The 288,358-nt window shown below is 32.5% G+C and overlaps 18 protein-coding genes, 4 long non-coding RNA genes and 1 pseudogene across 34 annotated transcripts; 8 read left to right on the top strand and 15 right to left on the bottom strand.

The window, feature by feature from the left end:
- Window positions 1-661: 661 nt before the first annotated feature.
- On the bottom strand, window positions 662-7,107 carry LOC132803834 (nitrate regulatory gene2 protein-like). 4 transcript variants are annotated; one of them, XM_060817487.1, is made up of 5 exons: window positions 6,734-7,107; window positions 4,748-6,411; window positions 3,890-4,104; window positions 2,689-2,912; window positions 662-2,011 (listed from the first exon to the last, which is right to left on the bottom strand). In XM_060817487.1, the coding sequence occupies exons 2-5, from the start codon at window positions 6,234-6,236 to the stop codon at window positions 1,216-1,218; spliced, it is 2,724 nt and encodes a 907-aa protein (XP_060673470.1). In that variant the 5' UTR covers window positions 6,237-6,411; window positions 6,734-7,107; the 3' UTR covers window positions 662-1,215. The 4 variants fall into 4 exon arrangements, with proteins under 4 accessions (XP_060673470.1, XP_060673469.1, XP_060673468.1 ...); XM_060817486.1 differs by having other exon boundaries at window positions 4,748-6,460; XM_060817485.1 differs by having other exon boundaries at window positions 6,681-7,107.
- A 14,131-nt stretch (window positions 7,108-21,238) lies between these two features.
- On the bottom strand, window positions 21,239-26,101 carry LOC132803817 (probable L-ascorbate peroxidase 6, chloroplastic/mitochondrial). Of its 2 annotated transcripts, none has more exons than XM_060817393.1 (12): window positions 25,685-26,101; window positions 25,442-25,585; window positions 24,660-24,780; window positions 24,488-24,588; window positions 24,317-24,404; window positions 23,710-23,777; window positions 23,539-23,625; window positions 22,772-22,846; window positions 22,583-22,660; window positions 22,371-22,475; window positions 21,762-21,836; window positions 21,239-21,454 (listed from the first exon to the last, which is right to left on the bottom strand). In XM_060817393.1, the coding sequence occupies exons 1-12, from the start codon at window positions 26,084-26,086 to the stop codon at window positions 21,302-21,304; spliced, it is 1,497 nt and encodes a 498-aa protein (XP_060673376.1). In that variant the 5' UTR covers window positions 26,087-26,101; the 3' UTR covers window positions 21,239-21,301. The 2 variants fall into 2 exon arrangements, with proteins under 2 accessions (XP_060673376.1, XP_060673377.1); XM_060817394.1 differs by having other exon boundaries at window positions 21,239-21,610.
- Window positions 26,102-74,651: 48,550 nt separating this feature from the next.
- On the top strand, window positions 74,652-87,444 carry LOC132803832 (aldehyde dehydrogenase family 3 member H1). 2 transcript variants are annotated; one of them, XM_060817462.1, is made up of 11 exons: window positions 75,044-75,184; window positions 81,130-81,371; window positions 83,872-83,940; window positions 84,045-84,141; window positions 84,258-84,464; window positions 85,028-85,143; window positions 85,258-85,362; window positions 85,446-85,618; window positions 85,711-85,801; window positions 86,246-86,395; window positions 87,005-87,444. In XM_060817462.1, the coding sequence occupies exons 2-11, from the start codon at window positions 81,171-81,173 to the stop codon at window positions 87,239-87,241; spliced, it is 1,446 nt and encodes a 481-aa protein (XP_060673445.1). In that variant the 5' UTR covers window positions 75,044-75,184; window positions 81,130-81,170; the 3' UTR covers window positions 87,242-87,444. The 2 variants fall into 2 exon arrangements, with proteins under 2 accessions (XP_060673444.1, XP_060673445.1); XM_060817461.1 differs by lacking the exon at window positions 81,130-81,371 and having other exon boundaries at window positions 74,652-75,184.
- Window positions 87,302-90,397, bottom strand: LOC132803833 (uncharacterized). The gene is made up of 3 exons (XM_060817464.1): window positions 90,009-90,397; window positions 88,848-89,473; window positions 87,302-88,530 (listed from the first exon to the last, which is right to left on the bottom strand). Exons 1-3 carry the CDS (start codon window positions 90,156-90,158, stop codon window positions 88,086-88,088), a joined length of 1,221 nt encoding a protein of 406 aa, XP_060673447.1. The 5' UTR covers window positions 90,159-90,397; the 3' UTR covers window positions 87,302-88,085.
- A 14,253-nt stretch (window positions 90,398-104,650) lies between these two features.
- LOC132803743 (aspartic proteinase Asp1-like) lies at window positions 104,651-108,103 on the top strand. The gene is made up of 9 exons (XM_060817221.1): window positions 104,651-105,128; window positions 105,883-106,000; window positions 106,137-106,363; window positions 106,612-106,842; window positions 106,952-107,090; window positions 107,179-107,370; window positions 107,453-107,525; window positions 107,605-107,692; window positions 107,814-108,103. Exons 1-9 carry the CDS (start codon window positions 104,956-104,958, stop codon window positions 107,935-107,937), a joined length of 1,365 nt encoding a protein of 454 aa, XP_060673204.1. The 5' UTR covers window positions 104,651-104,955; the 3' UTR covers window positions 107,938-108,103.
- On the bottom strand, window positions 107,927-124,641 carry LOC132803742 (kinesin-like protein KIN-7C, mitochondrial). Of its 3 annotated transcripts, none has more exons than XM_060817219.1 (26): window positions 124,215-124,641; window positions 123,965-124,062; window positions 123,482-123,571; window positions 122,589-122,641; window positions 122,122-122,187; window positions 121,946-121,999; window positions 121,367-121,426; window positions 120,696-120,774; window positions 120,234-120,301; window positions 119,398-119,460; window positions 119,147-119,251; window positions 118,218-118,322; window positions 117,975-118,082; window positions 117,737-117,883; window positions 117,250-117,432; window positions 116,918-117,091; window positions 113,626-113,865; window positions 113,290-113,430; window positions 113,075-113,200; window positions 112,617-112,667; window positions 112,454-112,501; window positions 112,064-112,375; window positions 111,200-111,940; window positions 110,337-110,426; window positions 109,247-109,324; window positions 107,927-108,296 (listed from the first exon to the last, which is right to left on the bottom strand). In XM_060817219.1, exons 1-25 carry the CDS (start codon window positions 124,481-124,483, stop codon window positions 109,304-109,306), a joined length of 3,492 nt encoding a protein of 1,163 aa, XP_060673202.1. In that variant the 5' UTR covers window positions 124,484-124,641; the 3' UTR covers window positions 107,927-108,296; window positions 109,247-109,303. The 3 variants fall into 3 exon arrangements, with proteins under 3 accessions (XP_060673202.1, XP_060673203.1, XP_060673201.1); XM_060817220.1 differs by having other exon boundaries at window positions 112,133-112,375; window positions 113,072-113,200; XM_060817218.1 differs by having other exon boundaries at window positions 113,072-113,200.
- A 2,804-nt stretch (window positions 124,642-127,445) lies between these two features.
- LOC132803846 (replication factor C subunit 5) lies at window positions 127,446-133,969 on the top strand. Of its 4 annotated transcripts, none has more exons than XR_009639084.1 (10): window positions 127,446-127,847; window positions 128,037-128,253; window positions 129,401-129,480; window positions 129,597-129,756; window positions 130,284-130,365; window positions 130,958-131,087; window positions 131,199-131,262; window positions 131,344-131,412; window positions 132,713-132,869; window positions 133,735-133,969. XR_009639084.1 is itself a non-coding variant. In XM_060817607.1 (9 exons), exons 1-9 carry the CDS (start codon window positions 127,667-127,669, stop codon window positions 132,810-132,812), a joined length of 1,083 nt encoding a protein of 360 aa, XP_060673590.1. In that variant the 5' UTR covers window positions 127,447-127,666; the 3' UTR covers window positions 132,813-133,256. The 4 variants fall into 4 exon arrangements, 1 of the variants encoding a protein (XP_060673590.1); XR_009639083.1 differs by lacking the exon at window positions 133,735-133,969 and adding an exon at window positions 132,952-133,256; XM_060817607.1 differs by lacking the exon at window positions 133,735-133,969 and having other exon boundaries at window positions 127,447-127,847; window positions 132,713-133,256.
- On the bottom strand, window positions 133,943-146,126 carry LOC132803845 (protein CELLULOSE SYNTHASE INTERACTIVE 3). Of its 2 annotated transcripts, none has more exons than XM_060817605.1 (8): window positions 145,920-146,126; window positions 145,350-145,568; window positions 144,803-144,901; window positions 141,179-144,248; window positions 136,914-139,458; window positions 135,620-136,074; window positions 135,247-135,363; window positions 133,943-134,634 (listed from the first exon to the last, which is right to left on the bottom strand). In XM_060817605.1, exons 3-8 carry the CDS (start codon window positions 144,868-144,870, stop codon window positions 134,473-134,475), a joined length of 6,417 nt encoding a protein of 2,138 aa, XP_060673588.1. In that variant the 5' UTR covers window positions 144,871-144,901; window positions 145,350-145,568; window positions 145,920-146,126; the 3' UTR covers window positions 133,943-134,472. The 2 variants fall into 2 exon arrangements, with proteins under 2 accessions (XP_060673588.1, XP_060673589.1); XM_060817606.1 differs by lacking the exon at window positions 145,920-146,126 and adding an exon at window positions 145,676-145,841.
- Window positions 146,127-156,030: 9,904 nt separating this feature from the next.
- On the bottom strand, window positions 156,031-158,369 carry LOC132803818 (NAC domain-containing protein 2-like). The gene is made up of 3 exons (XM_060817396.1): window positions 158,115-158,369; window positions 157,736-158,010; window positions 156,031-157,027 (listed from the first exon to the last, which is right to left on the bottom strand). The coding sequence occupies exons 1-3, from the start codon at window positions 158,275-158,277 to the stop codon at window positions 156,569-156,571; spliced, it is 897 nt and encodes a 298-aa protein (XP_060673379.1). The 5' UTR covers window positions 158,278-158,369; the 3' UTR covers window positions 156,031-156,568.
- Window positions 158,370-164,737: 6,368 nt separating this feature from the next.
- Window positions 164,738-165,685, bottom strand: LOC132803850 (E3 ubiquitin ligase BIG BROTHER-related). The gene has a single exon (XM_060817612.1). It carries the CDS (start codon window positions 165,536-165,538, stop codon window positions 164,897-164,899), a length of 642 nt encoding a protein of 213 aa, XP_060673595.1. The 5' UTR covers window positions 165,539-165,685; the 3' UTR covers window positions 164,738-164,896.
- Window positions 165,686-167,573: 1,888 nt separating this feature from the next.
- On the bottom strand, window positions 167,574-169,828 carry LOC132803911 (uncharacterized). Its single transcript, XM_060817732.1, has 4 exons — window positions 169,183-169,828; window positions 168,714-168,864; window positions 168,423-168,523; window positions 167,574-168,208 (listed from the first exon to the last, which is right to left on the bottom strand). Exons 2-4 carry the CDS (start codon window positions 168,809-168,811, stop codon window positions 167,688-167,690), a joined length of 720 nt encoding a protein of 239 aa, XP_060673715.1. The 5' UTR covers window positions 168,812-168,864; window positions 169,183-169,828; the 3' UTR covers window positions 167,574-167,687.
- Window positions 169,829-169,969: 141 nt separating this feature from the next.
- On the bottom strand, window positions 169,970-173,157 carry LOC132803912 (proteasome subunit beta type-3-A). The gene is made up of 7 exons (XM_060817733.1): window positions 173,005-173,157; window positions 172,709-172,890; window positions 172,449-172,556; window positions 172,267-172,356; window positions 171,902-171,986; window positions 170,411-170,505; window positions 169,970-170,208 (listed from the first exon to the last, which is right to left on the bottom strand). The coding sequence occupies exons 1-7, from the start codon at window positions 173,008-173,010 to the stop codon at window positions 170,160-170,162; spliced, it is 615 nt and encodes a 204-aa protein (XP_060673716.1). The 5' UTR covers window positions 173,011-173,157; the 3' UTR covers window positions 169,970-170,159.
- A 5,390-nt stretch (window positions 173,158-178,547) lies between these two features.
- Window positions 178,548-186,977, top strand: LOC132803910 (beta-galactosidase 16-like). The gene is given in 20 exon segments (XM_060817731.1): window positions 178,548-178,777; window positions 180,342-180,437; window positions 180,543-180,655; window positions 180,758-180,824; window positions 181,070-181,162; window positions 181,242-181,385; window positions 181,973-182,067; window positions 182,201-182,306; window positions 182,471-182,555; window positions 182,653-182,771; window positions 182,929-183,090; window positions 183,319-183,500; window positions 183,617-183,708; window positions 184,054-184,163; window positions 184,630-184,722; window positions 184,841-184,948; window positions 185,365-185,510; window positions 185,830-186,172; window positions 186,479-186,554; window positions 186,557-186,977. Coding segments are annotated over 20 exon segments (2,433 nt in total). The 5' UTR covers window positions 178,548-178,603; the 3' UTR covers window positions 186,586-186,977.
- Window positions 186,978-187,799: 822 nt separating this feature from the next.
- Window positions 187,800-195,167, top strand: LOC132803759 (beta-galactosidase 16-like; annotated as a pseudogene).
- A 1,755-nt stretch (window positions 195,168-196,922) lies between these two features.
- On the top strand, window positions 196,923-203,719 carry LOC132803665 (beta-galactosidase 16-like). Its single transcript, XM_060817008.1, has 19 exons — window positions 196,923-197,220; window positions 198,454-198,549; window positions 198,854-198,966; window positions 199,090-199,156; window positions 199,285-199,377; window positions 199,475-199,618; window positions 199,724-199,818; window positions 199,932-200,040; window positions 200,220-200,304; window positions 200,385-200,503; window positions 200,658-200,819; window positions 200,924-201,105; window positions 201,234-201,325; window positions 201,528-201,637; window positions 202,011-202,103; window positions 202,235-202,342; window positions 202,450-202,595; window positions 202,699-203,053; window positions 203,393-203,719. The coding sequence occupies exons 1-19, from the start codon at window positions 197,038-197,040 to the stop codon at window positions 203,498-203,500; spliced, it is 2,460 nt and encodes an 819-aa protein (XP_060672991.1). The 5' UTR covers window positions 196,923-197,037; the 3' UTR covers window positions 203,501-203,719.
- A 2,812-nt stretch (window positions 203,720-206,531) lies between these two features.
- Window positions 206,532-209,288, bottom strand: LOC132803760 (N-glycosylase/DNA lyase OGG1; the record flags this gene model as incomplete). The annotated part of the gene is made up of 3 exons (XM_060817273.1): window positions 206,532-206,971; window positions 207,794-208,004; window positions 208,348-209,288. Coding segments are annotated over 3 exons (1,404 nt in total), but the record flags the coding sequence as incomplete, so codon positions are not given.
- A 3,245-nt stretch (window positions 209,289-212,533) lies between these two features.
- LOC125420381 (SWI/SNF complex subunit SWI3C) lies at window positions 212,534-220,027 on the top strand. Of its 2 annotated transcripts, none has more exons than XM_060817385.1 (9): window positions 212,534-212,764; window positions 212,969-213,538; window positions 214,068-214,603; window positions 216,432-216,795; window positions 216,873-216,946; window positions 217,768-217,907; window positions 218,348-218,421; window positions 218,512-218,693; window positions 219,407-220,027. In XM_060817385.1, the coding sequence occupies exons 1-9, from the start codon at window positions 212,737-212,739 to the stop codon at window positions 219,875-219,877; spliced, it is 2,439 nt and encodes an 812-aa protein (XP_060673368.1). In that variant the 5' UTR covers window positions 212,534-212,736; the 3' UTR covers window positions 219,878-220,027. The 2 variants fall into 2 exon arrangements, with proteins under 2 accessions (XP_060673368.1, XP_060673367.1); XM_060817384.1 differs by having other exon boundaries at window positions 218,348-218,420; window positions 218,508-218,693.
- A 5,794-nt stretch (window positions 220,028-225,821) lies between these two features.
- LOC125420382 (uncharacterized) lies at window positions 225,822-228,908 on the bottom strand. The gene has a single exon (XM_060817274.1). It carries the CDS (start codon window positions 228,906-228,908, stop codon window positions 225,822-225,824), a length of 3,087 nt encoding a protein of 1,028 aa, XP_060673257.1.
- A 4,388-nt stretch (window positions 228,909-233,296) lies between these two features.
- On the top strand, window positions 233,297-234,130 carry LOC132803907 (uncharacterized). The gene is made up of 3 exons (XR_009639153.1): window positions 233,297-233,327; window positions 233,775-233,848; window positions 233,937-234,130. It is a non-coding gene; the product is annotated as an uncharacterized LOC132803907 (long non-coding RNA).
- A 1,883-nt stretch (window positions 234,131-236,013) lies between these two features.
- LOC107406075 (metal transporter Nramp6.1-like) lies at window positions 236,014-241,479 on the bottom strand. Its single transcript, XM_060817610.1, has 13 exons — window positions 241,124-241,479; window positions 240,700-240,778; window positions 240,552-240,592; window positions 240,037-240,115; window positions 239,635-239,739; window positions 239,395-239,504; window positions 238,866-239,047; window positions 238,357-238,426; window positions 237,664-237,837; window positions 237,241-237,345; window positions 237,002-237,133; window positions 236,781-236,876; window positions 236,014-236,626 (listed from the first exon to the last, which is right to left on the bottom strand). Exons 1-13 carry the CDS (start codon window positions 241,292-241,294, stop codon window positions 236,294-236,296), a joined length of 1,677 nt encoding a protein of 558 aa, XP_060673593.1. The 5' UTR covers window positions 241,295-241,479; the 3' UTR covers window positions 236,014-236,293.
- Window positions 241,480-255,894: 14,415 nt separating this feature from the next.
- LOC132803906 (uncharacterized) lies at window positions 255,895-258,100 on the bottom strand. Its single transcript, XR_009639152.1, has 3 exons — window positions 257,444-258,100; window positions 257,271-257,331; window positions 255,895-256,089 (listed from the first exon to the last, which is right to left on the bottom strand). It is a non-coding gene; the product is annotated as an uncharacterized LOC132803906 (long non-coding RNA).
- Window positions 258,101-259,385: 1,285 nt separating this feature from the next.
- Window positions 259,386-261,590, bottom strand: LOC132803904 (uncharacterized). Its single transcript, XR_009639150.1, has 3 exons — window positions 260,934-261,590; window positions 260,761-260,821; window positions 259,386-259,580 (listed from the first exon to the last, which is right to left on the bottom strand). It is a non-coding gene; the product is annotated as an uncharacterized LOC132803904 (long non-coding RNA).
- Window positions 261,591-262,875: 1,285 nt separating this feature from the next.
- On the bottom strand, window positions 262,876-265,080 carry LOC132803905 (uncharacterized). Its single transcript, XR_009639151.1, has 3 exons — window positions 264,424-265,080; window positions 264,251-264,311; window positions 262,876-263,070 (listed from the first exon to the last, which is right to left on the bottom strand). It is a non-coding gene; the product is annotated as an uncharacterized LOC132803905 (long non-coding RNA).
- Window positions 265,081-288,358: the final 23,278 nt, after the last annotated feature.

Consider the following 288,358-nt stretch of genomic DNA (forward strand, 5'->3'; position numbering starts at 1 on the left):
TCCTAATCACCAATTATGCCATTGCCTTTGTCTATAGCAGCATCCACATTAATCTTGGAAAAACCCAAGTCTAGTTGATGTCCAAACCCCTACATCACCTATGAAAATCCGCCTACAGTTGAAGCAATAATTCATCATATCTAATACTTCCACCATGCACCACGAAACACTTTGCTTTTATTGTTTGGCACATTTGGCCTCTGCTTTTATTGTTTGGAACATTTGGCACCAGAATTTAAACTCACAGATTTAAATTCATCGCCGGGCCCTTTGAGACCATATGAGTCTTATTAAAATTACTAGATTTTGAATACCGACTGATGTGATAGTATATTCTCCCAAAAAAAACTTGTAAAGTAGCATGTTAATTCTTGATAAATTAATATAATACAAGTATATGAATTGGTAAAATTCAATAAAACAAGACCACATACTTTGACATCCAAAAATTAGAGAACTATAATACTATTGATTAAAGTTTAATTCCACATATATTTGGATTTAATTCCACATATATTTGGATTAAACTAAAATAATTTGTCAGAAGTTCTTTGTTAAACACCTTAGTGCGTACCGAGAACACTCCCTATTGATTATCACGCGAACTATTTATGCTTAAAAGAAAATCTCCATTTTGATATTGGAGAAGAAAACAAGCATGTTGAAGTAGAAAAAGTTAGATAATTGATAGCAAGAAAATAATATAAATATCTGTACATACTGAACCAGCTCAACCAAAATTTTATAGTTACTCTGATACAACTAAACGAATACCCTCCATACAAACCTACCAATAACAAAGGATATTGCCATCTATAGACCAATCAACCAATAAATGAATTTCTATACAAACCTTCTAGTATTCTCAGGGAGAGGGATTGTTGCTGCAGATGTAACCTTTAAAATATGAAACTGGAACTTTTTTAGGCACCCCCAAGTGTCAAAACAGATCCCTCATACAAAAATCTTTCCTCCATTTTGTTAGCAATTCTAAAACCCTCATTTTCCTTTTAGAACACAACCTTAAAACTGCTATCCTGCATCCTAAAATCCACCTTTTTTTTTTTTTTCCTTTTGTTCACATTCTTTTTCCTCTGCTAATCTAACCATTCTAAATTTTTGATCTATTGGGGAATAGCTGTTCATATACAGGCGGTGCTACTCCTCAAAAATCATCCAACCTGTCTACTTATACAGAAGAGTTAATACAATCTCTTATGCTCCTTCAGCGTTTTGAAATCTGACCTGTTCATGAGCTTTCAAAACGTCTGAAGTGAAATTACCTAGAGCCTTAAATATTGGGATCAGACCTGCTTGCAAACTATTGGAAGCCGCATCGTTGACCAGCTTGATGGCCTCCTTATGTCTTGCTCTCTCCTCGGCTATTTTCTTTCTCATTGAATCTAAATCCACTTTTAAATCATCAAGTGGTGAAACTCCGCTCTCAGAAGCAACCTTAGACAGAGCTGTTTTGTCCGATGATGCATCATGGTCTTGTCCAAGTTTCCCTCTCTCCATGCGTAAGCTTCTAAGTTGTTTCTCAAAATCTTTAGAGAGAAATTCTGCTTTTATCCTCTGTCGTTGCTCCTCATCATGCCTTTCCCATAGTTGGTGTAGTGTAGAAGCAAAATCATTCATCACCTCTGCTACTCCTTTTTCTGAAATTCTTTCCATTGCTTGACACCAGTCATTGCAAATTACGAAAATCGTTGGAGCTCCAATGCGACCTGGGGAGAATGGAGCAATCCCATCAGGGGTTTCTTCAGGTTCCTGGTTAAGGAACCTAGAAAGCCAACCATTTAAGGACTCAATGTAGGACTTTTGGCTGTTGATCCAATTGTTAAAGCAGTTGCACCATTTCAAAAGCTCTAATTCAAGTTCACGTGTGGCTTTCAGACCCGCATCTCTTTGAATGTCAGTGTTCGCTTTAAGAGAGCGAATTTTGCTCTCCATGATAGCTTGGAACTGTTTCTGATGACATCTAAGCATGGACTTCCACATTCTTATAAATCTGTAGATAAACAGATATTCATCAATTTAAGACAGGAGAATCCAGAGAAAATAAAATTAACTAAAAAGAATAAATTAATATATCAAAATTAACTATCGGGTCATAAGGACTACTAATATATACATATTATGCCATAGCCGTACTACAGTAATTCTTTTCACATCTGTCCCCCAAAGTTCAGCATATTCAGCATATGAAAGCAAAGAAAGGAAGCATGCCTAATCTAAATGCATTTTGATATACCATCACTAAATATCTGTAGTGAACAAGGTTATTCCCTAAATTTTCACCAAAAAAACTCAATATTTTATCCTTAGAAAAGGGTAATCTAATTATTCCCAGACTAGTGGAGGAAAAGAAATAAATTCAAACCAAGATTTCACCGGTTCCTTTGGGAAACATTGTATTAACATATAATGAGATATTTCAAGAACTTCAATAAAAAATTAATAACAATACAATCAATGCTATTGGATATCTGTAAAATGTTACCAATATATTAAGTAAAACAATAGTCCCTTATGAACAAAACTATGACATTAGTACCTTATCTGTTATAAAAGGAAGCTGGGAGGGATACTGCCTCTACAAATCATGGTTCGGAAATTATATTGATGCAGTAGTTACTAAGACTAATAGAACATCTACCAGACAAAAAAGTTAAAGCAATTTCATACCCATGAATTAATTCTGTGAGTTTGGGCAGCAACTCTTCATCTCTCAATTTATGTATCCTAGTTGCTATTGAATCCACAGCTCTGATGCAAACATTAATTTTAGTATGCAATTTTTGTATTGAAGCCTGGGTAGCTTCAATCTTACCGGACTCAGCTCCATGATCATCTAAAAATTTTAGTCTCTTGCACTTCTTTTCATAAATAATCCGAAGCCTTTCTTCATCCTAAAATCAGGTGCAAACACCAATACCTATTAAGTAAAAGTCAACTAGATGAAGCATCAAACACTTATAAAGTAAATGAAATTGATGATACATGCGTTCTTGCACATTCGTTATTATTATTATTATTATTATTTTTTTCCGTAAAAATATAGCGCCTTTAGGCCTGGGAAACCAATCTAATTCAAGCAATACAACACCGCCTGAATGCCACCATGTCATATAAACACCAACAACTCCAACGTAAATTGTTGACATCAAATATGTTACAGTTAAAATAGGCTGGTCTTTTAAAGCAAGAATGTCCATCGTTTTTTTATTTTTTTTATTTTTTATTTTTAAGAAAAATAAATGAACCCCATTCAGATATAAAGGAAACACATATGGAGTAGAAGGAAATTAACACAAAAAAAATATATAAAAAATATAAAAAAATAAAAAATTCTCATTTTAGATAAACATAGGAGAGTTAATATGAATTATGAAATACAATAGGAAACCATGAATGCTGTGATGCAGACCAACAAATTCCTTCCAGAAAAGCTTCAAGACTATTTCAAAGCTCTTCTGCCTAAATTTAAAAAGTTTAAACATTTTAAACTTACTGTGAATGAAAACTGAGACTCAACACAACAATTAAAAGACACTATAACATTGAATTGTAAATGCTAAGAAGTTGTTATGACATCAACCAGTGATTTCCACAAAAAGACAGAAGAGTTGGCAAAATAAACCAGGACAACAAGCTACCATACAAAATCTAGTGATGTCCCTTTGACTTCCACAGAGATATACACTTTCTCATGTCTACTGTAATTCAATACATGCACCATTCACTTTTATTTCCGAAGCTTTACTGATGGTATTAACTTTAACCAAACAATTCAATGATGTTATACACAAATATATAATGATTTTTAAATTCATTACTGGACTAAATATAAGAACCAAGAGTTTCATTACTTTTTGTTCACGTGTACCTTAACTTCCTTATATAGCTTCTTCTCCCAAACATATAGTTTCTCCAAAGTTGACGAAAGATTCCCATACTTCATGCTGAAATCTTTGCTAGATTCTCTGTAGTATGCTTTTGCCACTTTCACAGTTCTAGAAGATAATTGTATTGACGGACGGGACGAAGGGGGTGAAGATAACATGGAAGGTGCTATAAGGTACAGGATCCTGGTAAAAATTGCTGCATAGAGATGCAAAAGTTTCGACAAATTAGCAGACAAGAACGCCCCTTAAAGAAAAAGTATTGAACTTCATGTACACATGAGAATTCAATTATCAGATTCGATTATACCTCACTTAAAGTCGTAAGATTAATCCATCAAGGGAAAACAAAAATTTAGGTTGAAACACCCGAAGTTTCGACTTCATGTCATATGCAGTGTTATAAACCATTTATTTTCTAAGATCTCAAAAAAGAGATAGATCTTAAAGGCTTCGCAGCTACTCTCCTTCTCAGAATAGTTGTACATATAACACAAACTAAATGGTGTTGAAAAACAGGGAGAGAACCCATAAAAATTATATTGTGTTGAACATATTCATATGGATGCAATGTTACAAAACAAATTGTACATGCCTATTTTACCTAGCAATATTCTACCCTAAACCAAGAGACACTACTCCTATTTATGGAGCAATTTTGAATGACCAATTCTTCATTGACACATTTACATGGCTAGCTTCACCCACTACCACCATTCAATTATTAATATAGACATGTTAGTTTGGTTTGTATTTCTGAGTCAGCATTCCACATAAATGGATTTTCAAATGCAAACACATCACAGTGTGTGACAAAAAAAAAAAAAAAAAGTGACCCATACCTTTAAGTAGATTGTCCCTGGGCTGGTATGGCAGCATCCCCACCTCAAGCAATACTGCTACTTCTTTCCCATAACCAGAGGCAATCTCAAATTCATCCTTGATTTCCTTGACAACCTCCTGAAGGTCCCTCGTACCGTGTGCCGACAATGTGGTCAAGCTACTCTGTTTTGAAGATTCAACGTCCAAACTGGGTGCCTCTTCAACCTCAAAACTCACACTTTTCTTCCTAGCATACTCCTCCTCAGGGCTTTTGGACACGGTAGTAGAATCAATGGTCTCAATTGTGTCTGGAGTGCTTTTTATCTCAGGCTCTTGAACAGACTGTGAACTATCACTGCTTCTCAACGGCACTGACCTCGAACTCCCTTCGCTACTCTTTTTTGATGGCACAGCTCTTGAAGTACCCTCACCTGAATTCCTATTCCTATTCGTGCTGTCTTCCTCTACTTTCTTCTTCAACTTGTGGGATTCTTTCACAGCTTCTTGCTCTGTTTCATCTTCCAAATCAGGAATTCCTTCTCTCTGCCTCACCTCATTCGAATCTGGACTGCTCGTGGTCGATCCGTACCTGTATCTGCCAGGTGTATAGTAACCCGGATAACCACCATTATCGGTGGTATCAAAGATATTGAGAAAATCCCAAGTAGATACCCTTGGTGGCGAAGGCGGAGCTGGCGGAGGAGCCGGTGGACTCGGCTGTCGATATTGATAATAATCACTTGGCGGCGGCGGCGAAGAACCCATTGGGGACCCGAAAAACCCACCACCGCTATATTGCGGATAAGACCCATACCCGTAAGAGGAATCGGGCCATTGCCCATTTGGAGTCCGATAAGTCTCGGGCTCTTCGTACACAAAAGACTGTAACGGCGTCCCGGACTTCTTCATGAAATTATAATGCGTATACGACGGATATGGTCCAGGATTAGGCACAGAGTTCCACTCTTGAGGAGGTGGATATCCATAACCATAACCATTACCATAACCATATCCATAAGAATGAGGTCTCCGATCCGACTGTTCTTCTGGGCTGTCTTCAATGTGAATGTGACCCGGAGAAGAACCCAATTCGGAATCGGACTCGGACCCAGATGACAAATGCACATGCGACCCTTCAAGTTCTTCCTCTTCTACCGGAGAATTACCATGCGAGATCGAAGTCGACGATGACGAGTTCTTGAAATCCTCGCCGGACTTCGGTTTGTTGTAGTGGCTGTTCTTCTTCTTCTTCTTTCCTTCGTCGGAGGGCAATGTGAGGACCGGTGAGCCAGGGGACGAAGACGACCCACCTGCACTAGTACTGATCACGAGCTCTTCATCCACGAATTTGCGAAGCGCGTCGCCAATGTCTCTGAGCGACTGGAAGTACGACACGTGGGCTGCGGCGAGAGCGTAGCGGTGATTCGACGCCGCCTTGATCAGGTCCTTACGCTCTCTGCACAGTGTCACCAACGGCAAGTCGTCGACCTTGGATGCTCCGCAGCCCATAATATAGCCACGCACAAGAAACAAAACCCAAAACCAGCGGAGATTAATGCTAATGGTTCTTCTTCGCCACCACTGACGCCGTTACCGTTACCGTCACAGTCACCGTCACCGTCACCACCACCAGCGGCACCACCAAAACCGTCACAAAATCCAGTACTGCTCATGATCTCCATGCCTGTCCCCACAAACGAAGCATGGTGAACAACCCCAGATCCAAAGATGATCTAACGGACAAAAAATCAAAATATTCAGATAAAAAAGGGGAAAAAAAAAAACCCAAACAGAAAGCCAAAGCTTCTTTTTAAAAAATTTAATGGCAAAAAACAAAAAAGGAAAAACCCTAGAAGCAGAAAGTGTGTGACTGCAAGCAAACAAACGCATACGGTTTCTGCCCAACTATAATCTAAAGAGTGTGTAAACATAATTAATTGTGAGAAAACTGACAAGGAAGTGGGATTTGGTGCATGAAAATGAGTGACGGAGGATGCAAATCTGACCGTCGAGATCGATGAAATCGCGTTGTGACCGTCCATGCAGACAGATATACAGAGAGAGAGATAGAATCAGAGTCACAACTCAGTTTGAAATTCCATGTTTGTATTATATGAATCTGAGACACCCCAGAAAGAGAGAGAAAAAAAAAAAAAAAAGACAGATAGATTTTTTTACCCAAAAAAAATTATTTTGGGGATTTATTATCTTAAAGGACACAAGAAATTTATGAAATAAATTTTTTAAAAATTCAAAGCATGGAAATGCGTGATACAGAGAAATGGTGTTAAAAATGGCGCTCTCTCTCTCTCTCTCTCTCTCTCTATTTTCTCTCACTTTCCCTCTCTTTCTTTCTGGGCTGTGTTATTGGTTTTGTTTGGGGTAAAATTGGAGTTTTCATTTATTTTCTTTTTTTTTTATTTTTTTTTTATTTATTTAATTTATAGGTTGAGAAAACTCGTGGGACCCGCCACCGGCAACGGACCATGGTCATGATCACGGTTTCCCATCCTTTTTGAGTTCTTTTGGTCTTTTTTTTAATTTTTTTTTGGGGAGGGGTTTGATTTTCTGGAAACACTTTTCAAAAATATTCTTCTCCACGTGGTAGTCATCGGTAATTTTCTTTTCTTTTTGTCAACGGACGGAAATACCCCTCGTCCTTTTTTACGCGTATTTATAATCAATAATTGGAATTAGGTGCTTCCGAATGAGATTTTTCAATGCTCGTATGGTAAACGGTTAACCTAATCACGATTGGAATGGAATCATTAATTTATTTTTTTTCTTATTATTTCACGCATATGTGGTTCTTAATTTGAGAATAGCCTGTGAGTAACATACCCTATAAGTAATTTTTTTAAGTAAAATTTTATTCTATAATTTTTCTGAGTTTTTTTTTTTTTTTTAAATGAAAGATACCTAATACATTGTTGCCTATGAATTTAATTTTCTCTATAGGTTTTAAATTTTAAGCCAAACTAAGAAATTATGATCGGGATGTCAAACAATAAAATAATTATGGTTATGTCATTTGTATTTTAATTAATGCTGATATAATAGTAAATATGTATTTTTTTTATGTTAGTTTATTCGAGGATTAGCCTTGTTGAAAATGAAAAGATATGGTCAAGATAAAATGTAAAGTTCATCTTGATAACAAGGTCAAAACTTTGAATACGTAAAATCCATTTGGTTTCATATCCACCGCCTCCATGATTCTAATCTTTGTGGTTTCTATTTTTTTTTTTTTTTCTCTTTTTCCTTTTCAAAGTCCAAACGATTCTTTTTATACACGGTTGTCAAGTCACATAATAATGAAATAATTTAATTAAAAAAATGTCACGTATATATATGGAGATTATTCTTTGATAATTGGTCACTGAGCAACGTTCAAGTGTACGGGAATAACACCTTATTTGTTTCCTTTTTTTTAACCCAAAAAAAAAAAATTCTATTAAGATCTTCGTATAATTTTTAAAATAAGATTTTAATTATCGCATGACCATTGTTCATCAGCATGAGTTAATGAATAATAATATTTTAATGCATAACGATTAAATATGATTTTATTTATTTGGCTGAACAAATTTAATATGAAAGCGAAGTTGGATTTGGTTGAGTAAATATTTGGTTTTGTTGCTATGATGCACCCTAATGCAAGGGGAATTGATACACAAGCAAAACCAGCTCTTGAACACTGAGTTGGTTGATTGCAACTTTTCATGAAATAATATATATGGCAAAATTATTATTTTTAAATAAAATAATAATAATAATTGCTGTCTCACTTAACAAGAAAATTACATTTTTAGATCTAAAATCTTTATATTGGAATCTACAATAGAGACTATGGGAAAGTGGGGATCTTTTTTTTTGGCCTTAAATAAAAAAGGGTGGTGTTGTTGTTTTTGTTTGTTTGGTATTGCTGTTAATGTCAAGTAGATGTTCATCAAACATACAAAAGTTAATTTGATTTGTATTTTTACAAATAATTAATGATGAGTTGGGGTGATTCAGACCAACCACCTGGACTATCCACCAAATAAAAATAAAAAAGTTGGAAATAAAGTACTTGGGTTTTGGGCCCACCATCCACGCAACCAACCACGTACACCTTTTTGTAGAGTAGGCCCATTACAGGGTCTATCACTACCATTTTGGGAATCCAAATCTGATTCTCCTCCCACGCTCCCAGTGTTCCAATTTCCATGCTTTGTGTGTTTGTCTTTTTCAATTGCTATGTACATGTGGTTTTGGTGCAACAGCCCAGTGGCTTAACAAATTTGTTATGTACTTTTTCAAGAAAATGAATTCTAAAGGTCAAACGTCTGTAATTATTTAATCATAAAAATCATATAAATACAAATTTGTGAATATTATTCCTTACAATCTCTTTTTAAACCCCTTTAACATATTATTTATGTATGTATAAATATATTATATACTTATAGTTTGTGCAACAGTTGAATGGCTCACTCATTGTTATAATTATATTATGAATTTCTTGTTAGGATCTCAAATTACAACGGTGAATGTCAGTCTAAAAACTTTCTATGGGATTTTGTTTTCCTTTTTTAATATTGGTAATTAAAAAACTTTTATCCAAAAATATTGGAAGAGTTAGTACTTATTTTATCAATATTTTTAAATGCCAACTGCAGCTGCTATCATAGTATTTGAATGATTGATAGGTTAATACAATTTAAATACATATGTAAGTGAAAACTAAGCAAATTGATCAAACAATCAGATTATAATGCACAGTTTTAAGGACAATAATGCAATGGTTTGTGCAATGCGTAAAATTAACTTTAGCTGCATCCCTTGAATTAAAAATGTATGCCTAAGGCGCCGTATATTTTTAGTTTTTTGAATTAAGACAGTATATATATTTTTTTTATAATTTCAAATTCTAAATAAATTTATTTGTTTATTAGCATGCAAAATGAAACAAAAATAATAATTATTAAATAATAAAACGAAGAATTATATCCAATATTTTTATGAATATAAATTATAATCAATTAACAATAAAAATAAAAATAACAAGAAATATTACTTCTTCTTTTTTGTGGGTAAATTGTGAGTTGGGAGTAATAAAAAAGAAAGAAAATAGAGAGTGATGTAAGCAAAGAGGCGCGATGTGACCCCAAAAGGGTTAAAACTAAAGCAGGCGCAGGTGTTGTTCCCAGAAGTAGCACACAGACAGACACAGCTTATCTCGTAAATTATGTAAGTCCGTTCTCTTTCATGTGGGACCTACATTTTTGACTTTTTAAAATTCGGGTTTTGTGCTCCTGATGTGATCTTCTCTTTCTTCTCCGAGTCCCTTTTTTTCTTTGAAGTAAAATACATGGCAATGTGTTCACTCCCCCAACCTTTCAAATAAGGTGGCCCTACTCTCTTGCATGTTTGCCACGTGGACTCTATATGATGGGAAATTCAAATTTACACGGTCATGATGGATGGATGGAGTACCTTTCGCCTAACCCTCCAATAAATTTGCTACCTTATATCTCTGGCCACAAATAAAAACATAATATATATATATATATATATAAATAATTTTACTCTAGTATACTTGAACCATTATTTTTCTTATGAACTTAAACTAAGTTCGCAATACAAATTGGTGTATTTTGATAAGATGTTGATTTTTAATTTTCTAAAATAATTATAAACCTAAAAAGAAAAAGTAAATTAAAATTTAACCAAATTTGAATTTAGTATTTATACTTTTTTAATTTTGTAATTAATTAAAATATATAACAAAATTTAACTATTATTAAATTACGATGTTAAACCTCAAATGTAAATAAAATTACATACAATTCGGTAGATGAATAAACCACAAATAAAATAAAATAACTTATTATCAAACAATATTTTATGAAAATTCTTTTTTTTTTTCCTTCTACATGTCAGCGTTGAAAGATTAAATTCGAGATTATCAAACTAGCAAATAGTTTTACCACTTAATTGTTAAGACGAAGGAACATACACTTAAAATAATAATAGTCAAAAGAAAAATCATAACAATTAGAGAAAAATATATCTAACAAAACATGATTTTATAATATCAAAAATATAATTTAGTTCTTCTTTTGTTTATCTTTTTTCATTATTACTGCTTTAAAAGAAAGCATCTCCTTTTTATATTAAATATATAAATCATAAATTTTCCTAATAAATGCACCATAACGTACATATACCAGAAAGAAACACCATAAAATACCCTAAATTAAGTCATCAATACCAAATAAGATAAAATAAATACAGTATAATATAATCCTTCTCCAACTATCGGATAGAATTATTTTGGTATATAATTAAAATAAATTTTATAACTTTAATTTTATTGTTTTCTTGGTAATATGTGATCAAAAAGTTTAAATTAATGCTAAAAATAAATATTTATTTGTCAGTGTTGTTTATATTTTACGAATGAAACCAAAAAACAAAAAAAAGTGTTTTTTTGATGAATAAAAATGTTTATCTCTAAAATTAAGAATAAAATATATTATTCTACTTTTGAAAGCGTGCTAATTTATATATTTTAACGATTATTTTTAAAAATAATTGTATTTTTATATCTTTAATTTAAAAGATTTTACAGTTTATTAGCAGTGTTGTTTATATTTTAAGAATGAAATAAAAATAAAAAAGTGTTTTTTTTATGAATAAAAATTGTTTATCTTTAAGATTGAGAATAAAATATATTATTCTACTTTTGAAAGCAGTGCTAATTTATATATTTTAACAATTATTTTTTAAATTAATTACCTTTTTATGACCTTTAACTTAAAAGATTTTAAAATTTAAATGTTCAATTTTTAAAAAATAATAATTTAAATTTTTAATTTTTAATTTATTATATATTGATCCAATTTTCAATTTGTTCAATCAAATATTCAAAAATATGTAGTAGAGTTTTAAAAAAATATTTATAATATTGATCTATGGAAAAAAAAAAAAACAAAAACAAAGAAACAATTTTGTAAAAAAAAAATATTATTAATTTTATTTGAATAAATTGAGATTAAATCAATCTATAATAAATTAAGAAATTAAAAATATAAACCGATATTTTTAAAAATTAAGAGCATAGATCGCAAATATTGAAAATCAAAAGTAAGAAAATCCAATTAACTTTTAATTTTATAAAACAAGAAATCTAAAATCCATGTAATATGAAAAGGATCATGTTGTAGCTTTGATTTTGTGTTTAATTACACACGTAATGTACGCGCAATGAAATCTATGGGACCAGGACTCATGAATTCATGAAAGAATTCAAACGGTAGCCGTGTCAGACACCATTTCAACGCTGCGCATGGAATTTAGGTTCTGTCAACGTTGGAATTTGAACATATTATCTTCACAATCCCATTTATCTTCACATCTATATATATATATATATATTATAAGGTTACAATAATTTATATTAAAAAAAAAAGTCTGTCTCGAATCTATATCATATATACATATTATGTACATGTGATACCATATTTTCCTTCATTGCCCTTAATTGATCAAATCACATGCCATATAAATTTAATAATGCATAACATCAACTTACTAAAAAAATATATATAATATATAATGGCGCACAACATAAAACAAATCATTTGCTAAAAAAACAAAGATAAAATAAAGTTTGTTAACTTCGTACATATACCTGACATTTAAATTCAATAACCTATATTTTTTATTTATAATTATAGGTTATTAATTCAATAACCTCTAATGGCCATAACATCCCTCTACTCAAATATATATATAAAATATGGCACACAATATCACATAATATTAAAATAAAATATTTGTTTAAAAAAAAATACAATAAAGCATATTAATTCTATAAAGTATATAAGCTTTGTGAATGATATTTACACATCATATATATATATATATATATGTTCCCATACATTATGTGACACATTTCATGTGCTCAGATATTTGACAAAGATTTTTAATAAATATAATCTTATTCGTTGAATATAAAATCTACAGTGTATAAATCATGGGCATAAATAGCCATAACATCCAAATTTATTTTACCATTAAATCTACCTAATTGAAGGCCAAGATAATTTATCAAATGATCTTTGTCCAATATTTTTGTGTATCGAATACTTTCCTATACACACAACATATATATATATATATATATGCATTTTTTTTTTTTGGATTATATATATGTGCATGTTGGTTTAACTTTTTTTATTTTTACAAATTTTTGCATAATATAGTTGACGTGTTATAATTCTAGAATTGATTATATATTTATATATATTATTTTAATAAAATAATTTGATGTTTATATATATAAAAATACTATTCAAGTATTCTATATATACATTTTATTTTATGTTTGACTTTGTTTTTCCCCCTAATCATTAAAGTTAAATATAAATTTTCACATATGAAAGAGTGAAAATTGCATCAAGTTATTCCTGTAAGAACATATTTGATTGGTTTAAGGAAGTTAATTTGACCTTTGGAAGGGAACAAAATGTACCAAATGGAGGAGCTTATTACGGGTTCTGAGAGAATCTTTAATATTTTTCAGCAGGGAAAAAAAAAAAAAAAAAGAGGGCATTTTTACTAATACTTTTGGAACTCCCACAAATGTAAAGAGAAGGGGGGGGAAAAAAAACAAAAAAAGCAATTTGTCTGGCATAAAAGTAGAAGGTACTTTTCATGTGAAAAATGAACACTCTAGGTGCTTAAGTTAATGCTTCTTCAAACAATCCAGACAATCCACTATGATGAAAATAAAAAAGTACATACTGCATTAATTGAAATATTAAAATATTAAAAATAATTTTTAAAACTTTCTTTTATTATGTGAATGCAGTGTATTAATTAAAATATTAAAATACTATAAATAATGTTTAAAACTTTTTTGTTATGTGTTTTTTTAATGATATATATATATTTTTTGTGTATTATCTAGCATTTCACCGCTTTTTATATATTTTTTTTAATAAAATGTTATGGAAAATAAGAGCGCATTAAAAAATAAATAAATATCTAACATACACAATTTGTTTTCTTGTCTAATAAAACAAAATGAAAAGTCATTATTGTTACCAACGATGAACTTACAGATAAATTTACCCCCCCAAAAAAAAAAAAAATAAGAAAAGAAAAAGAAAAAGAACTTACTCACAATTGCAAAAGGTCCCACGATTATATCGTCAACATCATTGCAACTCAAACTACATAGTTATAATCTTCTAGAACTATTTTTCAGCTTATGAGAAGATATGCCCAATTAGATTTTTAACTTTTTAATTGTTATTGAAATGATACCCATAATATTTACCGTGTACTATCAAAATTTTTATTTTAATTTAATTTTCACAAGAACAAAATTCTCTCTCTCTCTCTCTCTCTCTTTATATATATATATATATAGATATATCAATAAATATAAATAGTTTACTCCTAGAGTCACATCAAATTTTAATAATACTAAGATCAGCTTCTTGAATTTTCTATAGCTTGATATTTTAATTTATATGCTGATTTTTGGTTGCAAAGAACTATTTATATGTACAAAACTAATCTCCTATTTTCTACTTTACCCGAGATAAAATGATGTAAATAACAAGAATAAAATCCATGTTAATTAATTTATTTTATTTTATATGTTTTAAAATAGAAAAGTAAACAAAAAATATTTATATTTTTCATAGATCATACGGGTTTTATTTTTAATTTTCATATCAATGTTTTTTAAAATAAATTAAAAAATAATTCTAAATAAATTGTTTTATTTATATATGTATATATAGAAAAAGATTCTATGTGCGATTTAGCAAGAAAAATGCATAAGAAATATTATTTTTGAAAAAAATTATCGTTTTAATGTGATAAATAATGATTTTTTTTTAAACCATTATCTTTGCATATTAAAACCATAAGTATATCCATATTATATAAAAGAATCTCTCTCTCTCTCTCTCTATATATATATATATATTTATTATATATTCATGTTGATTGCATGCCCTTTTCTCAACTGTGAATAGAAATAAAACTTATTTGACACTATTCCATACTCTAGGAGAATAGTGCCACAGAAATTGATTTTGCTAAACCCATGATGCTAGCCCTAAGCCAAACACATTGAAAATTATTTGTGAAAGAAGTATATTTTGATGTGGTTAATTCATCATACGTCCAATCAAGATGTTGGGACAGTTATTATGAAATCACTTTTTTAACTTCGTCTTCTTCGTCTTCTTCTTCTTCTTTTTTTTTTTTTTGGGTTGTTGAACTTACTAGAAGACATATATGTATATATATATATATATATATAGCTGGTTTAGTAGAAAAATATGCTCACGTTATAATCTAATTCTAACAGCTGTATTTATATTCCCACCTTTATTTTATTCTTCACTTTCTTTAGTTATCCGAATATATACACACACCCTAATTTTTTTTTTACAAGAAAAAAAAAAAACTGGTTACGAAGTATTATTAAACTAAAAATATTATTATGTAATTTTTGCTTAAAAAAGAAAAGAAAAAATAAGTTGAATAATAAAAAACACAAAAGTATTTTCGTAAATAGTAACAAAAAGAGAAGATTATCCGATAAAGCTAGCTAGGGAATCATTATATAATAAAATAAAGTAATATAAATATAATTAATTACCTCTTCTTTTCCTAATTTTTTAACATAATGATTTCAATTGTCCGAAAGGAAATTCCCTTTTGTTATTATTTTACTTAATTTTTTTTATATTTTAAAAACATTATCATTTATTTCTTTTTAATTTTTTTAATATATCAAAACAAACATATTTATCATTATTTATCAATTATTTTAATAATTAAAGATTAAAAAATTGCACTTTTACAATATTCAATTATAAAATATTAACTTTTAATTTTTAAAATTTTAACTATTAAAATAGACGGATGAAAACTGATAAATGAACCTATTCTAGTAAATAAAAAAATTAAAATAAAATTAATGATAATTTTTAAAATATAATATCTAAATAAAATTAAAAAAAAAACTGTAAATAAAATTTATGCTTCTTACAATGAATTAAATTTAGTAGTTTAAATTATCGATTTAAAGAAAAAAATATTACTTGAAGGGGCAAATCAGCCCAATTATGTTTATTTTCATGTACCAATACTCAAATTAAAGAATATTTACTATTGCCAAAAATCAATAGTAAAAAATTATAAAAATATTAATTATTGATACCCAAAACAATTAATCAACGTCATCATTAATTATTGGTAACTTTCCTTTCATTACAATAACCCACCAGATAAGAAGAGACAAATTCTCTTAAAATGGATGATCCACCGTATCCTATGCTAATTGAAAGGCATTAGAAATCCACCCTCTAAATGTCAAATCATGTGACTAAAGGGATTCACATGGGTCCAATCTTGGGGTCCTCCACCTCTACCTTTGGCACATTTTTGTGTACAAGACCTGCACATGGCATTTAAAAAAAAAAAAAAAAAAAAAAAAAAGTGAACCAAAGAAAAAAGAAAAAAGAAAAAGAAAAAAGAAGAACCAAATAATTAACCAGCCACTCCTCGATTCTGAAAAAAAGAATACAATCCCTTAGCAAGTATGTAACTCTATTTTATTATCAAGATTTTTTTTTTTGAAAATTTTTATTATTAAGTATTAAACTATTTAAAAAATTGAAATTTAAAAATGCATAAATAATTCATATGCATTCATATAAAACTAATTGTGTTTTACTCATATAATTTCATTAATATAATTTTAAATATAACCTTTAAAGATATTTAAAAACTAATTATAAAATTAATATTAATAATAAACTATTAAATCAATTTAATGTGGTTTCCCAACTTGGCGCCAAATAATTTCCCATGCATCCTTAGCTAAGACATACTGGAACTCCAGTGCCTACCACAACAAATTTTTTAGGATAAATTTCACCACCAATCAACCAGCTACTTACAACCAATTGGGGGATTACAAATGAAGTGAACAATCATAACTTAAGCTGGTCTGGTTTTGTGTTCACTGCATGCATTTATGACAAAATTGATAGTAGAAATCAAAAAAGCAGCAAAATATGGGGCATGATGAGTCCTAGCAAAAAAGGCAATAGAGGAAGAGGAACTTTCTAAAATGGCTTTATCTGAAAAGGCTGAAAAGAACGAGGGTAATGGACGTCACTCATAAAACAGTAAGGTCCTTTCCCGTGACAGTCGTTATTAGGGGTGAGACCCAACGTGCTTCCCAAATGGGGCTATGGAGGCAGAGCTGGCTATGATTAACTTTCTTTAGTTTTTTTACGGCCCTTTTTGTTAGGGGAAAAGAATAGCAGAAAGTTGAACACATTTTCTTCCTTCCATGCCTTCCTAGTCAACTCTTCGTAACCCGAGCTGGAGCAAACATGTCACAGACAGTTTAGTTTACAAATGCTAACGCTAATCGAAACTATGAAAGTTTAAATTTGAGCTTTTACGAGGATTAAAATATCTTTTTAAACATGGAAACTATTTTTTTTTTTTTTAAGAAAATCTTTTTAAATAAAACTGTTTGAGATTTACACATGAGAGATAGTGTCGATAATAAATTTTGTATTATACCGTTATACTCATTTCCTATAAAACTTGGGATAAATGGTAAATTAAGATTATAATTTGAATGAAATAATAAAATGGCTAAGAAAACAGAGGACTTTTCCATGTTATCTTCAGTGTTGACAGTTTAATTAAATTTAGGATTCTTTTTTATTTATTTATTTATTTTTTTAATATTGAAGGTGAGAGATTGGATCATTCATTATAAGATAGAATTGAACTGTTCTGCAAGGACAATTGAGAGTACTTTATGGCTACCAACTTGTTTACTAATTTTTTGGAAACTAACTTATCAAGGCTGTATGTTAGTGGTTGTCGAAATAATAAACACCTTAGACATATATAAATATATCAAAGATATTAAAAAATAGTAGCTAAAATATTTGGTACTTTACAAAGAAGCCTAAGTGTGAGGTGCACTTGGTCGCCTGTTTCCGGCCCAAATATGGGGAGATTAACTGGAAGATGATCCTAGTTCAATTTGTACACAGATATCATTAGACTTTAGTGCTGATATCATGAGAGGTTAAATAGACAGGTCACATTTTGTATCGAATATTCAATTACCTTCAGAGCATTTATAAATATAGATATGCTCAAGTTGGAATATTTAAATTAAGAATAAATTAAGTTTAATTATTTAGAATTTTGAATTATATATATATATATATATATATGAGTCATATGAGATATATATATATATTTTGCTTGAAAGGGGTGTTGTATTAACTAAAAAAAAGGCAACCATACAAGGCATACTGCCTAAATGATCATGTTGGAGTGAAAAAACGACAATTCTGATTCACAGTGTCAAACATTTTTGAACTGAACAAAAAGGAAAGAGAAAGAAAGTAGTGATTAGTGGATAAAGAGAAAGAAAGTAGTCATTAGTGGTACCTCATCACGAAACTAAATGAGCTATCTGATTACAATGTCTTGGAGTCCAAACAAAAGAAATAGATTGAAACAGAGGGCAAAGATCCAAAATCTCGTTTATGAAGCCAGTGGTAGCCCAATGAATAGAGCATTTGTTCGGCTTGTTAAGCTTTTGGATAATAGCTTTCGCTTCACTTTCGGAACAGATGATCGAAAGGCCATCTTCCAAGGCCAACAATATTACTATAAGAATTGCAGCAGTTTCAGCTGCTTCGGAGGAGTTAATATTCTCCCTAGTAACTTGAACCTATACAATTTTTCCAACATGATCCCTTGCCATCGCCCCTAGACTTGCAAAACCGTTCCCAAAAGAGGCATTCGAATTAACCTTGATCACTCCATTTGGGGAATGGGACCATGATCTGGGAGTGGCCGAGAGTGAGTTGGGGGGAGCATTCGACTGGGTTATAGCACTAAAGAAATCTTCAAACTTACCATATTAAAGACTTTACTTCTTCTTCAAGAAAACTCCTCTTCATAAAAGCCCGTTACGCAAATTCCATAAGGCTTCAAAAACCAGCACCCACCGAACTTCTTACCATCATCAGGGTGAATTAGAAGATTCCCCTAGGATTAGCTAGCCAATCAAGATAAAACTCCAAACTCGTCAATTGGTCGCTTTCCCATTTGATACTCCACGGGGAGGCCAGCCATAAAGCTCTTGCAATTGAACACTTAAAAAACAGGTGTACTCATCCTCCAAACACACACAACTGTGAGGGCAATTGGGACTGTTTATCTCCTAATTCCAATTCTGTAAAGTAGCTCTAAGCGGGAGGCTTCGGAAAGAAAGTTTTCACATGAAGAACTTGAATCTTTCATGGATACCAGTAGTCCACAGATAGCGCCACCAGCTCCGCTTCTGACTTGCCTCTGGTTGTAAAAACTTGTACACTGACTTAACTTGGAAATTGCCCGAAGAGCTTCCTAGCCAAATAAATTTGTCTTCCATTGAATCCTTCGCCCAGAAGATCTTGTTAATATTGATGATTGCGTCTTTGTCTAAAAGTAGGTTTAGACGAGTTTGATATGATATATAATCAAGTTTATATATGCCTAAATTAAAATATTGAAGATATCCTCACATTAAAAATTGAGAATATTTTTATATGATCGAACTATTTATATATACATATATATGTAAACTACTGATCTACCTATCAAATTATCTCAAGCTGTAAGATCATCAAAATCTTTCCTATAAGCCTTTAGATTAGGTTACTTTTAAACATTGACATTTAGAAATGTTTTGTTGGACTATAAGATTATCATTCACCATCAATAAGAAATTTGACTCCTCAAAAGCAGACTCAATACTATTTTATGCCGATAAACTAGTATGTGCCAATTAGATGGACAAAGGATGCTTTTTTTTCTAGTCAATATTCCACACTAAAGCAATAAACGAGGTATTGAGATTCAAGAGCGCAAAGCAAAAAAAATTTCTCCAAGAAGGATTAGCCAAAAAAGACCGAATAAAAGAATGAAAGGCATGCATTTCCTTTTTTTCCTGAGAAGAGAGCCATGCATTTCTCATGCATTAATACTAAAATAAAAATAAAGCTACAGGAAAACAACACAAATATTCGTTCTCATTGTAAATATATAACATTTTTTTTCTTTTGCGGTAAATGGGTGCTTCATAATTACGGAGTTCACATGAAAACCATAGCAGTCCATGATTTTAACAGTAGTTAGACACTTGGATCACCGTCACCATTGAGTCCAAGCTTCAGCAAAATATTAGTTCTACCACTATTTATTTAAATAAGATTCGAGAATTAGATTTTAAATACAAATTTACGCTATTAATCTTCTGGATTTATTTGTTCACATTTAAATTTGTCAACTAAATTATATCCTGCTAAATAAGTTGTTAACCAACTTTAGTAACTATAGGTCGAACCAATAGTTTAATAATAGACCTCATATTACATTCCACCCATATTACAGATCCAAGGTTATAAATCACATTTTCAGAAAGAAACTTTAATAATTAGGTAGGAGGATGATGCTATTTTTAATATAAAAAAAAAAAAAAAGGAGGCTTGAGCCTTCATCACCATATATATTCGACCCCTCCCTCCAAAAACATCTGTTATGATGCTAATGACAAATAACAAATCAATTCACAAAGAGTTTGATTCTTCTAGAAATATAAGGGCAACAAAAGAAGGAAATAAACAGTTTCTAATAAGTCTGTCCTGAAATTTTAAGCAACTCTTATCAGCAAGAATAAGCATCCAGAAATTTTACGATATTTCATTGTCAAGGAGGAAAATATCATTTGAGCATTTATAAGAATTAAACGGGGATAAAGCATCGCATTCCATAGAATCAAAATCTAGAATATAGTTGCTTCATCACAAGAAAAGCATCAGTCATTTCTTAGGTGATTCAACATTTTCTCAGGTGATCAATGACACGAATTTGTTTATATCATAAACCAACTGTACAAAATGCAGTCTATAATTGCAATCAAAGAGAATAATTATCTGATGATAAAAACTAATAAGAACCCTGTACCATTCATACGTGAAAAGGGTCTATTGAGTTGGTACCAGACCCATAAATTCATAATAAATTGCACACATGTGAGGAAAAATGTGCAAATTCCTGATGGTGAATAAATCAAAAGCCTTGCTTAATATATGAACTGAGTTTACCTAAAACAATATGTAAATTTCTCACAGATGGATATATTTCTGCTACAGGATAAACTTTCCGCTAGAAGGAAAAAGTTTGTTAAGAGAGAATCAAGTTTAAAACCTTACATGAAACAGCAAATTTGTTACCATACAGATTCAAAGCTATTGGATAAGGCCCTGATGCCTAAGGTATACTACAATTCCTTTTAGGCATCAAGACCCAGTGTGAGATATTTTAACCAATCACATATTCTAAAATTGTCAGATTCAGTATCATGTTATGATTTGTCAATATTTAAAAAGGTAAACGATTCACAATTGAGCAAAAAACTCCATTTAATTAAACTGCAAACTGATTTAGTAATAAGAAAATCTCAATATCTAATTTCCAAACAGTGATGTCAAAAATGCCAAGACAGCAATCACAATCATGATATTTAGAAAATAGTTTGACTGTAGAGGCTTATCTGGGCTTCCACCAACAGCTTCATACTCTGCTCGAATCTTCTGCTTCATATTCTCTGACAGCTCTCTCTGCAATTCACATAGGTAATACTATTGAATTTTATTCTTTCCTCTTCATTTAAGACTTCCTATTTTAAGTTGTGAGTTCACAGGATTTGAAAAAAGCTTCATCTTGTATTATTAAAACACACGGCACAAGCAAACATGACACTTGTTTTTTTAATCCTGCAACAAACCATGAAAATAGCACACATGATGAATAAGTTGCACACAAATTTTTTCCTCCACAAAAAAATTTATTGCTTAAAGATGAAACAAATCCCCGATAATAGTTGACTAGAAAAACATTAAGATGTAAAATTTTCATTATTACAACCTTCCCAGTGGAGTACTTTGCAGCCACGAACTTCTCCGGAGCAGTGTTTGAAGGACCATCATCAATCACAATACCCTGATCACCAAAGTAAAAGATTCAGAGTACTATCCTATTTTGATAACATTATTAAAAGACTAGTCAAGAAGGAAAACAGGAATCCATGAATTTGTAGATATGTTCTATTTGCCTATTGGCTTTTTATTCTATAAACTGGTGCGATAACAAGCAGTAAACAGACTTGGAGGAAACAGAATTCCACTATACAAGTCTGAACATTTAAGAGTTATTCTGTACTAAACTGTGCAGAGAACAATGACTAAGAACATTCAGTGCTAAGAAATGCAGGCAACAATGACCAAGAACAATTTATAAGATTTTGAAAACTACTTGCATGTCATCAAAAAAGCCTCTGATTAGTCATCTGTGACAAAATGGGGTTAAATTAAGCATGCTTCCGGTTTTTCTCTATTTAAGAACTTAAGAGCTAATGTCAAATTTTTCTGAGGAAAAACAACTAGGCATAAGATTCTGGTTCATACATTAACAATTTTCTGACCACCAATTAAACATCAAACTATTCAAAAAAGAAGGCATTCAAGGACAACAAACCTCTGGAGGATCGAATTTGGCACCAAGGTTGCTAAGTTTTGCATGGGCTTCAGCATAATCCTTGAAGAATGCTTCCTGATCTTCTGCATATTTCTCAGCATACACCTATAGATAATTTAATGATTATGAGAGAGAGAGCGAGAGAGAGAGAGAGAGAGAGAGAGAGAGAGAGAGAGAGAGAGAGAGAGAGTTTTATATGTCAATTGATTTACCTTGAATGATGGATCTTCAAAAAGAACAGCATCAGTTGGCAACACCAGTAGATCTTCATCCCTTCTTTCCTTGATATCCTGCATAGAGCATTCACGCTGAGCAAGAGGAATTCTGCAATCCACCACCTCCTTTTGACTTTTCTTCATCAATCACAAGCACAAAAGATAAAACAGTTCTAAATTTCAAACCTTGAAGTAGGAATTATCAAACTTCAACCATTTCACTGTCCAAGACTGTCCTCCTGGTGCTCCAGGTCCATCTTTCTGCCAAACAGCACATAGTAGTTATTTTTCTATCTTTGCTCGTTTGCTTTTTCTTTTTCTTTTCAACAGTACTATTATTTATGCAGCATAATAGTCAACTGATCATTGACTTGTACTAATTAGAAAATCCTAACATGTAAATGAAATATACAAAACATATATCATTAGACATAAATTATATGTATATAATGGTCTTCATACTAATTACTTAATAATAGAATTATTACACAAAACAGTCCTAAAACTGATTAGGAGAACTCAAAGTAAATTTCTAATATAAAAATTGCATGAGACAATCTATAAAATAAATCAATGAAGACAAATATTTCAAAGCAAAGAACATGCGATTCCTGGTACACCTATTGTATTTTGCTTGATATTGTAATTGGTAACATGATTCTGCAAGATAAAGATTTGAAGTTATGGTTTTGAAGCTGCCTGACAGAGTTTATCACACACCTTAAAAAACTCAGCAAGCTGATCTGGCAGAGTAAAAATTCATAAAAATCCTAGTGTTCTTGAATAATCCATAAAACCATACCAGCTTATCTGAATTTTAGGGTTTTGAAGCTTATGCATGTAAAAGATTGATGTTCACAATGAATTTGTGAGCTTGTTATTAAATATGTACAACTTAGGTCCCTTGGCAGATAAGCTTTTTGTTCACAAAAGAACATTAAGTGCTTTGATACCGTATACTTTGTCTCCTGCTTGCCCCAGCCACTGCGCTCTGGTCTGGACCTCCCCAGAGTGTGTGCACCAGATAAAGCAACAATTTCCTTCAGATAACACCATAGCAAGTAAATACACATGCCGATTGACAAGATAACCTAGAAACATAGTAAACATCACTATAAAACTACCTTGTCATCGAAACCCATTCTGTAGAAAACATCCCTCAGATGACTAGCAGGGGAAGGGGGCCCAGCAGCTAACGAACAATCAAATTTTTAAAATAAAATATTAGTGAAACTGTTGAAAATGCAAGACAATACACAAAACAAGTATTGTTAAAGAAGTTTGGTAACCCAAAAAGAAAGCTAATCTAATGCAGTAAAAATATCGCATAAGGCTTTGAGAAACAAGAAGCTTAGAAATGATGAAACACAAGAATATGCATTATGAATTCTTGCATAAGTAATATAAGTTCAGTACAATAGAGTTCATTCAATTGTAGAAGCCTAAAAGCAGCGAGATAAATGATAATAATTTTTATGGTAAATTTTTATTTATGCAATGCATACACTTTTATCCGAAAATAGCTTATTAAATCCAAAAGAAATTGTTTATCCAAAAAAAAAAAAAGTCCAAAAGAAATTTTGAGCACTAAAAGCAAGACGGAATCAACAATTTCTCTAACAAGTTGGACAGCAATAGCACATTTTTCCTGACTCAATGTATGTCTACCCAGGCATAAGGCAGAAGAAATTGTTGGCTGAAAACACAAAAATAATAAACACGTTTACTCACCAGGAAGCCTCCCTTCTTCTGGGCAGTCCTGAGGTCCTGACACATCCACTCTCCCATACTTCATAGGGATTTTTGGACCTCCGGCCTCCTGGAGTTCCAGAAGGACTTTGTAAGTGGAAATTTTTATCAATTTATCAATCCCAGTATTTTAGTTTAGAAGAAAAGGCTGACCTCAATAGCTGTAGCACTGGCTAACTGAAACAAGTCAGCATATGTCACACCGGAATACTTGTCTTTGATAGGCTGAAGAAGCTTCAAAGCATTCACAAGACCTGAAGTGTGAACTTAAGAGATGAAATTGCTATCAAGCAAGCCCAGTAACAACTGATAGTCAAGTCATTACCTGCATTGGCTGCATGTTTGAGTTCAATCTCAAATCTCAAACTTCCATTAGCTCCGCCCTTTTGTGGCCACTCCTCAATGTTCTTGTTATAAGTACCAGCATCATGCCATCCCAAACGAACCTATTAGATATAATAAAATAGGTTAAATAAGGAACAATAACAACTAAATTAATATTTATGATGCAGTCTCCATTTAATCCTAAAACCAAAAAAGGCAAAAAAATAAGTAAAAAAAATTCATACAAAAGTCTGATCAATCAGTATTCAGACAAAAGAACAAAATTTTTCATTGGCAATAAGAGGTTTTGGATGGTCAATTTGTCAATACCTCCAATGTTTGAAGTTGAGGCTGAATGCTTTACACCATCAATCTTCTAAATATGCCAAAGAGATAAGAGTACTTGTTTTCTAGTAGTGGTCCTACTCCTACATATAACATACAATTCTCCACTTTTTGTCTTCTTTATATAAACAAAGTTTTGTATCACCGACTTCGCAGATATACACATATATGCTAGTTTTCTGCTATGCCAAAAAAGAATCAGATGATTACACTCCAGTAGCCAAATTTCCAGACCGAATTATGAGTTTCTATCTTCCATTTTATTCTTTAGATATTAAACAAAGTTCAGAATCAAATTCAACGGAATCACCGATATTCAGAGCAATCAAATAACGGATACTCTAAAATCCAAACGATCAATTAGAAAAAACAAAAATTAAAAATTAAAATAATAAACTCAGTGCAGCCCCACGCAGAGACTGAGAGTATGAAGATTACCAAAAGAGGATGGCAGAACTTGGAGTTGAGGAGCTGCTTGATATCTTCTCTAGCACTCTTCAACTGCTCCGGATCGGAAGCAAAGCATTTCGGAGAAGACGCCGAGTTGAACCGTCTGTTGGAAACGCCGACAGACGATCTTCTCTGAAATTCGACAAACACATAAATACATTCACAAAAAACAGCAACTATGCATATATATATATATATATATATAGAGAGAGAGAGAGAGGGGGGGAAAACCTGGTTGAGAAAGAGATGAGAGACGAGAGGAGCGGAACGGAGGCATTTGTAAGAAGATGAAGAGGAGGTGGAGATTGCAGCAGTGGTGGCTCTGGCGGCGGAGGGAAGGAGGCGAGAAGAGGCGGCGGCGGCGGCGGCAGCAGCGGCGGTTCCAAAAGCAGGAGCGGAAGCCATGGGAATGGTAGGAGGAGACGAAGAATGAGAAGGTGGAAATGAAGAAAGTGGAAGGTGGTTTGTCAGTGACAGACAGTGTGCCATGTGGATCAGTTTGTGCTCGCCAGCCTCTTCTTTTGTTTTGGACGGATCAGCCCAATCACCCAATGCCACCCCCAATATGCTCCAAACCCAAATCCCAATCTTCTCTTCCTTTGTCACTCTTTTATCATTTATATAAGTATACATGCTTTTTTTTTTAATTAAATAATGAAAATTAGCAAAAGATAAAAGGTTTTAGTAAAATAGATACTGCCTTTAAATTTTTTTTTTTTAATTTCGATAAAAGAAAATGAGAGAATAGATGTTTTAAAATGTTTTAAAATATAAGTTATTTAAGAATAGATGTTAAAAACCTTTTTGTATTTAGTTGAATTAATTCTTTTTTATAGTTTTATTTTTTTTATTTTAATAAATCTATTTTTTTTTAAAAACCTTGTTTATTTTTTTTAAACTTTTTTAAGAAAAATAAAGGAATAAAAATATCATCAATTAAAACATTAAAAAACTAATTACCTAAAAAAAAAAAAAAAAAGAATTTGCTAACGCTTTTAGTTAATTGATTGTTCACATATTGTTATAAATTAGAGGTGTCCTAACAACAATAAGTTAATCGAGATTGAAGGCATGGTAACCAGGTTTAACGTTCTAACAATCTATCCCATTTAAGTGCCCATTATTCTTTTCTTAGGAAAGTAAAAAAATTAAAAAAAGCAAAAAAATAAAAAAATGAAAAAATCCATTATAGGTGCAATAAATTAGCCTCAACAATCTCAAACATGTCCTTTGGACAATCTAGTAGTTTCTTCCAAAGAAAATTTCTACGTTCAACTCCTTTATTCCGTACAAAAAACAAATAGATAAATAAAAATCCCAAACTTTATTGTCTTCACCTATTTTGAAAATTGGAAGGCAGAATTAATGTTAAATCACTTTATGTTAAAATTTAGCATTCGTGTTCCTCAAGTATTAATATCATTATTATTATTTTTGGTAAATTTATATTCCTTGAGTATGACTGACATTACTGTTACTAGTCAAAATGGGATGAATTAAGAGTCCTACATTTGTAAGAATACTGAAAGCTTTGCCCTTTTTCACTCAAATTCTTCCTAACAAAACAAAGCAAAAAGACACGTACTACAAACAACAACCAACAAAGTTTGAAAAGTTTTTTTTTTTTTTTTTAAATTATAATCCCTCACGTCACACCCCACACTTTATTGTAATCCTGGTCTAAGTTATATAATCAAAAATGAAAAAAAAGAAAAAAAAGAAAAAAAAAAAGTCTTCCAAAGTCCAGCTATAGGCACACTTGCTTGATCCCCAAGATAAAACAATGAATAGTGATCTGAAATCATTGAATATTCAAAGCCCAAGGTCCAGACTCATGAATCATGACCTTGGGCTCAAAGCATAAAGGAATGAGCCCTGCACGAATAATATATACTTTTTAGTCAAAAATAATTTTAAATCAATGAATAATTACAAATTTATAATGTTAGAATGTTACTTTGGCTCGTTTGGTAGCTGTATTGTATTGAATTAAATTATAATGTGGTGGAATGTGTATACTACGTTTGGTGTAACATTGTACTGTAATGTACTATTAATTTTTTTTTCCAATAATTTTTTATTATATAATTTTTATTTCATAGAAAAATAGTTATAATTTTTTTTTTTAAAAAAAGACAACTTTAAATATGTTTTGAATAGTTTTATTTCATCAAAATAATAATACAAATTTAAATATATTATTTATATAAAAATAATATTTACTTATTATCAACATAACTACTTTACTTTGTTATTACCATCAACCCCACCATCCAACCCTGCAATACTCAAATGATTGAGGCTTAACCCATCCTTCAGAAATTAGTTTATCTGCGCCATCATCTTCTTCAAGTTTGATGGGTGATAACTAATGAAGAAAGAGAAGGATTGAATTTTGCGGGTATTAATGAAGAATTTCAGATATTAGAAAGAGATCTTCTTTTGGATTTCTCAGGCAGCAGCAAGCAAAGTTGACGGTGGATACAACAAAAACGACGGGCAAAGAGTATAAATGTGAGCCTTTGACGTTAAGTAGCACGGCCATAGAATTTGCTTCGCATGGTTTTTGTAATCCGGCTTAAACCCGAACTTTTACTTGGTATTACATACAAAGCGCTTGTTTGTATTAGCTTACACACAGGTAAAATGTAGCCAAACATTGTAAAGTATCAAATAATATAATCCCGCCTTGTCATACGGAATTCCAAACGAGTCCTTAATTGGTTGCATTAAATAATCACTGCTTTTTCATTATCTTAAAATTGATTAAATATATATTTTAGAATTAAGGCTTTTGAGTATTCGCCCCAGAGTAACAACAATTTTTAGATAAATAGTTACTTTTTACTTATTTAAAGAAGTAGTTCATGATAGAGTTTTGAGGGAAACTATTTTTTATAGATTAGTTTTCTAGTAGAGAATAACTTGTGGTGATCAAATTTAGGACCCTATTGGTGATACAAAATAGGGCTTTCACAGGAATAATTTATAAATAATTTTTAATTGGTATTTGGATTTTTCTACAACGAAATCATTAAAAATTACTTCCATTTTTTTTTTTAAAACACTATAGAAAGTGCTCTTAACATATTGGCACTGCTTTAGAGCTCTAAGAGTCACTACTTTTACCTAATATTGAGAAAGCTTATTTCTCATGGGTCCACGCTTTACTCCAAAAAATTACCCTAACACTTTTCTTTTTGTTTGTTTTTTCCCGAGAAACTTACCCCTACACTTGGAAACTTCACTTTGTTACGAAATTTCATACTTCCACTACGTTGAACGCGATGCAAACAGCATACAATTATACTATATGATAATGTATTAATATATTATTACCCAAAAAAAAAGAGATAATATATTAATATGTATTTTTTTGAAGTAAAGATGATGATGATGATGATGATAATAATAATAATAATAATAATTATTATTATTATTATTATTAAATGGATAAATAATACAGAGTGAAAGGGACATTCTACCCATAGGGATTTATCATAATCTACATTTGGCTTGATCATTTTTTATTTTATCTTGTTTTTTTGGGTAATAATCTTTCGCTTGGTTTCAACAAGCCGGGATGAAAGATGAAATGAGAATTGAAAGTAGAAATTAAGAATATATATGTGTATAGAGGCGAAAAACAAACAAAGACATGACAGCGTTTCGATGGATCACTCTCAACCCTATTGTCATACATTTTTTTTGGATAGAAAATCTCACATATATCATAGATCACATATCTAAATATGTAAGCAACGCTTTTTAGTCTATCTTACCATAAATAATGAAAGAGAAATTTTTTTGCGTTTTGGCAGCTGTGAACCTCACGTTGTTAAAGCACCTATATATATTGTTAAAAACACACACACACACACACACACACACACACACACACATGCATTGTTTGTTAGATTTTATGGATCTAAATATACATAATAAATTACATAAATCATAAATCACTAACCTCCAAACGCAGCCATTGATAAATTAAATCTTTAATCCTGCAAAATAGAAACAACGTAAAGTAGTGCTTATGGACACATTACTCTCAAACTACTCTCAGATTTCTGAAAATCCTAATCTCAAAAATACTGTATGGCTTACTTTGTTTGCTTGCTCTAGACCTTTTATAGTCTCTGCAAGTCACATTTACTAATTAATTTTAACACACACAAAATACTAATAATTTAATAATATAATAATATTAGGAAAAATATGGATAAGTAATTGGGCTTTTAAAGAGAGTTGGTCCTCCAGTTTAATGGGCCAACTGGAGTCTTATAGAGAGTGTGTGACCAATGGCCCTACTACAAAATAATAAAATAAGCCAGTCCCATTAATGACATAAATAGGCTCTGTAAGTGAGTAATTGATTATGCTAAGTCCACAAATATTAATTTATTCAACATTCTCCCACTTGGACTGCATAATCATTACCATATAAAATCCAAACTCACTTACTATATAATCTCCCAAACCATAATGCCATTTCATCCAAATATATAGTATACCGACGGGGCACAACAATATACTAGACTAGGCAGTAGAGATTCTCTCAGTAAATCTCCTAAAACATTATACCATTTCAATTGAGTACTTTGTATGCCATAAACTCAGTTTAGGTAGTAGAGATATACCTAACCATGTGCAATCCCCCAACACACAAAACCATTTCATTCAAGCACATTGCTTATCGACAGGATACAACAACATACCCAAACTAGGTAATAGGGATTCACCATGGCACCTGTGGATCAACATACACATATACATATACTAATAGTCTCAACAGGCCTGTAAATACAAGAAGCAATAATATGTGTAATAAATCATCTCATAAATAAATAATGATCCACATACATCAATGTATTAAAATATTCAAAGAAATAAATAATACTCAACATGGATATTACTACAGAAAACATAACAAACTCCCACTGACCCACAGCAGTCTCAACTGCCTAACAATCCCATACAGGACACATGCTCCTCAAATATGCCTACCGGTAAAATCTTGGTCAGTGGATCTGCCAGCATGCTATAAGTCGGCATGAGAACAACAGTAATGAGGCCCTCTTCAACTTTTTCCTTTACCACAAAATATTTCACATGAATGTACTTCGCACCAAGAGTACCTTTTAAATTATTGGAGAAAGACACCGCTGCAGTATTATCACAATACATCATAATAGGCCTCTCTGTAACACCCCGTCCCAAATCGCACCGGAATCCGTGCACGTTGATCGAGGTTGACCGTTGACCGTTGACCGAAGAGGGTCAAAAGTTGACTTTTAGACTCGGTGGGAATTTCAAGATGACTAGGGCACCGTGGCGAAGTGCACGATGCCACGAGTTCGTAGACTGGTAGCACGTCGAAAACGGAGCTACGGTTTGAAAGTTATGGACGAAACAAGTTGCGGTCCAAACTGTCCAAGGGGTGCCGGAGTTGACTTTTTTTTTTATGGGGAATTGAGCTTTGACTCATGCATGGTTGTGAAGTGCTCGTCGATACGAGTTCACAGACTAGCGGCACGCTCAAAACGGACATCCGGTTAAAAAGTTATGGACGTTTGAAGTTTACCGGATACCGTATTATTTTAATATTTTTTTTGGGTCGGTGAACAGTGAAACGCCACGTGTCAGTTTCTGATTGGTCCACGTGGCATGAACAGTGTCACGCAGGGTTTTAATTTTGAAAAACTCTCGGGGAAGAGAGAGAAAGAGAGAGAAGAGAGAGAAAGAGAGAGAGGAGAGAGAAAGAGAGAGAGAGGACCCGCCGGCCGCCGGCCATTTTCACGTTTTTCCGGCCTAGTTACTGTACACGCGCCGGCCAGCCAGATTGCCCACCTCATTTCCGGCAAAACCTCCAAATTTCACGGCGAACGGCCGCCGGACGCGCCCGGATCGGACGTCCGAAGTTTGGCGGCGATTTTTCCCCTCCACCGCCGGCCACCGCGAATCGGCACTATTCCGGCCGATGTACAGTACACGCGCCATACACCCAGCATCCTCTCCTCAAGTCCGGCCTACCCACCAAAAATCACGGCCATCGGACCACCGACGCGCCGGGATCGGAGCGTTTTCCGGCGAGGGGTCGAAAATCTTCAAACGGTGATTTCTCCGCCGTCCGACCTCCGTTTTGCTCACCGTCGGTCCCGTTGGATTGCTCTCCTCACGATCTACAAATCTGCAAAATTTCACAGCAAACGGCCACCGTCGGAAATTACTGTTCCGGCGACGGTTGCCGGTGACGTGGCGGCCGCCGGAAATCACTGTTCCGGCGAGTACCCCGAAAATTCCGGCCAGCTCCAGTCCGCAGTGTTCGACCTCCTGAACCCAAATCCGACTTCCGTTTCCACCAATTCGCGACGGTTTGGGAGAATTGCGGAGCCGAAACCCGAAAAGCTTCCCGATAAAATTCCGACCCCGTCGGGTACGATCATCGGAAATTAAGACCGGATCTGTGATTAGCATCACTCGAGCTTCGATTCGGTATATAATTCGTAAATTTTAGTTATCGTTTGGTGTTCGCTCCCCGGGTACCCATTTAGGGATTACCCGAATAAAATATTAATATTTGTGGTTTTGGTACTGTGGATGTTTTAGGTGCACGTGCAAGTAGCGGAGTCAATCCTACGGAGGATCTTGATTGAGATACGTGCACAAGGTGAGTGACCCACCTTCAAATTAATTTTGGGAATTTAATTGGTGAATATATAATGTGTGATTTAAATATTTGGAATTTAATTTCTATGTGCCAAATATTTATTTGAATTATTGTGGAATTATTTGTGAATTTATCGGATTTAAGAAAATGTGTATTTCATCAATTTATGCCATGTGGAATTATTTTATGGTTTTGAGGATTTTGAAATTGGTGTGGTTTTAATGGTAAATTGGGCACGATTCGATTTTCAAATATTTCAAGGAAAATATTTGGTTATGTTGGTGATTTCAATTTTTATGAAATATGCCCATAAAATATTATGGGATTTGATTATGATATTTCGAGAAATTATTTATGCTTGGAAAAAATGTGGATATTTGAATTGATGGATTTGGGAGTTGGTGGATTTGAAAATCATGGAATTTATGGCATTGATTACAAAGAAATTGTGGGAAAATTCCCGGTTCAAGCGGATGGATTATGCCCGCTATGCTTATGAAAAATGTGAAATTTGTTTTATAATTTAAATTGTGGATTTTATGATTTTTAGATGCACCGTGCACGTACTGGTGTTCTGATTATGTGATATGGTATATGTGATATGGTTAGTGTGCACACGGTTGTGATTAGCGCGCAGGTGGGTGTGATTAGCGCGCAGGTGATGTGATTAGCGCGCAGGTGGGTGTGAGTAGCGCGCGGTTGATATTATGAGGGTGTCCTGTGGATGCCATCGGAGAGGGCGGCCACCCCCCTTTGGCCGGGACACCAGGTTAGCAGCGGCGCTGTGGGACGCCACGCGACCGTATGCCGGTTTCTCTCTATAACCTCCTGTCTGGCGGTACCTTGGGACGCTGGGTACTGTTGGCGCCACTGGTATATAGTGGGTGCATCAAATGATTTTCAGAACTGTGTTTTAAAAATAAAATGTTTGGAAACTGAATTGGAATTAAAAATATAATTGTTACCGCTTCTGGTATTTAATTGATGTCTTGGTTTTCGGGGCATATGGATAAAGGGTTTTTGTGAAATTGTTTTAAAAGGGGAACCTTTCCAACTGAGAGAATTGTAAGGGTTTTGAGAGAAAATATTATTATTTCCAAATAATTATTATTTATACTTATTACTGTGATAATATATGGTATAGTAGTAGGGTCGCTCACTGAGATGATTAGCATCTCACACTCTTAAATTCCGTTCCTCTAGGTACCAGGTTGTCGGTGTTCACTCGGAGCGGACTTGATCTTCCTCGCTGTTTTAGTTCGGCAGTACCCTGTTATTCTTTTATTGCAGTTGTAATATTTCTTTCACTCTTGTTGTATTTATTTTGCACTGGATTACTGTATTTATTTTTTTTAAGTACTGCAATTTGTGGAACCAATTTGTAGTTTGTGGGAGGAATAAGGGGATATTTTTGAAGTGTGTTTTCAGTGCAGGTAAATTTGTGGTAAGTAAATCCCTTAGGGGAGGTGCTGCCGGATTTTCCGTTGGAAGGTTCGGTGGTATTTCCCTGGGATCAGGGCTGTCTAGGGTTCCGGGGAAGGAATTCTGGACGGGTCCTGACAGTTGGTATCAGAGCATAGGTTCTTGTAATCCTAAGGGACTGTGCATTGTTGTGTGTCCCATCCATGTCTAGTCTCTCGTTTTACCCGCGTGGAAGCGTTCTTTCTGTTTGTCTCGAAGTAAATTCGTTGCCCGAGTTTGAATAACTCTAATCTTCGAGGGTGTCAATTAGGATCATCTAGCCTAACGGGGAATTCCTATGGCCTAGTCGATGGTCGAGGATGCCTTTTCTTTTTGAAGGTCAAGCTTATCATCGTGAATGGTATCCGTTTCGTTCATGGAGAAGAAGGATAATTGCCTAAGGATGTGTGTCGATCGATTTCAAGGCGTCAAAATATTTTCCCGATCGATTATCATAATTTAAATGCTTTTCAAAGTGGTATTTGAAATTAAAGGTGTTTTATTCAAGTATTTTTGGTTTGTGTTCATACATGTATCTGTATGCTATATTGTTTGATATTATACTGCACCATATGGAGGCGGCGAACCAATGTGGTCCATGTAGAGCTAGCCCCATGATCATGTTGCCTACGAGCCCGGGGAATTGGACGGCCAATATAGGCAACCACCCTGGTTTGTATTGGTAGCAGAGTGTCGGCGACAGTTGGAATCATGGATTACGTAACATGTAGAAGGTGTTGTACGTACCTCCATTACAAGCGTGCATATTTTATTTTATGCTATGGATTTTAAGATATGAATTTCAATGTGGAGTTTTAACAATTGCCTATGCAAGTTAGGTATATTTGAAAAATATATTTTATTATTTGTTTTATGTTATGGTTTTTCCAAGAGCGACTTAAGGGTTAAGTATCGCCAGTCGAGAATCCAAAGCAGGGTATCGTTGAGTTCAAAAAGGAGATCTTAAAGGAAGTACGCGATTCAAAGTATGCGATACACCCCAAGGGTACCAAGACGTATGGAATGCTCACTGGATGACATGGTGGTTTGGCACGATAAAGGAAGTTGCAAGATCCGAATAAAGGTACTTAGGTCACCGATAAGTAAAAGTAGGGAGATGTAAACATGGATTTCGTGCTTAAACTATCATTCACAAAGAGAAGGTACGACAGCGTTTAGAGAATCAAGCAAGATCCGGATAGCGATTAAAGTTCTACTTGGTGGTTGATGAGGTTAATGAGATGAGGATGATTCCTTAGGCATGGTTGGATGTTTAAGCATGGTTATTTTTCATTCTAGAAGCTAAGATCTTGATATCTTATTTCCTTGGAGATTTAAGGTTCGTATTGGTGGTGCTTTATCGATTCAAGGTGGTTGATATTGTTGGTGATAATTTACAATGATCAGGAGTATGATTTTTGGGACGTAGTTAGAATTTGAGAAGTGTGGAATACTTTATTGGGTTAAGGATCTAGTGATTTGTTCATAGTCTTGGTGGTGATGCTAGAATTAGGATTTAAATTTCTTATTGCTTGAGGTGTGGATTCATGGAATTTATTTGAAATAAGGGAAACTTAGGGTTTTCAAGAATGATATTTGGATGTTGAGAATTTTATTCATGACCTTGATGAATTTAGTTAAAAGAAAGATTGATGTTTGTCGAGGTTAAGACTATTGGTTAATCAATGAGGAGCAAGGGTTTTATAATTGTAAGTACTAGGAGGGTAATCGAAGATAAGTGAATTAATCTCAACCTTAACTTGGTGATACCAGTATTTGAGGAAATTAGACTTAAGTTCTAATCTAACCTTTTAAAGTGCTGATCGAGTCACGAGAGTTGGTTGTTGGTTTAAGGATGCATACTTTAGAAGCACCTTATGGTTAGCGTTCGACTATGACCAAGACTTGTAGATCGTGTTCTCGTGGACCAATTTGACTATCCTTAATTAGTGGGCATGAGAAGGAAAGTTGCACAAGAGGGAAGTTAAAGTCACTATTAGGCGAATGTAGTGGCAGATGCTTTGAGTAGGAAGGCTACTGGATCCCTTGCTCACATCCAAGTCATCCAACTACCTCTCATGGTGGAGTTGAAGAAGATGGGGGTGTTAATGCATATGCACCCTTCAGGAGTTCTTATGGCTAGCTTCCAGGTACGACCGGTGTTGGTGGATCGTATAGTAGAGACCCAAATGGAAGATCCTAAGTTGAGGACAATTAAGGGCAAGGTACAAGAAGGTCTTGATCCGGAATTTTCCATAAGGAGGGATGGAGCCCTCGTGTATAAAGGACGACTTTGCGTTCCGGATATCCCAGGACTCAAGAAGGAGATTTTAGAGGAGGCGCACAGCTCGATGTATGCGATGCATCCTGGGAGTACCAAGATGTACCGGACGCTTGTTAAGTATTATTGGTGGATTGGTATAAAGAGAGAAGTTTAGAAGACCTGCTAAGGTCTTGCATTATGCAGTTTCGTGGTAGCTGGGATGAACAACTGCCATTGATAGAGTTTTGTCCTCCTGCCTACCGTGAAGCAAGAAGGAGAGAGTTCGAGGAACTGCGACAGAGGAACATGACAGTGATCGAGTACGAGAGGAGATTCCGAGAACTATCAGAATTCTGCATGCACCTGATTCCCGACGATCACACGAAGAAGGTGAGGTTCATAGACGGATTGAAAGAGAGCATCGGCTACACCCTTTCCGGATCAGTACATCCCACCTATCAGTCCGCCAGGGATGCAGCGCTCGAGCTAGAGAGACAGGAGGAGATACACAGACCCTCAAGGCGCAGATCTTTCGAAGGTTCGTATAGCGGAGTACCTCGACAGGGGGCAGCTAAGAAAGGCCATAGCTCAGGCTCAGACAGTGATGGGTTAAGCCCACGAGGCAGATTCCAGAGGAGAGATAGTTATCGTATGCCCCAGCCAGCTCGCCATTCGATCAGTGTGGATACAAGCTCGTATCAGCAGTCACGCATTAGTTCTCCGCGGATTTGTCCACTTTGTAGGGGGAATCATTCTGGGCAGTGTCAGATGGATGGTTTATGCTTTCGGTGTGGGCAGCCAGGCCACATAAGGAGGGATTGCCCTTATGGTAGCAGCAGTGTGCTAGAAGCAGGTCGACGGACACAGCATACGGGGATATTTCCAGGACAGAGTTCCCAGGGGAGTCAGCCAGTAGAAGTTTCTTCGGGATCAGTCCAGCCGTCTGCAGGATCGAGTCGAGGTAGAGGAAGGAGACCCCAACAGACAAGTCAAGGTCGGGTGTTTGCTATGACGCAGCAGGGAGCCAGGACTACGCCCGACGATTTCACAGATCAAGTGATGGAAGCAGACCTGATCCTGTTGGATCTATCCGGACTTGAAGTAGTGTTGGGCATGGATTAGTTGGCAAGGAACTACTTAGTCGAGGAAGCGACATGGGAGCCCGAAGCGCAGGTGCGTGATCAGAACCCTTGTTTGTTCCAGTGACGCGTGGAAATTTCGAGGACGAAATTTTTGTAAGGGGGGAAGGCTGTAACACCCCGTCCCAAATCGCACCGGAATCCGTGCACGTTGATCGAGGTTGACCGTTGACCGTTGACCGAAGAGGGTCAAAAGTTGACTTTTAGACTCGGTGGGAATTTCAAGATGACTAGGGCACCGTGGCGAAGTGCACGATGCCACGAGTTCGTAGACTGGTAGCACGTCGAAAACGGAGCTACGGTTTGAAAGTTATGGACGAAACAAGTTGCGGTCCAAACTGTCCAAGGGGTGCCGGAGTTGACTTTTTTTTTTTATGGGGAATTGAGCTTTGACTCATGCATGGTTGTGAAGTGCTCGTCGATACGAGTTCACAGACTAGCGGCACGCTCAAAACGGACATCCGGTTAAAAAGTTATGGACGTTTGAAGTTTACCGGATACCGTATTATTTTAATATTTTTTTTGGGTCGGTGAACAGTGAAACGCCACGTGTCAGTTTCTGATTGGTCCACGTGGCATGAACAGTGTCACGCAGGGTTTTAATTTTGAAAAACTCTCGGGGAAGAGAGAGAAAGAGAGAGAAGAGAGAGAAAGAGAGAGAGGAGAGAGAAAGAGAGAGAGAGGACCCGCCGGCCGCCGGCCATTTTCACGTTTTTCCGGCCTAGTTACTGTACACGCGCCGGCCAGCCAGATTGCCCACCTCATTTCCGGCAAAACCTCCAAATTTCACGGCGAACGGCCGCCGGACGCGCCCGGATCGGACGTCCGAAGTTTGGCGGCGATTTTTCCCCTCCACCGCCGGCCACCGCGAATCGGCACTATTCCGGCCGATGTACAGTACACGCGCCATACACCCAGCATCCTCTCCTCAAGTCCGGCCTACCCACCAAAAATCACGGCCATCGGACCACCGACGCGCCGGGATCGGAGCGTTTTCCGGCGAGGGGTCGAAAATCTTCAAACGGTGATTTCTCCGCCGTCCGACCTCCGTTTTGCTCACCGTCGGTCCCGTTGGATTGCTCTCCTCACGATCTACAAATCTGCAAAATTTCACAGCAAACGGCCACCGTCGGAAATTACTGTTCCGGCGACGGTTGCCGGTGACGTGGCGGCCGCCGGAAATCACTGTTCCGGCGAGTACCCCGAAAATTCCGGCCAGCTCCAGTCCGCAGTGTTCGACCTCCTGAACCCAAATCCGACTTCCGTTTCCACCAATTCGCGACGGTTTGGGAGAATTGCGGAGCCGAAACCCGAAAAGCTTCCCGATAAAATTCCGACCCCGTCGGGTACGATCATCGGAAATTAAGACCGGATCTGTGATTAGCATCACTCGAGCTTCGATTCGGTATATAATTCGTAAATTTTAGTTATCGTTTGGTGTTCGCTCCCCGGGTACCCATTTAGGGATTACCCGAATAAAATATTAATATTTGTGGTTTTGGTACTGTGGATGTTTTAGGTGCACGTGCAAGTAGCGGAGTCAATCCTACGGAGGATCTTGATTGAGATACGTGCACAAGGTGAGTGACCCACCTTCAAATTAATTTTGGGAATTTAATTGGTGAATATATAATGTGTGATTTAAATATTTGGAATTTAATTTCTATGTGCCAAATATTTATTTGAATTATTGTGGAATTATTTGTGAATTTATCGGATTTAAGAAAATGTGTATTTCATCAATTTATGCCATGTGGAATTATTTTATGGTTTTGAGGATTTTGAAATTGGTGTGGTTTTAATGGTAAATTGGGCACGATTCGATTTTCAAATATTTCAAGGAAAATATTTGGTTATGTTGGTGATTTCAATTTTTATGAAATATGCCCATAAAATATTATGGGATTTGATTATGATATTTCGAGAAATTATTTATGCTTGGAAAAAATGTGGATATTTGAATTGATGGATTTGGGAGTTGGTGGATTTGAAAATCATGGAATTTATGGCATTGATTACAAAGAAATTGTGGGAAAATTCCCGGTTCAAGCGGATGGATTATGCCCGCTATGCTTATGAAAAATGTGAAATTTGTTTTATAATTTAAATTGTGGATTTTATGATTTTTAGATGCACCGTGCACGTACTGGTGTTCTGATTATGTGATATGGTATATGTGATATGGTTAGTGTGCACACGGTTGTGATTAGCGCGCAGGTGGGTGTGATTAGCGCGCAGGTGATGTGATTAGCGCGCAGGTGGGTGTGAGTAGCGCGCGGTTGATATTATGAGGGTGTCCTGTGGATGCCATCGGAGAGGGCGGCCACCCCCCTTTGGCCGGGACACCAGGTTAGCAGCGGCGCTGTGGGACGCCACGCGACCGTATGCCGGTTTCTCTCTATAACCTCCTGTCTGGCGGTACCTTGGGACGCTGGGTACTGTTGGCGCCACTGGTATATAGTGGGTGCATCAAATGATTTTCAGAACTGTGTTTTAAAAATAAAATGTTTGGAAACTGAATTGGAATTAAAAATATAATTGTTACCGCTTCTGGTATTTAATTGATGTCTTGGTTTTCGGGGCATATGGATAAAGGGTTTTTGTGAAATTGTTTTAAAAGGGGAACCTTTCCAACTGAGAGAATTGTAAGGGTTTTGAGAGAAAATATTATTATTTCCAAATAATTATTATTTATACTTATTACTGTGATAATATATGGTATAGTAGTAGGGTCGCTCACTGAGATGATTAGCATCTCACACTCTTAAATTCCGTTCCTCTAGGTACCAGGTTGTCGGTGTTCACTCGGAGCGGACTTGATCTTCCTCGCTGTTTTAGTTCGGCAGTACCCTGTTATTCTTTTATTGCAGTTGTAATATTTCTTTCACTCTTGTTGTATTTATTTTGCACTGGATTACTGTATTTATTTTTTTTAAGTACTGCAATTTGTGGAACCAATTTGTAGTTTGTGGGAGGAATAAGGGGATATTTTTGAAGTGTGTTTTCAGTGCAGGTAAATTTGTGGTAAGTAAATCCCTTAGGGGAGGTGCTGCCGGATTTTCCGTTGGAAGGTTCGGTGGTATTTCCCTGGGATCAGGGCTGTCTAGGGTTCCGGGGAAGGAATTCTGGACGGGTCCTGACATCTCAATGGAGTCAACTACTCCTAAATCACGGATAAAATTCCGTAGCCAAACTGCATGATAGGTAGCCTCATAACACGCCACATATTCTGCCTCCATAGTCGAGGATGCTGTCACTGACTGCTTGGCACTCTGCCAAGACACAGCACCTCCTGCCATGATAAATATATAACCAGTGGTAGATTTCTTATCATCTACACAACCTTTATAGTCTGCATCACTATAACCCACTACTTCAAGAGAGTTGGTGCGACGATATGTCAACATATGATCTTTAGTACCCTGAAGATACCTAAAGAACTTTTTAACTGCTTGGTAATGAATAGGACTGGGATTGCTCATAAATCTACCAAGCACACCCACAACAAAAGCTATATCAGACTGTGTACAAACTTGAGCATACATCAAACTACCCACTGCTGAAGAATAACGAACATTTCTCATCTCCATCCTCTCTTTATCATTCTTGGGACATTGATCCTTAGAAAATCTTTCACCTTTCGTAACCGGTACACTTCCAGGAGAACAATTATGCATATCAAATCTCTCAAGGATTCTATCAATATAAGCTCTCTGAGATAATTGCAACACATAATTAGTCCTATCTCGAACAATCTTGATGCCCAAAACAAAAGAAGCCTTACCAAGATCTTTCATATCAAAATGGTTGCACAACATCTGCTTTGTCTCAGCTAATAGGTCAGTGTCATTAGTAGCCAAAAGTATGTCATCAACATACAACACCAGAAATATAAAACTGCTCCCACCGACCTTCATATATATACATCTATCAACAACATTCTCCTTAAAGCCATTTTGGATGACAACCTCCTCAAACTTAAGATACCATTGCTTCGAAGCCTGCTTAAGACCGTAAATTGACTTCTTAAGCTTACAAACTAAATTACCATTCCCTGTTTGCTGGAAGCCAACTGGTTGAACCATATACACATCTTCAAATAAATCACCATTCAGAAAAGCAGTCTTGACATCCATCTGATGCAACTCCAGGTCATAATGCGCCATAATCGCCATAATGATTCTAAAAGAATCCTTTGTGGATACAGGAGAGAAAGTCTTTGTATAATCAATTTCTTCCTTCTGGCTAAATCCTTTAGCTACAAGTCTAGCTTTATACCTCTCCACTTGACCATTGGAGTCTTTTTTAGTCTTAAAAGACCCATTTGCACCCAATAGGCTTGCTACCCTCTGGTAACTCAACCAAATCCCAAACTCCATTTGATGCCATGGATTTCATTTCATCTTCCATTGCATCCAACCAAAAGTTTGAGTGCGAACTGCTTATGGCTTCCTCATAAGTGATTGGATCTGAATCATCACTTATGTCAAACTCATGCTTCTGCAAGTAAACCTTATAGTCATCAGGAATAGCTGATCTCCTAGTCCTTTGTGACCTCCTCAAAGGTACATCAGCATCTGCAATAGCTGGAATATTCCGCTCTTCAACAATGAGTTCATTCTGACCAACTACTGGTTCATCAACTACTGGATCAACAATATCTCTATCAGGAACAACTATATTGGGAATGAAAACACTTTCTTCTCTAAATTGAGGCACCCTTGTTCTATTATTATCATCAAATCCAAAATCATCTTCAAAATAAATGGCCCTGTCTGATTCCACGATCTTGGTGGTGTGAGAAGGACAAAAGAATCTTGAACCCCTAGATCCTATACAATAGCCAACAAAATATCCACTAATGGTTTTAGGATCCAACTTCTTAATTTGGGGATTATAAATCCTTACTTCAGCTTTGCAACCCCATATTAAAAAATGGTGCAAATTAGGCTTTCTTCTTGACCACAACTCAAAAGGTGTCTTAGGAACGGACTTACTTGGAACTTGATTCAAAATATAAGCCGCCGTCCTTAAAGCCTCTCCCTACAAATAATCTGGCAATCTAGCATTTGCCAACATAGACCACACCATATCCAACAAAGTCCTATTCCTTCTCTCAGCTATGCCATTTTGCTGAGGTGTACCAGGCATCGTATATTGTGCATCAATGCCACACTCACGCAAATAAATAGAAAAAGGCCCTGGGTCTTTCCAGTCTTATCATATCTACCATAAAACTCACCACTTCTATCAGACCTTATAACTTTTATTTTCTTATTCTTTTGAAGCTCCATCTTTACCTTAAACTCTTTAAAGGCAACTAGAGAATCTGACTTCTCATGAATAAGCTCAACATGTCCATAACGAGAGTAATCATCAATGAAGGTAATAAAATATCTATAACCATCCAAAGCAGTTGGTGTAAAAGGTCCATATATGTCAGTGTGGATTAACTCCAAAACATCTCCACACCTAGCTAACTTATCCTTTCTTACCTTGGCAGTTAACTTCCCTTTCACACATTCAACACAAGTCAACAGATTAGAGAAATCAAGATTAGGAAGTATCCCATCCTTCACTAACCTTTCCATTCTGTGCCTAAAAATATGTCCCAAACGTTTATGCCATAACATTGAGAAATTGTCATTAACTCTTGGGCGTTTGGAGGCAACAACAGAATTAATAGAAGAATTGAGATCATTATTAAATAACTCAAGTCTATATAAATTGCCACATAAAGTTCTCAAACCAACAACTTTATCATCTTGTGTCCAACTTTATTACAATAGCCACATCTTCCATTGAAGTACTCTTTCCTTTCTCCTATCTGATAAGCATCATCATACTTAGTATTATTCAAAAGGTCTAAATAATAATGCTTTTCATTCATATTAAACTTGATAAATTTCTTTCCTGTCTCCTCAAGAAGTTCCTTTGCTATATCAACCTTAGGAATATTAGTATATACAGCTTCATTCATGTAATTCTCCATCATCATCATGCAGCACTTATTAGAATGCTTCCAATCCTCAGAAAGTTTCATAATTACTGCACTACTATCATTAGTTGGTATCTTGGGTGAATCTATTTCCAAAGCCAAATCCAATTTCATAAATGTCAAATTCATAACCAAGGTCTTTTTTCATTTTTGATAATTTATCCCATCCAATTTTATCATAGCAGTCATAGGCAGAACATTCAGGATGCTACTAACTCCGAAAATAATAAGCACAATAAAGCATTTAATATATAAAACAATAACAATTTTTCAGCCCCTTAACATAAAACATAAATTATCAATATCGCTAGAGTTTTTGTAGCACTAAAGATATTCTTTCGCGGGCCAGGGACAGTCAACCAAATAACCATAATCAAATGCATTGAACTGAATCACCGACAGGGCAACTTAGAACCTGCAATACATGGCATTTAATTAACTTCCACTGCCATTCCAGGCGTCATACAAAGCAACTAAAACTACCGACAGGGTAGCCTAGTTACCTGTATAGACCCTGGTTAATAAATGGGAGATAATTAACAAATTAGCAATTTCATGATATAGGTAAATAAAAGATAACCCATCCACTATGCCAACACACATTACATGGGTACACATAATGCAGACAAAATAAGTCTCACGACAGGTGAGTACCTAACATCCCACACTACTATACCAACTAGGCACAAAGCCTCTTTGGATAAGCTCACACAATCCAATTTTCCAATCACAAATATTTAATTTAATTTAATAAAATTGGAATGTGATAATTAAACAAATAAATAACTGAACTAATCACCAATACACAAATAAATAAATAAATAACAAGAATTTTCCCTTTTTTTTTTTTAAATTATTAACAATAAACAATAGATAAATAAATAAATCATCAACAAATAAATAAACAAAACAAAACAAATAATTTTTTTTTTAATTTCGGGTTGCTGATGTCAGCAAGATGGCTGCTGATGTCAGCCTTCTTCCTCCTTCAGCCGGGTTAAGGACGACCCGGTTTCTTGGTTAATGGGTCACATGACCCGGTTGACAAACCTGCCTGTAAAATACAATTCCGGCCACTGTTTTATACAATACCGGTGCCATTCTTCTCCTTTCGGTATGGGAAACAATTTTAAAGTATCAATTTGACTAAAGGAAAGCTTAAAGCAAACACCCAAACTTAAGATTATAATCGGCCAAAACTCAAAAATAAACAACCGTGTAATCACAAGAAATTCCAGAAAATTTTGAGCAAAATAGATGCCTTTTGATTCCTCTCCTCTTGAGAAAGTTTTGCCCCATATCAATTTGGTTCAAAAACGCAAAAAAATAAACACCCAACACAAGAATTGTTTCGGCCAAAACTCAAACGAACACCCATGTAATTCCAAGAAAATTGCAGAAAAGTTTTTCGGCAAAATTGGTCTCGTAGTTGTCATCTATTTTGGCCAAAAATTAACCAAAAACAATTCACAAATCCAGATTGCATTCGGCCACGGTTTCTCCAATTTTTATTTTTATTTTATTTTATTTTTCCTTTTTAAGGCTTTTCAGGTCCAATTCGAGATTTTAAACAATACAAAACACATCGAAAAACAATTTTCCACCATGCCCAGGTCTTAATTCGAACTAAAATAAGGTTTATATACTTTGCACAAATTTGATTCAAAACCCGATTACCACTAGTTTCGCATCACAATTTTGTTTGTTTGTTTTTTTTTTTTTTGGTTGTTTTGCAAATAACAATCGGGCATGTATTATGTTTCTTCACACATCAAGATCATAGCTTCACAGATCCATGCACGCAGAAAGAAAAATAAAATAAAGAACATATATTTGAATCCCACATATCATTCAATGGCCACATACAGTTCAATTCAATCATCGTAGATACAACGAAGACTAATCACAAAGAAATTTATTATGCATATTAACCATGCTCTGATAGCAATTGTTAGATTTTATGGATCTAAATATACATAATAAATTCCATAAATCATAAATCACTAACCTCCAAACGCAGCCATTGATAAATTAAATCTTTAATCCTGCAAAATAGAAACAACGTAAAGTAGTGCCTATGGACACACTACTCTCAAAACACTCTCAGATATCTGAAAATCCTAATCTCAAAAATACTGTATGGCCTACTTTGTTTGCTTGCCCTAGACCTTTTATAGTCTCAGCAAGTCACACTTACCCATTAATTTTAACACACACAAAATACTAATAATTTAATAATATAATAATACTGGAAAAAATATGGGTAAGTAATTGGGCTTTTAAAGAGAGTTGGTCCTCCAGTCTAATGGGCCAATTGGAGTCTTATAAAGAGTGTGTGACCAAGGGTCCTACTACAAAATAATAAAATAAGCCAGTCCCATTAATGGCATAAATAGGCCCTGTAAGTGAGTAATTGATTATGCTAAGTCCACAAATATTAATTTATTCAACATTGTTTACACAATTATACACATAATATTAAAAAAAAAAAGGTGTTGTTCGCTTCGAAAACGTAACGATTTCTTGCCGTCGAAAAAGAAAAAAAAATATATTTTTTTCTGAAAAAGATAAAAATAAAAAGTATATATATATATGTGTGTGTGTGTGTGTGTGTGTGTGTGTGTGTGTATGTACGTATGTATATTTGTATGCATGTTTAGAAAATACCTAGGGATGATTCCAATTTACCTGGCATATAATTAGTACGTACTTGAGAACTTAATTCCATATTAACATTTTAGGAAACTTTCTCAACATAAAAAAAGAAATTCAAAAAAAAAAGAAAAAGAAAAAGAAAAAACGTTGTACTTAGTGCTCCAATAATCCAATTGTTTAGTTTTGGTTCGAAACAGTTGGGAAAAGACACTATCATTTTGATAATGAATTTCAATTTAAATCCCCTCACTCCCCATGAAAAAAAAAAAATTTGTTTAATTTTGTAATCCAAATTACAGGTTTTTTTTTTCTTTTTTTTTTTTAATGAAAATCCTCATTAGAGTTAATAATAATAACAAACAATAAATTAAAAATTACTGAAGTCGATGTCGTATAACATTGGGATCATGTAAACTCACCATAGTGTTATTCCATATTCAGATGTAAAAACCTATATATATATATATATATATATAACTTTATTACAGTGCACATCAACCCTACACCATAAGGCCAACAAGCCAACTATAGACTGGTGGTGCACCCCTTATGATGCAGGATTGGCATTTTTTTAGTAAAATTTTTATCTATATGTATATATAAATATATTCAAATTCAGATATCTGAGATGGTATTCAAATATATGAGATGGTATGGAGTTTTTTGATTTAGACTTCTCAGGAAGTGATAAATATTGGGATTGCTCCAGTATGCACAAATTTTGCACCATAAGGTTGACAATAGATTGGTGGTGTACCCCTTATGGCATAGGAATGATGCATCTATTGGCAAAATTTTATTTACATATATATATATATATATATATACATATATATTCACATTTAGGGATGGTATCAAGTTTTTTTGGTTTAGACGTTCTAAGATGTCATCCATCTCGAAATTGCTCCAATTGTTGCGGGCCCAACTTTAAAGTTTTTATAATGGGACCAACTGTTTTGAAAAGGCATCAGTTGTTCAAAAAATGACTATTTTCATATGTAAACCATCAGTAATCCACATATGGACAATATGAGATTGGATACCAAGTAACCTCCTAGTATTTTACACTTATCCACACGGGTTATTACAATCCATCCCAGCATATTCTTCACTAGTCTTGCCCCTTCTTATCTTGCACCCTTTAGAACTCACAAGTCTCACATTACATGCAATCGACGTAACCAAGCTTTGTTAAATTTTGATATCCGAATATGAAAAATAAAATCATTTATATACATAATTAGCATTCCTCAAACTTTTAAGATTATTGATAATTTAATATATTATACATAAAGTAGAAAAGCCTGGTGATCAAATAATGTTTCATCCTATTTGTGGGGATAACCAAATGGTAAAAGGTGTAATATCCCGATATGAGGAAATGTTTCAAATTTGAATTTTTGACCAAGTTTGACTAAGGTTAGCCAAGTGGATCCCATGGTTATTTTTTACTGTGACAGAAATTTCTCATTGATTGAGTTACCATGATGAAGTGCTTATCAATATGAGTCCGTTGTCTAGTGGTACGCTTAATTTGGACCTATAGTTGAAAAGTTATGGATTTGTAAAGTCATGTCTATCTTTTCCAAGATGAACTTTATTGGGTAAAGGAGTATTTAAAGGAATCTTTGACTTGTGTCACATGTCACCAATTGGAAGGTGCCATGTATAACATCCCGTCCCGAAGTACATCGGAATTTTCGCATGTTGATCGAGGTTGACCGTTGACAGAGTGGGTCAAAATTTTGATTTTTTTTTCTGGATAGAATTTCACGTTGGCTGAGGCACCATTGCGGAGTACAAATCGACCCGAGTTTTTAGACTAGTAGCACCTAAAAAACGAAGCTACCATTTGAAAGTTACGAACAAGACAAGTTGAGGTCCAAACAGTCCAAGTGGTGCCGAAGTTGACTTTTTGTTCGAGCAAAGTTGAGCTTTGACTCATGTATGGTTGTGAAGTACTTGTCGATACGAATTCATAGACTAGCGGCACGTCTGATTTGGACATGTGGTTTGAAAGTTATGAATCTGCAAAGTTTTTCAAATACCATAATATTTTAATATATTTTGACTTGAGTGAACAGTATGTACCAGGTGTCTTGTTTTCAACCAATCCCAGAGTGAACAGTGTTACCCACGGGTGGCTTTTATTTTGTCCAAAACATATGTGGGCCAGGGGGAAGAGAAAGAAAGAAGGGAGGAGAGAGAGAGAGAAAAAGGCAATGCCACCACCACCGGCCACCGCCGTTTCTTCCAATCTAGCCACCGTTTTCATACACGTGCCACCCCACCACCTCCGCCTCCTTATTTCTGGACAGCCCACCAAATTCCACGGCCAGCCAACCGCCGAGCGCCCGGATCGAGGCTTTTTCGGGCATCGGGCCCATTGTTTCAAACCCAGATTTTGCCATATCCCGGCATCCGTTTGCCTCACCGTTGGTCCCAACCGTTCACCTATCCTTCCTCCAAAAATCAAGACCAGTGCCCACTGGAAGAGCCGCCAGGAGTGATGGTTTCCGGTGACCACGATGGCTTGTCGGAAAACCCAATTCTGGCAAGTTCCCAGTCATACCGCCCACCCTTTTCCATTAATTACTATCCCCTGAATCCAAATTTGAGGTCGGTTGCCTCCAATTCACAGCGGTTTGTGAGATTTATGGATCCAAAACCTAAGAAATTTCTAGCAAGATTCCAGCCGTCTTGGGTCCGATCTCCAGGAGGTAAGAAGCAATCCGTGATCTCATTCCCGAAGCTTCGTTGTGGTATATTATTTGCAAATTTTGGTTACCGTTTGTGTTAAACCCCCGGGCATTGGATATTATTTATTCGAATAAAATATTAATTTATTTGATCTTGTGTAATATTGTTATTCTAGGAGTACGTGTGAGTCACAAAATTGATCCTATGGAGGATCTTGGTTGGATTGCGTGCTCGAGATGAGTGACCCACCTTCAAACTTAATTTTCGAGTGTTAAATTATATTTATTTTGTGATAATTAAATTCTTGGATTTAATAATTATGTGTTAAATATTTAGCAAAATTATGCTTGAAATTTTGATGGCACAATTTTAATAAATTGAAATGTATATGTGCATTAAAACATATTTTGATTTTGATAATTATGGAGATTTTATTTTTATGAAATTCAATTCTAAAGAAATTGTGAATTTAATTTTATTTGAATTGTTGTTGAATTTAATTGTGAATTTATTTATGTTTAATAAAAATGCATTTATCTATTGATGAATTGTGGAATTTAATTATATTTTGAATTTTGAGGAATTGAAGGAATATTTATTTTAGATTATTGTTAATTTCATTGATGGATTTATTATGTGTTTGAAAATGTATATTTATGAGAATTTTGATTATTGTGGATTTTATGAGGTTTAAATGACATATTTAATTCAAATTGGTTTTTGAAGATTTGAGTAAGAAATATTGATTTAAATTATTATGTTTCAAAAATATTTATGCCATTGGAAAATTTGTATATTTAAATTGGTGAAATTGAGAGTTGATAGATTTGAAACTTATGGAATTTATGTGATGGATTTATGATGATGGTTTTAAAAAGGAATGTCAAAAATTTATGGATTTAAATGGATAAAATAAATTCGGTGGTATTTCATATAAATATTGATTTTATGATTTACAAGTTTTTAGATACATCACACACATATTAGTGTTCTGTATATGTGGATATGATTAGTGCACACATGGATATGATTAGTGCGCAGGTGGGTGTGAGTAGCACACAAGTGATTTATGGGTTGTCCTGTGGTTGCCATCGGACCGAGGGTCGTTAAGTTGATATCGACCGTAGCCACCCCCCGCTATGGCCAAGATGCCTGTTTGCAATGGCACAGTGGGACGCCAGGCGATTGTATGCCGGTTTCTCTCTTTAACCTCCTACCTGGCGGTGCTGGGGTCGCTAGGTACCGTTGACGCCACTGATATATAGTGGGTGCATCAAATGGTTTTTACAATATGATTTTCAAATATGAAATATTTTAAAATCTTATGTTTAATAAAATGTATTTAACGGTATTTTATTACTTATTTATTTAAATTTAAAAGTTTACACAATTTTTATGAAAATGTTTTTATGAATTTATTATTCAAATTGTTTTGGTATTTTGAAATCAATTCTAATATATTATATTTTCTTTCATTTTATTTTATTCTTACCATTTATTTTAAATAGATGCTTTAATTTGATTTAATTATTCCTTTTTTTAATTTATTTAATTAATTGATTTATTCTAATTATTTGATTATTTCCTGAATTGTCTTAATATGAGTTTCTTTATTTGTTTATAATAGGTTATCAATCTTTTAGTAATTGTTATAAAATTTTATTTTATTTTCTATTATTATTTCCATTATAACTTTGGATTCTTAATTGTTATGTTTTATTTGTAAATTATTTGATTAATTATTTTTTGAATGTTGGGGCAAAAAATATCGGGTTTTGTAAAAACATTTTAAAAATGGAGCATTTTCAACTGAGTAACTGTGAAGGTTTTGAGAGAAAAATTATTTTCAATTATTATTACTAAACCATTTATGTATTTAATTGTTTAACATTTATTTATTTATTTACTTATTACTAAATTACTTAATTATTAGTAGTTAGTAGACTGGGTTGGTCACTGAGATATTTAGCATATCATATTTTTAAATTTTGTTCCCTTAGGCTCAGGTGGTAGACATTATTCGATCAGGGTGAGCTCGACAGTTTGACAGTTTCTGAAGGACCAAGATGTCTACTTTTCTTCATTCCTTATGATGTAATATTTCTTTTTATTCTGTTTGTAATAACTATCATACTTAGAATTTTATTAATGCTCTGTATACTACGTTGGATATATTTCTTAATTAATTATGTACTGATTCACTGTTATTTATTTGGAGTCCTGCAAACTTGTGGAAATAAATTGGAGTAAGGTGGGAGGAATAAGGTGGTATATGTAGAAGTGTATTTTCAGTGCAGGAAGTTTGTGATAAGTCCAACCCTTAGGGGAGGTTCTGCCATATTTTCTATTGGAGGATACGGTAGGGTTTTCCTGGGATCAGGAGTTGTTTAGGATTCCGGTAAGAAATTTTGGATGGATCTTGACACCATGTGTCACATTCATAGAGTTGCCAGGTGTCACGATCGAAGAGGGCTACGTGTCATTTGTTTTAAAAATATATATTTTTTCCTTTCCCTCTCCCTCCTCTTTCATATGCAAAAAATGCTTTTCTCTCTCTTTCTCTCTCTCTCTCTCTCTCTCTCTCTCTCTCTCTTGGTCTTGTTGGATTGTTGCCTTCTGACCATTTGTGTGCCACAAGCATTGGACGTGGGCAGAGGCCATGGGGTTTCTGGCAGGCAACTGGAAAATGATAGTGATTTATCACCGTACGCGCCCAGATTGAGCTTTCTATGTCGATGACTACAAAGCCAATTTTCCATTGATCCGGTCAACTTCCGGCCAAATTGATCTCTCTCCCACCATTTTTGGATCTCCTGAGCTTGACATGAGCTCCATTCAGCTCGATTCACTACTATTTTGGAGATATAAAAAGTTGAACTTTGGCCGAGTTTTTCCAACAATCAGTGGCAAGTTTAAGGTGTTTGAGTAAAGTATCTTTGATTTGTATCTGTCAGGACCCGTCCAGAATTCCTTCCCCGAAACCCTAGACAGCCCTGATCCTAGGGAAACCCTACCGAACTCTCCAACGGAAAATCCGGCAGAGCCTCCCCTAAGGGATTTACTTACCACAATTTACCTGCACTGAAAACACACTTCTAAAAACATCCCCTTATTCCTCCCACATTACTACAGATTGATTCCACAAATTACAGCACTCCAAAATAAATACAGTAATCCAGTGCATAATAAATACAACAAGAGTGAAAGAAATATTACAACTGCAATAAAAGAATAAACGGGTACTGCCGAACTAAAACAGCGAGGAAGATCAAGTCCGCTCCGAATGAACACCGACAACCTGGTACCTAGAGGAACGGAATTTAAGAGTGTGAGATGCTAATCATCTCAGTGAGTGACCCTATCTACTATACAATATAATACCACGGTAATAAATAGATAAATAATAATAAATTGGAAATAATAATTTCTCTCAAAACCCTTACAATTCTCTCAGTTGGAAAAGTTCCCCTTTTAAAATCTTTTCACAAAACCCTTTATTCATATTCCCCGAAAACCATGATATCAAATAAATACCAGAAACAGTAATAATTATATTTTTAATTCCAATACAGTTTCCAAACATTTTATTTTTAAAACACAGTTCTGAAAATCATTTGATGCACCCACTATATACCAGTGGCGCCAACAGTACCCAGTGTCCCAAGGTACCGCCAGACAGGAGGTTATAGAGAGAAACCGGCATACGGTCGCGTGGCGTCCCACTGCGCCGCTGCTAACCAGGTGTCCCGGCCAAAGGGGGTGGCCTACCCTCATCCGATGGCAACCACAGGACAACCTTATCATATCAACCGCGCGCTACTCACACCCACCTGCGCGCTAATCACATCACCTGCGCGCTAATCACACCCACCTGCGCGCTAATCACAACCGTGTGCACACTAACCATATCACATATAAACAGAACACCAGTACGTGCACGGTGCATCCAAAAATCATAAAATCCACATGTTTAAATTATATAACAAATTTCACATTTTTCATAAACATAGCGGGCATAGTCCATCCGCTTGAACCCGGAAATTCTCCGTAATTTCTTTATAATCAACACCATAAATTCCATGATTTTCAAATCCACCAATTCAAATATCCATATTTTCTCAATAGCATATATAATTCTCGAAATATAATAATCAAATCTCATAATATTCCATGGGCATATTTTATAAAAATTGAAATCACCAACATAACCAAATATTTTTCTTGAAATATTTGAAAGTCAAATCGTGCCCAATTTACCATTAAAACCACACCAATTTCAAAATCCTCAAAACCATAAAATAATTTCACATGGCATAAATTTGTAGAATGCACATTTTCTTAAATCCAATAAATTCATAAATAATTCCACAATAAATCCAATAAATATTTGGCACATAGAAATTAAATTCCAAATATTTAAATCGCACATAATATATTCACCAAATAAATTCCCAAAATTAATTTGAAGGTGGGTCACTCACCTGGAGCACGCAATTAACCCATGATCCACTACGGGATCAATTCTACGACTCACCGGTGCTCCTAGAACAAAATTCACAGGCAGTCAAATAAATTAATATTTTATTCGGGTAAATAATACCCGGTACCCGGGGGATCAAAACACAAACGATACCTAGAATTTACGAGTTATATATCGAATCGAAGCTCGAGTGATGCTGATCACAGATTCGGTCTCAATTTCCAAGGATCGTCCCGACGGGGTCGGAATTTCGCCGGGAAGCTTTTCGGGTTTCGGCTCCGCAATTCTCCCAAACCATCGCGAATTGGCGGAAACGGAAGCCGGATTCAGGTTCAGGAGGTCGAACACAGCGGACTGGAGCTGGCCGGAAAACTGGGTACTCGCCGGAACAGTATTTTCCAGCGAGCCGCCGCGGTTATACCTGGCAATTCGGGTTGGTGGGTCGTGTTCGTGTCAACCCGTTTAATAATCGGGTTAAAAATGCCTAACCCGAACACGACCCATTTATTAATCGTGTCAGGTACCTAAAACACTAACCCGACCTGTTTATAAACAGGTCAACACGACACGACCCGTTTAACACGATTATTTTAACGGGTCGTGTTGACCTATTAACCCGTTAACCCGAAATTGACCTATTAACCCGAAAACTAACCTATTAACCCGTTAACCCGAAAATTAACCTATTAACCCGAAATTTTTTTTATTTTTTTTTATTTTTATGTTTTTGTTTTATTAAAGATGTATTTTTTGTTTTTAAAAAAATTAGTAATAGAAAATTATTTTTATAAAATTTTTAATTTATAATATTTTTTAGTTATTAAATATTATATTAGTGATAAAATATTAATTTAAAATTAAATTTAAATGGGTTGTAATAGGTATATAATCGTGTTAAACAGGTCAACCCGAAAATGACACGATTAATAAATGGATCGTAACGGGTCAATTTCGAGTTAAACAGGTCAACCCGAAAATGACACGATTAATAATCGTGTTAAACGGATTGACCCGATTATGACCCGAACCCATTTATAATAAACCCAAACCCATTTATTCCGTGTCGTTTTCGAGTCGTGTCGCCGTGTCATGATCCAAATTGCCAGGTCTAGCCGCGGTCACCGGCAACCGTCGCCGGCGGCGGCGCGTGCGGTGGCCGTTGGTCGTGAAATTTTGCAGACTTGTAGATCTCGAGGAGAGCGACCCAACGGGACCGGCGGTGAGCAAAACAGAGGTCGGACGGCGGAGAAATCACCGTTTGAAGATTTCCGGCCCCTCGCCGGAAAACGCTCCGATCCCGGCGCGTTGGTGGTCCGATGGCCGTGATTTTTGGTGGGTAGGCCGGACTTGAGGAGAGGATCAAGGCTAGCTGGCGCGTGTACTGTAGATAGGCCGGAACAGGGTCGTTTCACGGTGGCCGGCGGTGGAGGGGTAAAAGTCGCCGCCAAACTTCGGAGGTCCGATCCGGGCGCGTCCGGCGGTCGTTCGCCGTGAAACTTGGAGGTTTTGCCGAAAATGAGGTGGGCAACCTGGATGGCCGGTGCGTGTACAGTAACTCGACCGGAAAGTTTGAAAATTACCGGCGGCCGGCGTCTCTCTCTCTCTCTCTCTCTCTTTCTCTCTCCTCTCTCTCTTTCTCTCTCTTCCCCGAGAGTTTTAACAAATAAAACCCCTGCGTGACACTGTTCATGACACGTGGACCAATCAGAAGCTGACACGTGGCGTTACTGTGCACTTAAGCCAGATATATTAAAATAATACGGTACTCGGTGAATTTCAAACGTCCGTAACTTTTTAACCAAATGTCCGATTTAAGCGTGCCGCTAGTCTATGAACTCATATCGACGAGTACTTTATAACCATACAAGAGTCAACTCAAAATTACATCACAAGAAAAAGTCAACTACCAGCACCTTTTGGATAGTTTACACTTCAACTTGTTTTGCCCATAACTTTCAAACCGTAGCTCCGTTTCTTACGTGCTACTAGTCTACGAACTCAGGGCGTCATGCAATTCGCCACAGTACCCTGGTCAACTCGAAATTCCCACCGAGTCAAAAAGTCAACTTTTGACCCCTTCGATCAACGGTCAACGGTCAACCTCGGTCAACGTGCACGGATTCCGGTGCGATTCGGGACGGGGTGTTACAGTATCCCTCAAGCTTTCATTTGATATATAGTTTATAAAATTTGATTGGGTATTTAAGACTTTGTCATTTTAAGTAAATTATTGTATTTAATGTGAAAAATTGAGTTAAATTGTATATCTACAAGTTTAGGTATACATGTGTGTATGTATATTTGTAAATACATATATTTTGTGTATATATATAGGTATATGTGTGTACACTTTTGACATGTGTATAGATTGATATATATATATATATATATATTGTGAATATATGAATATATATATATATATATATTTGTTAAAAGATTGTGTGTGTATCAACATATATGTGTGAATATATATATATGCATTTATATGAATGTGTGAATATATATATATATAGGTACTTACTAAAAGATTGTATATATATATATATATGTGTGTGTGTGTGTGTGAGTATATATATATATGTGTGTGTGTGTGTGTATGTATGTATGCACACATATATAGGCATATATTTATGACTGAAGGTGTAAATAGTTTCTTATGGATATTTATGGGTATATTGGTTATGTTTAATTGTAATTATTTGCTGAATTTAGATTTAACTAGTTATCTACATCCATATTGTTAGATTATTCCAGGGTGTTTAAAATGTTATATTTGATTTTAGCTAATTTTGTGTATTATTTCAAATAATAATTTATACTCGATATATAAATTTTGGTTGTGGATATTTTGTTTAAATAATTGTTTATGTATTTATTTATTATTTATCTATTTATGTTGATCTACGAAAATATAAAAGTTGTAAAAATATTCAGTATTAGAATGATATTCCTGCAGTATACTTTCTTAAAAATTATGTTATGAATTTCATGAATATTTACATAATTAATTAATTAATTAATTAATTTATTGTTTATTTATTTACTTGTATTTGTTAAAACATCTAATTATGTTTTAAATGTATAATTATGAGGAGTTTGACATTTTTGGTAAATATATATATGTATATATATTTTATATATTTATTTTATGTTATTAGTTAGTGTGTACATGCACCACACAGTATTGGTATTCTATATTGTATTTGTTGTTTAGTGCTCATGTATATATGGCCATCTATGAGAGTTACAGGCCTGAGAGTTGATGAGTATTTTATAGAATGAGCATCAACTATCCCCTTGGCCGCAGAATTGTTGGTTCTTATGGTATGGATTAGCACGCATGTTATATATATGATCGTCCTTTATGAGATGTGGTGAGAGAGGGTTTGGCAAGTATTTTGCACTTATAGCATTATCCACCCTCCCTTGCTAAATGATGATTAGTTTAACCATGACAACTTATTAACAATCGATGCCTTGGGATGCCAAGGTGACTGATTGTAGGTATCTCTTTTTAACCTTCTGATTAGAGTAATGTTTGGGACGCTGAATACTGTCTAATACCACTGGTATATCGTATGGTGTATCAGATGTCCTATTTATGTGTACGTATATACTAGAAAGAAAATATTGGCGAATTTATCGAAATATCATCGAAATTATTGATGTCATCGTCCATTGACTCTGATAGGAGGGGGAAAGGGGGGGGGGGGAGAAATTTCTGTCGATCGTATCATGGAAACATCACTTGTGTCGTGAAATTTCGTTGCTGTCGGAGTAAGTCGGTGGAAATGTCGGGAAACTTGTAGAAATTGGATGGATTTCAGTGGAAACTTATGGAAATCCAATGAAATTCGATGGCTACCTCTGTTTCTTATCTCATCCAATCTTTCCCAAGAATCCTAACCAGTGCATTCCTCTACAAAATGGGCCCACATCAATAGCCATAGCAGCAGCGCCGACGACCAGTAATTACTTTGGCTTGGAGATCCCCTTCCACATTCTGATATTCCCTTTCAAATTTAGGGAAAGAGATTGGCCGGAAAGAGATGGGAAGGGAAAACAAGGGAAAAAGGAAGATAGGAACGAGGACAGAGAGAAAAAGAAGGATCTGGAAGAATTTTTTTTTTTTTGTTATTGATTTTTTAATTTTTTAAAAATAGATTAATTGTTTTGTTTAATAATTAGATTGTTTATTATTTGATAATAAGTGTGAATAAAGTGCAGAAAGTCAATTATCTTAGTATTATTTATTAAAGTCAATTATCTGTATTATGATTTATTGTTAAATATTATTATTATTAATGTTATTATCGTCGTCAACTACATACTTATTGTTTTCGTTTGTATAGACAAGTATTATAGCCTTCGGATAGGTCTCGTAGCCTTCAAAGAAGTATTGTAGGCTTCAGATACGTATGATGACCTTCAGACAAGTATGGTAGCCTTGGGGTAAGTATCATAGCCTTTGGACATGTGTCGTAGTTTTCGAGTAGGTATGGTAGCCTTCGGCCAGGTTACCCAAATTTCTCGAGAGGTTATGCTATTGTTATTATTAATATCACTATTATTGTTGTTGTTTTATTATCTTTCTATCTATATTTATATGTTAGGTGTGTTCATAAAGTGATATAGAAATGTAGGACTATACTAAATGGGTGGTGTAGGCGGACATGAGTTATAAAGGTATGTATATCCTGTGTTAAGTAAAGACCTAGGAATAGTCGAGGTTGTTGAGGTCCAGGTGGTAAACCCCAGAAAGTGTCTCTGACACCAATAAATGTGTTTATTGTTTATTAAATTAATTTCAGTATTTATATCCACATGCTATAGTTAGTGAAGTTCTGCAAATTTGTGAAAACTTGTAGTAAGATAATAGAAATAAGGCAAATGCATATGATTGGAGTGTATTTTCCATACAGGGAATTTAGGAGCATGTCCAATCCTTAAGGGAGATGTTGCTGGATTTTCTATAGGAATGTTCGATAGAGTTTCCTCAGTCGGGGCTCATTTAGGGTTTCGATAAAATTTTTTGAGTGGATCCTAACAAAAGGGCACTAATTTCGAGGCAGTGATCTCCATTTATGTTAAATAATGTTAAATAGATGACTTTAGTTTTAAAAGTGTAAATAAGTCGAATTGAGCCTGCTATTAACATTTTCAAGCTTGACTTGCCTTATTTTAAGAGTGGTTAAGTTCGATTCAAGCTCATAAAATTTTAAAATAAATTGTTTAAACTTAACTCAACTCCTTTATAAAAAACTCAAATTTAGCCTAACTCGACTTGTTACAATATAAAAACTTAATGACTTGAATATTTATTTTCTTACAATAAAAATAATAAATCAATTCCATTTATTCTATTCATTTTATTAAAAAATTAATTTGTTTTTAAAAAGTTTATAAATTTAAAATATAAAAGCATTATTTAAGCATTTTAAATATTTAATGTGCTTAAATTCATAATATAATTTTTATATAAATAAGAAATTCAAGTTAGTTCAAAACCGGCTCATAAGTTTATTTTCTTGCATAAGATTGACTTGTTTTTTGACGAATTAAGTTTGATGATCTAATATCAAGCCGATTACTAGCTACTCAAGCTTATTTACAATCCTATTCAATTTACTAGAAATAACAAATTGTTTATCAAAATTATTTACCAAATAATGTGGTGAATAAAAAATGATGCTGACATTATTTTATTAGCTTGTATTGACATTCATTTATCAATCTAAATCTAAAGGTTCACTTTATCATTTTACAAAGTTCTGTAAGGCTATTGATGTTAAAACTATAATGAGCTCAATTTTTAACATTTTAAACTTTTGAAATTAATGTCAATTTTTTGAAATTGATGTTGAGATAATTCAACTTAGCAAACTAATAACATTTTTTGTCTTATTAGGATGGCCCAATTGGCAATGACCACTGATGATAACTTTTCAATTTTTGAATTTAAAACTTGTGCTCAAATCCTCCCTCTCCTGATATTATCATATAAAAGGCTACGTTTTCTTAAAAAAAAAAAGTTAATTAACCATTGAAAGTTGGATTTATTCTCATGTGTTGCCAATATATATATATATATATATATATACAATAATTGCAAATATTATCTACCAAAACTTTTTTTTTTCCTTTAAGAAAGTAGCTTTCATTAAAGATGAAACATTTATATACTTCATATGAAGTAACCACTCTGGACTTTCCTCAATCCACGACTCAAAAGCATATACACAAAGTATAATGAGCAAGTTCATGTGCTATTCCATTAACCTCTCTATAATAAAAATAACAAATAGATGAATAAACAGAACCCAACAATATCTTAATATCTTCTACCATGAATCCATCAAAACCAAGAAAAGCATTACCATTTTGGTGTCACAAATGTATATGTTAGTTAATGTGCATATTCGTATTAATTGAATTTCCTTATTCAACGGCTGAATATTTTTATAAACAAATTAAGTGTAACCGATGATGATTCCACAAAAAAAAAATAAAAAATAAAAAATAAAAAGGTGCAACCGATGACTTCATCAATGTTGATTTGAACTTCATACCAACTATCTTTGCGGGACAGCTTTGGGGCAAGTTCACACTATTTCTATATATGAATTTTGACTTAAAAATCCTAATGATAAATTAAAAAAAGAAAAAAGAAAAAATAATTCCCATACCAACTATATTATATTCATCTCCCTAGGATTGTAAACATATTGATTCAACTTCACACACACAAAAAAAGAAAAGAAAAAAAAAAAGCCTATATATATTAAATTTGACAATTTAGGAGCCCTGGTGTATACGTAATCACAACACGCACGTGTGCAAGCAAGGGACAGTTTGTCGTACCGGTTTGGGAATCGTGTGAGAAGTCCTAATAAAAAATAATAATAATAATAACACTTTATTATTTTGGAGTTTTGAAATTTTTAAATATTTTTTATGTAAGAATAATTGAAATTAAATCAGAATGAAAATGAAGTTTTTATTTTTTTTTTTTATTATTATTATTATTTTTTGGTGAATAGAATAAAAAGTTGAAAATGCGAAACATGGTATGGCAGCGAAGGCCAATGATCTCGACGGCACCAACAGTAGACAGACACAGGAGTAATGCCGACACGCACTTCACGTACCTCTGCATGGTTGGATCCTAATTTGATTGATGTAAACTTGTGTGGAATCTGTAACTTTCATTCTCTCTTTATTTGAAAACGGAACACCAACCACACGAGGATATCTAAGTTTTACATATTGCATTTAATTTTTATCTACTCCAATATTTGACGGACTCACATTTAACCACTTCCCATTTATTAATATGTTATATGGAATAAACTTTATATGCAAAACCGGTTGTTCATGATGCAAGCATTGGATGATTATTTTATAGAATTTATATGTTTTATTTTAATTTGTATAATAAGCTTAATTCATAAATTTGTTTTTATTTATCTATTTTTAAAATTAGAGATAAAGAGAGATTCAAATTTAAAACTTTTAATGAATTTATAATTAAACTATTTTTGAAGGGACGGTGAGCTTTATAAGTTATTCAATTTATATTGTGTATGATTATTGTGTCATAACAATTATTTCTAAGTTTATATTGTTTATACTAGACAATCTAATCATAAAGAGTCTATTTGTTTATTCATATAACAATATTTAATATATGGCATAAGTTTGGGATAATTTTTGTTTATGTTCTCTATTCAATTTCTTCTAAACAACGTTTCAAAACTTAAAAGCTTTTATAAATAAATTAAAAAATAATCCAAATATTTTTAGAAGTTGCTTTTGAATTTTAAAAAAGGTTTTTGGCACTAGTATCTCTTATAGTATCAGTGTTCAACAACTTTTGAAATTTGTAAACGGTGCATTGTCTGTCCAAAATCTTGACTTTTTAGCTGTTAAAGCATGTGCAATACTAATGAGAAGATTCAACTTCCCACAGCAAAGATATAATTAGAATAAATATTTGATTCTAGTTACTATAATTTAAATGCTAAAAAATCATTGTATGGAAATCTTAGACTGATGGTGCACTATTTATAAGATGTAAAAGGAGATTGTGCTAATTTACTACAAAGGTAAAATCACTACTAGAATCGCGTTGATAACTGACGCAATAAATGCGTCGCACAAAATAAATAACGACGTATCGCACGGTGTCGCCTAATGTCTTGTCGCTAAATCTATAAGACAACAAGCGACGCATTATAAGAGTCGCCTATCTTTGACTTTTTAGCGACTCATATTTACTTTTAGCGACGCATTAATAGAATCGCCTATTTAGCGACGCATTGACTATTTAGAGACGCATTATTAGTGTCGCCTATTTAGCGACGCATTTTACTATTTAGCGACGCATTAGTAGAGTCGTCTATTTAGCGACGCATTAATAAAGTGACTATTTAGCGACGCATTAATAGAGTCGCCTATTTAGTGACGCATTAATAGAGTTGACTATTTAGCGACGCATTAGTAGAATTGCCTATTTAGAGACGCATTAATAGAGTCGCCTATTTAACGACGGATCGACACTTTTAGCGACGCATTATTTCTTAATGCGTCGCCCCTTCTTTTTTTTTTTAATTTTTTTAAATTTTGTGAAAAGTGATTAAAATAGTAAAAATATAAAAATAATTAAAATACAAAAAAATGAAAACTAGCTTCATCCAAAATGAATAGAATACAAAAATTTTAAATAAATATTTTGTCATAACAAATTAATTATCAAATAAATTAAATATCATCTCATTGATATATTTTTACATAATTTGTAAGCTATTGTATTTTTCATAACAAATTTAATATTAATTAAACTTCCATGAATGCATATTCATTGAGATGGAAGTTGACCTCTTGTTGACGATATTACATCCTCATACTGCATATGGAAACATTAAAAAAGTTATTAGCATGCACTTATGCAAAATAAATAAAATATTAATCATTATTAAATTTGTAATTTAGTATAAATGAAAATTTAAAAAATATTACCATTGTTCTTAAGATTTGACGAATCACATTTCTCCCCTCATAGTCATTACAAACATAGTCACTCTCACATTCATCCTCATTATCATTTTCATCGACACTTGGCAACTATATGACAAATGGATTGTGAGCCATCTTTGTATCTCCAAGAACATCTTCTTCAACAACCGTACGATGTTGTGGTGAAGTTAAAACAATAGACCATCTTGATTCAAGTTAATCTTCAACACAAAATACTTGTTGAACTTAGCAAAATAATGTCAAGCAATATCACAAACATAATTTCTAAAAAAGCAAGATTAATAAAACCCAATGAACCTAAGCTGCAGTTAAAATGAAAAAAAAAAAAAAAAAAAACAACCCACCTCATGTTAAGAAAAAAGAAACTCACCTAAACGATGGAGATAAAGAAAGAAGAAAACCAAAAAATCACGAGGGCGACAAAGAGAAATCTAGCTTCTCGGCCGACGACAACGTAGGCAAATGAAAAATGAAACCTGGAATATCTCACTCTTCAAGTCTCTCTTAGATTGCTTCCAAATCTAATATCGATTAGGTGGTGTACTTGATGTAGTTTTAAAAAAGAAAAAATGGATTTAAAGGAGCGCGTAAAAATTTAAAAACGCGCCAAAAATTTTCAAAAAATGGCAAGAACGCGCCTTTTCTCCCAATTGCATTTTTTTTCTTTGATTAATATTTTTATTTTTCAACTACAAATAAAAACCGAAAATATTTCTTAAAAATGCGAAGCAAAATATCGAAGATTGCTGTTTATTTTTATGTTTTTCAAGTACACCTTTACTCATTATAAAATTTGCATGTCTTTCAAAATTTTTGTTTTTGTTAATTGAGAAAATAGGCAACGTATTCTCTTCAAGAAGGATTGCCTGTGGTGTGGTGATTTCTTGAGAGTGTAGGAGGTCTTGGGTTCAATTCTTGTTATGGTCCTATTTTGATTTTATTTTTTTTAAATGTTTAAAAAAAAAATTTTTTAAAAAAAAGGAACAGGCGAAGCATTTGTTGAGGAATGCGTCGCCTGTTCTTGTATTTGGCGACGCATTGATTCAATAATGCGTCGCCTAACACTATATTAGCCAATATTTGCTATATTAGTACATATAAGTGATTTGGCCTAGTGGTGTGGTGATTTCCTGAGAGTGTATGAGGTCCTGGGTTCAATTCTTGTAATGGTCCAATTTTGATTTTATTTTTTTTAAATGTTTAAACAAAAAAATTGAAAAAAAAAAAGGAACAGGCGACGCATTTGTTGAGGAATGCGTCGCCTGTTCTTGTATTTGGCGACGCATTGTTTGAATAATGCGTCGCCTAACACTATATTAGCCAATTTTTGCTGTATTAGTACATATAAGTGATTTGGCCTAGTGGTGTGATTATTTCTTGAGAGTGTATGAGGTCTTGGGTTCAATTCTTGTTATGGTCCTATTTTGATTTTATTTTTTTTAAATGTTTAAACAAAAAAATTGAAAAAAAAAAAAGAACAGGCGACGCATTTGTTGAGGAATACGTCGCCTGTTCTTGTATTTGGCGACGCATTGTTTCAATAACGCGTCGCCTAACACTCTATTAGCCAATTTTTGTTGTATTAGTACATATAAGTGATTTGGCCTAGTGGTGTGGTGATTTTCTGAGAGTGAATGAGGTTCAGGGTTCAATTCTTGTTATGGTCTTATTTTGATTTTATTTTTTTTAAATGTTTAAACAAAAAAATTGAAAAAAAAAAAAGAACAGGCGACGCATTTGTTGAGGAATGCGTCGCCTGTTCTTGTATTTGGCGACGCATTGTTTGAATAATGCGTCGCCTAACACTATATTAGCCAATTTTTGCTGTATTAGTATATAAAAGTGATTTGGCCTAGTGGTGTGGTGATTTCTTGAGAGTGTAAGAGGTCCTGGGTTCAATTCTTGTTATGGTCTTATTTTGATTTTTTTTTTTAAATGTTTAAACAAAAAAATTGAAAACAAAAAAGAACAGGCGACGCATTTGTTGAAGAATGCGTCGCCTGTTCTTGTATTTGGCGACGCATTGATTCAATAATGCGTCGCCTAACACTATCTTAGCCAATATTTGCTATATTAGTACATATAAGTGATTTGGCCTAGTGGTGTGGTGATTTCCTGAGAGTGTATAAGGTCCTTGGTTCAATTCTTGTTATGGTCCTATTTTGATTTTATTTTTTTTAAATGTTTAAACAAAAAAATTGAAAAAAAAAAAAGAACAGGCGACGCATTTGTTGAGGAATACGTCGCCTGTTCTTGTATTTGGCGACGTATTGTTTCAATAATGCGTCGCCTAACACTCTATTAGCCAATTTTTGTTGTATTAGTACATATAAGTGATTTGGCCTAGTGGTGTGGTGATTTCTTGAGAGTGTAAGAGGTCCTGGGTTCAATTCTTGTTATGGTCTTATTTTGATTTTTTTTTTTAAATGTTTAAACAAAAAAATTGAAAACAAAAAAGAACAGGCGACGCATTTGTTGAAGAATGCGTCGCCTGTTCTTGTATTTGGCGACGCATTGATTCAAAAATGCGTCGCCTAACACTATCTTAGCCAATATTTGCTATATTAGTACATATAAGTGATTTGGCCTAGTGGTGTGGTGATTTCCTGAGAGTGTATGAGGTCCTGGGTTCAATTCTTGTTATGGTCCTATTTTGATTTTATTTTTTTTAAATGTTTAAACAAAAAAATTGAAAACAAAAAAGAACAGGCGACGCATTTGTTGAAGAATGCGTCGCCTGTTCTTGTATTTGGCAAGGCGACGCATTGATTCAATAATGAGTCGCCTAACACTATCTTAGCCAATATTTGCTATATTAGTACATATAAGTGATTTGGCCTAGTGGTGTGGTGATTTCCTGAGAGTGTATGAGGTCCTGGGTTCAATTCTTGTTATGGTCCTATTTTGATTTTATTTTTTTTAAATGTTTAAACAAAAAAATTGAAAAAAAAAAAAGAACAGGCGACGCATTTGTTGAGGAATTGGTGACGCATTGTTTCAATAATGCGTCGCCTAACACTCTATTAGCCAATTTTTGTTGTATTAGTACATATAAGTGATTTGGCCTAGTGGTGTGGTGATTTCTTGAGAGTGTAAGAGGTCCTGGGTTCAATTCTTGTTATGGTCTTATTTTGATTTTTTTTTTAAATGTTTAAACAAAAAAATTGAAAACAAAAAAGAACAGGCGACGCATTTGTTGAAGAATGCGTCGCCTGTTCTTGTATTTGGCGACGCATTGATTCAATAATGCGTCGCCTAACACTATCGTAGCCAATATTTGCTATATTAGTACATATAAGTGATTTGGCCTAGTGGTGTGGTGATTTCCTGAGAGTGTATGAGGTCCTGGGTTCAATTCTTGTTATGGTCCTATTTTGATTTTATTTTTTTTAAATGTTTAAACAAAAAAATTGAAAACAAAAAAGAACAGGCGACGCATTTGTTGAAGAATGCGTCGCCTGTTCTTGTATTTGGCGACGCATTGATTCAATAATGCGTCGCCTAACACTATATTAGCTAATATTTGCTATATTAGTACATATAAGTGATTTGGCCTAGTGGTGTGGTGATTTCCTGAGAGTGTATGAGGTCCTGGGTTCAATTCTTGTAATGGTCTAATTTTGATTTTATTTTTTTTAAATGTTTAAACAAAAAAATTGAAAAAAAAAAAAGGAACAGGCGACGCATTTGTTGAGGAATGCGTCGCCTGTTCTTGTATTTGGCGACGCATTGTTTGAATAATGCGTCGCCTAACACTATATTAGCCAATTTTTGCTGTATTAGTACATAAAAGTGATTTGGCCTAGTGGTGTGGTGATTTCTTGAGAGTATAAGAGGTCCTGGGTTCAATTCTTGTTATGGTCTTATTTTGATTTTTTTTTAAAATGTTTAAACAAAAAAATTGAAAAAAAAAAAGAACAGGCGACGCATTTGTTGAGGAATGCGTCGCCTGTTCTTGTATTTGGCGACGCATTGATTCAATAATGCGTCGCCTAACACTATATTAGCAAATTTTTGCTGTATTAGTACATATAAGTGATTTGGCCTAGTGGTGTGGTTATTTTCTGAGAGTGTATGAGGTCTTGGGTTCAATTTTTATTATCGTCCTATTTTGATTTTATTTTTTTAAAATGTTTAAAAAAAAAATTGAAAAAAAAAAAAAGAACAGGCGACGCATTTGTTGAGGAATGCGTCGCCTGTTCTTGTATTTGGCGACGCATTGATTTAATAATGCGTCGCCTAACACTCTATTAGCCAATATTTGCTATATTAGTACATATAAGTGATTTGGCCTAGTGGTGTGGTGATTTCCTGAGAGTGTATGAGGTCCTGGGTTCAATTCTTGTTATGGTCCAATTTTGATTTTATTTTTTTTAAATGTTTAAACAAAAAAATTGAAAAAAAAAAGGAACAGGTGACGCATTTGTTGAGGAATGCGTCGCCTGTTCTTGTATTTGGCGACGCATTGTTTGAATAATGCGTCGCCTAACACTATATTAGCCAATTTTTGCTGTATTAATACATAAAAGTGATTTGGCCTAGTGGTGTGGTGATTTCTTGAGAGTGTAAGAGGTCCTGGGTTCAATTCTTGTTATGGTTTTATTTTGATTTTTTTTTTAAATGTTTAAAAAAAATTGAAAAAAAAAAAAAGAACAGGCGACGCATTTGTTGAGGAATGCGTCGCCTGTTCTTGTATTTGGCGACGCATTGATTCTATAATGCGTTGCCTAACACTATATTAGCAAATTTTTGCTGTATTAGTACATATAAGTGATTTGGCTTAGTGGTGTGGTTATTTTCTGAGAGTGTATGAGGTCTTGGGTTCAATTTTTATTATCGTCCTATTTTGATTTTATTTTTTTAAAATGTTTAAAAAAAAAAATTGAAAAAAAAAAAAGAACAGGCGACGCATTTGTTGAGGAATGCGTCGCCTGTTCTTGTATTTGGCGACGCATTGTTTGAATAATGCGTCGCCTAACACTATATTAGCCAATTTTTGCTGTATTAATACATAAAAGTGATTTGGCCTAGTGGTGTGGTGATTTCTTGAGAGTGTAAGAGGTCCTGGGTTCAATTCTTGTTATGGTTTTATTTTGATTTTTTTTTTAAATGTTTAAAAAAAATTGAAAAAAAAAAAAAGAACAGGCGACGCATTTGTTGAGGAATGCGTCGCCTGTTCTTGTATTTGGGGACGCATTGATTCTATAATGCGTCGCCTAACACTATATTAGCAAATTTTTGCTGTATTAGTACATATAAGTGATTTGGCTTAGTGGTGTGGTGATTTCTTGAGAGTGTAAGAGGTTCTGGGTTCAATTCTTGTTATGGTCCTATTTTGATTTTTTTTTAAATGTTTAAACAAAAAAATTGAAAAAAAAAAAGAACAGGCGACGCACGGTCGCCTGTGGGTCGCCTGTTAAACGTATAACAAAAAAGAAAAAAAAAATCAACCTCAGTTATGTTGCTCTAATATCTTTATGGGTTATTTGTTGTTAAATTAAGATTAATTAAAAGAACTAAAAAAAAAAAAAAGTGGAGGAGAGAACAGGCGACGCACAATCTATATAGTACGTCGTATATTTATTGAATTTTTACTGACGCATTAACCTCAGAGTCGCGGTTTTGTTTTTTCAGACGTGTTTGTTTCGTAGCGTCGCTAAATAAGTGTCGCTAGATATCAATTTTCGCGTAGTGAATATAAAAATGTTGAAATTATAAAGGGCATTGGCACTAAATTAAGACCACTCTAGTGAAAAACTGGAAGCAGTATAAGTCATGACAATACGTGACCTATGTCTAAAGATAATCAATTCAAAATTTTCATATCAGACGTAACAATTATGTTCTGATTATTTCATATTTTCTATCAAACAATTTGTGGTAAAAAGTCTTTGAAACTACAACCAAAATCCTATATGTCCTTATTACACATCTCCTGTTCTACCAGCTTTCACCTGCTGTCCTACTTTAGTCTTGGAGTTTTGATAACCAAAATCCTATCCAGCTCCACATGATAGGCATATATAGTGCAGTCATTATAATAACAACTATCAAAGCCAACAGAATCTCATAAACAAATACAAATATTTCTATTATTTTGGTAGGAATTAGTATCCTTCTAGACAAAACTTCAAGGCACGGTCGATCCAATCAGAAATATTCCACATTGAGGCAGTTGAAAAAAAATTTAAAAAAAAAAAAGAGATCGTTTTCAATTGATTAATTCAAATCATGCAAGAAAATAAAAACAAAGACTGAGAATTTAAGCAATTTGGTGAAGGTGGTGGAATAGCTACGTTTGCAACTTGCAAGTTATTGATTTAAATAATCGAAGAGAACGAAGAGAAGGTTGGATACCTCATATTATTATTATTATTATTATTATTATTATCAGGATTATATTGTATGTAGAAATGTACTTCTACTGTTTATATTAAGCGATACGTTACTAGTACTATATATATATATATATATATATATTTGATATACTTTTCACTTATCCCATCTACAATTAAATATGCACTTTTAGTATGCGAAAATAACAAAGATTGGTGAAAAAAAAAATGAAAAATGAAAAAACAAAAAAAAAGGGATGTCACATCAGCTGCTCAATATAAAATACAATGTTATCTGGGAGATCTTATCCCCCCCCCAAAAAAAAAAAAAAAAAAATGTTATCTGGGAGATCATCCATATTATTTTATGTAAATAGTCCAAATCAAATAGTTAGCGCAAGGGGCATAAATTAACATAACATTTCTTGAATCGTGAAAGAAAGCTTTAAAGTTTTGCTTTTTATAACTAAACAAGAATATCAACGGTACCGTTTAGGAGCTATTGATTATGAGTTTGATTAATTAATTTCCGGTGCAAATCATTTTCAAGGGTGACAAAATCAAATAGCATTCTCAAATTATATTCCTTGACACATTAATTATTTATTTAAATTTAATTATTTTAAAAGTTAATTGTATTTTGATAACGTTTAACTTATAAATTTTTACAATTTGAATCCTTATTCTCTTTCATAACTAGTAAATTGGCTTTTTAATTTGTTATAAATTAGTTGAATGTTAATTTGACCAAATAAATTGATAACTATTTTGTTCATGAGCTTGTCTCCATACTAAAATTTAAAGCAAAAGAGTATGTGAGAAAAAAGAATGAAACAACTAGGCAGATAAAACTATTTTCAATTTATTTGTGGAAGATTGAATCATCCGTAAAAAAAAAATTAAAAAATTAAATCACTCTTTTTAAAAATTAAAAATTTAAATTATAAAATCTGAAAATTAAAGTTATAAAAATACTATTAACTCTCATTTTAAAATTGAAGACAGTGATACCTTTGTAAGCATGTGACTATCAATATATAGCCCCTTTTGCCGGCGAATGTTGTCGTATAAATTAATGAATTTCTGCCGCCTTGATTATAACCATTTCTGATGCTAATTATTACCCCCCAAAAAAACAAAAAAAAAAAATGTCTGATTCTGATTTCTATACCTTTATTACCTTTATTGGCCCTTGTGGTTTTTTTTTTTTTTTTTTTTTGGGGGCACAGTGTGTGTGTGTGAGTATATGTCTATATATAGAGGAATATATATATATATATATATATAGAGGTATATATATATATATGGTGAGAATGATTGAGTTCGTTTATGGTGAAGATGGTCCGCATGCGGACCTCGAATATTTACGACTGTTTTTAAAAAAATCGTTGTCAATACTATCATACAAAGATAGTACGAAGATGATTTCTTCAAAAAGCGTTTTCAATACTGAAATCCGCTTGTGAACCATTCGTACCATAGAATTTTTCTATATGTATTATCATAACATTTGTACTTTAACCTCTAATAAATTAAAAATATATATATATAAAAAAGAAAAAGATAGGATTGACTTAAATAATCATTTTGAATTATAATGATGTCTATTGATTATTCCCAAAAAAAAAAAAAAAAGTTGTTCAATGCTGATTTATATACCTGTTTGTACTAACATTTTCGGCCTAAAGATAATAAGTATAAGAAAAAAAATTATCCATAGGAGAAAAAAAAATTAATTAGGTTTTAGAACTATAAATTTTTCAATCATCCCATATAGAAAAAGTAAGAGATTTGTGGATAGCTTCTTTTACTATTTTTTACAGCCTCATTTGCTTATTAAAAAATACATCTCAACTTCTATTAAATCTCTTTACACTAGAACACTTATTTCATTTTAATTTTCGTTTTCAATATAAAATAAGACTTCTAGCCGTTTCTTGTTTAATGTTGGCAATTTGGCCATCTATTATTTAGTTGTAGCCATTTAATTTTATATTGGTCCTTAGACCACCTATTTTATTGGCTTTGGTTATTATTATTATTATTATTATTTTTTAGTATTGTTCTTATTTATTTTTTCTTAGTTGATTAAAGTCTTTTAATTATTTGTTCTCTGCAATTAAATAAAATTTTTTAATTTTATTTTATTTTTACAATTGTTATTATTATTATTATTTTCTCTATTTCCTTCAATTTAAAAGGTGGTATGCTCACACAATCAGAGGCTCTTGATGTTGATTTTTGGCAATGCCTGATTGGACACATAAACTAAAAAGCTAAGATGACTTCAAATGATGATAAAGTCATTTGAAATATTTTATATTAGATGAGTAATGATGTAAAAGAGCACAACAAAAAGATGGCAGTGTTGTTCAAATTCATGCACCAATAGTTGCATGTTCTCCAAGCTACACTAAAAGGTATGTGGCCAATTTATGATCAAAATGAAAATCAACTGCAAGCATCCAAGACTGCATTTGCCTCGACGCTGGCCAATCAAGCTGCATTTATCCCAATGCTAGCCCCCCAGGCTACATCCATCTAGTTACAGGACCTCTAGGTCATATTGACACCTATAGAAGTGCAGGCCCGCAATGCCATCTTTACCCCAATATTGGCCACTCATGTTACATTTATCCAGTTGCAGGCCAGTGAAACCGCATTGACACTTACAGGAATGCTGGCCTCCAAGGCCGCCTTTGCCCCGGCTGGCCAATCAGGTCGTATCCATCTTGATGCTGGTTCCATGGGCTGCCTCTACCCCAATGCTGGCCAATCAAGCAGTATTCATCCAGATGCTGACTCCATAGGTTGTATCTACCCTGATGCTGACCCCCCAGGCTGCACCCATCAAGTTCCAGGAACCCTAAGCCACATGAATACCTACATGAATGCTTGCCTTCAGGGCCGTATCAACCCCAATATAGTCGCCCTAGGCTACATCCATCTAGTTGCAGGAACCTTAGGCCGCATCGACACCTACAGGAGTGCTGACCTCCAAAGTCGCCTCTGTCCCAATGCTAACTCCTTAGGTTAGATCCATTCTGATACAGGTCATTCAAGCTCTATCAACACCTATTGAAATGCCGGCCTTTAAAGCCGTATCCATCTCGGTAACACTTTTAGTATCATCTACCATGGTGCTAATCCCTCGAGCTATATCCAGAACGATATTGACTCTATGTACTACAACTACTAGAGTGCAAGCCTTTATGGTTGCACCTATAATGATGAAACACATTAAAGTAATGGGACAGAAGATCTGACCATATGTTCCACAGCCATAAATCGAATTCAAGTCGGGGGACCAATCGTTTATGCATAAGACTGTAACCAAAAGTATTATCGACATAGAATCCCTCAACCATATTAGGCCAATCCCAAACTATCTTAGGTGGGGGAATGGGCATTATAACCTTTAGGCCAACTGAGACTTTGGACAGCCAAAAATCAAAACCAATATGAATAAAGGCTTGAGTACAGATCTAGGAGTTGCTGAAAAAGTCATTTTAAAAATGACTAGTTGTGTCATTATAAAGCATGATCCAAAAGGATTTTGGTTTGGACAGAAGACCAAATGCCATAGACGAAGACCAACATGATCATGTTGATAGTTATCGTAGAGTACTAGTACGGAGAGCTGAACCGAAAAATTGAAATATTACATGTCTCGTCAAATTATTCTAATTTAATGAAACATGGGAGGGCAATGTTTATACCAATATGTTCGGCCTAAGATAATGAGAAAATATAAGGAAAAATATCTCACATGGATTAGGAGAAAGAAAATCAATTGGATTTTAGAACTTTAAGTTTTTCAATTATTCCACATCGAAAAAGTAAGAGATTTATGGGTGGCTTCTCTTACTATATATTGCAGCCTCATTTGCTTATTGAAGACGAGACCTCAACTTCTACCACATCTTTTTATACTAGAACTCTTCTCTCATTTTTAATTCTAATTTTCAACATAGAGCAAACATTTTGGCCACTTATTATTTTGTTTTTATTTAATGTTGGCTTTTAAGCCACCTATTATTCAGCTTTAGCAATTTAATTTTGTGCTGGTTTTTAAACCGTCTATTTTATTGGTTTTAATTATTATTATTATTTTTTTTGGCGTTGTTCTTATTTATTTTTTCTTAGTTGATTAAAGTCATTTAATTATTAAAGCATTAGAACCTTCTTAATTATTTGTTTTTTATAATCAAATTCAATCGTTTAATTTTATTGTACTTTTGCAATTGTTATTATTATTATTTTTTTCTATTTCTTTCAATTTAAAAAATGACACGCTTGCACAATCAAAGACATCCGGTATTAGATTTTTTTTTTCCCACAATACATTTATTACCCTTATTGGCACTTGCAGTTGCAATATTGTGGCATCGTGTATGTATATATATACACAGTTGTATATGTATTATTATAACATTTGTGTTTTAACCTCTAATAAATTAAAAAATATATATATAAAAACGAAAAAGTAGAGGATGGCCCTAAAAGATGATTTTGAATGGTTGGTATTAATACCCAACTAATTAGATAAAAATTTAAGGCAAAATACAAAAAATGCCTTTAAATTATTATTATTATTATTATTGTCATCATCAATTTGTTACAATATCTTTGAGCATGTGTGTTGGGGCTATACGAAGATAGAAGAAATTTCATTACGTGTCTTTGGTAACATATTAGATAGTACCTTCTGTAAAAATATCAAAAATAAATTTAAAAGTATGTTTTATTGTGTATAATGAAATATTTTACCATTTATTTTATGAAGTACTTATTAACAAAGATATTATGAAAAATAATTAAGTGCTATAGAAAATAAGTGCTTATAAAAATGCACTTCCAAACACACCTTTAGTTTTACAAATAAAATCTTGATGTATGGAAAAAAAAAAAAATCTGGAAAAATCTTTCAAATTTTTTGAAAATTATTTGATATAACAAAATTTGCAAGGAAATAATTTTGTAATTAGAATTAAAATTACACATATATATGGTGCTATTTTAATGTTCATTAATTTAGGATAATCCTACCAAATTTTCTCATTCATATTCCTTTTTTTTTTTTTTTTGGGACAAAATTCTTATTAGAAATTTGATATACAAATTCAGTGACAGACAGGAATTTTTATTTTTATTTTTTGCTTTGAACTATTTTAGACATTTTTCAATCATGGGCTTTAATTTCAAGAACCAAAACTTTGTTTATTGGCTGCCAACCCTTGACTAACCTCCATTAACAAATCAACGAACTGATGACCAATTATCCCTTGAACGGTTCCTTTACTCAACCAAGGGGAACGGATACATATAGTTCGGCCAACCAACCAATTAATCACACTATAAATAGCACTAAATTTAATTTATATATATATATATATATATATTTATATTTGTTTTTAAGCAAACTAGTATAAATAATGGTGATCGAATATTTATTTATTAAATTGGATCTCAGATGAAACAAAACTAAAGGGAAATCTTGATAGGACATTAAAAGAAGTATAAGATCTACAAGTATTTTCTATTTATTCGTAATAAAGAGTGGGCCAGCAGTCGGGAGACACTCCAATTATTTAAGAAATATTATAATCTTCCTGATCGTCGTATTTACGGTTTTGTGATTAATACTCTAGAGAGACCTATCAATACTCGGTTTTATTTATTTATTTATTTTTGGGTGAGACCCACATTGGTTTAGTTGTTAGGTACACTTGTTGCACCGTATATACTATGAGATTATAGCTTCGAAATACCACCGTAATTTTATATATTTTATAAAATTAGAAATGGTTATAAGGATAAAAAAGATACTATTAGATTGTTTAAAGGGCAATACTCAACCAGGCCGTAGATATTGCTAATTAAATTTTAGATAACTATTTATTATTTATTATTAAATTAAATTAGTGTACATTTCTTAAAAGATATAGATATATATATATATATATATATATTTTTTTTTTTGATAACTAATAAATTTGTATAACTTTTATGATCTAAAGATTATAAATAACTGTCTTTATAATCTTTTTTAGAAACTCTTATCATATATGTACATATATATATATATATATATATATAAGTCCGTTTACGCTTTGAATATCCATCTTAAATATTAACTACGATTTCTTCAAACACTATTGTTATATTGAAATCCATATCATATTTATAATATTGATTGTTCACACCATAAAATTTTCATATATATATATATATATATATATATATATATATATATATATATGTACACACGCGCATATGCAGTATAAATAGATTTTTTTTTTTTCTTTCTTCCTATCAATCCACAAGTAAAGTTTGCATCATTGCATGCCAAACGCCGTGAGAAGAGACAAGAAGACATCTCATCTTCCAAAGTATTTCCATTTCATACGTGTCTTACATGAGATTATAAAAATACCAAACTCCGTGAGAAGAGAGAAGAAGGCATCTCATCTTCCAAAGTATTCCCATTTCATACTGTCTCATATGAGATTATACATATATCCCCACACACACACACCCCTCAATTATTAGCTTTCTTTCCCAAATACCAGTGTACCACTTTTCTCTTTCTTTCTCTCTTTCTATTTTCTCTCTTTCCCAAACAGAGAGGATAATTCCATATCTTCTTCTCCAATCCCAACCTCTTAAATTCTTCTTTTTTTTTTTTTTTTTAATAATCTCTCTCTTAGAACTGCCTTAAATTAATTCTCAGTGTTTATATTATTTGTTATTATAATTATTCCATATGGGGAGAGAGGAAGGTGGGGTTGTAATATTCGGTGCAAAAGAAGCATCGAAGATCGTAGAAGAGCTTGGAGCTAGTTTCTCTGCCGGCAAAACTCGAACCTACGAGTGGAGAAGATCTCAGTTGAAGAGTCTTCTCAAAGTTGCCAAAGAACATGAACAAGAAATCATCGATGCTCTTAGCGGTGATCTCTCCAAGCCTGAATTTGAAGCCTACGTTCAAGAGGTTCATATTTAATTTTCTTCCTCCATTTTTTCACTATAGTGTTTGCTTTTAATTGGTATAGATTGTTTGTTTTTTTGTTCGTGTTTGTTTGATGGATGATAATCATGATATATAGAAGATGATGATGATAAAGCAGTTTTATCCTAGACGTTTGGTGTTATATTCACAAAATTCGCAACAAAAAATAGAAAGATGTTGACGTATTCTCTTAACCTTAGCAACCACTCATCCAACTCCCTAGGAAATTTTTTACATTATCTTTAACAAAAAAACAATTTTTTAAAGGAACCCCGCAAGCCCAACTAATAATTTTTTCTTTTTTTTTAACACAAAACCCGAACTAATAATTTGCTTCTTCAACAATTAATAAGTTTACTTTAACGAATTTCAATTAACCATAATGTAAAAAACAATCCATTTTTAGATAAAGATTCACCAAAAAAAAAAAAAAAAATCTATGTTCGGATATAGGAGTACCTTTGAAATCTTGTTTGACATAGCTTGTGAAAAATTATTTCTGACTTTTGAAGTGATGCTGTATTTGGAAATATTTTGGTAGTTTTCTAAAAATATTTTAGACTTTTTGTAAAGTTTCCGATTAAAACAGACAGTTTTTTAGGGGAAAAAAGCTTCCAATAAAAAATAATAAAAACCAACTTTTCAGAAAACTTTTATGACCCTATTGTCTCAAAAGAGAATAAAATAGTTTTGTATTGTGTTTGGTGAATAGATAAACAGATGTCCTTTCTAATGATTTTATTGTAGATAAATTACTTCTTTTTTTGGCTCAGGAGATAAATCACGTGTTTGATAAGTATTAAAAAAATTAAAAAAAACCAATTACATAGTTCCTCAAAAATAATTCCTAAGCATATTACCAGCCTTGCCATTTGTCATTTAACTGCTGCTGCAAAACCGCTGTAATTAATTAAATCGGGACCTGAAGGACAAAAGATGAGCCTATAGCACTGAGCAGTCTTTGCCTGTATTTGGGAAATCATAAAAAGTTAAAGGGGAAAGTAAACATGAATAATTTGGGTGGGATCCACACACCTCCAATTTCACGGTGAAAGAGTGATGATGGTTGTTTATCATCATTATGATCACCACCACCATTTTGTGGGACTTCTGTTTTTCTTGCATTTTCTTGCAGTTCCATACATGTGCTTGCCTTTCTATTTTTAATTTTTGTCTCTCTTATAAAACTGTGTTTCTTTCTTGTCTGCTCCAGAGAGCTTTAAATAAGACATTGGGTTAATTACGTTATAATATTTTTAATTTTCAGGATTTTATAGTCTAGATGCTTAACATTTCATACATACTAATTTAGGTATCGTTTGTTATGTATTTCGTTTTTATTTTTTGTTTTTGGCTTTTCTTATAAATTGAAATAGTTTATTTACTTTAATAATCTTTTTATATTAATTAATAGTGTTAAACATTTTTGTTAATTATAAATATAACAAGGAAAAAAATATAAATAAAAAATAAAATGCAATTTAAAATTGTATTCGTTTTTCACTTTTTTTTTTTCTCTTTATACATTTGTAGTCAATTGCTAATTGATATGTCTAACAAACTCGAACTATCACTGATTAACAGTAATAAACAATTAAAATAAATAAGCTACACATAATTGATAAAACAGAAGAAAAATATTAACATGTCAACAAACGACATCCTAGATTTTTAATTTTCAATTTGTTACAATTTGAACTTTATTTGACATTTGATTACAGTGTTTATCTATTATTTCATATAAGTGGTACTACACTATATAAATTTCAAAATTTTGCAATTTAGTACACTTTATTATTAAAGGAAAAAAAACAAAAAAAAAAAAACTGGTGCAGGTCATCTTAATTATATTGAATTTCAAATATAAGATATTGAAAATACAAAAAATTAGAATTAGTTTTAAATTTTTGCACTTTAATATATTTTAGTTAGAGGTGCAAGTGAGCTAAATCAAATCGAATATTAGTATTTTCAAGTTCGGTTCGTATGATTTTAAAAATGTTCAAATTTGGCTCTAGCTCTTAAAAGTTTGAAATCATTTGCTTGAACTTGATTTGGCTTGGTTTATGCACAAAATGCTTAAGTTATTACAATATAAATGATTGAACATTTACTTTCTTAAAATAAAGAATTTTAATATTAATAATTAATAAATTCCATTTGTTCAATAAATATTATTATAAAATTAATTTATTTTTAAAAACTTATAAATTAAAATTATAAAAAAAATTTATTTATGCATTATAAATATTTATTATGCTAAGTTCACAATATAATTTTTATGTAGATAAATATAAATAACAAATTTAAGATATTCATGAGTTACTTATGAGTTTAATTTATTTTATAAGATCAGCTCTTTTTCTTATTCAAGATTGATTTATTTTTTATAGGAATTAAGTTTGATTGAGTTGAAATCAAATCAAGTTAGAGCTAAATCATAAACCTATTCACTGTTGTACTTCTAATTCGAAATTTAATATAATTTTATATTGTTTATGATAGACTGTTAAACCATATTAGTCAAAAATTAAAAAAAATTAATTATAATTAATTGAAAATTAAAGATCTAAAAATATTAATTGAAAAATTAAAAATGTAAACTGCAAAACCTTAAAGATATAGGGTAACATCATCCTATCACCATTACACCAATTGCTAGCTAAAGCCTTCCTTTTGGCACGTGATTATGAAACCGAAATGACGTCTTTAGTAGTTCCGCTAAATTGGCACGTCAAAATTCAGATGTCCCAAACATCAGTTCTCACTTTCCACCCACCCACCAAGTAGAGAAAGAATGAAAAATATGGAAAACTCACATTTTTTTTGTCATTTATTAGATAGTGAAAGGCATAGCAAAGTAGATTTATTGTGATTTGGCTAGCAATTAAGGAAAGTAGGTCTTGATGGAAAAGTGTGTATTTTTGTATCAAAATCAAAAATTCATCTTGCTTTTTAAAATTAGTATTAACACAGCATAAACGGATTTAAGTAAATAATTATAATTTGTGCACATAATTAAAAGATTACTACAGTTTTTCTATTTTGGAAAAAAGATTATTACAATTAAAAGTATCAATAACTACATTTTACACCATCAATACTTCCTGCACTATTTTTTTTATAAATATAATACGTTTTGCCCTTTGTTTATACCACAAAACCTTTGAAATTGCCCTTTCAATTATGAATTTTGCTATTTATTACTAATTAGTAAAGATCATTGGGTTCATGATAAAATTTAATTAGAATATTTAATTTTATTATTTTTTATATTAAAAGTTTTAAAAATAAATATTTTAATGAAAACCATTCAAATTATCATTTGGTATATAAATCTAATTAGTGACTGCTTTTCAATAGTAACAAATAATATTTTTTTTAAAATTATTATTTTCTGATAGTTTAAATTTGATTATGTATTTTGATTGATAAATTTAATGAAGTAAGCATGCATAATTCATGGAATTTTGTTAACAGACTGTTTTATTTTATTTTTTAACAGTATCCAAGATTAATTTTGCTGAATTGACTTAGAAATTTTTTATTTTTTATTTATTTATTTTTTTGTATAAGTGCACTAAATTGACAAATTATAATAGCTTAAAGGGTAGTATGGGCTTGTATAATTTGGAGAACAAAATGCAAAATGTAATATAATTGAGGAGTGTAAAATGTAGTTACCAAAAAAAATAATTATTTTTTGAATAAACAATGACTTATAAGTTCCCTGTTGGTATCATTTACAATATTTTTTATCCCTCACCCCTACTGTCTTGAACCAAAATAATAATAATAATAATAATAATAAATCCCTGTCGGTGTTTTTTGGAACTTATAATAAATATTGTGATTGATATGCTTTAAATGCTTAAGAATTATAGAGGCGTTGGCTTTGACTGGAAAACATAAAGTGGGAAGCCACTTGTATCACTACATACATATGCAAACATTATAATTTATAAATTATACTTTATACATTGTTAGCTTAAAAAAAAAAAAAATTTCTTTGTACATGGGTCCTTTTTTTTTTTTTTTTTTTTTTCATACACTGTGTCCATTATCGACGTGGTGGTGGGGTTAAATCATCTTGAACCTACATGATGTTTAATTATGTAGAACGTATAATATATTATTAGAAAAAAGAAGGTATAATGTAAATTTAATTATGTCATCAATCTCTCTACCTCTACCTGTTTCTATCATTTTTAAAAAATTTGTTTCCACAAACTATTGATTAATTATAAATTTAAGGGCAGCATATAGTTTTTTTTTTTTTTTTTTGAAGAGACAACAGAAAGTTTCATGCATATATATTTGAACAATCCCATCAACATCCCTAATATATTTGGAATTTTTTTATATACTTTTTCATGTATTTTAATATGATTTTATTTTTTATTTTTTTGGATTTCAATTTAGTGTTTATTTATTTATTTATTTCATTTAAGCTTGTAGTTTAGGGAAAAAGGCTAACTATCAATCATAAAATAAGTCAATTATACACAATGTAAATAAAACCTTTTAAAAAATAAATAAATAAAAACAGAAAATCAAAAACACATTAACAAACAAAAGGCAAACTAAACTGCTACGGAAAGATTTTCTACAGATAACTTCTTTTTTTTTTTTTTTTCTTTTTTTGTAAAAGAACAAATAACTAAATTTAAAACACCGGAATTCACTATTTTGTAGGGAGATATAATTACTTAATTTCACACATATTTTGTAATTGTTTTATATAAATTAATTGTGTTTGTATGTGTGTTGATTATATTTCTCTTGTTGTGCTTTGATGAAATTTTTCAATATTTGTTACATATGTACCGACAAAATTTAATATTCAACCAATAAATTCTGTACGTAGATCTGGTTTTGCTTGTATGGACTTACGATGTATATCAATTTTTTTTAATCAACTCTATTAGCGTCTAAACTATGTTATTGTGGAGGATGTTCTATTTCAAGAGATGGACAACAAAAATTTATCACTGTTCGATCCACATTATTACATATCATCCCCACCAATAAGTAGATGATACAATTTCAAAATTCATGGTTTCATTTTGGTTTTTGAATTTTTTGTTTTGATATTTTTGTCTTTTTTTTTTGGTTATATGATTGGTTTTTAATTTTTATTTTTTTAATCAACCTACTTATATGTTATTTATTTATGTTAAAAGTGTGTTAACGAGAGTTAAAATTTATTAGACTTATAAAGCTAAAGAAGAAAAAGGAATCATAAGCATTAAATTGAACACAAATTTAAATAAACACCAAATTAAACATTAATACACAATTGTGTTGATTTTTTATTTTTTCACTCCAAATTTATTATAGGGTTGTTTGGAATATCTAAAATTTTATTAATTAACAATTAATATAAATAAATTACATACAAGAGAAAGTGAAAATTATCCATGTAACCAAACTTTTTTATTTTTATTTTTGGTGACTATATGTTACCAAACCAAGTCAAACTTTAATTTTAGTTTCTGATACATTTTTATATTTTTGACATTATCCCAAATTATTATAACCCCACAACATATATGTATTCTTAGTTGAAATCTTATTAGAAGGATTTTCGACAAGCGAAAAATCCACGAGACAAAGAATCTCAATCCAGAGTCCACGTGCAGAGACAGCGCGTGCTAACAAACAACGAAAGAAAAGGCCATTGTTCACCGCGAGTCACCAAACAAACAAACCCCAATCCTCGTCGATCACAAACACTCAGCAAAGCAAAGCAAAGTAGCAAATAAAACATTTTATTTGTGTTTCGTTTTCGTCAAAAAAAAAAAAAAAAAAAATATTTGTCCGACAAAAAACCAAATCGAAAATCGAAGTCTCTCTCTCTCTCTCTCTCTCTTTCCTCCGAGTCTCTGCCACTCCAATATTCAGACTTTTATTTTTTGTTTTGAAAGATCAAATACTGGGTTTTTCCTAGTATCTATCGGCTGGGGATATGGCGGTGTCAGTAGGAAAAGTTGCGTTTGTAGTGGAAGAGTTGAGAGGGAGCTATGCATCTGGTAAGACTCGGAGCTATGAATGGAGAGTCTCGCAGTTGGAGAATCTCTTAAAGCTCTCCTCCGATCACGAGCAAGACATCGTCGATGCTCTTCGCTCCGATATGTCCAAGCCCGAACTCGAATCTATCATCTATGAGGTTCAATAAATACATAATTTTATTCCAAAAAATTAAAAAAAAATAATTTTATTTCTCGATTCCTCATCAATGCTCTGTGTTTATTTTTTAATTTTTGTTTTATGCTTCATGTACGTGTATGATGATGGTCTTTATCCGATAATTTTTATATATAATTTTTCTATGGTACGGATATCTGTAAGTTTTGTTGGTGTTAATTTTTTGATCCATAGTTATATTATATGCATGGTGGTGATATTGATTTTTTTAGTTTTTTAAAGTGGGTGGGTGGATATATTTGATGAGACAGAGAATTAATACCAAAAAAGACACAATTCCAAATTTAATGAGAGTCAGATTTATGATATACTTTGAATGGTGGAATGAATTCTTTAGCAGGGGGCATGGTGGTAATGGATCACCACTTCTTTGATGTGGTACTGCTAAAACTCTGAGTCAGTTGTGTGTTGAAGAACTTTTTTATTAATTGCAAAAGCAACCACGTACTGTCAATTTATTAATAGAACCCTCTTTCTGTTGCATAGAATTTATTGACTTTGTCATTTTGGGGTATTCCATGGCCAAGCATGTACACCAACTGTTTGGCTTCTGTCAACATCTAGTGGAGCTGCCTCTGACATTGTTGTTTAATTTCTCTTTTGGATATGTGTTTTTTTTGCTTTTAATTGTGTTAGTACAGTGAGTATATGTGTATATTTATATTTACTCCCGTGGAGTATTAATGTTCTTACAAGGGTAAGCAATGGGGACTAGAAGTGTACTGATTCAAATAGTCGAGTAAATGTCGAATAGATAATATGGAACACATGGGGCTTTAATTACTGGACAGCTATATTAATTTTTTTTACTGTCAATATGTAAGATGGACATGTGGGTTTTATACCTTTGGCAATAGATTTGAAAGTTCTTACTGCAAATTATTGCCACAATACAAAAGGCCTTTGAACTACTCTCGTACAACATAAGCCATTTTGAGATGGGTTTTCATTTATAACTCTTGGTTTGTATCTTTTGTGGCCTGTAGTGGTTCTTTTAAGTTGACAAACAATACATTTTGCACTCTGTTTTCGTGTTATTAGTAAACAGAATTTATAATTGTTTTAGGTTATGAGATAAGTCCATCATGTTTTATTAAGGAAGTTGGAAGATATTTAATGACTAACTTAGCAGTGGGAAAACCTATTTACATGCGGATTACTGAAATCATGAACTGTTTTTATACTTTGTTATAAAATTTTGGAGCTGAGTTTAAATTTGGGTGCATGGTTGAGTTATTAGTCTAAATTAATATTAGAATGCTGAATCCCATAAACTGTGTGAACTGTCGGTTCTTATCAGGTTTCAGGGAAGATGGGCAATAATTTGTTCATGACTAATGAGGGTTTTTAGTAGAGAATAGTCTGCAAGGACGTAAATCAATCATTTGCTTACACATTTAACGCTTTTTCATTATAATCATATGGATGCTGGTGATTTGTTAATTTTTATTAAGTTTCTAATTGAAGTCTTGAATTTTATATTAAGTTTCTAGAGTGAAGTCTTGAACCTTTAATTTCCACTTATGAAACCAAACTTTCTTGTGCTCTTAATTGACATGAACAAAAACATTCTCTTCATTGAACTTGTTTCTGAAAAATGGCTATGTGCTTCTTATCATGGATTAGCTAACTAATGTCAGGCAGGCATCCGGTGATAATAACTTTAGTAATTAAGTTGTATTTTAATGAAGTTTTATGATTTCCCTTCATGCTAAGTTTTCATTGCAATTGAGTTGCTTTATTTAGATAATACCTTGAAATTCTTTACTTTTTTACAAAATTTGTGATAATAATGGTGTCACTTAGTAAAAATTGATGTGTTCAAAATTGTGCGGTTTAAAAGTAACAAGAGACTTGTATTTGGAAACTGCTCAATTCATTATCTTTCATATGAATGTACCATACTAGTTTTGGCTTTTTAATTAACTGTTTGCCTTCTCGTGTTCTTTTAGGTCAATTCCCTGTTTTATGTTGGTCAATCCTTTATTCTCTTAGTCTTAGGATTTTCTAATCGCGCTTACAGGGAAACTTTCTCTCCCTGCGATTATCAACTGTTTTTTTGGGTACTCTAGGACTCAAGTAGGGTACAAATTCTTTGATCAAGGTACCAGGAAATAATTTGTCAGTGTGGTTGTTACCTTTTCTGAGTTTATAGCTGATTTTTCTATTGACCAGTCCCACCTTGATTCTTCTTCTAGTCTTTTCATCCTGTACATTAACCCGTTCTCGATTTTTGGCCAGTCACTAGTTCTTTCTTTATATCATGTAATAACCTTAATAACTAAATTTAGGAAGAAAAGTGTGTACTTGAGAAGGAAAAGTATTGGAAAGTAACTATTTTATACAGTTATTTGGACTCTTTTATGCCTTTTTCTGCTATGACTTCAATATATCAAATCCATCCATGGGATGTCTTGTTTATTTTTTCTCTAAATATTTTATTGTTATGGTTCATTATGCAGATAGCTATGTTAAAGAACTCGTGTAAATTGGCACTTAAGGAACTTAAACATTGGATGGCACCAGAAAAGGTATAATTTATTGAAACTCTCAACTGAATGCATAACTTTTAACTCTTAGTCATCTTAATTGGCATTTGTTGGAGTTCAATTAAATATCGTGCACTCAATTGCAGGTTAAAACTTCATTGACCACTTTTCCTTCATCAGCAGAAATAGTGTACGAACCATTAGGTGTCGTATTAGTCATTTCGGCATGGAACTATCCTTTCTGTATGTCGATATCCTAGTTAATTGTACTTTCTATTTTTGTGTCAAATGCATGGATGGTACTTTCTGCCCATGATTCCTCCATCAATTGGCAATACTGATTGACTCTGTTTTATCAGTGTTGTCACTGGATCCAGTTGTTGGAGCTATTGCAGCTGGTAATGCTGTTGTTCTAAAACCATCAGAAATTGCTCCAGCATCTTCAAAATTACTCGCCAAATTATTAGGGGAATATATGGATACTTCTTCTATAAGAGTTGTTGAGGGGGCTGTTGAGGAAACATCTGCACTATTGGAGCAAAAGTGGGATAAAATATGTTACACAGGTTCCTGCCTATTTTCCTCTTTGATCTATAAATCTTATCTCTTTTTATCAATATTTTTCTGTAAATAAATTCATTTTATGGTACACCTTCTTGTTATGGTATTGGTTTATATATTGATTTTTTCATGAGGGAAAAAAACAATGGCAAGCATATTTTCTATAGCTTCTGTTTGTGAACAGATTCTAAAGAGATAAAAAAATCTAGAATGTATGGTTTTCGTAAGGTTGTTAAGAATTTGGAGGGTTTCTTATATAGTGATGGCATTATAACAGTGTCAATTTGGTATAGTATTGGTTGTGGCTTGCTGTTTCATGAGATACATGACATTGAAGTGACTTAGCAAAGTCAATATTGCGGTTATTACACCCTAATTTATGTATGTTTTTGTATGGAGGACTGCTGACAAGAAATGGTTCTGTTTTGATGTCTGGAATTAATTTTTGTAATTGCTTAGAAATTGCTTAGTGAAGAAATTATTTAGCTAAAAGAAGAAAGTTTATACCAAACAGAGTAATTGCTTATGGTTAGTTTATTACAAAACAGTTAATTTGTTAAACTTGTAGGTAATGCAAGAGTGGGACGCATTGTGATGGCAGCTGCTGCAAAGCACCTAACCCCTGTTCTTTTGGAGCTCGGAGGAAAATCTCCAGTCATTGTTGATTCAGGCATCAATTTACAAGTATAACTATATTTTTATTTGCGCACAAATAATTTTTCATTTTCAGCTTTATACTTTGCATCTCATGTTGAAACCCATCTCATGTTGAAACCTTATACTTTGTATTTTGCAAAGGTTACAACTAGGCGGATAATTGCAGGCAAGTGGGGTTGTAATAACGGACAAGCTTGCATTTCTCCCGATTACATCATAACAACAAAAGACTTTGCTCCCAAGCTGGTATGGTTTCTCATATATGCCACTGTTGGTCCAAGTCTGCTCTATATTTATCTCATTTTTATCCCATTCCTCATCTTCTCTAGGTGGATTCTCTGAAACTTGAATTGGAGAAATGTTATGGGAAGAGTCCATTGGAATCAAAAGATTTGTCCCGTATTGTGAATTCCAACCACTGGAATCGCTTGAAAAAACTGTTGGATGATGAAAGAGTTTCTGGTAAGATTGTACATGGAGGTGAAGTTGAAGAAACCAAATTGTAAGTCATAGTGCTTTTGCCTGCTAATCATTTCGAATTTACAAGTCTAATTGCAAGCTTACATTAATGTTTTTCCTTTTGTCCAAGGGCAGGAGGATCGCTCCAACCATCTTGCTAGATGTCCCACGAGATTCTTTGATCATGAATGAAGAAATATTTGGTCCTCTGCTTCCCATTATCACGGTAAGAAACTTTTGCTTGATTTGTTGCTTTGGACTTCAATTTCTGACACAATGATACATAGGTGTCAGAGATCAATTTTGAACAACTTTTCAAGTTGTGCTTCTCTTCTCACACAGTGGACAAGAGTCATAGATTAATTGAAATTGTGTAGTCACTAGTTGACATATGGACAGTACTTTTCTGGAATGGTTACCGTGGTAAATTATTAGAACTGCCTCTTTATGTGTGTAAAGGCCGCTGATTTTGAATATGGAAGCCTATATACATAATTTCTGATGGAGAAATGGCATATGTTAATCATCACTATAGTTTAGAATAAGTAATAATTTATTGGTTAGAAAGTTTTCAGTACTACCTTCTCCGCATCTATGGCCGATGGGTACAGAAAATAAGAGTCAATCACACTCTTTTGTCATTTTTTTCTCCTTTGGCTTGGGCGAACAGGTTGAAAAACTAGAAGAGAGCTTCGATATCATCAATTCAGGAACAAAGCCCCTTGCGGCATATTTATTTACCGATGACAAGAAGCTAAAGCAGCTGTTTGTGAAGAATGTCTCTGCTGGGGGTTTGGTCATCAATGATACCACGATACATGTAACCTCTCTCTCTCTCTCTCTCTCTCTCATTTGTACATTTTGGCCATGACTGATCACTCTTTCCATATCCTTTCTAATGAAGCCTCACACACTCACATGTACAGATACTTATCTACTTGATGCATAAACATGAAGTCATAGTCTTCCATAATTAGGTGAACTGGCACACTGGGACTATTCATGGGGATTGATATCTCATTTGTTTATGAATGTTGCATATATTCGTTTATAACATCTTTAAAGATATCAGGTTCTGAAAATTGTGTTGCAAATTTTAACAATTCAAAAATACATTAGGGGAAATGTTAAATTGTATAATAAGTTAGATTTTTTGCTCTTGAATACCACCATGGGAAATGCCGCATTAGCTTGGAGCTGAACTGAAAAAATCTGCCGCATTAGCTTTGCTGGTATTGTTGTGTCCGGACACTGAGCTAGAAGATTTGATTCCCCATGCGCTTGCAGGAACTTCTACTTTGTTTGCATGTATCGTATTTTGTTCAGTATCAGTTTTATGTGTACTTCCATCCATATGTATATAATTCTATCCTTGTACCAATTTCACCAAATAATTTTAGATTGAATAAACATGTATTTGTTGGTACAGCTTGCTGTTCACACCTTGCCATTTGGAGGAGTTGGGGAGAGCGGAATAGGTGCTTACCATGGGAAATTTTCTTTCGATGCTTTTAGCCACAAGAAAGCAGTAGTTTATCGAAGTTTTGCCGGTGATGCATCGATAAGGTACGCACCCTACACAAAAGGGAAGCTTAGATTACTAAGGGCGCTGATGGGCGGTAGCATATGGGGCATAATCAAAGCTATCTTTGGATGGTCTAATTAGCGATTTAAAAAGATGAATGGCATGAGGGTGTGCTTCATCCTCGATGATTTAAATGTTTCATTCTTTTTTGTTTTTTTTCCTTTGTATTAAAGAAAGTTTGTCTCTGTATAATTTGGTACGCTATTCCTGTGTTAATTTAAACATGGTGTATTGGTTGCGGAAGTGAAATTGAAAATAAAATTATGATAGTGTTTATGCACAAATTGTTGAACAGAGAATATTGTTTAAAAGTACTCCTCTTTAACTAACTATTTCAATTCCCTGTGTAATGATTGAGAATTCAGTGAATTTCCCTGGGCAAATACAAACAAATCCAGATTTGTGAAAGCAGTAAATAGGATGACCCGGCTTGGCCTGACATTAAAAGCTAGCCCAACTTAAAATCGAGATGCCTCATGAATGCCATGCATGCGAAAGACAAACATTTTGTTACGAGGATTGAAATCTTTTGTCCCACTCTCCGTGCCAATATTATTTAAGGGCCCAATCTAACGGGACAAGAGTTTTTTTTTTTTTTTTTTGGATAATTTATAACAATTTTCCCTTTTTTGGTGTTTGGAATTCACAAGAAGTATAAATGTAGTGTGAGGGACATACAAACTGAATTAAGCTAATCTCAGTTGAGTAGGGACGACATCTAAGTGAACAAAATTAGCTCTGCTAACATGTACTTTTACAAATGGAGTTAATATGTCTAAACTAAATGTGCCATGAAATTTACTACTTAAAATAAAACCTTATAAAAGATGACAAAAGCTTCATCTGCTACAGAGAAAATTATAGAAAAAAAAAAGAAAAAAAAAGAAAAAAACCAAAAAAGCAGAGAAAAAATGATCGTCATTAATCAATTAGAATCCTGTAAAATAGAAATGATATCGGATCTTTGTTGATCAGTGAGTTGTTTAGGAAAGTCAACTAGGAAAGTAAGTTTCATATTTGCTCTTTTCCCTTCGTCTTTGGAATTTGGCATGCCCTGGCCTGGTATGATCTTTTCATAGCCGGGTACTATAATATCATCGATTTGCAAGCTCATATTTTCTCCACCAAGTAGTGGAATGGAGAGACTGCAACCTGTAAGAGCTTCAACCAAAGGAATTTCCACTGCCAATTCTAAATCATCTCCTTCTCTTCTAAACACAGGGTGTCTTTTCTCTGCAATCACAAATGTTATATCAGCTGGATATGTCCCTGGTTTCTCATTCCCCATTCCTTCGAATGTGATTTTCGTTCCCTTTTTCCATCCCGGATTCACTTGTATTGTTAACAACTCTTCCTCTTGAACTATTTCTCTGCAGCCCCAAAAAAAAAAAAAAAAAAGGGTCTTCATGAACAAAGTGATTTTGCAAAATATTGGAAAGAAAAGCCAGGTTTAAAAAAAATTGGTATGTAAGTCCATAAAGAGTTCATTGTGCCCTCCTAAAATTCCGAATATATATCTAGTTTTGTTCAGTTAGTTAATATTATTCCTAACATAAATTATAAATTTTAAAATTCGTCAAGTCATAACCCTTAACACCTTAACACCTATCATGATAATAAGTTTCCAACATATCAAATATATATATATATATATACATATATAAGAAGGAAAATGGTAACAAATTACCCAGTTTTTTTAAGGATATCTCTTGTGATCTTAATCTTCTTTTCGCAGCCATAGCACAATTCCTCGAGGGAGCACTCGAGCTGTCTCTGGATTGGAGGGAGTTTCAGCATACCGGACATTCCAGATGAGTTCGAGAACATGATAGGAGTGGTGCTTCTCTTCCAGCAAGAATTGTTGGAGGAGTTGTTCCTGGAAATAGAAGGCAGAGGAGAGGAGGAAGAGCGGTGCTCTGTGCCGTTTTTACTGCTCTGGTCGTTAACAATATTGTGTTCCGGGAACGGCGAGCTTTTCCCGCATGTGCACGAAAATATTTTGTTATGGGAATGACTCTTTTGACAACTACTAGAGGTTCTTGAGAGAGAAGAAGATGAGGATGAAGAGAGGGGATTATTACTGCTATTATTATTATTGTTTTCTGATTTTCTATGATGCTTTTTGTGTTTGTGTTTGTGGTGATGATGATCATGATGATCATGATCATGATGACCTTCTTTGCTAATTGTTGTTGTAGGAGTAGTGGTTGGATCGTCGAATTGGATGTTTCGGTTTCCGCATCTAAAACTACAATTCATTCCATGCATGGCCTTTTTGTTTTCTCTCTCATCACCCAGCTGCTGATGATGATCCTGCATTTATAATTTAAAAAAAAAAAAAAAAAAAAAAAAAAAAAAACTCATCAAATATCTGGATTTGATTTCTCATGCATGCCATGCAACATGAAGATGTGGATTAAATTTTCAGCCAACTATTTCTTATCTTTTTGGCTTTAGTTATATGTAAAAAATCAAATTCACATAAGGTAGACATGACAATATTTAATTTTATTCTACTGGACGTTTGGTATCCGATTGCATGAACATAAGCTAGGGCAACGACTTGCATTGGAAAATTGATGTGTGTATGCATATATATATATATATATATATATATTTCATTTGAAGGAAACCCGGCCACCTTCAATTTAAGAAAAGTGAAAGAGAGAAGGGAAATTCAAATTTTGAATTAAGTATAGATAGGATTCATGGAAGAGATATCTATTTTCAATGAATAAAGATTTAGGGATATCTCTTTCTACACTAGTATATATATAGTTGCTTCTGCAAATTTATTTATTTTTAAGATTTTTTTAAAAAGGGAAAAAAAAAGAAAATGAAAAATTACCTGATGAGGAATCTCCTTATTGGGTTTAAAAGTAGGTTGATCAATTTCAACTGCAGCTTCCTTGGAAGTTTTGCTGTGCCATTTTCTGAGAATATGTTTGTAAGTTTTAGAGAAGTTTAGAATGGAGGCTATGCAAAGAAAGTCCACCATCAGAAATCATAGAGAGAGAAGAAGAAGAAGAAGAAACACTAGGAACGGTGATAAACCAAATTTGAAGCGATAATTCAGGCCTTTATTTAGCACAACCCGTTATAAAGGAAACTAGTAATTCTCAGCAAAAATCAAATAAAATGTTGAAACTTTGTTAGGGATATTTATGGAGGATTTAAATTATTTATTTACTTTTTAAAGTAGGCATTTATTTTCTCTGTACGTGTATTTTTTTTAGTTTTTTGGGGTAAATCCATAACCGTCGATTTAATGATCGACACTATGATCATTAATTATTTCTCGTCATCACTAGCTAGTAGCCTTTTTATTTATTTATTTATTTATTTTTTTTATTGGTAATGAATCACTAGCTAGTAGCTAGCTCTCTTGATTGGAGAATGTTTAAGTATTTTCATATGTTTTGAAGCATGTCAAGGTGACCATTTGATGGTAGTTCATGTAAAAAATGATGAGATCTTGTAAGTTCAAGTGTTTCTGTATATGGGATAAAATTATAAACTTGCAAATTTATTTTAGAAGGGTTCAGAGCCTTCTAATAAATAATGCAAACTTGCAAATGTTTTTCAGGATAGATTAATAAATTTTTCATACCCTTCTTAAAAAAAAAAATGGTAGTGAATCGCATACTGACGACGTTTTTTTCAGAAGGGTTTGAAATGGTAGAATCAAAGAGATAAGGATAAAAAATGTAACCTTGATTGAGCTTAATGCTTCCGGTGGTGGCCAAATTTTCACCGGAAAATGGCAGCTTCAACTTGATTTCTTCGTATGTACCAAACCAGTGAAGCTTGGAATCAGGTTCAAGAGGTTCAAATTGGTTGAAAAAGGGCTTCCCCTTTGGTTGAAACTCGCTGGAAAATCTACTACCTGATCTCAATAAATTAATTGCTCTTTATGTGTGAATTCTGAATTCTCATCTCAATGGTTGCCCTCTGTGTGAGGGGAGTATTAAAACTATAGAAACAAAAATTTTAATTATTTATTATGAACTAAGGCTTTTTATTATTATTGTTGTTGTTATTTTTTGGGTAAAGTTTTGGAAAGACAAAATTTAAAATCACAATTATCAACTTCCTATAATAATTAAACTCCAAGTGGTGCTGTCCTACTTTCTCTTGGTTCATTGCTCCAAGGTATTCTAATAGGGTGGTACATGCTTTAGCAAAGCATGGCAAAATTTGTATTTTTCATTTTATCTGGCTGGAGGAGGGGCTTCATGGCTTACCTCTTTATTGCAACAAGATGTTTATGCTGTTCCTGTTTCTAATGCTGCTTAATATAAATCATATTTTATTTGAAAAAGAAAAAAAAATAATAACTTCCTATAATAATAATGAAAACATTGTCATAATTAACATGAACAATAATAATATTAATTAAAAAAAGGCAATAAAATTAAGCTGATTACCATCGACCGAAAACCAAAGACCAATTCTTACTCAAACTTTGACCCCAAAAAGTCCATATTGATACAATCTAGTAGTATTGTCTACACATTTTCACATCTGGAATTTTGAGTTTGAATAACCTTAATAATAAATAAATAAATAAAAAATCACACTCAAACAATCAATATGCATACTTTTTTTCTTTTTTTTTTTGATAATTATAATAATTTCCAATTTAAAATGAAGAAAAGTATGTCACAAATCCACATATAGGGATGTGGGTGCTATAGACATATTAACTGAGTTAATTTTATTTTACAATCACTACATATATATACCTAATAATTCAAACTTAAATATAATTAATTTTCAACAGTTATCCCTATTTGTTTTTGAATAATATCACTTTTAAACTTGATAAATGTAGTTATTAAATTTTTTTATTGATGAATCAAAATATATAAAAGATTATTTTTGTTTTTTGGGTAATATATAAGAGATTTGTTTAATTATCACCGATCACTTGAATTTAATCATACAATTATTGTAGTATATGTTTTCATCAACAATCACCTTATTAATAATATTGACTCAAAGTCGTTTTTACTAAAAATTTTCTCACATTTTTCAAATAATTGACAAATAAAGAATTAATTAATGCATTCATCGATATTCAAAGTTTACATTTTTTTTTTTTTAATGTCCAAAGTGTTATAAAAGAATGGATAAAGACAAAGAAAAGAAAATCAAAGGAGAAGCATAATTATAATATTATATGTGTTTTACACAGAAGAGGAATGTCATATTTATAAACTCTTCTATGATATAGAGAATTACCATAATAGACAGATGATTAAAATAGATAATAAAGGTAAATCACTTCTAATAGATATCTTATACAAAGAGATAGCACGCATTCACAATTCATAGTATCATAACACATGCCTAATAATACATATTAATGTCGCCTCGTTAAAAACTTTATTAGGAAAACTAAATAGAATAAAGCCATGATAAGTAAAAAAGAGTACAACTACATATGCTCCTCTTCAAGAAAACAAAATATTCTCCTCCTCAAGAAAACAAGATTAACTCTTCTTCAAATCTTTTAATTGGCACATTATGCTTTTGTGTACAAACTTCTGAATATTGGAGTAAGAAGCTTATCAATGAATAAGTTTATAAGCTTGTAACCAGAATGAATAAAATGAATGCGGATGACTTTGCTTTAATGAACTCATATGCGGAGAAGAGTTTATGGTGAAAATCTTTTAGTAATATAACTCCATAAGGATTTTAGTAATGTCCATGTAGAATTCCATATCTGCACCTCCATTTGGATATTATTATGCTATGGCATGCCTTATTAAAAACCTTGCTAAAAATCCATTGGGAAAAAATAAACTACGTGTCCATACGCTATTTTGCAATATGCGTGCTGCTTCATTAAAATCTTTGATCAAGAAAACCATGTGGGATACAAACTTGACTAAAGAAAAAGTGTACAAACATAAACCTTTCAAGCTCGACCTATTGGGTAGATAAATAGTTTGCTTCCCTGGATGAAAACAATTTATACAGTCTGCATATATGTATCTCATATACATGGTTCTAAAAAATACCATTGGGCAATGATTTAGTAAATAAATCTGCAATATTATTAGTTGAAAGAACTTGGTGTATAGAATTTTTACCGATTTTTAAGAGCTTATGTATATAAAATAACTTATTCTCTTTTATCAAACATATTCATTTTTCATTTGTGCAATGCAAGTTGCATAGTCCTAAACTATATATTAGGAGCTTCTTTATTAAAGGCTAAGCCATAAGACTCATAAATGTGCTGAACTAAGAATCTTAAACATATGTATTCGCGCCCATCTATATATGCAATACTTTGATCTATAAAAGGTTTTAGAAGGTTGAAACCAATGTTTGCTTATTAAACCTTCACTGTACCAGAGTACTTTCACTAAAGAACACATATCAACCTGTGATATGGCAATATGGGAAACAAACAAATAACCACAATCAAAATAAACCATTTCAGAGGTTAATAATATGAACAAAATCTATAAATCCTTAAAATAATAAAGAACATGCTTAACATCTACCCAATATCTTTTGGTGGGTGCAACACAGTACCCAACTAGGAAATTCATTGCAAATGCATATTAGACATAATGTAATATGCAAGATACTTAATTGCTTATATGGAGTTAAGGAAGGAAACTTCTAGCCCTAGCACACTTTCGTTAACCTTTTTAACATAAAAGATGTCGAGTTACTTCCGGTGATTGAATCACTGGTGTTCTTCGTGTGTGTGTGTGTGTGTGTGTGTGTATACATATATACATATATATATATATATATATATATATATATATTGTGAGAAAAATAATGAAGCCATTATGCGACTTCTTAATGAATAGATAAGGACAAATCTCATTGTTTGCATTTTTCTACTTTAATAACTTTATAAGCAACTGTATCATATACATCTAGACTATGTTGTGAGTGTCACTTTCATCCATACTAGGAATTTTAAATCCATCAAGGAACTTTGCATTAATATTTTATTAGAAATTTTACATTAATATTTGCGTCCGATGAGTCATATAAATTTGCAATCACTATGTCCATTAGGCATATATCAAGTCTTTCTTTAATTGTCAAACCAATCAAATAACAAAATATGATACCATTCATAACAGGATAATATATCAAGTCAAAATTGACATCGAATCTCTACGAAAACCCTTAACCGCTTGCACTATATTTAGCCACCTTATTGCACTTTATCACTAAATACCCATTTGCATCCAATAAGGATTGCATTGTAGGTCCAAAAACATTACAATTAAATAGCATGTCTGATTTAACTTATGTTGCCTCTTTCTACTTGATCCTATTTGAATGCTTCTGGTGTTCAACGATGGATTTCAACTTTGGATCCAAATAATTTTGTGAGATAGGACAGCAAGACTAATGTAGACGTAAAGATGTTGTCGATAACAAATAACTTCCTATCCAACTGTACTCCTGTATTGTCATAGTTAATCATAACCACTTAATTATCAATGAAATCCTTATTTTCCAAGACATTAAGACTTGACCATTCTATATTTATTTCCAGTATTGTTATATGGTGTCGCAGCTTTATATCAACTAAAACTGTTTTCTTTAAGAATTTACCTTTATATAAGCCTCAGATAATGACAAATTAAGTGACATCATAATTCATAATTTTTCTTTTTTTGTGTATTTGCATCTATAGCCTCCATTGGCCACGTATGCATCTGACATTATATTGGCTAAATAGGTGCAACATATCCTACCACATATAGTGGTGCATGCTCAACATAAATATAGAATTTTGTCACTCATCATTTTTTTTTCCGTTAGCAAGAAGCTCTCTGGCAGTTGACTTGTTATCCTTGTAAGGGTATAATTTTATGAACTTCAAGTTCTTTATGTTGGATTTATACTTTTGGAGCAAGTTAATCCATTGGCAGTTGACTTGTTATCCTTGTAAGGGTATAATTTTATGAACTTCAAGTTCTTTATATTGGATTTATGCTTTTGGAGCAAGTTAATCCATTGATCAGGAATCTTGATTAATAATGGACCGTTGGATCCTAAGCTAGCTAATAAAGTGATAGAACCCATTAAGTAATTGTTTAGAAGTAAGAGTGGCCCATCTGTTGGGCTCCTAGAAAAAGTTGAGAGACTAGAATTTGAAATCTATAAATAGACTGCTTTCTAAAAAGCCTCCACACATATAGAGTTTCTGCAGTTTTAGTTTCCAAATATTAAAAACCTCAATTGTAAACCAAAACAGAAAAATAAAATCTTCCATACATAGATCTGTTGTAACGAGAATAGCTTGGAAGGTTCCAAGCTATTGAAATTAGAATAGCTTGGAAGGTCCTGCTCATAGCTTGAAAGGTCCTGCACAAAATGTTAGTAAAATTTAATAGATAATGACATTAGTTTATCACATGGTTTATTCAATTTCAATTAGGCTTCCACTATTTGCATAATTTCAACACTTTACATAGATATAAATAATTCAACCAATTGTCCTTCTAGAAAATTTTACTATATTCATTTATAAGCTTCAAGCTCTCTCCCCTCGATGTCGAGAAATGTGCCTCATCAATCAACAAAATAGATTCTAGGATGGTTCAATTAATACATAAATGAAAGAATGGAAGAGTACACAGATGGGAAACATTAGGCTTACTCCATGTACAAGTCAAATAAAGGAATATTTATGATATGCTTTAGAATGAAGTCGGATAAAAAACTATAATGTAAAATCGCATGCCTCCAAATTACAAAAAGGTAGTTTCGCATTTATAATAAGTAATTTAAAGAGCAACTTCAGGTGCTTAATTAATTAGCTAAACCATCATATGTATGAATATAAGGCATAAAATGCTCAACATTAATACCAATAGTCATGTAATGTTCAGGATATAAATTCACAGAATTATCCAACATAATCAAGTGTATTTGGTAATTTGGGAATTGTGTGCAAGTAGACAACGGGTCTATATATGTCCTTTACATTAGAACAAGAATTAAAACAACAAGACATGGGTGGATTGCCCTATAAATCTCCTTGGATTCGTTGCAAAAATATAACATTTACATACATATCAAAGCAATATATTGTATATATATATGCATATAGATATCATAGAACAATACATAAACAAATACAGAGTTAATGAGCAGATATGCAGAAATAGCCTGGAAATTCCAGATTATCATAATTAGTGGAAAAAGCATGCATTTTGATGTTCATTATTGCATAGAATCCGGGACAAGCATGGAAAAAATAGATGATACAGTAAAATTGAAAACAATGATTTTCTTAAAGGATGATGTATGCCATTAGGAAAAATATTAAAAGAGTATATTAGCTTCCACTTTTGTGTTAATGCAAAATGGATATCACAGGCCCAGGAATTATTTGGGCTAATGTACCATTAGTCTGTCCAGAGTAGTTCAAATCCAACGATACACAACCTTTGTAGCCCCTTGTACCACAGTGATTTTAGCGTAACTGACGTGTGCACATGAGGCTTTCATGGGGCATACAAAAAATCAAACTAGCAATCTTAAACCTGCAAGGTGATTAGTCGTTTTGTTTCCTTCCACCACCTCGTGTTGTGTTAATGCAAATTTAGAAAACACACTAGGGACATTGACTTATCTGGATCAACAAAGTGAATTTTGATGCACATAAAGATCATTTACTCCTCTCCATAATACATGTTCCGATTTTTCTTTCACTGTATTTAGCTTTGCAACAACACAGGTAAATGCACAAGTAAATCCAATTTCAAAGTGGACATATGTATATAACTTTAATAATAGAATGGTCAAATTTATGACCTTGCGCCTTACCTGGATAAATAATTCAAATTAATAAAGCATCCAATTGGAACACAACATAGGTGCGACTTTGGCACACTAATCATTGGCAGCATATATTAATTGTGTCTGGTGACTAAAATATATATATATATATATTATATAATTATTTGAACCAAAAATAACATTTTTGAAGATAAATATGGAATTTGAGAAATACATCTAAGTGAGGATCAATAAATGATAAATTTTAATTATATGAGAGAGATTAATTTTATCTGTAACAAAGATCAAATTTGATTGAGATAAGGCCAGCTTTTGATGGAGGCTATATAAAGGTGTGGAAGTCACCATTTCAATCACCATTCACAAACCCACAAACTCTTTTTTCTTTTCAATATGCTTCATTCCAATTTCTTTAGTTTTAGATTTTAATTAGTTATTTTCTAACTTTGTAGCTCTTCCTTTGTTATTTTCAATTCTCTTTGTTAGTTGAATTTCTTTTATTAATAAAGTCCTATTTATTTCCTAGGCATTAGAACACAATATAGAATTCTGTTTTGTTATCTTTTTCATTACAATCTCGTCATAGTCAGACAAAGTTGTAAAACAATTAAGTTGTAGAACAATTAACATTATTTGAAGGTGTAGCATGCCCTGATCAGTTTCGTCCCTTTGAAATCCTTTCGAGTTTGGAAAGAGACCGTAAATCTAGCCACCACTATCTCTATTTAAAGAAAAAGAAGTAGACTGCTAAATATTCCCAAAACTAATCAATATAAAACCAAATGCATGTGCATATTAAATAGAATAAAAGTTACGAAAAACATATTGTTAGAAATTCAGAGAAAATCAAACCAGAAATAACCAAACAGAAAAATAAAAGTACACAAAGTAATTTAGCAAGGTTCGGCCAAAAGTTTTGCTTACGTCCTTGTGCTCAGGTTCTGAGCTTCTGCTTATTATTGAACCTGAAGTTTGGGAGTTACAACAGGTTCTTCAATGGCAGATCACACAGCAATGCCCAAACCAACCCGTATGCCCTTTTACACCCACACACATCTCACACACAATGTTTTCACAAAGAAAACATTGATTCACTCACAAAACACCTTAAAGAACTGGTTAAACTGAGAAAGACTCAAACTTTCTCTCTCGAACTCTATAACCAACTCGATCTCTATGCTTTGTAACTCTCTACAACTCGAGGAAGATGAAGATCGTTCTTATATATAGTAGCTTGAGCTGACCTGGAGAAGAATGCTGAAGTAGACCAATGAAATTAAACTATTTCTAACAACTGCACCAACAACCTCACACACACTGCATGTGATTCAGTTAAGTTGTTGAGCCTGCCAAATGCACAAAACGTCGTCGTCCCTCTTAAGTCACTTAACCACATGTCGCATGCCTATCGGCTCATTCCAACCACCTGAAAATCTTCTCTCTTCTTCCTCGACTTTGAGCTTGTGTTTGAATGACTGAAGCTCAACAAAGACTTCACAATTCCTCTGATCTTGAGGATTAGATCTTCACATTTCTCTACCTGGTCCTCAAGAGCACATATATAGTAGAAACTCTAAGAACCTTCCTTGCAATGTCAACCTTGTTCAACATTAGCCTACCCCAACTCCGAGCAAGGTTTTACATGAGTTAAACCTACCCACAGGTAGGACTTTAGTTCTCACATCCATAGGATTAAGCTCAGTTGGGATCTTTCTCAAGATAAACTCTTTACTCTCCAGCATATCATGAACAAAGTGATACTTAATCTGTATGTGCTTAGACCTTTCATAAAACTCAAGATTTTTGCAAAATGTGTATTGCACTTTGACTATCAGAATAAAGCACAACTGCCTTGTCTAGCACACCTAGTTCCATTAATAACCCTTTGACCTAAATAGCTTCCTTAGCAACATTAGTCACTGCTATATACTCAGCCTCTGTAGTTGATAGAGCTACTACTGCTTGTGAATATGACTTCCAACTTATACAATTTCCACATAAGGTAAATGCATAAGCAAAAATTGACTTCCTCTTATCTCGATCCCTAGTATAATCAGCATCTCTATAACCAAATAGCTCTACTCCATCTTGTCTGCTTTTGAATAACAATCATTCATTAACAACGAACTTCAAGTATCTCATGAGCCATTTCATAGCATCCTAATGACATCTACTAGGGTTTGACATAAACCTACTCAGCACACTCACAGCATGTGCAAGATCTGGCCTTGTACTAATACATGACTGATCCTATAGCACTTGAATAAGGTACATCACTCATATCTTCTTTTTCCTATTCAATGACTGGATACTGATCTATGGCTAGCTTGTAATGTCCATGCAAATGCACACTTGCAGATTTTGCTCCATTCATATTAAACTTGGAAATCACCTTCTGAATATATGAAGTTTACTGAAGCTTCATTTTCTTATTCCTTCTGTCTCTAATAATGGTTACCCTCAAAATCTTCTTAGCTTGCCCAAGTTCTTTCATATCAAACTCAGAACTGAGTAACCTTTTCATAGAATTAATGACCTTCACATTTGGTCCAACTAACAGCATATCATCTACATAAAGAAGTAGATAAACAGCATTTGCACTCTTTGCATCCTTGAAATACAAGCAACTATCAAAATTATTTCTTGTAAAACCATCTTTTATTACAAAAGTGTCAAATCTTCTATACCCCTGCCTGGGAGATTGTTTTAGACCCTAGAGAGACTTTTTCAACAAACATACAAGCTCTCCATCCTTTCCAATAACTTCATACCTCTCTGGTTGCTTCATATAGATTGTTTCTTCCAAATCTTCATGAAGAAAGGCAGTTTTTACATCTAACTACTCCAATTCTTGATCAAATTTTGTAACCAGAGAAAGCATGATTCGAATGGTAGTATACTTAACCACTGGTGAGAAAATTTCATTGTAGTCTACACCTTCAACCTGTGTAAAATCCTTTGCAACCAATCTTGCCTTGAATCTCATTGGATCATTCTTTGTCAGTCCCTCCTTTACTTTGTACATCCACTTGCAATCAACAACTCTTTTATTAAAAGGAAGTAAAACCAAGTCCCATGTATGATTATCATGAAAAGACTTCATTTCTTCATCCATTACCTGTTTCCATTTTCTTGCCATTGCAGATTTCACAACTTCTTTATAACTCCTAGGTTCATTGTCTGAAAAATATTGAAAACCAACCAAATAATAAGCTATGAAATCAACATAGCTATACTTCTTATTTGGTGTGAGTTTCCTCTTGGCCTTATCTCGAGTCAACAGATATCCAGGTGAAGCAATTATCTTTAATGGTGAAGAAGACTATTGCTTCTCACTTTCTTCATCTGAAAAAGATTCTGTATGAACTGGAGTTACTTCCTCTTGGACTTCAAGTTCTTTCCCCTTAAATGTACTTCCTTCCTGATAATCTAGGAATCCAATATCACATACAGGCAATTCTATCTATCTTGTCTCCAGTTGTTACTCACCATCAACACTTGCATTGTTAATAATCTTGCAAGGCATAACAGTTTCATTGAAAACAGCATCCCTACTAATAATAACTTTAAAACCTTTACTCTCTCTAACCCAAAGTGTATGCCCCTTGACACCTTGAGGGTATCCTATGAAAACACACTTCAAACCTCTAGATTCTGATTTCCTATAAGATTGGTGTGCATATGCTACACAACCAAAAACTCTCAAGTTACCATAATTAGGTAGCTTTCTTGACCAAACATACTTTGGTGTCTCAAAATTCAAAACAATAGAGGGAGAAAAATTGACAGGGTGCATAGCAGTGAAAACTGCTTCACCTCAAAACAACTTTGGTAGACCCGAGGACACTAACATATATCTTACTTTATCCAACAAGATTCTGTTCATTCTTTCAGCAACACCATTTTATTGAGGAGTATGTTTTACTATTCTATGTCTCAAACTACCTTCAGTTTTGCAAAAGTCATCAAAATCACTATTATAGAACTTAAGTCCATTGTCAATTCTTAAGGCCTTCATAGACTTATTGATCTTATTTTCATCCAACAACTTCCACTCCTTAAACTTATCGAAAGCCTCATGTTTGGATTTTAATAAAAGTAACCATACTTTCCAAGAATGAGCATCAATTATGGACATAAAGTATCTATTTCCACTATGAATAGAAACCTTAGCAGGTCCCGAAAAATCAGCGTGGACATAGTCAAGTACAGACTTAGCTCTATTTCACACATATAATAATCAATAGTATATATGTTAATCAATGTTGAAACCAAAGACAATAAAACTATATATAAAACCATTTTAATCAATTAAATAGTCCAATTGAAACAACCGATCATATGAATTTATATATAAAAATAGATCACCAAATACTATAGATCAACTCAATATATAATATATACAATTCATACCAGAAGGTGAATTCTAAGTGGACAATAAGCCTGCACCACATTGCAGCTTGAAACAAATGTCACCAATATTGATTCATGAGACATATAATCCAAAGAACCATGGAACAAATAACTAACCTCCATGCGGCTGTCTTGCCATTGTCCGTCTAACATCAGGATGTGCTTGGTTGGCTTATACTTCCAGAAATTAAAGACTCGTGCTAAATTAGCAAAATATTTATATATCTGCTTGGAGATGCAAAGCACCAAGGAAAAAATAAAAAAAATAAAAACGATTCTACATTACATATAGAAGTAACTAATAAATTACTCCGTATGTGGATTCGAAGAATAAGCCAAGCATTCATAAAATACATATACTGGTAATACGTGAGGAACCGGTTAGAGATTAAAGAAACAAATGATATAGCTGACCAAGAAAGAATAATTAAGAATAACTTACTCATGGTTCCTTTGAACTGGAACTAATATTGACAGCCCATTTAAAAATTTTAGATTGTTGAGATGGACCTTCAGTACGCTTCTCCATATAAGGATTCTTAAATAGATTGATATTAAAGCAACAAATATATATATATATATATATATATATATATATAGTGTATAATTCATATAATATTTCATATGTGAACTTAGATCTTTAATTCTCTATTGGAAATAACCTCTTCCTTGGATCGAATTAGACTTTGACAATCTAATTATGATCTGCAAACCGTTGCTTTGTTTCGATTAATGCAATACTACCAACGTTTAACTTATTTGCAATATATGGATGATTTGCCCTATGTGGAAAGCTCAACCAGTGCTAATAACGTGTTATAAAAGAAAGGAGAAAGACAATGAAAAAGAAAATAAAAGGAGTATATTCATATTCTTGTGTTTTACGATGAGGCGAGTCTTATTTATAAACCTTCCATTACAGAGGTAATTACGATTTATATAGATAATTAAACTAGATAAAACAGGCACATCACATCTAATATATATATCTTATCTAAAAAGATAACAAACATTCACAATTAATAATATCATACCATAAAGTTATATTATTAATTCTTTTTTAATCTTTTATTGGGAGTAGAGGATTCAAACTTGTCATTATCTAGAATTCTAAAATTGAACTTTAACCCCCAAATTTTTGTTTCTAACTCTTCTATCCAAAAAAAAGTCTTTGACCCGAAAAGTCCTGCATTTAGTGGTAATGTCTGCACTACTCAATATATGAAATCTATTACCGTGCATATGTGTGTGTGTGTGTGTATATATATATATCTATATATATATTTTATGAGTACAATAATTCGAAACAGGGTGTGTCTCAAATCCATGACCTTATTGGTGTAGGCGTGAGAGGTATACCAACTCAGTCAATCTCACTTAACAATTACTAAGCATACTTAATGCCTCAACGATCACTTTATTAATAATAATGATTCCTCATATTGACAATTTTTATCGGTTGATTTTACTAAATTTTTTATCACATTTTTAAAATAATTGATAAATAAAGAAATTAAATAGTGAATTCATCCAAATAAGTTAATTATTAATTTTTTTTTAATTAGAGGTAGGGATTCAAACTTAGATTATTATCTAAGAAAACAATTGTTTCTAAAAGTAGACTATAAGGCTTACATTACTAAGAAATTTTACCATCAGATAGTCTTGCACAAACTTACAATATTAAGTCTAAAATTCCAATTCAATACTAATATTGTTCTAAGTTAAAATTAATTTTGTATATATAGAATTTTATCTAGTAATAAAACTACTGAGACTATATGTTCAGATACAAGTTTAAATCTCAATCTGTATAAAAATCTCCCCTCTCCCAAATTTTAGTTTAAAAAAAAAAAAAAAGAAATGGTAAAAAATTTTGATAACAAATCAACATATGTATATATATATATATATATTCCTGTGAAAGATGATATTATAATTATATTTATCAAAAGAGAAAAGAGAAAAAAGAAGGTGACATTGCAGTTATATAATACACACACTCACATATATATATATATATATATATACATACGGTTTTGATATGGTAAATGATTTATGGAAAGGAACTAAAAACAATAGTCATCCACAACTATTAGATTACAAAAATTATATAGGTTCAACAATTGTGGATGGTGCTCTTTACAATTATTTTCCATAAGTTCTTCGCCATATCATTTATATATATATATATATATATATATATGTGTGTGTGTGTGTGTGTTTATGAAGCAATATATATGTGTATGATTATTATTCTAAGAAAAATTATACCAAAACAAAAATTGAATAAAAGTATTTGAAGTTAATTGCATTTTAATATTTTCAAATTTCCAAATTTTATAACTTAAACTTTTAATTGTAAAACCTACTATATTGATCTATCTATTTTTGAATTGGTACACAATGATCCAAATTACAATAGGATCTAGTCATAACTTAGTTATTAATTTCAATATTTTTGTATTAATAACAACAAAACATAATTCATAAGTTCTAAAATGCACGATTTAATATTTTATATTAAACCATTAACACGATGCCAATCTCATCTTGGCATTATACCAATTGGATCAATATGCATCAAATTAAAAATAAAGAGTTAATTTGGTAGAAATTTAAATCAATAATCTAAATTGCAAAGTCTCCAAATTAAAAAATTGCAATTAATTCAAATATTTATATTTTTTATTGAAAGGAAAAAAAAAAAACTCAAATATTTATAAGGTTTAAATACATTTTGTCCCCTTTCAACTATTAAATATTTCCCGCACTTTACGATTTAAACTTTACAAAGTGTCACATTTTTCCTAGAACTTTTTTTTTTTAATCATTTTAGTGCAATTTTTCAATTTTTCCAAATAAATTTGATAAAATTAGATCATAAACATCTTAAAAATGAAATAAAATAGAATAAAATTATTTTTCAATAGAACTATATATGATTAATTTCATAAAATCTATCAATTGACATAATATAATTAAATTAAATTGATAAAAAAAATAATAACTAATAGGTCAATGCGACATATGTTTAAAACAGTAAAAGACAAATATATCCTTAGAGTAAAATGATTAAAAAATAATAATTTATAGGACAATCCGACGATGGTTTACAAAGTTTAGGTGTGTATTTTAAGCCTATTTATAATTCTATAGTCAAAAGTAAAAGACAAATATGCCCTTGAAAAGCCGCAGGTCTTACGAGCAATCAGGAGGCTAATTTCTGCCCTTTTGGGCTGTCAACCATCTGAACTGATCGACATGGCGGCCAAGACGCGGTTTTATGGTCTTTCCGCGATGAAACATCCACACATACAATTCTGTGCCTCTCTCTCTAAAACACGTGGAGAGCGCGTCAATTTCACGTACACAGACCAGCGCCACACGCGCTAGTACACTGCTTTACTTCACACCCTGCTCTTCTTCGTCCTTTCAAAGTCTCTGCTCTTTTTCTATTTCTGTTTTCCTTCTTTATTTTTACAATTTTTAATTGTTCTTATAAAAGTCTTTTGCTTCTTCTTGATGACCCCGTATTGGGTTTCTGAAAAATCCAAATAAGCTAAAAAAAAGAAAAGAAAAAAATGGCTGTCAAGAAGAGGATCAGAATTGGATTCATCGCCTTCCTCTTTCTGTGGTTTTCTGCAACTTTCCCACGCTGTTTCTCGGCAGTCAATCAGTTTCAGACCGTTAAAAAGCCTTCAAACTTCGAATCTTCAACTGTTTTTCCTGTTCAAGGAAATGTTTATCCTCTTGGGTATGTAAATTTGATTTTTCCATTTCGATTGTTTTGAGGATGCTGTTAGTTCATTCTGCCTTTTTTTTTTTTTTTTTTTTTTTGCATTATCTATTTTCCTATTTCATTCTTTATGGTTAGATTATTTTTAAGTATTTTCCAAAACCCAGGATTCACTGTTCCATTTGAATTACTCTATAATTTGATTTTTCTTTTTTCCTTTTTTTAATGAATTTTTTGGATTGTTTTTATTACTGGGTTTTGCGTAGTTTATCCAATTCTTGATTCGATCTTTGTAAGTTGTACGTTTGTGGAATACCCAGCTGAATTTTGTTATCAGAAATCAGTTTCTTTCGCAATCTTTGGAGTATCTGATTTTGTCTGAACTCTCTCTCTCTCTCTCTCTCTCTCTCTCTCTCTAGGCCAGAGTTTTAACCACTTATAAGTTATAATGTGTCTATCGCTATCCAAACCGGAGTTTAACTACTTTTAATATTTCTTCAAATTCTGCTTTCCAATTGGAACAGGCAGTTTTCTTTTTCCTATATATATTATATACGCGGTTCCCAAAATTGCTTTTCTTTTTTACCACTTTTCCTGTACTGCCTTTTGCATATTGTTTGGTGCTTTTTTGGAAAAGAGGAAAAATTTTCATAAAGTTCTTATGTGCTATAAAGTAAAGTGGTACTCTGACTGTTTATTTATTTATTTTAATCCCACTGCTGTGACCTTTCTAATTCCATAGACATTTGATTCTACTTTTTCCAATCTTCAGGTACTACTCTGTATCCCTCAAGATAGGCCGTCCACCAAAGCTTTTCGACCTTGATATTGACTCTGGCAGTGATCTCACATGGGTCCAATGTGATGCTCCTTGCACCGGTTGCACCAGGGTATACCTTCCCCCCACCCCTTTTCTTCTTTTTTTTTTTTTTTTTTTTTTTGCTTTTTCTTGTTTTTGTTGTTCTGTTGTTTTGGATGTTGCATAGTGTATGTTAATTAGTAGCCCAAATATGGTTGCATTTGCAGCCCCGAGAGGGACTTTACAAGCCCAACAACAACCTTCTGCACTGCGTAGATCCTTTTTGTAATGCCATCGAGACGCTGGCGAATCACCCATGTGATACCCCAAATGACCAATGTGACTATGAAGTTGAATATGCTGATCATGGATCATCTCTGGGTGTGGTGGTCAAGGATTACTTTCCCCTTAAATTCACCAATGGCTCTCTCCTTGTTCCCCATTTGGCCTTTGGGTGAGTATTCAAACGTTCAATAATCTTTTTCTCCATCTTAATTGACAACTTTGTTCAATTTTGATCTAGGACAATAGTTTTCGGCTATGTTATAACTTTGTATGAAATCTATTGTATAAGAGTTGATAAAAATGTTGTAATTGACCAAGCTTGCAATGAAATCATATAACGAATGTAATATAACATGTGATTTACTTTCTATGTTACCTTCTATTCTGAGTATGCATTTTCTGCACTGCTCTCTACAGGTGTGGATATGATCAAAAATATGATGGAGCACATGCGCCACCTTCTACGGCTGGAGTCCTCGGCCTTGGCAATGGCAAAGCCAGTATTGTGACACAACTGAGTAAGCTGGGTCTGATCCGTAACGTTGCTGGCCACTGTTTGAGTGGGAAAGGAGGATATATATTCTTTGGGGATGAAGTTGTTCCTTCCACAGGCATCACATGGACACCGATGTCACGCAATCCCAATGAGTAAGTAGTCCCAAGTTTTTCCTCCTTACCTTCTCATATATAGCCTTTTTACTACTAAGCATATAAGCCATTTTGCATGTTCCATGTAATCATACTTATTGTATTTCAGAAAACATTACTCATCAGGACCTGCCGAGCTTCACTTTAATGGAAAGCCGATCGGCGTAAATGGACTTGAGATAGTGTTTGACAGTGGAAGCTCCTATACTTACTTCAGTTCTAAAGCTTATGAGGCTGTAGTTAATCAGGTAAGGAGTTAATCTGTAGTTACCAAGAATATCATACTTAGTGTAATCACTCACATGAACGAAAAACCAATAATTTATTGAGTCTCAGCTGAAAAGGGATTTAAATGGAAAGCCTCTTAAGGATGCAACTGATGATCGATCCCTGCCAGTGTGCTGGAAAGGTGCCAAACCTTTCAAATCTGTTAATGACGTCAAAAATTATTTCAAACCATTTGCATTAAGCTTTAATGCGAAAAAAGCTCAGTTGCAATTGCCTCCGGAAGCTTATCTTATAGTTACGGTGAGCACTAAAATGATTTTTCAACCTTGGTAGTGGTAAATGGAACATTAGACAACATGACTAACAAGATTTTCCTTTTCAGAAACGTGGCAATGTGTGCTTAGGGGTTTTGAATGGTGGCGAAGTAGGATTGGGAAGTCTCAACATAATTGGAGGTAACACATTTTAACAAATAAAAAAAACACTTTTTGGGCTTTAATACATTCTGAATTTTACTTTGTTTTCTCTTGGCAGACATTTCCTTGCTAGATAAAATGGTGATTTACGACAACGAGAAACAGCAGATTGGATGGGTTCCCGAAAATTGTGACAGGCTTCCCAAGTCCTGAACCATTATTTTTTTCACCATTATTTTGTAAACGTCATCATCTTACTTGTGTTTGGGGCTCTCACCAGAATTTTTTTTTTCCTTTTTTTTTTTTTCTTTTTATTTTAATAAACAGTGTGGATCGTGAATTTCTCAATGGCTTTTGTCAGCCATTTGCACAAGGAAATTTGCATATGATGGCAGCATATTGTCCTGCAAACATGCTTCACAAGGAAAGCTCCAAAGATAGATACCAATAAAGGCAAATACAGCTTTGTGCTATTATATATGTAGCAAAAAATACATTCAATAGTTAATAGAAAGTTTGCAAGAACTCTTACATAAGTTATGTAATCTACAGATGAGAAATTTAGTCCAGTACATCTCATGCACATAAAATGAAATACAAAGCTTTGTTATAGGAAATTCATGTGTCACAATGCCTTTTTGGTTACTCTGATCTGCTGCTTAGTTATGCATTGAGTGAATTGCTTCGCTTCAAATGTCTCTCCCATAGATAATGTTACAAAAGTCACCAAAAAGGAGGGAGGAAGAAAAAAGAAAATCAAACCAGCTACCATTTCCAATGAATGTACAGAATACAACAATTGCTTACAACCTGCAAGATATGCAAAGAATATTCATCAGAGATATTGCCACCTCTATTATTTGATACTAATAAGTAATAAGAACTGTTTATCAAAAAAAAAAAAAAAAAGAAAGACATAATACGTACTGGTAGACATATGTAATTTGAAAAATTAAAAATTAAAAAATAATTAAAAATAAAAACCATTTAGATTTACTCTATTCTATCTCTGCTGGCTTCAGAAAAATGATCTCTGATGTGATGGCACCCAAGCTTTCGAATGTCGAACTAAACTTCCTAATGAAATAACATTTAGCTAAATAAAGCGACAAGACAGCAACCTGGTTTTACCAACTAGTCTTTTCAACCTAACTTAGGTTTTGCATATCCGACATTAATGGTTTCTAACTCCAGATCCTAACAATGCTTACACCCAGGACCAGATGCAGCTGGCGCAGTCACTGTAGGAGGAATTTCAAAGAGAGTTTCTTGCATTCCATTCAATAATACGGCTACACAGACATAACCATGGGAATTCAGTCCTCATATAGCGTTGGTAGTCAAGCTATTAAATGCCAGATCATTCCTTCTCCCTGTTCATTCTTTTCTTTTTATTTATTTATTTATTTATATTTAAAAGAATGTTTTAGTGAAGATATCTAATCATTCTTGCCTCAACACAGCAAAAACTAAGTGAACTAATCATCAACGTATCGGCAAACAGGCACATGTTTATCTTATTGACAGTAGGTACATGACTTGCTAGACTCACACGACTTAAGTGGCAGGGATAAAATTGTTTAAAAATAAATCCATGTTTTATAGATTACATACCAATCTATCACCTTTAGATATCCGTACTTATGACATACAATAATGCTTGCGCCAATGTTTATTATTAATTGGGTAATAAAATTTTAGAATTAATGAGCAACATAGTTGATGGCCATTTTCTAACAAAACAAGGATTCACATAAAACCTGGAGTTCCGAACTACATGTGTTAGGAGTATTTTTGTGATGGTCAATCTCCGCATGCTACAACGAAAGATTTGCACACTGCAAAGAAGTAACCAACAATTTAGGATTATTAGAGATACCAGAATCATGCTCAATTGATAGCAAAAGAAATTAAACAAATATTGCTAAAGAAAGAGAGCATCCCAACATTGCTCTAGTACTAACAAATTTAACAAAATTAGTGCCGTAGCTCTTCTGAATTTTTACAAAATCACACGTTTTTAAAGTTGTTTTACTTGCACGTAAAATCTAAAGGAATAACAATACCACAGAAACCAATATTTAATTTCAAAGATGGCAGCAAATTGAGATAAGATGTTGATGTTTTTCTTTCATATCATGACACAATGAAGCTTTTACAATTTCACATCTTAAGCATTAAAGGGTATCAAAAAACTAGTGCATAGTGAGTATGCTAAATGGAAAATGAAAGAAAGAGAAAAATAGAATTCATATAGTGAATGGGTCCAAAGTCGAAACAAGAATGTTGTATTGTGCTCTAGTCACACAGCCTCTATTTGGTGGGAGTTGGACAAGTGGGTACCTCGTTACGGATTTGAAACAGATATCAAAATATTGACATAAAAAAAAAAAAAAACTCATGGTAGGTGAAGTGCTAAGTAGGATGACAATCTACTCATGTTGGGTTTGATATAAATCCCATCCTGGAGCAGATATGAAAAGTCCAAAGCCCAAGTCCTGATATAATTTGAGTTTCAAAGTAGAGCTCATATGGAAGAGGAGTGGATATACTTGGAAGACAAGGAAAGTATTAAGGGAGAATATGTGATCAACATAGTCGATGGACCCTATACCTAATGCACAAAACATTTTTGGCAAGCTAGGTTTCATGTGTATGTAAAGTCCCAAAACACATCAAGTCTCATTAGCAACCTAACTTCAATGAAAATTTGTTGTCACAGCATCTAGAATTCCTCAAGAACCACAACTTTGATGCTAATCAATGCTGACCAAGCAAGTCGCACGTTTTCTCACAGTTTAAAGAGATTCACTCATTTAATGTAGAATCATGAGACACACAGGAAATCACCTTTGCATGGCAGATCTTTGTTATAGCCTCCACATGAAGATTCTGCAGTTCCTCCAAAGCCGTGGCATCTAGACCAGCAATATCTTCACCCTGAATAGCAATTTTCTGTTAGTTTACAATGTACACGCAATTACAGCCAAAACCCAAGTCATACTTCACATATATTATGACAAAATTCTAATTATTGAATAAAAATCATATCTGCAATTATAGATCCCAAATTGTATAGTAATTTTTATCATAAAATGCAATGTATAAGAGATTTAAGTAAATCAAAACATACTATTTAGATAAACATATAGCTACTGTAAACCAAGTAAAGCACAGAAAGGGACAAAGCATATCGTCCAATATACCATGTAACAAAGACTTGTCCAATTGAAATCACAAACCTTGTCTTCAAGTGCAACATCAAGAAAAGATTTGGTTGTATTAACATGAACCATCTAATTTCATCATTTGGTACCAACTGTGATTAGATATAAGGGAGTCAACTGATGAATTTTTAATCGAGTAAAGGTCCCTTGTGATTATGCCAATCCTTAGAGAGTTTCAATGACATTCTCCCTTAGAACGATCGTAAACAACTTAGGATTTGTTAAGCATGTAGATAATCATGTAGATAATTATTTAAAAAGAGTACAAAGCAAACAAAAAAGCCACATCAAAACAAATCTAGAAAATATTTTGAACAATATAAGAATACAAAACTTTTATATTTTGTATGGACAATTTAGTCTAATTATAAAATAAACCAACCAGTGAAAAGATGGCATATAATAATACAGGAATCATTATTCCAGAAAATCAAATTGCAGCTATCTCAAGGTTGCTCTCACAAGTTTGGTAAAGAAAGTGAGTACCTTCAATCTAGATATATAGCTTTCTAGCTCTTTGCATCTTCTCCTTTCTTTCTGATAGCTAGCTTTTAAATCATCTAATGCACCCAATTTATCCATGCTTTTGTAGATTTCATCACTGTTGGACATATTAGAGTGGCCATTAGATGACAGAAATATATTTCTAAATCTTGCATGTGTATTTTCTGATAAATGGCCCGCTATAGGTGACACATCCTCAGCACCATTGCCCGACTTTCTTAACTTTGCAACCAGAACCCACATATTTGCGAGCTCATTTTCCAAATCTTCCTCATGTTGTTTTGCTTCATCCAGCCTTCTTCTCAGATCACCTTCTATTTGATCTCTTTCAGATAATTGTGTTTCCAGTGCAGCTTCTTTTTGGTATCTTATACTAAGTTCCTTCTGCAACTCTTCAACCAAAGCTCCATCCACTGGCTTTTTAGAGCGTCCATCAGGTCGAGCATTATTGATACTATTTTGTTTGTAATCATATAAAGCAGACCTCTGACAAGATCTGCAATGAACATCTTTTTTAGCTGCCAGTTCACCAGTCAGCTTTGCATTTTCATAAGAAAGCTTTGTGACTTCTTCAGCCAAGTTTCTGAGCTCAAGTGCTGCAGCCGCAGCCAACTCTTTGGCATATGACGCTTCCTCTGCTAACTTTCGGTTATGAACTTCAAGCCCATCCTTTTCTTCAGCCAGTCTCACATGCTCTTGTTTTAAATCCTCCAGTTCAGTGGCCTGCAGAGAAAAAATATACATTAGTGCACAACAGAACGAATAAAAAACATTACAGCTAGAAATCCAAAAAGGACTAAGCATAATTGGGTTCAATAATAATGTTCAGAAAAGAAAAGGAATGACCTGCATACAAACTTGAGAATTGTAAAATGTACTATTGTTGCATTGTTTGGACTCATCAAGGGAAAATACCCTATTCAAGCTCATGACACTTGTTGGTGTATGCTCATCGGCATAAGTCTCTCCACTTGAAACAATCCTAATCCTACTTTTCTCCTCATTCTTCTTTTCCAATGGCTCTTCAGAACATGTACTCAATGGAGTAGTCTCATTGTCAGCAATTTGTTCTACAGTAACTGATCTTTTATTCGATAATGAATTTAGCTGCTGCCTTAGCAGAAGAATTGTTTCTTGCATCTCAGCATTCTCTGATACCTAATAACAATTATAATTTATAATAATGAGCTAACAATCAAGAACAGAAGCAGAAAGCATGCATCATTGAAACTTTACCTTTGTCTGAAGTTGCTCCTGAAGTATCCTATTGTCTGCAGATTTAATCTTTGACACCCAACCCAAGAAAATGTGATCAACTTAGTAGACTATTCTTGGCAATGGATATGGAATTATAAGTTTAATTAACATACTTTAGATATGAAGAAAATAGGAAACAAACCTCGAGCTCAAATGTTTTTTCATTTAGCAGGGTAGTAAGCTTGGACAAAGCCTATACAAAAGTTTAACAAATTGATCGGTAAGAAAATATCCATACAGATAACGAATTTGGGAAACCAGGTTAAACTTCATTACATATAATGTTCAGCAACCATATTAAAGGTGGAGTCATCACAGCCAATATAAAAATGCTACGTTAAATGATTATAACTGATCAAGGACATTATGAAGACAGGATGGTATCCTAAAAGTGGTCCAGGACGGTCATAAATGATGATGGACACTAAATTAAAATAACCATGCGTAGAACAATTATCTAAAGGACAAAAGGGGCATATGCTTATAAAGCAACATATAGCATTAGGAGTCATTATCCGGTCCAATACTCGAAGTTGAGGGAAGAGATATATTAGTTTAATATTGTCTATGATAAACAGAAACTCTTCCTCTTACAACTACCTGAGACAATTCGATGTTGTTTGATGCGTGTGGAGTAATCTCAATGGATCCAATCATGCGTTGCTCCAGCATACGTATTTGAAGCTTCTTTTCACTAATTTCATCCTTTAACTTTTGCATTTGTTCCTGCATCAGTCAATTGGAAATTAAATAATCACCCAGGAATACCAATAATAACAAGACTTTGTTCTTCAAGACAATAAGAGGTAGCTTACCTTAAGTTGTATATCGTCAGGGTTGCTAGCTGCAAGCTCTGAAAGTCTTTTCATAGAACTTGTGCACAAGGCCACTTCTCCAGCTAACATTTTCACTTGCTCACGAAGAAGATCCATTTGATCTGTAATGGTGGTCCCACTCTGCAAAGAAGACATTTAGCAAACAAAGCTAACAATACATTATACTTAATAACAACATCATCTAATTTCCTGTAAAATAAAAAATATAAATCGACTTCAGAAACATGAGCAGTATTATATTTTGTTTTGTATTCCTTCTGATACTTAGCTCCAAGAAGCAATCACTATAGACATTAGCATAAAAAAACTTCTTACCGGAGGCAGATGGCGACCTCCAACAGCTGCACTAAACAATTCACCTGCTTGTGTTCTTTCAGGAAATGAATCAACAATAGTAGGATCATCTCCCCTTCTACTGCTCGATTTTCTTCTTCCTTCCTTCATATCATTGAGGATGACTCTATTCTGTGAAGATTTTGAACAAGATGCAGGTGACCCACTAGCAGAGCTCTCACTATCAGGACTAAGTGATAACCCAGCAATATTCTCAGGCTTCTGCACAGCAAACATTAAAGCTTTCATTAATTGAGTTCTACCAGTCAAGAATAGCCACAGCTGGAAAGATACAACTCTAATCTTATGATGCATCAACTAAGAATAAACAAATTACTCAGTTATCAACAAAACTTGTACTTGAATAAACCAATCGGCTAAAAAATTCGACGAAGTTTCAAGACTCTTTAAACATCTAAATTTTTTCTTTTAGACCCTATACGCTTCTATAGGAATGGTTATCCAGAAAATTTACATGCATTCTGCAAGAAAATCCAAGATTAAGTACCGTAGATAATCCACATCATTGTCCAACATCTTCACAAAGTAAAGTGGAACCACTATTTCATCACAGCAGCTCTGTTTTTCATCTTCATAGTTAATTGTATACATGGCAGATGTAGTAATTTAGATGAGGGATCACTTCAAAATGAGACATAAATGGAAAGCTTCAAAGAGATATGCCATGAGGCAAAAGAAGATAATATTTCTCATCCCTCCCAATATTTTGATTTAAAAAAACTCATGGGAAATGCAGATTTGTGGAAGGATATAAGATGAAGAGAACATAAGGAGCAAATCTCTCTAATTTTCCAGATGTTCCCCTTTATATGTTCAATGTGAATTAAGATCAAAATGAAATTTAAACTTTATTACACCTTACAAAACCATAGGTTCACAATGTATAAGTATTCCAAAAGAAAAGAGGGGGGGGGGGGGGGGGGGGGGGGGGGGAGGGGAGAGAGTAAAATATTCAAACAGTTTCATGTAGGACAGGTGGGAAAGGAAAGAAAATTGAAAATTAAAAGATAGGGCCCTAGTACCACACTAGAACAATTTTCGGAATCATTTCTAAAATCCCTAGACATCACACCTAAGTTTGGTTTGCATCATACAAAACCAGACAAAAACTCTTAGAAAAATTCTTGTTTTATTAATCAACTTTTAGAAGAGTTACAAAGGCTCCTATTCATAATTAAACCACCGAAGGAAACTAAAAGTAAGATAACCTAATTAAATAAGGAAACTAAATAATAAAACTCCCTAAAAACTTAAGGAAACTAAAATAATGATAAGAAACCTAATAAACATAATAATATTAAAATCCTACAAATCAAATAAACATAATAATATTAAAACCCTAAAAGTCATAAAACCCTAGTGATTAAAATCTACATAATCTCCATTGTTCTCCATCATTCTTCCCCTCTTAGAGAACAAGACTCCAACGAGTTTAAAGCTGGAATCATAAAGCAACAAGCAGAACTTCAAAAATGGCATCAGCGGCATAAGCTCAAACTTGATGAAGAGGACTACATGACTAGCAAATTTAAGGACATCCAAGGTCAACAAAAGCCCTTCATTCAAATGATCTGAGTCCAACTTGACACATTTAGGTTGTGTAGGTAGTGGTCTAAGTAAGGTGACAGGTTGTATAGGTAAGCGTTCAAGTAAGGTGACAAGTTGTGTAGATAAGAGTAGTAAGGTGACTGGTTGTGTAGGTGAGGGTTTGGGTAAGGATTTGGATAAGGTGACAGATTATGTAGGTAAAAGTTCAAGTAGGGATTTGAGTTTTGTAGGTAAGGGTTCGGGTAAGGATTCGGATAAGATGGGAGATTGTGTAGGTAAGAATTCAAGTAGGGATTCAGGTAAGGTGGCAGGTGGTGTAGGTGTAGGTAAATGTTTAAGTAACAATTCAGGTTTAGAATCAATATGCTTTGTGAATACATGCTCAGAAATCTGTTCAGATAATTCTTCAGATTTTTGTAAACCAGAGTGAGGAAAGGGTGCTGGAATAGTTGTATTTGCTGGTTGCTTTTCTTCATTTTGATCGTGGTTGGCTAGAGAAGCTTTATCCTGTTTACTTTTAGTTGAAGCTCTACCAGATACATGTACCTCCATATTGTTAACCAAAACATTAAGAGATTCCACTTGTATTGCCACATGTATTAATAGTTCTTCATATCTGCCTCTATTCCTTCCAAATCGTGTAGCCATAACTCTTTAAGCCAAAGAAAGCAATCCAATCACCGGGTATTGTTCACGCAGGTTTAGTGTCCACATGATACTGTTTATGTAGGGTTACTGTTTACATGGCTATTGTTCATGCAGACTACTGTTCACATTCACTGATCCACGGCAGCACTGTTCACAGAGGGTTGGATCCTTGCCCTGATACCAAACTAATGTAGGACAAGTGGGAAAGGAAAGAAAATTGAAAATTAAAAGATAGATAGAGCTCTAGTATTACACCAAAACAATTTTAAGAATCACTCCTAAAATCCCTAGGCATCATTTCTAAATTTGGTTTGCATCACATAAAACCAGAGAAAAACTCTTAGAAAAATTCTCGTATTATTAATCAACTTTTTTAAAGGCTCCTATTTATAATAAAACCACCTAACATAAGGAAACTAAAAATAAGATACCCTAATTAAATAAGGAAACTAAATAATAAAATTTCCTAAAAGCTTAAAGAAACCAAAATAATGATAAGAAACATAATATTATTAAAATCCTAGAAATCAAATAAACATAATAATATTAAAACTCTAAAAATCATAAAACCCTAATGATTAAAATCCTATGTAACCTCCATCGTTCTCCATCATTTCACAGTTAAACTTCATTTCATTTAGCATACTTTTTCCAAATAGACCTGGGTGGATTTCAGTATAATTATATAACATCCAAAATGCCAACATCTCATTTTAGATATTGCATATAAAATACGTTAATAAGGTAAAGCCATCAGTTGTTGACGAACACTCATACTGTTAAATAATAATAAATGAGTAAGTCGAAGCTAGACGCAAAGGCCTGGTAAAGTCTGTTGACGAACACTCATATTGTTAAATAATAATAAATGAGTAAGTCGAAGCTAGACGCAAAGGCCTGGTAAAGTCTCGACAGGCTAAATTGAAAAACCAGACAGGAAAACATTGTATGAGGCTGAGGGTTTGCTTGAATGGAGAGATGTCATCAAACCCACTAAATCCCCCATAAAAATCAAAAACTATCATAATCCCTATGCTAACAAAAACTAGGAACTTACTTTCAATTTAAACCAGCCAAGCATACCACCACGCCTTCGGTTCCTTTTATAATCTTTAACCAGTTCTTCTAAATTAGTGGCATCTTCTCTTGCTTCCATTGAAATCTCAGAAGCACAGCTACCGACATCATCGTCTATCATGTATTCCCGCTTTCTGTCTTGTAAATATGCTAGCTGCATTGTACATGAATCAACTGTAAATCTGAAGAGGAAAATATTTGCCAATATTTTTTAGAAAATAAAAACTGGTAGTTCGGGTATCAGCATTAATCCCATTATTACTGAAAGCATCAGCCAGTCATCCAAACAGCCACAAGCACTAAATCACACACCTCATCCTCCCCAAAAGAATGCCTTCGTCTATGGCCAGGCCGTTCAGAAATAGTGGCTGGCATTGCATTCTTTGTAGAAACCAGTATTAGTTTAGTCAAGCGCTGGATTCTTCCCATCAAAGCTGCCTTGGCTTCTTCCTCCTCTTCCAATCTTGATTGTAGTTTAACCTGACCAGCTTCCAGCTTCGACATCATAAAACAATATTTAAAAGGAGCAAATAACAAGTCAGCAATGGTACCCACAGTGAATTTTACAATATATCTAAAGAGCCAAAAGGAAATGGGGGGAAAAAAAACACAAAAGCGAAAAATAAAATGGTAGACATTTTGACACCCTAGCACTACCATTGTATCACAATACATATGCACCTTCATTCATATTGTCATAGCGCCATGTTAACTGTTATATGATAATACAGCTTTCCGCTAACAACATAACAGGAAAGTATAATAATATTTATTGTTAAACATGCATAGCAGCACAAACCTGGAGCTTCAAATTAACCAGATCTTCCTGAGTGGATGCAGCAATATTTGGATTCTCCATCATGCCACATTTTAATTGATGGAGCTCCTCCTTTAAACTAGAAATTTCCTTCTGGTACTTTTTTATGAGGGACTTCTCATCCATAATCTACAGAGGAACATTTCAAAAAAAATTGATGAATTGGCACTGGCAACCATCATAAAGATTGTCATGCCAAAACATTAGTTCTGAGATTTACCTTGTTTTGAGAAGCCTTTATTTCTACATGCTTACTACGATGTGCAAACTTCAACGTGTTGTGTGTCTCCTCACTATTGCTAGAGGCAGGAGTCACAGTGCAAATAAGCTACAAAGTCCACAAGATAATATCTCTTGAAATCATTTATATGTACAAGTATAATCATTGAGACATAGATGACTCGCATAGGGATAGAGCTGATCTCATGAACACTAGAAACCTGTAGTGTTAGATAGAACTTACAGAAATCCGCCCATGGCCACTAAGGGATGACTGCAACAAACGAGTGAGTTTGGAATCCCGATAAGGAATATGTGTTGCTTTCCCATCAGTTAGTTTAGAAATTACCTGCAGTGAGAGGGTTGAGAAAACAAGAAATGTCAAAAACTGTATCATAACAATTCTATACAAATGGAGAAATAAAGGCCAACAATATGTCACATGACTTATAGTTAGATTTAAAGTTAGGCCCCCTTTCTAACATCTTAACATTTTGGATTTGATGATAATTTAACGAAGGTATATAGCATGGTTGTCTATCTGGCCTTGTATTCAAATTCTCATAACCCTTATTTTCAGAATAATATTGTTTTGTACGTGTAATTTGTGTCTAATTCTTCCACAGCCTACAAGTGAGATGGAGTGTTAAAGCATGTATTATGTTGATTTGATATAGATAATCGGTCCACTTTCCAACAGCTTAATAACAACTATACTTTTTGGGATTGATGGTAACTATCATAGTTTGGTTGTCTGTCTGGTCTTGTGTTTGAATCCTAGTTACCTTCATTTCTAGTAATCTATCTTCTTCTACATGTAAGGCCCAAATTTGTGTCTAGTTATTATATGGGCCTATACATGAGGTAGAGTGTTAGTATATCTTTATTATTGTTAATTTAATACAAATTGTTAGGCCGGTAAAGCTTACTATACGTATCAAACACAAATCGTTTAACAAATCGAAATACACACCCAAAGAGGATTAGCATCATTATCATCAAATATGAACTCGTTCTTATAAATGATTTGAGTCTTTGTAAGAAAGATTGAACTAAGTTTCATTGTTGACAGCACAAACAACTTCAAAACAAAATACAAGAATGGAGAACAAAAAGAATCATCTTAACGGGTAGGAGTCTGAGAATATCATCATCAAAATAGTAAAACCTTACAGTTCCGAGAGTGAGTAAGCTTTTATTGATGTATGAACCCTCTTTTCTCCTCAATCCAGTTGTTTCAGTTTTAGAACTTTCAGATCCTGCAAGATCAATTAAATGCTGCAAAGGAAATTGAATTATATAAAGAGCTGAACACCAGATCTCAGTGTCGGAATATCAAAGTATTCAAATCAAATAGACTGGAGAGCTTGATCCATAAACCGGGTACAGAAAAACCGACGTTAAGTTATAATGACAGAAATTACCAATTGGGACAAGCTCACATCTTCTTCATCATGATTTTCCCCACGTGGACTGCTTTCAATAGTCTGATAGAAAATCGTACATTAAGCACGGTAACATAAAACATTACAGCAACACATTAATTAGTACCCACTTGAAGGTTCGTAGGTCAAAAACAATACACCAATAAAGCTTCACAGAAAAGATACTAAACCAATGACCATATGACACTTCTTGAGTTTAAACTATAAATAAATTATCAATATCATTGCGAGATGGCACTTCCACAAAATTCAGTACATTATGTAGTAAAAACAGGGCACACAACAAGAGGATCAAGCAAGGGATTATTTTTAGTTCTTTTAATTATGAGATTCTTTTAGGATTATTGTTAGTTCTTTTTGTCATGAGATTCTCTTAGAAGGATTTTAAAGGGGTGATTCATCAAGAAAAAGTAACTTTGTAGTTCAAACATTCCACAAATATAGAGATCTTGATTTCAGGCCAAATGGTTTCTTCTGTAAAGGTCCTCCATACAATAGTGATGCCCATATTGAGTACTCACTACTTTCAAGTTCCCTGGTTAAGTTGCTGCTGAAGTTATTTTTATGAATATGAATAAGTAATCGACTAACGTTTTATTTTCAAACTGGGTGATTTTGCACCTAAATAGCCCCATGCATACTAGAAGACATAAATTTGAATAGACTATCTTCCGATGATAACAGATGCAATATATTAAAAGCCAGTACAACTTCCATTTGAGCTAAGCTAGAAATTTAAAGACCATTTTAAACAGTCAATCGAGAACACATTTTAGTCTTAAACTATTAATAAAATTGAAATTAGACATGATTACCAAGGTGAATAGAGTGTGGCTCCGACTACTAAGCAGGTTGAAATTATTAGAACCCACATGCCTGTGCTCTGCCATGTTGAAGAAATAAAGAGACATGTTAAAGTGGGCTCAATTTCACAAACAACACACAACCAACAAAGGTTGCAAGTATAGAACGGTTGCAGATAAAATAAACGAAAAGAAAGGTTAAATAAAATTAATAAGTACATCATCTGCATGAATCATAATGCATATCAGACGTTAAAGAGAGAGAAAAGGTTGCAAGTATAAAAGGGGGACAAATAAAATAAACGAAAAAAAAGGTTAAAGAAAACTAATAAGGACATCATCTGCATGAATCATAATGCATATCAGATGTTAGAGAGAGAGAGAGAGAGAGATGGGAAAAAAAAAAAAAAAAAAAAAAAAAAAACACACAAACACAACACACGCACACACACAGTACCACAGAAATTTGCATACCTTCTCCAGATGCTATCAAGGAAAGAGCATGAGCAGGTGAGAGAACAACCTCCTCTTTTATTCCTTCAACATAAGTTCCCTATCAAAAAAATATCATGCATTCGTATTTAAAAGATTCAAGAGATGCTTGGCACTCCTAGCTGATATAAACTTAAGGGTAGCCATAGATTATAATATGAAATAAGAAAGACTTGCTTTTTTTGGGCAGACAATGGCACATAGGTGAAGCTTTATCGCCATATACCAGAATATGCAACCCAAAACAGATAAAATAAAAATAAAAAATAATAGTAATTAAAAAAACTAAATTGTAAGGGGTAATTAAATAACAAGACAAAAGTCGAAAATACTAAATTTTTATGCATTATTCTATTCCTTTTTTCTTTTTCTTCTCATATACTGGACATTATATAGGTGTCATCGTCAAAGTATCACACATGTGATAACTTTGGAAAAAGGAAATGGAAAGACCATTGCCATTGGAAGAGTGACCACTTAATATCCTAATAACAATCAACATTTTCATACATCTTTCTCTAGGAAAAGAGAAATATCAGACAGAAAAACCAAAAGGGATAAAGAAGTATTCTTGAGACTATCTTGACTGCCTTTAGAGTGACAAAGAAGCAAGCAATACAACAGTTTTCAACTTCCTCTGTTCAAATGAGCACCTGAGCATCCTCTCGTACTCGTAGGTTCTGTCCTGCTGGATCAAGCAAATCATTTATGACCTGAAATAAAAGGTGGACTATGATGAGAACTCAAATATATTTTATTTTTAAAAATAAATTACAGTTGATGGAATTAGAAAAACGTTTGGACAAATGGAAAGCCATTTGGTTCCCAATTGCAACATTATTTTTCTGAATTTTTTTTCCTTTGTTTTCTTTGGAATATAAAGTCAACCAAACAACAAAACCAATTCTTCAAAGCCACAAAAAAGTTAGTAAGGGCGACCATTTTTCTCTCCCTTATCTTTCCTTTCACCAATTTTTCTGTTCTTGTCTCTTCTTTTTTTTTCCTCTCAAATATCTAATTTATTTTACATATATTATAGAGTTTGAACTTTGAAGACTCTTTTTCAATTTCTATACCATACACATTTTTCAACTTTATAAATTCCTTCTTCCTTAATTTTCATAGCTCCCTATTCTTAAATTCTTAAGTTTCCATATTAATCTAACTTAACAAAATCTTTGAGAAAAAATACAAGCAGAAAAGTAGAAATAAGAAATTTGAGACAAGCTTACCTCATTGTAAATTTCCAGATAGGAAACACGAAGAAGAAACTCCCGTCCAGGTGTCTGACATATGATTACAAGATTTCTCAATTTAAAACATATAAATAGATGTGTCTCTATATATATATATATACATATCTATATATATATATATATATGAAGTTACTGACACTGTCAAACATTACCTCTTGTATAATTCCAAAGACATCCTTCACAGCCAATGGAATGACTCCAGGTGACTTCTGCTCCCCCTACGATACAAGATCAAGACATACAGTGTTGAACTTTATAATTTATGAAAATCAAGATATAAAACAAAAGTTAAATAGGAGAGTTCCTTTAAGAACTTAAAAAGTAGGACAAATTAACTGGAAAGAAAACTAACAAATGAGAGACCAGCTCAGAGGTCATATCAAAATCAGAACCTTAACATCTAGATGAAATGGGTTATACAGAGAAGAGTATTGCAAAGCACAAACCAAATAGCATCTTTATTTCTACAATCACATGAAAGGACATATAAAATAAGGTGAAATAAAAAAATTACAAGAATAATTAATTTCAGATACTTGTCAAAGTCATTTTTTAACAAAATAGTTCGGTCACAAATGACTGATGCATGTTCAAAAGTAAGTCTCCCCTCATCACTTACATGCATTGTATGAGTCTTTCCACTACTAGTGACACCATATGCAAACACAGTACCTGCAAGTATTTAGAGAAAACTTAGCCAACCACCAAATAATCATGAAATAATTGTCCATACCATGCATACTGATTTATATAAAAATAAATAACTAAAAGAATATATAATACAAATGCACATGATTACTACAAATAGCAATGTTACAATCTCATATGAAGCATTAGCAACAGAATCCAGGCAAAAGAATTAAACATTCTACAAGTCATGGCATAATTCACTGTAAATTGCATATATTAAGCTAATGACAGATATCTGTATCTATCTAACTGCATGGATTACAAGGGAAGCAGAAAAGAAAGGAAGAAAGGCCCTAACAGAGCAAATAACAGTAATTTTTTTTTTCCCCCTTTTCTTTACAATATGACAAAAATAAAGATGTTTGTTTGTCGGAAGATGAAAAAGACAGGGGTTCCAACCTCGATCCTTTTCTTGCAAATGCCACAATGGAATCACTAACAAAAAATGAGTGAGGCATAAGTTGCTGGTCATGTGGTTACATCTAGTGTACCTAGCCATTAACATTTAACAGCGATGTTCCACCTTTTCTCTTTTTTCTGCATCTAAAAGTATATAATTTGTAAACAAATACATTTTTGAGTTATGAACAAATCAATTCTGAAAAAGCATTTCCCAAAGGAGAGGAAGACAAAGTTACAACTTTCAAGTCAAGGAAAATATATCAGAAATAAAATATTTCCATGCAAAGCCAAAAGTAGGTCATGGTCTATTATATTCATACTCGAGAGCTGAGACATCTTGTTAATAATGGCAACATTATACATTAAAAGAAGTAAATGTCAATATTAATACTCTGAAATAATCTACAAAATGTTAGTTACCATTAATTCCTTGCATGGCACCACTGACAACATGCTGAGCAGCAACATCATAAACATGGCGTGTTGTTGTCGCAGGACCAAACACTCTATCTGCAGCATTCATCAAAACCCAATTCAAAAATAAAACAGAAATGATATTACAAAGAAAAATTTTAAAAAATAAACAGATAAAGTGTGCAATTGGCTAATCAAAACTCAACTAGTTTCACCGTTTAAAAAACCTGCAAAATGGTTATCGAAGTTTGATATACTAATCTGATATAACAATATTATGTGAATGGAAGTTACAGTTACAAACCATTTGGCATCAATTCAGCTTTACTAGTGCGACTGAGACATATAAAGCAGGTTTGAATAAATTTAAAACAATTTTTAATGCAATATATATATATATATATATATATGAATGTATGTAAGCATTCCACTAAATCAACTCAAACAAACATCTGCACTATTTGGAAAGAATTTAATAGGAATACTAACCAAACCCATAGGCAATAGAAGGATTGTACTCATTCCTCACTGTATAATCCCCATCTGCGTACCACGCTATCTCGTCCCCTTTGTTAATCTCCCGTACACTGTTCAGACCCACATTTCAAAATTCAAACGCAAAACAAAATAATAATAATAATAATAATTTGCAAAAAAAAAAAAAAAAAAGCGGCTTCATTCACAGCAGCTTCACTTTCCGCCGAATCAAAAAACAGAGAAGACGAATATGCCGGAGTACCTGAGCGGTCGGAACCTGACAGTGACGGTGACATTCTCTTTGGCCTTGGAGATATCGGGCCGGTCAATGGCCTGGGTCGGAGGGCTTGGACTGGCCGATGTCGCCGGAGAAACAGAGAGCTTAGATGCCGGTCTTGAAGAAGTCGTCGAGGAAGCGGTTGAAGGTCGGCCGGCAGGTTTGACCGGCGGAGTCGGAGCCGGAGACTTCCGAGACCGGAACGGCGAGACGGAAGAGGAGGATCTTTGGGACCTTGAGCTGGTTCCGAACATTATGTGAAGAGAGAGAAAGAGAGTCAGGAGGAGGAGCACATGCCGGCCAAAGGCCACGACGATAAGAGACAGAAAGTGTGTGCCGCTTTAATTCACTCCCTCCAAAAAACCAGCGCTTCTCCGTTTTGCTATTCTGCTGCTTCTTTGAATTTTGTAATGCGCCTTTCTTTGTTTTTTCAATGCATGTCATTTCTCCAAAACACCCTTAACGATTGGTTTTATTTTCACTTTTTTTGTCCCCTTGTTTGTCATCTTTTACCTCATTATTATTATTATTATTATTTATTATTATTATCATTGTTATTTTACCAGTTAATCTCACTTCTAAAAGTAATATTAAAACTTAAATAGGTTGGCATTATGGTAATCGCGGCTTCTTCTTTGTTTTTTTTCCCTCTTTACTTCCCTATAATTTGTTTATCGTAAATAAATTTTTTTCTTTTAAATAAAAAAATATATCCTAATAGTATCATAAATACAAATATTATCATAAATATGATATGAAACATTCTAAATCAATAATAAAATTTTGCTAATGAAATGTTTAATAAAATAGAAAGTATTGAAGGAAACTGATTATTGAAAATCAGTTTTTTGAAATTCAATTTCCTGATAATGAGTTTTATTGAAAAATTTTTTACAGTGTTTGATTAATTATAAGAAAAAAAAATATGACTTATAAATAATTAAATAAATTTATATATTAAAATTAAAAGATAAAATTGTATTAAAAAATATATATTATCAATTTCTTAAAGAAATTTAAAATGATACATTTTTAATAGGATCCATTTTTCTTATTAATTTTCCACATTACGAGATTTATTTTCTACTTAAGCTTACAAATTCATTCTCTTAAAAATTATTCAAATGAAAAAAAATTTCACTTTTCTAGAAAATTGTAAATGCTCACTAACTTTAACATTACCCAAACACCTTATAAATTCAAAATATTATTCAGAACTTGCACGTGTGATGATTAAATATGTGAATATATCTCAGCAGCCTTCCGAACCCCACTTGCTTCAACTTCACTTGTAAAGCGTTTTCCCAACAATCCTGCCCCAGAAGAAGGTGCATGCAAGCCATGGTAGGCTGAGAGATGCCCACCCAAGATGCAAGAACCCTTGCTCTAAGGAACGAGGTGTTTGATGCTAAAATGTCTAAAGCTAACACATAATGCTACTAACTTTCAGTTTGGTACTACTTCTGGTTCCTTTTGTTATTAAAAACAAAGAGGGATACTCAGTATCAAATGCTTGTAATCCTTGGTAAAATTTAGTTATGATTTTGTGCCAAAACTGATAAATGAGCAAACAAGTGATTTTTCTTCGTCAAACTATCATCATTTGTGGCATTTCATATATTTATTAGTGATAATAATGGATAAACATTTAAACTAACAAGTTTTAAATGGAATAAATAAACATAAATACTAAAGAAGATAAATGAATGATAAAATGAGAATTTTTATAATTTTCATTTATGTTTGTGATAATTAAAGGTGAATTTCAAAAATTGTACCTTTTTATGAACATCCCAATTTAAATACCTTATATTTAGGGATGACAATGGAGTAGAACAAAATTGCAACAACTTCTCTCAGTCTCTCTGGCCGTGGGCAGGGGCGGATACATAATTTTTTTTAAAGGGGAGCCAACTTGTAAAAATCTTTAAGGATTGATTCCTTAAATAGCATCGGATTTGGAAGCATATATAATAAATTACAAAAATTATAATACTTAAATATAACAATTGAATTTGTGTTTTATAGATAATGTCTATTTTGTAATAGTTCTACAATGTTTGTTGAAATTTTATGAACTATGAATTATGAATCCACGATGGACAATCAAAAACTAGTAATTTTTATTTTTTATTTTTTATATTCTAAAGATACTATAATAAGTTTTTCTTTATAATAAATGGTAAAAGGTGCAATGTATTCAGAATTAATAACGAACTTGGAAAAAAATAATAATAGAGATTGGTTAATACTTTTTGATTATTTCATTGTTTATTTTATATTTTCTTTGTTCAATTAAATATGAATGCTTTTTTATAATCACTGTTATTAGCTATTATAAAAAAAAAAGAAGGCATTTTAATGATAATTTTGTTAAAGTTACTTGTAGGTAAATAAAAAAAAAAAAGATAAGTAAATGTTTTATAATTATGGGATCTATCACCAAAATACACGAATTGTGAATGAGTTGTAATATATTTAGGTAATAACCATATAATTTAAAAAATATATATATATATATATTTAATTTGTAGATGCCACAAAGTAATAAAGTATACAAAGTATATTCAAAATAATGAGTTTTTAGAAATTTTACATATAATAGTAGGGGGGTTTAAGTAAGGAGCTTTTAGAAATTTTACATGTACTAGTAGGAAAGTTACACAAATTTTGGAGGCCATGATCAGTGCTAGTCCCCCTTGAAATGTTTTTCCATTTGTTTTTTTTTTTTTAAATTTATTTAAAAAAATTTAAAAAATTATTTTTTTTAAAAAATTATATTAAAAACTTAGTTAATATTTTTTTAATCCTTGTCAGACAAACAAAAAACATATATATATATATATTATAAAAAAAAAATTAAAATAACAATAATATTTTTTATTATATATTATATATATATTTGCTTGAATATATATATATATATATATATATATATATATATGCATATAAATGAACGCGGGTTTATAAAACTTATAAAAATCTTATAAATAATAGGAGTATATAAAGGTGCACCATGCAAAACTTATAAAAATCTCACGTAATTTTTTCATATGAGATTTAACAGAAATAAATAATAGGAGTATATAAAAGTGGTGGCATTGCATTGAATAACTAATAATTAATAATTGTTCAGCAAAAAAAACTAATAATTAATAATTTTTAGCCAAAAAAAAAAAAAAAGAAATAAAGAAAAAACACGAATTGCAGCGTTTTAGGAACCGTATGAAACGCTGTCCCACACTCAAAATCTGCTTTGGCGCCATTGTCAGCTCGATCAGAACACAAAGAGAGAGAGAGAGAGAGAGAGAGAGAGAGAGAGAGAGAGAGGGTGAAAGAGACAGAGAAAGAAAGAGCTTGTTGGTTTCGTATTTTGACCCACACAGAGACTTTGGTAGAGCAACGCCGCCCCGGAACATTCCCGTGAGTCTATCACCATGGCCGAAGTAGTATCAGTCATGGACATCGACGACGACAACGACGTCAACACCAAATCCATAAACGACAAGGGCAAAAACGTCGTCGTCTTGTCGGACACCAAAGCCACTCCCTGGGTTGAGAAGTACCGTCCCCAGTCCCTCGCCGACGTTGCCGCTCACCGCGACATTGTCGATACTAGTATGTGTATATATATATATATATATATATGTATTAGGGTTTTTTTTTTTTTAATATAAATTTTCTGTTTGGTATTCGAGAAAATTTGATACATTGGAGAAGGGTTCTGAGCTTGTCTATTTCAGTTTCTAGGGCTTAGAATTCCTTTTATTTTTCTGACCCTTATTTTGGTTTGGGGTGTGTAAACAGTTGATAGGTTGACCAGTGAGAACAGATTGCCGCACCTTCTTCTGTATGGTCCACCAGGTACGGGAAAAACTTCGACTATTCTTGCTGTGGCGCGCAAGCTTTATGGAGCTCAATACCACAATATGATTCTGGAGTTGAATGCCTCCGACGATAGAGGAATTGATGTTGTGCGGCAACAGATCCAAGATTTTGCTAGCACTCAGAGCTTCTCATTTGGGTATTTACTACTCTCTTTTTTTTTTTTTTTTTTTGGTGGGTTCTCTTATTATTAATTAATTTATTTATATAAAGTGACAAATGGAGTTAGCTTTTGGATTTCAACGCTTAAGAATCTTTAAGGAGCCTTAAAATGAGTTTATTCTTTCTATTTTTTTTCTCTTCTTTCTGAGGTCAATGGAACTGGGTATTGAGGGTCAATTTGATATACTGCCCTATTTGCCCAGCGTGTTACCTAAAATCGTCACTAAAAGGCTGCAGTGTACTTGAATAACTTGAAATAACGCTATAAAATCCTATTATTGTCAACACTAACAATGACGGTTCTGTTTTAGGATTTCATAGATTGTGAATACTTCAAGTTTCATAATGCAGTGATGTCTTCACGGCCAATTTCGGAAGGTTTCTATGAGCTGATAACCTTTTATATATAACTTTCAAATAAACCACTATGGGCAAGTTTAATTTTCATGGAACCTCTAGATACTCCTTAGGTCTTATTCATTCTATGTCCATTTTCTCGAGTTGCCTGTTTTATATTTCATATATTTGTACTGTTAAATTATATGAAAGTATTCCTATTGAAAGATTTTTAAATTATGTGTGGCTTTAAGTGGACAATTTGGCTGTAAATTTTGAATTTTGGCTTCACTGCTTCTTTTTGTAGAGAGGTGCATAAAGCGTGCATAAAGGAGTTTACTTATACTTTTGTCATAAGGGATGGTCCTTTAATAATTAACATTAATGGTGTTGTTTGCTGGTATGATGTTCACAAACATGTAAAATTTGGCCATCTTTCTTATGTGGATAGTGACATTTTATACCACTAAATTGGTTTTGCATTATAAGTCCTTTTGATGCTACATTATGATATGTGTGCATTGCTGTATTATTTGTAAGTTATACATCTCCAAGCTAATGGTTAAAAAATTTCAACAAAAGGTGCATCCTACCATCATTTGTCTGATGACAAACAGTCCCCGTGTAAGCTTTTGAGGTTATCTTTACCAGCACAGATGTTGTATCTGACATTTTTTTGGCATAGAACCTTGAATGTTTAAGGAAAATTACTTCTGGCTTTAAAGAATCAGTAAATGACTTAACAAGTGGCTAATCATCTTGCTTACTAAAGGGTTTTGGGTTGGCAGTGCAAAGGCATCTGTGAAGTTGGTCTTGTTGGATGAGGCAGATGCCATGACAAAGGATGCCCAATTTGCTCTGCGAAGAGGTTAGGATTGATTAGAACTTTGTATGAAATTATACATAAATAAGAATATATTATATGTGTATATATCCATATTTAACCTTGTTCTCCTATCTTTGTCATTCTTTTTTATGATGCAGTGATTGAGAAGTACACAAAAAACACTAGGTTCGCCCTTATCTGTAATCATGTCAACAAGATTATTCCAGCATTACAGTCAAGATGCACTCGGTTTAGATTTGCCCCTCTTGATTCCTTTCATGTCACTGAGCGACTGAAACATGTAATAGAGGCTGAAAGGCAAGTATTTGTGATTTTCTTTAGGATTTTTTTTCTTGTGTGTTCGTATTTGGTTTGTTTTTTATGAAACTGTTTTAGAATCTCACTTATATATTGGAATGAGCAGTTAGTGGGGCCAAATTTTGTACATAAATAAGCTTAACATATGATTGGTATGCAAATTATTTTCCTTTGATGGATATAATTAAGTGTCACAGCTTTTCATGTAGTCCAATTCAGGAGATCTACTAAAGTGCATGAAAAAATTTGTCAAAGTGAATTGATTTTGTTTTGTTTGCATTAAATGGTTAAGTTCAAAAATTTAATTTGCGAGGGTTTTGACACCTTTTCTTTTTCCTCTGTGAATGGACTAAATATTTTCAAAGTGTTTTGCTCGTGTAAATGGTGGTTTCCTTTCGATTTGCTTTAATGTGCTGTGGAATACTATAGAAAGCAATTCAGTGTATGGGATGGCTCATGGCTGTACTTTCTGCTTTGACTTTTGTTTTGAAACTAAAGCTATTTTTTAATAATTTTGCATCGATTAGGCTGGTTGTATCTGAGAGCGGCTTAGCAGCACTTGTACGGCTTAGCAATGGTGACATGAGAAAGGCTTTGAACATTTTGCAGGTTTGAATATTTCTACTCTCAGGTTGTTTGTGTACTTTTCCTTTTCTTTCTCTCTATTTACTGGGAGTAATTATATGTTTTTGTTGATGGACAATTTCTAAGATGTGGGGATAGAAAAAATGACAAGTTATCTACATGCTATAATCTTTTGAAAGAATGTATATCTGGAAAATTAGAAATTGCAATTAGTGTCAGTCAATTGAGTGAAGTAAAATATAGCTATTGTTGCCAGTGCAGTCAAATTATGATGTTGGCATTAAGGACTAACACCAATAGCTGTCCCTACAGCTATGATAGAAATTGACTAGCAATCCAGTTTATATCAAATGGCCAATTTGATGTGGCTTGTCCTCATGTACACATGCTTCTTTACATTTTGCTTTTTAAAGTATTTATTGTCTGCAGAGTTACTGAATCTAGGAAAAATTCATTATTTGGAAAGTAAAAAATGCTTAAATGTTGAACTTCTGGATTTTGTGGGGTTTCTTGTGTTTTTTACTTATTATATACATATGCTTTTTTTGTTTCACCTTGAGAATGCATCTTGAATTTTTGCTTTTTTTTAATTTTTTTAATTTTTAAATTTATGCAGTCTACACATATGGCGTCACAGCAGATAACAGAAGAAGAAGTGCACCTTTGTACTGGAAATCCATTGCCAAAAGATATTGAGCAGATATCTTATTGGCTTCTAAATGAACCATTTTCAAAGAGTTTTAAACGTATGCAACCATCTTATTTATTGATCTACTGTAAAGTAGTCAAATACAGTATGCCACTTTTTTTCTTTCATTTTTTCTGAACATTATAGTTATGTACCTTATTAATTGTAGAAATATCTGATGTCAAAAGAAGGAAAGGATTGGCCTTGGTAGATATTGTAAGAGAAGTGACCATGTAAGTGGTACATTCATTGTGCTCTATGTTCATTTTGCATTTTGTTTGCTTAATCCTTTCTGCATCATATTGTTTGAGCAGGTTTGTCTTTAAGATAAAGATGCCATCAGATGTTCGAGTTCAGTTGATCAATGATATGGCTGACATCGAGTATGCACCTACTTGCTCTCTTTCTCCATGCTATTCTTGTATTTTTTTACTGCATAAATGGCTGCTAAAGTCTAATTATTCTGTAACTTCAACATGTATGCGCTTGTATGCAGCAATATATGAAATTGCCTATAATATGGCAAATGTAATACAAACAAATAAAAAAGAAGAAAACAGAGTCTGTATTGGATAAAAATTATAGCATGAGTTACACCATCAAAATCTGTTTATTTAATTTTAGAAGTCATTGCATTAAAGGGGAAAATGGGGAAGGGTTTGTTGAGAGTGTTCATTGTATTGTCGTACGGTATAATTGATGTGTATTATTACTAAAAATGCAAAACAAAGCAACCAAACCTCACTAAACATTGAAGGATGGAGTTAGATTAATATGCAAACTGACATAGCAGTTACGCACAACATAACATATGTAGGTTTGTATATGTACTAGTTTAGTTGGAAACCTTGTTCTATCCAAATTTCAAGTAATTTTTGAAGGATAAATGCATCCCGCTTTTGCAATAAATATGATGGGTACTCTAATAACAAATTAGTCTCTTTTACTATTTTTCCCTGAAATTATTTTTTTATTTTTTGGTAATGTGCTCCTAAAAATTATTTACAGATATGTTCAGATTTCTTTTTACTAGTATTTTGGTATTTAATTATGTCCACACAAGGAGTATAACAATTTAGGGAAACTTTTCACCAAAAAAGAAAAAATAAATTTAGGGAAACAGTAAGTTGAATGAGATGAGCTCACAATATTCTAACATTTTGGGCGATTTAGAAAGGAATTCTTGCATGAAACTTGATAAAGAAATTCTTGCATGAAACTTGATATACTTAATATTATTGAGTTGCTTGGAGTCTGGAAGGTACATCTTCATTTGGAAGAAATAGGGAGATATTAATTTATAACAAAATAAAAAAATTGTAGAAAAAGGACACGAAGAAAAGTCCATGAAGTTTCATTCTTTGACCTTATCTAAAAGTTCTGAACTCCGTATGGAAATTATTAGACTGAATGAGCTTCTAGAAAGAAAGAGCACAACTAAGTAGATCTGTCTAATTAGTCCTCCTCGTTATATTAATTCTCTGGTCTTGTAAGGGAGGTGATGAATTGTTCCCAACTAGATCTGTCTTCAGGTCTCGTATTTGTTGTAAAGAGGTGGTGCTGCAAAAGATATGGTGCATTTCCCTTTTTTCACTCTAGGACTCCTTGCTCCATTAAGTTTGCCTATTGACTACACTATTGGTTTTGGAACTTGATTTGTATGAGTTGTTTTTATATTTGCAGGTACAGACTGGGTTTTGGGTGCAATGATAAATTGCAACTTGGATCACTTATATCTTCTTTTACACGGGCTCGTGCTGCTTTGGTTGCTGCTGCAAAGTAGTTATGTCTCTAATTTGTGGTGTTGCTTTTCATCATGGATCAACTTCTGAGGCATATGGTAATACCCAAACTTGAGTAGGGTGTTGTTACATATTGTTTATCATCTCTATATTTTACAACGCCAGTGTTAATATTTATAGGGTCTCAAGTTCCGTTAGATTTCAGCTTTAGACATTGTCTTTAAATGTTTGCTGGTAGAAGGGCAGAGAGTGGTGGACAGCTCCAGGATATAGGATATTTGCATATGTAGTTTGCGAGTGATGAGAATATAGGAATCTTCAACTCTGCGCATTTATTAGGTTTTCCAACTCTTATTGGGATGTTCACCTTGGTACATATTGTGATACATTTGCTTTGCCCTATTTTGTATTAAGCCACCTGTTTTAGCTCACTTCTGTTGCTAATCTATTCCATATTTGATTGGTGATGGGTTTTATTTTCTTAATCTACATTTTCTTTGTGACTTAATATCCTGTACTCGATTTAATGGGACTAAGGGCTTAAAATAAGATGGAGTTGGTAGTTTATTCTAAACTTGGGCATGTCTACTTCGTTCTTGAACTTTTGCCTTCAAATACGTGAATAAGATAAAGGGTTAAAATTGTTATTTTGAGTAAAATACATAGGTTGACTAACTAATAAAATAGCTAAGGTGAAAATAAAAATGAAATGTCAAGAACGGTTATGGTTAATTTTCAAAATAGAGGTCTATTTATGCAAAATTATAAAATAAAGGGTTAAAAGTGAAATTTATTCTAAAAGTGTTAATCATTCAACATCTCTGTTTTTTTTTTTTTTATATTAGAGTACCATTCTAAAAAGATTTTTATGAATTAAAATTAGTTGTTATCTTAGTATTAAGGTAATTTGTGCCTCCTTTCTTATCTTCTAATTTTTCCTTTTAATGAACACATGATTTGCAGGTCATTCAATTATTAGCTTGGCAGATAGTTATGAAAAAAATACTTTTGTATCTGGATTTATTTTTAATTTGGCCGTGTTTCTAAAGTTTTCCGTATAATGCACTTGACGCTCAAGGATTTGTGCATCTTAATGCATTCAGAAAAAATGAAAGTCCTAGCCATTCCATAAGACTCCATATAAATGTAAAACAACGCAAAAAACCACATATCAACATAAAAGAGATTTTTTATTTTTATTTTTTACCCAAAGGAGCTTTCTTTTTTATATATTATCATTTGGATGCTACTTTAAAACAATAAAAGTTGCCAGTTACACAAATACAAAAACATATACAGCCCCAATTTACCCCAATGACAAAGACAGTACTCCAAGCAAAAAAGCTCAATTCCAAGATTTCCAAAAGCTGTTTCTTGCTACTATCTTTTAAAATTGCTAGCACCTATTTAACTGACCTGTACAAACTTTCTAAACAGCTTTTACATTCCCTTTACTTCGTGGGAATGCCTTTTCCACTTTCTTTAAAACCCCCTCTGCAAGTTAATAAAAATATAATTTACACTTAAAAACTCAAGCACAGCATAATCTTTTCATGCTACAAAACTGGACCTTAGGAAGGATAATTACAAGCAAACCAACTTCATTTTGCACATTAGAATTAGTAGTAAAATTCTCTTTGCTCAGCTTTTAGAGTATATTGGCTACACTCGACTTTGCCGAGTTTTAGAAAATATGCCCCTTCATGTGTCTTCGCTTGATATTCTGTTGGACCAGATAATCTCGATTTCAAGTGTGCGGGAAGATCCATCTTTGTTGCTGTCATGATTAAGGCTAAATAACCCACTGTATACTCCTTCACTAACAACTTTGTCAATTTGGATAGTCACTTTTCCCAAAGTTGTCTGAAAAAAGAGCACCATTTACAATAAGAAAGGGGAAACCAAGACTGACTAAAAGCTAAAACCAACAAACAAACATGGAAACTAACTGCCCAAAGTCAAGTGTCCTGCAACATGGTATGAAATGCATTCGCCGTTGAACTATCTATTATACGAAAATCAAACCAATACCCGACATTAGTGTGGCCCTCTGTTCAAGTTTATCAAATTTTCTTTATATCTTCAACCCCAAGAAAATCAACTAAAAAATATTCATGCATATTCAAAATGATTCCACAACTTCATATCATGAGGAAGCTAACATCTAAAACCTGGCCATTTTGTAGTGGAGTTGGCCTCCTATCTTTTTAATCACCCAATTTCACTCAACCACTCCACTTTTTTCAGTCTTTTTTCTGCTCATTATATTTAATATCTTTTATCTTTCCTATATTCTGTGTGGAGTATTTTTTAAACTCCATGGTCCATTGCATTGGGTGCAATATAGGTTCACGGTAACCAACTGTTTCTACTCCTCATAATGCCCACGTGTACATTGATGAGCAGAATTTAGATGACTGCACAATTGACCCATCCCATCTGCAAAGAATGTGATTTGAAAAGAAAACTAATTACCTTTCCAAAAGTATTTTTGCTTTTGCAAACAATGTGAAGTTTTTGTCCCTTTGGCGGTACATCAAATGCCCATGTAAATCCTTCCTTCCATTCTGGAGATGTACTATGGTTCACTACCTAATTAAGATAAAAGACCACGTTAACAAGGCATATAACTATAAGCTGGTCAAAAATCTAATACTCCCTGTTGAGAGAGAGAGAGAGAGAGAGAGAAGAAGAAGAAGAAGAAGAAGAAGAAGAAGAACAACCTAAAATGCCAGTAAGATAAAAACTAATATCTTTGCCACCTCCCCGGAAACACTATTTCTACCAAGCATATAAGCTACAAAATGAGACAGGTAGTTTTTCTACATATAGTCTTTCACAAAATTACCTTGGTTTGTTGAGCGGGGCCATTGCCTATCGTCAATCGACAAAAAGCATTTGTACTTCCCATGGTCTGCTTCAGATTGTTCCCACGCTTGATTGTAACAGTCAAGCAACCAGGTAAGCAATGCAACAAGCTGTCTGCTCTATCATGGAAACTTGGTGGACAGGTTTTCATGAGCATCTGTAGAAGAGGTATGGCTTCAGCTGCAATCATGGCCTGAGACTTTGCAACATCTATTGGCATGGTTGACCAAGAATGTTTTAACAAACATAGAGTGTCCAGTACAGATTCCTGCGCCGCCTCACTACCAGATTTTAGAACACCTATCAGATGGGGAATAGAAAGCGTAGCGGCTTCAGAAATATGAAGCTTAGGAAAGTTGGCGAATATCACATTTAAGGTTCTCAAGACCTCTTCATTAATAGTTTCTGAGGACCACAACTCTCTTTCTAGTGCAGCTGCAAAACAAAACATTCACAGATTTAAATCTTAATATTAATAAAGCAATTCAAGGAGGCACAAAAAAGAAGAGAAGAAAATAAAAATAAAAAACATAGGATATCCTTCTCTCCACCAGAATCAAATGACAATGGAGAAGAAACATAATAGAGAGAGTTTCTATCCATGTCCATGTCCTAACAAAATGCTTGCTTCACACAGTTTGTTCATAATCATTTGCATAAAGTTAGTCCTTAAAAGGCTTTCCTAAACAATGAAGCTCCATTAATGTTTGTGTCTTTTTTTCTGGGTTTATTTACATACAGTTTGGACCATGGTTAATTGGAAGAAATGATTAACTAAGGAAAAGTTGTTTCAGATGTGTGCATTGATGCAAAAGATGAGATGGTTCAAGAAAAGGGATCGAAGAGTAGAGGGAGGCAGAACAGCTAAAGTAATAGAAAGGATATGTCTATAAGAGATGTGTACATAAAACTCTAGATAGGATTAATTGGTGAAAAAGAATTAAGGTAGTGTAACAATTTCAAGGGTATAAACAGGAACTTTGGGAAAGAGAAGATGATCAAGGTCCAAGCTAGCTCCTAACAATTAAAACCTTGATATGGATTTTGATCTAAATAATTTGCTGCTTACATACTAAGGAAATTATCCAAGAAACAAACTACTTCAATTTACCTAATAAAGGAATAAGAATTGGCAGAGCGTGAACAGGTTACTAGTATTAATATGAAAAACATCAATAAATAAAAACATTGATGTATAATGCTAAAAATAAGCACCACTTTAACGGAATATATCAATATATCAAACAACTTGGCATTTTTGTAACTGTCACCACCTGTTAAAGATCTGATGAGCTCATTTGATACATATTCTTGGAGTGTATGATTGGAAAATAAAAATTTGATCAGCAATGCTGCCTGCCCGGCAACTTCTGGATTGGGAGAGAGCAGTAATTCCTGAATAACCAAAATTCCTCCTGCTTCAGCAACTGCTCGCCTATTTGTTCTGCTGTGCATTACAAAGTTTTGCAGCGCACAAATTGCCACCATTTTCATATCCTCTGTTGGCTGATCTTCAAGCAAGCTTATCAATGCACGACAAGCAGACACCGAATCACTAGCTCTAGCAAGTCCTTCATGCTGGGAAAGGTCTCCAAGAGCTAAAGCTGCAAGAAGTTTGCCAGATTGAGATCTGGTTTGTGGATCTAACAGATATTGTGACAAAGGTGCTATTGCATACTTCGCAATCTTCATCTCTCGGATCTTCACATTATTAAATAAAGCTTCAAGCAACCTTCCAGATTCTTCTTCACACTGATGAGATCTTAAAAGGTCCAACAAAGCATCAATGGCACCAGCTTCAGTCATCTGTCCAGTGCTTAAAGCATCATTCTTTTCATGAACAATTAAGGCATTAAGAGCCACCGTAATGGTGCTCTCCAGTGTTGAGTGTAACATTTTCACAAGAACCACCACAGGAACTTTGAAATAGTACTTAGCATTGAAACGTAAGATATTTGAGAGAACCAAAGCAGCTGATTCCCATAACGCATGAGGTGGTTGAGGGTCATCCTGAATAATTACCTTTGCAAGCTCAAAAAGACCCCCAGCATCAGCAACTGCCTTCGGCCAACTTGTGGATATTTTTTCTAATGCCTTAATTGCAGTTTGTTGTAAGTTCAGTATTCCGATTCCAGCAAGCTGCACAAGAGGCACAACTGCATTCTTTGTCGTAATATCTTGCTGAAAGTGTTCCTGGGCAAGAAGATGAGATAACAATTCTGTCCCAAGCTGCTGGATGGCTTGAGATGGGGATTCCAGAAATGAAATAAGAGGCTCAATGACTTGACTAGGCGTAAGTTTCAAAGTAGCTAGACTTTGTGGCTTCTCCAAAATATTTACAAGTGCTTGCAATGCACTGTGCTGTCCCCATAAGCTGAAATCTGATCGAAGTAAAACCATGAAAAGGGGTTCTACCATTTTTGCAGCATCTGAACTTCTAGCAATTGCATTACTATTTGTTAAAATGCGGAAAAGTTCTGCAATTGAGGAGCATAATGAATTTGGTGCAAGAGGTAGTATCTCAAGACAATTATCAATAACACCAGCATTAACCATATCCAATTTGCGTGGAGTCCGGTCTTTCCCTAACTTTATCAGAGAACATACGCTACCCTCAATAAGCTGATGGTTTGTACCAGAAACCAAGCCAACAAGGAGATCCACAATATCATAGGCTGCTGCAACCTCCACCTGTTGTTCATCATCCAACAATTTCTCAAAAGCACAAACTCCAGCTTCTACAGCTGCATCCTTATCAGACTGCATCAATGTTATAAGGGGCTCCATGCATTCAGAGGCAATTGGATTTTCTCTTACTTTGCTATTACTAAACAGAACAAACAAGAACCGTGCAGCATTTTTCTTCAATTCTAATGATGATGTAGAAGCCAATATTTTGTAAACACTCTCAAGGGGGTTTCCTTCCACATCAATAAAAATTGCTGCTTTTGATGAATTTCCTGAAGCCAACTTAATCAATGCAACAAGAGCAGCCTCTTGCTCACCCTCTGATGCGGTATTAAGCATGTCGACCAATGGTTGAACAGCCTGCCTGGCTAATTCAGAATCTCTGATGTTCTCAGCATCAAAAAGTTCATGGAGAGCCCTTGCAGCACTGAATCTAGCACTTCTTGACCCCAGACGCAAAACAGCTATAAGTTGATTAAGGGAACTAGCTGATGCTTCATATCTGATTAGATCAGGGTTACTAAATAATATTCTGAATAATTCAGATATGGTGGCCTCTGTTGAGTCTTGAGGACTCAAAGAGAGGTACTTTGTCAGAGCCTCTAGAGCTCCAGCTTCAGCCATAATTAATTTGTTTGTATCACTTCCATCTGCAATACGAGTCAAGAGTTGAACAGCGGTTGGAGGGGCACCAGGCCTCTCAGGTATTGGTCTCAAAAGGTCCACTAAAAGAGGTATAGATTTACGTGCAATTGATGCAACTCTTACATCTTCAATATCAAAAAGGTGCTCCAAAACAACTTGATCAGGATGTCTTACCAGAGAGAATTCTTCTGATAAAGCAACAAGGTTTGGCATATCTGACTCAACATAACCAATTAGAGTTATTAACCCAGCAATAGCACCTGAATTTGCAATTGCAAGACTTATTCCCTTACTACCGTTATGAACAAGACTGGCCATTGACTGGGCAGCAAAAAATTTATCAATAACCTCTTCAGATCTTAGCAAAAGAGCAAGTGAAGGTATGATGTGCATTGTTGCAGGAAACAAAACAACATTTTCATCTTGGAACAGAATAGCCAGGAGTAGGGCGCTAATCCATATGCCTTCTGCATCTTCATATTCTGCCTGCAAACAAAGAAGAAGAGAATTGAATCACAAGATATATATATATATATATATATCTACATATATATCGTCTTTCTATGGTGTGGACACCCTCAAGTTTTTTTAACTTGTGGATACATGCCCTGCAACATGTTGCCAGACATTTTTTTTGCCATAACATTTTATGAGACATGTATCCGCAAGTTTTCCGCAAGTTAAAAACTTGCGGATATCTGCAACATAGAATTATTATATTTACATGTATTTATATGCCAATGCAGCATCTACTCCAACGAAGCAACAATCACCAACAAACATCAAATGCTATTTTCTAATTATTACCAAGAAGTGAAAGGTTTCCATACCTTTCAATCTGGAACACCACTATAACACTTCTTTTTTTGACATTTGATCTTCATAAACATTCTGTGTCTTTTATACAAAGTTCAAGAATGTTGCAGCAGAGTGATGTAATGATTGAACACCAAGTAACAATCATAAGTTTGAGCATTTTAAAAGTTTTATTTTCATTGTCAAACTATATGGAGTAACTGTTTGAATTACCATCACCAACTTAAAAAGTATGGTCAGATAAGAAATTGTGAGAGCACCAGTAACGTCTAAATAATCAAATTAATGCAATTAGGGATCTGAAAAAGTTACTGGTTTGTGATAGATTGCCTAGAAGAATATTTAGTTTTGAATGGTTTCTGCCAAAGTAGCACTCCTTGTGTGTTAAGAAGGAAAGCAGCTTTGAGTATTCCAAAGACTGTTGATGGCTTTGTGAAATTTAAATTAAACAAAATGATTGTTCTGCTCATTTTGTATACAAGTAAAAGGAGCAGGAATCATTATATTATTTATATTAAATTGTTTATTAGCTTCTACAATTTACATTTTCTACACACATTGTTTAAACCCCTTGGTAATCATAAAATTAATGAGACATCCTTGTAGGCCAAATAAGTCTTAATTTTATAGATTGGACAAATAGACGCCTCAAAGAGGATTTATTGATTTATTTATATTTATGTTTTCTTCATCTAATATTAGATTTTATTTTCGAAACACTGTAGCATACTATTCACACAAGCATCAGTTTTTGATAATTTTGTGTTTTTTCTGTTAAACTAGCTTTAAATGAAGGATGGAGATTTGTTTAGTTTAAGGATCTATTTTAGAAGCAGAGGGGATTTTACGAATAAATTATTTGTTCTTTCCCTTTTGGATTGAAATTCTTGGGGCTTTCTTGGCTATTATTGTCTCAAATTCAAGCTATTTTGCATGAACAAGAGTTGAAAAGGTGATTCCTCAGGGTTTTATTCCTGTGTATTAGTTCATGATTATGCACCCTAAAGTTTTGTCAGAATTTACCAATGCTTTGAATTTTGTAATTTAATCTGTTCTTTTCTCAGGCTATTGCCAATTTCCTTTACATTTTCCCTACCTCTCCAATGGCCATCATCTAGGTCACTTGGCATGGATTGCGCCCGTTTTCCATTGGGACTTTCTATAACATCTCTAGAGAAAAGGTATATACATGATGTTGTTAACCAATGACTCCACCTGCCAACATTTTCCTCTTTGCAATTGTCTCTCCTTTCTGAATTCCCATGGCAGTCATTTTTACTCATTAATGCCATACTGATCACATGAGAGTGGCACATTCTATAACCGCAATTGATTTCTAGATTATCTATAGCATAGAAGCAAATACTTTGAAAGGATAATTAGGTCATACCTGTGGGTTGGAAGAGTAGCTAGCAAGCTTGTCAGAAAGAGCATCAAGTCCACCAGCTTCCATGATAATGACTTTGTTGTTTGCATGAAATGAAGCAATTATAGAAAGTAACCATAAGGCAACTGTACCCCCCAAGACGCTGGCTGGATCAGGGACATCAAATTCCTCCCCTTCCTGGAAAGCATTTCTTTCCATAAAACCTCTAGGAGTTCTTACTTCAATCTCTAAAGAGGAGCAGATGGAATTTTGTTTTATCATTTCCACTAAAGCATGTATCAGGGGTTTTAAATATCCTGACACACCAAGTGCTTCCATAGACTGCTGTTTGTGCTCTTTCACAGCACAAATGAGTAATGCAGCCCCTCCAACTCTCACTTCTAAACTCGATGAGCTCATTATTCTATTAGCAAGTGAACCAAGGGATCTTGATCTAGTAACTAAAAGATCACCAAGCACAACTGGTTGATCACCACAAAGTCTTGACAAAACTTCTATTGCCTTATCCTGCAGTAGAGGAGGCCCATCAGCCAGACAACGGACAAGAGGTTCTACGCTCGATGGCACTTCAGCAAGTGCAGACCATGGGGGATATGTAAAATTCACACCCTGTTTTGTCCTAGCCAAAAGTGCTACAACTTCTAAAGCGTCGGCAGAATCATCAATCTCGTCCATATCCATTGCATTTAAGGAATCAACAAGTGAAAGAACAACAAAACGACACTGAGCATGTCCAGGGAGCACATCACCTACTGGAAAATGCTTCAGTAATTGATGAAGGGCACATGATGCATTTTTCTTGCCCTCTATAGTTCCATCTCCCAATACTTTTGTCAAAGCCGAAACAACATCTTCTGCCAGGGCTTCAGCAGCAATCTGCGGATCAGAAAGAAGATTGGCAAGAGCGGCAACTGCAGTTTCAGCAGAATCTGTAGAAGAAGTTTTGGCCAGTTTAATTAGAGGCTTGACATCCCCTTCTGCAATATAAGACATCTTGTTAGTTGTTTTAGTCTTTGTTGGACGGGAAAGAGCACTCAATGCTCGAGCAGACTGCGTTGCAACAACTTGAGTATTGCTGGTCAAAAGCTTCATGCAAGGATGGATGATCTCATCAGTTGCAAGACTTTCACAAATATCTTGCCTTGTGCTGAATAGGTCAGCTAGAACAGAGGCTGCGTACTCTTGAGTTTCTTCATTTGGTGAGTTGAGTACCTGGACAAGAGATCTGAGACCTTTATTAGGTGCAGAACCCTTATGCACAAGATCCTTGTGTGATGCCAGTGTCAGTACATGACCTAAAACTCTGATTATGTTGGCCTTTGAGCTCGGAGAATCACCTAGGAGCAAAGCTAGTAACTGATTAATGGTGGCAGAATCTGCTGTTCGAACAAGCTTAGTAAGAGCCATAGCCGATGCCTCTTGACCTCTTGACCCACCACTTTTTAGAAGCCATAAGAATGCCGGGATTGCTCCAGCACTTTCAACACAAGCACGAATATCCTCACTGTGACAGCATAAATTCCACAAAACATGTGCTGCATCCTCCTTTGCCTTCTGAGATCCTGTATCTAACAACTGCACCAACGGAGGAATCCCGCCTGCAGCAGTGATAGCCCATTTGCTGTCATCAACCTGGTCGGTTAAGACTGCCAGCAATTGAACAGCATACTCTTGATGCTGCTCACTTGACAAGCCCAGCAATGAAATAAGTAATTGAATTCCTTCCCTCTTGCCGATGGCTTCCCAAATACCAACGCCATCACAGCATAAGCTCGTCAAAGAAAGAATGAGATACTCTTGCACATCTGCAGCAGCCATTGTTATAAGTCCAATAAGCACCTTTTTGGCTTCTGCATGACTGAGCTGTCTTGAAAGATAGTTGTTGCCATATAGACTAGCCATGGCCTCAAGGACACGATCTTGAACCAGCTTACTATCCCGAGGCTTAAGTAGCATTACTAGAATATCTTCCACCTGCCTTGCATCAAAAGGCTCCTCATCACTGCCAGATTTCTGCTCATAAACCATCAAAGTGTATGCTAAAGCTCCAATAATATCAGCAACTGGTGCAGCTAGACGAGGGGATTGTGAAAGTTCTCCAAGATATAAAATCAAAGCAGGCATTCCACCACATATATTTGCTAAAGCTCGTGTAGCATGTTCCTGCAAGGCCTGGCCATGCTCTCCTTGCATACATTCTTTAGATGGAGCAACTATAGCCCCAATGAGAACTGGAACACCATTTGCATCTACTACAGCTTTCTTAGCTCTAGTTGATTTTGAGGATAGAGCTTCCAATGCATCAGCAGCACTTGCACGTACAGAAATATCATTTTCCTGACAAATGAGCAAAAGCAGAGCTTTGACTGCTCCGGAATCTATTACTTTGGGGATGCTATCACTGAAAGCCAACATCAAACGGGCCAAGAGAGAAGCTGCATTTGATTGAGCAGCAGCATTATCAGAAAACAGAAGACCAACAATTATATCTACTCCTCCAGCCTCAAGTGTAGCTCTCCAATAACCATCCTTGTCACCACAAAGATTTCTCAATGCCCCAGTAACAAATCCCTCTACCACTTTGTCCTGGTTGTTCTTTGGATTGAGTTGGTCCCATAAAGTTGGTACTACACCTTCCGTAACAAATATTTTCATACCAACATGGTCATCGGAAAGTCCACCAACGGAAACTTCATAAATAGCCTCTGCTGCAGCCTTCCTAGCCTCAGTTGATTCAGACTTCAAGAGTGAAAGTAAAGGAGGGATGCACCCACCTAGAAGTACTTTAAGACGTAAGTCTTCGTCTTTGCACAAAACGCTTAGGGTCTCAGCAACATTGACTTTTGCCATGGGAGTCCCATTCCTGAGAATGCTTATGAACAATGGCATTGCCTGGGCATGAGAACCAATAAGTGTCCTAGCATCCTTTTTAGTTTTGGCAATACCTCGCAATCGTGCTGTAATAAGTTCTTTTTCAGAAGATGAAGACATGCCAGCATGTAGTTGCTCAACAAAGTGAGCAACTGTGGCCATTGTCGATTCTGCATCATCCATTGCTGTTCCAGTTAAGTCCCTATATATAAGAAGTTAACAGATTATCCATTGTCAGAGTTTTAATAGCCAAAAAAAAATCTATTATTAGTTTTTGAATCTCTTCATAACAATTACTCAACAACCATAACAATGGATTTCTATAAGTTAAAAGATTAAGGAACTGGATGCTAGTACTTTTTTCTGTTCATTTCATTAAATTTATTCTAAGACTAACTGATTGCCAATGGAAATTTTCACTGACCTCTCTTGAAGTTTAATTATAATTACAATTACAAGAAGTCACTATGAGTTTAAAAATTTGCTCGTTCACTATCCTACTATTAACTTGATAATGTCTATATTTATTGTTGGAAATGGTGATAATTAAGGAAGCTAATTGATGAATTTTCAAACTAACGGTAACATCTTACAATTACGTCAAACCTCATAAGAGGCAAATGAGATCTTCTCATTACTTTAAACAAAAATGGGTGATCTGTATCTGAATTGTCTAATTTTTAGCAATAACATTTAATATTACGCAACATTTAAAGGGATAAAAAAGAAAAAGAAAAAAAAAGGTACTTTACTAACCTAGACAGAGTAGTATAAGAAGGTGAGGGTTCTCGGGATTCATGGGAGGGAGACTTTGACATTTGCATTATATGCCACTTTGGATTATTCCTGGGCAACCTGAAAAATATAGTATGACATTTGCATTATATCGAATCAACTCAAGATTGATAACCAATTTGCATGAGAAAAGAACATCTGGCCTCAGTTTGCAGTCATGGATAATAGATTCACGATCCAAACTGACAAAAATTTCACTGCCTCCCCTTTCTCAAAACTGAGTAACTTAAATCTCAAGAAATCTAAAACAATACTGACTTTCCAATTCTGCAAATAAACATACTATGCAATCTCTCTCACTCAATTCCTCCCAAATTACATTTCTTGATTTCCTGCCCTCAATTCACACCGGTTCGAACCAAAAACTTAACTATCCAATTCTGCTACCGTCTCTAAATTCTTGTCAAACCCCAAGTATCCAAAACTATGAGCATATATTGGCAGAATAACTGATGAACAGTATGGAAAAATACACTTACAAGGATTGGATCATGCAACAGAAAAGTACCTGGCCGGCGATGCAAATGCCTAAGCACTCCCGTCTTTCCCACTACCCGAAAACCCAGATTCTTCCACTGAGAAGCATCATTCCTTCAATTTTCTTTCCCTTCTTCCAATCCAAATTATCCACCAAACAAAGTTTTGAAAATGTGATTGATGGGTACAGAACGAACTCCACAAACACCGTATAAACTTTCTCTTCCTTGCTCAAATCAAACCCCACACTCTGCACAACAAGAACGACAACAAATTACAATCAAAATTGCATCAATCCCAGATCTTCATTTGCATTTATCACAATTCAAACCTAATAAAATATAAAAAAAATCTTACACTGAAAAATCAGTACTAACAACGAAATTCAGTGCTATAAATGTGATTAATTATACACTTCAAATGCACAAAATTGAGTAATATAATATATTTAAGAACGGAGATCCGATCAGAGAGCATCATAGAAACTAGGGCAACAGAAACGTCCTTTTTTTAATTTTTTCTAACTGTCAAAAATTACAGAATTAAAATGAGAAAAAAATAAAAAAAGAGTATTAATTTTTTTTTTTTTTAAAAAAAAAACCTCGAGATTGAGACTGTGAGCGTCAGTGGAGGCACAAAACGGAGGCAGACTGAGAAAAACAGAGTGTGAAACGGAGGATGAGACACTGACTGAACAAAGATAGTCTGAGTCACTTCGTTGGCTTCCCTTTCCATGTGTCTCTCTGTTTTTCTCTTTTATTTGATTTTAACTATTTTTTTAATAACTTATTATTATTAAAGACTTTTGTTTTCTTATTGGCGAAGACAAAGAAATGTGCGTGTGACTCGGTTTGAATGAGGAAGAGAGTGCAGCCAATAGGCTCACATAATATATAATTAGTTTTTAAGATCACCTTTTTTTTGGGGATTCGTGCTTATTGGTTTATATCCATTAATTAATTTGATATGTATATCTTTTTATGGAAATTTGTTTTTTTAATTCTTTTTACCCTAAGTCACATGGTAAAAATTGCATGATAGCCTACAAAAATTGAGGAAGCAACCTATACACTAATAACTTAAGTTGATAAAATATTAAGAAAAGGTGGCTCTCCTTTTAGAGTGATCTGAGTGACAATCATCCCTGGTCATAATTTTTAATTTTTATCCAATCAAATTTGATGCTACAATGCTCGCCTATTTTTTGTTTAGAAAAATAAAATTACATTTTACCCTGCTATTTTTTACACACTTTTGCCATCCAAACTATAAAAACCCTTCACATTGTTCCTTTTTTTTTTGGTAATACCTTCACATTGTCCCTTGATTACAGTTGAAAATGGCAAAATATATATATATATATATATATATTATTAAAAAATTAAATCATATTTTATATGTGAAATAAATATAAAAATATAATAGTTAATCTGTAGAATTAACTATTTAAATCCAAGATTGGATATTCCATATGAATACATATTATCTCATTTTAAGGAATATTAATTCTTTTTTAAGAAATTTAGTATTAATATTTTTTCATTTAAAAAATAAACATACTTATCATATTTAAAATATATTTAAATCTAGATTAATCATCTTTATATTAAAATATATAAATAATTATAAAATATTATTTTTAATAAATTTTTATCAAAATTGATATTTTTGAAAAGAAAAAAAATATATAAAAGGTTAAATAGTAAATATAATTCAATTTAATAATCAAATATATCAATAAGAATAATTATTTTATTTCTCTTTTTTTAATTGCTAAGAGTTAGTACTCTTTATCTGATCAAAAATAATTATTTTGTTTACCAATTATATCCTTAGTTTAACTTCTAAATGCTGACTAATCTCTATTCACAATTAAAATGTGTGATTTTTTTTATTTTTTTTTTTACGATTTTACTTTAAAATATGTTATTTCGTATTGTCTATGGCTCTAACTTTTATATTTCAATCAATTGTATGTAACAAAGTGTCTTTTTGAAAAGAACCCATATAGCAATGATCTCTAGTTTTAATCTTAAATATTTATTGACATTTATTATGTTAATATATGAAAATCAACATTTTTTCTAAAGATATACATCAAAATTAAGATGTAATGGAATCAAGTTGCCAAAATTTAAATGGGCTTCAACTGTATGCTAAAGTGCAATTCATCTCCACCTAACATAAATTTCTGCTGTCAATATGCAATCACAACTGCAAAGGAAGAGCTGCAGCACACAATCTCTATGTTTCCAGTGGTTTCTTTGTTTTTATTTTGGATTCTAGAGATCAGTGTTAATAAATTTAAAAAAAAAAAAAAAAAAAAAACGAGTGCATGTCTGTCACATTTATTATTCTACCAATAGTATTTGGACTAGAGTATCTAAGATAATCAACTGTGAAATGAACAAAATCTTGATTATTTAAAAGTGAATCTTGGTGATGTTTGGTGATATATAAACAATAATATTAAAATAAATGTATGAAAGTAATATAACGCAGATCATAACCACCCTGTTGGTCAAGTAGTTATGTGGACCCCCTCATTTTGAACAGCAAATAATAATGTATTTTACACAGTTTGGATCAAATTTCTTTTTCTTTATGAGTGAAATTCTGAAGTTGGTTAATATGAATTATGGGGATTTGACATATAAATATTTTTTTCCACCAAAAAACAGTACAAATTTGTTTTGTTATTGAATTTCATCTGTTTGACAGAAACTGGTCTTTGAGATTTATTTGGATCCTCTCTACACGTGGATTTTGGGTAGAGATCTTTTTATGATTTTGTCAGTCTTGCATAGAGAATAATAACAACATTTTTACCTTGGGAGGTAATTTAAGTCTCAAAAATCGTTTATGTTTAAAATAAAGTTATTATATCAAAAATATATTTATCCAACAAAAAGTTCACAAATGCAAGTATTTTCAACTAGCCAATTTCAGCAAATATTACAATTTAGAAGTTTGGAGTAATGTGAACAATTCATGGGATATTTTTAACTTCGCTGGGATAATCCAATAACCATGTTGTTGTTATATTCAGATCAAAATTTCGAATTCAAATTTCACCATTTTTAATATAGCAAAAAAAAAAAAAAAAAAAACTTATGGGTATCTTTAATTGGGATTTCCCTCTATTTTAATTGCACATTATATTTACAAAGACAACCAAACAAGGCCTTGACCATTTGAATGATGGGTTCCCAAATGTACAACAAAATGGGGGCTACACATACTTCTAAGGGTTTAGAACAAATGGAAATATATATATATATATATATATATATTTTCTGCTGAATAAATGAAAGCATGCAGAAAACATACATGCATTCCAAATTTCAATTATGAGATAAAAATAAAACAATTGGGCTCCTACCAGTATGATTTTGCATAAAGAATTTCATCATGTATGATCGATCTCAAGATGAAAAAAAAATTATTCTCCTTTCACAAGAATTTTAGCGATAGTACAAATTGGGTAATGGAGTTGCTATTTGACCCTCTTCAAAAAAGAAAATAGTGTCACGCATAGCTTAGCCAGCCATAATGTTGTTGAAATTTAGGTAATTGGATGAGAAAATGAAAAAAGGCAGCCAAATTTTTGCCAAATGAAAAATGCTAAATTGGGCATTTTCAAGTTTGGTGAAGAAGATGGATCTTAATTTTGTTTTTTTATTTTATTATTATTTTTTTAATGCATTTCAAAAAATAAAATGATGCGACATTGATGGTTGGTCTGAAAGCGATGCTTTTTACGGACTTCCTAAGATTTCTTCATCGCAGGGCATGTGTGTGTGTGTGTGTGTGTGTGTGTGTCATGTGTGTCGGTGCTTGCAGACAAAAACACACAAAAAGTGATTGGCATTTTCATTTTCATGTTTGATGCGATTGTAACTGAAAGTGCCCACATAACCCACCCGGGTCCACATGCTGAAAGCTACTCCTGTACGTATCTGATAACTCCTACAGCTATCGGGTCATCCACTATATTTTGGACCACAAAAAAGGGCTTAAAAATTTTGGTTAAGCCCATTTTCATTTGGAAAGCCCTGTATGGCCCGCATGCATGATCATGACATATGTTTGTCTTTTTTAATTTATTTATGTTGTAATTTTCATCTTACATTTGAAATATGACATGCAAGTTCCTTTATTCACGGCATTTAGGGGGGGGACAAAAAAGTAAAAAAAGAAAAAGCTTTATCCATTTTACAGTGTAAAATTGAAACAACCAGAAAAGGGTGTCAAATGGAGCTTCAATTATTAGTTCTCTAATGAATGTCCTCACTTTCAGTTACAAGTGGACGACTTCCTGAATCATAAATCAGATATTCCAAAAGAATGTCACTCGGCAATGCATAATCTGAACCCAATTCGGCATCCAATAAAAAAGCCACTTTATCCATCCAGCTCCAATATGTTATTTGAATAATCAGAACAATCTTTTTTACTCATCTTGGGGATCTTCTCAGTGAGAGCTTTTTTCAGAAGAAGCCTCATTAGGAGACAAGCTAATCCCCAAATATCTGATCCAATATATGTTGGTTTTGAGAATTATTCAATACAATCTAATCCAATGGTAAGAAAAAATTAAATTCAATCCAATTCAATATTTGTTTCTACTTTGTATTGGTTATTTCTATCTATTTTAGATTGGACTCAAGTTTTATAAATCTAATCCAATTTTCTATATTACAATAACATAATCAACAATACAAAAAATTTCTTAACGGAATTCAAGTTCCACAAAAAACTTTTACCATATACAATAATATAATTTAAGTTCCAAACTAACATTGTTCATAAAACATAAAATAGCAATATTTAAATCATAAACTAACAACTACATATAAGCTTTTTTATAAGCTCCGAAACATTACAAATCAAAACTTTTCAATATCTTATCCGAACTTCGTATCGGTGATTGCTTTTTTTTCATGATATACAAATATTATAGTTAGTTTTATTAGCTAAAAATGTAGATATACAAAATTAAACATCAATAATAAATATAAATATAAAAAATGCTAGCATAAAATTTTACCTTAAAAGAAATAATTTAGTATGGTGCATCCTATTAGAAAGTATATCTTATTTAAAATTTATAACTTAACCAACACTTAACAAAATTTCAATAAATTATATAAATATTAGATTCAATAAATTTGAATTGGTTATTTTGAAACACTAAAATCAATAATTGATCCAATTTAATTGAATTTTTAATTTTCAATCCAATGCAATCCAATTTTATTGGATTTATTGGATTGATCAAATTAAATTAAATTATTGGATTTATTAGATTGATCAAATTAAATTGAATTAGATTGGATATGTCGATTTCACTAAATCGGTTATATTTTTGAACACCCCTAAAATTTTCTACGTCGTCTCAAGAAGCTCTAAGCATAAAGCATCAAACTCAACTCATTCCTCTGCTCGTCTCTCAGTCCACTCAAGCATTTCATAACCGTCCCAACATAGCCAAGCTCAAAGCCGGAACCATCCAAATCTAGCAAAGTAACAACCCTAAAACCTGCTCATCGGTGAGACTCTGTATTTGGGGCTCAAGGGCATTCACAGAGCTTACAAAGCGATAGTAGGCCAGAACCACCCAATAGTTTAAGCTCGTAATGTGGTTCCAAGTCTTCCTATGACCATCCAAATTTTCATAAAGTAAACCCAACAAGTACAAAAAAGGTTTCAAAACAAAATAATAATAAAAAAAAGAATATAAACAAAAATCGACAGTCATGATGATATATATATACAAGGAACTATCTCAACCAACATTAACAATGACGCTCAATTTGCTTGTTCATGCAGAAAACGAAACCCCCTAATAACCCTTTAAAATCAAAATTCACAACGGTCATTTTTTTTTTTAAATAAAAATAAACCTCAATTTTTTTTTTTTGGAAAAAAAAAAAAAAAACAAACCCCTCAGTTTTAACAAAAGTAAGATTGTCTTACAAAACTACAATATATAAAATCAAGTTGTCTTATAAAACTACAAGATATAAAATCAAGTTTATGATTTTTAATTAATTTGTTTTTATAAGGTTAAGTTAACAGTTCAGAAATTCATTTAAATTATATTAACTAGTTGGATGAAGTAAGGTCGGCAGTGACAAGAAATTGATTGTCACAAATGGTATTTTTTTTTAAATTTTTTATTGTCAATAATGAACAAGGAAAAAAAAAAAAAAAAAGAGAGAAAGTATTTATTATGTGAATCTCAATTTCTACACTTTAATATTATAAAGAAAGAAAACCAAAAATAAAAAAATATCCAACCACCAAAACATCTGTTTACATTTCAGTATCTATAAATTTGGATGTAATAAACTTTTTGACAATTGAAATTAAAATTTCAATCTTATTTTGGATTTCAAATTATCATTCTACCTTATGGAAGGCTCTCATACAATTCTCTCTCCATTCTTTCATATCAGACCAAACTCATTCTACAAAAAGGAAACAAACTTAAAGAACAGAAGGTAGCATAAATAATATAAAGTTTAGCCGAACAAAGAACAGGGACTCCAAAATCATTATTTACTCCATAAAAGTTATAACTTAGTTTATCATTAATTTTATTTTATACCCATTAACATTAGTTTTAATTTATTTTATAGATATTAACATTTACACTAATGTTTTTCTTCTAAGAAGTAATGTTGTATTCTATTAACACAAATTCACAGAACTGAAAGTAGATTTCTTCTACTTTTGCTGGTGAAAGTCCATCTGGTTTATATATAGATTTCTTCAGCTGCATGATACTCTACAAAACTCTTGGATAACGACTTCGATGCTTAAATATCATACCATTCCTCGGAGTTAAACCATACATTTGCAATTGGCTTTGCGTCTGCACTGCTTAACTCTCTCAACCCAGAGTACTTAGGATTGGCAATTGCCTCATATGCTAGAAAGATAGCCACAATCTGGCCGTTGTGATACTCAAAGTGATTTTCCATCATAATATACACCTGTTGCAATCATATCGAGATTCATTCATTCATTAATTTATCCCCGTATTCGTAATAAATAAAAAGACAACAAAATGCTATATTGGTATGTGTAATACACATTTAAACGAGAAAATCAGCACAGGAAACAAACTTCCTTTAAGATAATTTTTTTTTTCTTTCCTACTATTTTTTTCCCCCTAAAAAATGTTTCGGGTACTAGGAATTGTTCTTTTACTTGGTCATCATCCTTGACAAGGCCTTCGTTGTTTTTATATTCGATGGAAAGTAGATAGACTTCATTTGCAATAAAGATATTATTCCTTCCAATGAGAGTTTTTAAGAGAAACGTTTCTGTTTCCAATAATTTTGTTTTGTTAGTTGCCATCAAATGGAAGAAATAATGATGTATCGGTAGAAATCAGATGATGTTGACTTCAACAGTTGACCAGACTCCAAATTATATGATTTATGCGAACATGTAGAACATCTACTTTATATGGTTTGTTAGTCTCTCTGTCTTTAAACTTACACAAGGTAATTTGAAGATATAGAAGAATCAATCATCTTTTTATCATCATTATATTATACTTTTTGCAAGAAAAATTTGTTTTCACATGCTATTAATGAGTAATTTGAATTTGAAAAACTATTAAATCATTTCGTACCAACGAATTCAAATGCCTCAAATGAACATTGTTAACTGCGATTAGTGTGTTGTGTTGCATTAGCCTATCCGTTAACTTGCATAATTGAGCCAAATTGTCTATTAGATTAAGCTTGATGGATAGATGGTAACTTAACATGGCATACATCTGAGTGAAATTGTCTTTACTCTTGTATTCAAATTTTGTTAAGTAATATATTTTCCATGTAAAAAAAATAAGCCTATGCAAGAGGGGGTTTATTAACTGCATTTTTAACCATTTTTTTTTTTTTTTCATCAAAACTGTGCTGTTAACTTGATCCACATAATTAGACCCATTTTCTATACATTTACATAGCATCAAGTTGTCTTTACGTTTGTATTGAAATTTTGTTAATTATATATTTTGCACGTAAACAGATAAGCTTATGCATGAGGGGGAGTATTAACTGCATTATTAACTTTTTATTTTTATTTTTTTTGTCGAACTTGTGTTGTTAACTTGATCCACATAATTAGACCCATTTTCTATACATTTACATAGCATGAAATACGATAAATGGAAGTCATTACTTGTAATAACCATCCTTTTATTGACTTATCTCCACGACCAGTATATAGATATACCTATTTCCTGAGGAGGACAAAGAATGAATATACCACAATAGCGCCAATTTTTCTACTCATACCATTTTTTTATTGGCTCTTCCCAAAGAGGAATACTTGTGTCCCAGTCAAATATGCCACCTCTGTTATCACCACTTATGCACAAACGTTGTTCTAGATCCACATAAATGAAAGCCATGACTCTATTCTTGGCCTTCAAATGTATGTACATGTTTTTAAGGGTTTTTTCCTTTATTTTTTTTATTCTTTTTATTCTTTTTGGGTGGGAAACATATCAACAGGAAGGAGAGATTTTAGTCACATAAAAAGTTTAAATTTTGGAACTAAAAGTGTATTTTCTATGGAAGGGTGATACTTTTTGGCTGATGAATTGCAATCTCAGAATGAGTCTTGCCCCTTGGAGAAAGGGTAGAATGAATGGATATGGTAGAGTTGTATGTTTGCCATTATTGAAGCTCCATCCTGACATTTATCTTAAGTGTTGGATGGAGCTTTACCTGTCTGATCCATTTGTGGGTCGAATTGGTTCTGCCACGTCAATTCTAATCAAAAGGAAGATCCATGAATGCTAATCACATCTCACTCAAGTTGGGAGAGGTCCTCATTTGACAATCGGATAGGGTAAGTCTCATCCTCGAAATGGATGAGCCTTCCCCTCAAAAAAGCTCTCACTTAGGGATGCTAAAGCATCGCACACGAAGGGTTGATAAGGATGTTTGCTTTGGAATGGCGGTGATTTATTCCCTAGGTATATGTTTGGCATAGTCCTTCACAAATTCACTTCATTTGTACACGATATCTTTAGGCTTATTGAAACTCTACTTTCTTAAACCATGGTTCTGTGGTAAGTTTGGTAAGTCAGTTTCCTTGTTAAATATGGAAAATTAATGCAAATTCTATATAAACCTTATTAAGTTCATGTTACAAGTACGCCATTTTTTTTACAACCTTAACTGCATTTTAGTATCTAAAATACTTTTATTGACTTGAATGTCAAAGTGTCTTTAGTAGATACAACATTATTGTCCCAGGGATTTTTGATGTTCTTTTATCTTGCAAGTAGGTTTCAAGCTATAAAATCGACAAGCGTGATGATCTGAAAAAATACTTCTATATTTTTGATGGTTTTTAATTATACCACTAAACTAAACCTATAAATACAATTTTCATCTTTAATACATAATTGTATCATGCATTTGCTTATTTGTGTTAGGCCTTTATTTTTTTTTATTTTTAATATTGAAAATAAAGGATTCAGGTTCAAAACTTTTGTACTTAATTTTCTGAGAAATACTTATCCAGTTTGAAAAAAGAAATAATAAATAAATAAAAGGTTGAGGTCAGTCTTTTGGGTTCAGAACTAAAACCTTAGGCCCATAGAGTGGATTATGGGCCTTCTTCTCCTATCAGGATGATCCTCTCAAGGATATTCACTTTGTTTTGGCTATTCTGATGGAATGGAGGAATTTTCGATTCTTTAACGCCAAGTTTGAACCCTTCACTTTCAAATAAAAAAAAAAAAAAAAAACTAATAATAATAATGAAAAAGAAACTTTTAAATTCATATTCACTTTGTTTTGGCTATTCTTATGGAATGGAGGAATTTTCGATTCTTCAACGCCAAGTTTGAACCCTTCACTTTCAAATTAAAAAAATAATAATAATAATAATAATAATAATGAAAAAGAAACTTTTAAATTCAAACCTTATAATTGAAAAAAAAAAAAAAATCCTTCATCCTCTAAAAGTAAAAACTCTGCAGTCCATTAGGATTTTCAAATTCAAAATTTTATGAAAAAAGAGTATCAATTTCTTGTGCTACAAAGTTAGTTGGGTTAGATGGGTGATAATTGACAATTCATAACAATAATGCTGTATTGCTATAGTCATGGAGTTTACCAAATTTTCGTTGCCAAAATTTTACTCCGCGTCGAGATACATCATGCATGACAGAAGAGAAAACTATTCGTTATCCTTATTAAATTTAATCCTTTAAGAAATTCCCACGCGGTTTTCCACATATTCCTTATCATAACTTTGCCGTTTTAATGTTCCTTCTGACCAAGACATATAAACATAAATATTTTCAACCAAATTGTGTGTTACGCAAATAAATCCCATGCATATATATATATATACACCACGTAATCCTTATCATAACTTTGCCATTTTAATATTCCTTCTGACCAAGACATATTAATTTTTTCAACAAAATTGTGTGTCGCGCAAATAAATTCCATGCATATATATATATATATATATATAATTTTAGCATTCATTTATTATAGTAATAAACGCAACATACATCAATAAAATTTTTGTCAAGTCAGAAGGAAATTTTAGAATTATAATAATTAGATGGAAACTTCCATATAAAATCTAATTGCATTTGCTAAATGCAATATATATATATATATATATATTTTTTTTTTTCCAAAAGAGAATAGAAAAAAAAATAATAATAAAAAATAAGAACGTTAATATATAATAAAACTGATCAACTACAAACGATGGAATTACGATAGAGCCTCAAAAAGGCCCTCTCAAAATTACGTGTATACAAATAGACACATCGAAATTTTATCTACATAAGCGGAGCTGTACACTGTACACATGCTACCACTACAAGCAAGTTCAGTGTGCACCGTCCGATTACCTAATAATCACCCATTACAACCAACCAATCATTATCACGTCGTGGAGAGCCAAATGCTGGACCCCACTTGAGTGAAAAATTAAATCCCAGCCATAGAATGGCATAATTATATTATATATGGGTGTCTTTTTAATTTCTAGGCCGTAGTTTTCCTTTCAAATATTATATATTATATATGCTTTTTTGCGCGCACAAAGGCACACTCATAGACTTTCAGTCTCGTGTTGCCGTGCAACGCACCGTTTTTGCTAACAAACAAATTTGGCGGACCCACACTCTCAAAACCCCCATCATTTCCCTGACACTCTCTCTAAAACAAAGCCTGATCTTCCGGTTCTTATTCAAAACGGCTTCGGCAGGTACATGAACATGTCCTGCAGCGGCGACATCTGATTACTCCCTTGGAACTGCGATCCAAAACCGTTGTCAATCATGGCATCTCCGTAATTAAAAGGGAAATCCAGGGCTTTTTCCCATTCCTTCCACTTGGGCTCACTTTGAACCTCGCACGTGAACTCCGGCGAAACGACGTGCTCCGAGCAGCTCGAGTCCGTGTGAAGCCTCGGGATAGATTCCGACGTGTCAAAGTAGATGTAATCGTTCATCCCCGTCGGCACCGGAGTAACCGAGGTGGTCGCCGCTGGCGGAGGAATGGCGTTCCGTCCTTGTGTTAGGATCACCGGTTTCTTATCAACCGGTTCTTCCAAACAGCTTGTTTTCCGGTTCGAACCGCTCTGGTATTGTTGCTTCTCTATGGTTCCTTTCTTGTTGTATATGCGGCATAAAACCCAGTCATCAAGCTGCAAAAATCAGAACCGTCCGATCAATTTCATGGTTGTAAATAATAAAATAAATGAGGAGCATTATTGTCTTTTTAATCTTTAGTCAACATCTAGGTGATGTCAGACAAAGAGATAAGAAGGAATATTTTCCAAAAGTGGTAACTAATAATTTTCTTAATCAATTTGCATGCGTGGCAAACATATCTCCGGTTTGCAAAAAGTAAAAATTGTTTTATTTTTTCAGTTATTTATTTAGTTGTTATTATAATAATAATTATTATTATTTTTGTTCAATTAGATGTCATCTCGTGTGGGCGAGTTCTGCCAATATATAGCACCCAAAAACTTTATGATCGCCGAATTTTATTCGGGAGACCCTTCAAGTTGGGTGAAGATCGACTGAACAAAGATGTTTAAACTCATCCCCACCGTTCATCTGAAAAAACAGATTTTTTTTTTTTTTTTTTCAAAGAATGTGAATTAGGACCTCCATTTAGATCGATGGACCTCAGCTTCACGCTTATCCACGCCTTTATGGCCGCCAATTCATTAAAAAAAAACAAGGACAGGTGAGGGACCCAATTGGCATTCGGGCAAATAACGGAGGGTCAAAAGCGTCATTTCAACCATTTCCGAACCCACCGGCCTCGTTTATCAATATCATGCACACAAATACCAAAAATACCCCTAGATTTGACAAGGAATTACGAAGGCGGTGCACTATACCCTTAAACTGTTTTTCTTGCGGGCTGAGCGGTCCACATCCGCGAGGCGGTACTCGTGCATGATCCAATTAGTTTTTTCCCCTCTCGGCGCTTTTCCGGCGTAAAACACCAAAGCCTTCTTAATCCCAACCGGTTTCGGATGCCCAATTGGTTTATCCGCTCCAGTCGCCTTCCAGTACCCGGCTCCAGCCGCCCGGTTCGGCCTCGAACCGTTCGGGTACTTCCGGTCTCTCGGTGAAAAAAAGTACCATTCCTTCTCTCCATACAACGCCATACCTGTAAAATCAAAAATATTATTAATCCAAATCCTTCCCCCAAAATAAAAAAAATTATAATAATAAAATCACAAAATAATTCGATAAAAATAACAGAAAAATTACCAGGGAGTTCCCACGGATCGTATTTGTATAGATCAACTTCGGCGATTATCGGAACGGCGATTGGTTGGGACGCGCATTTCCGGCAGAGATAGTGTGACACAAGCTCTTCATCCGTTGGATGGAATCTGAAGCCTGGCGGTAACTGTAAATCCGCTGCTGTCATTTTGGCAAATTCTCTCTCTCTCTCTCTCTCTAGCTCTCTTGCTTCTCCCTCTCTTCTCTGTAATATTAAGCTATGACGGCGCTTGAAACTTAGAACGCAAGGGAGAAACATGAATTTATAGAAAAAGAGGGGGACACGTGGCGGAAGGAAAGGGGGGTGGTATTCTAGAATACACGTGGGCGATAACGTTTTTTTCCTCCCTTGGGCACTCCGTGCGGACTAGCTTTGGGTGCTGACCGCAGCCGGACACGTGTCGATCATTGAAGTGGTGTTGGTGCGTATAGATCGCCCACATGGAAGGTTATTTTGTCACTGCTTACGTCACAAGTTTTGGACTGGCTCGCCACCAGTCGGTCCGAAACCAACTGTCATGGGGATCCGTGTGTAGTCGGCGGGTCTGTATAGGTTTTTTCTTGATTTTTGAGCCGAATAATTAACGGTGGATTGGTTGTACACGTCAGCACGCCATCCCACGTGCACTGTTGATTTGTCAGCCAAAGGATGGAGACAGTAAAAAGGTAATTAATTCGACATCTCACTGTGCTGGTATTGCTTACACGTTGTAAAATATAAATTAATTTAATTCGTATTTTTTTCTCATAATTTATATTTCATAAGTAGGCTGTAAGTAATTTTTTATTTGGTTGTGTTAGATAATTCCATGATATGTATTCAAAATACTTGATCGAGCGGATAACAAGTTCAGGTAGTATGCATGGTGATTTTAATTAATCGGTTAAAAGAATGAAAAAAGATTTAAAAGACAATATAGGAATTAAACAATAAATCACTCGAGATCTCCTCTCATAAGTACAATCAATTTTGGAGCAATCAATTTAAGAAATTAATAGCTTGCACGCTTAGAGCATATAATCATTTTCCTTTCTGTATACACATATGATTTATTGGCCTGCCATGGACATGCTCAGTGGACATGTTAATTTAACACCAAAAAATAAAAATAAAAAAGAAACTAATAATAAATAATCTTTGAGAATGTCCATATTTTTCATGTTTTTCACTTTTTTTTCCTTTTATTTTTAACATTCTTGTTTCAATTATAAATTAATAGTAATCCAACAAAAAGAAAAAAATAGAAGGACAGGGAAAAGGAGGTGCAGTCACAATCATCCGAATAGACCTAACGTATTTACCTTCCAAAATAAAAAATTCTACTTTATTTTTTTAAAAAAAATTATCTTTGATTTTTTTGGAATTTATCGTTTTAGATTTTTTTTTTTTTTCTTTTTGGTGGTAGGCCATGTGGAGCTGGCAATGACCTACGTGGACAAGGACGAAACGAAGTTACCAGGCTATTGCCGAAACCGCCAGATCCACTAATTCCAAGCTCGCTTTTTTTTCTTTTTTTTTCCTACAAAATTCCAAACAAATTCAAGCCGTCCAAAAAAAAAAGAAAAAAAAAGAAAAAAGAAAAAGAAGAAATTAATTTTTCCAAAGCGTGATATGTGTATATATAAATTTTCGTCTACGTGGCTCTGTCCCCTTTACTTTCGGTGGCCGTTACTGCCATTATTGCTCTGTATTCCTCTGTCTTTCTCTGCTGAGGGTCAAAGATCCTAACTGTGACTCAACACCCAATCAGAATGCGCCACGTCCTTGATGTTTGTTGCACACCGTGATCGTGTCCTTACAAAAGCACTGCCACGTCACCATGACCGATTTTTAAAAAAGGAGTCTGTGACCTACCTTTGTCGCAAGTAGTGACCTAAGCATATGTATAGATACATATAGAGCTCTATATTTTACAGCTGACGATATCTCTTGCTTTGCTACGTGGCTTTCTGTTATTGGTAGGATAAGGTGTCAACGTAAATAGTTCGTAGTGGAGAAAGTATATTGTCCACAAAATCGGCTGGCTTGGTGGCTGGGCTGGGCTAGGCTGACTGAGCTGACTGGCTTGGGATATGAGCCGAATAGATAATGAAATTGGTCAAAGTTGAATGGAATGGATCGACGATTGACGACATGTGAGTACAGTTGTGGGACCCACCTAATGTCTGAATTATCTCCGATGATTTCTCATCGATGCGTGTATGAGTCCCATTTTTTCTTTTAAAAAATACTGTTTGTATTAAATTGTTTAAATATCATTATTTTATTTATTAAAAATATTAATTAATATAACTTAATTACAAATAAAGAACATTTAAAAGGTAAATACAATTAAATATAAATTAATTAAATAATAACGTATTTACAATTAACAATTAGTAAATAATTTGATAGATATTTTTTTTTAATATTTCTAATATTATTACTAGGGTGATGAAATATCAGTGGAATTGGATATGATATATTACAATCTAATTAGTAATTTCGAAAGGATTAACTTTTTACATAAAAGTTTCAATATAAAAAGTTAATATATAATTAAATATATTAACTCATCATCATTAAAAATGGTGATTAATTTTTTTAAACTCATCATCATTAAAAATGGTGATTAAGTTTTTTAAACGAAGATTCTAATTATCATCATTAAAAATGGTGATTAATTTTTTTAAACTCATCATCATTAAAAATGGTGATTAATTTTTTTAAACGAAGATTCTAATTCAAAATACTGTGACCATGGATTATGAGTTTAACTTTTTGGTAAAAAAGCAAAAGATGTTGGTCATCTCCTGCAGAGAAGAGAATATTTGGACTGTTTAGATTGGGCATGTAGTTTTTGATGGCTGTAAAGTTTAAGGAAAGGTTATGCGTGGTCAAGTCAGATCTGACTAAAAGTTCTATCATGTCTGTTAAAAATCTCCAATAACAAAAATTAAAAAAATAACCACAGTAATAATAATAAATTTTATTGCATGGTATACTGTTATGAGTACTCTTTTTTCGAGATAAGAACAACTCAATTGCTAAGTATGTGGAATTTCTAGAAACAAAAAAGAATTGAAATTTTCAGATGGATATCAATGACTCATATTCTATTTTTCTGTATATGATTTTTTCTAATAGTTAGGATGAACACATGTATTCTATGATTAAGTTTATATTGACAAGTGTTTTAGAAGTCCATTTATTAACAAGATCTTGTAATGTCGCTGAAAACAAAAAGAAAAAGAAAAAAAGAAGTGACAATTGAGAGAGAAGTCACGAAAAAGACAAAACAAAAAAAAAAAAGTTATCAATTAATTTAAAGCACAAACCAATTATGCACAACAATAGTAAGATCTCTAATTCAAAATTGAACACTTAAAAATAAATAACATAAATGTTAGATAGTACTAAGTACCAAAAATGTTACCAGCACTATTTTTTTTTTTTACCCAGCACTGATTTTTTTTATTTTTTATTTTTTGAAAGAAACCCAGCACTAATTAAGTAACAAAAATATGATAGATATCATGCAATTAATGACGTGGAGAGCATCGAAAAAAAAAAAGGCATCAAAATAAAGTATATTTTTCTCCAAATTTTATATTCTTAAGCTATCCTTTTGACTCCCTCTCTCTTTTTTTTTTTTTTTTTTTGAATGGACAAACAGATAAACACACACATAAAATCCTTCTAAGTGAAATTCACTTGATCGAACAACGTTTATTGCTATAGACCATATTTTAATACTCCATGTTGGACAAGGTTAAATATAAATTTTAATTTATAAAATAAAATACGGAAATATATATATGCCTTTCAAAGTACTTATACGTTAGCAATTGGGGTCATACCCACAATATGCATCTTTTCTAAATTAAAAGTTAAAAGACAGCTGCGAGATTTGTTAATTAATTAGTATTCATATAATCTAAATATAAAATAACATAAAAATAAAATAAAATTAAGGTGGAGACTTTTTGTTTTTTTGTTGTTTTATATGTGTTAATTAATTAGTATTCGTATAATCTAATCTTAAATTAACAGGAAAAGAAAACAAAACTAAGGCGGAGACTTTTTGTTTTTATTTTTTTATTTTTTTATTATGTGGTAGAAAAAGGGAAGGTGTAAAAAGCAGTAAAATATGGCTAACAAGCATCACAATCAAATCCGTTCATTCCAGGAAAAAATTCAAATAGTCAAGAGGCAGCAAGTGGGTCGGACCCACCCACCCGTCCGACATAAATATATATTAGAAGACAGATAGAGGAGGAGTACAAAAAAAATAAAAAAATAATAAAAATAAAAAATAAAAAAATAAAAATGTCCAAGTGAATTGAACACGTGCTATGTTTGTTTGGGGGGTGATTTTCGTCAAATATCTGACTCCTCCCTGACTGACTTTATAAAACTTTTTTATAAAACAAAGAATGTCCTCCATGTGAGAGGGCGGCTCATAATATTGAATGTATAATTCTACTAAATTGGTGTTGTATGTTTCCACAGCCGCCATTTATTTGTCCACTTTGTCACTTATTTTTTCCACACCTTTCAGATGTGGTCTCTCCATGAATCTTCACACGATACAAACATCTATAGTCTATTTTTATTAAATCCTGATTTAATTATGTGATAGATACTCTAGTTAAGATAATTTTTAATATTTATCAAGAGAATATCGTTATTTTAATTTAAAAATTTGTTATATACATATAAGAACTTATAATTTAGTAAATACGTTTTAAATTGATTCAAAAATTAAGATTTGAATTTGTATTATTGGTTTATTTGAGTTCATATAAAATTTGAATTCACTAAAATATATATTTAAATATCTTCTTTTGAATTGTTTGATAACTACTAATGAAAATACTTACACTATTCATATTAGATTGTCCTGATAGGAGAACTAGGATGTTTTAAAAAAATGACTATATATATATATAACTGTTGAAAACTAAAATTTTCCAATTATATATAAACAAATATGATGGCATAGTATCAAGCAAAAATAAATAAATGAAAAAAAATTGATGGCATAGTAAATTATATAAATGACATTTTAATTAATAATTTTTTTTAAAAAAAGTTGTGAATGTGACAAACTTTGTTATGCTAACATATTTCACTTGTTATAAGTAAGATGTAGTCTTCAGGAAATAAAATTTGTATAAGTACACATACACACACCTTGTTAACTTCTTAAGTGAGCACTTATCGTATACAAATGGAAAGTATTGTTTCATTTTCTTTTGATTATAAAATACTTATAAAGAAAGCTATATAAGGAATACTTTCCCAAGTAGAGATGCTACTTTTGATAATAGAGTTTGAAGAGTCTGACTACTAATTGAAATTTTAATCATTTGACATATTGCATTTATAACAACCCAATTTATTAAATTTCTGTCTTATTGCTTTCTTTTCTGCCAAAGACAAGAAAATTTTAGAAGTAGGATTAGTTTATAACATGATGATATTTGAATTTGTGATTGTCGTTATGTGAGAAAGTTAATATTCTGGCGCATGCACTAAAACAGTAAATATGGAAAAAGCTTTTTCCATGCTTTTGTCGAATAAAATATTAAATATGTGTGAGACCTGCTGTGGTGGGTGCATGGGTGACTAGACCCAGGGTAGGTTCATCTATTTTAAATTTGATGTCATAGTTTGTAGATTGAAATTATATTATAAATATATTATATATATATATATATATATAATAAAGCCATGTTACAGTTAACGACGTACTCCATTTTAAATATAGGCGATAAACATCCCGTCATTATTAATGGGATATAAATAAAAAAATTGACTGAGTACATATAAAACAAATTATCAATCTAAATTAATGAGATATGTATCGTGTAAAATTGTATATATATATATATATATATATTAGGTGTACATATACATATATATATATATATATATATATATATATGATGATGATGATGATCTTAGAGAGTTGTTTGTCTTATTTTGTTGTGTCCATCCCAAAGGGTAAAAAGACGATTAAAAGATGGAATTAAATTATGTTGTTATTATACTTTTCACGGGTGTCTGTGATTTTGAAGACAAGATAATAAAGGCAGCTTCATATCCATTAGTTCCTGTTACTTTCTAATTAGTCCTTTTCTTCTTCAACAAATATTTTATAAATCATGAAAACTCACCTTTGCATGCACCATAAGGTTGCTGCTATAGTCATATAGATCGTTAAGATTTGTTATGATACGCTGAATACATACAATGTTACATATATAAACCATTAATAATATTATATTACATGTAGTCAATCGGATGTTACATGTCTACCATAAGATAACATAGCAAAACTGTAATTTTTATTTCACAAATCTTTTGTGTTTATAAAGTCAAGACCTTTTAAGAGCAAAGTCGAATCAAGTTCCAATATTTTGTATAATGTATAGATTGGTAGAAGAGCCATTTTTCTTCAAATACTAATTTCTGAGTTCCATACCCTTTATCACAAATCAAGTTTCAACAATATAATCCTACATCGATTTCACAGTGTGGATAACAAATATTTAGATGGATCAAATTATGTTAACCATATATATAACACAAATATATGTTACCATGCGAATAGTAACGAACCTTATAAGCATAATTCATTTTTATTATATGGGAGCTGTACAAATTGATTAAATCTTGTTGCTTAACAATTTTGTTTTTTTTTTTTCTTTTCTTTTTCAACAATCAAACCCAACACAAATTGAAAAGAGAGAAATTACAAAGTCCTAATTAAATTAACAAGCTAAATTTTCTTGGTTGATGAGGAAATTACTTCGGTGCTACAAATTGGGCAACACTTTTTAATCTGAAGCCATTTGCTAATACACTCAGAATGGTAAGGATGTTCACAAGGAAGCACAGCAACAAGAGCTTCACCATCTTCATACTCAACCTGACATATCACACACCGATCAATACCATTACAAATTCTGTTTTCCTCTCCTGATGATTTGCAAACAAATGGATTCAAACACGAAGAAATCTCGTTCATGGGAAGGCCTCTTTTCTCTACTCCGATGAACTCTTCCAATGCAATCAGTTCCTCATATGTCAGTTCATCAACATCCAACCCCTCCATATCTTCTTCATCCGCATCTTCACTGCTACTTTCCTCATCATCTTCTATGAACTCCAACTCAGGTACATCATATCCGCTTCTCTGGAAGAACTCATATTCGAAATGAGTATTGTCGCCGTTATTATAGGAATCATCATCATTTTCTTCCTCGCTCTCACTCTCGATGGTGTCGAGCATGGCGAAGGATGTTTCTTGTTCCTGCAAAGCCATTGCCAGAACCAAATCCGAGCTGACTTGTTCTAGGCAGTTGAAAGGGATTCTTTGGGAAGGTTGTTTGGTGATGTCTCTGCGCTCCTCGTCGTCCATGTGAGATATAATGATGAGATATAGTTTCAGATGCAGAATGCAAAAAAACTTTGGCCAATATTTGTTTGGAGGATACGTATATGAGTATATCTTTTTAATCTTTTTAATTAATGTAGGTTGCTTTGGAGAGGAGGCAACCTCAATGGAAAGGAAATGGGTAACCATTCTCTTTGAATTTCTATATATTCTCGATTCTTGTATGCTTTCCATGTCTTTATAAGTAAGCAGAAAAGAGAAAGATAAAGGATGGTTTTGAGAGGTTTCTTGATGGAGAAGGTAGATGTTATCTGCAAGGCAATAGGAAATAATGTCTAGTAAGTTAACAATTTTATTCCAAAACTCAAACTCCTGAGTTAAGATTTGTACCCTCTACTTGCCTAACCTCTAGGTTAACCTCCTCAAGTCTAATATTGTTAAATTTTCTTGGTTCATTGATATACGTAATAGTTTATACATATTATATGTGTGTGTATATATATATATATATGTATATATTACAAATACAGTGGCAAGTATAAATTATCTGCAGAGCATTTCAATAGTTTCAACAAGATTTGTTTACCTGTATTATTGCAAAAAAAGATAAAAAAAGATTCAGTTCCTCACTAATAATCTGGCTCATCCAATCTCCCTCCTTTTAGTTCATATATATCTAGTATTCCTGGCCGGCCTGTATCAAATATTTATTGAACAGCAAAATCAAATTAGGCAAAACAAATAAATAAAAAATTTATATATTGAAACTAGGGGGTGCTATGCATCCTTAAGTGAAGTAATCATGTTTCATTGGAGATGTTTTGTTCCATTTTTCATGTTTCTATTTTTCTTTTATTAGTAGTAAAATTTCACCTCATTTAAAAGACTATTACTTTTTCATTTCTATTCTCTTTCTCTCTCTAAATAAGATGATATTATATCAATGGTTGGACATAAATAGGGATAGAAGATTTGAATCCTTCATATGTATGATATTTATATTGGAAATATATATTGATTACAAATACTGTGGATTTATTGAATCAATAGATTCATAATGCTGCAGAAAAGTAAAATATAATTAAGAAGTATGCAGGGTAGATAGATATATACAAATTCGTAGAGATCTTGAAGGTAACTTTCAATATTTTAGAAAGAGACGGTCTCATAAACAATTACAAATTGAATGTCAGAGTGACGCTTGGAACGTTCAAAATATATTTTCAAATGAATGAGATTTAAGTCTCTTATCCTGCTCACCAAATAGTCAATAGCTTTTCTAGGAATTGACCCTTAACACATAAAGCTCATCATCATCCAATAATACATATTTATAATATATAATGTATAGATGTGCACTGTGTTGCTTTTGTGCAAAGTCTGAAAAACTTTTTCCTAAAATCAATTTTTACATTGCAAACCACCCCAACAATTCGTGGTTAATTACGAAAAAAATTAAAAAGCATGCTTTACAAAGTATATTCATACAAAGCAGATTCAAATTTTAATATAAGAAAAGCATAACAAATATGATACGGTTAATTACTAATATTGCCACTAAGCTCAAGCTAAGACACTCCGAACTATGAACTCTTTCAATCAGACGAATATTTCGATTGTTCCCACGGCATCACAGCCTTTGCCTCCCTTAAATTACTCAAGATCAAATTAGGCAAAAGAATTGTTGAACTGTGGAGTATATATTCTTAATTATCACAGTGAATGAAAATTTCAAAATGTATTTTTAAAGCAAATGATAGTCAAAAGTCTCTTATCCTCCCTTTTTTTTTTTTTTTGGGGGGGTGGGTGTTCAAAAAAGTCTCTTATACCTGCTCATCGAATAAACAACATGCTTTTCTACAAATTGACTCTTGCAGAAGAAGCTTATCACATCATCCAATAATACTTAAGTAGCATTTGTTAGCTAGATGTGCACTGTGTCGCTTTTAAGCAAAGTCTAAATTTTTTTTTCCTAAAGTGATTTTTACATTGCAAACCACCACAGCAATTCATGGTTAATTACAGAAAAATATCAAGGTATTCTATTAAAAAATCCATCTGCAAAGTAGATTCAAATTTCAATAATAATAATAATAAAGTAAAGTGCTATAAATATGTTACAGTTAATTACTAATATTGACACTTGGCTCAAGCAAACTCTCCAAACCCTGCATCACAGCCTTTTCCTCCCATAAACTCCAGCTTTGTAGTACTTTGAGCCTTTATGTACAACCTTTGATGTTCTGGTTATCCTAATGAGATGATTATCCCTGCTAACATTCCCATCATCATGCTTGATGTAATTTCTTCTGTTGCCATAAACCAGATCTCTACTAATCCCAGCTCGAATATTACGCTTTCTTGGCCTCAAAGACTTCCTTAAATGAGCACCTCTATAATCCCTCCTTCGACGAGATACTGACCTACTCTTTTCCATGTGGTTAGGAGCATGATAAGGAAACAGACTTCCATCTTCTTCATCATCATCATCACTTGTATCAAATACTTCAATTACTACTGTTTTCTGTCTTCTGTTCATTCTTTTGAGCAAATGAAGCTTAACACACATGAAAGTGCAGCAGCACTCCAATGCATGGAAACAGGAAGCAAATGATGCCCATATCATTCTGCAGAGGCACCGGCTTATACACTTGCAAATGCCCAATTTATATAACAAATAGAAGAATAAGAGAACTGCCAAAAAAAAAAAAAAAATCATCAAAAATTATAGGGACAAAATTAAGGAAATGTTTTCCAGTATCAGAATGACTATTAAAAAAATAATAATAAAATAATCAAGCACTCCATATATGTTTTTTACTTTTTGTTGGGGTATATTTATTCTTAATTTTGGCATAGAAAGGACTAAATTAAGAATCATCAATGCCAACTTAGAAAATTTACTCACCAATGTAGAGCAGAAGAACCACCATGGCCATCTTCAGCAGATTGGCAACGCAAAAATTTTCGATGTAACATATGAAATCCCATGTTGCCCCGCATGTTGTGCTGCATTTATAGCAAATCCAAATCAACCATATTTTTATGTATGCATGACTTTCAGTCATTATATTATCCTATATTGCTTTTTTTTTTTTGTTTTTTGGGGTAATGTATTTTATATTGGTTAGGCTTGATAATGATGGTGCATTAAATAATATGACATATTAAATATCTGTTCTGTGCTTAATTTAGTTACCTGCAAGACTTTCCGGATAGGAAATCTAGTGGAGAACCAAAAAGGTCACCAACCGCTTTACCAATTCCAGAAAAAAATGAACCAATTACATTACCCATTAGTTCAGAAGGTACTTGATAGTTAATCCCTCACTCTTAGTTGCCTTTCACTCCTACAATAGGGAAAAAGTTAAAAAAAATAAAATAAATAAATAATAATAATAAATAAATAAATAAATAAAGAAGATAAAGTCCCTCATTTGCACTTTACTGGCAAGTGGCAATTACAATTTTAAAGAGGTGCATTTCCTTTTGGTTTGTACAGAACAAGCAATTGCTGGGAAAATAAAATCAAGCCCTCTACGCCCCCAACAAAACCATATTCAACTTTATATTCATAACAATTTAACAGAATGAGGAGAAGACAAGAGTAAAATCACTGAAATAAGAGCAGATAAATTGCGTTATAGAGAAAGATTGATTAAATTTACCCTTTATTGGAGAATTGAATGAGAAGAGTTTTGTTCTTGCTGTTTTGCTTCAGAGGGAAAATATTCAAAGTCCAGGCAAATTCTAAAGTAAACCATGCACGGCGCAAATCATGATGGCGAAAATTTTCAGAGAGAGATGGAATGTTCTCCCATTGGAAAATCACAAAATAACCGCAACACTATTAAACTCCCGGCTCAAAAATCTTGGTCTGAAATATTAGGCTCCCCATTACGGCCCAACAGTATCTTCACTTGGGCTTCAGCCCATTTGATCATTTTTTGAGACAATAGTTGGCTCTTTGCCCACCTCGTGGCTGTGTAACTTTTGAGACAATAGTTGATTGTCCATCCAGGCTTTCAAAATTATATGGGATTTTGACATAATAAAAGAGGACCCATATATGAATTCCGGTATGTTGTCATGTAATACCGAAGATCTTCACATTTCTCAGATGTAAAACTTGTATGGAAAGAAATGTCTTAGTCCTGATCCTTTGATACATCGATCCAATTCAAGGCCATATAAAACAACCCAATATATCTAATATACCATCTATGCGTTCGGACTGCTTACCCTATTCCATATATGTTTTTGTATTGAAGTTTATGACCAAAAATGGTTTCCAACGCTTTTGCCTTTCTCGATTTCCCAGTTAGGTCACGAAACCCTAATTTCACAGATTTAGCATCATCACATAGAAGGTTTTATGAAACACTGTACAGCAGCCAACCGGCACAGGAGAGACGTATGCTTTCAAGGAAGAACGTGTAACAGCATACTAATCTCTAAACTCAAAAAGCATGTTCAAATTCTAATAATTTTTCCTCAACAATAAGCACAAGTAAAGTTAATCCAATCTTTTAATTCACCATAATATGTTAAAATTTCACTATTACACAACAAGGGCCCCTTATAAATATCCCAAAAAAAAAAAAAACAAAAGACCAAGGGCGACTTATCACCATGCACCAAACGATCAATCCATTCTTCCCTTCAAGATCCTCTCTTTCACTTCAGTGGGTGTTCTGCAGCAAAATGACAAAAACAGATTAGTAATATGATACTTTTTTGGATCTTCGTGTGGTTGAATTTGACCTCAAGACTTTTTACTCGCAGAGAGTACTAGAAACATTAAAGGAGGCCCATCAGAGTTTTAGGCTTTTCATTTACTTTGACATATAATGCTTGTAATGAACATATTACAGAATGATGCTTTAAAAGGCTTACACAACGTAGACATGGCCTCCCCATCCGCTCAAACAGTCTCGATCAACTGATGATAGCAGTGCTTGGGAAACAGTCTCAAATAATTCTTCAGATTCCTGATTGACAATTAGAAAATAAAGTAGTTATAAATGATCCTATCACTATGATAATTAATAAACGATACAGAAAATATTTCCAGTTTGAAAGTAAAAACAGCATTGCTAGTGGTATTATTTTAACTAAATAGCGAATGGTAACTTCAACAGCAAATTCAACCCAAAATTTCATAGCTCAGTTTCTTTCTCTTAAAGCTTGTTGTTTATGTTACACTCAAACTGCTGATTAGAGAGAGAGAGAGAGAGAGAGAGAGAGAGAGAGAGAAGAAAGAAAGTCCCACCTTCCACCCACCAGTTTACCAAAATGAGGGGGAAAGGAGAGGATAAGGAAGGAGAGATGACACATATCTACCACCAAAGCACTGGATTACCTACTAAAACTTAAGCTGGCCATGACAAATAGGACAGAGCTAGGAAAGAAACAAAACAAGTTGAATTTTCTACCACACAAGCCCTATACTTTGAATGAAATGAAGCCGAAAGAAAAATTGACATTGTCCTAAGCATATTAAAACTCCTATAACCCTGACTTTTAGCCCCTTCCACAATACTACTAATCAAGAAGATTTGTCTATCACTAAATAATTCAGAAAACCTGCACTTTATAATGTGAAAAGAAGTGTCACACACTAAATTGATTTATTGAAAAAATGTGACATTAAACCATGCTGTTAACAAGCTGTCATTGACATAAGGCAATAAGTAACTCCCTTCTCCCTCCAAAACTCCAAAACAAAACCCAAAAAAAAAAAAAAGGTATCTCTCTCTCTCTCTCTCTTTAAATTTGTAAGCCATTAATATTAATTTGCAAACAGTCACATTTCTTTCTAAAGAATTTTCATAGAATTGCTTAGCTAAATTTCTTATTTGTCTAAACGGTTAACATATTTGGAATAAGTTGGGTAAATAATTAAATGTATTTGGTACTTGTGAGCCTAATTTAGGGAAAAACTAGAAAATTTGGGCAAAGATGTTCAATCTTCATCAATACAGACATGTCAACTGAAAGAGGGCAAGCAGAACATTTTTGGTAGAGTTAAAGTCGGTCCAACTTTTCTGTAGGATAAACCTACACAAATATTGTTTGGAAGATGATTGAAATTGGGTTAGTGGCTTTGGCGGCTGCTAATTCAAAAGGATGATTTGTATTATTGAAGTTCTAACTTTTAAATAATGAGCTGACTAAGCTGATATTTAGGTAGAACTTAGCAAGCAGCAGTTAACCGTGGCTGTAGTTAAAAAGATGGATTTGGCTGTGAGATGGGTGAATGTGAGGTTTGAATGTGACAGGGGAATGTGAGATCAAATACTAAATATATAACCAAATCAACAAACAAATTTGGAATGCTTATCAGAAAAGGTAATTCAAACTGAATACAATAAATGAATAACAAACCATATCAGGCTTGAACATCGCCTCACAAGCACCATAAAGAGACTCTGATGCAGTTCCAGCAACCACGAAATCTTTCGCCAGTTCCCTGTGTGCATAGACAGAACAGAAAGACAATATCAATGCAGTAACCAAAGCCCAGATAAGAAAAAAAACGATCATATGCTAGAAAAATGAAAGCAGGGGTATTTTCACCATTCAATTCGGAAAGCTCCAAGCATTACTTAATTTTTTGTAAACGATAATTAAATTTGAAAGAATAAGAACATAGGCCTCTATAGTTCATAATTGAGCACTGTTATGCAACAAAGAGATGTTAATTGGTTAAAATTACAATATTTTGGTTTTAGGTGATAAGATTAACGTACTTTGCTCCAATTGAATCCATTGTACAAATGAATGGCTTGTCCCCATCACTCAATCCAGCAATTACAGGCTGACAGAAGTATGGCCCAAACCTATATCATCAAAATTAACAATTTTTTTATTTTTTCATTTTTCCACTCACCAGAAAAAGAAAAAAAGAAAAAAAAGTTGAGCCCTGAAAAACCTTTTCTCGTAAAGAATAGCAGAGACAAGGTTGGCAAAAGTCTCAGGCTTTATATCCCTCTCTTCTCGAAGCTGATACAGCTTGTGTCTAAATACCAGCCTCTGATACCTTCGCCCCCAAAACAAAACCGAAATTCCACACCCAAATTTATTGCCCCAAAAAAAAAAAAAAAAAAAAAAAAAGAGTAAAAATTCTCAGTTAAAAAATTAAAAAAAAAGGGGGAAAATTGAAAAGAAAGTGAGAGAGAAGTAGGTTGGTACAAAGTCTGAGCATCGGTGGCGAGACCGGAGAGGCCGATGAAAAGCTTATCGTGGATTTTGTAAATCCTCTGAAAGTCGGTAGCTACCGTTTGGAGCTGAACTCCAAGCCTCCGATCGCTAGCAATGGCGAAGCAGTTCTTCCCTACCATGGCTATTAGGGCACTCCCATTGTACTCGAAGATCTGTAAACTCAATCATAACATTAACAAACAATTCCACAAAAAATCAACACTACATATTATATTTATATATATATATATATATATGATATTCAAATATGAATCTACGGGACGTACCGACATGGTAATGGTAATAGGTTTTGGATTTTGCGATTGCGAGTGGCGTTTGCAGAGAAGGAGAAGAACATTAAAATTGCCATGGCTTGGGGCACAATCCACCACCTCAATCGGTCGTGTTTCTTTTGGTTTTCGGGTTTGCTGCTAACTGTATTGGTCCTGGGCTTGTTATTGGGTTGGATCGCTGTCTTTCGACAGAAAACCCAATCTCTTTGGACTTATTATTGGGCTAGATTGCTGTCTTTCGGGTTTGCTGCTCATGTATTGGTCCTGGGCTTGTTATTGGGTTGGATCGCTATCTTTCGACAGAAAATCAAATCTCCTTGGACTTGTTATTGGGTTGGATCACTGTCTTTCGGGTTTGCTGCTCATGTATTGGTCCTGGGCTTGTTATTGGGTTGGATCGCTATCTTTCGACAGAAAATCAAATCTCCTTGGACTTGTTATTGGGTTGGATCACTGTCTTTCGGGTTTGCTGCTCACTGTATTGGTCATCCTGGGCTTGTTATTGGGTTCGATCGGAGTCTTTCGACAGAAAATCGAATCTCTTTGGACTAAATTTTGGGTCGATGGCCATTGGTCTCATTTTATATGTGGAGTGCTTCTTTTTGAGGAGCCCAAATTTCTCCCCTCAGCGCGTTATTATGTAAAATTCCTAAAATATCCTTTGCCATATTTTTTTTCCTTTTAATTTTTAAATCATTCTATCATATTCTAGGATTTAATTTTTCTTAGCCATATTGCTCATCCACTATGCTTGAAGACATAGCAAAGAGATTTCAAAAATTATCGATGGCCTATGACGAAGTTAAGAGTTTTGGAGAGAGAGAAAATGAGAGGGAAAAAAAAAAAAAAAGGTAAAATTTCAAACTATATATATATATTTATATAAATAAAAGGGTTTTTACGTAATTCTATATTCAAATGCAGGGTAAGTAGAGAATTGGGTTGTTTAAAAAGAACCACCCTTAATTTTATTTTTTATTTTTTTGTACGTTAATTCCGTTTGTATCAATGGCTCTTAATTAGTGCCTAATAGACAGTCATTTTTTTTTGGGGGTCTTTTTAGAAAGAAAATGACAATAACTATAGTCACAAGTTATAATTAACATGCAAATTTTTTTTTCGTAGAGATCCTCTTTTGTATGGATATTTTAGTTCAAACTACCAATCTACATTTATGAAATATAAAACTTAAGTTAAAACTTTTAACATAAATATGAATTAATAATTTCCTGAGAAGTAAGTAGAAGAATAAATTTAATTAACTATGTAAAAAAAAAAAAACTATAATATTGGGAAACATTGTATGTATATAAAAAAAGAAAGATAATTTATAAAACTCTTTTTTTTTTTTTTTCCCTATTAGCATATTAATGTGGTGAATTTTTTTTTCCTTTTCCCTTATTTTCTCTTTTCCACCATTAGTATACTGAAATGAGTGATGCTAATAAATTTCATTAATAGTTTTAAACAACCTTAAAACCAGTGATAATTTGATATGTATCAATCGTAAACATGAGCTTAATTGCCAAAATGGTAAGGGAAAATAGATATATAGTAAAACCTCTCTATAATTATAAGGATAGGACTAAACTAAGTTTATTACTATAATGAGCTTATAATTTATTAAAAGCTTAGTTACAATAAAAATATTTTTTAAAATTTAGTTATCCTTAGTTAAGTGGTATAAAGTAAAGTATGCACTGCATTAATAATCAATTACTAAAGCATACCAAATTCAATACGCTATAGATATTAACAAAAGAGATTAATATTGTTTCAAGAAACTAATATATATATATATATATATCTATGTGGTATTGTGAATATGCAAATTTCATCCTAAAAGACTAAAATTTTGTATTCTCTTTAATATTTTTCTTTCAATGTAAATTTTATAGATATTGTTACAAGCAACTTTACATATATATTTTATCTTTATCTTAGAACTTTAATATAACATATATAGCCTATATTTGTCATAATATACAGATAATTATTAATATATGGAGGCAGCAAATTCCTTAAGACAATGTTTTCAAAAATTATAATTTATTACAATGTGAAATTTATTCTTATTTACGACCAATTCAAATTAAGATCAACATTTTTTATTACTATTTAAATGGTTATTTCAATAGAAAATAGTACTGTAAATAAGGTTTTACTATGAACACAGCGAATTGCTTAAGACATGTACAATATCTAGAAAAATTATAATTTATTACAATGTGAAATTTATTTTAATTTATAACCAGTTCAAATTGGGATTAATTTTTTTTTTTTTTTACTATTTAAACGGTTATTTCAATATAAAATATCACTACGCGAAGGTTTTACTACGTAAATACGGTTGTATGGCTAATTAATATTGTATAAGGAGCTAAACATATATTTTGTAGAGCTCGTACACATTATTTTGTTATTTGTTTTGGTGTTGCTATTATAATACGCGAGGAGACAACGAATAACTTAAAAAGAGGGCCATGGTCACGATCTTTAGGTTATTATGATGAGAGGGAGTATACAGGTCAAAGACATAAACTATTAATTGCTAGTCAATTGCATAAATCTATGGAATCTATATGCAAACTATTAATTGCTAGTCAATTGCATAAATCTATGGAATCTATATGCATCCAGGCTAGATAACCCACATGCCATGCAGATGGGGTTTTTGAACTTGATTTATTTATTTATCTATTTCTCTTTTATATATTGGGTAGGACATTTGTAGTCGGTCATTATTTAATAAAACTAAAAATGTCAATTTGTTCCGTATATTCCGAAAACCATGGTGCACCGTTTCGTTTTCTTTGAAAAATTGGAATCGTGGGACAGGCTTCGGATAAATTCTTAAAGTTCGAATCGGGAACGGATCGGGATCTAGGAATAAAGAATCCGGTTTGAAACCTCTTTCGTTTATATTTACTTATTTTTTTTGTATATTTTATATATTTTGACTATTGTATTTTTTAAAGATGTATTTTATTATAATTATAAATTTGGACTTTGATATATTTTATTATATTTTTATTACATTTTAGTTATTTTATTTACATTTTATTCATAAAAAAATTTTATATAAATTTTTCAATAAAAAATTATATCAATTATAAAAAAAATTAAACAGGAAAAATCGTCCCATCCTGTCCCCGATTGGAAAATCCCTATCCCTGCCCTGTTTCTGAAGAAACGGAGAAAATCGTAGGGATGGAATAAAAATTTTTCTATAAAAAAAAAAAAAAATTTTAAAAACCGATCCCATCCTGTCCCGTTGACATTCCTAAATAAAACAGTGGATTTTTACCATTATATTGTCCTTGAAAGGACTTTGAACTGGAAGTCAAGCATCATATTTATTTATTATTATTTTTTATATGATCATCAAATGTGCTTATTATATGTATTAATATTATATATATCTATATATCTATATATTTATTATATGTGTGTTTGTAGTATTTTTTTTCTTTTCAAATACTATATTACACATTTTAAATCGATTAAATACTTAATTTTAGATACATAAAAACTCAATTCTTTTTATTTTATTTTATTGAAAGAAACATAAAAACTTAAATTTGTCAATTAAAAAACATATATCTGTATTTTATTTAATTTTAATCTATATAAGTCCATGGAAACCAAAATATAAGATTACATGAGGAAGTAAATTAATATTAATAGGCATGTATCGATTTCGTGTTTTTCATATATATATTTTTCACTAATTAAAAATGCAGAGAATCATATGAAAGAAGCTTGTAGAAGTGCTTGAAGGCAGATTACTTTGGGAGATCCATAGAAGTCAAGTCATTATTGTAAAGGATGGAGGATGCTTCACGTTTTATTCCTCCAAACAAGCAGCTATGCATGCCGTGTTACAAGATCGTATGCACCCTATCTATTTTTATATTATTAAAAAATATTCTACACATTAATTTATTTTACATATATATATATATATATATATATATAGAATAAATTAATTCAAAGTGGATTTAGATGAGCTGGGTGGGTTGGACTTTGTATTCACTCTTTCCAAATTTCCGACATTTACATGTAATATAATATTTTATATATATATATATATTTATACTATAATATGCATATAGGCATCCATACTATAGTGAATATGAATATTCAATTATATGTAATTCATTAAATTTATATTTTGATTACATATAATTTATAAAATTTATTATTTAAAATTACATGTATTTAGATTTAATATGTACATGAAATTTATTATGTAAAATTATATATATTCGAACACGATATGTACGTACGCTGTAACAAAATTTTATATATATATATATACATATATAATTGTTAAATAAAGACACATCTTCCAACATCATTTGACCATAATGTTAATTTTTTTCCTGTATATATATTTTTTGTATTTACATATTCACATTCGAAATAATAATAATAATAAAATATAGTTTCTTATCAAATCCAAATATAATGTTTTTTTTTTCTTTTTTTAAATGACACTTCATCATATCTGAATATAATTGAAGGCCGCAAAATAGCGAGATAAAAAAAAGGGGGAAAACTCGAAATCTGTGTTATGAGATTTTGTGAAACAAATAAATAATTATGAATATTGCTCTTTTTGCCTTAAATCCCTCAAAATATTTATTATACATAAAAAATATATATATAAAAATGTCTATTGGCACGTGAGTTTTGTGTTCTTCGACAATTTATGGGATTTTAACTGAAACTCCTTAATTAAGGAAGGCTTATGTCATATTTATCAAATTATGACAAGAGGGAAGGTAAATTTAAATTATTTAAAGAAAATGTTCATCATGTTATTGATTTTTTCTTAAGATGGATAACAATCTTTAAACGTTTAAGACTGGTCTAATTCTTAATTGAGATCTAATTCTAGAATTCACAAAATTATACCATAACTTGTTTTGTAATTAATATAGATTTTACATATGAACTTTACTCAATTTATTAATAATATATTTTTGCTTTAAAATGGAGAATTTCATTAATTAAAAGTGATTTTGAATCTAGCTTATAAATTAACAATGGCTGTAACATATAAATACATTAATTACATTTTGGTATAAATGCATGGCAACGGCATATTAATAAAAGGAGAGGCGTGAAATGTGACACATTTGCTCAAACACACACCTTGTGAACTATTTTACTGATTCATTTTAGAAGCAGACCAAAGCAAGTAATTCTACCACCACCAACACAACACCCAAATTTAAAGCAACGGCAAAACTAAATTTTGGGTAACGTATTGCTCTTTCTCAAATTTTTATTTTTTATTTTTTATAATTTTTGGCCCATGCAATTTGTCCTCCCAAAATTATAATATTTGCACTTTTGGGTTTGACCTTGTATTATTATTATTTTTCTAGTAAACAAATTTTAATGTTATGAGTTGTATCATGCTTCGGTGACTGTGCAGACGGGCGAGACACACCCATTTCTTTGTTTTTAATTATTATTATTATTATTATTATTTTATATATAAAACAAGGTTTTGAGAGGCTGAGAAGAAAAAAGTAGTACCAGTAGTAGGTAGTTCAATTTTGCAGAGCAACCGTGGCAAAATATGGAGTACTACATGGCGGCTAATTGGTTGCTTTGCGGCTTTGCATTGTTGCTTACGGCTTTCGGTGCTGCCGGCGCCGGAAGCGTCACGTACGACGGAAGATCATTGGTGATCGACGGCCAGCATAGGATTCTTTTCTCTGGTTCCATTCACTATCCTCGAAGCACTCCTCAGGTTCTTTCTTTTCTTTTTCTGTTTTCTTGTTTTTCTTTTTTCTTTTTTGTTTTTGGTTCTCTCTTGCTTCAGTATATATGGTAGGGAAATAATGGTGTAGGAATTAGAAAAATTAAAAGCAGGATTAATTTATTAGGATGAAACCGATCGAGCACTACTGAAAGTAATCAATGCCAATGTCATGATTTTTTTCTTGTGATCATTATGAATTATTCTTTCTGAATTTTGGAAAACATAACAAAAAAAGGAAAAACAACAACAATGACAACAATATATATATATATATATATATATATATAATTTTCTTGGAGTTAATTTGGGTGTTAAATTCATATTTCAAAAGAAACCCTGGAAAACCATTTTACAGGGTCATCTTTTCCTCGTTCTGAATTTTTTGGAGCTTCAGAAGCTTTTTTTTTTTTTTTTTTTTTTTTTTTGAAATGTAAACTGTAAGATGTGCATGTATATATGCTCCAGCTATAGTTTGCTAAGTGTTACACATTTATAGAATTATGTTTGAATTAATTGTGTTAATTTTCTTTTTCTTTTTGAGCCAAGGTCATATTAGTAACTACAGTAAATCTGTAAAATATGAAGGATATAATGTTGTTAATAACGTTGCTAAATTCTCAAACTTCTCAGGTCACAGGGTAAACTTTCATTTTGTAAAAGCATTTTTTTTTTTTTTTACCCCTATATATATATAAATTTTAAAAGGCATTGACAACTTGTGGTTGACCAGAACTATCATTGACTCATCTCGTCATTATTGTTCAAAAACCTTTTCATAATTATCCAACGGATACAACATAAAAAGCCACTTTTTGGTCTGCCAACTCAATTACCCCCAAAAAAAAAAAAAACAATTGCCTCGCTCAAAATATTCAACTTATTGTTTTCAGTTCATCTTTGTTTGTTTACCGACCAACTTCTTCATCTTATTATTTATTTTTAAAAATACTAACTCCACCTTAATTATTATTATTATTAGTAATCTTCCAAAATACATCATTTCCCAACAAATCCAACTAAAAGATTCCCTTTAATCCTTAGTTTTGATATTGGGTTAAGATATGGATTTGGACATGAACATAGCAGCCCAAAAGCCCATACATGTCCAGAGTCGATCCGAATAGTCCAGCTCAAAGCATGTAGTGTAAGTCTGTATGATATGAACTGTATACACCCAAAATTTTGTCCAGTTCTCAAAAGCTTCGTACTTATTTTCCGTCATTGACCGCCAATAATTTTTATATGACAAATTTTTTTTCCCTTTAAAAACATAGTTTTTATATAACAAGTTATAGTATTAAAAAGAGTTTGAATTTCTTTTTTCAGAAAAAATATAAAAATAAGGTTTTTTTTTTTTTTTTTTTTTTTGAAGAGCACCATGTGTAAAAAGCCGATTCCATATGCATCTTTCATGTTATCAACTATTACCCAAAAAAAAAAAAAAAAAAAAAAAAACCTATAAAAGACTCTATATCTAGGCACCAAAAAATTAGAATAAAAAATTTAATTAGGCCAAAACAAAATATTAATAGTGCCCTTCAATGGATTTCAGATGTGGCCATCTCTGATAGCCAAAGCAAAAGAAGGAGGTATAGATGTTATACAAACATATGTGTTTTGGAAGCTCCATGAACCTCAAAAGGGACAGGTCATTCAAAACACCCTCATTTTCTTTTCTCTCCAGTTTTGTATAAATAAATAAATAAAAATTATATGCGCTGATGATGCACAAATATAATGGTGTATTTTGCAGTATGATTTTAGTGGAAGAAGTGACATAGTAAGGTTTATAAAGGAAGTCCAAGCTCATGGCCTTTATGTGTGTCTTAGAATTGGACCATTCATTGAGAGTGAATGGTCTTATGGGTATTAACCAAAAACCCATTCCCTTCAATTACTTTGAATTATAATTAATTTCTATACACTAAATTATTTTTTATGCTAAAATTATTTTCTATGGTGGTTCAGGGGTTTCCCATTCTGGTTACACGATATTCCGGGCATTGTTTTTCGATCTGACAATGAACCGTTCAAGGTGTGTTTTGTGTGTGTGTGTGTGTATATATGTATATATATATATATATATATATATGTATATACATATATTATATTTCTCATTTTCTTAATGTTCTGGTTTCTGTTACCAACAGGTATGGAGTTCACCTGCTTGTTTAAATGACAATGATTTGGACCAATTTGGTTAAAATGTTTATTAAAAATCTGATACAGATTGTGAGCATACTAAGATAGTGAAACTACTGTCATTGTGTAACATTACAGTTTGAAATGCAAAGGTGGACGAGGAAGATAGTAGAGATGATGAAATCAGAAAGACTATATGCTTCTCAAGGTGGGCCAATTATACTATCACAGGTAAACCACCTAGCAGGAAACTCATGCTTAATCAATTTGTAATCTTGCAAGTTTATTAAAAGTTGGATGCATGTATTAGATTGAGAACGAGTACAAGATGGTAGAAGCAGCATTTCATGACAAGGGACCATCTTATGCTCGTTGGGCTGCAGAAATGGCTGTAGGGATGCAAACTGGTGTGCCCTGGGTGATGTGTAAGCAGGATGATGCTCCTGATCCTGTGGTTAGTTCTGTTCCTTGCTTATCGTTTTTATTATGTCAGGATTTCTCACTTTAAATGTGACTACTTGTTTTCTTTTTATCCTAAATTTTAGGAGTTTGGCTGATAACTTTCACGGGTATGGTTAATTTATCAAATTCATTTGTCAAAAATGCTTGATTGGACTTGAGTGATACAAAACATTAGTTTAGGGGGCAATTTGATATTTATAGTTTGTAGGGGAAAAGCGAAAAGCGTGTCATAGTTTGGGGTAAAATGTTATTAACCCTTTTTATTTATCATAACATTTTTAGGAGTTTGGTTTACAACTTTCATGGGTTTGGTGAAAATATCAATCCTATTACTGGGTTTACCTTAAATATCCTGTATTAATCCTACATAGTCATCTCATTAGTCGTTCACCCCTCTTCATTTCCTAGAAAAAACAGTATGTTCCTCTTTTTTCTTCCAAACTCGGAAAAATATTAATATAAAAACTTCCTTGTTTGGTTTCAATCATTGAAACTTCGACAGAAGTTGACTAACAAAATGAGCTAAAACTTTTACTTTATACCAAAGTCAAACTTGTCTTCTTTCTTCATGTGTTGCAGATAAATACATGTAATGGAATGCGATGTGGAGAAACATTTAAAGGACCCAATAAACCTAATAAGCCATCTCTGTGGACAGAGAACTGGACAAGTTTGTATGTGTTTCTCAAATGTACTTTTACCACAGAATGTTGCCAAATCAATACTCGCTACGAATAAGATGTTTTGATGGTTAATTTTGTGGCTATATCTTAAAAACAACTAATTTGTATAATTTTCCTGTTGAAGCTATCAAGTATACGGTGAAGAAACATACATGAGGTCACCTCAAGAAATTGCATTCCATGTTGCACTGTTTATTGCAAAAAATGGAAGCTACGTGAATTACTATATGGTATGATGTGTAAATTCTATGTAACAAAAAAGCCACATCTGCTAATTTTAGTCATTTATGAAATTAGTGTTGTCTCATTAAAGCGACATTATTATCAAATTCCTATATTTTGATTGATTCTAGAATAATATTCTTCTTACTGACAAAATGGTATTGAAATATAGTATCACGGAGGAACCAATTTTGGAAGATCAGCCTCTGCTTATGTAACTACAAGTTATTACGATCAGGCTCCTCTTGATGAGTATGGTTAGTTCTTTAACTCTTTCTGTTTGACCATTATAACTTAAATACTTAATTGCATAAATGTGCATTCAGATTTATTCTGATTAGTTGATGGATTTAGGACTAATCAGGCAACCAAAGTGGGGTCATCTTAAGGAATTGCATGCAGCGATAAAACTATGTTCAAAGCCTCTATTGTCTGGAGAACAAGCTACGTTCCCTTTGGGTGAACATCAAGAAGTAAGAGCCTTAAGTATACATCTACAAGAAAATAACACAAAATAAGGGAGCATCGATCAGAATAATTGATGTCCTGCAATTTGTTTACCAACTTGTAACTGCCTGGAGTAACATATTCAGTCAGGTAAAATCTACTTTTAACATCCTTATTTTGCAGGCATATGTATACAAAGACAATTCAGGAGAATGTGCTGCATTCTTGGTGAACAATGACAACAAAGATGCAGTTGTCTTCTTTCAGAATTTGTCTCATAGATTACCTCCAGAGTCAATTAGTATTTTACCAAATTGCAAGGTCCAAGTCTTCAACACTGCAAAGGTAATACTTTTGCTCAGAAGCTGCTTGATTTTTCTTAACTGATCAGACATAAGTTCTTTTCATCAACAACTTTTTCTTTATCATTATTATAAAGACTCCCCATATAGGCTGTTGATTATTATATGCTTGACTCATTGAATTTGTTTTGTTCCACATTTATACATCAAAGGTACTACATATACATTATCGATAATCATGTTTTATGTTTACTAAATTGGTGCTTGGCAGGTGACTGCACAATATGGTACAAGATCAATGGTACCAAGTCAAAAGTTTGATTCCACTTCAAAATGGGTAGAGTACAGAGAAGCTATACCTAAATATGACATGACCTCATTAAGAGCAGGTATATTGCTAGAGCAAATGAGTACGACGAAAGATAAATCTGATTATCTTTGGTACACTCTAAGGTAATCCATAACTGAAGTAACACATTTCAGCTAGAGTTTGAAATCAGCTGGGTGAATTGAATTTAACTATACCATATCATGCTAATATGCTTGCAAAACTTTCTTTCTAAATGCAGTTATCAGCACGATTTACCTACTGCTCAAGCTACACTGAGGGTGGAGTCTCGTGCTCATGTTTTGCACGCATTCATAAATGGCATTATTATAGGTAAGCTTTATATCTCTTTATTTTTGTTTTCTTAATGCTCAAAATGGTTAGCGCCCCCTTTCCCTCTATCTGAATCAAAATCTCCCATTTTATATCTGTCAAACTCTTGAAGACTTGGAAGAAGAATAATTCACCTCCATGCTCATCGAAAAATATTTTCTTTTAAAGAAAAATAAGAAAAGAAAAAGTGGAGAATGTCAGTAAGAAATTATAGGTTTTGCTCTTTTAGTATCATTTCTAAGGTGGTTTTACATAAATTAACTTCTTTATAGTGCTCTTTTTTATAACTATATGTCATCAGAAAATCTTATACTTAAGAAAATGATTACACTTTGTTATTCTTAGGATCTGCACGTGGTGATCACAACAACAAAAGCTTCTTTCTGGAGAGTAGTGTTACTTTGAGGAATGGGGTGAACAATATCTCCTTACTCAGCGTAATGGTTGGATTGCCGGTATACTTTTTGACCTGAATTCTCCTTAATTTGTTCTATCAATTTTTACTATAATACTGAGGAAAGAAAGAGGCACACAAGACAATGATGAAATACATTAATTCATTAAATTTGTATCTAGTTAAAAAACTCTGGAGACTAAACTGTAAAAGATGCAGCAATCATATGTTTGTGTATATAAAATATATGCATACATATACATATGGCTTGTATTTGTATGTGTGTATATGTGTGTATATAAATATATATGGTGCTCAAATACACTGCTTCAGTTTCATGAAATTGAATCCCAGACTTTCCTTTATTATCCAATATCTTTTTTGATTATTTCATCTTGTACAAGTATATATTATTCTCCCCCACCCCCCACAATAAACTAACATTACATTTTCCTATACAAAATTTATATGCTAATGTTCTCATATAGATATAGTACCAAATCATAATGATTAATTTCAATATGAAGGATGGAGGAGCATATATGGAGCGCAGATTTGCTGGACTACGTAGAGTTAATATTCAAGACAAAGATTTTACCAAATACCCGTGGGGTTATAAAGTAATTACTTTCTCTCATGAAGACGTCAAGTTCAATTAAGAAACACATGAAATATTTAGGCATTACGGTATGTATCCATACTCTATATCTTACTCTTTATCATTGAACACTTTTGCAGGTTGGGTTACAAGGTGAGAGATTACAGATCTATTCAGATATTGGATCAAACAAAGTTCAATGGAAAAGGTTGGGAAGTTCAGCTGATCAACGACTCATATGGTATAAGGTACAAAAAATAGTTCATCCAAAAAAATTTTTCCCAGAAAATTGCATGTTCTATAATTTGGAAAACAATCAAATATGTCTTAAAGCTTTTATTCAAACCTAGATATCATAATTAATTTTGCTTGAGAATGAAAATAGAAGGGATAACCAGTTGTAGCTAATACTGATATGCTACTAGTTCCTTAGGTATCCTATAGTTGGAGGGTTTAGATAAGCTTATAACATTCTGCTCATGTAGGATCAAGCAGAATAGGTTCTGCAAATGTTCGTTCATGACGATTACATACATAGTCTGAAACCTAGCTCCCCAAAATAACTTTGTTAGCTTAGTTGCTTCCAAGTCGGTTATGTCACATTATGTTTAACTCCACATTATGTTTAACTCCAAAAATGACCCATTTTAATGTTAATTGGCAGACTCAATTTGATGCACCAAAAGGAAGTAACCCTGTTGCATTGAACCTCGGTTCAATGGGTAAGGGTGAAGCTTGGATCAATGGCCAAAGTATTGGTCGTTATTGGGTCTCTTTCCACACAGCAGAAGGATACCCTTCACAGACATGGTATGAACATTGTACAATATCTGCATATCTGGTATTATTTTGGGAATACTTTATGAGCACAATATTTTAGTTGGTGATTAACAATTTGATATTCTAATATGAATAACTGAAAATTAATGCATTTCTTCTTCTTATTATTTTACTTCAAAGAAGTTCATCAAGAAAAATATGATTTGTGTTATAAAATAACTAAGCACCATGGTATCCTCGCAGTTACAGTTTTGTAATATGATCTTATTTCTACTCATTTCCTTTCTTCCCTTGTTACATGAATATTGATAATATTTTTACAATTTCAGTGTACTTTTAATTTTCCTAGGTACCATGTACCTCGATCCTTCCTCAAGCCTACTAGCAACTCACTAGTTCTCCTAGAGGAAGAACAAGGGAAACCCCTTGGGATTTCCCTGGACACACTTTCAATATCTAAAGTATGCGGTCATGTATCCGAATCAGATTTACCTCCAGTCGGTTCTTGGGTGCCAAAAAACCAAAGAGCAGAAAACCTTGTAAGAAGAACACCAAATGTTCAACTCAGTTGTCCTCGGGGAAGGAACATTTCCAAAATCTTATTTGCAACCTATGGAACTCCTTCTGGTAATTGTGAAAGTTATGCCCATGGGAGATGCCATTCATCTAATTCCAGAACTATTATAGAGCAGGTAAGCATAACACTCTTTGTGCATAAATTTAGCAACCAACATTAATAGATAATAAGCTCCATTTGGTGCAAAACAAACAGGGTAAGTTGCAACCTAAAAGCGGTTGTAGGTAATCTGTGGCCACAAAACTACTCCCAACATTAAATCGACATACACATGTTCCTAGACTCTATATAACCTATAGCCTATGTTCAAAGTTTGATATCATATCTTTGATATTCCAGTCATTCTATATTTGCTTATGTTTTGCTGTGTATTGACATAATATGAATATTGTCTAAGCTTAGTGTAATTTCAATTTGGCAGGCATGTCTAGGGAAAAATGGATGTACCGTATCTCCATCAAACCAAATATTTGGTGATCCATGTCCAAGTATCCACAAACTCTTGTGGTCGATGCAGAGTGTACATGATACTACTAGTGCAATTTGCATAAAGGACTCGATGGCGATGGCCAACCCCATTTACCACTATTATACTCACACATCTTTGTATGTTTTGGAAACACCTCTTTTAATTTCATACTGAGAATTATAAATCTAGCTCTAGAGGGGTTGACCAAAAAAAAAAATAAAAAAAATTGAAGCAGCATCTACAGAACTATTGTTACAGAAGCTAGAAAAGCAAAATTAGAGCTCCTAAAACAAAATATTATACAGTGAATTGATAATATATGCTTCAGTTTGTAGTGTCTTTCACATTCCACAAAATGTGGTGGAAGGAGGCCCAAAACTTTGTTGAATCAAAATTTGAAAACAGAGAGTATTTTAGTTCTCAAGATGCAGCATTTTTTTTTTTCTTGTTTTAAAATGTAAATATATGTACATATATAATATTATTATTATTATTTTTTTTTAATCTGAATATGTGAGATGAAGATTCAAACACAGACTTATTATATGGAATGTTTCGGATTAAAAATAAAGGTTTTGATTTTTTCTTTTTTCTTTTTTTTTTTTTTTGGTTTTTTTATTAACAGGACCTTTTCTAACTTGTTGATATCACAATTGGAATTTGGCAGTCTCATAAATATAGATAACATATTAATGTTATTTTAGAATAAAATTTTCTTTCTGGTCATAAATATTATATTTTCGAGGACATGAAATTCATATCTATAAAAGGGAAAACACAAATAACGACATGAAAAGAAAAGGAATTAATTATATTTATTATTAAATTTCCAATTCATTCAAAAAATGATTTGTATTTATTATATAAAACACAAACGTCAATTCTTAATATTATTTGTTCTTAACCTTACCCAAATTCGAAATAGATCCATATCCAAAAATTTAGTATTTCGTACTAAACTCATTAACGGCTTCTTGTGTGAAGTATTTTGAAGATGCTTATGCAATTAAGAAAAGAAAATGTAGGCACGTAATTAACTTCTTTCAAAATTAAATTATATATTAATAAATATTTTAAAAAAATTTGTACAACACTTAATTTTTTGACAAGTAATTTGTCAACATATATATATATATATATATATATATATACTATTTTAATGTTTGCAAATATTGTTTGCATTCCATATTGGATTAGTAATTTTCAATTTCATGCCATGGATTGGTTTTTCAAATTTAGCTTTGGAATACTACTACTGGTATTGTTGTTGTTAATGGCTTTCAGCACCAAAACTGCTCGTGCCGGCGGCAACGTCATCTACGTTGGAAGATCGTTGATCATCGACAGCAAACATCGACTTCTGTTTTCTGGTTCCATCCACTATCCTCGAAGCACTCCTGAGGCATTTGGAGCTCCATATGTTTTTATATACACGTATTTCGTTTTCAGTTTGTCTGAAAACAATCTAATGCCTAGCTAGTTTATTTATTTATTTTATTTAGAGGGTCTGGTGGACTTTTTCTTTAAATTTCTATATAAAGTAAAAAAAATCTAAACACAAAAGAATATTTTCGGACATTATTTCCTAGTCTAGCTAGTGTATATAATATCTTCAATCTTGTTCGTATTATGTTGTTGAAAAATCTGTTTGTTTGGTTTTTTTATTTTTATTTTTTATTATTATTACTTTGGTAATTAATTCTTTTCCATGTTTCTAATTATGATTAATTAACAAATAACTGAGTGGAAAGCTCCTGTTTTATTCTGCTTTGGAATTCTCATTTCGGAGATAAATAAAGTGAAATAAATAAAATAAAAAGAATGGAGAAATAATAAAAAAATCCTGAACGTTGCTATTTTTTTTTTCTGTAATTTACACTAATACCTTTATATTTACAATAACTTTTCTTCATTATTTTGAATCCATAATTTTTCAAATATAAATATAAATAATATATTAACTGAGTTAATCTATTATTCATATTGCTATTTGTTACCAATACAATAGCCTTCATTATTGGTGAGTTTGAGATCTGCAGTAGATATAAAGTAAAAAAAAAGATATAAATATAAAATGAAATATATATATATATATATATATATTAATAAAATAACATTTATTATTTATAACTATTGGTTCACATAAAAAATTAAAATTTAAAATTTAAAGAATAATCAAATATATGTTAAGTAATATATTAAATTTCTATCTAGAAAAAATGAATACTAAAATTTTATTAAAAAAAATAAATTTGTAATAATTGATAAACATAATTTTAAATTTCAATCTTTAATATTATTTACGGTTAAAAAGAAGGATCTCATATTAAACATCCTATTAAGAATCTTATTTGGGTTATATATATATATATATATATACATACTCATCAAATTAAATTGTATATTAGCATTTAAGATCTCTTGGTAAAAACTTAACAAAAATAAAAATAAAATCTATTTGTAATTGATACATGGGGAGTCTGGGAAGTGAAAGAGAAACAGACCACCATGCATTTTCAATTTTCAAGTCCCAGTTTTATAAAATCCGTTACTGAAGTGCTCATATGGTATTAATGTTTATGGCTTTTATTTTCAATTTTTTTCTTAAAGGTTTTAGTTATATAGAATTGCTTTGTGCTTTAAATGATAGTGCTTCTCAGTTAAGTAAAAAATTACCTATAAGATTAAAGGAAAAAAATAAAAAATAAAAAACATAAAACTGAAAACATTTCACACTGTTCATAAAATAAATCCCATTTTATAAAACACCAAATTGTATAATTTATGTATGTTTGATCTTTCAGGGGGAAAAAAAAAAAAAAAAAAAAAGCATAAACATGAAAGTGATTCAAAGTCAATATTTCTAGTATTTTATTTTATTTTTACCTTGTTTTGGCTTTGTTTTTATGGCAACTGTGACATTCACTTTACTACTAGCTATATGAAAACCACCTACTTAACAAAGCCAGCAAAAGGTTTTTATTTTCTATTCATGGGATCTAAATAGACTCGTCTAGAAACCTCTTCTTCCTATATATATTTTGATTTATAAAGTGAACGTTATATGATTTATATTTTTATTTATGAGAATTACTATTTTGTTACAAGATCGAATCCGAATAGAAAAAAATAAAGAAGAAAATATGATATTTACCAATTCAACTGTGATTTTGACCGTAATTAATAAAAAAAAATTTTATTTTATAATTTGACAATCAATAATATATATATTAATACTAATACGATATCATTTGATAAACATTGATAAAAATTTGTGTAGTACGGCTTTGCTATTTGCTCTCAACTATTATACATCCCACGAAGGAAATGGGATGAGGATGAAGAAAAGTGGGTGTACATTGTACATTGTTACTTTGTTGGTGTATTTAGAAATTATGACGAGTAATCAAAATTTCTCTATGATTATTCCATCATCAATTACATTAGAGTTTTTTTTTTTTTTTTTTTTTAATAATTTGCTGGTTTCTTTTTACAATTTAATTTACAGGTCAAAATTGAGAAGTATATATTACTGTATATACAAATTGTCCATATACGCATGGGCGAACCCACATGGGGCCCAGCGGCGGCACGTGCCCTCCTAATTTTTTATTTTTATTTTTATATTTTTAGTATTTTTTTTTCTATTTACAAGTTTATCCCATCATGCCTACCCTTACTAGTCTTTTTGCATTTTTTTTTCTTTTTGTTTTACATTTATTTTGGTTTTAATTTATTTTCCATTTATCCAAATATTTTATTTGTTTATTTATCACTTATTTATAATCGAATTTATTATAATTATTAATATTTATCCACAATATTTTAGCAATACAATATTTGTTTAATTAATTTCTTTAATATAACATTTGTGGTCTGCAAACTATAGTTATTTAATACAATTAGTCAATAATAAAATTAAATATAATTAAAACAAAAATTGCTTATTTATAATGATTTTAGCAATTTTTGTTTTAATGAGAGAGAAGTTAAGCTGTAATTATTTTTCCTAATTATAATTGCACTTATTTATATGATTTTTTTTAATAAAAATTACAAAAGCAAAATTTTATTCCTTTCCCTTTGCCTCAAGGATTATATTTTTTTTAGTAAACATTATTTTATGAAAAAATTAGAGAAAACAAGTTAATTAGTAACTATTCTACTTAGGTTTTTTTTTTTTTTTTTTTTTTTTTTTTTTTGGCGATAGTATTCTAGTTAGTTTGACTTGCAATATAATCATAAAAAGAAAGAAAAAGAAAAGTGTATATTTCTATATGTTTGTTTTTCTTTCGACCATAAACTAAAAACAATTAAGTTTTATGATATAGAAGTGCCCACTCTGAAAAAAAATTCTAGGTCTGCAATTGCATATATTTCTGATCATATTCTACAGAACAATAGTTTGTTACGATGCAAAGAATAATAATGTGACACTAAATGATTCTTCAATTTATATAATTTCAGGTGTGGCCATTCTTGATAGCCAAAGCCAAAGGAGGCTTGGATTTGTACAAACATATATCTCCTGGGACCTCCCTGAACCCCAAAAAGGAAAGGTGATTTCCATATCCAAGAAATATGCTCCTATAACATGATGTGGATGGGTTAACAGGTCCAAAGATATGAGTGTCATTTTAATTAACGGTTTAAATCTAAAACCTTAGTTTGAGAAAATAGTTGCAACCCTTAGCACTTGTAGGATCAATAGGTTTTTAATATAAAGTTTTTTTTTTTTTCCTTTTTGTTGCTTTTTTTGATAAAACCTAAAGTACCATATATATGTATATATATTCATATAATTTTGCATGCCATATGATAGGTATTGTGCCTAACTTATATTAGGCAATGTAATTTAGATAATATACTTGACAAGTTATATGTAATTGAGCATTAGATTCTTTATAAAAAATGAGGGTGTCATCTATAATAACAAGATTACATATATAATTTTGCTATAGTGGTTTTGCACGCCTATTATAAGGTGGATGTCTTTATTACTTGTATTTCAGAATATATATCACATAAATTATATCTAATTGAGGGCTCGTGTCCACGATAGTAAGAGAGTGCAAGCCTCTAGTTGTATAATTATATATATAGTAATTTTTTTATTGTCTGAATGTCCAGATCTTGTACTCTAAATTAGGTCAGCTGAAGATATAGCATTTCATGCCGCAGTATTCATTGCTAGGAAAAAGGGAAGCTATGTAAATTACTACATGGTATGCTTTCTATATAACAAACTTGTTATCTGATAATGCTTGTTAATTCTGTAACATCTCTAATATTTCGCCACAATTAGTGTCTGTTTTGATGAGCTTTCTCAAGTATCCAAAAGCTCAAATTTTGTTTTGCTGACAAAATGATTGTTTTGATGCACAGTATCATGGAGGAACCAATTTTGGAAGATCAGCTTCTGGTTATATAACAACAGGCTATTATGATCAGGCTCCTCTTGATGAGTATGGTAGTTTTTTTTTTTTTTTTTTCCCTGTCATTTATATTTGTCCTTCTCACTTAAATAGTTCATTGAGTACTGACCAGTTAATGGATCAATCAGGTCCACCTAGGCAACCAAAGTATGGTCATCTAAAAGAATTACATGCTGCAGTTAAGTTATGCTCGAAGCCTTTGTTGTCCCGAGAACAAACTACTCACTCTTTGGGTGAACAACAGGAAGTAAGGGCATTTGGTGTTCTGTCAAAGACAGAATAGCTAAGTACATTAAGCAGGAAAAGTTCGGCTAAATAAATTGATCCAAACATATCCCCTTGTTTTGCAGGCCTTTGTCTACCATACAAACTTAGGATAATGTGCAGCTTTCTTGATGAACAATGGCAGCAGATATGCCAGAGTCCTCTTTCAAGATCACCCATATATGTTACCTGGACAATCAATTAGTATTCTACCGGATTGCAAAAATGTTGCCTTCAACACTGCAACAGTAATACCTTTTGCTCCTTGAAATATAGACATTTGAGTTCCACATGCAATATAATTAAGTAGAGATTATTAATTATCATACTTCTGTATCTTTTATATTGCTGCTTCACAGGTGAGTGAACAATATAATACAAGATTGATGGTACCAATCGAAGTGTTTAATTCTACGGAAAACTAGGAAGAGTACAAAGAAGTTATTCCTGGCTATGAGGATACTAAAGTAAGAGCAAAACAATTGTTAGAGCAAACTGGTACAACAGAGGACATATCTGATTATCTTTGGTATACTCTAAGGTAATCCACAACTGAAGTAGATAATTTCAGATGTTAACTACATCACACTCACTATGGCCATCTCCAAGGTAATGTTGTCTGCAATTTTCATTCTTTGTAAAAATTTTACAGGTTTCAGCATGATTCCTCAGACTCTCGAGCTACACTCAATGTGTACTCCTATGGACACGTTTTGCAAGCATTCGTAAATGGAATTTTTGTAGGTATGTTTTGTATTTCATGTCGTCTTTGATGATCTTCTTAGTGCTTATGACTTCTTTTTCATTCCATTTTATGTATGCATGCTAGAGTTTCTTAGAGAAAAGAATTCACAAAGAATTTTCCCCAAGTATATATTGCCAAATCCTTATGCTCTTTACAATTACATTTTACTTGAATTTTGTTATTTAATCAAGGTCTGCACATGGTAATCATGACAGTCCGAGTATCTCACTGGACATTACTGTTAATTTAACGAAAGGGTTAAACAACATCCCGTTACTCAATGGAATTGTTGGCTTATCAGTAATTCTCATTCCCAGTTGTCTTCTTTTGCTCCATGTTTTCTTTGCATTGATAACAAGGAAATAAACATTAATCACACAAGGATCAATCTAGAACTTGGACAGAGTTATGTTTTGTTTAAGTAAAAACTCTCTACAGACTTTTCACAATGGTTTATATATACCAATATCTGAATAAAATTATCCATTTTCAATCTCATGAAGCTTACAAATCAGAAGATGATGGCTGGAAACATGTAGCTATTGGTTCTGTAATAAATTACAAACCAGAACAGATATTGCTTAAACACCCTCTTTCAATCCACTGACATTGAAACCAAGCATGCATTTATCATTTTCTTTTTCCTTCACCCCACAGACTAACATTTGGTATGAAGTTTGTACTCCATTTGATTCCTCAAATAAAACTAAGTTATACATATTGATTTCTTATTGAAGGCTGGAGGAGCGCATATGGAGCGTAGATTTTATAGACTTCGTAAAGTAAAAATTCAGGACGAAGATGTCACCACACACACCTGGGGTTATAAGGTAATTTGTCTTCTCTCTAGCAGAAGACAAGTTCAAGAAATGTGGAGTTTTAAAAAAATTTCACTTATATTGTTGTATTATTCTGACTCTTCCACATTTTATGCTGATATTATTAAACAATTCAATTTAGGTTGGGCTACTAGGTGATAGTTCACAAATCTATTCTGATGTTAGATCGAGCAAATTTCAATGGAAAAAGCATAGAAACTCAGCTAACCAACGACTCACATGGTATAAGGTATGAACATTTATTTATCCAAATTCTTGTTTCACAAAAACTACAAGTAAAATGGGTCTTGAAGTTTTCTTTTAAGGTAGTTATCATGGTTACTTTAAGTCATTCCTTACTAATCCATTTTCATTGCTGATTGTAGACTCAATTTGATGCACCAAAAGGAAGCGACCCTGTTGCATTGAACCTAGGTTCCATGGGAAAGGGTGAAGCATGGATCAATGGCGAAAGCATTGGTTGATACTGGGTCTCTTTCGTCACACCCCAAGGGAGACCTTCCCAACAATGGTATGTATATGATCTTATACAATCTATATTTTTTATGTGTTTGTTTTATGGGACATCTGGGAATTAATAAAATTGATTTGTAATGAAATTTCTGTCCAATAACATTATTCTGTATTCTAAATATTAGGTACTATGTGCCTCAATCCTTCCTCAAGCCTAGTGGCAATTCATTAGTTCTACTAGAAGAAGAAGATGGTAACCCACTTGGGATTTCCTTGGACAGTGTTACAATATCAAATGTATGTGGGCATGTGTTTGAATCACAATTGGCCGGAGTGAGTTCTTGGGTGGAACAGAACCAAGCAGGAAAGAAACATAGAAGTAATAGAAGAAAGACAACCCAAAGTGTTCAGCTAACTTGTCCACCAGGAAGGAACATTACCAACATCTTATTTGCAAGCTATGGAACCCCTGTTGGTAATTGTGAACGTTATGCCTATGGAAGATGTCACTTGGTTTATTCCAGAGCAATTGCAGAGCGGGTAAGCATAATCCTCTCCCTCTCTCTCTTTCTCTCTCTAGATTATAAACACCACATTTTAACATCTAAACTCTCTCTAGATTATAATGTTCATCAACTAGAGTCTGTGATTGTGATCCATTTTCAGTACATTTGATTTTTATCCAAGTTATTTGATATAATATTCCGTAATGAGTTAGCTAATCTCATTGTAATCACAATTTGTCAGGTTTGTCTAGGGAAGAATAGATGTTCCATCCTTCCGTCAAATCAAATATTTGGTGATCCTTGTCCGAATACCCAAAAATCTCTGGTTGTTGATGCACAATGCCAATGAAGAGCTACATCCGCTTCCAACTTTTTAGAGGATTCAATTTTTTCAATGTTCAAAGCTCATTCATTATTAAACCTAGGGGTGGGCATGGACTAGATTGGTTCGATTTTGGATCAAAATACAATCCAATCTATATTGTTTGGTTTACGTAATATAAAATACAATCCAAATCATTGAAAATTTCAAATCCAAACTAAACCAAATCATTTATGATAGGTTTGATTTGGATTGGTTAATCGTTTGAAACTTATAAGTATATTAATAGATAATACAAATTTGGTGTAGACTGTGCGGTGGTGCCAAATCTTGAAGAGCAGAGAATGAACTTGGTGGTGGCGGCAGCAAGCATGTTTAGGGTTTCATATTTTCATTTGGGAATTGAAAATTGAGGATATGTTATAAAAATATTAAAAATTAAGGGATATATTAAAAAAATATAAAAACTATATAATTTTTTAATTATACAATATATGGTTTGGATTGTATTGGGTTTATATTTTCAATTTTAAACCAATCTAATCCAAACAATTTTTTATATTTTTGAATCCAATCCAATCCAATTTATGTAAAAATCCAATCTAAACTGATAAAAATGAATTGGATTGAACGAGTTGAACGGGTTGGATTGAATTTTACCCATCCTTAATTAAACCATTTATTTTAGATCTTGTTGTAAAGTATATATACATACACATTTACATAAAGAGTTTGATCTACATGTTACAAACATCATTTTTTTTTAATTTAAAAAATATAATCATCAATTAAAGTTTCACCTACTTTATCCAATCTAGTTTACCAGATTTTTTTGTTTTAACTTCCAAGTATGTCCCCTTGTCAGGGTAATTGGTAAGAACGACGGCCCCTTGTTAGGGTAATTCTGCTCTGAGGTAGCAGAGTTTGAGCCCTGCCAAAATATACTCACGAAAGACTCTGACACAACCCAAAAAAAATAAAAATAAAAAGGAAAGAAAAATCTATGTTTCTTGTCCAGTTACTACCAAACTAAAGAACTGGCTGTTAATAGACTGACCAACCCATATTGGGCTTTTAGTTTAGAATTTTTTAAAATAAATAAATAAAGAATTATTATGTAAAACCAAATGGGCTAGGGAAGACAGATAAAAATAATTGATTAAAATAAACCATTAAGTAACATGGACTATGTTTGGTATCATATTGGCATTGTCTTCTAAGATAGATTATAGATACTTTTTTGCATGGAGGGTGGAATAGAATAAAAACTTAAAAGTAATATTGGAACTGTAAAAGGTATTTTGCTTTTCATAAGAGCTTCTAGAATATTTTTAGGTATCTATTTATCATTATCAATTAATGTGGCAAATAATATTATAAATTACTACTTATCGAAATATATACACATATTATAGATTATTAATAGTTGAAAAAATAATATAATTGGATAAGTAGAACCCAAGATACATATTGCTACACTAATTATTTAATAATTGCTACATCGGTCATCAATTGGTAAATTGAGTTAGTAACTTAGTATACAAGTATGTAAATATCTATATCTATATATATATATATATATAGCATTATTGTGTATATCTACTGCGTGAGTTAACCAAAAAAAGAAAAAAGAAGCCTTGGCAAGCAAACATAGAGTCCTAATAGAAAGCTAAATACTAAAGCAAAAAGGAATAGAATCATTATGATCATTGAAGCATAACAAATCCTAACGGACTACTAACATTTTAATCCGTATCAAAATCAAATTTGGACAACTAAGAATATATATGTATATATATCCATACTGGACAATTAGAACAACAAGTGTTTGGTTTCCATATAGGGTTAGAAATTTTCATCTGCATTTAAAAGATTATATCAAGTTTCAGAGAAAGAAAGTAAGAGTTTAAGCGGATTGATCAGGAGTACTATACTAGTTACGCAGCCATGGAATATTGGTTTCGGAAGTCTAGCTTAGCAATACTACTGGTATTGTTCTTGATGGCTTTGAGCTTCAACACTGCTTGCGCCGCAAGCAACGTCACCTACGATGGAAGGTCGTTGGTCATCGACGGCGAACATCGAATTCTCTTCTCTGGTTCCATTCACTATCCTCGAAGCACTCCTGAGGTATTCCTTCCAACATTGTTTCTTTAGTCTGTTAATCTTAATTTAAACTACTAATGTTTGATTCTTGGTGGTCCAAAATTTATAGTATAGTAAGAATATGGTCTGTATGATATAACTTGTTGAAAAGATAAATAATTGTGTCTGGAACTTAGAACTCTTGATAAGTTTTTTTGGATTTCACCCTAATAAAAGTTTAACTATAGAGTTGAATAACAGATGGATTATTGGTTCGCACACCCCTAACAAAATCATTATTGGACTCGACTCCAAAATAAATAAGAAAAAAAGAAGATAATAATATGGTAGCTAAAGATTGTTGTTATAATATTTGTTACCAATAGTGTTCATTACTAGTTTTGGCATGAAATCACCAAAATATATATATATATATATATATAATAATACTAACGTTGACATGATAATTATTAATTATCACTTTTCTTTAAATTTCTTTTTAATTTTCAAAACTGAAAATCTATTTGAAAAATTAAACCTAAAAATCTATTTAAAAAATTTACTTATCCAATTAAATTGACGTATTAATATTAGCATGTCAATATGTTATATTGTTTAGGCTTTGTAACGTTGACTTTGCATTTTATTTTTATGTTGTTGGTAAGGCCCCAAGAACAACTTTTTTTTTTGTCACATTGGGCCTGAACAGAAGTTGCTGATATTTCTATCTGCACTCCACTAGCATACACCCGCAAAGAAATGAGTATAAATGGAGAAAAGTGGGCGTGCAAGAATACGTTTGTGGTGTATTTAGAAATTTTCTTCCAGCCAAATAGGGTTGCTTTCATAGGAGCCCACTAATTCATATTCTGATAATTTAATTTATTTTTTTATTTTAATTTTTTAAATCCATCATACCTCATAATTCAAAGTTTGAAAATAATAATAATATAATAACAACAAACAGTTATGATACAGAAACTAAATACACATTCTTTTTAGGTAGTATCCAAATATGATAGAAAAATATTATTCAAATTCTGTTTACAAGTGATGCCTTAGAATATTTTTTTTTTTTTTACAAAATAATTTATAGGTCCAAAAAATACATAAAACAATCTACAAAATTAGAAGTACTATCTATCACTTTGTTTGCAAATTGTCCATATTAATTTTGTCTTGTCCTTCATCAAATTGTAATACATATTTAATTGGTACTCTTTGTTAAGATGCAACAACACTGAATAATTAATGTTCGTTTTATGATGTGAATTTCAGATGTGGCCATCCTTGATAGCCAAAGCCAAAGAAGGAGGCATTGATGTTATAGAAACATACGTCTTCTGGGACCTCCATGAACCTCAACAAGGAAAGGTGATCAATACAATCTCTCTCTCTCTTTTAGTTAGTTTCACAAGCAGGTCAACATGATAATTAGTTTCACAAGCAGGTCAACATGATAATTAGTTTCACAAGCAGGTCAACATGATAATATTATATTAAAGATTTACCATATCAATGTTTAAAATTTACATTTAAAAAGTTCATTCTAATGAAAAAAAAAAAAAAAATCAATAGTATAATGGAATATTATCAGGTTATCGATATACAATTTTATGTATCTATAATCAACATTGTATAATGCTAACGCAGAATGGTAATGATGTGTGTTTTGCAGTTTGATTTCAGTGGAAGAAATGACATAGTGAGGTTCATAAAGGAAGTTCAAGCACAAGGTCTTTATGTCACCCTCAGGATTGGACCCTTCATTGAGAGCGAATGGTCTTATGGGTACCTACCAAAACCCACTTTCCCATTATTACATACTCGTATTATTTGTTCTGTATAAATAACCAACAATATTTCCATGTAAAAGGACAATATATGCTAATGAACTTTATATTTTGTACGCAGGGGTCTACCATTTTGGTTACGTAGCATTCCACACATTGTGTTCCGAACTGATAACGAACCATTCAAGGTAACATTTTTTTATTTATCTGTTTTTGTTGATTTGTCAAAAATTTTGTTGTTAAAATTGTTATGCCATGCTAGTTAATAACGCTAATATTGATCTGATTTTTTTTCTAATTATAATGTATATTACAGCGTGAAATGGAAAGGTGGACAACAAAGATAGTAAACATGATGAAATCAGAGGGACTTTATGCTTCTCAAGGAGGACCTATTATACTTTCACAGGTAATTAAGCTTCCTTGGTAGTAAACTTGTGCTTAATCATTTTGAGTACTTTAGCAAAGTTTAAATTACTGAAAATATGTATTTATATATGTTGTAGATTGAGAACGAGTACACACTGGTTGAAGGAGCTTTTCATGATAAAGGAAAGTCATATGTTCGTTGGGCTGCAAAAATGGCAGTGGGGCTTCAAACTGGTGTCCCCTGGGTTATGTGCAGGCAGGATGATGCTCCAGATCCAGTGGTTAGTTTCTTTTTCCTCTAATCTCTACTATTACATACTGGGATTTGAAAGTTGCATAGAAAGTGATTGATAAAATGATTTTCAATTTGAATATGTTGTGAACAGATCAATTCATGTAACGGATTGAGATGTGGAGAAACATTTAAAGGTCCCAATTCCCCCAGTAAGCCGGCTCTCTGGACAGAAGACTGGACCAGTCAGTAAGTGCCTCACCATAAATCATGTTTTACACCAAATTGTTGTCAAATAGTAAGTAGATGGTTAACAGGTATTTTTTTATAATTAATTACTTAATGTCTTTTTTTTGTTGAAGGTTTCAAGCCTATGGTCAAAATCCATATATTAGGTCTGCTGAAGATATCGCATACCATGCTGCACTTTTCATAGCCAAGAATAAGGGAAGCTATGTAAACTACTACATGGTATGTTCTATTTGTGACAAACATGTTATCTGATAATGTTTGATGATATGTAGTAACATCTTTATTATTTAGGCACAATTAGTGGCGGTTTGAATGAGCTTTTCAAGTGTCTTTAATGTTAGCAAAAAAATATTATCCAGCGATATTTTACTGACAAAATGGCTGTTTTCAATTCTCAGTATCATGGAGGTACCAATTTTGGAAGGTCGGCCTCAAATTATATTACAACAAGCTATTATGATGAGGCTCCTCTTGATGAGTATGGTAGGTTTTTTCCACTATTTATATTTGTCCTTCTCACTTAAATAATTCATTGAGTACTGACCAGTTAATGGATTAATCAGGTTTACTGAGGCAACCAAAGTATGGTCATCTAAAAGAGTTACATGCTGCTGTAAAGTTATGCTCAAAGCCCTTGTTGTCCGGCGAACAAACTACTCACTCTTTGGGTGGACAACAGAAGGTAAGTTATGCTGCATTTCATGTTCTGTCAAAAACTCAACAAATAAGAACATTAAGCAGGATATCCTGCAGCTTATTTTCCCGGTTACTAATTTCCTAAATTAACCAGTTCAGTCAAGTAAATTGGTCTCAACATATTCCCTTGTGTTTTGCAGGCCTATGTCTACCAAGCCAATTCTGGAGAATGTGCTGCTTTCCTGGTGAACAATGGCAGCAGAAATGCCAGAGTCTTCTTTCGAAATCATCCATATATATTGCCTCGAAAATCAATTAGTATTCTGCCGGATTGCAGGAATGTAGCCTTCAACACTGCAATGGTAATATCTTTTTTCTCCTTGAAACTGAGTCATTTGAGTTCCACATGCTGTACTAGAGATTAACAATTATCTTTCTTCATATCTTTTAAACTGCTGCTTGGCAGGTGAGTGAACAATACAGTACAAGATCAATGGTGCCAAGCGAAGTGTTTGATTCAACAGCAAGATGGGAACAGTACACAGAAGCTATTCCTCGCTATGAGAATACAACACAAACAGCAAAACAATTGTTAGAGCAAACTGGTACAACAAAAGATAAATCCGATTATCTTTGGTACACTCTAAGGTGATCCACATCTGAAGTAAATAATTTCATATGTAGTTTGATAGCTGGAATAATCTAACCGTATAACATTGTGTCCATCTCCATGCTAATGTTGTTCGCAATTTTCTTTCTTTGTAAAATTGTTACAGGTTTCAACATGATACCTCAGACTCTCAAGCTAAACTCAATGTGTACTCCCGTGGACACGTTTTGCATGCATTCGTAAATGGAATTTTTGTTGGTAAGTTTTGTACCACATATCATCTTTGATGATTTTCTTAATGCTTATAACTACAACTTCTTCATGCCATTTTACATATGCATGCTAAAGTTTCTCCCAGAAAAGAATACTCTGCTTCAGTAAGAATTTTCCACGAGTATAAATTGCCAAAACCTTATGCTCTTTACAATTATATTTTACTTGAATTTTGTTATTTCCTTAGGATCTGCACATGGTGGTCGCAACGCTCCAAGCTTCTCACTAGACGCTACTGTTAATTTACGTAAAGGGGTGAATGACATCTCCTTACTCAGTGGAATGGTTGGCTTACCGGTAATTCTCATTCCCAATTCTCTAATTTTTTTTTTTTTTTTTAATGTTTTCTTTGTAATGATAATAAGGAACTTAAAACTTGGTCTGAGTTAGGCTTGTGTCCAAGTAACAAACTCTCTGCATATTTTTCCAATGGTTCTTATATAGCATATCTGAGTAAAATTATTCCTTTTCAGTCTAATGAAATTTACGAACAGAAAAAGATAGCTGGAAACACGTAGTTTATGTTCTGTAATAAATACAAACCCGGACATATATCACCTTCAATCCGCTGAAATTGAACCTCTACCCCATAAACTGATATTTGATATAAAATTTTTGTACTTCTTTTGATTCTTCAACTAAAACTATATATACTGGTTTCTTATTGAAGGCTGGCGGAGCGCATATGGAGAGTAAATTTTATGGACTTCGTAGATTAAGGATTCAAGACAAAGATTTCTCCAGAAACTCCTGGGGTTATAAGGTAATTTGTCTTCTCTCAGTCAGAAAGCCAAGTCCAAAACTTGTATAGTTTTAAAAAACTTTCACATATATTGTTGTATTATACTGACTCTTCTTCATCTTATACTGACATTATTGAACAATTTTATGAAGGTTGGACTATTTGGTGATACTTCACAAATCTATTCAGATGTTGGATCAAGCAAAGTTCAGTGGAAAAAGCATTCAAACTCAGCTAACCAACGGCTCACATGGTATAAGGTACGGACATAAAATTCAATCAAATTCTTGTTTTCTTCAAGCTAGCTATCATAGTTGCTTCTAAGTCATTCCTTACTAATGACCCTGTTTTCATTGCTGATTGGCAGACTCAATTTGATGCACCAGAAGGAAGTGACCCTGTTGCATTGAACCTTGGTTCCATGGGAAAGGGTGAAGCATGGATCAACGGCGAAAGCATTGGTCGATATTGGGTCTCTTTACTCACACCACAAGGAAATCCTTCCCAACAATGGTATGTACAATCTATATTTATATGCGTTTGTTTTGTAGGAAATCCGGGAATGACTTGTAATGAACTTTCTGGCTAATAACATTTTCTGTATTCTGAATTTTAGGTACCATGTTCCTCGATCCTTCCTGAAGCCTAGTGGCAATACATTGGTTCTACTAGAAGAAGAAGATGGTAACCCACTTGGGATTTCCTTGGACAGAGTTACAATATCAAATGTATGTGGTCAGGTATCTGAAACACAATTGCCGCGAGTGAGTTCTTGGGTGGAACAGAACCAAGGAGGCAGTAATCATAGAAATTACAGAAGACAAACAGCCCCAAGCGTTCAGCTAACTTGTCCACCAGGAAGGAATATTTCCAACATCTTATTTGCAAGCTATGGAACTCCCGTCGGTAACTGTGAAAGTTATGCCCGTGGAACATGTCACTCTGTTTATTCCAGAGCAATTGCAGAGCTGGTGAGCATCACTCTCTCTCTCTTCCCTACTTTTAGTTTATCTATCTACAATCAAAGACTCAAAGTAGTATGATTTTCCAGAGAACATACCATTTTTTACGTAGCATCTAAGAAAAAACATATAACATTTTTAACACATTAACTCTTTCTCTTGATGACCCATATAGACAAAATTTTGCCCTTGCACAAGTTCATAATGTTCATCAGTCTAGGCTGTGGATGTGAACCATTTTTAAAGTGGAGGATCCATTTTTAGTACATTGGATGTTTATCTTAGTTATTTGATATAATATTCCACCATAATCAGTTAGCTAATCTTATTGTAAATTTAATTTGGCAGGTTTGTCTAGGGAAGAATAGGTGTTCAATCCTTCCATCAAATCTCGTCTTTGGTGATCCTTGTCCGAATACCCGCAAATCCCTGGTGGTTGATGCACAATGCCAATGAAGAACTACTTTTGCTTCCAACTTTTGAGAGGGTTTAATGTCCAAAGCTCGTTTCATCATTAAACCATTAATTTAGTTTTACATTTTAATGTTTTTGATATATATGTTACGGACACCATTTTATATATATCCTTTGTCTATACTATAAGTGAGAAATGTTGACGAGTTTTGATCCTTTTTACTATGCAAAATGGTTCAAAAACAACTGCTGCGTCTTGCATTTTGTTTTCTTTTGAATTTTTGCCCACGATATAATGATAAACCAGATACAGAGCTCTTGTCTATGCAACTACTCTTTTCACACGCACATACCAAAAAAAAAAAAAAAAAAAAAAAAAAAAACAAACACATTTTCATCTTCTTCTTTGGACTAGACACTCTGGTTCTCGTGCAAAGAATCTCAAAGACAATATTTTTTCATAAGAGAATTTTCACTTTTGGTTTCCTTCTTTCAATATCACACTTATTTCAATTGTAAAAAAAATGAAAGTAAAAAATACAGAAGCATCCCTCGTGTCCAAACCAAACCTCATTTTTTGTGGTTTTTCTTCTAGGATCGGAAATTCAATGCTTTGTGATATTATTTTTTTAATTTCTATTTACTTAAGTTTTTGTCTGGTTTGTCAAATGTCTTATGTTCTTCTCATGCCTTGATTTTAAAAGAAAAGAATTAAAAACCAAAACAAAAAAAACAAAAAAAACAAAAAAACAATGTAATCGCACAGTGAGGACCAGGAAGATGAGAAAAAAGTGAAAAGTTTGAAGTTAAAAATCTTTTTCTTGGGGAGATCAGGAAAATTAATTAGAGCATTTTCTTTTAAGTTTATTTAAATGGATTATATTCGTTGGATAGAATGCAATACTAAGACTCATCCTTACCTATAGTGGAAGAAGTTTGTAGTTACAGGATTTTTAGGAATGAGTCAAACACTTGCTTTCCTCGATAGCTTCATTGTTAGACGCTAAAGGTATATGAGTTTTTATTCATTTACTACTAAAGCTGGGTTTAGGTTTATAGTAGGGTTATGAGTGGTATGATACTAGGTTTGATATTCAAATGAAAAAGAATTTTAAAAAAAAGAAAAAAAAAAGAAAAAAAAAAAAGAGTGAGAGAGTCACTTTTACCCTTGTTTGGTAACAAGTCTCAAAAATATGTCCTCATATTTTAACCATCTCTTTGAAAATTTTTTTGTTTAAAAACCTCAAAGAAAGAGCACCATTCTATAGTTTTCTTGTTTTATGTTTTACAATTATGTTCTTTACTAATGTAAAATAACTTTTTGTAGGTGTGTTTTGTTACAATAATGATTAAAAAATTTAATAATTAATTCAATAGTAAGAACATAACGACATATATAATTGACAGTGATGAAATATTTACTAATATTTTTACACATTTAAGTTTTTTTTGGTTAGTTCACATTAAATTTAAGATTCAAAATGTTATATTATTTATATGTAACATTATTCTTTAACAAATATATAAAGGTGCAACTCATTTTAAGGAGAAATTAGTTCACTTTTTTCACTTTTATGCCATATCTAATTGACAAAAACAATTTAGTACGTGGAGATTTCTATTTTTGAACTAGAAATCCTTAACCAAATAGATAGACTTTTATTTAGTGTATTGATGTATTTATATTACAATTTTCAAAATTTGCTATGTTTGGAAATGAGAGACAATTAGAAACAATAATATTTTATCATGTTAACAATGACGATAAGGTCTTGGAAGTAAGGCAAAGTGGCCAGCAATATAGACCTTATTAAGGGAATTATAAAGCCCTTTCCTATAATTGATGAGGGTAGCAAGAGAAAGTTTGTTTGGCTTAAGGACAAAATTAAAACGAATGCAATGTGTAGAAAAATATAAGATTAAAATATGAATGTGTTTGGTAATTTTGTTATTTATGTGACAAATAATAACAATTACATATAGCAATTTTCTATCAACAAATTATCGTTCATAGAATATTTAAATGATTATTCTCTTCAAATTTTTTCCTACTATTAATATAAAATGAGTAGATAATTTATATTTTAAATCAAAATCTCATAAATTTATTGATTATTAAAGCAGATAGACATACTTGTCAAATTATTATAATGCTTCACTTTCCCATGATTGTCAGTATTAAAGCATTAAAAATAGGAAGAAAATGGATGATGTGAATCAATATTGCCATTTACAATTTACTAATTTTCCACCTAAATAGCTCATCTTCAACTGAGCTACTAACCTATTAAATCATAATATATATTTATACAGTCAATTTTTCATCAAAATACTTTAATCGATTATGCTTCGTTTTTACAGTCTGACTCATGTAAAAAGGATGCTTACTTGAAGATATAATAAAAATACACATTTTGCAACATATTAGGAAGCAAATTGTCGTGCTTAAGTAATATTAAAAACTAAATAATTAAACAAGTAAGGCAAAAACGATGCAAAAAATTTGAAAAAAAAAATTCATAACCTAAAAACAAAGGATACACAATTTACCATTAAAATTTCAATATTTATAAAATATATGGAAAATGTTTTGTATGCTTCTATTTTCATATGTAATTATATGATTCATATTACACGGAAAAAAATTAATAAAACTTACAAAATTAAAAAAAAAAAGTTTTTATTTATTTTTATTAAGATATTTTATTTTAAACTATAAACTATAAAAGTAAATTAACACTAATTAATAACTAATATAAATATTTTCTATTTAATAATTATAACATGGCATAAGTTTAGCCATTGGATTTGATTTTGTTGACATGTCACAGCATGAATAATCCAAATTGAAATTCTTCATTATTGAAATTTTCATTTTCTTATAAACGGAGAAGACGTCTATCCAACATATATGCCAATAAAAAATTGTCATATTAATTGTTTACATAGTCTTCAATGGCAAATTGGGTTAATAAACAGGTTGGTGAATGTGAAATTATTATCTACGGCATGAGTTATTGTTTCTTCCATTAAATTTAATATTTGATGATCTTTGTCCGACTACCCGCAAATCTATGGTAATGCCAATGAGGAAATACATTCTGTTTCCAACCTTTTACAGGATTCAATCTCTAAGCTCATACATTAACAATACACGCTTGTAATTTAGTTTTCCCCAAAGATCAATAGATCTTGCTGTAGAAAAAAATACACATTTACGTTAAATTTGACCTAACAAACATCAATTTTTTATTTTTTATTTCATATATAATCATCGGTAATAGTTTCTGCTACTTTGTCCAATCTGTTTTTGCCAGATTTTTTCTTTTTAACATTCCAATAATGTGGCGGTAGGTGGGCCTTTTGTGAGGGTAATTCAGCAATGAAAAGCAGGGTTTGTGCCCAGCCAGCATATTTCCCGTATCTACTCACGAATGCCTCTGCCACACGGTTACAGAGTTTAGGTGTCAAACGGGCACCAGCAAGCTCGGGTATGAGATACCTTGTAGCAATCTTGCTCCCACAACAAAGAAAAAAATTTACATGTCAAAACTTGAAAAATTAAAATTTAAAAAGAGAGATTAGTAAAGATACATGGTAATTTTTTACCTCATCTACCAACTAGTACTTTTGACCATTCTCATCACTAAAATTCTACAAAAAGCTATAGCCTGAGAGATTCACCTATACTATTTTATTTCTAGCTTCTAGATTTGTATTTCTTTTGTTCTTAAGTGAAAGGGAAACCTTAGTATCTAAGAAACATGGACTTTTGATTTGTATTTCTTTTGTTCTTAAGTGATAGGGAAACCATGGTAAACGTGGACTTTTGAATCAGTCCAGGCTCTTATGCTCATTGAAATATGCCAAAAATAAAGCATTCTTCAAGAATGGTTTGTCGAACTACCAAACAAAACTATTTATTAGCCGTGATGGCAATGGCAGCTTTCTATGAATTAATCAATACTAACTCGAAACTTGGACTGGAAGTTGGTCTTAGCCTAGCTAAAAAAGCAGAATCTACCACTTAGTAAGGCATCAGAACTTCTTTCTTGCAAATGCAAATTTTACTTTCCATAATTACTCGAGTTGGAATTGATGGTCGCTATAAACAGATTAATTATGCTAAGACATTAATCAACCAACTCACAAAGGAACCAAAATACATCTTTTAGACTTTACCATGTTGGCGATCACAATCTGCCAACATTAATCAACCAACTCATAAAGGAACCAAAATAGATCTTTTAGACTTTACCATGTTGGCGATCACAATCTGCCATATACCGCATCTGTGTTACTATTAAAGTAGTAAACTCAGACCCAAAAGCATACCTTCCACACATGTGTATCAACAGGAATGGCATGATGTTGATCCAGAGAGAAAAGAGCTATGCATGCTGCTACTTTGGGACCAACTCCTGGTAAAGAGGAAAGGGCATCGATAACCTCTTCAAGATCTAATTTACGAAGAGACATAAGCCATTCTACACCTCCACCGTTTTTCAACTGCAACGCCTTTACGGTGCCAGTAATATATTTGGCCCTGCTCATCCACATTGAGACAAAAGCATCCATTAATTCCTAGGTAATAGCACTAGAGTGGGTTGACAAAAAATTGATAATCAAATCTACGTTTGCATCTCCATTTACTACCAAAATGTGCAAGGATTACAAACTACAATGTGACACGATCAGATTTATACATAAGAATGCATTGTCCATAACTAGAGCTTCTGATCTAAGCATAATAACTTCACAGAAATGTCTTTGAAACTCAACATAAACATTAACAAGAATAAAACAAGTAACAATGAAACAGCAGCTCAGGACAAACACAGAAACATATATATCCAATGGCAGGAATAAACAAAATGAGCATGTCCAACCTGTAACCAAAACCAGCCTCTCTAAACTCTTTCTCCGAGACTTTCGACAAGCTCTCCAAAGAAGGAAACTCGTGGAACTCAAAACCTTCAACGGTCCCCAAATGATTCCCCAGAGACGAAACAAAATCCACCATTTTCGTAATCCTCTGAATATTATTGTTAGACGAACACAGGAACTGAATCAAACACTCAAGCGGGTCTTGCCTGAGCACTCGAGCACCGCCCAAATGGGTAGCCAACTCTGCGAATCTCGAGTCGGATTCCGAAAACACCTCCCAAATGTCACTCAGAGAAATACCCACATTGAGAAAATCTCTCAAAGCCAAACCGCAATCAGCCTCAGAGGTAGTATGGTGAATGAAGTAAGAAACGTCGCCGTTTGAGATGTGCTTGAGGGAAACTAAGTGGGACCCAACAACGCCGGTGTATTGGAGATTTCCGGTCTGTTTCCACCGGAAGGTCTGGCCGGTCGGGAAGGTGAGCGGCAAGGAAAGCTCGGAACGGCCAAGATTAAGGGGAACCCATTCGGAGTTACCGGATTGCGGCGACGAAGAGATGGAATTGAGAATGGTTCTGGGTGTTTTGGTGGGCGGCTTGGAATGGCGGATTCTGAGGAGGGTTTGTGGGGTTGGAGGAGTTGAAGGAGGTGATTGAATGTGTGGTCTGGTTCTCTTCATGATTGGGAGGGTTTTCAACGAGTTGGTAGCTAAGGATTGGAGTAGGGTCTGATTCTCTTCATGATTGGGAGGGGTTTTCAATGAGATGGCTGCTAGGGTTTGGAATTTGAGCTTCCAGTTTTCTCCCTCAACATTATTCAGAGGAAGAGAAACACAGTGAGATAATGGAATTCCAGCTTCTTTTGTTTTCGTTCGTTTGTTTGTTTGTTTGTTTGCTTTTTTTTTTTTTCCTAAATATTTGTTAAATGCTAGTAGAGACACATGTCATTGGCTTATATTTGATATTTCTAACTAATTATTGATTTCGCTCGAAATGTAAAAAAGAAAATTAAAAAACATGAACGATACATTATTTGATAGGTACTTGTATAAATATCACCTAACTTACCAACTTTTTTAATTTTTAGATACCAACGGATATATATACATATATTTATTTTTTTTGGCTGAAAAAGATACCAATCGATATAGTGGTATAGTTGATTGATCTGAAAAATAGAGCTTACACACAAAAATCAAATTATATATCTAAAAATAAATTAATAAATAAGTTAGCATTCTTTTTATTACTATGACTCATAAGAAAATTTTCAAGAACATATATAGCTGCTTTTTTCTAGAAAAAAAAATTTGTATACCATATGAAGGTCCCAATTTATCAACTTTTTGAATATTAATAATAGATAAAATAAATTGTAATTTATTAAAAATAAATTATCTAAAATTACTAAAAGAAAAGAAATTAATGTATATATATTTTTGGAGAACTAAAAGAAGGAGATAAAGTGGTAAACTCATAATTATTTTCATCACAATTCAAATATATATATATATATATATATATATATGTACGAGTGAGGTTATGGTGCAGACTGTTTACATGCAGACTGCACCAATACATACGCTTTACACTTTTTGAGAAAAAAAATATCTATTTTACTGTTATATACACAAAGCAAAACTTACGCTTTTCTTAAAAACGTCGACTTTGATGAGAATTCGCATGCATACGAACTCTACCATAGAATTACCCATATATGTATATAGGGTGAGCCTATAGTACGGACCATCCGCATACAGATCATACCAAAGCCGACTTTTGTTGAGAAAACATTGGCTTTGCTGCTATATAGACAGAACAAAAGCCAACCTTTTTTCTTAAAAAACATTGACTTTGATACGAATATACATATAGATGGATCATACCATAGAATTACCCTATATATATATATATATATATATTTCAATCACAGTGTATTCGGAGTACACGTGCAACCATCATGCCTATATATGGTGGGCATGCATAAATGTGTAAATAAATGCACCTTCTGCTCATCTACCAACAAAAAATGCACCCTCTATTGAATTTTTTGTTCAAACATTTTTATGGTTAAATGTAGTTTTGTTTTGTTGAAAAGCCTGGTATGGAGATTAAGGGGGGTGTATTTAATTTAAAATTTGAAGGATTTTAAAAGTACTTAGAAATTTAGAGGTATTCGATTTAGATTTTGAAAAAATCTGTACAAGTACAATGATATTCAATTCAAATTTTAATGGATTTTATAAAAGTTTATTAAAATCTATGTGTATTCACTTATGATTTTGTTGAATTCTTTTAAAATTTAGTGGTATTTAAAAAGTCATTTATTTTAAAAGATTTTAAAAAATGATAGATTTTAATAGATTTGAAAAGATTTTAATAGTAAAATTGTGGATAAAATTGTCAATATAAAATTCAATATTATTCCTAAAGATTACATTGGATTCTTACAAATTTTTTATAAAATCTATGAAATTTCATAATAATCCATCAAATCTTTTAAAATCTATAACTCATTTTAAATTTATTAAATTTTAAATTGAATATACTTCATAATATTTTTATCTAATAAATAATAAATTATTAATTATTGAATATTTATTATTTAATTAAATAATTTTTTTATCTGTAATAAAAGGCTATTAAATAGTTTTTTTTTAACAAAATAACAATTTTATCATTTTGTATTTTTTTTATGTATACAGGTAAACCATTTGTATTTCACCACAAAACAATAATCAATTTATAATTTGCTATGTGTGCGCCTTATTTATTTATTTATTTTTTTAAATCCATGCTTATACATAAACCCATTTTTTCCCTTAATAAGCGAAACAAAATATTAAAATTAAATAACAAATAAGTTACTTATATAACCTATTTATTAAGTTTTCCATTTTCTTTTTTGAGAAAAATATTAAAATTTATTAACATTTGAACTACATGTGTAACGTGAATAGATATATATATATATATATATAGGTTAGGCTAATATCAAAACAATTTGATGATTTTAGTAATAATTTTTTATTACTAACATTTTGACCATGATAATGGTAAAGATTTATGATTCAATTATTAGGTGTAAAATTGGATACAGTACAACATAAAAAAGTATTCTGCCAAACACGAAATAGATCTAATCTAATTAAGCATGATATGAGTCCATGATGAATCAAACACGATAATATATAATAATATATTATATTTGATAAGTTATATATATATATATATTTTTTTTTTATTTTTTTATTTTGCTGATATTTTTAAAATTAATCAATATAATACTTTATTAGAATTAATCTATTTTTAGGATTTAAACTTTTTAATATTATCTGTTTCTTTATTTGAAGTGTTTTTTTTTTTTTTGCTTATACATTTTGTAATTAGTTAATTATGTAATTTTTTTCTCTTTTATGTAAATATAAACTACCTAATAAATCATAAAATAATTTTATTTTAGCAAAATTAATTTTATATAATGTATTAATTTTAATTAATATATAATTAAAATAAAAAAAAATATGTTGATACAAATATAAAAAACATCAACATGAGCAAAAATATTCTGGCACGAGCATAATACTGTATAAAAATAGGCTAGCACAAACACAATATAATAAATAAATGAGTTGACATGAATGAACGGGCAAATGTTTAAATAAATGTGCCACAATTACTAGCATATTAATATCTTATTTGGATAAAATAAATTTTATAAAAACTCATATAGTCATAAATGTATTTTTAAATTTCTAATTTTAAGTAAAAAAAGAAGAAGTTAAAAATAAAAAATCAAATCTACCTGTTATAAATTATTAATTATATATATAAGAATAATATATTATAATTTTCTTAGATAGTGGTATATTTTTATAAAAACAGGATATAAACAAATGAGATTAAACCGAAGCAAGAACAAAACACAAAAGGATTCCTATAATATGATTTTTTTTTTTAAAAAGCAATAATAATAATAATAATAATAATAAAAGCTAGTTTTAAATTTACCTTTTATTTTATTGTTAAATCAAAGAGAATTTAAGAATAGATTTTGATAAACAAATAAAAAGAACTGAGAATTAGTAATATTCTTTAATAAAAAAAGAAAAAGAAATGCAAAATGAAAGGATATATATAAATATAAATATATATATATATATATATATATTTTTTTTTTTTTCCTGAGCAAAACCAAAAAGACAAAGGTGCGCAAGGTAGAGTGAAGAAGTGCTATTCTCTCTCTCTCTCTCTGTGTGGCTGTCTCTGACTGTTTTTTCTCTCTAAACCTTCTTCATTGTGCATGAGTCTCTGAGTCTCACTTTTTGCACCAAATCAAAGACCCCACAAAATTCTACATACACTTCAAAATTCCTCCATACCAATTGAACAATGCCAGCTTCCCCTTCCTTCCCTTCAGGTACTCTTTGTGACCTAAAACCCCTCCTCCATTTCTCTCTCTCTCTCTCTCTCTCTCTCTCTCTCTCTCTCGATATATATATATATATATACATATCTTTAATAATTTCTGCACAATTCTATGTTTTAATTTGCTTTAAAAAAAGGTTAAATTTTTCGGTTTCTCTGAGAATTTATTTTTAAAAATAATTTATCTTTTTCACAGATGGTCGCGGCAAATGGAGGAAGAGAAAGAGAGAGCCCCTAATCAGTAGCAGAAGACAACAGAAGCACGAAGACGACGACGACGGTGATGAAGAAGACGCAGAGGACGACCTTGTCGAACAGCGCGAGGACGATTCGGAGGGACCCAATCAAAACCAAAACCAAAACCTCCAATCGGGAACAGCAAACGATCCAGCAGGTGCTATGGAGACCGAGGTCTTGGATGGTGGGGTCCGCTATTGCGACTTCCCGCCCGTTCTCAGACACGCGGTGAGTCGTCCCCACCAGTCTGTGTTGGCCATTGTTGCATTGGAGCGAGCCAATCACTGTGGTGGGGATACCAAGCCTCAGGGTCAGGGTCAGGGTCAGGGAATCCCGTTGTTTCTGGAGAATTTGTCGTACGGGCAGCTTCAGGCTTTGTCCGCTGTGCCCGCTGATAGCCTCGCATTGGATCAGGACCGATCGGACGGTGGGAATTCCGCTTATGTGCTGACCCCACCGCCGATTATGGAAGGCCGTGGTGTTGTTAAGCGCTTTGGGAGCAGAGTTCATGTTGTCCCAGTGCATTCAGGTGGGTTCGATACACTTTACACATGCACATATTCCTGGCTTTTTAGTGTTCTAGTAGAACGAAAATGTGGCAAAGTAGTAGTTAAACATACGAGTTTTTCCTATTTATTTAATTCTTTTTCACGTGTTGAATAATAATATGTTCTGATGTCTTCATTGTGATTAACCCCTTTTGATTTTTGGCTTGTATTTGAATTTTGGTCGTGCTTATGTAGGGCTAACAAAGTGTTTTGGCGATTTTCCATGGTGTCTGGTTTTGCTTTTTCACTTTCAAACTGGTTTTGGTTTTTGTTGCCATTTGACAACTGTCAAATTAGTATGGACGAAACAAATTGATTTGGGAATTTGTTGGTTTGGGATTGATTTTGTTTTGTGGAAACTCTAAATTAGTCATATCATGCCAAGGGTAGTCTCAACATAACAAACTTTCCTTGTCATTTTTGGTTTGCCTCTTTTTTTCAGAGGGGTTATGGTGTAGAGTTCTGGGTTTCTTTTGTGATTTATGTCTGTTTTTTCGACTTTATGAGCAGATTGGTTTTCACCGGCTACAGTTCATCGACTAGAGAGACAAGTGGTGCCACATTTTTTCTCAGGAAAATCACCTGACCATACTCCTGAGAAATACATGGAATGCAGGAACTATGTTGTTGCCAAATACATGGAAAATCCAGAGAAGCGGCTTACAGCTTCTGATTTCCTGGGGTTGGCATTGGGCGTTGATGTTGAAGATTTAACTCGAATTGTTCGGTTTCTTGATCACTGGGGAATTATCAATTACTGTGCTGTGGTACCATGTCGCGAGCCTTGGAATAGCAGTTCCTACTTAAGGGAGGATCCGAATGGTGATATTCATGTGCCGTCGGCTGCTATCAAGTCAATTGATAGCTTAATCAAGTTTGACAAGCCCAAATGTAAGCTTAAGGCAGCTGATGTTTATTCCTCACTGCCATTTCATGATGAAAATGCCTCTGATTTGGACAACAGAATCCGTGAGCGTCTATCTGAAAATCATTGCAATTACTGTTCACGGTCTCTTCACAATGTGTATTATCAGTCACAAAAGGAGGTGAATCTCTAGAATCTTATAATTTTTTCATTCCTTCTGTTATTTCTATTAACAGATAGCATCGTTGCTTAAAAGAGACAACCGCTAGAATTGCTGGTTACTAAAATTAGAAATCTTTGCCTACTTCCACAGTGGATTTATCATATAATCCTTCATCAGCTTGCAATACTAAAATTTAACGCACTCCAAATTAAGCAGAAGTATAAGTTTCAATAGATAACATTAAAGTAGGCAACATCTTGCAATCGAGATTTAGAGAATATTAGACTAGGCACTTAGAATTAGATGTCCAATCATATGACAGTGAAATATAATTTGATTTTAGGAGTAGACTAAAATTAAACCTATTAGAAAATTTAGATTTGAGGAGTAGACTAGAAATTAAACCTATTAGAAAGTTTAAGCATTTTCAGGTTTAAGAGCACTTTTCTCAGAAATTTGTCTTATTTTTCTCAATCCATGTCATACAAAAGCCCCGGTAATGTGAACCATTTGTAGAATTTTATATAAGGAGTTGGTTATGGTTATCTAGTAAATAAATGAAAGTGTATGTTCAGTTCTAGTGATCTAAATGCCAGGTGATATTCCGTTTTCAATGTAGTTTCATCCTAATATGCTTCTGTTGGCTCTTTAGTAGCTTGTTCAAGACCATAGTTACCATTATTCACTAGTGGGTTTGGAGTCTAGATTTCCACTGAAGTTGAGTTTGACAAATGCTTATCTTAGGTATCTGTGGTCTGGTATTCATAGTTAATTAAATATAATGACCTAAAGAAAAATAGTGCACTTTCAGGAGTGATTGCGTTATAATTTCTTGCTTATTCAAGAGGGATATAAAGTTTTGAACGAATTTGAATATTATGGCTGAGTGGCAGTTATTAGTAATTCCTCTCCACCCTAATTTCAGATAAAGGAAAAATAATGAGGTTGGAATTGCAAAAAATAATGTTCATAGATTTCCAATATGAATTAAAGAGTTAAAAATGGACACACATAAATGTTCCAGTTGTATGCAGATGCAGTCTCTTAAATTTTAGGTATTTATTTTAATTTTATTTAGATGCCACTTTAATTGTTGGTAGGTCTGTAGTTGCTAATACTAGTTTTGAAGTCAAGTCTTGTTTAAGCTTGAAAACCATGCTTACCATTATCGTTATAGAACATACCATGTCCCTCATGCTGCACCCGAGTATGTTGGCATTCTAGTTCACTGTCCTTCCATTTTTTGTTTTATGGAACTGTTGAGGGGTACCTGTGCAAGGCTGTGAAGGCCATAAGCTTTGAAGAGAGAAGTGGCAATTAGCTTCTGGACTTCTTTGTGATTGCTTATGGAATTTGTTTTGGCACTCCTTGCTGGGCTAAGTGGGACACAAGCTAAAGGCATTTAAACTTATTTTATATTCAAGATTACCAAAAAATACTTAAAATGATAATTTTGCATTTGAAATGTTTATAAAATAATAGGAGATGCACATCTAATGAGGCAAAGGACGAAAAAGGTGCTGCAATTTAATTAGTCTTTGCTTATGGGCGTGGTACAAACGCAAAATCTAGTATTTTACCTTTTTTTTCCCTTTTTTTTTTTGGGTTTTTTTTGGATGAAATATATATAACCAAGTAGTTTTAGTTGATGTATTCTTTATTAACATCCAGTCCTGAAGCACAAATGACTTAATTGATGTTGAAGTTATTTCTCTTTATCAAACATTATGATCTTATAAAAGGCTGAATAGCTGATCTCTATTACTTGGGTTTGGGCCAAAAAGCTTAGCTGAAAATGTTTTTAAGTTGTTGAGATTGTATTCCTTACCGGTTAGTTACATTGCAGGTTGATATATTGCTGTGCTCTGATTGCTTCCATGAGGGAAGATTTATAATTGGTCATTCAAGCATAGATTTTATGCGTTTGGATTCAACAAAAGATTATGCTGACACAGATGGGGAAAGTTGGACTGACCAAGAAACCTTATTGTTGCTTGAAGCAATGGAATTATACAATGAAAATTGGAATGAAATTGCAGAGCATGTGGGTACCAAGTCAAAAGCACAATGCATTCTTCATTTTCTTCGTCTACCTGTGGAAGATGGTCTTTTGGAAAATATTGAAATTCCAAGTGTCTCAATGTCTTCCAACTTGTCAAATGGAGATGCTCATGGAAGAAAGCATTCAAATCTAAACGGGGATATAGCAGGTATTCTTATTTACTTAGTTTCAACTTTTTGCTAAAAATGATACGTTTTTGACATTGTATGTACTTTATTCCTCTAGGATCCTGCCAAGAAGATGCTGAATTTGAAAGCTGCTTCCCATTTGCAAATTCTGGGAATCCAGTCATGGCCATGGTAGGTGACCGATTCTAAGCTTTATTTATTAAATGGAATTGAGTTAAAATGTATATTTTGGAAAAAAAAAAAACTACAGAAATTTTTTTTTTCTTGGAACAAAAAAGCTGAAGAATGTTGCCTGGTGAAATTGATTGAATGCATATCTGCAATATGGATATGACAAACATTGGTATCTGTGTGCGCATGCAAGAAAAGTTAATTTATTTTACTGCCATCATTCATTTTCTCTTAGACCTCATTTTTTTTGTGAGACTTGTAAGGATTTCCAGAGTACATGCTTATGTGCCTCTTTTAGGACAGCAGTATAGTGGATTAATTTATATACTTTTGAATGATAATTGTGTAAAATTCTCTCATAAACCAACCAAATTCGGCAAGAAGCCTTCATGTATTGCCACATGGAGTTTGCTATAGTAAATTTGTGATATTATTCAAATTGATGGTTAAGTGAATCATCGACCATGTATCATGTTTCATCTCATGTTGGTCTTTCACTTGAATTTTGTTATATAATACCCATTATCATTATTGTAGCTCCTATCTTCTGTACTTTGAAGAATGAGAGAGAACTCCAGAGATGCCAAGATCTTTGTTTCATCCAATTCCTCTTTGAGTTTGTAATTGTTTGTATTCCTGATCCCTGCTTGTAAAAAGTAAGAAAGAAATAATTATCTAAATGAAGGGGTGAATGTTTGAAGTAGATTTTCAAACATAGGACTTGTTGCTAAGCATAATTGCAGAATTTTGGAACAAATATAAGAGTTCTTAAAGACTTTGCTTGGCTGCCTACACAGCTAATAACTGGTTTATTGTTTCAGGTTGCTTTTCTGGCCTCAGCTGTTGGGCCAAGAGTTGCTGCAGCCTGTGCCCATGCATCCTTGGCCGCATTATCTGAGGACAATAGTGCATCTACTACTGGAAGCATCATCCAGACAGAAGGATCGGGACATAATAATAGGTCAGTAGTCTTTTATTCTCATGTTTTATAGGACAATATTAACACACTTCACCTTTGTAGCATTCATCTTATAGAGTTGTTTTTAGAAGATTCTCTTTTAGTTGTTTTCATAAAGTTTTTGTTTTGTCATATCAATATAAAAGTTTGTGGTAGTCTCTCCATGACACTTTGATGGATTGCTTGGCTAAGATCCCAATATCATATATAAAAGTAGTTTACTTGTATTGTTTGTTTTATGAGCATGTTGAGCCTTCTAAGCTGCCTGTAACAAGAAGTCGGAGGAATATTTACTAATCTGGAAAAAATATTCCTGATAAATTATTCTCTGTTTTGATTTTGGGGAAACTATATTAAGCTTTCTCTTGGATTTGTTGCTTTTGTATTGTTGATATTGCAAATCTAATTCTGTGCACAAAATTATTCTTTTTAAACGTATGAAGGATGAATTCAGAGAGTATGCATGGTAGAGATGCTGGTCCTCATGGAGATCTTGCAAATTCCATTCAGCATAAAGGTAGAATTTAGTTCTTACCTGTTATCATCATTTATTGATCAATCTTTTTCCATCTCTCATTTTGATCTTTCATGCATTCAAATTTGGAAGACAACTCAGCAGCACATGGTTCCAGGAATCAAAATGATGCAGGGGCTGCTCCATTATCATCCGAAAAAGTTAAAGCCGCTGCTAAAGTTGGCCTTGCTGCTGCAGCAACAAAAGCAAAACTATTTGCTGATCATGAAGAACGTGAAATTCAGAGACTATCTGCTAATATTATAAACCATCAGGTATAAAGATTTCAAGTACGGTTTCTTTATTTGCTATCGTTTTTCTCAACTTTACTTTATTTTTTCTTCCCCATTTTCCCTTCTCTAATTTTATTACTGCTTTGATTAGTTAGATGTTAATAGGGAAGCGAGCAGTGGACGTTTTAAGAAGGCTTAAAAACGGGTTAAAGGGTGTTAATTTTGATTGTGTTGAATGGATACAAATTACGAATCCACATGCTAATAGCTTAAGCTACCATGATAATAGAGCCTACCATATTTTTAGCAATTCCTGGAGTGTGAAGGAAATACCCTATATATTTTAATCAAATCATCTAGTTTAATAACATCTCCGTAAACCTATATCATTGAAACTTCTTTCAAATGCAGTCTTTGTCAATTGTACTTTAGAGATTGATAAAGTTCCATTTTTGGTATTGTGGTTCAACTTGCTCTTGAAAAGCTTGATTTAAACTCTGAATCAAAATACCATTCAGGGGATGTGTATTGCCCTTGTCACCTTTTTCATTTTTGTCTAAACATTTGTTGCCTGCGTTATTTTCACCTTAAGTGTCTTTCAAATTGATCAAGGTCTATGCATCAATAATTGAATTTATAAGATTGATTATCCTGCGATGCACCAGTTCTTCATTAGGGGAAGTAAAAATAAAAAAAAAAAAAAAAAAAAAAAACCTCAAAACTAATTACTATCTCTCTGCTGTGAAATTTGACAGTTGAAAAGATTGGAGCTGAAGTTGAAGCAATTTGCAGAAGTGGAAACATTTCTAATGAAAGAATGTGAACAAGTGGAAAGGACAAGGCAGAGGATTATAGCTGAGCGTGGCCGTATTTTATCTACACGGGTTGGATCTTCTGGAGGCACTTCAACTGTGAACCTACCAGGTGTTGGTCCTTCCATGGTGAACAACAACACAGGTAATAGTAGGCAACAAATTATGTCAGCTTCACCTTCACAGCCAAGCATATCAGGTTACAGCAACAATCAAACCATACAACCCCAAGTGTCACCATTCATGCCACGGCAATCAATGTTTGGATTGGGGCCAAGGCTGCCTCTAGCAGCAATACAATCTTCCTCATCTAATCCGACAAATGTAATGTTCAATGCCTCGGGAAATACACAGCCTACTCACAATCACCCGATGTTAAGGCCCGTACATGGCACTAGCTCAGGTTTAGGTTGAAGAAAATTTGACGTAATGTTGTTGTTTTTGTGGTCGTTGCGTTATGCAGTGAAACCAGAAGGAAGAAATATAACAAAGGATCCATTGTTCATGACTCATTATTTTACTAGTTTTGGTAAAATAAAAGTTAACTGGGCAGTTTGTAGGTCTTGTGCATGCATTTAGTTATTAAAATTACTTGCCCCCACCTTCTTTTTTTTTTTTTTTTTTTTTTTTTTTTTCTCGTTTCCCTCTCTGCTTAATTAGATTTTGAAGACCGCATCCTGTTTGAACTCTGGCTGAGTGGACGGGAGGAAAAGCCACTCTAATCGTTGACTAAGAGACATTTTTACCAAATTTGAACTACGTTATAAGGTATGTTCAATATGGTTCCATTTGCATTTGGTTTGGTTGCTTTCTTTCCTTTTTTTATTTTTTTTTATTTTTTATTTTTTTTTTAATTTTTGGTTATTTATGTTTTGTTTTCTCCGCATTCATGTAGATGACCAGAACAGGGTGATTTTATCTTCCAAAATTACTAGGGTAGTGGTAATGCGTTATTCTGACTTTCCTGGATGGTGTGAAAATTTTCCTAATGTAGCAGATTTACCATACTTGAGATATATTTTATCAGAAAACATTACCTATAAACATCATATAGAAAAAAGCCAAAAGAAAAATGAAAAATATTAAAGAAAAGTAAATAAACATTACATATAAAGATGACTTATAAGAGGTGGTAATTTATGTATCCAAAAATACGATTATTGGATTCAACATATATTTTTGGTTCTCTAAAAACTACATCAGAGCTTTTACAGGTTATTCCATTACAAACATTACTTGCTAATTTTGATTACAAATTCCACCGATGAGATTGCAAATCCTTGAACGACCTAACTTTTTTCAGATTCTCTACTGTTCCCGTCTTTGCAACTCCGATGAAAATGGTAGTTGAACTTTGCATGATAAATACCAATTCTTTGATTGCCCTGGAAGTTGGGAACTCTACTGAGGAAGAGGATTATCAGTAGCAGTGCCACCAAAATGGAACCCCACAAGAACTCCATTTTTGTAAGCACACATTAATGCTATTACCATTTAACCAAAATTTTTGATTTTATTATTATTATTATTATTTTTAGTTTAAGAGCAGGTGCATTACTGAAAATAATTTCAATGCTAAAGTTGCAAATTCTTATTAAATTGATGAAAATAATGATGGATGGATATTGCTGCAGATTATCATATTCTCATGGATTTTGGATTTGGAATAATTGGAATCAACATCTATTACCTAAGCACAGGATTAGGATTTATGGACTGGTTGATCCACAGCACTTTACCAAAGGCTACAACAGTTTTCATTGGGATTATAGTATTTCCTCTAGTGGCCATCTATGTACTTGCTGTCGTTTACTTGACATTTTCAATACTGCAGTAACATTCATCGATGCTACGAAGAACGACTCCTTTTTGGAGATTGAAATAAGAAATGGAGCTGTGAGTCCTGATCGCCCACATGACCATATACCTTATAGACAGGATTTAGCTGATATTCCTCTTCCTCAGTTTAGTTCCCAACTTCCAGGGCAATCCTTGAATGACCAAACTTTTTTCAGATTTTCTACCATTCCCGTCTTTGCAACTTCAATGAAAATGGTAGTCAAACTTTGCTTGGATAAATAGCAATTTTTTGATTGCCCTATTGAGGAAGAGCAATATCAGCTAAATCCTCTCTATGAGGTTTATGGTCATGTGGACGATCAGGATTCAGAGGTCTATTTTCTATTTCAATCTCCGAAAAGGAGTTGTTCTTGGTAGTATCGATGAATGTTACTGCAGTATCTTTTCGAAATATCAACTAAACGACAGCAAGTATGTAGATGGCCATTAGAGTAAATAATATAATCCCAATGAAAACTGTTGCAGCCTTTGGTAAAGTGCTGTGGATCAACCAGTCCACAAATCCTGTGCTTAGGTAATAGATGTTGATTCCAATTATTCCAAATCCGAATATGATAATCTGCAACAATATCCATACATCATTATTTTCATCTATTTAATAAAAATTTGCAACTTTAGCATTGAAATTATTTTCAGTAGTGAACCTGCTCTTAAACTAAAAATAATAATAATAAAAAAATCGAAAATCTTGGTTAAACGGTAATAGCATTAATGTGTGGGTCCCATTTTGGTGGCACTGCTACTGAATTTAAGAAGTGGGAGTGGAGCAAAAAAAGGAAGTTCAAAAGCTAGGATCATCTGCAAAACCCATTTAAACTATTACCACCTTTTATTTTATTTTCATTTTTCATTTTTACTTATTTATTTATTTATTTTTACATAATAAGTTCAAAGTGTAAAAATTTCCAAGGAATAACAAACCGATGCAATGGTAATGAGTCGGCTAGCTCCAGAAGATCCACCCATAATGGAAATAATGGAAACAATGAGACTTGGTGTGATGGCATTACACCTTGTGATTAAATTCCTTCTCCATTTCTTCATCTTAAGGTCCAAGAACCCCTAATTAATTATATAACAATACTAATTTAGTACCATACTTATTCCATAAACTCACCGAAAAAATAAATCACATTAAATCTTCATTTTCTAAATAAATAAATAAATGGAAACCTCCACAAACATTTTAATTGATTTGTAAATTCTTTTTTGGACGAATTTGGCCCAATACCTCTCTTTAAAGACATTAAGGATATTTATCCATACTTTTTGAATTTTTTTATTTTATCCTTCAATATCCATTCTCACCTTAAAAAAAAAACAATTATAAATAATTTCCATATCCTTATTTTACTTTCCCGTGCCTTTTGTATTCCACTAAACAAAAAAGAGAGAAACCTTGGCGGGTTCCCATTTCTTAGAAATTGCAGAGATTCTCAATGAGTTTCTTCGAGCCTATCCATAGAAAACAAGCCAATCAAACATGAATGATAAGTAAACCAAAAATTCGAGGGCAATAATTTTCAAGTGCTTATTGCCAAACAATAGTCACTGGTTAGAGAAAGAAGGAGAGTTGGGTTTGCATATCAAAGGTCTTGGAAGTGAGACAAAGTGGACGCCATTGAAGAATCTCAGAGATGAACAGAGAGAAAATGCCGAAGCAAAGCCAATAGCAAGTTTGACAACTCTTGTAGAAGGAAGAGCAAAAGAAGAGCGTGTATAGAGTAGCGTCGTGTGGGATAAGGAAGCACATGCCGCACTTGCCTATATGAACACGGGAGTTCTGGAAACTTCCAATATCTCGTCTTCTTCTTGTTCTTCACCATGCGAGCCATTATTTTTACAAATCTGTTAAACTAAAAGGCTACTGGTAAGAGAAAGAGGAAAATTGGATTTGAAATGTGGTAGGTGGGACATTGGTAGAGAGAAGTTGTACGTGGTTTATTGAGCAAGGATAAAGTAGGAATAATGAAAAGAAAGTGGTTGGAAAAAAAAGGTTTAAAAGAGGGGTATTTGTCATTAAGATTTTCAAAATAGAGGTATTGGGCCAAATTCCTCTTGTTTTTTTTTGGACATCTCGGGCAGCTTATGTTGTATTCCATATGGCCATGGCCCTATAAGCGCTAAGAATAAAATCTGTCTCAATGATTTATACGGTCCTAATCATATAAAGATATTACAAAATGAGGATATAATGCAACTGCAAATAATCAATTTATCTGAACTGAATTTATTGTATTCTAATTTTATAAAGTTAAGATATCTTGATGTGATCACGATTAATGTTATATATATATATATATTTATATAGTAGACATGAGTGAAGAGTGTACCTGTAGGAGAAAAGATGTAGAATTGAGAGTGAGATCATTGCATCTATCATTATTTACACCACAGAGGGTATGCTTGGTGTCACGGTCCCACCGCTCTAAGCGTACAACGGGGCCGTGCGGTGCTTACTCGCCCCTCGCGGGTAGTAAGCCAACCGTTAATGTCCCTCGCAAGCAAATAACCCACACGATATTAGTATTGTGCATGCACCAAGCAAGCAATAAAATAAAGCATGTAATCACACAATCGTTAGAAAAGGGTCAGTAAACAAGGCAACAATACGATGAATTGGAAATGCGTTCGTTTTATTCGGTCTCGATGGAGAGAACAGCAGAGAGGTTTACAAGCACGCTATTAAAAGTTCTCACCTATGCTAGTGGTCTAGCCCAACAACTCGCCGACTAGCCACCCCCCTCCAAAGAGCTTATCGGGCCATTTTCATTCCGACAAGAATACATATCAAAATATGCGAGGAATCATAATGGCACTATTTCGAATAACAAAAGCTAGAAATCCAAGCAAGTGACCATGGGCTTGACTAATGACCCTGGATGAACTTGGCTTGGTATTTACAATCAAAATGCGGAGGAGTGTACGACTCTTACATCCTCCCCCACTCATTCTATCGACGCCCTCGACGACTCCGCTGCCTTGAACTCCTCGATCTGCTGCTTGTAGGCTGCCAAGTTGCCTTCCTTCTCCCAGCTGGTTTCTTCTTCTCCTAGTCCCTTCCACTTGATGAGGTATTCTCGTACTGGCTGACGATGCACGCTTCTGGTTCTTTCTGCAAGGATCTCCTCCACTTCCTTGTTGTCTTCGGCAGCTTGGTCTTGACTTCGGCTCTTGCTGGAGTGTTGTGCGCTGGATCCTCCTTGTCGGCATAGTATGGCTTGAGGTTGCTGACCTGGAATACCGGGTGCACTCTCATGCATCCTAGGGTAACCACCTTATACGATGCCCTCCCTACTTTGGCAATGATCGGCATTGGTCCCTCATATTTTCTCATCAACCTGGGGTCTCTGTCCCTTAGCCAGCGAAATTGCTCTCGAGTTAGCTTCACCATCACCATATCCCCTGCATTGAACTCTAGGGATCGCCGGTCTTTGTCTGCCCATTTCTTCATCCGATTTGCTGCCTTCTCCAAGTAGGCCCTGGCTATTTCCATGTTATTCTTCCACTCTTTGGTGAAATTGAAAGCCCTTGGGTTCTTTCCTTGGTACTCATCGACTGTGTGTGGAAGTAAGGACTTCTGGCCGTTAACTATTTCAAAGGGGCACTTACTTGTGGGAGATCCCTTCTGTGCGTTGAAGCAGAATTGAGCTACATCAAGTAGTTGCGCCCAATTCTTCTGGTTGGCACTCACAAAGTGTCGTAGGTACTCCTCCAACATGCCATTGAATCTTTCCGTCTGCCCATCCGTTTGTGGGTGATAACTGGAGGAAATGTTGAGCTGGGACCCAAGAAGCTTGAATAGTTCTGTCCAGAAAGATCCCGTGAACTTGGCATCTCTATCGCTTACAATGTGGCACGGCACACCCCAATATTTGACCACATACTTGAAGAATAAGCGGGCAGTTTCATCGGCCGTACAGAACTTTGAGGCAGGGATGAATGTTGCATACTTCGAGAATCGATCCACAATAACCAAAATACTTGAAAGATCCCCGATCTTTGGAAGGTTGGTGATGAAATCGATTGACACACTCTCCCATGGGCATGACGGGACGAATAGAGGTTCCAACAGCCCTGGTGGTTTCTGCCTCTCAACTTTGTCCTGTTGGCACACAAGACAGGTTCGGATGTAGTCCATAATATCGTCATGCATCTGTGGCCAATAATAACCCTGTTTGATTAAGGCATACGTCCTTTGCCACCCCGAATGTCCAGCCCACAAAGTGTCGTGGCATTCTCTCATTAACATCTTTCTTAGGTCTCCAGCCTTCGGGACAAATAACCTATTTCCTTTTGTCCACAGTAAGTCGTCTTCCTCCCAAAATTGACGAGTTTTTCCCTCCTTGCACAGTTTAAGGATATTCTGGGTACATTGATCTCCCCCTAAATGCTGCTTTATTAGCTCTCGCATTGAATTCGCGATAGTACTCGCAGCCATGTTAGCCACCACCCTTAGTGCCGCAAGCTCTGTCTTGCGACTTAGGGCATCCGCCGCCTAGTTCTTGGTCCCCGCTTTGTGCTCGAATTGAAGGTCAAACTCCGCAATGAATTCATGCCAATGAGCTTGTTTTGGGGTTAGTTTTGGTTGTGTAAGGAAGTGACTAACAGCTGAGTTATCAGTCTTTACTACAAAGCTTGACCCCAATAAGTAGTGCCTCCAGGTTCTTAAGCAATGAATTACGGCAAGCATCTCCTTTTCTTGAGCCGTATAGTTTCTTTCTGCCGCTGATAACTTCCTGCTTTCGTAGGCGACAGGATGACCATCTTGGAGTAGGACTCCACCTAAAGCGAAGTCAGATGCATCGGTTTGGACTTCGAAGGGTCTGGTGATGTCCGGCAGGGCCAACACTGGGTCTTTCATCATAGCTTCCTTTAGATCCTGGAATGCGCCTTCACATTCCTTGCTCCACTCCCAAGGCACCTCCTTCTTTAGCAATTCCGTTAGGGGAGTTGCTTTCTTCGAGTATCCTTTTACGAAGCGGCGGTAGTAATTTGCCAATCCCAGAAATGATCTAAGTTCTTTCACATTAGCGGGAGTTTTCCACTCTTGGATGGCTTTTACCTTCTCCATGTCCATACGGATCTTCCCCTCCTCGATGATGTGTCCCAGAAACTTGATTTTTCTTCTGCCAAAAGCACATTTTTCCTTCTTCACAAATAATTGATTTTCTCGGAGTCTCTGGAGTACCATTCGAATGTGTTCGACATGTTCTTCCAAGGTAGGGTTGAAGATTACAATGTCGTCAAGATACACCACCACAAATTTGTGAAGGAAGTCTCGAAATACCTGGTTCATGAGGGTGCAAAATGTTGCTGGTGCATTCGTTAACCCAAAAGGCATCACCAGGAATTCGAAGGCTCCGTATCGTGTGACGCAGGTGATTTTCTCTTCGTCTCCTTCAGCGATTCTCACTTGGTAGTATCCCGATCTCAAATCCAATTTAGTGAAAAATTTGGCTTCGCTTAGTTGGTCGAACAAGTCAGCTATTAAAGGGATCGGGTACTTGTTTCGCACCGTGACTTTGTTCAGGGCTCGATAATCTACGCACAGGCGCAAAGTTCCATCTTTCTTCTTTTGGAATAATACGGGAGCGCCGTAAGGTGCCTTCGAGGGTCTTAGGAACCCTGCTTCCAAAAGTTCCTCGAGTTGCTTCCGTAGCTCTGCCAGCTCAGGAGGGGCCATCCGATAAGGTGCCTTTGCTGGAGGTTTTGCTCCTGGTATCAATGCGATGTTGTGGTCAATATCTCGTCGAGGAGGTAGGTTCCTTGGTAAGTTGTCCGGCATCACATCATTGAATGATTTTAAGGCATCCAGCACCATAGGAGGGGTAGTTTCATCATCTTCACCCTCCCTCGCTACCACTAATGCTATGTAAGAGGGTTCTTTGCGTCTTACTCCCTTCTTAAATTGGAGGGCCGATAGAAGTTTGGGGTTGTTCAGTTGCTTCCTCTGTACGGGAACTACTCCTGTTTGTTCCCCCATCATCAACAGGCTGTTAGCGGCGGGAATAGGGATTGCCTTCTTCTTCACTAGAAAGTCCATTCCTAAGATTACATCAAAGTCATCCATTGGTACTACAATCAAATCCACTCGGTCCTCCCAAGTTCCCAACTTGAGAGGCACTTGTTTCGCCAGGCCCACCGTAGGTAAGGTTTTGGAATTTACTGCTTTCATTTGCCCCGCATCCTTTTGTAAGCATAGGCCCAGCCTTCGAGCTTCAATCTCTGAACAAAAGTTATGGGTGGCACCTATGTCCACCATCACACTCTTTGTGGCCTTTCCATTTATCGCCGCATCCACAAATATAAGACCTTTCTCATTGGTCTTCCTGGCCTGAACGACCTGTCCATTAAGGGCATTCAAGAATCTCAGCGCTCCCACTTGTGCGCCGTCTTCTCCTTCTTCTACTACCTCCTCTTGCCCTCCCTCGTGCTCTTGGGAGCGAATAGATGCTTGTAGAGCACTAAGAGCGGTCTTATGGGGGCATTCGCCCACTCTGTGGGGACCATTACATAGGAAACATGTCAGAGGTCGGGGTTTAAATCCGAATGCATTGGGGTTCCGCGGTGGAGGTTCTCTCGTGTTCGGAGGTTTCCTATTGTCGCTTCCCCCAGGTCTTGGGAGATTGGTAGGCCTGAAGGGTCTACTGCTATTGGCATTCGAAGGAGACGGTTGGGGCCTTCTATTGATGGGGCTCTCTGTTGAGTAGTCCATTAGGCGCTCCGCTGCCCCTAGTGCTGAGGCTAGGTCTTGTACTCTCTGTCGTTGAAGTTCTGTCCTAGCCCAAGGTTTCAGCCCTTCCAGGAAGTAGAAGAGCTTATCCTTCTCAGACATGTCGCGTATATCGAGCATGAGGGCCGAGAAAGCTTTCACGTAGTCCCTTACATTACCCGTTTGTCTCAATTCTCTCAAATGTCGTCGGGCAATGTAGTCCACATTCTCGGGAAGGAATTGGTTCTTGAGTTCCTTCTGTAGCTGGTCCCATGTGTCAATGATGCATCTGTTGTTCTTGATATCTTCGTATTTAGATCGCCACCACAGTTTTGCATCATTGGTTAGGTACATTGTAGCCATGGTCACCTTTGTTTCCTCCGAATCCGATTTTATTGCTCGAAAATATTGTTCCATATCAAACAAAAAGTTTTCGAGCTCCTTCGCATCTCGTGCCCCTCCATACGCTCGGGGCTCAGGCACTTTCATTCGTCCATAGTCCCCGCCCATTGGGACAGCAGGTCGATTTTCTACCGCTCGCATGATGATGGCGAGCTTGGTGTTTATTTGCCCCATTTCAATCTTTAGGGCTTCCACGGTGGCTCGAAAGTCCTCCGTCAGTTCGTTGACCGTAGACATCAATCTCTCTATGGCCTCTTCCATTGCTCCATCTCGCTTGCCCGCAGTGGAGCTCGAAGGGCCGGTATTGCCCCACGTGGTTTGATTCTTCTCGAGTGCGCTCACTCGACTGGCTATGTCATCGAGTGTCTCCATCTTTTCGAAGGCCTCCTGCCAGTTGTGGCCTCTGATATGTGCATTTACAACGCCAGCAAGCTCCCCGAGCTGCTGGTCGATGTTATCGAACCGCATTTCGTTTGTTAGCTTCGGCATCTTGTGCGAGTGACTCCCAACCTTGCTCTGATACCAACTGTCACGGTCCCACCGCTCTAAGCGTACAACGGGGCCGTGCGGTGCTTACTCGCCCCTCGCGGGTAGTAAGCCAACCGTTAATGTCCCTCGCAAGCAAATAACCCACACGATATTAGTATTGTGCATGCACCAAGCAAGCAATAAAATAAAGCATGTAATCACACAATTGTTAGAAAAGGGGTCAGTAAACAAGGCAACAATACGATGAATTGGAAATGCGTTCGTTTTATTCGGTCTCGATGGAGAGAACAACAGAGAGGTTTACAAGCACGCTATTAAAAGTTCTCACCTATGCTAGTGGTCTAGCCCAACAACTCGCCGACTAGCCACCCCCCTCCAAGGAGCTTATCGGGCCATTTTCATTCCGACAAGAATACATATCAAAATATGCGAGGAATCATAATGGCACTATTTCGAATAACAAAAGCTAGAAATCCAAGCAAGTGACCATGGGCTTGACTAATGACCCTGGATGAACTTGGCTTGGTATTTACAATCAAAATGCGGAGGAGTGTACGACTCTTACACTTGGCATGTGATATTGATGGATATTGGATTGTATTGTATTATGTAATACAGTGTTTGGATACATTTGGGTTGTGAAGGTATTGGATTATATAATACCTCTCCATCTTTTTTAATACAGCTCATGGTGTATTACTAATACACCCGATTTCCTTTGTATTATCAAATACAACTCTCCCTCATCTACAACTATGCCACCTCTCCTCCCAAAAACTACACAACCGACGTGATGATTTTTTGAAGAAGGGCCACGAGAAGGTTGAGATCCTCTCTTTGACTGATCTGTCCTCGGTCCCGACTGGGATCGACGGACCTTACATGCCATATCCTGTTGTCCACCCTCTCTCACGGATGCACACAGAGCCAACTCCATTGCTTCAGCCTTTGGAAATTTACCCAGAAACAAACACTTCCCAAAAGTCAAAATCAATCAAAAAGGAAAAAAAAAAAATTTCCCAATTCGACCACAGAAATTAAGAATACCTTGGAGAGAGATTAAATGCATCCCTTCATATTCTCTCTTCTTGAAATCTAACCAAAAAACAAAAAAAAAAAAAAAATTGAAGAGAAATTCCAACCCATTTTGCTGCAAATTAATGGCTGCCGATTTTATTTTATTTTTTCCCTTCTTACAATCTGGTAATGAGAGAAAGAGAAGGAAGAATGGTGCAGAGAAATTTGGGTGAAGAAGGCAAAGAGAGAGAGAGAGAGAGAGAGAGAGAGAGAGAGAGAGAGATGCTGTGAGAGAGAGTAAACGAAATTAGGAAAGAGAAAAATGATTACGTATATGTTTTTTTATTTTTTGCAATTTAGTAAATTTTAAGCTTTTCGTATATTTTTTTTATTTTTTCTAAACTATATGATATCATTTATTTTTTTAATATTAAATTTTATTATTATCATGAATTATAATAATATATAGAATGGAAAAAAAAATACATAATATTTTTATAATATTTATTTTTCTAATAGTAATAATTTATGAAATAATAAATAATTAAAAATAATACAATATAATATATTGTTGTATCAAATAATGTATTATTTTAAACAATTCAGCATCAAATACAATATATATCAAATATAATACAATTCAATACAATACAATTTATAATAATACAATCTAATACTGCATGTCAAACATACTTAGAGATTATCAGCTTTGCAAACAGTTCCTGATACCTATACAACTGCAATGAACCCGCTCTCCAACAAGAAAAATCGACATGCGTCCTGTAGGTGCAATTATATCTCAGTTTCATTATTCTGTTAAGTAATCCACCTTCCTTCCATTTTTTTTATTCTATTATTTAGAATCCTTTTCATCAACATGGTTTGTAATTTTTTTTTCCCAAAAAAACAAAAAAAAAAAAAGGATTTAGTCAAAGTTGAAAGTATCCATGGTTAGCTCCAACTTGCAGATCAGTTTCCACTGCGATAACATAGAGAAGAAATTAAACATTGAGACACATGTTAATGCGCCAAAATAATAATAATGATAAAAAAAAAAAAAAATTCAGTGATTGTGAAACTTACAGTTTCTATGTCATCACAAATAATCATAAAACCAAAACTCCCATCAGTCCAACTCATAAAAAAGAAAATTACAGTTTTGTTTGACAATTATTTTGAATTCAAATTCTCATATCTCCCAAAAAAAAAAAAAAAAAAAAAAAAAAACTCATATGCATGATCATGTATCTATTTTTCTCTCGATTCAGTTGGAAATTCGCCTATAAAATTTTTTTACACATGTATCCTCGCAGTGAACAATTGTCATGGATGAGAGAAAATTTTTTATATCCTCAATATCATGATATATAACTTATAAGATTTTTAAAACAAAATTTTTAAATGAAAGAAAGATCTGGACATCGACAGGATGGTGGCCGGTAGTGTTTTTGTCGGAATTATTAATGACGGAAGTAGGCGGTTGGGGGATGGCGTGGAGCCTATTCGGTTGCTTCCACTGAACGAGTAACAGAGTATCTTGGGAAGAATTGTACTGTTCATTAATCACAGAGATATTTAAATACTGAAGGCAAGCCTATAGACTTGTACACACAATAAGTGTTATCACATCAACAGTGGAGAAGTAGTTACGGCATTATAGCTACACGTAAACAGTGGAGAAAGAGTTACACTAGATAGCTACAACAGAGAGTACAGCAGTTACACGGCTCTATTATCCACTTCCCCATATTGATGGAATTACAACATTCATATTGCTGCCATGTTGATGTTGTTGGCTTTCCATGATTTTTTTTTTTTTTTTTTGCTACTTTTTTTTCTTTGTCTATCACACAGTGTTTTTAGTTGATGACTGTGATAAGAAAGACGCAAAACTGGAATATGACTTGCATGAATTTATAGAGGAATGGTTCATATTGTCCTAGGAGAGCAGTCTCTCTCTTTCTTTCTTTCTTCCTTTTTTTTTTTTTTTTTTTTTTTTTTTTTTTTTTTAAATATAATTTTTCACTTCCCCAGATACCTACTACATACTCGTGCCAGAAACGACGGGTTACTATATTTTCTTTTCCTTTCCTTAATTAATTAAAAATAATATTTTGTTTAATTTAATCTGTTCCAAATTAAGAATCAAGTTGACCCTTCTTGGCTCATTGTCTAAATTTTTATATTGGGTTTAACTAATGTAATATATCCCACCCGTTTCAACAATTGGAGATTTTAGCTTTTAACTACTTTGTTTTTCCAAAGAGTTTGAGATGCAAAATTAGTTTAGATGTTACACTTATAAGGTATACTCCAAAATCCATATATCATTCATAAAAGGGTGCTTTTTTGTGCCTACGAGAGTGAGGCACATGTAGCTTTATTTATTTGTTTGTTTATTTGTTTTTAAAAATAATAACTTATCCTCATTTAGATTTTTGGATTATTTGTTTGTAAACTACAAATATATAACATAAATTTATTTAATAATTTTATATTTATTTTTAATAATCTGAAACATATTTTATTTTTTAAATATTCAATTTTAAAGATTTAAAGGGGCATACGCTTGTATTTGTAAGCTTGATCCAATACGAAAACTATTAAGAATGATTCAAATCTTGATTTGGATAAAATTCTCCCTTTCCCAAAATTGTAATTGAAAAAAAAAAAAAAAAGGAAGCACACGCCTTAAGACCTCTATGACTTACTTCGGCTTTTAAAACATTTATTTTAACTTTGTGATGTTATTCAAATTAATGGTTAAGTGAATCATCGACCATGTACCATGTTTCATCACATGTTGGTCTTTCACTTGAATTTTGTTATATAATACCCATTATCATTATTGTAGCTCCTATCTTCTGTACTTTGAAGAAGAGAGAACTCCAGAGATGCCAAGATGTTTGTTTCATCTAATTCCTCTTTGAGTTTGTAATTGTTTGCATTCCTGACCCTGCTTGTAAAAAGTAAGAAAGGGAAGGTAAAAAATAAAAATAAAAAATATAAAAATATAAAAATATAAAAACATAGGAGATACTGTTTATAAAATTGGTAAGAATGAAGTGAACAAAAGAGGAACAGAGATTAAATAATTAGCTAAATGAAGGGGTGAATGTTTGAAGTAGATTTTCAAACATAGGACTTGTTGCTAAGCATAATTGCAGAATTTTGGAACAAATATGAGAGTTCTTAAAGACTTTGCTTGGCTGCCTACATAGCTAATAACTGGTTTATTGTTTCAGGTTGCTTTTCTGGCCTCAGCTGTTGGGCCAAGAGTTGCTGCAGCCTGTGCCCATGCATCCTTGGCCGCATTATCTGAGGACAAGCGTCTACTTCTGGAAGCATCTTCCAGACAGAAGGATCGGGGCATAATAATAGGTCAGTAGTCTTTTATTCTCATGTTTTATAGGACAATATTAACACACTTCACCTTTGTAGCATTCATCTTATAGAGTTGTTTTTAGAAGATTCTCTTGTAGTTGTTTTCATAAAGTTTTTGTTTTGTCATATCAATATAAAAGTTTGTGGTAGTCTCTCCATGCCACTTTGATGGATTGCTTGGCTAAGATCCCAATATCATATATAAAAGTAGTTTACTTGTATTGTTTGTTTTATGAGCATGTTGAGCCTTCTAAGCTGCCTGTGACAAGAAGTACGGAGGAATATTTACTAATCTGGAAAACAAAAAAATTCCTGATAGTATTTTCTGTTTTGATTTTGGGGAAACTATATTAAGCTTTCTTTTGGATTTGTTGCTTTTGTATTGTTGATATTGCAAATCTAATTCTGTTCACAAAATTAAAATTTCTTTTTAAACATATGAAGGATGAATTCAGAGAGTATGCATGGTAGAGATGCTGGTCCTCATGGAGATCTTGCAAATTCCATTCAGCATAAAGGTAGAATTTTAGTTCTTACCTGTTATAATAATATATTGATCAATCTTTTTCTATCTCTCATTTTGATCTTTCAGGCATTCAAATTTAGAAGACAACTCAGCAGCACATGGTTCCAGGAATCAAAATGATGCTGGGGCTGCTCCATTAATTATCATCAGAAAAAGTTAAAGCCGCTGCTAAAGTTGGCCTTGCTGCTGCAGTAACAAAAGCAAAACTATTTGCTGATCATGAAGAACGTGAAATTCAGAGACTATCTGCTAATATTATAAACCATCAGGTATAAAAATTTCAAGTACGGTTTCTTTATTTGCTCTCATTTTTCTCAACTTTATTTTTTCTTCCCCATTTTTCCTTTTCTAATTTTATTACTGCTTTGATTAGTTACTTGTTAATAGGGAAGAGGGCAGTAGACGTTTTAAGAAGGCTTAACAACAGGTTAAAGGGTGTTAATTGTTGATTGTGTTGAATGGATACACATTAGGAATCCACATGCTAATAGCCTAAGCTACCACGATAATAGAGCCTACCATATTTTTAGCAATTCCTGGAGTGTGAAGGAAACACCCTATATTTTAAGCAAATCATCTAGTTTAATAACATCTCCGTAAACATATATCATTGAAACTTCTTTCAAATGCAGTCTTTGTCAATTGTACTTTAGATATTGATAAAGTTCCATTTTTGGTATTGTGGTTCCACTTGCTCTTGAAAAGCTTGATTTAAACTCTGAATCAAAATACCACTCAGGGGATGTGTATTGCCCTTATCACCTTTTTCATTTTTGTCTAAACATTTGTTGCCTGCGTTATTTTCACCTTTAAGTGTCTTTCAAATTGATCAAGGTCTATGCATCGATAATTGAATTTATAAGATTGATTATCCTGTGATGCACCAGTTCTTCTTTAAAAAAAAAAATAAATAATAAAAAGTAAAAATTAAAAGCCCTCAAAACTAATCACTATCTCTCTGCTGTGAAATTTTACAGTTGAAAAGGTTAAAATTGAAGTTGAAGCAATTTGCAGAGGTGGAAACATTTCTAATGAAAGAATGTGAACAATTGGAAGGGACATGGAAGAGATTATCGCTGAGCGGGCCCGTACCATGTCTACAAGGGTTGGATCTTCTGGAGGCCCTTCAACTATGAACCTACCAGGTGTTAGTCCTTTCATGGTGAACAACAACACAGGTAATAGTAGGCAGCAAATTATGTCAGCTTCACCTTCACAGCCAAGCATATCAGGTTACAGCAACAACCAACCCATACAACCCCAAGTGTCACCATTCATGCCACGGCAATCAATGTTTGGATTGGGGCCAAGGCTGCCTCTAGCAGCAATACAATCTTCCTCATCTAATCCGACAAATGTAATGTTCAATGCCTCGGGAAATACACAGCCTACTCACAATCACCCGATGTTAAGGCCTGTACATGGCACTAGCTCAGGTTGGGTTGAAGAAAATTTGATGTTATATTGTTGTTCTTTGTGGTCGTTGCTTTATGCAGTGAAGCCAGAAGGAAGAAATATAACAAAGGATCCATTCTTCATGATTCATTATTTTACTAGTTTTGGTAAAATACCGGGCAGTTTGTAGGTCTTTTGCATGCATTTAGTTATAAAAATTACTTGCCTCTTTTTTTTTTTTAATTTTTTTTAATTTTTTTAATTTTTAATTTTTTATTTATTATTATTTTTTTTTGTGTTCCCTCTCTGCTTAATTAGATTTTGAAGACCATATCCTGTTTGAACTCTGGCTGAGTGGACGGGAGGAAAAGCCACTCTAATCTTTGCCTAAGAGACATTTTGACCAAATTTGAACTACGTTATAAGGTATGTTCAATATGGTTCCATTGCATTCGGTTTCCTTGCCTCTTTTCCTTTTTCTTTTTGGTTATTTATGTTTTGTTTTCTCCCCATTCATGTAGATAACCAGAACTGGGTGATTTTATCTTCCAAAATTATTAGGATAGTGGTTAATGTGTTGTTCTAATTTTCCTGGATGGTATGAAAATTTTACTAAGGTAGCAGATTTACTATAGATATATTTTATCAGAAAACATTACATATAAACATCATATAGGAAAAAGCCAAAAGAAAAAAGAAAAATATAAAAGAAAAGTAAAGAAACATTGCATATACAGATAAGACTCATAAGAGGTAGTAATTTATGCAACCAAAAGTACGATTATCGTATTAAACATATATTTTTGGTTCTATAAAAACTACATCAGAGCTTTTACAAGTTATTCCATCACAAACAGTACTCGCTAATTTTGGTTACAATTTCCATTGAGGAGATTGCAAATCCTTGAACGACCAAACTTGTTTCAGATTCTTTACCGTTCCCGTCTTTGCAACTCCAATGAAAATGGCAATCGAACTTTGCTTGGATAAATAGCAATTCTTTGATTACCATGGAAGTTGAAAAAAACAAAAAAAGAGAACTCTACTGAGGAAGAGGAATATCAACTAAATCCTCTCTATAAGGGATATGGTCATGTGGGCGATCAGGATTCACAGCTCCATTTCCTATTTCAATCTCCGTAAAGGTGGTGTTCTTCGTAGTATCGACGAATGTTACTGCAGTATCTTTTCGAAATGTCAAGTATACGATAGCAAGTATGTAGATGGCCATTAGAGGAAATACTATAATCCCAATGAAAACTGTAGCAGCTTTTGGTAAAGTGCTGTGGATCACCCAGTCCACAAATGCTGTGCTTAGGTAATAGATGTTGATTCCAATTATTCCAAAGCCTAAAATCCATGAGAATATGACAATCTGCAGCAATATCCATCCATCAATTTAATAAGAATTTGCAACTTTAGCATTGAAATTATTTTCAGCAGTGCACCTGCTCTTAAACTAAATATAATAATAATAAAAAAAAATCGAAAATTTTGGTTAAATGGTAATAGCATTAATGTGTGCTTACAAAAATGGAGTTCTTGTGGGGTCCCATTTTGGTGGCACTGCTACTGAATTTTAGAAGTGGGAGTAGAGCAAAAGGAAGTTCAAAAGATAGGATCATCTGCAAAACCCATTTAAACTATTATCACCTTTCTTTTATTTTATTTTCTTTATTTATTTATTATTATTATTACTATTTTTTGCATAATAAGATCAAAGTGTAAAAATTTCCAAGGAATAACAAACCGATGCAATGATAATGAGTCGGCCAGCTCCAGAAGATCCACCAATAATGGAAACAATGAGACTTGGTGTAATGGCAATACACCTTGTTATTAAATTCCTTTTCCATTTCTTCATCTTAAGCTCCAAGAACCCCTAATTAATTATACAACAATACCTAAGTACAAATTCCATAAACTCACCGAAAAACTAAATCACATTAAATCTTCATTTTCTCAATAAATAAATAAATAAATGGAAACCTGCATAATATATTGTCCTGCATAAGTGCCTGTAATGGCAGAGCTCTGGCCAGAGGCTAGCAGTGCAATGGCATAGATAATTTTGCTTGATCGTCCCAACACATTCTGCATGCTCACAAACATTTTATTTAATTTGTAAATTGTTTTTTGGGACATCTGGGACAGCTTATGTTGCATTCCATATGGCCATGGCACTATAAGAACTAATAATAAAATCTGTTTTGAATGATTTATATGGTTGTAATCGTATCAGCATATTATAAAATGAGGATATAATGCAACTGTAAGTGACCAATTTATCTGGACTAAGTTCAATGTATTCTAATTTTATAAAGTTAGAATATGTTGATGTAATCACGATTGATATTTTATATTATATGTATATATATATATATATATATTAGACATAAGTGAAGAGTGTACCTGTAGGAGAAAAGATGCAGAATTGAGAGTGAGATCATTGCATCTATCATTATTTACACCAGAGAGATTATCAGCTTTGCAAACAGTTCCTGATACCGATACAACTGCAATGTTGATCAACAATGCTACAAATAATGCAAATCCGCTCTCCATCAAGAAAAATCGGCATGCGTCCTGTATGTGCAATGACATCTCAGTTTCATTATTCTATTAACTAACTAATCCACCTTCCTTCCATTTTTTTATTCTATTATTTAAAATCCTGTTCATCAACATGGTTTGTAATTTTTTTTTTCCAAAAAAAAAAAAAAAAAAAAAAGATTTTAGTCAACGTTAAAAAAAAAAGATTTTAATCAACTTTGAAAGGCCTTAGGATATTATCTTACATAATTTTATTATAATATACGTGATGATGTATTAGCTGCATCAACTTGAAATATTTTAGATTTTAAGCTTTTTAAAAATTATATATCTTCCTACTTAATTTCTTGCTTACCTAATCAATTTGTTTCTTATATATACGAATCCGAGTCATAGTATTTATTAATGGTCCTAATTAGAGCTGTCCTTTTTTTTTTTTTTTTTTTTTTTTTCTCTATTACAACATGACAGAGGGGTATTTTTCATTCAGATCAAGAATTCAACCTTAAATGTATACTCTCAGTAATACAATTACTAGTTCAAATTACTTACATTGATTCCACGGACGGAGTGGGGTACTTTTCTAGACAGCACAAGAGCCGAATGGAGAAAAAGATTATGCCTGTTTGCAAATTAATTAAAGACATCAAGTTAGTTTAATTATAAATAGTAACATTCAAAATTAAACTTTGTGTCTATAGAAAAAACTTTATAAATGAATATTATGGGACTATCAAAAATTATTCATCTAAAAAAGTTATTTATTTATTGTTAAATGAATAATTTAGTGATTTATCAATAAATAAATATTTATTAATTTAAAAAGAATATATTTTATACTATTTTTGAGAAATAATTTTATTAACTATATAATATATATTAATAATAGAAAAGATCAATCAGATCAAATCTATAATCACAAAATTAATCACCACTCAATCAACAAAGAAAGGAAAATGGATCAATAGAGAATTTTTTTTATACAGAGAAATCTTCTTCCTCTTCCAATCACTAAAAATTAAAACAACATCTAATATTTCATATGGTATTAGAATACATACGGCATAACAAGGGCACCCAAAAGGGCTATGGCATCGCCGGTGGCTCCTTTGCCACCGAGCTTCGGTACAAACATCCCTTTCAACAACTTCGACGCCGGCGGCTTCACATAACTCATCTCTCCAAAGAAACACGCTGCCATTATGAACACTAGAACTGCTATTAGCATTTCCAGCTTCCTTATCTACAACATATGTATAAAGATCATCACCACACATTTAATTAGGGGAAAAAAAAAAAAACCATTAGTCATGCAATTTTTAGCCGTGGTGACTTGTTGTGGCTAAATTCATTTTTTGTCCCAACAATTTACGTTAGCTATAAAGTTGTAGTTAAAAATTTTATTGGTGACAACATATAGTAAGGACAGTTATTATAGCTAAAAATATTTGGCTGCAAATAGAAACTTTTAGCCACTACCTTATTGTGCCTAATGCCCTGTTTTTTTTCCTAATGTCATTACATATATTTATATATATATACGATTTAATGTGTCGAAATTAAGCTTAGATGAATGTATAAAATTATTACCCCATATCTTTGAAGGCCCAAAAGGAGAAGAGTGCTACCACCAGTTAACAGAACTCCAACCCAAACGGGGATGTTGAACAGTATGTTCAGTGCAAAAGCTGTTCCGATCACTGCTTATTTAATTATATGACCACCACAAATTAACGATATAAATATTAATTAGTTTGCTAACGCAAAACCCATTTAATAATACATATGATTAAGTAAATTGATAAATTAAGTAGAAATCATATTATATGCCTTCGGGTATGTCGGCAGCTATGACCGCAAGCTCTGCTAATAACCATAAACAGTACTTGACTAATAGTGGATACTCAGCCTTGCATAACTCTGCAAGATGTTTCCCTGCGAATTCATCATCACAAAATAAAGTAAATAATTAAATGATTATCATTTTAAGTGATAAAGATTACTATAGTTTATAAATACGGCAAATAGTAAGTTGATTTTTTTTTTTCTTTTTTTAGAGATGCTCTATTGGACATCTAAAATACATAAAATAAAATAAAAAAGAAAATTTTTTTATCAGTAAAGCCAAAATTAATCACATTTTGAAAAGCCCTTTTTTTTTTTTTTGTTTTGTGGGGCCTTCAGTTGAGAGAAAAGGCCAAATTAAAGGCAGGCCATAATTCGTTGTTTTACCCGTAGTCACACCGAGGTTTGCCGCAAGTGATTGGATAATGAGAGCGAAAACCAATCCGATAAGGATCACCCACAGTAGCTGAAATATACATATAAATAGCAAATAACATAAACCATATCAATTTTCTGATAAGCGTATTTTTATTTATAGAAGTACTATTTGGGAAAGTGATTTCTTTTCTGATAAGCGTATTTTTATTTATAGAAGTACTATTTGGGAAAGTAATTTCTTACTAAGTTAAGCTATAAAATGAGAATCCAAATATATTATATTATTTCGGAAGAGTTATTTATGTTTCAAAATAAATAAGTCCACTCAATAAAGTATAGAGTATTTATATTGAAATAAAATTGATCCTACCAAAATGATATTTATCAGTTCATTCTATAACAAAATCATATATATATATATATATATATAGAGTTATTGTAACACAAAATCTTTTGAAAAAAAAAAAAAAAAAAAACTAAAATGAGTCATTCAAGTTTCATTAGCATTTATTTACTAATTTTACCTCATATCCATGGTTAGCTCCAGCTTGCAGATCAGTTTCCACTGTGATAACATAGAGAAGAAATTAAACATTGAAACACATGTTAATGCACCAAAATAATAATAATGATAATAACGAAAAAAAAAAATACAGTGATTGTGAAACTTACAGTTTCCGGGGTCGAGATATGCCAGAGAGACAAGAAATCCTGGGCCTACATAAGACAGAAACTTTCTCCATCCACGTTTCTATGTCATCACAAATAATCATAAAACCAAAAATTCCATCAGTCAAACTCATAAAAAAATAAAATAAAATTTACAGTTTTGTTTGACAATTATTTTGAATTGAAATTCTCTTATCTCCAACATGAAAAAAATAAAAAATAAAAAATAAAAATAAAAACTCATATGCATAATCATATTTCTGTTTTTCTCTCGATTCTGTTGGAAATTCGCCAATAAAATTTTTTTCCGCATGTATCCTTGCAGTGAACAAATTGTCATGGATGAGAGAGAATTGTTTATATCCTCAACATCATGATATATAACTCATAAGATTTTAAAAACAAAATTTATAAAAGAAAGAAAGACCTGGACATCGTCGGGATGGTGGTCGGTAGTGTTTTTGTCGGAGTTGTCATTAGAGACGGAAGTAGGCGGTGGGGGGGACTTCAAGGAGGCTATTCGGTTGCTTCCACTTCCCCATGTCGATGGAATTGCAACATTCATATTGCTACCGTGTTGATGTTGTTGGCTTTCCATGATTTTTTTTTTCTTTCTTTTTTTTCTTTTCAGTGTGTTTCTTTGTCTACCACACTGTGTTTTTAGCTGATGACAGTGATGAGAAAGACACAAAACTGGAATATGGCATGCATGAATTTATAGAGAAATGGTTCATGTTGTCCTAGGAGCAGTCTCTCCCTTTTCTTTTTTTTTTAATTTTTCACTTCCCCAAATACCTTCTACATACTCGTGCCAGAAACGACGGGTTACTATATTTTCTTTTCCTTTCCTTAATTAATTAAAAGTAATCTTTTGTTTAATTTAATTTGCTCCAAATTAAGAATCAAGTTGACCCTTCTTCTTGGTTCATTATCTAAATTTTTATATTGGGTTTAACTAATATAATATATCCCACTCGTTTCAACAATTGGAGATTTTAGTTTTTAACTACTTTGTTTTTCCAAAGATTTTGAGATGCAAAATTAGTTTAGATGTTACACTTGTAAGGCATACTCCTAAACCCATATATCATTCATAAAAGTGTGCTTTTTTGTGCCTACGAAAGTGAGGCACATGTAGCTTTATTTATTTTTAAAAATAATAACTTATCCTCATTTAGATTTTTGGATTATTTGTTTGTAAACTACAATATAGAACATAAATTTATTTAATAATTTTATATTTATTTTTAATAATCTTAAACATATTTTATTTTTTTAAATATTCAATTTTAAAGGTTTAAAAGGGCATACACTTGTATTTGAAAGCTTGATCCAATGGTAAAACCATTGAGAATGGTTCAAATCTTGATTTTGATAAAAAAACTCCCTTTCCCTAAATTGTAATTTAAAAAAATAAAAATAAAAAAAAGGAAGCTTACACCTTAGACCTCTAATACTTACTTCGGCTTTTAAAACATTGATTTTAACCTTCTTTAACATTGGTATCAAAAAAAGAAAAAAAGAAAAATTATAATACATTATATTGTTTGCAAAATATTAATTTGTATTTATTTACCTGTATATTTTTTCAAAAGGAACAACAGAATCTTCAAACAGAACCTTCTTTTCACACTTTTATTTTTTTTATAATTATTCTTTTCACACACTTTGAACTAGCAATATATTTAACTTGAAGCCCTTTATTTTGAACTTAGTAGTGGTATTATATTTATATATAGAGAGAGAGTACTAAACAATATATGTAAATAAATTGGTCATAGTTCATATTGTCCAAAGAAATATAAGGGTATCAATCAATCTAAACTAGAAAAATAGATTCTACATAAAGTTTTAATTAACAATGTTCGTAAGCATGTGACGGATATTCTACTCTATACACACCTTGAATTTTAATTTATATCATAGAGTTTAAGCATGTTCCATGCATGCCTTTATCCCTTGAGAGTTTCAAGTCCTCCAAGAGAGTCATGCACAATCACAATTCACATACCTAACTTATGGGTTTATTTATATATGTATACATATAATATATATATATATTCTCAAATCGTATACTATATATATATTTACTATAATGGGTAGTTAATTTCAACTCTCACCTCATCTTGATCCCCCTGATAATTGACACAGTAGGCCCATTAGTTAACTGTCAAGAACACAAAATAACAAACAAAATAAGCAGAATTTTTAAAAATTGGTCTGGCTGGTTATTAAAATTTAAAATATGTTAAAGCCCTTGTCTATCTTCAGGTCACTGATTTGTATCGTTTTGATCGGCCGAGTTATTGGTCTCTGTTTCGTTTTTCTTGTCGTTTTATCGAAGAGATTATTAGAGAGAGAGGATGAGGATTAGTTTATTGGTCAAATTCATGGAGATGTTATACATGCCCAAATTTGCTACCTGCCCATTGGAGGTGCTCAGTTTTATATATAATTCCAACTTTATTGTCTAGCTAATCTTATTAAGAAACAACAAAAAAATATATATTTAAAAGTTGAAACAATAATTGCATGTTAGGATATTATTAGAACAAGATATTATCATTTTTTTCGAAAAGCAACATAAAAACTAAGATTTTATTTTTATTTTTATTTTTATTGTTTGGTCCCACCAAAACTCAAATCGCCAATAACCACAAACAAATACAAATAAATAAGTATATTCTGTGTTTGTAATCTGCAAGTAAAAAATATATTATATGGTTCTTTAAAAACAGGATTTTTCACTCATCCATTTATCTATTTATATTTAAATATTTATGTTTTTCATTAAAAGAAAAAAACATTTATATATTTATATGATATCGTTGTTACATAGACATTCATATGCATGGTCCCGCCGGCTGCTAATTATACCAGAACTTCATGGCCAGTTTTGACGAACCACTTCTTTGTTTTGGCTATTTCACATATAATCCAAATCTAGCTTAGGTAGCTATACATATATATATATATATATATATATATATATTCACAAAAGGACAATGCATTCTATGTTTCCTATTTTCCCAGATGCATTCTTTTGTTTCTTAATTCAACCCCCCCCCCCCCCCCCCCTCCCTTTCCTTCTTTTTTTTTATTTTTTTTTATAAGTGTTCGTATGATATAATTTATGAAAATAGAATTTTAGCAGTTTTGTATTATAAATTTTTTTAAAAATAATTTTTATTAAAAAATTAATAAATATTTGATTATAAATAAAAAAATATATTAAATGCTTATTGGATTTCCCATATAAGTTAAAAAAAAGTATTTTTAAAAAAAAAAATCTTAAAATTCAGGCTTTTCTAAAATAGTTTAAAAAAAAAAATTTCTTGTTAACAAGTGCTTCTAACTCTTGCCTAACATTTTTATTTTTCAACAAATAGCTTTTTATCCTCAAATAGAACTTTTAATCTAAAAAAAAAAAAAAAACTATGCCAAATAAACACTTAAAGAAGTTGGCACACTAAAAAAAATATATATTACTATTTTCTTAAACCTAAACTGGTAGGGTCCTATAAGTATTACAAGGATAATATATATATATATATGGCAATTCTACGATATGGACCGCATCCAAAATTGAAGCTTTTGGATGAAAACGTCGGTTTTGCTGTACATTGTACACATCAAAGTCGATGTTTTTATTCAAAAAGCATCGGATTTGGATGCGTCCGTATCGTAGAAACCCTATATATATAAAGTTTTTTTACGGTGCGGATGGTCTACATGCGAAAACATCCAAAACCAACGCTTTTAGAATAAAAGCTTTGGCTTTATTGTAAAAGGATCGATTTTAAATGCAATTTGTATACGGATTGTCCGTACAGTAGAATTACCTTATATATATATACATATATTATATGTATATATAAATATATGTGCTACTATAGGATAAACTACCCATTTTTTTGTTTTGTTTTTTTGGGGAAAAGCAGTCTATTATTAACACTAGTTAAGTTAATATATAAAACTATGACGATGGAATGGTTATAATTGGTCATCGCCCATTCCTTGATGGGACATTTCGCCCATATTGATACTCCTCTATATATATATATATATATATATATATATTTATGTATTTATATGTTTTCACAGAACAACAAATATATATTATTATTTGGATGCTCTATCCTCTTGAAATATTACTCATTTACACTTTATTTTCAAACTACATAAATCACTCATATTACTTTCTTTTAAACTATTGTTTATTTGTCTAATAAATTTGAAAAATTAGTTTGTCTATTGTACAAAATGAAAAAGAAAAAGTTTCATGAAGTTGGTATTCTTAAATTTTATCAAATTTCTATGTCAAAATGTGTTTAAGCTGAAGTGACAGAGAACTAATAATTTAGGGAGCAAATGCATGTCAAAGGTTTTGTAAAATTTGGGACAAAGTGAAAGGCATATACAGTTTGAAGAGATAGTGCTGTTAGCTTAATTATTAACTATAAGAATTTTATTGCTAAACAATAATAACAATAATACTAATAATAATAAACATATGCATTTGAACTCTTTTGGCACCTAAGAAAAATATAAAAGAAACTCAAACATATGCATTTGAACTCATTCGGCACCTAAGAAAAATATGAAAGAAACTCTTTTTGGTACATTATTTTTTTATTTGATCTCTTGTGTATATTTTTCTTCCTCACATACCTTTCTTTATTATTAAATTTGTGCCTTTTGGCCACTTGGCATAAAAAATAAAAAGAAATATTTTATTTACACAACCTGAAATTTGGAATAAACATAAAAATATTCCACACCCCTATAAGAGTTTAAATTACCTTTGTACCTTTATTTAAATCAAATTACCATAAATACTTTTTTTTTTCAATAAGTAATTTGAAAACTTCAAAAATTTGTTAATATATATTTTAATTAATTTTATTTAGCTAAGTGATCATTTTTCAATTTTGAAAAAAAAAACTACTCATGATTTTAATAAAATAAGTTTTTTTTTTTTAACAAAGGAATAATTTGCCAAATATATTTTACTGAATGTATTAAAATGAATTATAATTTATCAAATATATAAAAATAATTTAAATTTTTTGAAAAAGTGTGAATGGAATTATAAGAAATTTGAAAAATATTTTTATATTTTCCTCAAAATTTAGCCGGTGTAAATGAAATATTCTAAAAAAAATTGTAGTCAAGTTTATTAAATTTCACCCGTTTATGATTTCTTCTTTTTCTCCTTTTTTTTTTTTTTCTCTTTATTTTGGATGAGGTAAATTAGACTACTACTTTACTGATTTCTAGTTTAATTCCTTAAATCCCATGTTTAGCCCAACACTTGACAGAATTAAAACTTAAGCCCACCAATAATCCCTGAATAATTTCTATCCAATTTGCTTTTTAGTGATTTTTTTATTTTTTTTATTTTTTAAAGATTTTTTATTTCTTTTTTTTTTTCATTAAAAAATATGTTTTTTTTTTATCAGCAATATCAAATTTCTTTTCTTCCCTTTTTTTTCCCCTTTTTTCTTCTGGTTTTTTTTTTTTTTTTTTTTTGTCTTCTGTTTTCTTTTCTTATTTTTTTATTCTTGTTTTTATTCTTCCTTTGTTTTGATATTATCGTCCCCTTTTTTTTTTTTTTGATATTATCGTCCTTTTTTGTGTCTTTGTTTATCGATCTTTCTTCTTTTTTGCTTTTCTAATTTCTGTTCATTATTTTTTTATTGCATCAGTTTTAAATTTCAGTTTTTTTTTTCTTCTTCATATCTTTTGATTTCTTTCTTGTCTTATTTTTTAATTTGCTTTTCTTTTCTTTTTTTCTCCTGTTTCTTTTTTATATTTTTGTAAATGTCTACATTAGTACATGCAAGTTTGCCAATTGATATTAATGATTTTATAAATTAGATAAAATTTTCTGAAATATAATTAAATAAAGGACATATTTATTTTTTAATATTGAACTAATCTGATTTAAATCATTTTGCTTAATTCAAAAATCAATAAATTATATGATAACTCATATTCATTTTCTATTTAAAAAAAAAAAGCTTAAATTCTTGTTAATAATAATTATAAAATATATATATATATATATATATAGATATACACACTTGTATATAATGAATAGACAAATCTAATTAACACCAAATGCAATACTAGATTAATTATTTTATTATCCAACTCTATAAGTAAAAAACATCTAGTTAGTTAATTATAAGCTACATGTGAGAAGCAATTGAATCATAGGTAAGATAAAAGAGGTGAAATTTTTTTCCCCACTTTTCTCTTTTTTTTTGCCAGAATGTTATTGATACCAAGGTTTAAAATTTCGGTATCGATGGAAATATCGAAGGTTCAAAATATGAAAATTTCTATGGAAATATCGAAAATTATCAAATATCGATAAAAATTCATAAAAAAATATGGAAACCTATTTTAAAAAATGGAAATTTTTGTTGAAATTTTAGCATTAGCTCATTTAAACAATCAATTATCAAACTGATTATAAAAATTGCAAAAGTATTGGATAGATATTATATTTCTCTTAATCAATTTAAATTATAGTAAACGATAACGATCATAAATAAACTATTATTGATAAAAATATGCAAAATACATATATACATATATATTTATATATATATATTTGATAAATTGTTTATTTTACAATTACATTATAATTCATAAATATCATCTCAATACTCATAGAAGTCTTAGATAATTAAAAATTATTAATATATTTTTCATTTTCATTTTGACATGTGAAATATGAAAAATAATTATTAAAAGATGTATATGTTTAATAATTTTTCATGTAATTATTAATATGTCAATTATAAGGATACTGTGTTAAATATATTTATCTTTGATGTTTGGTATAATATATTTTTATTGTTTTTTTTATTTTTATTTGTTTAATGTTATTAGTTTAAATGCTATCAATATCAATTCTACATAATGTTATATTTTCATGTTATTATTTTTCATTCTTATGTAATCAATTATTAACTTGTAATTATAGGATTCTAATGAATTCATGTCATACAAAATGTATAGCAAGTATATATATATAGTTCTATATATTTAATCAATGAATAAAACTTATTAAATGTATTGAATTCAATTCGATTTGTTTTATTTATATCATTAAATACTTAAAAACAATTAAAATATTAAAAAAAATCACTAAATTTAATTTGGTAAAATAATTTACTAAACAGCAATAATATTTGTAAATTTTTTATATAAAAAAAATTTCATAGATATTTTTAAAATTTCCATGGAAATTTTCAAAAATTTACATGGATATTTCTAAAATTTTGATGGATACTGTGGATTTTTTAATCAAATTATTAAGGATTTGATGTAGATATTTTGACGAAAATTTCCATGGAAATTATGATAAAATTTCAAAAATTTCAATAGATATTATAGAAATTCTATCTGTTTCCATTTGAAATTTAAATTTTATTTCGACCTTTTAAAAAATTAAAAATTTAGAAAAAATTTTAAAAAAATATCAGATATTTTAAACCTTGATTAGTACTATTATATATCATCATTAATTGTTCGAAAAACTATTCTCTTTTTGTTTCAAAAAACTTAACAGCAAGAATTTTAATATATATGTTAAAAAATCTAGATGGTCCATTAATCTAATATCCAAACACTTGTTTATATTTTAAGTAAATAATTTAATGCTATCAAAATAATATATGTTTTCTTATAATTAACTCCAACCATCTGTCTCTTTAGAAGCACAAAATTTGGTTGAGGAAAAATAATTTTGTGAGAGAAGTCAAGAGGTTCCATTATCTGGTGAGCTGGATTAATATTAATCAATAATAAATAAAGGACGTAGCTGGCAATAGGTGACTGTAGAAAATAGGTCGGCAAAACATATTTAATATGATTGCATGAAAATGGCAACGATATATGGTGGCATCAAATTAATCCACATCATAACAAATCCACATGAGCCAACGGCAGCAGAATGGTCTGATCCACGCACCTCTAAAACTTTTCAATAAAATTATACAATCATTTTCATCCATAAAAAAAGTTATTAAAAAAAAAATAAATAAAACAAAAAATAAAAAAATCCTCTGTATTGTTAATGCACTACTTATATATTCTTATGTGCCTTTCATATTACGAGATTATCCCATAAAATATAATAAAATTCCCATTTCTTTGGGACCGGCCTGCATCAATAATGAGTCATTTGTTGAGTCGAGAACTTTGCTTATGATGATGAAAACAAAGGCCTGCGGAGGAGATGAACTTACATACAACAAAGGTTTTATCACGCCACCATATAATAACCAATAATCAATAATGTAAAAACATGAACAATCTATAATCATGTGTGATGTCAAAATAAAATATGTAAGCATACTACAACGAAATTGTTGTTGAATATCCGAGTATGAATGATTGTAATTTGCACCATAGGTATACTTGAAGTTTGAATTAAATACTTCTTTGAGTTTTTAATCATATTATTCACGTCCTTTTCAAAAGTTTAAATTACTCTTGTATCTTTATTAAAGTTAAATTACTACCAAAAATATTCCTTTCTCTCCTTTTTTTTTCCGCAATAATTAAATTAAAAACTTCAAAGTTGTGTCAACCTATATTTTAATTAAATTTATTTAAATTAAGTGATAATTTTTCAATTTGAAAAAAAAAAAAAAACAAGACAAACAAAGCAATGTGATGTTTTAATAATTCTTTTTTGAATCAGATGAAAATTTGTTAAATATATTTTACTAAATGTATTATTATTTATCAAATATATTCAGTTAAATATATTATATTTTTTCGACTATATTTAACAAAATATATTTATCAAATATATAACTTACTTAAAATAAAGTAATGCAATTAAAATTATCATATAGTTTTTTATAAAAATAAAAAAAGTCAAAAAAAATTATCATATAGTATGAGAATTAGAAAAAGTTTTGAAAGTACAAATTTGCACCATAAAATTTTACAGATTTAAAGGTCAAAATAATTTGTCAAATATATTTGCCAAAATCTTTGTATGGGTCATTAATGTATTTGACAAATCATTTATTAAATACTAGTGGCTTAGGGTATTAACTACTTGAAATTGTTAATGATTGTCAAATATATTTATCATTTATTATTATTATTATTATTTTTCCCTAAAATTACCGTTCAAACTCATTTTTTTATAACAACAACGCGACCGAAAATGATATTTGTGGCCAGGAAGAAGGTAATACATATTTTGAAACCGTACTCTGTATGTTTTTGTCCTCTACCGAAAGTAATTGTGGCTGTGTATGATTTAAGAGAAAGGAAGCAAAAATGTTTGTGTTTCTGGTCGTTAACTACGTGAAAATGTTCGACAATGAATGTGTATACGATGCAATTTGTATGATGCCACATGTATGAGGACTTCAAGAACATGAATATTTAGAAACACACTCATACATATATATTTATAGAATGCACACATACACCTATATATACATATATATATATACACATATATGACCACAATTTGGATTTTACCTTTTCACATTTAAATTGTATAAATGTTTAAGATTTATAATTATATTTATTAATCATTAGATCTCAGCAAATTTTATTTTTTCCAAATAAGATTATTTTTCCTAGATAAGATTTTAGTATATCACTAAATACGTATTTAATCATTTTTCAAATTTGAAATCTGAACATTTCATATGAATTAAGACTAATAAAACAGATATGACATTAAAACTATCAAGTCATTTTGATATTGAAATTTAACTAATCAAATTGTGCAAACAAGTTCTTTTTAAAACCTTTTTAATTATTATACTTATATTCAGATACTATTCAATTTTAGGTTAAAAAAAAAGGAAAAAATAAATGGCTTCGATGAGCAATTTCTAGAAATTATAAAGGCGTTATATATATATATATAATCATGTGTTTGTAATATTTGAATACTTTATCACTTAATTTTAGAAAATTGAAATTGCTCAAAGGTTAAGGGGAGAGAAGCGTGTTCAAAATTTGAAGATCATTCTGATTATGGAAAAATAAATAAATAAGGATAGAGAGATGATATTAGAGATTTATTGTAAACAGAAAATTAAGCATCATTTAGTTTTTACTTAAAATAAGGGTGTTTGGATATAAGTATGAGAATTTTGAAAAGTTTTTAAAACAACAAATTTATAAAATTAGATTAAATAAATTTAAATGTCAACATCATTCATTTAATATATTTGGCAAAATCCTCTGTATTGGTCATTACCATATTTGACAATTCGTTTATTAAATGTTAGAACTGTCAAAAATATTAGTGGTTGAGGTCATTAAGTACGTAAAAATATTCGACCATTGATTTGTATATGTTGCAATTTGTATGATGTCGCATGGATGAGGTCCTCAAGCACATGAACGTTTATATAGAGACATATATATACTTTCACATACAATTCTGGTATTAAAATATCAAGATCAATATTTGGATTTTATTTTTTTTATTTTTTAAATTTCATGAAGGTTTAGTATTTAAAATTATAATTATTAATGTTCGGATGTAACAAAATTTATTTTTTCTAAAGAGAAAATTCAAATTGCTCAAAGGTTAAGGAGCGAGATAGGTATTTAAAATTTGAAAAGTGTTTCGTTTATGGACAAATAAATGGATAAGGATAAAGTTATGTGAATTGGAGATTTATTGTACATCAAAAATTAAATGTGATTTAGTTTTTGCTTAGAATTAAAACTATTTAGATATAAGTATGAGAATTAGAAACAACTTTAAAAGAATACATTTACACCATAGAATTAAATAAATTTAATGATCAAAATCATCTGTCAAATAAACTTGCCAAAATCTTTGGATGAGTATTAATATATTTGACAAATCATTTATCAAATGTTAGTGGCTTAGGTTATTAACTACGTGAAATTGTTAATGGTTGGAAAATTTATATGTCATTTATTATTATTATTATTTCTTGCTAAAATTACCGTCCAAACTCATTTTCTTATGACAACAATGCGACCAAAATGATAATTGTGGCCAGAAAGATAGTAATATATATTTTTAAACCGTATTTTGCATGTTTTTTTTTTTCCTCTACCGAAAGTAATTGCGGCTGTATATGATTCAAGAGAAAGGGAGTAAAAATGTTAGTGGCTCTGGTCATTAACTACATGAAAATATTTGACAACGAATGTGTATACAATGCAATTTATATGATGCCACATATATGAGGTCTTCAAGGACATGAATATTTAGACGACAAACACACACACACACACACACACACACGCATATATATATATAACGCTATATATATATATATATATAAAACACACACATGTACGTATATATATATCATTATCAACATTAGGATTTTATTTTTTTTAGTTTTTAACTCTCAAGATGGTTTAATATTTAAAATTATACTTACTAATTATCGGATCCGGACAAAATTCATTTTTTCGAAATAGAAAGTTGAAATTACTCAAAGGTTAAGGAGCGAGATAGGTGTTAAAAAATTTGAAGACTGTTTTGCTTACGGATAAATAAATAAATAAATAAGGATAAAGTTAAGTGATTGGAGATTTGTTGTACATCAAAAATTAAATGTGATTTAGTTGTTGCTTAGAATTAAAATTGTTTAGATATAAGTATGAGAATTAAGAAAAAGCTTTGAAAGAATAAATTTACACCATAAAATTAAATAAATTTAAAGATCAAAATCATTTGTCAAATATATTTGCCAAAATGTTTGTATGGGTCATTAATATATTTAACAAGTCATTTACCAAATGTTAGTGGCTTAGGTTATTAACTAAGTGAAATTCTCAGTGGTTGTCAAATATATTTGCCATTTATTATTATTATTATTATTTGATAAAATTACTGCCCAAACTCATTTTCTTATAACAACAATGGAACCAAAAATGATATTTGTCGCCAGTAAGATGGCCAGGAAGATGGTAATATATAATTTGAAACCGTTCTTTGCATGAATGTTTAGAAATATACACACATATATATATATATATATATTGTATATATATATATATATATACATGAATGTTTAGAAGCACACACACACACACACATATATATATATATATATCCATGAATGTTTCAAAACACACACACACATATATATATATATATATATATACATGGATGTTTAGAAACACACATATATATATGTGTATATATATATATATATCCATGAATGTTTAGAAACACACACACATATATATATATATATATATATATGAATGTATATATATATATATATACATGACCACCGTTTGGATTTAACCTCTTCGCCTTTAAATCATATAAATGTTTAAGATTTATAATTATATTTATTAATTATTAGATCTAAACAAAATTTACTTTTTCAAAATAAGATTATTTTTTCTAAATAAGATTTTAGTATATCACTAAAAACGTATTTAATCAGTTTTCAAATTTGAAATTTTAACATTTTATATGAATTAAAACTAATAAAATAGATACGGCGTTAAAACTATCAAGTCATTTTGATATTGAAATTTAACTAATCAAATTGTGCAAACAGGTTCTTTTTAATCAATTATTAAACTATATCCAAATACTATTCAATTTTAGGGGAAAACAAAAGAAAAAATAAATGGCTTCCATATGCAATTTCTAGAAAATATAGAAGCCTTATATATATATATATATATATATGTGTGTGTGTGTGTGTGTGTGTGTGTGTTTATAATATTTGAACACTTTATCACATAATTTTAAAAAATTGAAATTGCTCAAAGGTTAAAGGGAGAGAAAAGTGCTCAAAATTTGAAAATCATTCTGATTATGGAAAAATAAATAAATAAGGATAGAAAGATGAGATTAGAGATTTTTTGTAAACAGAAAATTAAACATTATTTAGTTTTGACTTAAAATAAGGGTGTTTGGATATAAGTATGAGAATTTTGAAAAGTTTTTTAAACAACAAATTTACAAAATTAAATTAAATAAATTTAAATGTCTACATCATTTATTTAATATATTTGTCAAATTCCATAGTATGGGTCATTAGCATATTTGACAATTCGTTTATGAAATATTAGTGATTGAGGTCATTAACTAAGTGCAAATATTAGTGGTTATAAAATATATTTATCATTTTTTTTGTCAAAAATATTAGTGGTTAAGGTCATTAATTACGTACAAATATTCAACCATTGATTTGTATATGTTGCAATTTGTATGGTGTCGCATGTATAAGATCCTTACGCACATGAATATTTATAGACACATATATCTTTTAAAAAACAATTCAGGTCTCAAAATATCAAGATCAGTATTAGGATTTTATTTTTTTAGTTTTCAAATCTCTTGAATGTTTAATATTTAAAATTATAATTATCAATTTTCGGAGCTAACAAAATTTATTTTTTCTAAATTGAAAATTGAAATTGCCAAAAGGTTAAGGAGCGAGATAGGTGTTTAAAATTTAAAGAGTGTTTTGTTTACGGATAAATAAATAAATAAGGAGAAAGTTATGTGATCGGAGATTAATATACATCAAAAATTAGATGTGATTTAGTTTTTGCTTAAAATTAACACTGTTTAAATATAAGTATGAGAATTAGAAAAAGCTTTAAAAGAATAAATTTACACCATAAAATTAAATAAATTTAAAGATCAAAATTATTTGTCAAATATATTTGTCAAAATTTTTGTATGGGTCATTCATATATTTGACAAATCATTTATCAAATGTTAGTGGCTGAGATAATTAAGTACGTGAAATTGTTAGTGGTTGTAAAATATATTTGTCATTTATTATTATTATTATTTGTGGCTTAAATTACGGTCCAAACTCATTTTTTTACAACAACAATGCCATCAAAAATAATATTTGTGGCCAGGAAGATGGTTATATGTTTTTTCAAACTGGACTTTACCTGTTTTTGTCCTCTACAGAAAGTAATTGTGGCTATGTATGGCTCAAGAGAAAGGGAGTAAAATTTTGAATGGCTTGGGTAATTAAATATGCGAAAATATTCGACCACGAATGTGTATATGATGTAATTTGTATGATGCCACATGTATGAGATCTTCAAGAACATGAATGTTTATGTGCACACACATAGACACATGCACATATATATAAATATAAATACATATATATATATATATATATATATACCACCGTTTGGATTTTACTTTTTCGTCTTTGAATTGTTTAAATGTTCGAGATTTTAATTATATTTATTAGTCATTGGATCTCAACAAAATTTACTTTTTCTAAATAAGATTATTTTTCCTAAATAAGACTTTAGTATATCAAAAACTACGTATTTAACCATTTTTTAAATTTAAAATTTTAACCTTTAATATGATTTAATACTAATAAAAGAGATATGACGTTAAAGCCACCAATTCATTTTGATATTGAAATTTATCTAATCCAAATGTACAAACTTGTTCTCTTTAAAAACTTGTCAATTATTATACTTATATCCAAACAAAATTCTCTTTTAGGTATTATTAAAACAAAAAAGGAGGAAAAATAAATGGTTTCTATGTGCAATTTCCATAAAGTATAAATGGCCATCTATATATATATATATATTCATGTGTTTGCAACATTTGAACCTCTATCACTTGATTTTAGAAAATTAAAATTGCACAAAGGTTAAGGTGAGAGAAATGTGTTTAAAATTTGAAAATTATTCTGTTTATGGAATAATAATTAAATATGGATAGAGAGATGTGATTGGAGATTTATTGTACATAGAAAATTAAACATTATTTAGTGTTTAGTTAGAATAAAGGGTATTTGGATATAAGTATGAGAATTTTGAAAAGTTTTTTAAACAAGAAACTTAAAAAATTAAATTAAATAAATTTAAATATCAACATCATTTATTTAATACACTTGTCAAAATCCTTTGTATGGGTCATTACCATATTTGACAATTCGTTTATCAAATATTAATGGTTGATGTTAGGACCCGTCCAGAATTCCTTCCCCGGAACCCTAGACAGCCCTGATCCCAGGAAAACCCTACCGAACCCTCCAACGGAAAATCCGGCAGAGCCTCCCCTAAGGGATTTACTTACCACAAATTACCTGCACTGAAAACACACTTCTAACAACATCCCCTTATTCCTCCCACAAACTACAAATTGTTTCCACAATTTGTAGCACTTCAAAAATAAAACAACAGCAGCAACCCAGTGCATAAAGAACAACCACACGTCCAATACAGTATACAGAGCATTATACAACAAATGTGGAATTTATAAAAATAATAGATAAGAATGTAATACAAGATAGAGAGGAAAAAGGGAAGAAAAACTGCTTGAACCTTCGGCAACGAACTGAGACGTTGGGCTCGCCCCGGACAATCAACGTCTCCAACCTGGACCTAGGGGAACGGAATTTAAGAGTGTGAGATGCTAATCATCTCAGTGAGTGACCCTATCTACTATACAATATAATACCACAGTAATACAGTAGATAGATAATAATTAATTGGAAAATAATAATTTCTCTCAAAACCCTTACAATTCTCTCAGTTGGAAAAGTTCCCCTTTTAAAACATTTTCACAAAACCCTTGTACGTACTTCCCAAAAACCAAGGAACCAAACAAATTAATAAACAACAAATAAACAAATAAATACATAAATACCCCAAATATAAATAACTGCAATAACTTATAATAAATAATTTTTTTTTTTGAACACCTTTGGGGTTTTAAACTTTAATTGCAATTTACACCGACAATTACACCTGACGCACCACACCATATACCGGTGATGCCCTCCGATACCCAGCGTCCCGAGCACCGACTGGCGGGAGGTTAAAGAGAGAAACCTGCAGCGGTCACTTCGGCGTCCCGACAGTACCAACTGCTAAAAACCATCACCCGGCCAAGGAGGGGGGCGGCTGTGCGCAACAATAACCTTGCCTGCCCACGGTCCAATGGCAACTCACGGGTGAAGTAATAACCGCACGCTAAACCATATAATAACCGCGTGCTAAACCACGTGTCCATACACCATACACCAGAACACCAATACTGTATGAGTGCGTCTAAAAATAAACATAAACAACCAACCGTACCGTTTTTTCCAAAAACCACCGTGGGAAGTATACCATATTTTCACAAAACACCATCCCACATATTTTTATTTAAACAACCCGGTACGAAACAGCGATAACCAACAAACCACAATTTTCCTCGAAATACGAGATGCAACCATAAAAATACCGCGGGCATAATTTATAAAATATAACCAAATATTTTCGTAAACTATTTAACCCAATTATGCCCGGAAAATAAATTTTAAAAACCACGTACAAATACTACCAAAATACACCTTGCTCATGCATAATAAATTAAACCATAATAAAATACTAATCGGGAATTTCTAATGATCCCAAAATTTTCATTTATTACCAATGAGTAAATATATATATAAAATAATATTTTTTCCGATTATATTTAAAATACACCACATGAGTACAATTTTACAGATATCAAATTAATACCACATAAATACAATTAATTACCCCAAAAATATTTTTAAAGGTAGGTCACTCACCTGGAGCACGCAATTAACCCACGATCCACTACGGGATCAATTCTACGACTCACCGGTGCTCCTAGAACAAAATTCACAGACAGTCAAATAAATTAATATTTTAATCGGGTAAATAATACCCGGTACCCGGGGGGTCAAACACAAACTTTAACCAAAATGGTCGAATGATATACCGAATCGAAGCTCGTGGAACGAGGATCACCAATCCGGTCTCCGTTGACCCCAATTCCGCCGGAGGTGGCCGGAATTTGGTCGGAAAGTTTCGGCCGGTGTTCACTTCCGCATATCTCGCAAACCGCTTTGAATTTCTAGGATTGGAGGCCAGTTTTGGATTCAGAGGACCCAAAATAGGGGGATAGGAGGCTCAATTGGGAGTGGGCTGGCCGGAAAACACAAGAAAAGAGGAGAGAGAAACTTGGCCGGCCGGCGGCTTCTCCGGCCCGATCGGCGCGCGTCCGGCGGCGGCTGGCCGTGAAACTTGGCGGCCGAGCTCGCCTCCTCCTTCCGCACGTCACTGGCCGGCGCGTGTACTGTGTAGGTGGCCGGAATTCAAAAACACGGGAGAGAGAGAGGGACGGCCGGAGGGAAGAAAAATAACTGTTGCGTGCTTGGTGTTTCGGGGAAGAAGAAAGGAAAAAAGAAAAAAAGAAAAAGAAAAAGAAAAAGAAAAAGAAAGAAGTGGTGGTGTTTTCCCACGTGGGGAAAAGAAAAGAAAAAGAAAAAGAAAAAGAAAAAGAAAAAGGAAAAGAAAAAGAAATAATTAAATAATATTAATAATAATATTATTATTCAAAAATAATAAAATAATTTGATTTTTCACATGGTTGACATGTGGCATTTCACCATGGTGACACATGGCCACCTTCATTGAGTCACACGTGGCACCTCGTTATGCGTGTAAAAATAATATTAAAATAATACGGTATTTGAAAAACTTTACAGGTCCATAACTTTCAAACCACATGTCCAAATCGGACGTGCCGCTAGTCTACGGACTCGTATCGACGAGCACTTCACAACCATGCATGAGTCAACGCTCAACCTTGCATGAATAAAAAGTCAACTCCGGCACCCCTTGGACAGTTTGGACCTCAACTTGTTTTACTCAAAACTTTCAAACCGTAGCTCCGTTTTCAACGTGCTACCAGTCTACGAACTCGTGCCAACGTGTACTTCGTAACGGTACCTCAGTCAACCCAGAATTCCAACCGGATCAAAAAGTCAACTTTTGACCCCTTCGGTCAACGGTCAACCTCGGTCAACGTGCAAAAATTCCGACATGGTTCGGGACGGGGTGTTACAACCTTCCCCCCTTACAAAAATTTCATCCTCGAAATTTCTTACGTTGCTGAAGTCGGTCTTGGAAAAACCATAACATAAAACAAATATGCACGCTTGTAATGGAGGTACGTACGATACCTTCTACATATTACGTAATCCATGATTCCAACTGTCGCCGACACTCTGCTACCAATACAAACCAGGGTGGTTGCCTATATTGGCAGTCCGATCCCTTGGACTCGTAGGCAACATGATTATGGGGCTAGCTCTACATGGACCACAATGGTTCGCCGCCTCCGTATGGTGCAGTATAATATTAAACGATATACATACAAAGACATATACAAACATAAATGAAAAATACTCGAATAAAACACCTTTAATTTCAAATACCACTTTGAAAAGTATTTAATTTTGATAATCGATCGGAAAAATATTTTGACACCCCCGAAGATTAGAGTTATTCAAACTCGAACAACGAATTTGCTTCAAGACAACAGAAGGAACGCTTTAAGACGGTAAAACGAGAGAATAGACACAGATGGGATGCACAACAATGCACAGTCCCTTAGGAATACTAGAACCTAGAGCTCTGATACCAACTGTCAGGACCCGTCCAGAATTCCTTCCCCGGAACCCTAGACAGCCCTGATCCCAGGGAAACCCTACCGAACCCTCCAACGGAGAATCCGGCAGAGCCTCCCCTAAGGGATTTACTTACCACAAATTACCTGCACTGAAAACACACTTCTAACAACATCCCCTTATTCCTCCCACAAACTACAAATTGTTTCCACAATTTGCAGCACTTCAAAAATAAAACAACAGCAGCAACCCAGTGCATAAAGAACAACCACACGTCCAATACAGTATACAGAGCATTATACAACAAATGTGGAATTTATAAAAATAATAGATAAGAATGTAATACAAGATAGAGAGGAAAAAGGGAAGAAAAACTGCTTGAACCTTCGGCAACGAACTGAGACGTTGGGCTCGCCCCGGACAATCAACGTCTCCAACCTGGACCTAGGGGAACGGAATTTAAGAGTGTGAGATGCTAATCATCTCAGTGAGTGACCCTATCTACTATACAATATAATACCACAGTAATACAGTAGATAGATAATAATTAATTGGAAAATAATAATTTCTCTCAAAACCCTTACAATTCTCTCAGTTGGAAAAGTTCCCCTTTTAAAACATTTTCACAAAACCCTTGTACGTACTTCCCAAAAACCAAGGAACCAAACAAATTAATAAACAACAAATAAACAAATAAATACATAAATACCCCAAATATAAATAACTGCAATAACTTATAATAAATAATTTTTTTTTTGAACACCTTTGGGGTTTTAAACTTTAATTGCAATTTACACCGACAATTACACCTGACGCACCACACCATATACCGGTGATGCCCTCCGATACCCAGCGTCCCGAGCACCGACTGGCGGGAGGTTAAAGAGAGAAACCTGCAGCGGTCACTTCGGCGTCCCGACAGTACCAACTGCTAAAAACCATCACCCGGCCAAGGAGGGGGGCGGCTGTGCGCAACAATAACCTTGCCTGCCCACGGTCCAATGGCAACTCACGGGTGAAGTAATAACCGCACGCTAAACCATATAATAACCGCGTGCTAAACCACGTGTCCATACACCATACACCAGAACACCAATACTGTATGAGTGCGTCTAAAAATAAACATAAACAACCAACCGTACCGTTTTTTCCAAAAACCACCGTGGGAAGTATACCATATTTTCACAAAACACCATCCCACATATTTTTATTTAAACAACCCGGTACGAAACAGCGATAACCAACAAACCACAATTTTCCTCGAAATACGAGATGCAACCATAAAAATACCGCGGGCATAATTTATAAAATATAACCAAATATTTTCGTAAACTATTTAACCCAATTATGCCCGGAAAATAAATTTTAAAAACCACGTACAAATACTACCAAAATACACCTTGCTCATGCATAATAAATTAAACCATAATAAAATACTAATCGGGAATTTCTAATGATCCCAAAATTTTCATTTATTACCAATGAGTAAATATATATATAAAATAATATTTTTTCCGATTATATTTAAAATACACCACATGAGTACAATTTTACAGATATCAAATTAATACCACATAAATACAATTAATTACCCCAAAAATATTTTTAAAGGTAGGTCACTCACCTGGAGCACGCAATTAACCCACGATCCACTACGGGATCAATTCTACGACTCACCGGTGCTCCTAGAACAAAATTCACAGACAGTCAAATAAATTAATATTTTAATCGGGTAAATAATACCCGGTACCCGGGGGGTCAAACACAAACTTTAACCAAAATGGTCGAATGATATACCGAATCGAAGCTCGTGGAACGAGGATCACCAATCCGGTCTCCGTTGACCCCAATTCCGCCGGAGGTGGCCGGAATTTGGTCGGAAAGTTTCGGCCGGTGTTCACTTCCGCATATCTCGCAAACCGCTTTGAATTTCTAGGATTGGAGGCCAGTTTTGGATTCAGAGGACCCAAAATAGGGGGATAGGAGGCTCAATTGGGAGTGGGCTGGCCGGAAAACACAAGAAAAGAGGAGAGAGAAACTTGGCCGGCCGGCGGCTTCTCCGGCCCGATCGGCGCGCGTCCGGCGGCGGCTGGCCGTGAAACTTGGCGGCCGAGCTCGCCTCCTCCTTCCGCACGTCACTGGCCGGCGCGTGTACTGTGTAGGTGGCCGGAATTCAAAAACACGGGAGAGAGAGAGGGACGGCCGGAGGGAAGAAAAATAACTGTTGCGTGCTTGGTGTTTCGGGGAAGAAGAAAGGAAAAAAGAAAAAAAGAAAAAGAAAAAGAAAAAGAAAAAGAAAGAAGTGGTGGTGTTTTCCCACGTGGGGAAAAGAAAAGAAAAAGAAAAAGAAAAAGAAAAAGAAAAAGGAAAAGAAAAAGAAATAATTAAATAATATTAATAATAATATTATTATTCAAAAATAATAAAATAATTTGATTTTTCACATGGTTGACATGTGGCATTTCACCATGGTGACACATGGCCACCTTCATTGAGTCACACGTGGCACCTCGTTATGCGTGTAAAAATAATATTAAAATAATACGGTATTTGAAAAACTTTACAGGTCCATAACTTTCAAACCACATGTCCAAATCGGACGTGCCGCTAGTCTACGGACTCGTATCGACGAGCACTTCACAACCATGCATGAGTCAACGCTCAACCTTGCATGAATAAAAAGTCAACTCCGGCACCCCTTGGACAGTTTGGACCTCAACTTGTTTTACTCAAAACTTTCAAACCGTAGCTCCGTTTTCAACGTGCTACCAGTCTACGAACTCGTGCCAACGTGTACTTCGTAACGGTACCTCAGTCAACCCAGAATTCCAACCGGATCAAAAAGTCAACTTTTGACCCCTTCGGTCAACGGTCAACCTCGGTCAACGTGCAAAAATTCCGACATGGTTCGGGACGGGGTGTTACAACCTTCCCCCCTTACAAAAATTTCATCCTCGAAATTTCTTACGTTGCTGAAGTCGGTCTTGGAAAAACCATAACATAAAACAAATATGCACGCTTGTAATGGAGGTACGTACGATACCTTCTACATATTACGTAATCCATGATTCCAACTGTCGCCGACACTCTGCTACCAATACAAACCAGGGTGGTTGCCTATATTGGCAGTCCGATCCCCTGGACTCGTAGGCAACATGATTATGGGGCTAGCTCTACATGGACCACAATGGTTCGCCGCCTCCGTATGGTGCAGTATAATATTAAACGATATACATACAAAGACATATACAAACATAAATGAAAAATACTCGAATAAAACACCTTTAATTTCAAATACCACTTTGAAAAGTATTTAATTTTGATAATCGATCGGAAAAATATTTTGACACCCCCGAAGATTAGAGTTATTCAAACTCGAACAACGAATTTGCTTCAAGACAACAGAAGGAACGCTTTAAGACGGTAAAACGAGAGAATAGACACAGATGGGATGCACAACAATGCACAGTCCCTTAGGAATACTAGAACCTAGAGCTCTGATACCAACTGTCAGGACCCGTCCAGAATTCCTTCCCCGGAACCCTAGACAGCCCTGATCCCAGGGAAACCCTACCGAACCCTCCAACGGAGAATCCGGCAGAGCCTCCCCTAAGGGATTTACTTACCACAAATTACCTGCACTGAAAACACACTTCTAACAACATCCCCTTATTCCTCCCACAAACTACAAATTGTTTCCACAATTTGCAGCACTTCAAAAATAAAACAACAGCAGCAACCCAGTGCATAAAGAACAACCACACGTCCAATACAGTATACAGAGCATTATACAACAAATGTGGAATTTATAAAAATAATAGATAAGAATGTAATACAAGATAGAGAGGAAAAAGGGAAGAAAAACTGCTTGAACCTTCGGCAACGAACTGAGACGTTGGGCTCGCCCCGGACAATCAACGTCTCCAACCTGGACCTAGGGGAACGGAATTTAAGAGTGTGAGATGCTAATCATCTCAGTGAGTGACCCTATCTACTATACAATATAATACCACAGTAATACAGTAGATAGATAATAATTAATTGGAAAATAATAATTTCTCTCAAAACCCTTACAATTCTCTCAGTTGGAAAAGTTCCCCTTTTAAAACATTTTCACAAAACCCTTGTACGTACTTCCCAAAAACCAAGGAACCAAACAAATTAATAAACAACAAATAAACAAATAAATACATAAATACCCCAAATATAAATAACTGCAATAACTTATAATAAATAATTTTTTTTTTGAACACCTTTGGGGTTTTAAACTTTAATTGCAATTTACACCGACAATTACACCTGACGCACCACACCATATACCGGTGATGCCCTCCGATACCCAGCGTCCCGAGCACCGACTGGCGGGAGGTTAAAGAGAGAAACCTGCAGCGGTCACTTCGGCGTCCCGACAGTACCAACTGCTAAAAACCATCACCCGGCCAAGGAGGGGGGCGGCTGTGCGCAACAATAACCTTGCCTGCCCACGGTCCAATGGCAACTCACGGGTGAAGTAATAACCGCACGCTAAACCATATAATAACCGCGTGCTAAACCACGTGTCCATACACCATACACCAGAACACCAATACTGTATGAGTGCGTCTAAAAATAAACATAAACAACCAACCGTACCGTTTTTTCCAAAAACCACCGTGGGAAGTATACCATATTTTCACAAAACACCATCCCACATATTTTTATTTAAACAACCCGGTACGAAACAGCGATAACCAACAAACCACAATTTTCCTCGAAATACGAGATGCAACCATAAAAATACCGCGGGCATAATTTATAAAATATAACCAAATATTTTCGTAAACTATTTAACCCAATTATGCCCGGAAAATAAATTTTAAAAACCACGTACAAATACTACCAAAATACACCTTGCTCATGCATAATAAATTAAACCATAATAAAATACTAATCGGGAATTTCTAATGATCCCAAAATTTTCATTTATTACCAATGAGTAAATATATATATAAAATAATATTTTTTCCGATTATATTTAAAATACACCACATGAGTACAATTTTACAGATATCAAATTAATACCACATAAATACAATTAATTACCCCAAAAATATTTTTAAAGGTAGGTCACTCACCTGGAGCACGCAATTAACCCACGATCCACTACGGGATCAATTCTACGACTCACCGGTGCTCCTAGAACAAAATTCACAGACAGTCAAATAAATTAATATTTTAATCGGGTAAATAATACCCGGTACCCGGGGGGTCAAACACAAACTTTAACCAAAATGGTCGAATGATATACCGAATCGAAGCTCGTGGAACGAGGATCACCAATCCGGTCTCCGTTGACCCCAATTCCGCCGGAGGTGGCCGGAATTTGGTCGGAAAGTTTCGGCCGGTGTTCACTTCCGCATATCTCGCAAACCGCTTTGAATTTCTAGGATTGGAGGCCAGTTTTGGATTCAGAGGACCCAAAATAGGGGGATAGGAGGCTCAATTGGGAGTGGGCTGGCCGGAAAACACAAGAAAAGAGGAGAGAGAAACTTGGCCGGCCGGCGGCTTCTCCGGCCCGATCGGCGCGCGTCCGGCGGCGGCTGGCCGTGAAACTTGGCGGCCGAGCTCGCCTCCTCCTTCCGCACGTCACTGGCCGGCGCGTGTACTGTGTAGGTGGCCGGAATTCAAAAACACGGGAGAGAGAGAGGGACGGCCGGAGGGAAGAAAAATAACTGTTGCGTGCTTGGTGTTTCGGGGAAGAAGAAAGGAAAAAAGAAAAAAAGAAAAAGAAAAAGAAAAAGAAAAAGAAAGAAGTGGTGGTGTTTTCCCACGTGGGGAAAAGAAAAGAAAAAGAAAAAGAAAAAGAAAAAGAAAAAGGAAAAGAAAAAGAAATAATTAAATAATATTAATAATAATATTATTATTCAAAAATAATAAAATAATTTGATTTTTCACATGGTTGACATGTGGCATTTCACCATGGTGACACATGGCCACCTTCATTGAGTCACACGTGGCACCTCGTTATGCGTGTAAAAATAATATTAAAATAATACGGTATTTGAAAAACTTTACAGGTCCATAACTTTCAAACCACATGTCCAAATCGGACGTGCCGCTAGTCTACGGACTCGTATCGACGAGCACTTCACAACCATGCATGAGTCAACGCTCAACCTTGCATGAATAAAAAGTCAACTCCGGCACCCCTTGGACAGTTTGGACCTCAACTTGTTTTACTCAAAACTTTCAAACCGTAGCTCCGTTTTCAACGTGCTACCAGTCTACGAACTCGTGCCAACGTGTACTTCGTAACGGTACCTCAGTCAACCCAGAATTCCAACCGGATCAAAAAGTCAACTTTTGACCCCTTCGGTCAACGGTCAACCTCGGTCAACGTGCAAAAATTCCGACATGGTTCGGGACGGGGTGTTACAACCTTCCCCCCTTACAAAAATTTCATCCTCGAAATTTCTTACGTCGCTGAAGTCGGTCTTGGAAAAACCATAACATAAAACAAATATGCACGCTTGTAATGGAGGTACGTACGATACCTTCTACATATTACGTAATCCATGATTCCAACTGTCGCCGACACTCTGCTACCAATACAAACCAGGGTGGTTGCCTATATTGGCCGTCCGATCCCCTGGACTCGTAGGCAACATGATTATGGGGCTAGCTCTACATGGACCACAATGGTTCGCCGCCTCCGTATGGTGCAGTATAATATTAAACGATATACATACAAAGACATATACAAACATAAATGAAAAATACTCGAATAAAACACCTTTAATTTCAAATACCACTTTGAAAAGTATTTAATTTTGATAATCGATCGGAAAAATATTTTGACACCCCCGAAGATTAGAGTTATTCAAACTCGAACAACGAATTTGCTTCAAGACAACAGAAGGAACGCTTTAAGACGGTAAAACGAGAGAATAGACACAGATGGGATGCACAACAATGCACAGTCCCTTAGGAATACTAGAACCTAGAGCTCTGATACCAACTGTCAGGACCCGTCCAGAATTCCTTCCCCGGAACCCTAGACAGCCTTGATCCCAGGGAAACCCTACCGAACCCTCCAACGGAAAATCCGGCAGAGCCTCCCCTAAGGGATTTACTTACCACAAATTACCTGCACTGAAAACACACTTCTAACAACATCCCCTTATTCCTCCCACAAACTACAAATTGTTTCCACAATTTGCAGCACTTCAAAAATAAAACAACAGCAGCAACCCAGTGCATAAAGAACAACCACACGTCCAATACAGTATACAGAGCATTATACAACAAATGTGGAATTTATAAAAATAATAGATAAGAATGTAATACAAGATAGAGAGGAAAAAGGGAAGAAAAACTGCTTGAACCTTCGGCAACGAACTGAGACGTTGGGCTCGCCCCGGACAATCAACGTCTCCAACCTGGACCTAAGGGAACGGAATTTAAGAGTGTGAGATGCTAATCATCTCAGTGAGTGACCCTATCTACTATACAATATAATACCACAGTAATACAGTAGATAGATAATAATTAATTGGAAAATAATAATTTCTCTCAAAACCCTTACAATTCTCTCAGTTGGAAAAGTTCCCCTTTTAAAACATTTTCACAAAACCCTTGTACGTACTTCCCAAAAACCAAGGAACCAAACAAATTAATAAACAACAAATAAACAAATAAATACATAAATACCCCAAATATAAATAACTGCAATAACTTATAATAAATAATTTTTTTTTTGAACACCTTTGGGGTTTTAAACTTTAATTGCAATTTACACCGACAATTACACCTGACGCACCACACCATATACCGGTGATGCCCTCCGATACCCAGCGTCCCGAGCACCGACTGGCGGGAGGTTAAAGAGAGAAACCTGCAGCGGTCACTTCGGCGTCCCGACAGTACCAACTGCTAAAAACCATCACCCGGCCAAGGAGGGGGGCGGCTGTGCGCAACAATAACCTTGCCTGCCCACGGTCCAATGGCAACTCACGGGTGAAGTAATAACCGCACGCTAAACCATATAATAACCGCGTGCTAAACCATGTGTCCATACACCATACACCAGAACACCAATACTGTATGAGTGCGTCTAAAAATAAACATAAACAACCAACCGTACCGTTTTTTCCAAAAACCACCGTGGGAAGTATACCATATTTTCACAAAACACCATCCCACATATTTTTATTTAAACAACCCGGTACGAAACAGCGATAACCAACAAACCACAATTTTCCTCGAAATACGAGATGCAACCATAAAAATACCGCGGGCATAATTTATAAAATATAACCAAATATTTTCGTAAACTATTTAACCCAATTATGCCCGGAAAATAAATTTTAAAAAGCACGTACAAATACTATCAAAATACACCTTGCTCATGCATAATAAATTAAACCATAATAAAATACTAATCGGGAATTTCTAATGATCCCAAAATTTTCATTTATTACCAATGAGTAAATATATATATAAAATAATATTTTTTCCGATTATATTTAAAATACACCACATGAGTACAATTTTACAGATATCAAATTAATACCACATAAATACAATTAATTACCCCAAAAATATTTTTAAAGGTAGGTCACTCACCTGGAGCACGCAATTAACCCACGATCCACTATGGGATCAATTCTACGACTCACCGGTGCTCCTAGAACAAAATTCACAGACAGTCAAATAAATTAATATTTTAATCGGGTAAATAATACCCGGTACCCGGGGGGTCAAACACAAACTTTAACCAAAATGGTCGAATGATATACCGAATCGAAGCTCGTGGAACGAGGATCACCAATCCGGTCTCCGTTGACCCCAATTCCGCCGGAGGTGGCCGGAATTTGGTCGGAAAGTTTCGGCCGGTGTTCACTTCCGCATATCTCGCAAACCGCTTTGAATTTCTAGGATTGGAGGCCAGTTTTGGATTCAGAGGACCCAAAATAGGGGGATAGGAGGCTCAATTGGGAGTGGGCTGGCCGGAAAACACAAGAAAAGAGGAGAGAGAAACTTGGCCGACCGGCGGCTTCTCCGGCCCGATCGGCGCGCGTCCGGCGGCGGCTGGCCGTGAAACTTGGCGGCCGAGCTCGCCTCCTCCTTCCGCACGTCACTGGCCGGCGCGTGTACTGTGTAGGTGGCCGGAATTCAAAAACACGGGAGAGAGAGAGGGACGGCCGGAGGGAAGAAAAATAACTGTTGCGTGCTTGGTGTTTCGGGGAAGAAGAAAGGAAAAAAGAAAAAAAGAAAAAGAAAAAGAAAAAGAAAAAGAAAGAAGTGGTGGTGTTTTCCCACGTGGGGAAAAGAAAAGAAAAAGAAAAAGAAAAAGAAAAAGAAAAAGGAAAAGAAAAAGAAATAATTAAATAATATTAATAATAATATTATTATTCAAAAATAATAAAATAATTTGATTTTTCACATGGTTGACATGTGGCATTTCACCATGGTGACACATGGCCACCTTCATTGAGTCACACGTGGCACCTCGTTATGCGTGTAAAAATAATATTAAAATAATACGGTATTTGAAAAACTTTACAGGTCCATAACTTTCAAACCACATGTCCAAATCGGACGTGCCGCTAGTCTACGGACTCGTATCGACGAGCACTTCACAACCATGCATGAGTCAACGCTCAAACTTGCATGAATAAAAAGTCAACTCCGGCACCCCTTGGACAGTTTGGACCTCAACTTGTTTTACTCAAAACTTTCAAATCGTAGCTCCGTTTTCAACGTGCTACCAGTCTACGAACTCGTGCCAACGTGTACTTCGTAATGGTACCTCAGTCAACCCAGAATTCCAACCGGATCAAAAAGTCAACTTTTGACCCCTTCGGTCAACGGTCAACCTCGGTCAACGTGCAAAAATTCCGACATGGTTCGGGACGGGGTGTTACAGTTGAGGTCATTAACTACGTGAAAATGTTAGTGGTTATCAAATATATTTGTTATTTATTTGTGAAAAATATTAGTGGTTGAGGTGATTAACTACATAAAAATGTTCGACCATTGATGTGTATATGTTGCAATTTGTATGGTGTCGCATGTACGAGGTCTTTAAGCACATAAATGTTGATATAGACACATATATATACTTTCACATACAATTCAAGTCTCAAAATATCAAGATCAATATTAGAATTTTATTTGTTTTTGTTTTTGAATCTCATGAAGGTTTAATATTTAAAATTATATTTATTAATTTTCAGACCTAACAAAATTTATTTTTTCTAAATAGAAAGTTCAAGTTGCTCAAAGGTTAAGGAGGGAGATAGGTGTTTAAAATTTGAAAAGTGCTTTGTTTATGGACAAATAAATAAATAAGGATAAAGTTTTGGGATTGGAGATTCATTGTACATCAAAAATTAAATGCGATTTATTTTTTGCTTAGAATTAAAACTGTTAAGATATAAGTAAGTAGAAAAAGCTTTAAAAGAATAAATATACACCATAAAATTAAATAAATTCAAAGATCAAAATCGTTTTTAAAATATATTTGCCCAAATCTTTGTATGGGTGATTAATATATTTGACAAATGTATTAAATGTTAATGGCTTAGGTTTTTAACTAAGTGAAATTGTCAGTGGTTGTTAAATATATTTGCCATTTATTATTATTATTATTATTTGCTAAAAATTACGGCCCAAACTCATTTTCTAATAACAACAAAGCAACAAAAAATGATATTTGCGGCCAGGAAAATGGCAATATATATTTTGAAACCGTACTCAACATGTTTTTGTCCTCTACCGAAAGTAATTGTGGCTGTGTATGATTCAAGGGAAATGTTAATGTTTGTGGTTATTAACTACATGAAAATATTCGACAATGAATGTGTATACGATGTAATTTGTATGTTGGCACATATATAAGATCTTCAAGGACATGAATGTTTAGAAACGCACAAACACACACACACACACACACACACACACACACACACACACACACACATATATATAACACAAACATATACATATATATATATATAAAACACAAACATATACATATATATATATATATATATATATATATATATATGTATCAGGTTTTAATATCATGACCACCGGTTGGATTTTACCTCTTCGCCTTTAAATGGTATAAAAATTTAAGATTTATAATTATATTTATTAATCATTAGATCTCAATAAATTTTACTTGTTCTAAATAAGATTATTTTTCCTAAATAAGATTTCACTAAATACGTATTTAATCATTTTTCAAATTTGAAATTTTAACATTTTATATGAATTAAGACTAATAAAACGTATATGATGTTAAAACTATCAAATCGTTTTGATATTGAAATTTAACTAATCAAATTGGGCAAAAAGGTTCTTTTTAAAACCTTTTCAATTATTATACTTATATCCAAATACTATTTAATTTTAGAAAAACAAAAAAGAAAAATAAATAGCTTCTATGTGCAATTTCTAGAATGCATAAATGGCCTTTATATATATATATATATATATATTCATGTGTTTGCAACATTTGAACCTCTATCACTTGATTTTAGAAAATTAAAATTGCACAAAGGTTAAGATGAGAGAAATGTGTTTAAAATTTCAAGATTATTCTGTTTATGGAATAATAATTAAATATGGATAGAGAGATGTGATTGGAGATTTATTGTACATAGAAAATTAAACATTATTTAGTGCTTACCTAGAATAAAGGGTGTTTGGATATAAGTATGAGAATTTTGAAAAGTTTTTTAAACAAGAAACTTAAAAAATTAAATTAAATAAATTTAAATATCAACATCATTCATTTAATATACTTGTCAAATCCTTTGTATGGGTCATTAGCATATTTGACAATTCGTTTATCAAAATATAATGGTTGAGGTCATTAACTACGTGAAAATGTTAGTGGTTCTCAAATATATTTGTCATTTATTTGTTAAAAATATTAGTGGTTGAGGTGATTAACTACATAAAAATGTTCGAACATTGATGTGTATATACTGCAATTTGTATGGTGTCGCATGTACGAGGTCTTTAAGCACATAAATGTTGATCTAGACACATATATATACTTTCACATACAATTCAAGTCTCAAAATATCAAGATCAATAGTAGAATTTTATTTTTTTTAGTTTTTGAATCACATGGAGGTTTAATATTTAAAATTATATTTATTAATTTTCAGACCTAACAAAATTTATTTTTTCTAAATAGAAAATTCAAATTGCTCAAAGGTTGAGGAGGGAGAGAGGTGTTTAAACTTTGAAAAGTGCTTTGTTTATGGACAAATAAATAAATAAGGATAAAGTTATGGGATTGGAGATTCATTGTACATCAAAAATTAAATGTGATTTAGTTTTTGCTTAGAATTAAAACTTTTAAGATATAAGTATGGGAACTAGAAAAAGCTTCAAAAGAGTAAATATACACCATAAAATTAAATAAATTCAAAGATCAAAATCGTTTTTAAAATATATTTGCCAAAATCTTTGTATGGGTGATTAATATATTTGACAATTGTATCAAACATTAGTGGCTTAGGTTTTTAACTAAGTGAAATTGTCAGTGGTTGTTAAATATATTTGCCATTTATTATTATTATTAATTGCTAAAATTACGGCCCAAACTCATTTTCTAATAACAACAAAGCGACAAAAAATGATATTTGCGGCCAGGAAAATGGCAATATATATTTTGAAACCGTACTCTACATGTTTTTGTCCTCTACCGAAAGTAATTGTGGCTGTGCATGATATGAAGGGAGATGTTAGTGTTTGTGGTTATTAACTACGTGAAAATATTCGACAATGAATGTGTATACGATGTAATTTGTATGTTGGCACATACATGGGATCTTCAAGGACATGAATGTTTAGAAACACACAAACACACACACACACACACACACACACACACACATATATATATATATATATATAACACAAACATATACATATATATATATATATATATATATATATATATATATCTATACGTATCAGGTTTTAATATCATGACCACCGGTTGGATTTTGCCTCTTCGCCTTTAAATGGTATAAATATTTAAGAATTACAATTATATTTATTAATCATTAGATCTCAACAAATTTTACTTTTTCTAAATAAGATTATTTTTTCTAAATAAGATTTCACTAAATACGTATTTAATCATTTTTAAAATTTGAAATTTTAACATTTTATATGAATTAAGACTAATAAAACGTATATGATGTTAAAACTATCAAATCGTTTTGACATTGAAATTTAACTAATCAAATTGGGCAAATAGGTTCTTTTTAAAACCATTTCAATTATTATACTTATATCCAAATACTATTTAATTTTAGAAAAACAAAAAAGAAAAATAAATAGCTTTTATTTGCAATTTCTAAAAAGCATAAATGGCCTTGTATATATATATATATTCATGTGTTTGCAACATTTGAACCTCTATAACTTGATTTTAGAAAATTAAAATTGCACAAAGGTTAAGGTGAGAGAAATGTGTTTGAAATTTGAGGATTATTCAGTTTATGGAATAATAATTAAATATGGATAGAGAGATGTGATTGGAGAATTATTGTACATAGAAAATTAAACATTATTTAGTGTTTACCTAGAATAAAGGGTGTTTGGATATAAGTATGAGAATTTTGAAAAGTTTTTTAAGCAAGACACTTAAAAAATTAAATTAAATAAATTTAAATATCAACATCATTTATTTAATACACTTGTCAAAATCCTTTGTATGGGTCATTACCAAATTTGACAATTCGTTTATCAAAATATAATGGTTGAGGTCATTAACTACGTGAAAATATTAGTGGTTATCAAATATATTTGTTATTTATTTGTCAAAAATATTAGTGGTTGAGGTCATTAACTACATAAAAGGTTCGACCATTGATGTGTATATGTTGCAATTTGTATGGTGTCGAATGTACAAGGTCTTTAAGCACATAAATGTTGATATAGACACATATATATACTTTCACATACAATTCAAGTCTCAAAATATCAAGATCAATATTAGAATTTTATTTTTTTTAGTGTTTTAAATCACATGGAAGTTTAATATTTAAAATTATATTTATTAATTTTCAGACCTAACAAAATTTATTTTTTCTAAATAGAATATTCAAATTGCTCAAAGGTTGAGGAGGGAGATAGGTGTTTAAAATTTGAAAAGTGCTTTGTTTATGGACAAATAAATAAATAAGGATAAAGTTATGGGATTGGAGATTCATTGTACATCAAAAATTAAATGTGATTTAGTTTTTGCTTAGAATTAAAACTGTTAAGATATAAGTATCGGAACTAGAAAAAGCTTTAAAAGAGTAAATATACACCATAAAATTAAATAAATTCAAAGATCAAAATCGTTTTTAAAATATATTTGCCAAAATCTTTGTATGGGTGATTAATATGTTTGACAAATGTATCAAACGTTAATGGCTTAGGTTTTTAACTAAGTGAAATTGTCAGTGGTTGTTAAATATATTTGCCATTTATTATTATTAATATTTGCTAACATTACGGCCCAAACTCATTTTCTAATAACAACAAAGCGACAAAAAATGATATTTGTGGCCAGGAAAAGGACAATATATATTTTGAAACCGTACTCTACATGTTTTTGTCCTCTACCGAAAGTAATTATGGCTATGTATGATTCAAGGGAAATGTTAGTGTTTGTGGTTATTAACTACGTGAAAATATTCGACAATGAATGTGTTTACGATGTAATTTGTATGTTGGCACGTACATGGGATCTTCAAGGACATGAATGTTTAGAAACACACAAACACACACACACACACACACATATATATATATATATATAACACAAACATATACATATATATATATATATGTATAAGGTTTTAATATCATGACCACCGGTTGGATTTTGCCTCTTCGCCTTTAAATGGTATAAATATTTAAGATTTATAATTATATTTATTAATCATTAGATCTCAACAAATTTTACTTTTTCTAAATAAGATTATTTTTCCTAAATAAGATTTCACTAAATACGTATTTAATCATTTTTCAAATTTGAAATTTTAACATTTTATATGAATTAAGACTAATAAAACGTATATGATGTTAAAACTATCAAATCGTTTTGATATTGAAATTTAACTAATCACATTTGGCAAATAGGTTCTTTTTAAAACCTTTTCAATTATTATACTTATATCGAAATACTATTTAATTTTAGAAAAACAAAAAAGAAAAATAAATAGCTTCTATTTGCAATTTCTAAAAAGCATAAATGGCCTTGTATATATATATATATATATTCATGTGTTCGCAACATTTGAACCTCTATCACTTGATTTTAGAAAATTAAAATTGCACAAAGGTTAAGGTGAGAGAAATGTGTTTGAAATTTGAAGATTATTCTGTGTATGGAATAATAATTAAATATGGATAGAGAGATGTGATTGGAGATTTATTGTCCATAGAAAATTAAACTTTATTTAGTGTTTACCTAGAATAAAGGGTGTTTGGATATAAGTATGAGAATTTTGAAAAGTTTTTTAAACAAGAAACTTAAAATATTAAATTAAATAAATTTAAATATCAACATCATTTATTTAATATACTTGTCAAAATTCTTTGTACGGGTCATTAGCATATTTGACAATTCGTTTATCAAAATATAATGGTTGAGGTCATTAACTGCGTGAAAATGTTAGTGGTTATCAAATATATTTGTTATTTATTTGTCAAAAATATTAGTGGTTGAGGTCATTAACTACTCAAAAATGTTCGACCATTGATGTGTATATGTTGCAATTTGTATGGTGTCGCATGTACGAGGTCTTTAAGCACATAAATGTTGATATAGACACATATATATACTTTCACATACAATTCAAGTCTCAAAATATCAAGATCAATATTAGAATTTTATTTTTTTTAGTTTTTGAATCTCATGGAGGTTTAATATTTAAAATGATATGTATTAATTTTCAGACGTAACAAAATTTATTTTTTCTAAATAGAAAATTCAAATTGGTCAAAGGTTAAGGAGGGAGATAGGTGTTTAAAATTTGAAAAGTGCTTTGTTTATGGACAAATAAATAAGTAAGGATAAAGTTATGCGATTGGAGATTCATTGTACATCAAAAATTAAATGTGATTTAGTTTTTGCTTAGAATTAAAACTGTTAAGATATAAGTATGGGAACTAGAAAAAGCTTCAAAAGAGTAAATATACACCATAAAATTAAATAAAATCAAAGATCAAAATCGTTTTAAAAATATATTTGCCAAAATCTTTGTATGGGTGATTAATATATTTGACAAATGTATCAAACGTTAGTGGCTTAGGTTTTTAACTAAGTGAAATTATCAGTGGTTGTTAAATATATTTGCCATTTATTATTATTATTATTTGCTAAAATTACGGCCCAAACTCATTTTCTAATAACAACAAAGGGACAAAAAATGATATTTGTGGCCAGGAAAATGGCAATATATATTTTGAAACCGTACTCTACATGTTTTTGTCCTCTACCGAAAGTAATTGTGGCTATCCATGATATGAAGGGAAATGTTAGTGTTTGTGGTTATTAACTACGTGAAAATATTTGACAATGAATGTGTATACGATGTAATTTGTATGTTGGCACATACATGCGATCTTCAATGACATGAATGTTGAGAAACACACAAACACACACACACACACACACATATATATATATATATATAACACAAACATATACATATATATACATATATATATATATATATATATATATATGTATCAGGTTTTAATATCATGACCACCGGTTGGATTTTACCTCTTCGCCTTTAAATGGTATAAATATTTAAGATTTATAATTATATTTATTAATAATTAGATCTCAACAAATTTTACTTTTTCTAAATAAGATTATTTTTCCTAAATAAGATTTCACTAAATATGTATTTAATCATTTTTCAAATTTGAAATTTTAACATTCTATATGAATTAAGACTAATAAAACGTATATGATGTTAAAACTATCAAATCCTTTTGATATTGAAATTTAACTAATAAAATTGGGCAAATAGGTTCTTTTTAAAACCTTTTCAATTATTATACTTATATCCAAATACTATTTAATTTTAGAAAAACAAAAAAGAAAAATAAATAGCTTCTATTTGTAATTTCTAAAAAGCATAAATGGCCTTGTATATATATATATATATATATTCATGTGTTTGCAACATTTGAACCTCTATCACTTGATTTTAGAAAATTAAAATTGCACAAAGGTTAAGGTGAGAGAAATGTGTTTAAAATTTGAAGATTATTCTGTTTATGGAATAATAATTAAATATGGATAGAGAGATGTGATTGGAGATTTATTGTACATAGAAAAATAAACATTATTTAGTGTTTACCTAGAATAAAGGGTGTTTGGATATAAGTATGAGAATTTTGAAAAGTTTTTTAAACGAGAAACTTAAAAAATTAAATTAAATAAATTTAAATATCAGCATCATTTATTTAATACACTTGTCAAAATCTTTTGTATGGGTCATTACCATATTTGACAATTCGTTTATCAAAATACAATGGTTGAGGTCATTAACTACGTGAAAATGTTAGTGGTTATCAAATATATTTGTTATTTATTTGTCAAAAATATTAGTGGTTGAGGTCATTCACTACATAAAATGATCGACCATTGATGTGTATATGTTGCAATTTGTATGGTGTCGCATGTACAAGGTCTTTAAGCACAAAAATGTTGATATAGACACATATCTATACTTTCACATACAATTCAAGTCTCAAAATATCGAGATCAATATGAGAATTTTATTTTTTTTAGTTTTTGAATCACATGGAGGTTTAATATTTAAAATTATATTTATTAATTTTCAGACCTAACAAAATTTATTTTTTCTAAATAGAAAATTCAAATTGGTCAAAGGTTAAGGAGGGAGATATGTGTTTAAAATTTGAAAAGTGCTTTGTTTATGGACAAATAAATAAATAAGGATAAAGTTATGCGATTGGAGATTCATTGTACATCAAAAATTAAATGTGATTTAGTTTTTGCTTAGAATTAAAACTGTTAAGATATAAGTATGGGAACTAGAAAAAGCTTCAAAAGAGATAATATACACCATAAAATTAAATAAATTCAAAGATGAAAATCGTTTTTAAAATATATTTGCCAAAATCTTTGTATGGGTGATTAATATGTTTGACAAATGTATCAAACGTTAGTGGCTTAGGTTTTTAACTAAGTGAAATTGTCAGTGGTTGTTAAATATATTTGCCATTTATTATTATTATTATTTGCTAAAATTACGGCCCAAAGTCATTTTCTAATAACAACAAAGCGACAAAAAATGATATTTTTGGCCAGAAAAATGGAAATATATATTTTGAAACCGTACTCTACATGTTTTTGTCCTCTACCGAAAGTAATTATGGCTGTGTATGATTCAATGGAAATGTTAATGTTTGTGGTTATTAACTACGTGAAAATATTCGACAATGAATGTGTATACGATGTAATTTGTATGTTGGCACATACATGAGATTTTCAAGGACATGAATGTTTAGAAACACATAAACACACACACACACACACACACACACACACATATATATATAACACAAACATATACATATATATATATATATATATATACGTATCAGGTTTTAATATCATGACTACCGGTTGGATTTTACCTCTTGGCCTTTAAATGGTATAAATATTTAAGATTTATAATTATATTTATTAATAATTAGATCTCAACAAATTTTACTTTTTCTAAATAAGATTATTTTTCCTAAATAAGATTTCACTAAAAAAGTATTCAATCATTTTTCAAATTTGAAATTTTAACATTTTATATGAATTAAGACTAATAAAACATATATGATGTTAAAACTATCAAATCGTCTTGATATTGAAATTTAACTAATCAAATTGGGCAAATAGGTTCTTTTTAAAACCTTTTAAATTATTATACTTATATCCAAATACTATTTAATTTTAGAAAAACAAAAAAGAAAAATAAATAGCTTCTATTTGCAATTTCTAGAAAGCCTAAATGGCCTTGTATATATATATATATATATATATTCATGTGTTTGCAACATTTGAACCTCTATCACTTGATTTTAGAAAATTAAAATTGCACAAAGGTTAAGATGAGAGAAATGTGTTTAAAATTTGAAGATTATTCTTTTTATGGAATAATAATTAAATATGGATAGAGAGATGTGATTGGAGATTTATTGTACATAGAAAATTAAACATTATTTAGTGTTTACCTAGAATAAAGGGTGTTTGGATATAAGTATGAGAATTTTGAAAAGTTTTTTAAACAAGAAACTTAAAAAATTAAATTAAATAAATTTAAATATCAGAATCATTTATTTAATACACTTGTCAAAATCCTTTGTATGGGTCATTAGCATATTTGACAATTCCTTTATCAAAATATAATGGTTGAGGTCATTAACTACGTGAAAATGTTAGTGGTTATGAAATATATTTGTTATTTATTTGTCAAAAATATTAGTGGTTGAGGTCATTCACTACATAAAATGTTCGACCATTGATGTGTATATGTTGCAATTTGTATGGTGTCGCATGTACGAGGTCTTTAAGCACATAAATGTTGATATTGACACATATATATACTTTCACGTAAATTTCAAGTCTCAAAATATCAAGATCAACATTAGAATTTTATTTTTTTTAGTTTTTGAATCACATGGAGGTTTAATATTTAAAATTATATTTATTAATTTTCAGACGTAACAAAATTTATTTTTTCTAAATAGAAAATTCAAATTGGTCAAAGGTTAAGGAGGGAGATAGGTGTTTAATGGCCTTGTATATATATATATATATATATTCATGTTTTTGCAACATTTGAACCTCTATCACTTGATTTTAGAAAATTAAAATTGCACAAAGGTTAAGGTGAGAGAAATGTGTTTAAGATTTGAAAATTATTCTGTTTATGGAATAGTAATTAAATATGGATAGAGAGATGTGATTGGAGATTTATTGTACATAGAAAATTAAACATTATTTAGTGTTTACTTAGAATAAAGGGTGTTTGGATATAAGTATGAGAATTTTGAAAAGTTTTTTAAACAAGAAACTTAAAAAATTACATTAAATATATTTAAATATCAACATCATTTATTTAATACACTTGTCAAAATCCTTTGTATGGGTCATTACCATATTTGACAATTCGTTTATCAAATATTAATGGTTGAGGTCATTAACTACGTGAAAATGTTAGTGGTTATCAAATATATTTGTTACTTATTTGTCAAAAATATTAGTGGTTGAGGTGATTAACTACATAAAAATGTTCGACCATTGATGTGTATATGTTGCAATTTGTATGGTGTCGCATGTACGAGGTCTTTAAGCACATAAATGTTGATATAGACACATATATATACTTTCACATACAATTCAAGTCTCAAAATATCAAGATCAATATTAGAATTTTATTTGTTTTTGTTTTTGAATCTCATGAAGGTTTAATATTTAAAATTATATTTATTAATTTTCAGACCTAACAAAATTTATTTTTTCTAAATAGAAAATTCAAGTTGCTCAAAGGTTAAGGAGGGAGATAGGTGTTTAAAATTTGAAAAGTGCTTTGTTTACGCACAAATAAATAAATAAGGATAAAGTTATGGGATTGGAGATTCATTGTACATCAAAAATTAAATGTGATTTATTTTTTGCTTAGAATTAAAACTGTTAAGATATAAGTATGGAAATTCGAAAAAGCTTTAAAAGAGTAAATAGACACCATAAAATTAAATAAATTCAAAGATCAAAATCGTTTTTAAAATATATTTGCCAAAATCTTTGTATGGGTGATTAATATATTTGACAAATGTATCAAATGTTACTGGCTTAGGTTTTTAACTAAGTGAAATTGTCAGTGGTTGTTAAATATATTTGCCATTTATTATTATTATTATTTGCTAAAAATTACGGCCCAAACTCATTTTCTAATAACAACAAAGCGACAAAAAATGATATTTGTGGCTAGGAAAATGGCAATATATATTTTGAAACCGTACTCTACATGTTTTTGTCCTCTACCGAAAGTAATTGTGGCTGTGTATGATTCAAGGGAAATGTTAGTGTTTGTGGTTATTAACTACGTGAAAATATTCAACAATGAATGTGTATACGATGTAATTTGTATGTTGGCACATATATGAGATCTTCAAGGACATGAATGTTTAGAAACGCACAAACACACACACACACACATACACATATATATATATATATATATATACAGTCCGTATATGGTGCGGACGGCCCTCATACGGACCACAGTATTGGTGACGATTTTCTAAGAAATTGTCGTTAATACTAAGAAAAATCGTCACTAATACTACGGTCCTCATGCGGACTATCCTCACCATAGAATTTCCTTATATATATATATATAACACAAACATATACACATATATACACACATATATATATATATATATATATATATATATCAGTTTTTAATATCATGACCACCGGTTGGATTTTGCCTCTTCGCCTTTAAATGGTATAAATATTTAAGATTTATAAGTATATTTATTAATCATTAGATCTCAACAAATTTTACTTTTTTTAAATAAGATTATTTTTCCTAAATAAGATTTCACTAAATACGTATTTAATCATTTTTCAAATTTGAAATTTTAACATTTTATATGAATTAAGACTAATAAAACGTACATGATGGTAAAACTATCAAATCCTTTTGATATTGAAATTTAACTAATCCAATTGGGCAAATAGGTTCTTTTTAAAACCTTTTCCATTATTATACTTATGTCCAAATACTATTTAATTTTAGAAAAACAAAAAAGAAAAATAAATAGCTTCTATTTGCAATTTCTAGAAAGCATAAATGGCCTTGTATATATATATATATATATTCATGTTTTTGCAACATTTGAACCTCTATCACTTGATTTTAGAAAATTAAAATTGCACAAAGGTTAAGGTGAGAGAAATGTGTTTAAAATTTGAAAATTATTCAGTTTATGGAATAATAATTAAATATGGATAGAGAGATGTGATTGGAGATTTATTGTACATAGAAAATTAAACATTATTTAGTGTTTAGTTAGAATAAAGGGTGTTTGGATATAAGTATGAGAATTTTGAAAAGTTTTTTAAACAAGAAACTTAAAAAATTAAATTAAATAAATTTAAATATCAACATCATTTATTTAATACACTTGTCAAAATCCTTTGTATGGGTCATTACCATATTTGACAATTCGTTTATCAAATATTAATGGTTGAGGTCATTAACTACGTGAAAATGTTAGTGGTTATCAAATATATTTGTTATTTATTTGTCAAAAATATTAGTGGTTGAGGTGATTAACTACATAAAAATGTTCGACCATTGATGTGTATATGTTGCAATTTGTATGGTGTCGCATGTACGAGGTCTTTAAGCACATAAATGTTGATATAGACACATATATATACTTTCACATACAATTCAAGTCTCAAAATATCAAGATCAATATTAGAATTTTATTTGTTTTTGTTTTTGAATCTCATGAAGGTTTAATATTTAAAATTATATTTATTAATTTTCAGACCTAACAAAATTTATTTTTTCTAAATAGAAAGTTCAAGTTGCTCAAAGGTTAAGGAGGGAGATAGGTGTTTAAAATTTGAAAAGTGCTTTGTTTATGGACAAATAAATAAATAAGGATAAAGTTTTGGGATTGGAGATTCATTGTACATCAAAAATTAAATGTGATTTATTTTTTGCTTAGAATTAAAATTGTTAAGATATAAGTAAGTAGAAAAAGCTTTAAAAGAATAAATATACACCATAAAATTAAATAAATTCAAAGATCAAAATCGTTTTTAAAATATATTTGCCAAAATCTTTGTATGGGTGATTAATATATTTGACAAATGTATCAAATGTTACTGGCTTAGGTTTTTAACTAAGTGAAATTGTCAGTGGTTGTTAAATATATTTGCCATTTATTATTATTATTATTTGCTAAAAATTACGGTCCAAACTCATTTTCTAATAACAACAAAGCGGCAAAAAATGATATTTGTGGCTAGGAAAATGGCAATATATATTTTGAAACCGTACTGTACATGTTTTTGTCCTCTACCGAAAGTAATTGTGGCTGTGCATGATATGAAGGGAAATGTTAGTGTTTATGGTTATTAACTACGTGAAAATATTCGACAATGAATGTGTATACGATGTAATTTGTATGTTGGCACATATATGAGATCTTCACGGACATGAATGTTGAGAAACACTAACACACACACACACACACACACACACACACATATATATATATATATATATATATATATAAGACAGAAACATATACATACATATACAGTCCGTCTATAGTTTGGACGGTTCTCATGCGGACCACAGTATTGGTGACAGTTTTTCATAGTATTGGTGGCAATTTTCTAAAAAAGCGTCGTTAATACTATGAAAAACTGTCATTAATACTGTGCTCCTCATGTGGACCGTCCTCACCATAGAATTTCCACATACATATATATATATATATATATGTATCAGGTTTTAATATCATGACCACCGGTTGGATTTTACCTCTTCGCCTTTAAATGGTATAAATATTTAAGATTTATAATTATATTTATTAATCATCAGATCTCAACAAATTTTACTTTTTCTAAATAAGATTATTTTTCCTAAATAAGATTTCACTAAATACGTATTTAATCATTTTTCAAATTTGAAATTTTAACATTTTATATGAATTAAGACTAATAAAACGTATATGATGTTAAAACTATCAAATCATTTTGATATTGAAATTTAACTAATCAAATTGGGCAAATAGGTTCTTTTTAAAACCTTTTCAATTATTATACTTATATCCAAATACTATTTAATTTTACGAAAAAAAAAGAAAAATAGATAGCTTCTATGTGCAATTTCTAGAAAGCATAAATGGCCTTGTATATATATATATATATATATATTCATGTGTTTGCAACATTTGAACCTTTATCACTTGATTTTAGAAAATTAAAATTGTACAAAGGTTAAGGTGAGAGAAAGGTGTTCAAAATTTAAAGATTATTCTGTTTATGGAAAAATAAATAAATATGGATAGAGAGATGTGATTGGAGATTTATTGTACACAGAAAATTAAACATTATGTAGTTTTTACTTAGAATAAAGGGTGTTTGGATATAAACATGGTAATTTTGAAAAATTTTTAAAACAAGAAATTTACAAAACTAAATTAAATAAATTGAAATGTCAACATCATTTATTTAAAATATTTGTCAAAATTCTTTGTATGGGTCTTTAGCATATTTGACAATTTGTTTACCGAATGTAGTGGTTCAGGTCTTAACTACGTGAAAATGTTAGTGGTAACCAAATATATTTGTCAAAAATATTAGTAGCTGAGGTCATTAACTATCGAAAAATGTTCGACCAATGATGTGTATGTGTCGCAATTTGTATGGTGTCGCATGTATGAGGTCCTTAAGCACATGAACGTTTATATGGAACATATATATACTTTCACATACAATTCAGGTCTCAAATATCAAGATCAATATTAGGATTTTATTTTTTTAGTTTTTAAATCTCATGAAGGTTTAATATTTAAAATTATATTTATTAATTTTCGGACCAAACAAAATTTGTTTTTTCTAAATAGAAAATTCAAAGTGCTCAAAGGTTAAGGAGCGAGATAGATGTTTAAAATTTGAAAAGTGTTTTTTTTATGGACAAATAAATAAATAAGGATAAAGTTATGTGACTGGAGATTTATTGTATATTAAAAATTAAATGTGATTTAGTTTTTGCTTAGAATTAAAACTGTTTCGATATAAGTATGAGAATTAGAAAATGCTTTAAAAGAACAAATTTACACCATAAAATTAAATAAGTTTAAAGATCAAAATCATTTGTCAAATATATTTGCCAAAATCTTTCTATGGGTGATTAATATATTTGACAAATCATGTATCAAATGTTAGCGAGTTAGGTTTTTAACTTAGGAAAATTGTCATTGGTTGCCAAATATACTTGCCATTTATTATTATTATTATTATTTGCTAAAATTACAGCCCAAACTCATTTTCTTATAGCAACAATGCGACAAAAAATGATATTTGCAGCAAGGAAGATGGTAATATATATTTTGAAACCATACTCTGCATGTTTTGTCTTCCACCGAAAGTAATTGTGGCTGTGTATGATTCAAAAGAAAGGGAGTAAAAATGTTAGTTTTTGTGGTCATTACCTATGTGAAAATATTCGACAATGAATATGTATACCATACAATTTGTATGATACCACATGTATGACGTCTTCAAGGACATGACTGTTTAGAAACACACACACACACACACACACACACACAGATATATATATATATATATATATAATGCAAAGATATACATATATACATATATCGGGTTTGAATATCATGAGCACTGTTGCGATTTTACTTCTTCGCCGTTAAATTGTATAAATGTTTAAGATTTATAATTATATTTATTAATCATTAGATCTCAACAAAATTTATTTTTTCTCAATAAGATTACTTTTTCTAAATAAGATTATTTTTCCTAAATAAGATTTTAGTATATCACTAAATGCGTATTTAATCATTTTTCAAATTTGAAATTTAAACATTTTATATGAATTAAGACTAATAAAACAGATATGATGTTAAAACTATCGAGTCATTTTAATATTGAAATTTAACTAATCAAATTGTGCAAACAAGTTCTTTTTAAAGCCTTTTCAATTATTATACTTATATCCAAATACTATTCAATTTTAGAAAAACAAAAAAGGAAAAATAAATGGCTTCTATGCGCAATTTCTAGAAAATATAGACGCCTTATATATATATATATATGTATATATATATATATATATATATTCATGTGTTTGTAAATATTTGAACACTTTATCACATAATTTTAGAAAATTGAAATTGCTCAAAGGTTAAGGAGAGAGAAAGGTGTTCAAAGTTTGAAAATCATTTTGATTATGGAAAAATAAATAAATAAGGATAGAAAGATGAGATTCGAGATTTACTGTAAACAGAAAATTAAACATCATTTAGTTTTTATCTAAAATAAGGGTGTTTGGATATAAGGATGAGAATTTTGAAAAGTTTTTGAAACAACAAATTTACAAAATTAAATTAAATAAATTTAAATGTCAACATCATTTATTTAATATATTTGTCAAAATCCGTAGTATGGGTCATTAGCATATTTGACATTTCGTTTATTAAATGCTGGTAGTTGAAGTCATTAACTACGTGAAAATGTTAGTGGTTATCAAATTAATTTGTCATTTTTTTGAAAAAAATATTAGTGGGTGGTTGAGGTCATTAATTACGTAAAAATGTTCAACCATTGATCTGTATATGTTGCAATTTGTATGGTGTTGCATGTTTGAGGTCTTTACACATATAAATGTTTATATAGACACATATGTTTTTTCAAAAACAATTCAGGTCTCAAAATATCACGATTAATGTTAGGATTTTATTTTTTTAGTTTTTCAATCTCATGAAGGTTTAATATTTAAAATTATATTTATTAATTTTCGGACCAAACAAAATTTATTTTTTCTAAATAGAAAATTCAAAGTGCTCAAAGATTAAGGAGCGAGATAGATGTTTAAAATTTGAAAAGTGTTTTTTTTATGGACAAATAAATAAACAAGGATAAAGTTATGTGACTGGAGATTTATTGTATATTAAAAATTAAATGTGATTTAGTTTTTGCTTAGAATTAAAACTGTTTTGATATAAGTATGAGAATTAGAAAATGCTTTAAAAGAATAAATTTACACCATAAAATTAAATAAATTTAATGATCAAAATCATTTGTCAAATATATTTGCCAAAATCTTTCTATGGGTGATTAATATATTTGACAAATCATGTATCAAATGTTAGTGAGTTAGGTTTTTAACTTAGGGAAATTGTCATTGGTTGCCAAATATATTTGCCATTTATTATTATTATTATTATTTGCTAAAATTACAGCCCAAACTCATTTTCTTATAACAACAATGCGACAAAAAATGATATTTGCAGCAAGGAAGATGGTAATATATTTTTGAAACCATACTCTGCATGTTTTGTCCTCTACCGAAAGTAATTGTGGCTGTGTATAAAGAAAGGGAGTAAAAATGTTAGTGTTTGTGGTAATTACCTATGTGGAAATATTTGACAATGAATATGTATACGATACAATTTGTATGATACCACATGTATGACGTCTTCAAGGACATGACTGTTTAGAAACACATACACACACACACACACACACACACACACACATATATATAATGCAAACATATACATATATATGTATATCGGGTTTGAATATCATGACCATCGTTGCGATTTTACTTCTTTGCCGTTAAATTGTATAAATGTTTAAGATTTATAATTATATTTATTAATCATTAGATCTCAACAAAAGTTATTTTTTCTCAATAAGATTACTTTTTCTAAATAAGATTATTTTTCCTAAATAAGATTTTACTATATCACTAAATGCGTTGATACGGACCTAGGACGACCTGCTCCTAAACCTGTATTATGTTAGCCCGGATTTTAGTTAAGTTCAAGTTCTAATAGAATTGACCTCAACTCTTAACCCCTGTGGTTAGAAACCTTGGTATAATGTAGACGCCACAATAGGGGATGGAAAACCTATTGATAAGTCAAGCTAAAACAACCAATTCTCCAATGGTGTTTTAGGTGTTCTCAAAGAACGAAGAGATAATTAATCTCACAAGTATTTTCTCAATTAAATCAAAGTTGTATTCTTATTGACAAATAAGCCTTTAAATAGGCTTTGAAAGAAACAAAATAAACCCTAAAAACCCTAGGAAAAACTAGCCACACACATAAAGAAACCTAGTTCGCCGAAACTATACTTCCTTTCCTAATCTAAGTTTGATTAATTAATATTAAATTAGGAATGAATTAATTTACAATGGTAAGAATAAAATAAAAACCTTCTTAAAGTTATTTGTCCAGAAAATAAATAAATAAAAGCCAAAAAGTAATGGTAGTTTCCTAAAACAAAAAGTAAAAACAAATTAGGAAACTAAAAATGCTAGCCTTTTTGATCAAGTTGACTTTGATAAATCTTTGACCTCTTTGAGCTCCAAATCAGCTTCTAGATGCTTTTTAGAATGCCAAATAAGCTGAATATGAAGGCCCACACGTTTCCCATGCTTGGAAAAATAAGAAAAGGTTAATACAGTAAAATACAGTAAAGCCAGCAAGCAATACAGCAAATTCGGCCAAATTGTGGATGCTGTCCGTACAAGCCCTTTTTGATTGCATTTGAGGCTGCTTTAACTTGATTCCATGACCTCTTAGGCATATGTATTAAACCCATAAAGCATTGGAACCATTTCATGCTTCCTGGACTCCAAAAATGTACCAAAACCGTCACTCGGGTCCGTACCAGTCTCCGACGCTTGTATCAGCACCCCAACAGGTTATCGGTTTAGCGAGCTCGGGCGGAATCACATCATTCCCCTCCTCTTGAAAATGATTTGTTCTCAAATCAAAGTCATCACCTACAGCAAAAGGAGATAAATCAGCAACATTAAAGGTGGCACTAACACTATACTCACCGGGTAAATCAAGTTTGTAGGCATTGTCGTTTATCCTCTCCAAAACTTAAAAAGGTCTATCGCCCCTCGGCATGAGTTTGGATTTCCTTTGTTCAGGAAACCTTTCTTTCTTTAAATGCAGCCACACCCAATCTCCAGGTTCAAACACCATTGATTTTCGGCCTTGATTAGCCACCTTTGCATATTGCTCGGTCCTCCTCTCAATATTTGCTCGTGTCTTCTCATGAATCTGCTTTATAAAATCATCTTTTTGTTTTCCATCTAAATTAGCATGCTCACTTAAAGGTAAAGGTATTAAATCTAATGAAGTCAAAGGATTAAAACCATAAACAATTTCAAATGGAATAAATTTAGTTGCTGAATGTAAAGACCTATTATATGCAAATTCAACATGTGGCAAACATTCTTCCCAAGTTCTTAAATTTCTACTAAATAATGCTCTCAACAATGCAGACAAGGTTCTATTTACTACTTCGGTTTGTCCATCAGTTTGTGGATGACAAGTAGTTGAAAATAAAAGCTTAGTACCTAATTTAGCCCACAAAG

Source organism: Ziziphus jujuba, chromosome 5 (assembly GCF_031755915.1).
Source record: "Ziziphus jujuba cultivar Dongzao chromosome 5, ASM3175591v1".
Classification (NCBI taxonomy): domain Eukaryota; kingdom Viridiplantae; phylum Streptophyta; class Magnoliopsida; order Rosales; family Rhamnaceae; genus Ziziphus; species Ziziphus jujuba.

Bases quoted from the DNA above. Each gene is read 5' to 3' on its own strand.
- LOC132803834 (XM_060817487.1), bottom strand. From the start codon at position 6,236: ATGGGCTGCGGAGCATCCAAGGTCGACGACTTGCCGTTGGTGACACTG. The intron at 4,105-4,747 runs GTATGGGTCACT...ATCTCTATGCAG, and splicing joins CAGGGACAATCTACTTAAAG to CAATTTTTACCAGGATCCTG. The intron at 2,012-2,688 runs GTATGAAATTGC...GTTTATCTACAG, and splicing joins CTCACAGAATTAATTCATGG to ATTTATAAGAATGTGGAAGT.
- LOC132803817 (XM_060817393.1), bottom strand. From the start codon at position 26,086: ATGTATACTTATATAAATGATAAAAGAGTGACAAAGGAAGAGAAGATT. The intron at 24,589-24,659 runs GTAATGACTTGA...TTCACACTTCAG, and splicing joins CAAACATGCAGCCAATGCAG to GTCTTGTGAATGCTTTGAAG. The intron at 23,778-24,316 runs GTGAGTAAACGT...ATTGTTCGTTAG, and splicing joins AGAAGAAGGGAGGCTTCCTG to CTGCTGGGCCCCCTTCCCCT.
- LOC132803832 (XM_060817461.1), top strand. From the start codon at position 74,960: ATGGGGAGAGAGGAAGGTGGGGTTGTAATATTCGGTGCAAAAGAAGCA. The intron at 83,941-84,044 runs GTATAATTTATT...ACTCAATTGCAG, and splicing joins ATTGGATGGCACCAGAAAAG to GTTAAAACTTCATTGACCAC. The intron at 86,396-87,004 runs GTAACCTCTCTC...TTGTTGGTACAG, and splicing joins TCAATGATACCACGATACAT to CTTGCTGTTCACACCTTGCC.
- LOC132803833 (XM_060817464.1), bottom strand. From the start codon at position 90,158: ATGGTGGACTTTCTTTGCATAGCCTCCATTCTAAACTTCTCTAAAACT. The intron at 89,474-90,008 runs GTAATTTTTCAT...TTATAAATGCAG, and splicing joins ATAAGGAGATTCCTCATCAG to GATCATCATCAGCAGCTGGG. The intron at 88,531-88,847 runs GTAATTTGTTAC...TTGGGGCTGCAG, and splicing joins GATATCCTTAAAAAAACTGG to AGAAATAGTTCAAGAGGAAG.
- LOC132803743 (XM_060817221.1), top strand. From the start codon at position 104,956: ATGGCTGTCAAGAAGAGGATCAGAATTGGATTCATCGCCTTCCTCTTT. The intron at 106,001-106,136 runs GTATACCTTCCC...TTGCATTTGCAG, and splicing joins CTTGCACCGGTTGCACCAGG to CCCCGAGAGGGACTTTACAA. The intron at 106,364-106,611 runs GTGAGTATTCAA...TGCTCTCTACAG, and splicing joins GTTCCCCATTTGGCCTTTGG to GTGTGGATATGATCAAAAAT.
- LOC132803742 (XM_060817218.1), bottom strand. From the start codon at position 124,483: ATGTTCGGAACCAGCTCAAGGTCCCAAAGATCCTCCTCTTCCGTCTCG. The intron at 112,502-112,616 runs GTTTGTTTCCTA...TGGGTGTCAAAG, and splicing joins AAAAAACATTTGAGCTCGAG to ATTAAATCTGCAGACAATAG. The intron at 109,325-110,336 runs GTGATTTCCTGT...ACTTCTTTGCAG, and splicing joins CAAAGATCTGCCATGCAAAG to TGTGCAAATCTTTCGTTGTA.
- LOC132803846 (XM_060817607.1), top strand. From the start codon at position 127,667: ATGGCCGAAGTAGTATCAGTCATGGACATCGACGACGACAACGACGTC. The intron at 128,254-129,400 runs GTATTTACTACT...TTGGGTTGGCAG, and splicing joins ACTCAGAGCTTCTCATTTGG to TGCAAAGGCATCTGTGAAGT. The intron at 130,366-130,957 runs GTTTGAATATTT...AAATTTATGCAG, and splicing joins AGGCTTTGAACATTTTGCAG to TCTACACATATGGCGTCACA.
- LOC132803845 (XM_060817605.1), bottom strand. From the start codon at position 144,870: ATGCAAATGTCAAAGTCTCCCTCCCATGAATCCCGAGAACCCTCACCT. The intron at 144,249-144,802 runs GTTAGTAAAGTA...TCTTATATATAG, and splicing joins TCTTATACTACTCTGTCTAG to GGACTTAACTGGAACAGCAA. The intron at 134,635-135,246 runs GTAATTAGTTTT...CTCTTTTTTCAG, and splicing joins GCAAAAATACTTTTGGAAAG to ACAACTTTGGGAAAAGTGAC.
- LOC132803818 (XM_060817396.1), bottom strand. From the start codon at position 158,277: ATGACAGCAGCGGATTTACAGTTACCGCCAGGCTTCAGATTCCATCCA. The intron at 158,011-158,114 runs GTAATTTTTCTG...TTGATTTTACAG, and splicing joins CGATCCGTGGGAACTCCCTG to GTATGGCGTTGTATGGAGAG. The intron at 157,028-157,735 runs GTATAGTGCACC...TGATTTTTGCAG, and splicing joins GCAAGAAAAACAGTTTAAGG to CTTGATGACTGGGTTTTATG.
- LOC132803850 (XM_060817612.1), bottom strand. From the start codon at position 165,538: ATGGACGACGAGGAGCGCAGAGACATCACCAAACAACCTTCCCAAAGA.
- LOC132803911 (XM_060817732.1), bottom strand. From the start codon at position 168,811: ATGGGTAATGTAATTGGTTCATTTTTTTCTGGAATTGGTAAAGCGGTT. The intron at 168,524-168,713 runs GTAACTAAATTA...CTATAAATGCAG, and splicing joins CTATCCGGAAAGTCTTGCAG to CACAACATGCGGGGCAACAT. The intron at 168,209-168,422 runs GTGAGTAAATTT...TTTTTTTGGCAG, and splicing joins GGTTCTTCTGCTCTACATTG to TTCTCTTATTCTTCTATTTG.
- LOC132803912 (XM_060817733.1), bottom strand. The intron at 172,357-172,448 runs GTTTTTCAGGGC...TTGATGATATAG, and splicing joins GCTATTCTTTACGAGAAAAG to GTTTGGGCCATACTTCTGTC. The intron at 170,506-171,901 runs GTTTGTTATTCA...ATTGTCAATCAG, and splicing joins CGATGTTCAAGCCTGATATG to GAATCTGAAGAATTATTTGA.
- LOC132803665 (XM_060817008.1), top strand. From the start codon at position 197,038: ATGGAATATTGGTTTCGGAAGTCTAGCTTAGCAATACTACTGGTATTG. The intron at 201,638-202,010 runs GTAATTCTCATT...TTCTTATTGAAG, and splicing joins GTGGAATGGTTGGCTTACCG to GCTGGCGGAGCGCATATGGA. The intron at 202,104-202,234 runs GTAATTTGTCTT...AATTTTATGAAG, and splicing joins GAAACTCCTGGGGTTATAAG to GTTGGACTATTTGGTGATAC.
- LOC125420381 (XM_060817384.1), top strand. From the start codon at position 212,737: ATGCCAGCTTCCCCTTCCTTCCCTTCAG. The intron at 213,539-214,067 runs GTGGGTTCGATA...CTTTATGAGCAG, and splicing joins TGTTGTCCCAGTGCATTCAG to ATTGGTTTTCACCGGCTACA. The intron at 217,908-218,347 runs GTCAGTAGTCTT...AAACGTATGAAG, and splicing joins GGATCGGGACATAATAATAG to GATGAATTCAGAGAGTATGC.
- LOC125420382 (XM_060817274.1), bottom strand. From the start codon at position 228,908: ATGCGGTTCGATAACATCGACCAGCAGCTCGGGGAGCTTGCTGGCGTT.
- LOC107406075 (XM_060817610.1), bottom strand. From the start codon at position 241,294: ATGGAAAGCCAACAACATCAACACGGTAGCAATATGAATGTTGCAATT. The intron at 237,838-238,356 runs GTAAGTAATTTG...TTGCACATACAG, and splicing joins ACTCCGTCCGTGGAATCAAT to GACGCATGCCGATTTTTCTT. The intron at 236,627-236,780 runs GTAAGCACACAT...ATATTGCTGCAG, and splicing joins CCCACAAGAACTCCATTTTT to ATTGTCATATTCTCATGGAT.